At 41.6% G+C, this 204,660-nt stretch overlaps 1 protein-coding gene and 1 pseudogene across 11 annotated transcripts; one reads left to right on the top strand and one right to left on the bottom strand.

Moving 5' to 3' along the window:
* The first annotated feature begins 4,246 nt into the window (after positions 1 to 4,246).
* Nrf1 (nuclear respiratory factor 1) lies at positions 4,247 to 141,897 on the top strand. Of its 11 annotated transcripts, none has more exons than XM_076833288.2 (14): positions 19,827 to 19,864; positions 22,483 to 22,566; positions 50,196 to 50,279; positions 56,116 to 56,272; positions 57,675 to 57,906; positions 67,750 to 67,864; positions 70,257 to 70,383; positions 81,168 to 81,308; positions 97,819 to 97,977; positions 98,775 to 98,966; positions 99,564 to 99,665; positions 104,203 to 104,360; positions 112,604 to 112,728; positions 140,181 to 141,897. In XM_076833288.2, the coding sequence occupies exons 5-14, from the start codon at positions 57,684 to 57,686 to the stop codon at positions 140,342 to 140,344; spliced, it is 1,506 nt and encodes a 501-aa protein (XP_076689403.1). In that variant the 5' UTR covers positions 19,827 to 19,864; positions 22,483 to 22,566; positions 50,196 to 50,279; positions 56,116 to 56,272; positions 57,675 to 57,683; the 3' UTR covers positions 140,345 to 141,897. The 11 variants fall into 11 exon arrangements, with proteins under 11 accessions (XP_076689394.1, XP_076689419.1, XP_076689375.1 ...); XM_076833271.2 differs by lacking the exon at positions 19,827 to 19,864 and adding an exon at positions 21,957 to 22,276; XM_076833330.2 differs by lacking the exon at positions 19,827 to 19,864 and adding an exon at positions 58,028 to 58,066 and having other exon boundaries at positions 21,957 to 22,566.
* LOC143411728 (cytochrome c, somatic pseudogene) lies at positions 59,773 to 60,104 on the bottom strand (annotated as a pseudogene).
* Positions 141,898 to 204,660: the final 62,763 nt, after the last annotated feature.

The raw sequence follows: 204,660 nt of genomic DNA, 5'->3' as shown, positions 1-204,660 counted from the left end.
CCCTGTCTCAATATAAAAAGTAAAGAGTGGCTGAGGTTGTGGCTCAGCGGTAGAGCACTCACCTAGCATGTGCGAGACGTTGGGTTCGATCCTCAGCACCACATAAAAGTAAATAAATAAAATAAAAAGATATTGTATCCAACTACAATTAAAAAATATTAAAAAAAGAAAAAAGAGCCGAGGATGTATCTCAGTGGTAAAACAAACCTGAGTACCAAATAAATATAAAGCACTCCATATTTCTCCATCATTTAGTCCTTAAAACCTCAGAATTGCTGGGCATGGTGGCTCAAATCTGTAATCCCAGCAATTTGGGAGACTGAGGCAGGAGATGACAAGTTTGAGGCCAGCCTCTGAAATTTAGTGAGGCTCCAAGCAACTTACTGTAGCTCAGTGGTGAAGCACCCCTGGATTCAATCTCCAATACAAAAAAAAAAAAACACTTCCAGAATTACCTCTGAACTTTTGCCCTCTTAGTCCCTCAACTTTCTTGTTAGTTAACAAGCACTGTTGAATTTTCCTTTGTTTACCTCCTTGGTTGGTCCTTTCCATTTGCATCTCTGGACTAACTCAGCATCTTTTTTTTTTTTTTGGTGGTGCTGGGGATTGAACCCAAGGCATCATATATGCTAGGCAAGTGCTCAACCATTGAGATATATTCCTATGCCCTCAGAGTATCTTTCAAGAACTGATATGAAGATGGTATGGAGACAATATTTGGCTGGGTGTCTGGGAATGTCCCATTCCTGCCCCACTCAGGATATGGGGAAGAATAACAAGGAACCCCATGCATCATCCCTGGGAAACCTTTTCTTTTAAAGGTGCTACCCCAGGAAAATGGAACTTACTCTGCATTCTCCAATTTCAGCAAAATTTTCTTCATATGTGCATGTGTAGTGGGGGTGAAGAGTAGCGTTTCTCGCTTACCATCCTGTGTCCATCCTGTCTCCACATTAGGGGGTGTAAGGAGGCAGAGAAGCTGGGAGCCCACTAGATAACCAGAAGCTCAATTCATATTTGTATTCCCTGGTGAGTCTACATTATCATGATCTTAGTCTTTGCTCAAAATTGTCAAAAACTATCTGTTGGACTGAGTTAAGCACCATTTTTCATGAAGGTCATGAGGACCCATGTGCAAATTTTTTGTCATTAGTGTGGCTTTAAGACTGTGGCAGATGGAGAACAGGTCTGTCAAATTAATTGTCCAGTGACAAGATCAGTTGAATTTAATTAAGAGGTGAAGAAACCTGGGTGCAGTTTACCAGAATGTCATCAACCTCATAACCTTGTCAGTAAGTCCAGAAAGAACTAAGTAAGTAACCATAAGAATCTAATTGTAGGACAGGGTCTTGGAGAACCCTGTAGACACATCATCTATAATATAGGAGACCTGATGTCTTCACAGCAATGGCAGACCCTCTCTGATGCATTTCAGCCAAAAATCTCTGGCTAAAAGGCAGCCTCAGCCTGATGAGCTAAGAATCCCCATTCTCCTGCAGAGGTTAACTTGGTCAGTTTGCCGGTAGTAACCTCAATTTGCTTAGGAGGATAAACATCTTTTAATCCTAAGGAGGTTCAAAATTAAATATAAGAATGGTGAATAAATCAAGTCCACAGTATGCATGCTCTTCTTGTGTTAATCTTGGTCATATTCTGTGCAGTTTGGTATTTTCTTTTTTTTTCTTTTTTCTTTTTTTTAATATTTATTTTTTAGTATTTGGAGGACAAAACATCTTTGTTTGTATGTGGTGCTGAGGATGGAACCCTGGCCGCATACATGCCAGGCAAGCGCGCTACCACTTGAGCCACGTTCCCAGCCCCAGTTTGATATTTTCAATGTTTGTACCATTTAGAGAATTTATCATATTAGAGAATCTGACCAAGAGCCTTGTGGAGTTTGATGTTTTCTATTTTTATTTTTCTATTTCTTTTATGAAAATTGGTCATAACCAACTAAATTACTTTTGTGCTTCACGAGTAGGTACTGTTCTGCAATCTGAAAGCCCCTGGTGATGGTTAAAAGTGTAACTCTGAGGTCAGGCTGATGGCTTTCAGAATGGCTCCATATCTTACAATCTGGGGTTGGGCAAGTAACCTCTACACATTCTTGTTTCTCTCCCTGAGAATGAAGTGAGGAGGGTGATAATATGCCTGTTAGTGCAAGTACTGGGTGTGATGAGGAAAGGGCCAAAGAGGGAATGCTTCCTGAGAGAAATGGAATTAATGTTGAGACCTGAAAGAGTAGTAGGAATTATTCAGATGAAGGTTCTAGTAGGTAAGAAAGAAGTGCAGAAGGCTGTGGGTAGAGGGAGCAGTTCTTGCAAAAGTTGTGAAGTGGCAGAATTCTTAGACTCATATGATCTGAGAGCATCCCAGTTTGATGAGAGAGATCTGTGGCAGATGAGGTCACTAAGGGCCCCAAAGGCACCTCAAAAGAATTCTGGAGGTTAACTTAAGTGTAATGGGATCTCATTAATCATTTTAAACAGGGAAATAACATGATTTACGTTTTTAATCTTTTATGATTTTTTGTTTCGATTGTACTGCTGGGGATCAATCCAGTATCACCCAGGGTCTTGTGCATACCAGGCAAGGACTCTACTTCTGAGCTATACCCCAGCCTTTGATTTACTATTTTGAAAGACCATTCAAGCTATAGTGTGGAGAATGGATAGGAGAGGGCAATTCCAGAAGCAGGGGGACCAAGAAGAGTCTATCCACCAGAGAAGACAGCATCCTGAACCATGGTAAGAAGTGGTAGAGAGAAAGTTTAAAAGCTTAAATTGTCTGGGAGGACCTGAGCAAGAGAGGAAGGGATAATGGATCATTCCCAGGTTTCTGATTTGAGCATCTGGGTAGTTGATGGTGACGCTCACTGTCTTAGAAAACCCAAGATAAAAGCACGTTCAACTTTTAAAATTTTCTGTGCTGGGGTGAACCCAGGGTCTTGCACTTGCTAGAAGAGTATTCTACCACTGAGCTATACCCGCAGCCCAAGATATTTCATTTTGGGATGTTAGATTTTGAGGAATTGAAATCTTCTTGAAAATGTATGCTTCTTAATTTTGTTAAGCTGTTTTCTGATACCTGTAGGATGTTAAGTCTCTAATGCTATGGCTCTTGCACTATGATATGCATAAAAATCACCAGGCGTGGATGGCTTAGGGATGTTAAAAATGCAGGTTCTTGGTGCAGTGGCGCTTGCCTGTAATCCCAGTTACTCAGGAGGCGGAGGCAGGAGGATGACAAGTTCTAGGCCAGCCAGAGCAATTTAGCGAGACCTTGTTTTAAAATAAAAAATAAAAAGGACTGGGGATGTAGCTCAGTGGTAGAGCTACATTCGATTTCCAACGTGGGGGCGGGGGAAGGGGAAAAATGCTGGTTGGTATGCTGGTTGGTAGCCAAGATTCTAACGATACCAATTGGGATCTACGTTTAAACCACGAGTCTGAGTGATTCTTATGGAGGTGGTCTCCTGCTTACTTTTAAAACAAACAACAAAACTACCCCTCATGTCTCCAAAATCAGGTTGTGCTCCCACTGTCCATTCATTTGTCAGGCACTTACTTTGGGGGGGGGGTCCCAATTGTTTCATATAAAACTACATGAGAGCAAGAGCAACGATGTTATTTATTTTTAGTATTTTGCGTTGCTAACAGGTGTATCTTAAGCGCACCCAGAACAACATTCGGCACATAAAGGGCTCCCTAGAAATGTTTGCTGAACGAATGAGTGAATAAATTTTATTATCTTGCTTTGTATAAAAACTTTTGCTTTTAAATATCTGAGTAGGGCTTGAAAAGTCACTGCGAAGAGAGGGTGAGGGTGCAAATGGCCCGACAAAGCTGAGAAAAGTGCGAGAGTGAGTGCCTTTCCGATCGTCCTGACACACTCCGGAGGTCCTAATTCCTCAGGCTGGGGGCGAGAGATGACACTCTTTTCAGATCAGCAACCATTTTATGCTTCATGCACCCCTTCTCTGCGGCTACCACGTTTTGTTCACCCAGTCGCTTTCATGGTTCCGGCCCCAGACAAACGTATGCAGTGACAGGAGACTTCAAGGAGTAGGCGGGGGGACGCCAGAAACCTAGCCGAAAGCCCCCTCCCCAACCCGCCGCGGAGGAGCAGCGCCGACCTCCCCATCATGGCGGCCGCGGGCGGGGAAGCCGAGCCGTGCGTCGCGTGCGTGCCTCCTCCCTCCCCTCCCCCTCCTCGGCGGCGGCCGCGGCGGCAGAGGCGGCAGCGCTCGCCATTGCCGCTGGTGGCAGGAGGCTGCGAGGAGCCGGCGCGGTCGCAGTCTCCACGGCGCAGGCCCACGGTAGCGCAGCCGCTCTGAGGTGAGTGCCCTACCGCGCAATCTCCAGCTATTTCAGCCCCGGCGCAGCCGCAACACGCCGCCCGCCCGCCGGCCGGCCGGCCCGCCCCGCAGCCGGCACCCTGCCGCCCCCGGCTCCGGGCCTGGGCCCCCGCTGGATTCGGCCCGCCTGGGGCTGGGGGCCCCGGCCCGGCCCAGTCAAACCGCCACCCCGAGGATGCGCAGGCCGCACTAGGCCCCAGGCGTCCTGGCGGGCTCGGGAGGGAGGCGCTGCCCTCCTGATAGCTCCAGGGTTCCGGCCTGCCCTGCCGCCCGAGGCTCTCGGGGCCGCGGCCTCCTCCCCGTGGTGGAACCCAGAGCCCGGCCTTCCCGCGGGCTCGGGAGCGGGCGGCCCGGGAGAGCGCGCCGGGCCCGGGAGCGGGAGGTGGGCGGGCTGCGCGGGACCGGAGCCGCGGCTCGGCGTTCGCCCCCTGGGCCCTTCCCTGGTCTCGTTCGCTGGCGGCACGGCCCGGCGGGACCGGGCGGGGCGCGGGAGCTGCTGTCTCCTGCGGGAGAAGAGGCTGGCAGAGCTGACGACCTCCGAAGCTTCCCTCCCGCCGGGGTGGCGTGGGCTTGTTACCCAGGTGGACTGGGGGACGCTGGAATATGGCGCGTTGCCCACCTTCTTGCAAGTTGTTAGGAGGCGGCCCAGGCGGCAGTTCGAGGAGGAGGGCGCAAAGTCCTTTTGTACGCAGAAATAAGGAGCGACATTGTGTTTTTTTCCCCAGCGGAGATGTGACCGTGGCGGGGTCTCGGTTCTTCCTGTGCCTGGGGTGGTGGTCTCTTGGGTAAGGGAGGGGGGAGTGGCGCGCCCCTCCTAAGGAACCGAATCTTTGCCACTGGAAGACGGGGCTCGGAGATGGTCTTGTGCGTGGTATTATTACCGTATTCCCAGCCTTTTGGGGGAATTCGAGGGTTTGCCATTGCATGTTATGTATTTCACTGTACCGTGATGTCCACCACTTTTCTCACCTGTTGTGTTGTTGCTTCTGGTCCCAAAGTTTCTACTGTGCATCTAACTGTGCCCACCAAAACTTGAAGTTATTTTAAAATCTTAATGTTTTTAGGGCTTCACATGATATCTGCCAACCAGTTGGAGGAGCTGTTGCCTGTTCACCTTCCCTTCTTCCAATCATTAAGTTAGAATACTATATATTAATTGTTTGCTCTAGAGCTGGTGTCAGTTGTGCTGAATTCTTTTTGTGGTCATAGCAAAATTCACATATTAAAAAAGCGTGTAAAGGATATCATTGCATTGGGAGAAAGGTAGGGTGAGTGAGCCTGTCAACCTGGACGGTGTTAAATAGTATGGGTACAGCTTTGGTAACAGGGCATCTTCTGTGCTCACAGTGGTCCTTTTCCCGTTCTATCTCAGCCTTGTCTCTTAAAAAATTCCTATCATTATTATTATTAGGCCTTGAACAATAGGTTATTGGATTCTTCTTCACTCAGGGAAAGCTTTGGAGATGTGTGTGTGTTTTGGTTTCTTAATTCAGTAGTATCCTGTCTCCCTAGAATTGTTGGAAAGTTCCTGACAAGTTATCCTATAAATTAGTGAAAATTTGACTAGTTTTATCTGTGCATCTGAATGTAATTTCCTTGTGAGTGCAAAAGGCAACATACAATTACCATATGTAATGTAGTTTATTTAACTCTTGGCTCCTAAATTGTGTGCAGAATTTTTTGTGTCTGGGGACTCCTCCTGCCCCATTTTTCTTTGGTGCTGGGGATCATGCTCAGAGCCTTGGGGCATGCTAATGCTATACCACTGAGCTACACTCCCCAGCCCTTTTTTTCTTCTGATAGTACACTTTCTTTCAACAGGGTCTTTGATGAAAACAAAACAAAAATCTGATTAGAATAACTGTTTATTTAATCCTTTGGCTCACCTTATTTGCAATATCATAGTCTCAACACTCAACATAAAGAAGGGAAAATGACCTTTTGCTTAATAGTGAGTAGTCCATATTCTCATTTAGAGGGAAAAAGAAAAAAAATCTCACGCAAAAAATTTATTGCTGTGTTTTAAGGAAATTTAGCTTCTGGAGTTAGTTACAGTCACCTAAGGGACTATAGGAGTTATGAATGTCCTTGTCCAGATACAGAGGGAATAAAAGCAAAAAGGATTTCAGTTTTTCCTCCCAATTCATGTGTAGTCCAGTGGAATCCAAAACTGGAGTTGTTTTTTTTTGTTTGTTTGTTTGTTTTATTAAAGCATAGTTATGCAACCATTGCTGTTTTAGTTAGGGTGTTGAAGGCCAACTTCCTACAATTAAAATATGAGTTTACATTGCCTGTATACCAGATTTAACCAGACCTCTGGGTTGTTTTCAAGAAGCATTTTAAGTGAACTACCCAAAAATGGGTGACTGAGAAATTAAGCTTTTTGTCTAGGATTAATTTTTTACAACTTTTCTTATATGTAGTAAGGCATTCAGTAAATGTTTGTGGGGAACAATAATGATGAATGACAATTATTGAAATTAAGCTTTTTTTCATAAGTATTTGAAAAGGCATGATGAATTTTTGGTTTGGTGGGAGGACTATGAACCTCAGCCTTCAGAAGCACACACTTCAGGAAGTTAATGTGTATGTCAACTTCTGTCAGATGTCTTTAGACAAGCCCTGTGCTTGATGCTGAAGCAGGCTTATTCATCTACTCCAGGTTGAAGGGTGAGGGGAAACTGTGGGTTGTTGAGTTTCACAAATACCTACTCTAACCTCAAGAGTTTATATGCATCCTTTCTGGGTCTGTAATCAAGACCAGTCCAGGAAATGGGATATTTGAGAATTGAGATGTGTATGTGTGACTATATATGATGCTTATTAACATATAGAAATAGTATTTGGAAAATCCATTTTACAAAATATCATTCTTTGGTTTCGTAAAAAACATTTCAGAAACTGTTCAATGCTAAGGACATTTTCTTTCAGCTCTTTCATGTTTTCCTTGAGAGCTAAGGCTAGTGTTTTCAGTCTAAGCTTACCCATGAATGTTGAGTAAAATAGCCATGAAAAAGAAACCCACTTGTTAAATTTCTTTTAGAAACATTTTATTTAGTCCAAGTCCAGTGTTTTTTGAGTCTCTGGATACATATTAATTTTTGTGTTATGTATCATATAGTTACTTCTTTATTAACTAGGGGGGTGCATTATCCACTTTGTTGGGTGTTCAGTTTAGTGCTTTTATCCATCAGTATTTTAAGGTGAACAGGCTAGAAGAGAAATAATAAAGGTAAAATCTATTTTGGTGTTTGCAAATTACAACCACATTGAGTTATTGGAAACTTTTAATCTCAGAGTAACAAAAATGCTTTGTTTGAGATTATTTTTAAAAAATTTTTTTAGTTGTTGTAGACGTTTATTTTATTTATGTATTTATATGTGGTGCTAAGAATCGAACCCAGTACCTCATACATGCCAGGCAAATGCGCTATTGCTGAGCCACAACCCAGCCCTGTTTGAGATTATTTTATATAGCATGGACAAAACTTGAATAGAGTTTTAGACTGCTCAAGGAAAATAATGGGATTATATATATCTTGGAATATATATATTTTTCTAAAGTGCAGCTCAGAGTTAGGCTAATGTATTTTGAACTTCATGCAATGCAGTTTAGTTGCTGAGATATTAAAAAGGTTTCATCCTGTGTTCTTTTTTTTAAGCAGGTTACAGGTTTATTTTTTAGTTTTTGGCGGACACAACATCTTTGTTTGTATGTGGTGCTGAGGATCGAACCCGGGTCTCACGCATGCCAGGCGAGCGCACTACTGCTTGGCCACATCCCCAGCCCTCGTCCTGTGTTCTTTATGCCTAAAATGTTCTAAATATGTGCATTTATATGATATCAAATTAAACCTATGAACTGAAGAAATGCCAGAAATGCAGCTGTTTAAGATGATTGAATATATTAAGGAACAAAATTAGTTGCAGTTGTAGCAGGCCTACTACATTTGTGATCCTTTGAGGCAAATCTGTATTCTGTCACTGATATCAGTCACTTACTTAAAAGAGATAATTTGACCATGAGGGATCTTCTGAATCCCAGATTGAGACATCTGCTTTGGCCAGCCACAAATGGTTTAAAATTCCACCTGCACCAAACCATCAGGCAATTTCTTTAAGAAGCCATGTCTTATAAAGAAGGTATGTGTGTATTGAGGAAGGGTTGGTGGGGAGAAGAGGGAAAGGGAAAGTGACATCTGATTAAAAAAAAAAAAAAAAATTGTAGTTGTAGATGGACAGAATGCCTTTATTTTACTTGTTTATTTTTATGTGGTGCTAAGGCTCAAACCCAATGCCTTGTACATGCTAGGCAAGGGCTCTGCCACTGAGCTACAGCCTCAGCCTAGGGTGAAGATATTTTTAAACCTACTTTAATCATTTTGGTGATTTAGAGTATCTCTTGTTTGGGGTAATTGCATTTTTTATTATATAAGCATTGTATTTAATTGGGGTATGCTGGTTTCTGTGGTTAGAAATGTGAAAAGTTTGCTAATTTAAGTGGACATTATCTTAAGATTTCTTAAAGTGGTGCTTGTTGGATAAACTATATGGGCCTTTTTAAGGCATCTTTGACTTCAAATGCTTGTATGTTAAGACCTTTTTTTTTTTTTTTGAGAGCTTGTATTTTACTGTTGCTAGTTGTAAAGTCTTTGCTCTTTAGAACTTAGTCTGTTTTGTTGCTGCTCCTGAATGCTAATGTGGTTAGGCTGGCAGCTAAACCTACAAATAACAAGAGGAAATTAGGAAATGTCCCCATGAAACATTGCTTAAAGCTATTAAAGCAGTGGACTAGAAATGGGGAGCTAGGGATCAGGAGACCTAATTTTTGTTTTGTGTTCAGAAGAGAGTGAGGCATACCCTCCATTGAGAAATAACCTCCTTAAGTGTGTCCTTTTTTTAGAGTTTTGCCATTCATTTACCAAGCATTGATTAAAGACATTGAACATTCTTGGCATGTGCTAGGTGCTAGAGTCACAAGTGAACTGAGGGCCTTGTCTAGGAAAGGATAAAGATTGGGCCCTTCTAACTGTAGTATAATTTGTTGAAAACCAAAATAGAGTAAAGAAAGAGTGGTGTGGGATTGGAAAGAGAGGGAGGGATTCCTTTTGGGAAGGGGTCAGTGACAGGGAAAATAGGTGAGGTTAGGGATCACTTTTTTCATGTAGGAGAGGTTTGAGGCCTCTGAAGGAAAAATAGCCTTTTTACTGATAGAGAAGAGGGGGCTACAAGAAGGCCGTCAATAGTATAATTTGAGAAATGGCAAGTAAAGTTTACTGTAGTTGTGAGTACTAGAAAATGGAACCAATAAAGTTGTGGCTTCATAAGAAGAGTTTGTAATCGCATGCTCACAAGCATGGATTTTATTCTGTAGGTATTTTGGGGACTATATGAAATTTGAGTAGGAAATCTCTGGTTTTGAATTTTTTAAAGTAATAACTATTTTTTTTTTTGTTAATGCTGGGGATTGAATCCAGGACCTTGGTCATGCTAGGCAAATGCTCTTACATTGAGATACACCCCCAATTCTTACTCTGGTTTTAAAAAAAGATGATGTGAAGATTGGATTGGATACCTTTGAGACTACTAAATTGTGATTTAAGAGGAGATAAATTCTGGAGATTATTTTTAAAATTGTCAGGTTTTGGTGGTATTTGAGTACAAGATTATAATCTGGTTAAAGGATGAAAATGTATTTAAGTTAGAGAATGTGTAAGAAGAACAGAATTTGAGGAGGAAGATAATAGGGCATTATTCCAGATGTGTTCAGTTTGTGGAGGGAATGAACTGACTGAAGCCAATGTAGGGATTAATTAAGAGATTTGCATTCATCAGCATAATGTCATATGGAAACTGTAAAAATAGTATAATATTAGAAGTGAGGAAAAAACTAAGGGCAGCCTTGGGAACATCAACATCTGAGGGTCAACTAGAAGAGGATCCTAGAGGGAAGTTGATGAAATTGTGAATAATTAATAGAATGATGTAGGGTTGAAGAAGCTGAGGAGAGGGATTAAGAGAATCTTAAGAGGGAAGTTTGCCATGTGAAATACTACAGAGAACTTACTGGGATAAAAATTGGATTTGGCATTTAAGAGGTAAAAGAAATTTTCAAAATATCCCTGTATGTATGTATGTTGCATGTATTGTTTTGCCAGGCATCATGATAATTTAGACAATATATTTCTAGAGCATTACTAAATATGGGTAGAGGGCCTTTGAAACCCAATTTAATAGAAGACCCATGCTTAGAAATAGGTTTTGTTTTTCCCTTTCTCTTATGGGAATGGCAGCTTGAAAGTTTCAGGAGGTGACCCCCAGTGGGGACTGCCTAAAAATCTTTTCTCCCCATTGTTGGGCTTTTGTTGTTTAATTTTTTATTAACACCATCTTGAAAGCCTGTTTCTAATTCTGAGAATTAGAATCCATTTGAGTTGCTAGTCTCTTAAAATACAAATTGGAGGATTTTGAGGTTTTATGATATTAGTATATTAAATATAGGGATTTCATACCTAAGATTTATGGTTCTGGGGTTCAAGAAAATATATTTTGACTGCATGATCCTGAATCTCTTGAAACTGCATGAAAAATTTGTACGAGTACCTGTGCAATAATGTGGGGACAAGGGTTCCTTCTCACTTTTACAAGATTCTCAAGGAGCTGGGCCTCGTGGTGCACACTTGTAATACCAGTGGTTTAGGAGACTGAGGCAGGAGAATCACAAATTCAAAGCATGCCTCAGGAATTTAGCAAGGGCCTAAGCAATTTAGGGAGACCCTTTCTCAAAAATAAAACATAAAAAGGGTTAGGGATATGGCTCAGTGATTGAATGCTCTGGGTAATCCCTGACTACCCCTCCCACTACCACCAAAAAAATAAAAAAAGATTCTCAAGGAGCTTTTGACACAAAAGTTAAGGGTCTTTTCACTAACATTAATGATTAAATAAAGTGTTGATTGTGTTAGTTGGCTGAAACCAGTTATCTTTACTACTGGAAATAAACCAAGGGAAAGAAATTTTGAGTGTCTAGGTGAGGAACTTTTGGAAGATATGAGGCACCTCTTTTTTTGGGGGGCAAGTACCGAGAATAGGGGCACTCAATCACTGAGCCACATCTCCAGCCCTATTTTGTATTTTATTTAGAATCAGGGTGTCACTGATTTGCTTAGTGCTTTTGCTGAGGCTGGCTTTGAGCTGGTGATGCTGCTGCCTCAGTCTCCCAAGCCTCTGGGATTACATGTCACCGTGCCTGGCTGATTCACCTCAGAGATGGGAGTAAGGACCACCAGGAGGAAGATAAGGGGAATGCTAAAATAAAGCTTAATAACCAGTTTCAGAATTTTGCCAAGTATTTTATTAGAGTCCTTGTTTTTTTGTGTTTGTTTTTAATACATCAGAACTCATACTAATAGATGACTCTTTATGCACTATTGATACAGTAGGCTTTGAGGGTGATTTAATGGTAACACATTGTAGTGTTCACATACAAGAATGATATGAATAAATGGGTAATCTTAAACTGAAAACTTGTGTTATTTAATTTGTAAGTAGCTTGTTTGTGAATTACCTGTTTTGACACATAATAATTGTATACGTGTGCTATAGTGTAATATTTTTACTTATTTTATATTTTTTACTATTGTTTTAAAGGAAAAGTGTGTTTTGAAAGAAAACAGGTTACTTCATCAATTATACTTGTAGACAAAATTCATTTTTGAGTTAGGAGTTGCTTATACTTTAGAAAATTTCAAAGGTATAAAAATGTTTCAGTGATATGGGATAAGATAAAGAAAAAGGAAAAACATTTTCTTATTTTAGTTTTTCTGACCACAAAATGAAAGTACTGTTGAACTATTTTGTAAGGTCTTTCTGAAATACAACAATTATAGAATACCTTGAGATCTAAGGTGATTTAATGGAAACACATTGTAGTGTTCACATTTCTAAAGTCATGAATAAAATGTAGGTATTTAAACACATTATTTATAAAATATTCCATATTAGAACTTATTTGATTTCTACAATATTTCTTTCTGAAACTTTAAATAATTGTTCATTTTTAGTTTCTTCCTAAAGTCTTTGGATCTTTGAAATTAGATTCGGAGACAGTTTTGTCTGTAAGTCCCTAGTTGCCAGGGCAGTGATATTCAAACTTATTTTTTTCTTGAGCTACACCATTAGCATAATCTCCACATTTAAAAAAAATATATTTTTCAGTTGTCAATGGATTTTTTATTTATTTACATGCGGTGCTGAGGATCAAACCCAGGGCTTCACACATGCCAGGCAAGTGCTGTACTACTGAGTCACAACTCCAGCCAATCTCCACACTGTTAATTGCCAAACTTATAATTAAAATAATTAATATCAGTTGGCATTGTTTTGTAGGATACCCTATGAAAGTATTAATAAAAGCAAGAATGATATGAAATAATGGGTAATCTTAAACAGAAAACTTGTGTTATTTAATTTGTAAGTAGCTTGTTTGTGGATTATCTGTTTTGACACATAATAATTGTATACTTGTGCTACAGTGTAATATTTTGACTTTTATATACAATGTACAATGATAAAATCAGTAATTAGCGTATCTATTACCTCATCATTTATGTTGTAAACATTAAAAATCCTCTCTTATAGCTATTTTGAAATATGCAATTAATAAATAACTATAGTGACCCTACTATGCTATATAGAACACAAGAACTTAATCCTTTGATACTATTTATGTACTCATTAATTAACCTTTTTCTATCCCTTTCTTCCTAGTACTCTTCCTAGCCTCAGGTAACCACTATTCTATTACCAACTTCTGTGAGATCAACTTTAGCTTCCACTATGAGTGAGAACATTGGGTATTTCTGCCTGACTTATTTCATTTAACGTAATGTCCTTCAGGTTCATTCATAGTGCTACAAAGTGGATTATCTTTACATTTGCTAAATCTACAAAGAGTGTCCAAATAAAACTAGAATATTTTGTCTTTTCCTTTGGGCACTTGTGTTTGTTTTGTCTTTCATTAAACAATTATGACAATTTTTGGTAATGTATCTTTCATATAAAAGTGGCCCATAAGGGGCTGGGATTGTGGCTCAGCAGTAGATTGCTCGCTTAGTGCTTGTGGGGCCCTGGGTTTGATCCTCGGCACCACATAAAAATAAATAAAAAAGCGTATTGTGTCCAACTACAACTAAAAAATAAATATTAAAAAAATAGCCCATAAGTCATAGAACCAGCCAAGGTTTTTTAAGTAAGAACAGTGTCATAGAACTAGCATCTTGACCCAAAAGCTAGCTTCAGGTAATCTGAAGGAAAAAAAAAATAATCCTGATATATCACCAATTACATGACTTAAAATTTTTGCCTTTTTAAATTCTTGACTCTAAAGTTTCTCTTAAATAAAAATTCCTTCTAAAATCTGAGTCTCTTGTAAGACTATAGACTGTATATTTTATAGAGAGACTATAATATTTTATACTATATATTTTTGTATATTTTAATTTAGAAAGGCATGTAATATGTGCTCATTGTAAAACAGCAGAGGAGTAATCATGGTTCTACACAAAATTAGTATTTTAATTGTTGATTTATATGATTATACACTGTATGTATGCATATATAAAAATATAAAACAAAATAATACAGTGCATACTGTCTTGGACCAAAAATGTCTAAGCACACTTGATATTATCAGGCTTTTTTTATTCTGGAGATTGAACTCAGGAACACTTTACCACTGAGCTACATCCCCAATTCCTTTTTTTTTTTTTTTTTTTTTTTTTGAGAAAGGGGCCTACTAAGTTCCTGAGGGTCTTGCTGAATTGCTGAAGCTGACTTTGAACTTTGATCCCCTTGCCTCAGCTTCCCAATTCCTCGGGGTTACAGATGTGGGCCACAGCTCCTGGCCCATGATCAATTTTTGTCCTGAAACATTAAAAAAAAATTTTTTTTTTATTGATAGACCTTTATTTTATTTATTCACATGTGGTTCTGAGAATCGAACCCAGTACCTCACTCAGTACCAGGCAAGCGTACTACCTGTGAGCCCTGAAACATTCTTAATGGGGCAGTTACAAATCTATAGTTTAAAATTTCTCTCAAATACACATTTACTTGAGAAATGCTTGCTATTTATTCCATGCTCTGTGGTTTTGCTGAAGTAAGGATAACTTTGGAGTAAGGATATAAAGGCTTGCTAATGAGAGCTTACTTAGTAAAGACTGAAAGCTAAATCCTGGGTTAACCTCAATTTCATTCACATATTAACTTGCTGCTTCTCCACTCTGGCATCATACCCTAAGCAAAGATTTCTATTTGCAGGGTAATTTCAGAAGTGAACATCTTATTTCAGTATATTGTTGGTCTTTCATGTTACCCTGGGACCTTCTGAGTTGTTATCCCCATTGATAATAAATTAAGTATTATTATTAGCGGTGGTATAATATAGTTGTGTTAAAAATACCTTTTTTGGGAGGCTGGAGTTGTGGCTCAGTGGTAAGTGCTCGCCTCGCACATGTGGGACCCTGGGTTCGATCCTCAGCACCATATAAAAATAAATAAGTGAAATAAAGGTATTGTGTCCAACTATAATTGAAAAATAAATATTTAAAAAAGTACCATTTTTTGGAAGAAAATCTTTGGAAGCTCAAAAGACTTTAAATCTATAAAATATAAATATTTTTATTTCTATGAAATATGTAATTCATATTCCCCCAATGAAGTGATATAATTTATGTGTGTATGTAAAATTCTAATTTTACATATAAAGTAACTGGTCTTTCTCAAAGCTTCCTAAAGATTTTTATACAGTAGAATCCTCTTTAGAACTATTAATATAACCCAATTTTCCTGACTACTCACTTAATTCTGTATTTAATCCTTCTGATAGCTGTTTAGTTTTTGTACAAAGTGGTCACCAAATCTTGGGTAACATTTTTCATCTAAGTGCAGTCATACTTTGGCTTAACAATGGGAACACGTTCTGAGAATTGCGTTGGTAGGTGATGTTGTTGTTTAAGAATACCATAAATTGTGCTTACATAATCCTCGATGGTACAGCTTCCTTCACACCTAGGCTATATGGTAGTGAATCTCTCCTAGGCAACAAGCCTGTACAGCATTTTACTGTACAGAATCCCAGTAGTTGATTATAATAGAATGGTGAATACCTGTATATCTAGATGGAAAAGGGACTGTAAAAATACTACTTAAAAGAGGGTATGGGGTTGGGGTTGTGGCTCAGCGATAGAGCGCTTGCCTAGCACGTGCAAGGTCCTGGGTTCGATCCTCAGCACCACATAAAAATAAATAAATAAAATGTATTGACGACTGCAACTAAAAAATAAAAAAAAAGAGGGTACATCTGTATCAAACACTAGCAAATGGAGCTTTCAGGACTGGAAGTTGCTGTGGGTGAGTCAGTGAGTAGTGAGTGCATGTGAAGTCCTAGGACATCACTATAGACTATTTTATAAACACTGTATACTTAGGCAACACAAAATTTATGAATTTTTCTTCAGTAATAAATTTCTCATACCTTTCTGTAACTTTTTAATAAACTTTTTACATTTTAACTTCCTGACAATTAACTTAAAACAAACATTGTACAGCTGTACAAAAATATTTTTTCTAGGCTGGGGCTGTAGCTCAGTGGCTTGCCTAGCACCTGTGGGGCACTGGGTTCAATCCTTAGCACCACATAAAAATAAACAAATAAAATAAAGGCATTTTGTCCATCTATAACTACTTTTTTTGCCTTTTATAAGTTTCTTTTTTTGTGGGGTGGAAGAATAATGTAAGTTGAACCCAGGAGTGCTCTACCATTGAACTACACCCCTAGCCCTTTTTATTTTTTGTTTTGAGACATGGTCTCACTTAGTTTCTAAGGCTGGCCTGGAACTTGTGGTCCTCCTGTGTACCTCCCAAATTGGTGGGATTATAGGTGTGCGCTACAGCAGGTGAATCAAATTAAAATTTTTAATTTAATTTTTTACTTTTAAAACTTGTGGTGTTATTTAAAACAAAGAAAAAAAAACTTGTGTTGTTAAAAACTAAGCCACAAACACACATGTTAATCTAGACCTATAGAAGGTCAGGATCATCAATATTAACTGTCCTATCTCTACATCTTTTCCCACTGGTAGGTCTTCAGAGGCAAGAACACATGTAGAACTGCCATCTCTTAAGATAACAATGCTGCCTTCTGAAATTCCCCTTCAAAGACCTATCTGTGGCTTTTCTTGAGGAGTTGTCACTCTTTTCTGAAATATGTCCAGAGGGCTTGCTTGGTTTGTTTCTTTAATTCATCATAGATTTGCGTGTTAGCAGATACTGCACCATTAGCATTCCTTTCTATTAATAAAAACCTTTTGGTCTTGGTGTTCATGGTTTTGAACTTTAGGGAACTGGTTGAAGTCTGCAAAAGCTTTAAACCCTTGACTGTTTTTTTTATCTTTTAAAGTGTTCTGCAGTTTCCTTTTTTCTTGCCTCTTCTTCTGCAGTGTATTCCTATTCTTTATTTATGCTTGACAAGATATTAACTCAGTGTCTTGTAGATGTAGTGGGAGGTAGAGAATCTGGGAATTAAAAAGTATTGATGTTTTGTCTCAGATTTTGTTTTCAGTTTTTTTATATCTGAAAAGAGTGAGAGCAGTAGCTAATTTTCACATGAGAGTCCACCAGGAGGATGGATTGTCATCTCTGAAGTTTTATAGCCAAATGTTACTCAATATCCTTTAAATGTCTTTGTTTAATATTAATTTAGTGCTTGTGGTACAGTAGTGATTCTTTTAGATTTGCACTGTTTTGAACTTTTTAACTAGAAATAATGATGTTCTTATGAAATAATTGTTTTTCTTTAAAGATAAAAGATTGTGCAAGTGTTCTGCATCAATATGCATACTCAGATTTGGCCAACCATTGGAGGTTCAGGATTCTATGTACACTGCCTATTCTTGGATATCTGGAATACACTGCATCACAAAATGAACTTCCTTTTCAAACTTGCCCTGTTCCATTCTTGGTTACCTCAGTCAATAGTGCCATTTCATCCAGTTTCTCACAGCAGACTCCTTGTCTTTCCATATTATATAATCCTATTCATTTAACCTTCTAAATAAGCTTAGTCTGTCCTCTTCATTTTTACCACTACATTTCTATCTTAGCTGCTTGTTGTCTTTCTTGGACACTTGCAAGTGGTCACTTGCATCCAGTGTGACCCAGCCACTCGTACATTAGTGCAGCCAGAATGAATTGATTTTTCTAGATACATAGGTCTGAACATGTTATCTTGGAATTTAGGATGAAGATGAAGTTGCTTAATGTGGCTGTGCTAAACTTTTGGACCATTTTTTACCAACTATTTTCCCTAACTATTAGATTTTTTTCTGTTTCTTGACTAGAAAGCCTTTTATTTCTTCTCTATGTAGGAAATCTTATAAATTTTTTGAGTCTCTGCTCAAGCATAATTTCCAAGTTATACTTGATTTCCCTCATTTTTGAGCTTTTTCTTTATGCATTCATTTATGCAATTTTATCTTTATTGCATATTACCCACCAGATTATAAGAGTGGATAATGTGCTTGTGTTCATCTTCAGGCACCAGACTTACCAGGAGATAGTACCTGACATATAACAAGCTGTCAGAATTATTTGGATGATTGTAGAATCCTCACAAAACTAATTTGTATTATTATACCTTATTGTTAGGCTGTTGTGGTACCATCTAACATTTTATAATTTTAGGGACTCATGGTGGAAAGAGATTCTAAGCCAGCTGTGTTGCTTAAAAGTAAAGTCATCAGTCACTCCTTGAACACATCAGTCTGGCTAGTCTTTAACACATTTAGGTGGCTAGAAAGTATAATTTCTACTGAAATTTCTCCTTGGAACTTTTATCTACTGATCTTACTTTTTTTGGGGGGATGGGGCTTCCAAAAACATAATTTCCATTTTCATTGTAAAGTCTTCTGAACTCTGTTTTAGTGTAAATATCCTTATAGCCTCCTTCAGCTTTCTGGGATAGGGTGTGCTTGAAAAATGAAGTTTGGGGGCTAAATATAAATTCCTTCCTTAACAAATTACAACAAACTTATTGGTTTAAAACAAAAATATATTCTCTCACAGATCCAGAGACCCTTTGTTCAGAATCAAGGTGTTTGCAGGGCTTTGCTCCCTCAGAAAGCTCTAGGAAAAAGTCTGTCTTTTATGCTTTGTGTAGTTTTTGGTGGCTTGCCGTCACTTGTGGCTACATTAGTCAGGTGTTTGCCTCCATGGCCCCATTTTCTCCTACTCTTCTGTCTGTATTCTCCATCTGTCTTGAGTTGTATGAGGACAGTTGTTGGTTGTATCATCTTGTGACAATATAATTTTAGGATCCTTAATTTAGGGCTGGGAATATGGCTCAGTGGTAGAGTGTTTGCCTAGCATGCATGAGGCCCTGGGTTCAATCCTCAAAAAAACCCTTATTTGGTTACATCTGCAAAGACACTTTTCCCAAATAAGGAAACATTCACGAATTCCAATGATTTAGAACATGGCTGTGTCTTTTTGAGAGCTACCATTCAAGCCATTACCAGGCTATAGGCTTAAATTATGGTAATACCACCAGCTAGTTTTGCAACCTTGAACATGTTGCTTAACTTTTGAGTCTTGAATCTCCTTAAAATTTTAAGTCAAGGACAGTAATGCTTTTATCACTATGTGAAGATATAAAGAAAATTCATGTGAAGTACTTAGCATATGGTAGCTAATGCATTAAATGTTGCCTTCTACAGTTCTAACTACCCAGATCCTACTGTGCTTGGTCAGCATCCCTGGACATCATGTGTGTCCTAGAATCTCACATGAGTTGCAAGACTGATCTGATAAATGCAGGTTTTCTTATGTTATGGACACAATTTAGCCAACTATGATGTTGCCCAAATTTAAATTTAGGTTTATCTGTAGCTGCATCATAGGGCTTTATTGAACTTAGAATTGGTTAAAATCCCCAAGCCTTTTTCATTTATGATTAAATCTATATTGTGTAGTGGAATTTGTAGGTTCAAGTGCATATTGTCAAAAATTACATTGTATATCACAAGTGCTGATAATATCAAGTCATAGTACCTAGTGCATATTGGGAGCCAAAGCTCCCAATTTTTTAATGCTGAGTTTTTTAAATATATTTTTTAGTTGTAGATGGACATAATGCCTTTATTTATTTTTATTTTTTATGTGGTGCTGAGAATGGAACCTAGTGCCTCACACATGCTAGGCAAGCGCTCTACCTCTGAGCTCCAGCCCCAGCCCCAGCCCCAGCCCATGAATGCTGAATTTAATGTTGCTTGTGGTTTAAGAAATATTTAAATTTAGCTCCTTTGTGCTATTCAGAGAGTATTTTTTAAAACAAGTGCTGTGATTAATGTAAAAAGGAAAAAAAGTTACCAATGGAGTAGCAACTATATCAGTTATGTTGGGCAGTTGAATGGCATCACTAGAGTCTCCTGTGAACAGAATGCTCTTCAGGTAATCAATGGCTGATCACTTCTGGTTAATAGACAGTTTGTTCTTGATAATGTCTTCAAGTGTGAGATATGTGTCTTTACTAATGTGACAAGTGTGTATCCAGTGATTTTTTTCAAATCTATTTTCATACTAGCATTTTTTGGCATTTGAATTTGAGATAAAAGACTGGAGAAGTCAGTGATGTAGAGATGGATTTTTGAAAATATCTAGTCCTTCCCACCACTGCCTTGATACTGGGATTGAGCTCAGAGGTACTTCACCGCTGGGCTACCTCCCCAACCCTTTTTAAGTTTTTGTTTTGAGACAGGGTCTTACCAACTCTTTGAGGTTGGCCTTGAACTTGTGATTACCTCAGTCTCTGGAGTCACAGTTGTGAGCCACTGTGCCTGCCCCAAAATATCAAATTGTGAGTAAGTATTACATGCATGTGGTTAAGAAGACAATGTAAAAAGGAATACAGTGCAAAGCGACTTTCTCTTCATAGTTTCCCTTTTTGGAAACCATCACCCCTATTTTTTTTGTCCTTCTAGGTAGGCTAAACAAAAATGTTTGTATCCGTCCCTTTTAAAAACAAACATGAAGCTGGGCATGGTGACACACACCTGTAATCACAGCTATTTTGGAGTCTGAGGTAGTGAATTCAAGTTCAAGACCAGTGTTGGCAACGTAGTGAGACCCTGTCTCAAAATTTCAAATAAATAAATAAATAAATGAAAAGGGTAAATCTCTTCTTAGTTAAATTCCCAGTACTGCCATAATACAAAAATTAAACATAAAAATGATAGCATATATACATAAACAAGTGCTTTCTTAAAAAGATATAGAATTTTTTAAAAATGTAGGACTAATGTAGGATTTCAAGGGTTTTTTTTTTTGCCCTTTTTTGAGAATCAGGGAACCAAATTCTGTTTACACTATAAATTAGGTTGTGTGGGATCCAATTCCAAGAGAATTGTGAATGAGCTAGCTCCTGTGTAAGAACTCTTTTTAAAAAGGCTGACTCAAAGTTATTTATTTAGAAAAGAATAAATAAAAACTCACCAATTGAAATTGGCTTAACACAATGCCTTATTATTGCTTGGGCCTTTTTCATGCTTACTAAATGAATTACTCATTTTGATTATATTGACATCAGTAGGTCTAGTTTGTCTAGGAGTAACTAAAATATCCAGGAATAGAAAGGCTATGGTGCACATTCTGCCTTGGATTATTATTTTTCTCCCTCTGATATTTTAAGCCAGTAATTCTTTCTTTCTTTCTTTTTTTTTGGTACCAGGGATTGAACTCAGGGGCACTGGGCCACTGAGCCACATCCCTAATCCTATTTTGTGTTTTATTTAGAGACAGGGTCTCAATGAGTTGCTTAGTACCGTGCTTTTGCTGAGGCTGGCTTTGAACTCGCAATCCTTCTCAGTCTCCTGAGCTGCTGGGATTACAGGCGTGTGCCACCATGTCCAACTAAACCAATAATTCTTTCCTTTTCTTTTTTTTGGGGATTGAACTCGGGGGCATTCAACCACTGATCCACATTCCCAGCCTTATTTTGTATTTCATTTAGAGACAGGGTCTCACTAAGTTGCTTAGTGCCTCACATTAGTGAGGCTATCTTTGAATTCATGATCCTCCTAACTCAGCCTCCGCAGCCACTGGGATTATAGGCTGTGCCACCATCCCCGTAGTAAGCCAGTAATTCTTAATCTTTGGTCTCAAAACCCTTTTATTCTCTTAAAAATTATTGAGGACTTTAAAGGGCTTTTGTATATGTTGACTACAGATATTAAGACTAAGAAATTTTAAAAATGTTCATTAATTGATTTTAAGATAATAGTAAATTTACTGCATGTTGAAAGGTGTTTCTATAGCCAGTGTGGTGGTGCATGCCTATAATACTAGTATCTCAGGAGGCTGAGGCAGGAGGATCACTATTTCAAAGTCAGCCTCAGCTATTTAGAGAGGCCTTAAGCAACTCAGCAGTCTCTTAAGTGAAATACAAAACGGCTGGGGATGTGGTGCAGTGTTTGAGGGCCCCTTAGTTAAATCCCTGGTACCAAAAAAAAAAAAAAAAAAAAAAAAAATCCCTGGTACCAAAAAAAAAAAAAAAAAGAAATTTTCTGAAACAAGTTAGTGAGATTTTGTTTTCAGTTTTTACAAATCTTTTTAATGTCTGGTTTGAGAGGAAATAGGTGGATTCTCATACCTACTTTTGCACTCATTTTGCTGCAGAATGTTGATTTGGTTAAAGTAAAAAAAAAGATCTTCTCATACCAAATGTGTAGTTAGAAAAGAGGAGTATCTTAAGAACCATTTTAGATTTTTTTTTAATATTTATTTTTTAGTTTTAGGTGGACACAATATCTTTATTTTACATTTATGTGGTGGTGAGAATTGAACCCAGTGCCTCACGCATGCTAGGTGAGTGTGCTACCACTTGAGCCACATCCCCAGCCCTCCATTTTAGTTTTTTATGCTTCTTGTTCTTTGATGTTATGCCCAAACTCATCAGCAGTGATTTCTCTCTTTCTTTCTTCCTTTCTTAAAAAAAAAAAAAAATTTTTTTTTGGTAGTTATTGTTGGATAGAATGTCTTTATTTATTTGTTTATTTTTTTGTGGTGCTAAGGATCGAACCCAGTGCCTCACACATGCTAGGCAAGCACTCTGCCATTGAGCCCCAGCCCCAGCCTCAGCAGTAATTTCTTTAAAGGTGAGTTGTAATATGGAATATGAAACCATAACTGTACTCTGTTATGCCCAAACTTACTGGTTTGTCATGCACTTTGAATGGCTCTTTTAACCTATGCATGATTTTGTAATATTGTAACATTGGTCATTGGAAAGTATTAGTTCACTGAGTTGTACAGATCTTCTAAATGCTGATGCAGAAATCATATTAATATTACCAACTGATTTCATAAGAAAAGCCTTTTAAGTAATGAAAAGCTATCAAGCTCACTGTGGCAGATAAGTTTTCCAGAATTCTAATTATCACTTAAAATATCAAATTTCATCATTGACAACAAATATTGCTAGTGACAGGCTGACTTTTAATTTTTGAGAAAATGTCAAATACCCAGGTCTGATCATATAATTTGTGTGACAACCACTCTTTCAAGTAAAAATAATATTCCTTCAAGAAAAAAGTAGCTAATTTTAGCTTGATTCAGAGAATGGTGCCCATATTTTTGTGACCATCATCATACTTCTACATGTAACAGAAATACTTTGTGCATGTTCTGTTTGTTGAACAGAATAAGAAAGACATGAACTCAAGGGTGAATATTTAATAAAATTATCAATTTTACTCATTCATTGAGCCCATTCATAAATAAAATAAACTGCCTTATTTTTGTGAGCACATGATGGTGAAGAGTATAATAGCTACTATATTGTGCCTACTATAGTAGTTAGTAGCTGTTATCTTAAATTGTGCTGTCAGTAGTTTTACCCCACCATTGCTTTGTATCATAAGTGTAAATATAAACACAGTGGGGGGAAAGGCAACTAGCTTTTAATTATTATGAAAATGATGTAGATCTCATGGATCCCTTGAGAGTCTGAGGGACACCCAGGGTTTCATGGTTCACTTTGAGAACTGCTATTGATGTTTTCCTGCAGTTCCTGATCCAGAACGTGACATGGAAAAGGTGCTCAAAGAATATTTACTTAATGAATGTGATATGCTGGCATTTAAACGTCAAAATTTGGTGAATGAAATTATGTAGACTGATGTCCATCCAGGCAGTTTGATCGAGCAGCTTTTCCACAGATATTGTGAGAATAAAGTGAACAAATGGAATGTAGGTGATATGTGTTGGCAATGCAAATGATGAAATAAAGAACTCAATATAAGGTGATAGTACCTACAGAGCTAACACTTTGAACCTTGTTAGGTTGCTGTTAGTGAGTCCTCTGCTTTTTGTCTTTAGTGGTGTAAAAGAGGATTCTAAATAGGATGGATTTAATCTGAAAAGCAAATTTCAATTTCAATAGGTCACTGCTGTGCTTGATTTTATTTTTTCAAAGTGGACTACAGAATGTAAAATATGAACAAATAATTTCATTTTCCCTTGTGAGTTAAATAAATTTTGTTGTTCCTCTTCTAATTCATATTCAATATGTTGGACTTGCTTTCTTCTTTCCTCTCTCTTTTTCTTTTCTTTTCTTCTTGTTGGGGGAAGTTGGTTCAAGGAAACCTTTTTCTGTAACTTTTTATATTCTTTGAATTTGAGGAAATTGCTTCCCAAATAAGAAAGTCTGACCACACAAGGTAAATTGTCATATTATTTCATCCTCATGGGAATTAAAGTGTAAGATTAGTTTAGGACATTGCTTTAAAACGGGGGTTATTGGTTTTCTGTTCTTTTAAAAGGAAATAAATTAAAGGGAATGGTCACATCAAATACTTAGAATACCTTTAAAATAGTTTTAACACAAAACTGTTGTAGGAATTTTGAACTTTGACCCCATTTTTGTCTTAAATGGATTTTAAATCAATATCAGGCGGGGGTGGGGGTGGGGAGGATGGTATAAACCTGTAATCCCGTTTATGTGGGGATCCTGAGACTAGAGGCTGGAGGCTAGAGACTAGAGGCTAGAGACTAGTTTGAGGTCGGCCTGGGCAATTTAAAGAGACCTCATCTCAGAAATTTTTAAAAAGGGATGCTGGGTTTGCTCAGTGGTAGACTGGCCCTGGGAACAATTCTGAGTACTGAAGAAAAAAATCAACAATGTTAAATGCTGAGGACCAACAAATCACTCATCTTATGTTGAACAACAACAACAACAAAAAATTAAATAACTTTTAGTTGTCAATGGATCTTATTTATTTATTTATTTATTTATTTATTTATATGCAATGCTGAGGATTGAACCCAGGGCCTCACATTCCAGGAAAGTGCTCTCCTACTGAGCCGCAACTCTAGCCCCCCAAACAAATTTTTTATATTGAAATATTATCTTGAATTTGAGACAATATTTGAACTGAAGTTTTTGCCTTTATGAATAAGAGACATTTTTGTGAGCTATTTAATTTTTGTAATTTTTTTTTTTAAATAAAATTGAGTGAGACTGTATAGCAAACTCATGTATATCCTAGAATATATCTGAATGTTTCTCAGAAACTTGATTTTAGGGAGAAACCTATTTAATGTTTCATTGTACTTCTACCTAGTTGGCATAGCATACCACAATGATAAACTGTCTGATAACCAGGAAAATAATAATTCTTTAATTATTAAAGTAAATGAATTTCTCTGAGACATCGCCAATGTAGTCATTTGTCAGTATGGACACTTTTAAGAAAAGTAAATAAAAATCCTGTGTGTTTGTAAGTTCTAGGTTGCCACATCTGATCTCATGTCACTGTCAAAACACGGGCACATTATAAAAATATTATATAAAATTAATTTCAGGCTATTTGTATAAGGAAGTATGAAACATTAATTTCATATTTAGACTTGGGTCCCATTTCCAAGGTGTCTTGTTATGTATATGCAAATATTTCAAAATCTAAAGCACTTCTGGCCTCAAACATTTTGAACAAGAGATACTCAACCTATATTTTATTCCCCTGCATGTCTACAAACTTTTAATATATATATGATTATAAACTAAATAATGTACATATTATATGTAAACTGTATTTTCTATGGATATATATATATCCATATAAATATATATCCATAGAAAAAGTATATTGTTTTATATCTTTTAAAACTTTATATAAGTGGTTAAATTTTATTGATACGTGTAGTTATACTCATTTTAAATGCTATTAATATCTAATATAACGGCATGTGAAAATAATTTTGTAAGGCATCTTAAAAATAAAGTAGGAAGATGACAAAAATTTGTAAACCTACCATCCAGAAATATCACATTTGATATTTTTTTCCTTCACTTCCTCATTTCCAACTTTTGTGTGTATACTTTTGGTACCTTTTAATATCAAAGGGATCGTGTTTTACAGATTGCATAAAATTGTAAAACAGCCATATAAAGACTATAATCCCGGTTTAGTTGATTCCTAGTTGAATAAGGAAAGAATATGGATGAATACGCATATCAGATATACATAGATATTGATGATTTATTTCTTAGTATAGAAGCACCATATAGGTGGCATCTGGGAAGAGGTGGATCATGTTGTTTAGTGTGTCTTAAAAATTAAAAGATTTTTCTAATAAGCGTAGTTACCAGGTAGATGACACTTATCTCTTTAAACATTTAGAGCTATTTTGTTTTTAACCATTTTTAATGGAAAAAAATTGGAAAAGAAGCCTATGATGAGTATCATTGTTCTGTTTAAACTGTAATACTATGTACTACTTATAATTTTATCTTTTCTTGTCAACTCAACATCACCATGAAAAGCACTGATGACTGAACTCTGTTGAGATTTCTGTTAGCCTCTTGTGCACCTTTAGTTAGATCTTTATCAGCATCCCATGCCACTGCAAGGAGGGAGTTGGAAGAGCATGATAAAATCTAAAGGCAGTTCTCACCAATGGCAGTAGTGGGAAAGGCCACCAGCAGCCTTGTCTCTTCATTGGATGAAGCTGACCCACCCTCCTGATCTCTTCAGTCTCTTCCTGCCAGTACATCCTTTATGTGCATGTGTTAAACAGTTATATGATTATTAACTAAATAATGTACATATTATATGTAAACTGTATTTTAAGAATATACTTATGTATAAACTATTATATATAAATGATAACACTATATAACTAAAAATATTCAGCATCATGGTGAAATTATTGGAAGAGTTCCTGACTGCAGTTGAAAAACCCTCTACTCCACATTTACTATGATTTCTAATGGGAATGTTTTAAAAACTCTATTCTGCTATCCCCAGTTTCCCTTAACATCTTACTTTAATGTAAATTTGTTACAGTCAATTAGCTGATATTAACTAAAACTCATAGTTTACATTGGATTTCTTTCTTTGTGTTGCTGTCTATGGGTTTTGACAAATGCATATTGGTATATCTATCATAGTTACAGTATCATTCAGAATGGTTTCACTACCCTAAAAATCTCCTATACTCTCCTTCCCTCCTTACTTGCAAACCCTTGGCAGCCACTGATCTTGTTACTGTCTCCATAGTTTTACCTTTTCTGAAATGTCATATAGTTGGAATCATACATTTGTAACCATTTCAGATTGACTTCTTTCTCTTAGAAGTAAGTTTCTTCCATGTCTTCATGGCTTGATAGCTTATTTTCTTTTTAGCGCCGAATGTAATGTCCCATTGTATGGATGTACTATGGTTTATCCATTCACCTACTGAAGGACATCTTGGTTGCTTCCAAGTTTTTGTTTTATTTTTTGCAATTATGAATAAAGTTGCTTTGAATATTTGTGTGTTGGTTTTTGTATGGATATAAGATTTCAACTCATTTGGGTAAATACCAAGGAGTGCAATTGTTGGATCATGTGATAAAAGTATATTTAGTTTTGTAAGAAACTGCCCCACTGCCTTTCAAGATGGCTGACATGCACTTTTAGCTTGCACATGCTTTTCAAAACACATTTTTCAGGTACATAAAGGAATGATTGCCTTGTGATAGGATGTTGTTCTTCCAAGAAATTGAGGTTAGTAGGACTGGTATTTCCTACATAAATAATACTGGTTGGTTGTACTTTGTTCTTGTGTGTTTTATGTTGTATTTGTCTATCTTTTCCTTCTTCCATATTGCTCCTACTCTCTTTACTGTATTATACTGTTTCTCCTGCTTTGGAAATCAGAGGACTACACTTGTTGGAATAATGTACACATTTAAAAGGCAAAGTAAGACAAAACTAAAGTCCTTCCCAAGGTTCTCTTGGCTGTGTTGTAGATATGGTTGAGATTGCAGCATTAGGTAACACATTGGATTATTAGTTTCATGATGTATAATCTAAAGAAATAGAAATAAGGGAGTGGTATGTTACTAAAACCTGCTTTCCTTTGTAATTTGTTAATAATTTTTAATACTATGATATAATAGGGTTTTTCCCCTACATTTCTCTACCCCTAAGCTTCTGTTATAGTGAGAAAGAAATCTGTAGAATAGCAAAAACCTCTTTATAATCCAAAATTTAGTTTTTTGCTGTTTTATAATTCCTTTTGTGGGTATATTTCTCCATACCCCTAACTGTTGTAGAATTATGGCCAAATGACCTGATCCAGTTTTTCTTTCTGTTATAAGCTTGTGGATCTCATAGTTCAGAATCTCCTAGAATGAAATGACTTTGCTATCTTTGTGTATGCTAGTTGGAGCCAGGATGCATGCAAGAGCCATGTCTCCAGTGCCCCCAAGTGGTTGTCTGGTATTTGCATGAAGACATCTAGTGGTGGGAGAACTAATTCATTACTTCTGACAACTCACCATGTCTTCACACTCCTGTTAGAAAAATAATCTGTTGTTCTGAATTCAGCCCCACCTTAACTTCTCATCCATTTCTTTTATTAGGGTTCCAAATTGTCTACTTCCTCTTCCTTGTAGTAGTATTTTAATGAGAATGATCCTTTTCAGGAAGAGTCCTTTTTCTAGATTTAAACATCTCTTATTTCTTCCAGCTATTCCTTATAATACTGGGCCTTTTCATAGTCCCAATGAAATATAATGGGGTTTTTCTACATCTTTGAAAAGTATAGTACTCAGCACTAAATACAAGTTGGTTGTTATCTACATTTTGTGTGTTTTGCTTGTAATGCTTCTTTCCATACTAAGTTTAGTGTGAATCAGTTCCCCCTGATTTTTTTCTTTCCGTGATGATGACATAAGCTCATCATCTATATTTTTCTTCAGAGACCAAAGTTCAGAAATGATATGTTCATGTCTATTAAAATTTATCCAGAGGCTCAGTGGTAAAACACTTGCCCAGTGTGCTCAAAGACCTGGGTTTGATCCCCAGCACTGGGAAAAAAATTATGAGCCAGGCATGATGGCACACATGTAATCCTTGCAACTCAGAAGGCTGAGGCAGGAGGATCACAATTTTGAGCCAGCCTCAGCGACCTAGCAAAACACTAAAAATAGAAAAAAGGGGGGCTGGGGTGGTGGCTTAGTGGTAGAGCATTTGCCTAGCATGTGTGAGGCACTGGGTTCGACTCTCAGCACCACATATAAATAAACAAATAAAATAAAGGTCCATCAAATTCTAAAAAATTAAAAAAAAAAGGGGGCTGGGGTTGTGGCTCAGGGGTAGGGTGCTCGCCTTGCACCTGCAAGACCCTGAGTTCGATCCTCAGCACCACATAAAAATAAATAAGTGAAATAAAAGTATTGTGTCCAATTACAACTAAAAAATAAATATTAAAAAATTAAAAAAAAATAAAAAAGGGCTGGGGATGTGGCTCAGTGGTTAAGCAACCTGCGTTCAATCCCCTTTACTCTGCCCCCTCCCATTATGTTAGATATTCATATTATTCTAGGCTATTGGAGCCATTTTGGAATTGATTTTATCCCTAAGGGTAGACTTTACTAGTTACCTGTCTACTTGGTGAACATACCTTCACAAACTGCCCCTTGGTACTGTTTTTTTTTTTTTTTCCATCTACCTTTCTCAGTGGCTGCTTCCATTACCTCAGCGGATACGTTTGGCTAAACATGAACTCAATAGAAAAACATACATCTGCAAAGCCATCAAGGAATGTGATATGCTTGAATCATGTAGAACTTCAAAAAACCATTATGATTCTTTATTTTTTTGACATTTAATAGTTTTTATTAGTTTATTAGTTTTAATTATGCAGTATTCTTTTGATATTTTGGAGCCAATTCATGGGTGCTTTCAGTTTTCTCTAAACTTTTTGTATGAAAAAGCTCCAAGGCCCAATGTATTTGTAATTTCTAAGATAAAATGACCTTAGGCTAATCACTAAGACAGATGTCTTAATAGGCTGGGATCCAGTTTCCCAACTGCACAAAGAAGTACTTAATTGATGTGATCTGTGGCCTTCTAGGGAGTCTCAGCAGTACTGCAGGGGGTAAGGAAGAAGAATGGTCATTGCTCTCCATAGTTCCCATACCCCACTCACAGGAGAAGTTCCACTTTTATTTATACTTTTGAAGTTCCATAGAGGAGTCTATTTAAAGAAAGAACTTTGTTTAAAAAGAGGGAAAAAAAGAAAGAAATTGTTTCCCAAAGGACATTGGGCCACTTTGAAGATCACTATGTCTCTGACTCCCTGAGTTTGGACACCTCAGATTTTTTTATTAGGTGAAGAGAAGTGTTTATCTTTTTTTTTTTTTCTTTCCCAAAACTGGAAATAGCCACTATTAGGAAAGTAATTACATACTTAGATTTCTATCTCACTTTAAAATACTAAGTATGTAATTACTTTCCAAAAAAACCTTTATAATTCAAAATTCTATTCTGCATAGACAAAAAAAAAAAGCATTCTTAACAGTTTCTGTGTGTCTTTCTAGATTATTTTGTTTGTTCATAGTCATATCCATACTTAAAAAAAAGACCATACTCATTCTAGCAGATTTTATCATTGGTTTTTCCATTTTCTAACATTGTGGATATTTTTCTATGTCAATACGATCAGGTCAACTTTATCCTTTAAGACTTCTGTAATTGTCTTCTGTTTTAATAATTTGTAGCTTCATTAAAAGCCAATATTCTGTCATACACAATACAGGGAATCTGTTATAAAGCATAACCCTAGTTTTACTTATGCATCGGTACGGGCATACTCATTGTGTTTTTCAAATGGCCACTCTTTGAGGATACTATGATATATGTTGCTTTTTCCGGTTTCTTCTCTTTCCTCTGGTTTTACTACATACCAAGACCCCAGTAAATGTTATCCCAGGCAAGCTACAGATGGAGATAGCCCTTTTCTTTTAGCAATAGCTCTAATTTAATGTTCCCTTTAATAGTTACAAGTCTTTTCTGAAGAACAAAATCTTGGCAGCCTGAATTATCCGTGACACTATTATTTTAGCATATTACTGCTGGTGAGAAAGGCAGTTGATTTGTTTTGACCCAAGTGAGCTTAGTTCTAAGAGACCAGTAAGGTGGGTGACAAGCAGCTTTTGGTTTTTTGACAGCCAGCTGCAGGACGCCCATTGTGGCCAGGCCCAAGCGGCTGCTGATAAATGTATATGGTAAATTATATTTGATGGCCTCTTTTTCCCCTTCTGTTTTTAAGAATTTCATCAAAGATCACATTGAGAAAATGGTAGTGAGAAGAAATATTTTTTATCATCATAGGATAATTATTTTCTTTCCCTTGTACAGTGCTCTATACTTTTTAAAATACATATTCTAAACCGATAAAACATTCAGTTATGGCAGTTTTTAAAATTGGAAATACAGTGTTGTAAATGGATTTAAGCAGTTTTAGTTTCTTTAGAAACCTAGGGTAACATTTTAGCAATCTATGCCTCTTTGAGTTTAGGGATATCTTTTATAGGTTAAACAAATTCTAAAATGGAGATGTTCCTTATTTTTGGTGAAGTTGTTTTAGTTTTACATTCCTAAATTTCATTCAGTCTTGAAATGTGTGCTTTTTTACTTTTCTCTTCCTTTCCTTATCTGAAAGTAAGACAGGCACCTCCCCCCCACACACTATCCTAAATTTAATATTGTTTAATAATTCAAAATAATTTATTTTAATGAGTTACAAAGTAGATATGGAGATATTAATTTTTTTTGAATGGGTACAGTTCAAATTTATATGTCTGATACTTTTCGAAGTGTTTGTTATGGGTAGGAACCATTTATATCTTAAATCCTTTAGAAAGGTTTGTTATTTACATTAAAGTATTTAGGGGCTGGGGCTGTAGCTCTGTGGCAGAGCACTTGTCTAGCATGTGTGAGACACTGGATTTGATCCTTAGTATCACATAAAAATAAATAAAGGCACTTTGTCCATCTACAACTACAAAAAATTTTTTTAAGTACTTAGGTACTATTTATCTTTGTCTTCGCATGTATTTCATATATTTGTTTTCTTGTCCAAGTAGTTTGGGATGTTATAATTTCTTGTTCCTTCAACCCTTGAATATGAGTGCTTATAGTGAGCCTTGAACAGTTCTAGGTATAGGGATAAAACACTGAATAAAACAGAAAAATCTTTGCTACCATGAGCCTACTCTCTAGTGGGATGAGAAAGAAGATAATAAATAAACAAATTTATACAATGAGTGCCATAGGGAAAAGGATGCCAGCTTGAGATTGTTTCCATACTGGTCAGACGATTAAGCCTCTAAAGTACCAAGGCTGCAGATGGAAACCTGGGCTGGGTGTATAAGGAACTTTTTGATTGACTTGATTATCAATTGATATGTAATTTGAATGGATTTCTCTATTGTCTGTTCTCTTTAACATTTCCAGTTTCACAATTGTGTTTATACCTCTTAGTCTAGTTCCATTTATTATTATATAGTACTTTACAGTTAAACATTTTCACACTTCTTTCTTTCCTTTATCCTTTTATTTTTTACAGTCCTGGGAATCAAACTCAGGGCTTTTCACATGCTAGACAGGCGCTCTACCATTGAGCTATATCCCCAGCCCTCACATTTCATTTATTTAAAGTGGTATAGCATAATAGTCAAGGTTTAACCATTTGAAATAGCTAATGTTTATTTTGAACCTACAAAAAGTAATTCTACATTGTTTAATCTAATTCTGTGCTATACCAACTTTGAAAAATAAAATGTGAAAATATCTTAAAATATAAAGCACCATGCACATTGCTAAAGCTTAAAATTTTTTGTGCCATTCACTTCCAGGGTGCCCTAAAACAGTTACTTAACCTCACTGTCATGTCGTGTGTCACCATCATAATACCTCACAGAGTTGCAAATATTACATGAGATTGTATATGTAAAAGTACTTAGAATAAGTGCCTAGCACATAATAAGGGCTCAATAAATGTAAGCTGTTACTACTATTAATACCCTGTAAGACAGGCATTATCATTCTCAGTTTCATAGATGAAACAGGCTCAGAGTTTATGTATTTTCCCAAGCTTTTATAATGAGAAATCAAGGGCTGGGGATATAGCTCGGTTGGTAGAGTGCTTGCCTTGTACACACAAGGCCCTGGGTTCAATACCCAGTACCAAAAAAAAAATAAAAATAAAAATAAAGTCTATAATGAGAAATCAAAAGCAGACATTGTTAACTCCAAGTTCTGGCATTTTCCCCCTTCTGCTTACAATACAATTATCTCTTATAAAGAAGGAAGAGAACACCAGGCACAGTGGTGCATACCTGTAATCCCAGCAGCTCTGGAGGCTGAGTCGGGAGGATTACAAGTTTGAAACCAGCCTCAGCAACTTATTGATACCCTGTGTCAAAATAAACATTAGAAAGGGCTAAGGATATGGCCAGTGGTAAAGCGCCCCTGGGTTCAATCTCTAGTATCCCTCCTCCCCTGCCCCAGAAAAGGATGGAGGGAGGGGGAATATTTTTATAGTAATTTGCAGAACACATTCTTTAATCTCTCCAGCATTTGTGTAGCTACCTTGTTTTGGTGGACTGTCTTGACATCCTTAAAGAAAATAGCAAACAAATAAAATATGTAATTGTGATCTAGTGCTGTTACCATAAAAAAAGTTAACAGTGCCCCCTGCATCCTGGTACTGGGCATTGAACCCAGTGCCTTACCACCAAGCTGTATCCACAGACCTTATTTTTTTTTTTATTGGTTGTTCAAAACATTACAAAGCTCGTGATATATCATCTTTCATACATTTGACTCAATTGGATTATGAACTCCCATTTTTACCCCAAATACAAATTGCAGAATCACATCGGTTACACACTCACATTTTTACATAATGGCATATTAGTGACTGTTGTATTCTGCTACCTTTCCTATCCCCTACTATCCCCCCTCCCCTCCCCTCCCCTCCCATCTTCCCTCTCTACCTCATCTGCTGTTGTTCAGTTCTCTCCCTTGTTCCCCCCCCTTTCTCCTCACAACCTCTTATATGTAATTTTGTGTAACATTGAGGGTCTCCTACCATTTCCATATGCTTTCCCTTCTCTCTCCCTTTCTCTCCCCCCACTCATCTTTGTTTAATGTTAATCTTTTCCTCATGCTCTTCCTCCCTGTTCTGTTTTTAGTTGCTCTCTTTATATCAAAGAAGACATTTGGCATTTGTTTTTTAAGGATTGGCTAGCTTCGCTTAGCATAATCTGCTCTAATGCCATCCATTTCCCTGCAGATTCTATGATTTTGTCATTTTTTAGTGCTGTGTAATACTCCATTGTGTATAGATGCCACATTTTTTTTTTTTTTATCCATTCATCTATTGAAGGGCATCTAGGTTGGTTCCACAGTCTAGCTATTGTAAATTGTGCCGCTATGATCATTGATGTGGCAGTATCCCTACAGACCTTATTTTTTGAGACAGGGTCTAAGTTGCTGAACCTGGCTTCAAATTTGTACTCTTCCTGCCTCACCCTCCAGAGTCACTGGGTTTTATAAGCATGCACTACTGTGTCTGGCAACAATGATAGTTCTATAAGTGATTTGAAAAACTAATGATCCTAGATAAAGTTGAACTTAACATTTTTCAAAATACAAGTATAATTCTTTTTTTTTTGCGGGGGGGTACCAGGAATTGAACTCAGGGGCACTCAATCACTGAGCCACATCTCCAGCCCTACATTGTATTTTATTTATTTGGAGACAGGGTCTTACTGAACTGCTTAGCACCTTGCTGTCACAATCCTGCCTCAGCTTCCAAAGCTGGTGATTATAGTCATGCACCACTGCGCCTAACACAAGTTTAATTCTTAATTGTGTTCTTTAAAACAGGGCCTAAAAGTAGCTAGGAAAAACAAAACAAAAATAAGCCGCCAATTCACATTCTGCTCAGCATTTCCATTTAGATATAGTCATCTAGTCAGCATCTAAGCTGTTTTTCTGACAACCATTACTGTCTTGGGAAAATGATAGATATTCATCCAGTTGCTCAAATCAAAAACTTTTTGAGTCATTCTTGACTCCTCTTTTTCATTCTGCCTTTCATTCAAATCATCTGGAAATCTTGGCATCTTTATCTTCCAAACATGCAAAATATCAGTGGTTTTTACCACTTCTATTATTCCATGGTCCAAGCCACACTCATCTTTCAGTAGCTTTATAATTTGTGTCTGCTTCCATTCTCCCCCCTCCCTTAGTCTGTTCTTATCTACCACCCTAAGTAACCCTTTAAAAATGTAAATCAGATCATATCTCTCCCCTTCTCAAAACTTTCTGAAGCCTTTCCATCTCATTCTGGGTAAAATCCAACAGTTTTAAGTGACCCTCAAGGTCCTACAAGCCTGACTCCAGGTAATGTCTCTGACCTCACCTGCTACTCCTCTCAAGCTTAGTGCCTTCAGGCACAAGACCCATTTTGCTGTTCCTCTGTCACTTTAAGTGCACTTCTGCCTCAGTGTCTTGGCATGTGATGTTCTTGCTACCTGCAAGAACACTTTGCCGTAGTATTTCATGCTGTCTCCCTTACTTCCTGCAGATTTGAGTTCAGATGGCTTGTCAGAAAGGCATTCTCTTACTAGTACCCTTCCCTGCCCTATCTCCCTAATACAGCTTCATTATATTTTCCCTTGGCACTTATTGCTCCTAAAAAGACTATTGTTGGTGTGTTTGTAGTTTATTTCCCACCTGGCAGATATAAAATACAAGAAGTCAGGGTTTATTTTGTGTTCAATGCATCAATGTTTGACACACAGTAGGTGACTCTCATGTATGTGTTGAGTGAATGAATGAACTTCTTCGCAAGTCATCAATTCAATTCTTTTTCTTCTTTCACTGCATTTGATCTTGTTGACCTCTCCCTTTTAGCTTCAGGACACCATTTCCTGCTTCTCATCTTTCCTTTTGACATCTCCATTTTATCAATACTCTTGCCTTCGATATATCCCTTTGAATATTCCCCAAGTTTCCTTGCTTTTGTTATTGTCACACTTTACACATTTTTCTGGTAAATTTTATTCGTGTTTTCTGCTTTCATTACCCACTTCTGTTGATGAGTGGGCAGCTCCTGTAAAGGACCATCAGGTACTATCTTCCAATGCAAATCTGCACTTTTCTTGTTTGTAACCTGGTTAATGAAGTCGGAAGGTAGGAGTCATGCTGAACATAACCTTTTCTTACTGTTCACATCCAGTTCACCAAGTCCTTGGGGGTTTTTACCACCCAAATAAACATTTCACTGGAGCTTTCAGTTTCCATTGTGTTCTTTCAGGCCCCTATTAGTCTTCTTCATGGACCACTGAGTTAGTCACCTGTCTAGTTTGACTGCCTGTAGCCTCAATCCTTCCTAAACCATTCTTCACACAGTTGGAATGTTTGCAAAACTCAAGGCAGCCATTCATCCTTAGCAATGTTTCCATCATGTAACCATGAAGGTGGCTGGGAGTTATTCAGAGGGCTTTTGTGACCTGTGGTTGTTTATAGGTCGAATAGGTGGTGCTGTCTCAAAAGCACTGCTTACTAAGTTTCAAGTTATTTGTAATATACTCTTCTCATTATTGTTTTTAATAAGTACAACTGTCTTGTAAAGTCACAAGCAGTCTTTTTTTTTTTTTTTGGCAGTGGGTGGGGATACTAGGGATGCTTAACCTAGGAATGCTTAATCACAAAGCCACAAACCTAGTCCTATTTTCCTTTTAAAGACAGGGTCTCCATGAGTTGCTGAGGCTGGCCTTGAATTTTCGATCCTTCTGCCTTAGCCTCCCAACTGACTGGAATTATAGGCTGGTACCACTGCATCCACCTATTACAAGCAGTCTTGAAGTCTTTCCTGCACTACAAGGGTTTTTTTTTTTTTTTTTTTTTTTTTTTTTACTTTCTTTTGTTCTTTTTGTGTCATTAGGAAGAGATCTTCATAATATTGGGTACCACTGAACTATAGGAGGAACTACATATTACTTTACAGAGCACATAAGCCTCCAGCATCCAACACCCACCTACCCGCGCCAGCTGTTGGTTTTTGTGCTCCTGTGTGGCACTGTTTTCTCTACTCAGAATGCTGCCAAACCTCAGCAGCACCTCTAACATGGCTCCTCCAGAGATTTTTTTTTTTTTTTTTTTAAGAACAACTCAGCAAAATAAAATTCCGGTTTATTGTTGGACAACATTGTTTCACACATACATCAAACAGGCCAAAAAAATAAACAGCAACTTCATAGACAAAAAAAGGAAAAAAAAAAAAAGAAACCTTTTTATCTTTGGCCTTTTTAACCATCTCATACAAACCAACTACTTATAGTACAGCTAAAGTACATACACAAAAAAAGTTACTGGAATGCTCGGAATAAGATTGTTTTTTTTGTTGTTGTTGTTTTTGCTTTTTTTTACAAGTTTTTTTTTTCTCCTTTGAGATTATAATGAACATGGTCACACCACAAGTAAAGTCAGAAGTAGGACAGAGAACGCTCCAAAGGCTGGTTTGGTCATCCCAGATCATTAAAAATGGCTGACCCCTAACAATATGTACAAAAATATAAAATGTAAATAAAAAATACAAATTTTCCTTTTTAAAAGTACTTTTAAGAAAAAAAGCAGGGCCTTGGAAGTTTTGGTTCTTTTTTCCTCCTCTCTTGCAAATTGAAGAGCGCACGTCACCTGCGGGTGGCACTGCCCGTGGTGGGCAGGCGGGCGGGCCTCTCTACTCGAAGGTGACCACGTTTAGATTCTGAGACAGGAAGTGGAGGGTGAATAGGTCACGGTGGCCTTTTATTTTTAGTTTAACTTTTCCTTTTTTGCTGTCTAGTCATGCTCATCGGTCTTCTGCTTCTTGGTATCAACATCATCATCCTCGTCATCTTCAGCTGCCCATTTGCCCGTAGCTGCCTCAGCCTCCTCATCTTCATCTCCATCCCCTTCCTCACCATCACCTTCCTCCTCTTCCTCACCACCCTCTTCCTCTTCTTCATCTACCTCATTGTCAGCCTCCTGCTCCCCATTTTCCTCATTAGCATTCCCATTAGCAGGGGCGTCTCTTCCATTCTCTGCCTCCTCCACAACTTCCTTCTTCTCCTTTAAGTCCTTGGTGGTGATTTCAGAGCTAGTGTCCACCGCCGCATCTGACATGGTGGGGCACGCCGGTGATCCGATGCAGTGGGTTAAAAAGGAAACTAGAGTTCAGGGATTCTGGCGATAAAGCTGCCAGAGTCCGCTGCGGAGGAGGAGGCGCGCGGCGGAGGTGATTGGAGGTGGTTGCAGCGGGTGGGGAGCTGGACCCAGGAACAATGCAAAGATGGCTTTTCAGAGCAGCCAGTGGGGCCTCCAGAGATCTTTTCTGATCAGTATTAAATCCAAATTCTTCCCAAAGTCTTACATCATTTTCCCATGTTGTCTCTTCTCATCTCCACTTCCTCCTCCTTTTCACCGTGCTCTAGCGGTCCCTTTTGCCTGGAAAACGTTTCTCCCAAGCCCTTCACACGGCTGTCTTTCATCATTCAGGTTGCAAATTAAATGTGCCTAACAATTACATTGCTTTGTGGTACCTTCGGCATAGCACATACTATTTTCTGAAATTCTTGTTTATTCTTTTATATTTTTATTGTTATGGGCTCCTGCTATCAGAATGTAAGTTCCTATAGCTCAGTGGTAGTTTGTGTAGCATGTGTGAGCCCTGGGTTTGATTCCCAGCACTGCCAAACAAAAAACAAAAAACAAAAAAAAATTTTTTTTCTTTTTTTTAAAGTTCCTTGAGGTTAGGGACTCTGCCTTCTTGCTCATCATTAGTGTCTCTGTCCTAGAATCTGGACCTCAATAAATTTTGTTGAATGATTTATTTACCTGACCTCTCCTTTGAGCCTTGCTCTTCCCTCCATTATCTTCCTTAGCACTTATACATTGTCTTACAAAGTCTTTGTTAGGGTTGCAATCTCTGATGTTGGGTGGACTGGCAGGCATTGTAAATGAGTAGGGCAGCCCAGGAGTGAACATCCTGAAGAGAACTTGCTGGTTGATAAGGAACAAGCAGGGTCTGCTCCCTTTTGTAGTCAGTTGTTGCCAGGCTGAAATAATAATAATAATGGTTAGCATTTATTGATAGGGCACTCTACTGAGTGCTTTACTTCATTTCATTTAATATCTTATAAGGAAGGTATTAATATATTATCACCATTTTACAAATAGAGAAAGTGAGGTACACAGGGATAGACTGGCTGCTCAGGCTGCCTCTCATCAAGTGGGAGATGAGAAGAGACAACATGGAAAAATGATATAAGGCTTTGGGCTAACAAATGACAGAATTGTTTTCCTTTATCCACCACCCACCCCAGTGCTAGGGATCAAAAACACATGCTAGGGAGGCACTCTACCGTTGAGCCTTATTCCTAGTTCCCAGAACTGTACACATATTTTTTTAATCCAAGAAGTCTACAGAGCAGAGCTTTATATACAGTATTGCTTCCTGATGTTCCCAACTTTCCTGAGTTTTTGAGAAAAGCCAGAAATCTGAAATTTTATATTATCTTCTAATTTTTAAATGTTTGACCATTCATTTACATTTAAACAGTGACCAAACAAAAACTATTGCAGGCCAAGCAAAACATGTATGTGGGCTTTCTGCATCCAGCAGGCTGCCATTTTGATGCTTTAGTTCACATGGTATGTCTCTGATCAGACCAGAAGCTTCCTGCATGTATTAGTCAGGGTTCTCTAGAGGAACAGAATCAACAGGAAGTATGATTATAAAAATAGGATTTATTAGGTTGGCTTACATGACCAGAAGCTGGATAGTCCACAGTGGCTGTTTGCAGGCAGGAACTAGTAGCTACACAGTCCAAGTGGCTGAAGCTTCAGAACAAGAGGGATCAGTGGTGTTACCCTAGTCCGAGACAGAAGCCTTCTGTAGAATCACTGGCAGAGTCCGCTTTGATGTCTTCAGGTGATTACAACAGTAATCAAGAACCTGTTGAAGAAGAATGAAGTTAGCATCTACTGTTGCTTCCTTGTTCCAAGTTTTATTCCATCCAAGCCACCATCCTATTGGTCCTTGCTGCCCACACTTAGGAAGGGTCTCCACTTTGCTATCCCACATGCGAATCATTCCCAGACACATCTTTAAGTCTCTTAATCTCCAGCCACTCTTAATTCAATCATTCAAATTGACCATTACACTGCCTGAAGATCTGGCACTTTGAATCTGAATGGATGGTTTCATGAATGTATGCAGCAATTGTTTGTTCCTTTGCTTCTCTTGCTTGCTCCACCGTGAGACAAAGTATTGCCTTATGTTTCTATAGCATGTTTCCATATGTTTCTATATATGTTATTTGATTGTTTAAAAAGCCTCAATTGGTATTGTCACCACCAAACTTAGAAGGATTTTTAGCCCTCAGTTTCACAGTGGATCAAAGAGAGAAATAAACCAAGAAATGAATGATAGGCTGGCTGTTCAGACTGCCTCATCAAGCAATGTTGCTATTGTTGCCCCACAGACCTTAGGCTCAGCTCATGTGTGAGAAAGCTTTGAAACATTCAGTATGTTTATTTTAGATTAGTGAGTGTATTATTCATAAGTTGTGTATAATTTGTGGAAAATATAATAGATGTTGGGGTTTTGTCATTAGATCTTCATACATTTATATGTACTTGATTTCCAGTGATTGGCCTGGCCCCCATTTTTACATGTTAATTTGTGTTTCCCTGCTCCGGAACTTATATAAATAATAATCTATAGTGTCTTTCACACTTTAAAAATTCAAAAAATAATTTTTATAAAGTAGTATAATGATTACAAACAAAAACTTGGATGCCCAATTCCCCTTTCCTTAAAAAGTCAGCCCCTTCTGGGGATGTGGCTCAAGCGGTAGCGCGCTCGCCTGGCATGCGCACGGCCCAGGTTCGATCCTCAGCACCACATACAAACAAAGATGTTGTGTCTGTCGAAAATTAAAAAAGTAAATATTAAAATTCTCTCTCTCTCTCTTTAAAAAAAAAAAAAGTCAGCCTCTTGTGCCACTATCATCAGTTAAAAAAAATTAGTTATAGATGGACACAATACCTTTATTTTTATTTATTTGTTTGTTTGTTTATTTATATATGTGGTGCTGAGGCTTGAACTCAGTGCCTCATATGTGCTAGGTGAGCACTCTACCACTGAGCCACAGCCCCAGTGCCCCCACCACCATTTTTTAAAAATTTAAACCATTTTGTTCCATCTACTGGAAATAGAGTGGATACATAGTGAAATCATTTAATATTTGTGAAGAAGAATATGAAATCAGTTGACAGGGTGCTCACAGAGGATTTCTTTGGAAACTTTATGAATAACATTTATTTCTGTGGCTTAGAAGCATGCTATCAGGCTTCTCAGTTTGCAGGCAGCAGTCCTCAAAATAGCTGTATCCCCTTATACAGCAGTGGTGTAGAAGGTGAGAGGAGCAGGAGGTATGTTAGAGGTACCACAATGGGTAACTGCTGGTGCAGTTTGAACAACCACTTCAATGCAATATGCATATCATTTTTATAACATACATGATAATGTATGATAGTAGTTAGGGGGCCCAAGCAAATGAAGCTTAGAGGGGCTGGGTTGTGGCTCAGAGGTAGAGTGCTCGCCTATCACGCGTGAGGTACTGGGTTTGATCCTCAGCACCACATAAAAATAAAGTAAAGGTATTGTGTCCACCTACAACTAAAAAATAGATGTTTTTTTTGTTTTTAAATGAAGCTTAGAGACTGTACTTCAATTAAAAAGGGTGAGTCTCTGATGGAACAGATGGAGCACTTGATTTGGAAGCAGGAGATATGGATTTGAGTTTTGCCATCAGCTAGAAATATGACTTTGGATAATTCAACTTGGCCTTTCGGGATCATAATTTAATCTGTAAAATGAGAAGCTCAGAATAAGTGATCGCCAAGATTTTAGGTCTGCATCTGGTTAAGGAATGCTCTGTGGCCAGTTGGATCTGACCATTTATCAAGATAAGAGGGCTGCGGAGGCAACGTGAATAGTTGTAGATTTTTCAGCCAGGTTTTGTATACACTGACAAATCAAATAACCATGGAGAGTTTAAGATGAGTACCCTCAAGTCTCTTGTCTCTCTTTCCTTCCATTCCTAGCCCCATCCCATTGTCCAGAGATAGTCTTTAAAGATGGTTTCATCATTTGTTTTTAGCTTCTCTGTGGTTATTTCCATAAGGCTAAATAATGTGTTTAAATTTCTATTCCCTCATTTCTCAACCTTAGGCAATATTTTTGGCTTTCTTTAATGCGAAAAATAATAATTTAATTTTTTCTGTCCTCTTCATCTATCATTATTTGGTATTATCTTGAAAGTTACTTGTTAATTATCTTTATAATTTCAAAAGATAAGCTTTTTTTTAATTCATCAATTTTTGTAGGGTTTCTTAGCTTGCCATTTTGGAAAATGGGGTTTTATGCCTCAACACTTCCCTCTTTCTATATTCCACCTTCTAACAGCTTTTCTGACTTTCTTTCCTTCTTTCTTTCTTTGGGTCTTGCTGTGTTGCCCAGGATGGCCTCTATCTTCTGGGCTCAAGTGATCCTCTTGTGCTGCTGAGACTGTAGCATCAAATCATACTTTGCTTTTTAATGTTTAAATATAAAGTCAAGGTTAATGGGTTAATATTTTTTATTCTGTCCTCTAACATCAGGTATTATCTACATATCATTATGTTTGGATTATTGTTCTTACTACATGACCTTTCTATATCTGCAGTAAGAGTGTGTCCAGAATGATAACTGTATGATTACTTAACATTTTTAATGTCCTTTAAAGGTTAAAAAAAAAAAGAAAAAAGGCTATGTGCTTAAAATTTAGCCTAAAAAACTTTTATTTATTCAAATAAGTATTCAATAGATATTTATTGAATACCAAAATTATCATAGCAGTGTTTAGCAGTGTTTTTCTTTTTTTCTTTTTCTTTTTCCTTAGAGATAGAGAGAGAGAGAGAATTTTTTAATATTTAGTTTTTAGTTTTCGGTGACACAACATCTTTATTTTTTATTTTTTTATTTGGTGCTGAGGATTGAACCCAGCGCCCCGCGCATGCCAGGCAAGCATGCTACCGCTTGAGCCACATCCCCAGCCCCAGTGTTTTTCATAATAGTGAAAAATTGGAAACAATATAAGTGACTGACTTTAAGGAATTAGGAAAATACAAAGAATGCTCTGTAAACATTTTTAAATTAATGGCAAATTTTACTCCATATTAAATGAAAAATATTTATAAAAAGTTTGTACAATATAAGCTGTCTTTTGTTTAAAAGCATCAAAACAAAACCAACTGTATGAGAAACTGGAGTGTAGGGGTAGTGGGTGGTTTCCTGAAGCATGTAAACCAAATGGTTAACTTGTAATGGTGGTAGTTTGAGTTTCTTTTTTCTCAATAACCTCCCCTCATAAAAAAGTGTGTGTCACTTCTTTAAGAATGCGTGGTTTTTGAACATAATATATAAAGTGAGAGTTGAAAACTCGTGCTAAAATAAAATAGGAGTATCTGATAAGAATTCAGTAAAGAGATGTTGAATGAATAAGGTTGAATTGCAAAGATTCCTAGATCTGTGTCATTGGCACTTATACTTTTATAATTTGATGCAGAAGTAAGTCCTTAGTTCAGTTATCTCAAAAGAAAAATCACGCATTGAAGTGTTCTGCAGAAGCTAGGAAACAGCTTTCACTGAATGTCAGTTGTGCAGTGACAGAACCAGCAGAATTGAGGCCCGCCACAGAAGCATCCAGGCAACAATGCTGTGTTTCACAGTATGCAGAGTCTGAATGAAAGTGTCCTTTGTGCTGATCTCAGACTGAGGGGCGGGATTTGTGGCAATTTATGTTATTTCTCCTTAATGGAAATTGAGGCAGCCTCTAATCCTGCTATCACATGACAACTACTTATTTGATTTTTGGTAATTTGCGAGCAGCTGTGGATAAATGATTATTCTGTAATAATAGCCAGGCCAGCTGCATTCTGACCCAATCACAATTGCTTGGGCACAACCAGACTTTCCATCCACCATGTTTCTAAACCAGGTATAATTTTGTCAAGTCACCTGCTTTTTAATTGATATTTGTGGCTACTTAATAAGCACCTAAATGTTTGGGAATGCATTTTCAAATCCTTTTTATCATAGTCACCAACATTTATTAGGTACCTACTGCATTCAAGGCACTGTGCCAGACACTGGGTTATAAACCATGTGCTGTTCCACGTGCTTTCCTCTTTGATAGATGGGTCAGTGTTGGCTTTGTTTTTAGCAGACCAAGTTGCAGTGTAAAGAAAGAATCTGGTGCAGAGGCAGCTGAGAGCCAGGTTTCTTTGGTCCCAGATTCTTCCTGTATCTGTAGTCTTGAGTGTTCATTGATGCCTCCTTGCCATGCCATGTGCTTTTGTAGGCGCTTGCCTCTGCCTACAATTCCCTTCTTTCATTCCAGAGCCCGAAGACTCTTATCTTCCCTTTCAGGATCCTGTTCCACATCCTGGCAGTCTTCATAGTGTTCCTTTGGCCCTTGGCAGTTTGCTCTCACTATAATAGGATTTGTTCTTTTTTTAAATAGCAAAGCCTACATATTTAATTTATTGACTCAGTCTTTCAATATGCAGTTTTTTTCAAAAGCTTTTTATAACCCAAGGGCTTAAGAATATGTTTGAATTAAATAACCGGGAATTCAATAGGTAGAGTATTTGGTGAAGAGTAGAAGAAAGTTTTATTTTTGATTGTGAACACCTACAAGGTGGGGAGCAGGCAAGATAATCTTTATCTCTGAAATATTAAATTATTATGAAAGACAGATTGGAGGGAATTATTCGATGAACCCCTTCTTTTAGAAATTCCTAGTAACAACCATATGTAGTGGTCTGTGATTAGAAATCATTTTAAAACAAAAACAGAATATAGAACTTCCCAGAGTATGGTAGTAGCCACAAGCCACATGTAGATTAATTAGATTTAAAATTAAATAGAATTAAAAATGTAATTCTTTAGTCACAGTAGTTATATTTCAGTGTAGTCAGTGTCTACTGTTTTGAACAGTGCCAATTTAGAACATTTCCATCATTGCAGAAAGTTCTGTTGGGTGTTGCTAATCTAGAAACTGTAAGTTGGCATTTTAAAGCATTTGGTAAAGTAGATTCACTTAACTTTTTTATTTGTTCCAGTTGATGAATGTGAGGCAACCTTAAATACCTTATGCTGTCTTTACATTTTTTGCTTTGGTTGTGGCACCCTCTAGTGTTTCATCTTTGTTATAACAATACTATCATGAAATGGTCTGTATGTCATTTGAGTTAAAGAGCATTAAAATATTTTGAAAAACTCATTATGTATATGTATTTTTCTAAGGAAAAGCTGTGTAGCTTTTACTCATCCTCAAAAGGGTTTATGATTCAGAAAAGATTAAGAACTGTTCTGATAGACATCTTTGTGTAGTCAAAACTCCTTGTGTGATCTGTAAGCATTTTTTTCTTCCAGTATAAAAAAAAAATCATGTAACTTTTGGCATTTCTATACTTTACTTGTCTTTGTATGTGAAATACTGTTCTGATAAGCTATACTTATACAGCACTCACTGTGTTGCATGTCCCATTTTAAGCCCTGTTACAAATAGTAGCTCATTTGATCTTTACATTAATTCTATGAAGTGGATGATATTATTCTCCCCATTTTAACTAAGTCACAGCACAGAAGCCCAGTGAAAAGGTGCCAATAAGTGTCAAAGCAGAGATTCAAATTCTGTATTGTGACTCTAGAGTCTCTTCTTAACCATCCTGCTATAGCAGTGAGGATCGGGATTGAGATGGAATGGACCCTTATACACAGTGGGTCCCTTGTATAATAATAATTAAATCACTTCTAGCCAGTGCTGGAAATTATAGTCAGCATCCATGCCTTATTTTCAGTACATATACATAGACCTACATATACTACCTGCCGCTTATCCACAGTTTTATTTTCCATGGTTTTAGTTATGGTCTGAAAATATCAAAAAGAAAATTCCAGAAATAAACAGTCTATAAGTTTTAAGGGTTTTATGTTTATCCATAAATGTTTGAAATTTTTGGGTAAATGTTTGTATCTCCTTCCTTTTCCGTCTGTACTCTCTTCTCACTTCTTGGCGTTTCTCTCTTTGTGAGTGATTTTATACTCTTTAATTTTTTTAACGATTTGAAACTGATTTTGTACTATACTTCATCAGTGTATGGAAACAGAAACAGTTTCTGGAAACAGAAGCCCTAATGGTGGTCTTCTAAAATTGGGCTTAGACTCACTTCTTTATTGAGAGCATAAGAAGCCCAGATTGTTGTTTAGCAGTGTTCTAGGAGTAATTTCTGATGAGGATACATAATTTCTTTCCTTTGTATCAAGCGGTGCCTAGAAAATGTATGAGGGTATTTCAGAAAATTTAATTCCAGGTGTTGGAAGACTGAAAGAAGAATAAAGTATACACTGAGATAATCCATACAGGAAACAGCTGCCACCCCTAGGGGTAGGGGAACAAAAAGAGAAGAACCTAAGGAGCTCAGAGGGGACCCCACAAGACTGACAGTCTGACCTCTGGGTGGGATGCCTTCCGGCTGGTCCTCGGCCACCAGGGACAAAGGAAGCACACAGCTGGAGTTGGGGGATACAGTGTCCTCTATTATTGGAGCAATGCTGATGTGAATGAAAACAGCAATGAGATACCTTCTCTCCTCTTCCAATCTCCCTGTGCAAAATTTTAAGAACGAAGCTGGTTGGCAAGTCTGGAAAGCTTCCTTAACTGATCCATCTCTCAGCTGGGCATAGAGCCACTCAGAACAAGTATAGTTGGCCTTCTGCTTCCAAGAGTTCCACTTCCATGGATTCAACTAACAATGGATCAAAAATATTCAGGAAAAAAAATGTACCTGTACTGGACATATGCATACTTTTTCCCCTTATCATCATTCTTTAAACAATACAGTCTAACAATACTTTGCATATCATTTGCATTATGTTAAATATTATAAGTAATCTTGAGATGATTTAAAATATATATATGGGAGGATGTGTATAAGTCCTATGCAAATGATTCATATGTCATATAAGGGACTTGAAATCATATATTTTGGTGTCCATGCAGAGTCCTGGAACCAATCCTTCATGAAATTTTTAAAAATATAGTTGTAGAAGGACACAATACCTTTATTTTATTTATTTTTATGTGGTGCTGAGGGTCGAATCCAGTTCCTCATATGTGCAAGGCAAGTGTTCTACCACTGAGCTACAACCCCAGTCCCTTCATGAATATTAAAGGACAACTGTTAGAAGTCTTGGAAATGGGATACACACACATACACACATCGATTATATATAATTAACAAAATTATATCTATAATAAAATTAAATATGTATAGAGAAACTGTAATTTTCTGGGTTTAGCTTTAGTAATTAAAGTGCAACCAGTCACCTCCCAATCTTTTATTAAGGGACAAATTATGACATATTTTAAGAGACCTGTGGACCCAACAGTGCCTTCAATGAGCTTACAATGTTTTGTTGTTGTTTTTGGTACCAGGGATTGAACCCAGGGCACTTAACTGCCAAGCCATATCCCTAGCCCTTTAAAAATATTTTATTAAAGACAGGGTCTTGCTCAGTTGCTTAGGGACTCACTAATTTGCTGAGCCTGGGTTTTAACTCATGATCCTCCTGCCTCAGCTTCCTGAGTTGCTGGGATTACAGGCATGTGCCACCATGCCTGGCACATTATTGTTTTAATAAAACCATCCACTCATCCTCAAGTCATCATGAAATTGTATGGTAAATCTTGTTCTGTAAAAGCATCATTATTGACCAGATGGTCATTGTTAATGACTATTTACAAATTTAATCAACATTAGTATGAAAAATGTTGTGATTACAGTCATATAAAATTCTTTTAGTTTCAGGTACTCCAAGTTAAATTAGTCTTACTCAAGATAAGGCAATTTCTAAACTCTAATGGGGCTGTTCTCTTGGTTCTTAGCATGAGATGGGTTTGATTTTTCTAGTGATAGTTTTCCTAGCATATCATTTGGTTTTAATTTTCAAAAGGATCAGTTTAGAAAGCAATATTTATTTGTTTTTAAAGATCATTTTGTTAAGGGACTGGGGTTGTGGCTCAGAGATAGAGTGCTCACTTAGCATGAGTGAGGCATGGGTTTGATCCTCAGCACCAAATAAAAATAAAATAAGGGTATTGTGTCCACCTACAACTAAGAAAAATTTAAAAAATAAAAAAAGATCATTTGTTAAAAATCATAATTCATATGTTAAAAGATCAGATAGAACATTACAAAAGTCAATGGTCTTTTGCCACACTCTTCCTACCCACAGTCCCTATTACAGTGGCAGTTACTTTAACATTTTGTTTATAGTTTTAACTATTTTGTTTAGTAGGGTTATCAAACAGTAATACCTCCATAATTCTAAAACATCTATACTATTTTTTCTTGATTTATCACACTTGGGCATTATTGACTTCCTTCTATGAAATGTAACGATTACTTACAGTATTTCCTTCTATTTTTTAAAAATTTTTATTAGTTATTGATGGACCTTTTTTATTTGTTTTTTTATATGTGGTACTGAGAATTGAACCCAGTGCTTCACACATGCTAGGCAAGTGCTCTACCACTGAGCCACAACCCCAGCCCCATTCCTTCTATTTTTGATAGTTACATTGTAAATTAAATTTTCCTGTTATGATAGGATCTTCGGCCTCCTTTACTATGAAGGAAAAGACATTAATACTCCTGACCGTTGCTCCACCTTTCTGCTCCTACCTCCTGATTTCTGTCAGCCTTATCTTCGCTTTTATGTCATTAACTTTTACATTGTTTGGTATCACATTTAATTGTATTTTGGTCCATACTTGGAGTTTTTTTTTTTTTTCCCTTCAACAATTCAGCTATTACACTGTGAAAGAGAATATTCCTGCTCAAGTAGATTCTTCTAGTCTTAAACTCCATTTCTACTCAGAATTAAGCCATATTTCAACTTCTGTTTCCAAATGACTTTTTTGTGCAGTTTACTTTTTTTCTGCTGTGGTGTGAGGTTTGATCCATTACTCTATGTCCTATAAGAAGCAAATTCTAGGGTTGGCTTCAGGCTTTTTTGTTCTGTTGAGTGTAATTTCTGTCTTAGTGATAGTTTGAATTCTAGATGTGTCCAAGAATGTAAATTGAGCCTCTCTGGGTTTTCATGGGTAGGCACATTGCTTGGTCTGAGATTTTTCCCTTAGGCAGTTCTTACAGTTTTTCTTTTGATATGATAATGCTATTGATTAGACTAATGCTTTCTTTTACATTTAATTATACTTTGATTAGATTTCCTAACCTGTTCTTTGCACTTTGATTTTTAAAAATACTCTACACATAATGTTATCCATTATGTGTGGATTAGACGAAATTTAGCTCCCTTGAACATGTCTCCAGACTCCAGCAGTTCCCTAGATATTATTGACCACAAGTACCAGGATTTGCTGGATTAAGAAGTCTTTTTCTGCACTCTCTTCCATTATCTTCAGTCTTACCCTACCTGGCTTAGAAGGGCAAAAGTAGATACTCATCTCTACTCAGACCTTTAGATGAAGCACATATTGTACCCCAGGTGATTATACCTCAGGCTTAGGAAGAAGTTTTAATAAACTGGTTATACCCTTTTATTTGAATCCATGTGTATTACCAGTATTTTCATCTTTTCACATTGGTTCAGAAGAATCATTGACAGGTCCATCCAAGCCTCTCTTTTTGGGGGGGTGGGAATAGAGGTGGGGGTGGCACTGGGGGGGTCAGTGTTGGGGGATCTAACCCAGAGCCTTGTACATGCTAGGCAAGCACTGTGCCACTGAGCCACACCCCAGCCATGATCCTCTCCTTTTGTGAGTTATCACAAAATTATACTAGGAGTATTGGTTTCTTGTAGTTTCTTTATTTTGTGTCTAGGAGAACAGTATTTCAGTTGCTGGAGTTAATATAATATAAGGCTTTAGGGTGCAAATCTTTTGAAAACAATCAAGAAAACCATCCTCAGAGATGGGTGTCTAATTTAAAGATGAAAAATTGAGGCCTGATGCTTAGGAGACTAGCCAAGGACATGAGTCAGGAAGAATAGAGTTATAAAGTCACATGGATTCTGGCATCATCATAATTAATGTTGAGTACTTGTGTGCCAGGCACTGTGTTCCTGACTTTATCTGGATCATCTCATTTAATCCTCACGTCATCTTTTTGAGGATAGGTACTGTCATTTATTTTTTCCACTTAAAAAATGACAGAATTGAAGCTTAGAGGTTATTAAGTAACTTGTCCAGGGGTTCTATATATCTGGGCAATAGTCTATGCTGGTTTTTTAATTTATTTTTTAATATTTTATTTTTTAGTTATAGTTGGACACAATACCTTTATTTTATTTATCTATTTTTATGTGGTGCTGAGGATCGAAACCAAGGCCTCGCACATGCTAGGTAAGTGTTCTACTGCTGAGCCACAACCCCAGCCCCTGGTTTTTAAAAATTCACATTATCTAATATATTTCAGCCTTTTAGCAATTCCCATCAATTTTGCTAGCCAGAGAATCTGATTGCTCATGAATGAAAGCTAAATTGCTTCACTAAAATTGACTTAACTGGATGGAGTCTAATGATCTCATGTAATATGTGTATGTCAGTCATATCTGGCTTTAGACAACCTGTTTAATTTATGAAAATATTGAAAGCAACATTTACAGATATCTCACTCTGGTTCAAAGAAACCAGAACACCCTTGCCTTTGCATTTTAGAGTGTTTAGAATACAAATGGTTGGAGAGACTGAAGGCTAGGATGAGGGAGGGAGGTAGAAAGAGATGCGGCACTAGGCAGAAGTGACAAGCCTGTGGAGCAGACAGCCCTATTGATTTACGCTGTGAACTGCATTTGGGAGCAAAGAATTGAAATCCATTATGCGAAGCACATAGCGTACAAATCCCTTTGAAAAGCAGTTTGATGCCATCTAATCCCAAATCATTTGAAAACAATTTTGAAGTACCCAGAATTCTAAAATGCCCTATGCAATTTGTCTCTTAGATTAGGAGAACAGAGAAATGGATGGAAAAATAGCACTTTATTGGTATTTTCTTCTCATATATTGTGTTTAACTGTGTGACTTAGTGTGTTCAATTACATTTTAGAGAAGTACAAATCTGGGGGCAAGGACATATTCCCTTCGATTTTCTGAAATTTGCACCAAATACAAGATATAAACGAAATCTTGGGGCAGCTTATCAAGTATATCTCTTAAAAAAAAAAAGATTTTAATAGTCCATAATGTCAGACTTTTAGAATGTTCCAAATATGATACAAATAATTTTTGTAGTCTCCTTACCCAGATTTTCCAAATGTTAACATTTTACCCTGTTTTTCTTCCTTTTATTTTTCTATTAAATAAATATTATTTTGCCATGTTCCTCTTAAAAAGCTTCATTTGGAAAAAGGTGGCTGTGATGGCAGGGGGAGATGACTTCAACAGGAAAGGAAGAGTGAGAAGAGGATTGGTGTGATAGCTGAGTGCTTCCTAATCTTTTTGGATTTGTGGAACCCTGTGGTTGTTTTATTTTGTAATTATAGTGAACTTCATATTGAAATACAGCATATTCTTTGAGATAATTAAATAGTTCCAAAGTTAATAATTACTATGTTAGAAGGATGAATTGTCATATGTGTAGAATGGTATGAGAATTTTTAAAAAAAGGCAATTAAAAGAGCAAAAAGATTTGGGAATAGTGCAAGAATTAAAACAGAATCAAGAACAAAAAATAAGATTCTGGTCATCTGCATGCAAACAGTTGACCTGAAGAAGAAAGACAGCAGGATGAAACTTAAAGTGATTACTCAGAGGAACAAAGGATTTTAGAAGTCCCCAAAGATGGAAAATGAGACTTATAATAGAGCAGAGTGAAAGTTCCTTTTAGATGTAGCCATATAAGTCATATGTCTGTATCTATATGGTTGCAATTTATTTTGGTAAGTTCTAGATATGTAGTGGTGTATATTATCACAGTAGTCAAATTTCACATTTTTGTGTGGGTTTATACACATAAGGTTGTATACTCAACTTTTCAATATGGATGGGTCAAAATTTAAAGTATATGTCCTTTGACCAAGCAATTATATCTTCAAGAGTTTATTCTTTTTGTTTGGTTTTGTTTTTGTGGTTGTGGGGATCAAACCCAGGGCCTCATGAGTGTCAGGCAAGCGCTATACCACTGAGCCAAATCACCAGTTCAAGAATTTATTCTTAAAAACAATTATCAAATAGTGTTTACAATTTTTAAATAAAGAAAATAAAGGGCTAGTTTTATAATTCTGTTCTGAGATTAATCTCATTCAAATTGTGGTAAAATATATACAACAATAAATTTATCATCTTACTCATTTTCAGATGTCTAGTTCAGTAATGTTGGGTACATTCATATTGTGCATCCAAGCTTCAGAACTCCTTTCATCTTACAAAACTGAAATTTTGAACCCATGAAGCACCTTCTCATTCCCTCTTCCCCTCAGCCTCTGGCAACTACTTTTCCACTTTGCTTAACTGTGATTTTCACTACTCTAACTACCTCATGTAAATGAAATTATATAGTATTTATTTTTGCCACTGGCTTATTTCACTGAGCAAAATGCCTTTTCCTCAAATCTCATCCAGGTTGTAGCAATGTGTCAGAATTTCCTTTTTTAAAAAATTAGTTTCAAATAGACTACTTTTTTTTTTTCAGTAGTTCAAGTTTACAGCAAAATTGAATGGAAGATACAGAGATTTCTTTTATAATCCTTGCCCTCATACATGCATGGCTTTCCCCTCTATCAACTTACTGCCCCAGAGAGGTGCATTTGTCCTGGTCGATGAGCCTGGATTTACACATCATTGTCACCAAATTCCAGAAGTATACATTAGGTGTTTACATCGGTGTTGTATGTTCTATGGGTTTGAACAAATGTATAATGATATGTATCTACTACTATGGTGTCATACAGAGTAGTTTTACTGCCTTCAAAATCCTCTGTGTTTTGCTTATTCATCCCTCTGTTCCCCTTAATACCTGGAAATCACTGAGCCTTTTACTGTCTGCATAATTTACCCTTTCTAGAAGGTCATATAGTTGAAATCATGTGTTCAGATTGACTCCTTTTACCTGGTAATGTTAATTTAAGGTTTTTCTATGGCCTGATAGTTAATTTCTTTTTAGTGCCAAATAATAATTTCATAGTTTGGATCAACAACATTTTTCTATCTGTTCATTTACTGAAGGACATTGTGTTGCTTCCAGGTTTTGGCAATTGCAGATAAAACTGCTGTAAACATCAATGTGCAGATTTTTGTGTGAACTTAAGTTTTCAATTCCTTTGGGTAATACCAAGAACTATAATTGCTGGATCGTATAATAAGAGTGTATTCATTAGTGTATTCATTCATTAGTGTATTCATTCAGCAATGAGTGACAATTCTTGATCCACATTCTGGATAGCATTTAGTGTTGCTAGTGATTTGGATTGTACCTATTCTAATAGGCATGTAGTGGTATCTTGTTTTAATATCCAATTCCCTATTGGTATGTGTGATGTTGAAAATTTTTTTCTATGCTTAGTTATCACTTGTATACCTTCTTTGAGATCTCTCTTCAGATTGGTTATTTTACTATTGTTGAGTTGTAAGAATTCTTTTTTTATTTTGGATAACAGTCCTTTATTAGATATGTCTTTTTACACATATTTTTCTCTAACCTATGAGCTTGCCTTCTCATTCTTTTGACAGTGTCTTACACAGAATAAAATTTTTTTTATTTTTCTGGTTTTATGTTCTGTTTTGTACAGGAGCACTTAACCACCGAGTCACATCCCCAGCCCTTTTTATTTTTTATTTTGAGATAGGGTCTCACTAAGTTGCTGAGAATGACTTTGAACTTTCAGTCCTCATGTCTCATGCTTCCTGAGTCACTGGGATTACAGGCATAACGCCACTGTGCCTGTCTAGAGTAAAAGTTTTTATTGTTTTGAAGTCCAGTTTCTCAATTCTTTCTTTTATGTATCCTGACTTTGGCATTGTATTTAAGAAGTCATTGCCATAAGTTATCTAGATGTTTTTTCCATATTATCGTCTAGTCGTTTTATACTTAGGTACACGATCCATTTTGAGCTTATTTTTGTGAAGAATAGAAGATCTGGTTGGGCACAGTGGTTGGTGTCTATAGTCCCAGCTACTCAAGAGGCTGAAGCAGGGGATTCCTTGCACCTAGAAGTTCAAGGCAGCCTGGACAAGACTCCATCTTAAATAATTAATTAGAATAAGGTCTGTGTCTTGATTCATTTTTTGATGTAAATGTATATGTGTTCTAGCACCCATTCATTGAAAAGACTAACTTTGTTGAAACTTCATATTGACTTTGCACCCCTATAAAAAAAAATCAGCTGACTGGGACTTGGGTTGTAGCTCAGTAGTAGAGTACATATCTAGCATATGTGAGGTTCTAGGTTCAATTCTCAGCACTGAATTTAATAAATAAAAAAAGTCCATCAACAACTAAAAAATATATTTTTAAAAAAATCAGTTGACTGTATTTATGCATGTCTATTTCTAGGCTCTCTGTTTTTGTTCCATTGAACTAATTGTTCTTTTGCCAGTACCATACTGTCCTGATTTCTGTTCTTAAAGTCAGATGGTATCAATCCTCTTACTTTCTTGTTCTTCAGTATTCTGTTGGCTATTCTGGGTCTCCAGCCTCTCCGATAAACATTTGTATGTGTGTGTGTGTTGGTTGGTGGCAGCCCGGGGCGGGGGTGTTTATTGAACCCAGGGGTACTCTACCACTAAGCTATATCCCCAGCCTTTTTGAGATAGGGTCTCGTTAAGTTGCTTAGAGCCTCACTAAATTGCTGAGGCTGGTCTAGAATTTGTGATCCTCCTGCCTCAGCCTCTCAAATCACGGAGATTACATGCCCAGCCTCTCAGTATAAATTTTAACAACAGTTTGTTGATATCCACAATAGCTTGCTAAGATTTTGTTTGGGATTATGTTGAAATTAGAGATGAAGTTGGAAGAACTGACATGTTGATTGTCACATACTGAGCAACAGTTTATTTACGGGTAACCAAACTGGTTGATAAGGGGATTGGGAAAAAAACAGACAGACACAAAAGTAAAGAAAAAGCTAGGGCTTTGCGGTCCAGCCTGCTTCTGGTGGAGGAAGACTGACCACGAGCAAGCTTGCACGTTTACTATATAGGTTTAAACTTCAGAAGGACTTATTGTGAGAAAGCTTCTTCAAGATAAACAAAACCAGGGGCCGTGTTGTGGCTTAGTGGTTGAGCACTTGCCTAGTGTGCATGAGGCACTGGGTTCCATCCCTGGCACCACGTAAAAATAAAAACAACTAAAATACAGGTATTGAGTCCATCTATAACTTAAAAAAAAATTATAAGATAAACAAAACTGAAGCTGAGGGTAAAAGCAGCCCAATTAGAACTCTACCTCCAGGCAGCAGACATTTGAACCCAAAGTTTTGAAATAATAAAATTCCTTGGCTAGCAAAGAATTTCCCTTTGAACAGGGCATCACTATACAACTGGGCAGTTTTCTATCAGGACCTTTGCACTGAGAAATTCCCTTGTCTCAAGAGACATGTTGCCTCTGTCTTTGGGCAGTTCAGAGACCCATAATTCATTTGTTACTCCTGATAATTGATAGTATTGAGTCTTCCTATCCATCAATATGTAATATCTATTTATTTAGTTGATTTCTTTCATCAGAGTTTTATAATTTTCCCTGTATAGATTTTGTATCTATTTTGTTAGATTCATACCTTAGGATTTCATTTTTTGTGGGTGTTAATATAAATAGTATCATGTTTTAACTTCAAATTCCATTTGTTCATTGCTGATGTATAGGAAAACATTGACTTTTGAATGTTCATTTTGTGTCTTGCAACCTTGCTATAATTACTATTAGTTCCAGATTTTTGTTGATTGTCTTAAATTTTTTACATAGAAAAATATGCCATCCATTAACAGAAACAGTTTTGTTTCTTCCTTCCCAATCATGGTACTATTTGTTTATGTATTGTCTTATCGAATTAACTAGCATTTCTAGGACAATGTTGGAAAAAGTATTGAGAGGAGACATCCTTATTTTTCTTCTGACTTTAGTGGAAAAGCTTCTAGTTTCTCACCATTAAATATAATATTAGCTGTAGGTTTTTTTGTAGATGTCTTTTAACAAGTTGAGGAAGTTCCCCTTTATTCCTAATTTGCATTTTTTTTCCTTTTTAAGGCTGAATAATATGTGGTATGTATATACCACATTTTGTTTCCCAATCACCCGTTGATGGACACTTGGGTAGCTTCCACCTTTTGGCTATTGTGAATAATGCTGCTATGAACATGGTTATACAAATCTCTCTTTGAGACCCTGCTTCCAATTCTTCTGGGTAAGTACCAGAAGTGGAATTGCTGAATTGTATGGTAGTTCTATTTTAAATTTTTTGAGGGGCCAATATACAAAATATTATATGCAAGAATTCATGATGCTGATGTTTATAACATCAAAATTTTGGAAGCAGCCTTGCTTCATCAGTAGGTGATTGGTTACATAAATTACAGCACATCATACAATGATGTATGCTGTAGCTTTTTAAAAACAATATGGTAGATCTATATAGTGATTTTTCAAAATTTATTTTTATTTATTTATTTATTCGTTTATGTATTTATTTATTTATTTGCGTGCCTCACATGTATTAGGAAAGTGTTCTACCACGAGCCACAACCCCAGTCCCTCTATATAGTTTTAATGTGTTAAAATGTCCAGATATATTTTAATATGAGAAAGGCAAACAATATATATAATATGCACATTTTAATTTTAAATCTATATACATATACCTTGTGCTCATTTTTTTTTCAAGAATAATGAACTAGAAAGGGAAAGGAAATTGTAAGTACAGCAGGAGAGCAAACTTCACTGCATTATAATTTACTGCTTCAGTTTAGGGTTTACAAGAAATGCATCTTTGTAAGCAGACAAGTCAATTTGAATAATTGTATGAGGGGGTTAACTCCCATTTTCTTTGAAATACAAAGAAAATGTTAAGTATTTCACTTATTTACAGTTTTTATGTCCATAATGCCAAATGCTTGTCACTGGGATATTTTGTTTTGTTTTGCGTTTGTATTACTAGGGACAGGTCCCTAGGACCTTGGATGTGTTAGGCAAATGCTCTGTCACTGAGTTACATCCCTGGCCCTTTTTATTTTTATTTTGAGACAAGATTTCACTGAGTTGTTCATGGTGGCCTCGAACTTGTGATCCTCCTGCCTCAGCCTCCTGAATAGCTGGGATGACAGGCAGGTACTATCATGCCTGGCAGTTTTCGTTGTGTTCTTATATTTTTAAAGTCTTTTTGTTATTTGTGTCAAGAATATTTGTTAGTTGTGACATGAGATATAAAATTATCACAGTGAATTTCCATCAAAATGGTTTCACATAAGGAAAACGTCCCTCCATTTAAAAAAAAAACAATTTATTTAGTTGTAGATAAACACACAGTATCTATTTATTTTTATGTGGTGCTGAAGATCGAACCCAGTGCCTCACATATGCAAGGCAAGCTCTTTACTACAGCCCCAGACCCCCTCCATTTTTATGTCATATTTGAATAGTGCTTTCTGTTTCCCGTGGCTTGATGTGATGAGGTAAGTAGTAAAATCAGGCTTGTCAAAGTCCTTTTGTTCTTGGAGAAAGTATCAATCTTTTTCTTAGTTTAGGAATCTTGCTACATTACACACTGAATTCTGTTTTTGTTTTGTTTTGTTTTTCTTTTATTCTGGCAGTAGATCTTCATGGAGGAACACGGAGTGACTCAAACTGAACACATGGCTACCATAGAAGCCCATGCAGTGGCCCAACAAGTACAACAGGTCCACGTGGCTACTTACACTGAACACAGTATGCTAAGTGCTGATGAAGACTCCCCTTCTTCTCCTGAGGACACCTCTTATGATGATTCAGATATTCTCAACTCGACAGCAGCTGATGAGGTTACAGCCCATCTGGCTGCTGCAGGTAATATTTGGACTGGGATTTTTTTTTTTTTTTCCTTTGCTTGTGGTACCATTCTTATCTGAAAGATTTAGGATCAAGGCAGGCACTCTCACATTTATCTTCATCACAATTTTTTTTTTAGCGGTGCTGGGGATCAAACCCAGGGCTTCACGCATGCTAGGTAAGTAGTCTACCACAATTTTTTAAGCCTTGCATATAATTACTGGGACTTGATCTATAGTCATTTACTATTAATGTATGACTTTGGTTTTATTGTCTTATCCCGTTCTGAAGGTCTTTGGTACCAAGGATTGAACCCAGAGGCGCCTAACAACCACTGAGCCACATCTCTAGCCCTTTTATTATATTTTATTTAATCAGAGTCCCACCGAGTTGCTTAAGCCCTGGATAAGTTGCTGAGGCTGGCTTTGACTCACGATCCTGCTTCTGTCTCCCAAGCTACTGGGATTACAGCTGTGTGCCACTACGCCTGGCTCTCTTTTGGCTTTTAACTGAAGTATTTATTCCATTTATATTAAATGTAAGAACTGATATATTTAGATTTAAATTTGTCATCTTGGGGCAAGGGATGTAGCTCAATGGTAGAGTGTAGGCTTAACATGCTCGAGGTCCTAGGTTCAATCCCCAATACCAAATAAATAAGTAAATTTATTATTTTTTTATTTAACATTAAATCTTTAATAATTTGTCTATGTAAACCTTTAAAAATTAAATAATTTCTTCACCTATTTATTTGACATATTTACTACATGTTTTATCTTTGCTCACCTGTTATATTTACCTTTCTGTTTGGCTTTCTGTTTTTTGAGTGATTGAAAAGTTTTCTTTCTTTATTTTTCTTGTTAATTTGGAAGATATGCTTTTACTATTGATGGTTCCCCTTGAAATTAAATCATACATCATTCATTTATCAGAGTCTTATATACTTGGTACTTTTGTCCTTCATGGGGATATAATTTCATTCTTGTGTTCGTGTCTTATGCTATTATTATCTGGTGTATTTATTCATTGAATATTTTAAACCCCACAAGATATTGTTTTATACATAGTTGATATTCACTTTTTCTATGTCTCCAGCTGCCTTATGAGATCATTTTTCTTCTGCCCCAAGGACATCATTTAGTACTTCATTTAGTATGGATCTACTAGTAGCAAATTCTGCTTTTGCTTATCTGGGAACGCTTTAATTTATCCTTCAACTTTGAAGGATATTTTCTCTAGGTATGAAATTCTAGATTGGTGGTTATATTATTTTCTAATATTAAAGATAGCGTTCTACTGTCTTTTTTTTTTTGAGAAGTGTTAAATATTCTTTATTTAATATCATACATAAACCACACTAAAATGCCTTTCCATAAGGAAAGAACAGCATTTTAGATACAGGGAATTCTAATTAAATTGGCATGGTCAACAAAAATATAAAGTAGACACTGTTTCTTTATCTTCAACCACTGCCTTTAATAGGCTGTTGAACACAAATTGAAACAAATGTGAATCATGCTTGGTTTTGAGAGAGTGAAGTGATTTCCCCCATATTTTAAACATATTCACATAATCAGTTCTATAAAACTAAATATAAAACCAGTTTTCAGATGTCATTCACCATTTTTGTGAAATACTGAACATTACTAATTAAGTCCAACCACAACTTTAAAAAGGAAAAACAGTGATAGAATTTACTGAAGTGGGAATATAACCAAAATATTAATTTATCTACAAGTCAGTTTTACTTAAATCAGGATTGTCCAACAAAAATAATTTTGTCAGTCATTCATGATCTGATTTCTGGTGTATCACATCAATTAAATTATGGTGCACATAAAAAAGCCAAGAGACATTTCTGTTTTGTAATAAATAAGGCAGTAGCTATTCCTCATTAGTGGCTTTTTTGAGGTAACCTATTAGGTCTGCCCTTTCTCCCTTCTTCTTAATGCCAGTGAAGATCATTTTTGTTCCAGGGATGTACTTTTTGGGATTCTCCAAATACTCCATCAGTGTATCCTCTCCCCAGATGATGCCTTTGTTCTTGTTGGCATCTGTTTAAGAGAATCCAGCAGCCTGACCTGTCTTCTGCCCAAACAGTCCATGGAGATTTGGCCCAGTCTTGTGCTTGCCTCCCTTTTCCACCGTGTGGCACTGGGCACACTTCTGAACAAAAATCTTCTTGCCTTTCTCAACATCACCCATTTTTAATTCGTTCTTTCGTCGCTAGCGCAAAGAAGGTTCCCGATCAGAAGCTGGACATCCCACTCTCTCAAGTTCTACTGTCTTTTGGGTCCCATTATTGCTATTGAGAATCCAGCTGTTTCTAATATCTACTAATTCTTTGAAGTTTATCTCCCATATTGGTGCCTCCCTACTAACTGTTTTTAAGATTTTCTCTGTCTTTAGTTTTGTGATGTATCTGGCTCTGATTTCTTCTCTTTAGGATTCTTTAGATATCTTGAATCTGTGAACTATTATCTTTCATCAATTCTGAGAAATCTGAGCCATTACATTTTGTTTATGATTCATTCCATCTCTTTGCCTTTATGACTCCAATTAAATTTGTTAGTCTTCCTCACTGAATCTTTCATGTCTCTTGCCTTTTGTTCTGTCTGTACCATTCTTTTGTCTTTTGATGCTTCATTCTGTGTAGTTTGTTCTGTCTTTTAATTTATTAATTTTTTTCTTAGCTGTATCTAAAATGCTTTTAAATCTGTCCACTGAATAACTAATTTTGATAATTGTTAGTGGTTTGGGCTGGTTCCCCCCCCTCCCGCCCTAGTTTTAGATGTTTATTTATTCACAGTGCTAGGGATCAAACCCAGGGCTTTGTGCCTAGGTAAGTACTATACCACTGAGTTACATCCTGAGCCCTAGAATTTCTAGTGTGTGTTTTTCCCTTACAAATCTGCACTGTTGCAGTTTCTAGTTGTGGTGGTGGTAGTGGAGGAGAGTATTCTTAAATCCCCTTGAATAAAGTAAACACGATTTTACAATTTATCTGGTAATTCAGTTTTCTGCAGTACTTATGGATCTCTGTTGTATGCTATTTAATGCCATTTCTTGTTTATGTTGGCTTGTCTCTTCATATACTAGTTATATTTGAATGCATGCTGGATGATGTTTTTGGAAACTTATTTTTAGAAATAAATTTTGGGTCTAGGATAATGTTAATTTTCTCTTGAGAATTTTTTTTGGGGAGTGGGGGGTTGGAGTATTAAAGATTGAACCCAGCGACACTTTACCACTGAGCCACATTCCCAGCCCTTTGAATTTTTTATTTTGAGACAGGGCCTCATTAAATTGCTTAGGGCATTGCTAAATTGCTGAGGATAATCTTGAATTCTCAATCCTCCTGTCTCAGCCTCCCAAGTCTCTGGGATTAGAGTCTCTGCACCCAGTTTACAATGATTTTTGTTTGCTTCTGCCAAATATCTGAGGGCAATGGGAATCCTGGATCATCTTAATCCAATTTAAGATTTTGAGACTTTCTAGAGTACCAAGTGACTTAAAGCTGGGCTGTATTTTATATTATTCTATTTATATTATAGTAGCACCATAAAAACTATGCCTAGATGGGTCTAGTGTTATATAAAGAATAAATACCTTAGAAGATATTTAGGAAAAGCTGGACAGGAAATCAGTGATCAGGAGTGGCAAAAATACTATCTTTATAAATGAATGCTGTATTTAAGGGGAAGGAGACGGATACAATGAAGAATGAGTAATCTTATATTTTCAGTTATTATCTAATGTGTTAATTCTGGGATGGTGATTTAAAAATTTATAGCTGGGGAAATAGCTCAGTGGTAAAGCACTTGCTCAGTATGCATGAGACCCTGGATTTGAACCCTGGCACTCCCACCCCTGCCCCCAAAAGGCTTCGTGGTGTAACAGATGAGATGTTTAACATATGTTTTGTGAAATTCATACACTTCCCAGAAGAGGGCATCCTAACACAGTGAATTTAAGTCAAATGTTTTTCCTATAAAGAAAGGTGCTGCATTGTCATAGTGTTAAGATCAGAAAAGGTAGCTGGCATGTAGCTCAGTGGGCATGCTTATCTAGCATGCATATTCCCTAAGTTCAATTCCTAGCACTGCATTAAAAAAAAAAAAAAAAAAAAAAACTTAGGATAAGTACTGTAGTTTAACCCTTTCAGTGACATGTATGGAAACTGAGGGAGAAAAGATTTAGTGTTAACAATAATTATTGAGGAACTATTACTAGAAGACAGGCAAGAACTTGCTCCCAAGGAAGCTCTCAGTCTAGTGGTGGAGGAGGGATACAAATAGTAAAGTGATATAATTTCAGTGAACATTGAATGCTCTGAAGAAAATAACAAGGTAAAGTAATGGTGAGAGAAGGTGGGCTAGTGAGTGGTTGGAGAATGTTCTCTGGAGATGGTTGTCATTGACAGGCAGTTAAGTATCAACAAAGGAAAGGGCATTTCAGACTGAGGAAATAACCAGAGCAAGAACTCACTAATGGGAAATAGGAAGGAGGACGCGGTGGTTGGAGCTCTGTAAGCCAGAAGAGAAAATGGTGCAAGAGGGCAGGTGTGAGTCAAACCACACATAGGAGCTGTGTAAGGTAAAGAATTTGCAGAGACTGCAGAGGCCATGGTTAATTGCCTGGGCTTGCATTTGAACCCTAACTCCACTTAATGCTAGCTAGAAGATCTTTTTGAGGAGTGAGTCTGTAGCATGCATCATATTTGAAGGAAACCCAGAAAAGGTAAATGACCATCCATCTTACCACATTGTACCTCAAAAATGCTTCTAATTCTCAGCAGTCCATTTTAATGCTGATAGCCCCTAATTAGTGTTGATTTTCAAGGCAGAAAGTTTAGAAGTAGTATAACAAAATGAAGTCAGTAGGTAATAAAAACAATAATATCTCAAGATAGTCAAATGTTTTGGTGTCAATCACCAATGTGAATTTTAGAGGACTGCTTTTTTTAAGAAAAATTGAATTTATTTTATTTTCTTCAAAGTGATAAGGAACAGATTATGTCACATGGTCTTAGACATAATTAGTACCTTCAATGTGATGTTTGGAAAAGTTGCCTCATACTAAAGTATAAAATACTTGAATATTTGAATATAGAAACATTCAAGATTGATATGACAAACACATACACTTGCTACCCAGCTTTGTCAATTATGGCTGCTATTTTGACATGTTTACTTCAGGCTTTTTTTTTTTTTTTTTTTTTTTTAATAAGAATTACAGATGTGGTTGAAACTTCCAGTGTTCCTCTTTCTAATCTTGTTCTTCTCTCTAAGGAACCATTATTCTGGATTTAGTCTTTCTCATTGTCTTGCATTTCTTTATATTTTTGTTCTGTGTACATGTATCATTAAATAATACCTGGCATTGTTTTACATATTTTAAATTATATATTAATGATATTACTCTTTTTTTTTTTTTTTGTACTGTGGATTGAACTCAACAGGTACTTGACCACTGAGCCACATCCCATCCCTTTTTTGTATTTTATTTAGAAACAGGATCTCACTGAGTTGCTTAGTGCCTCACGCCATTGCTGAGGCTGGCTTTGAACTTGCAATTCTCCTGTCTTAGCTTCCTGAGCCGCTGGGATTATAGACATGCGCCACTGCGCCTGGCTATATTATATTATATTATATTATATTTCTATAATACTATGTTTAATTGATTTAGCATTATTCTCTGAGATTTATTCATGGCAATAATATGGCTGTGTATTCATTTCAACTTTTATTTGGGATTGCATTTATTACCTGAATATTTCATTCATAGATACTTAGGTGGTTTATAATTTTTTGCCATCATAGTTGCTGCAAATGAAAATCATTTTACATATATTCTTATACATATGTGTGTGATAGTTTCTCTAAATATGGCTTTCAAACTCTTTATAATGTCTCACATTAATATATTTTTAATTGTGATCTAGAATAAATAAACAGTCAAACCACACAAGGTTTAGGAGCTGTGCAAGGTAAAGAATAAAGGTGGGGGTATAGCTCAGTGCACATATAACAGAAATAACAATTTTTCATGAAATAATACTTATCCCTATTACAAGTGATATTACTCTGTAATATTTTCTAGTCTGTTCTGTTTTATTCTATTTTAGTGGGGGGAAAAACTGCTCACAAGCCCCCAAATGGTCATAATCTGCAATTTAAAAAATACTACTTGAGGGTATATGCAGGAGAGGAGCTAGAGGGCCAAAGATAGGCACATTTTCAACTTTACTAAATATTGTTTTTCCAAATCAGTGTATTAACTTAAATTTTCATAAACAGTGGTAGAGCAAAATGGGAACTTTAGCAATTTAAGAGCTGACAGGCTGTGGTTTTGCATGCTGACACCCAGCAGCTCTGCTTACTGACATTTAACCATAGGAGCTTATAGCCGCTAACAGGTACCTTACAGATAACAGCAGTAGTGGAAGCAGGAAACAATAACAGGGACAGAACAATTCCCTTTTAGGCTTAGTGCAATAAAAGTCCCTAAACTATATGAGCTACAAGTCCCTGGGCTGTTGACAAGCTTCATCCATAAAAGAAATGAAGAATGCACCCTCCAAGAAAATGACACCAACTTTCTTGCCTGTGTGTACCCAAAACTTGCTTATGCATAAAAGTTAAAACCCTACTTTGATCAGGGTTCAGACTTTGGACTGTGCTGCTACTAATAAAGTGTTGCTTCCAGATCTCGGGGTCCTGACCCTTAATTCCCACTACACTAGAGTACTTGTTGATTCTCATCCTCACATTTGGTATTATTAGTCTTTTTCATTGTTCCCAATCTAGAAGGTATAAAATAATATCTCGAAGTTGGTGTTTTTTTAGTTTAATTTAATATAATTTTTTTGCAGTTTTGGGGATTGAATCCAGGGCCTCAAGCTCACTTTGGCACCTTTTCTACCACAGAGCTGTGTCCTGAGTCTTCAGTGTTGGTTTAATTTGCATTTCTCCAAGATAGAGTCTGTTTTTTTACACAGACAATTAACACCATATTTTTGATAGTCTATTCTTTTCTTACCCTCTGCTCATATGGTAGAATGTTTATGAACTTTTCAATTCATTTTTATTGACTTGTCTATCCCTGAGCCAGTTCTACACTTAATAACTATAGCTTTATAGTGACTATTTAATTATAGTTATTATTTAATATCTGATAGAATGAGTGTCCTCTCTTCTTAATATCTTTTAAATTGCCTATTCTTGGCCATTGCACTTCCATTTAAATAAAATATTCAATTATCAAGTTCCCCAGAAGCCCTTACTGGGATTTTCATTTGAATTGTGTTGAATTTATAGATTGATCAAATTAAGCAACTTTATTCATAATAGCATAAAACTGGAAATAGCCCAAGTGCCATGGATTAATTAAACTAGTTTATTCTTACACTGGAATACTACTCAACAAGCAAAAAGGAACAAATGACTGAATGGATGAATTCTAAAAACATTTTTTTAAGCAAAAGAACTTTACTAAAGAGGATATATGTTGTATAATTCTGTTTATTGAAGTTCTAGAATAAGTAACACCAAAGTAGCGTGAAAAAAATCAGAAAATAGTAGTACCTTTGGGAGGATTAGAAAGGGGCATGAAATAACCTTTTTTATTTATATATACATACACACTATATATATATACTTGAGTTTGTGTATCTCATTATATGTAGATTTTACCTCATGATAAAAATGCAAACAAATATTGAACTGTAGCTGATGATATACCTGCTGAAGTATTTAGGGCTATCATTGACATTTGCATTTTACTTTGAAATGCCTTAAAAGAATTTGGATTGGTGAGTGGATAAATGTATGTAGTGAAATGTTAAAATTCTTTTAACTTTGCTTAATGTGTGGAAGTATTCATGATAAAATGTTGGATTCCTATAACTCAATAGAAAAATGAAGAAGCTGATTTAAAAATGGGCAAAGGACTTGAATAAATGTTTCTCTAAAGAGTTAAATAGATGGCCAACAGCTATATGAAACGATGCTTAACATCGTAGAACATCAAGAGATGCAAATTAAAACTACAATAAAGTAGCACCACACACTTGTTAGGATGACTGTTATCAAAAATATGAAAGATAACTAATTTTGACAAGGTTACAGAATAATTGGAACACTTTTTTGGAGTTTCCTCAAAAAATTCAAAATAGAAACTGTTGGATATTTACCCAAAAGATTTTAAATCAGGATCCCAAAGAGGTATCCCACGTTCATTGATGCCTTGTACACAATAACCATGATGTGAGAACAATATACATGTCCGGTGATGGATGAATGACTAAAGAAGATACAGCATATATATATGTACACAAAATGGAATATTCAGCCATACAAAATGAAGGAAATCCTGCTGTGTGACAATGTGGATGCATCTTGAGGACATTTTGCTAATTGAGATAAGCCAGTCACAAAAGGACAAATACTGCATGATTCTACTTATGAAGTATCTGAATAATCAGACTCGTAAAAGTGGAGAGTAGGATGGTGGGACTAAGGGGAAGGAGATCTGGGGAGTTTATGTTCAGCAGAGTTTCAGGGCTGAAGGATGTAGCCTAGTGGTAGTTTTTGCTTAGGGTATGCAAGGCCTTAGGTTTGATTGTTAGCACCACACATGTGCATGCATGCACACACACAAAGATAGCTTCACTTGTGCAAGAGGAATAAGTTCTTGATATCTGCTTGTACAAAATTATGCTTATAGTTAATTAATATTGTACATACTTAAAAGTTTTGTTAAGGTAGATTTCAGTAATGTTAAGTATGCTTACTACAATTTTGTAAAATAAAACATTGGGAAAGAATGCATCAATAAGATTTCTTTCTGTACCAACTGAAAGAAAGCAGTCAAATATTTTCAACTTACTTTTGGAAATCAAGTTTGGCTGATTAGGCTACTAAACAACATGCACAGAAGCTCATCTGGGTTTTCCTGAAAGCTTATTTTAATTCAGTCACTTAGAATATACATGCTGGTATCATTGGGAGCAATTCAATTTAGATTTATTTAACCCTTCCAGAGGGTTCACTAATTAGGATAAAGGTAGAACACCTTTTTAAAAAGAAAAAGAAATGTATTTGATATATCAAGAGTGCAGGTATCAGAGACTCTCATTGTTCATTAGGGTTACCTTTCATCCACCCTGCAAAACACACACACACACACACACACACACAATACATGAATTTTAGGGCAAGCCAGACCAGATTTTATTCTGATTTCCTCCTTAGAGCAGGGAAGTTTCCATCTCTTTTCTGCCAGGATGCTTTCATCAACTTGATCTAATGGCCAACATCTCCCCTTTTTGGCAAAATTCCCAGAGATAACAAGAAAAGTTTTCAATTAAGATAGTATTCTTTTACATATTCCTCTTATAGGTGATGTTGTTGCAGTTTCAGGTGAGAGTGTTTTCTCTTAGATCCTTAACTTGGCTGAGTGTTATAGTAATGGGAGAGGGCACAGGAATGCAAATGAAAGTAATTTGTCTCGGTTTTGACAAACCTTCATCTTAATGCCACAGTTTGTCCTAGCACCTCTGAGAATATTGCCATTACAGACCAGGCATGCTGGCAAAACAGCTTTATACAAACTTCAAGCTGGTGTGTGGTGAGGAGGTATAAGTCATTTGTGCTGTAAAAAGATTCATTGTAAGTTTTACTAGTAAATCGCAGTATGATTCATGTTAAACAATAGTGAAGTATATTGTTAGTATCAGAAACATTCCATTTTCCCTGACAATATATTAGGAAAGAAATGCTAAGTTTTTTGTGTATCTTTAATTGCTTTCTGTCTTATACAGTTGCAGGCTTCAATCTCAGCACATACTTACTATTTCAGGTCCTGTGGGAATGGCTGCTGCTGCTGCTGTGGCAACAGGGAAGAAACGGAAACGGCCTCATGTGTTTGAGTCTAATCCATCTATCCGGAAGAGACAGCAAACACGTTTGCTTCGGTGAGGGATCCCTTATCCCTATTATTACCCTCCCTCAAATGCTTCATGAATAGATGACAGGGTTCCTCAAGGACATCAAGAGTCCTTAATGACAGATTTACTCTAAAGTACTATTATAAAATTAAAGAAATGAAAATCTAGAAATATGATTTAAAAGATTTGTTATATTCCATTAATTCATTCAGAGAAAATTTGTATGCTTTCTATGTGACAGGCATTATTCTAGGCATTGAATATATTAGTGAATAAAAAATTCCCTTAAAGAGCTTATATTCTGATAGAGGGGGAAAGAAGAGAAACAAATCATGTCAGATTGACTATAAATGTAGTGGAAAAAAATAAAGTGGAGTAAGGAAAATTACTGTAAGAAATGAGGTGGGGAGATATAGTAGTTTTTCTCTTATAGGGATGGTCTGAGAAATCTTTTTGATAAGTCAGCCTTTGAACAGAGACCTGAAGGAACTGAAAGAGTAACCATGTTGAAGTACAGGGGAAGAGCATTTCGGGCAGAAGGAATATCAAGATCCAAGGCTCTGAGGTGGGGACTCGCAGTCATGTTGAGGGACAGTTGGGGAGAACAAGAGAGGAGAGATAGTAGCATGCTGGAGGAGAGCTCAATCATGAGGTCTTACCTTCTTATATCAGTGTTTTAACTCTTAACTCAGAGTGAGGTGGGAAATCAGTGAAGGCTTTTGACCAGAGCAAAGATACAATCTGATGTAGTGCTTAAAAAAAATCACTCAAACTACATTCAATAAACTGAATAGACTAAAAATAGACTGGGTTGCAAGGATGGAAACAGGTTATTGTAGTAATAAATATAGGTCAGAAATTATAGTCTTAAAACTAGTGTTGTAAGTTGGGCACAGTAGCACACATCTGTAATCTCAGAGACTAAGGAGGTTGAAGCAGGAGGAGCACAAGTTTGAGGCCAGCCTCAGCAGCTTAGTTAGACACTGTCTCAAAATTTTTAAAAAAATTTAAAAAATTAAAAAAGGGCTGGAGACGTAGCTCAGTGGTAGAGAACCCCTGGGTTCAATGCCCATTACAACAACAAACAAACAAAACAGACAACCCAATGTCAGAGCAGCAGAGGTAGTAAGAAGTGGTCCGGTTCTGGATGTATTTCAGAAGTCAACTCAGCATGATTCTTTGATGGATTAGATGTGGAGAATGAGAGAGAAAAAGAAGTGAAGAGTAACCTCAAGATTTTTGGTTTGATTACTGGAACCAATAGAGATGGCATTTGCTGGAGGAGGAGCAGGTATGGGAGTGAAGGCAGGGCAGAATCAGTCCTTTTGATTTGTTAAGTTTGTATATCTCTTAACCATTCAATGGTGATACAGAAGAAGCAATTGGATATATGAGTCTGGAATTTAAAAGAGAGTTCTTGACTGAGCATTATATACATATAGATAGTGTTTAAAACACAGAGACTAGGAGTTGTGTGTACCGAGACCTGACCCACTCTACCCTTTTAAGATTGTAGAGATAAAAGGAAGCATCAAAGAAGTATGTATTAAAGCATCAATGTATTAAAAAATATATTTAAAAACTATATATATATATGTGTGTGTGTGTGTGTGTGTGTGTGTGTGTGATTTGATACTATCTGATGTTTTAGGCATCCAGTGGGGGTTCTGGAACATATCCCCCACAGAGAAGGGAGGAATACTATATTTGCAAAGAGAAGGAGGGGGAACTATTATATTTGTAAAAGTTCTTACTCCATCAAGTTGTAAATTCTGGAAAGACTAAGAGTTATTGTTTATATCACAATGGAAATCTGACACTACAATGTTTTTTAAATAGTATTTTTGGATAAAATTATGTCTGTGAGAAATTAAAAATGACTGTCAATAAAAGAAATTAGAAGCAAGTCATTTAAACCCCTTCATTAAGCATAGACATGATATAATAACGTTTATAAGAGGAGATCTCAGCCATAATCCTTGAAAGTAGCAATAGATGGTGTTGGTTAAGATTAGGAAGAATACTGCTGTGTTCAAAATCATCCAAGGCAGGGGCTGGGGATGTGACTCAGGGGTAGTGCGCTCGCCTGGCATGCGCAGGGAGCTGGGTTCGATCCTCAGCACCACATAAGAATAAAATAAAGATGTTATGTCCACCGAAAACTATAAAAAAATTCTCCCCACCCTCCCTCTTAAAAAAAAAAAATCATCCAAGGCAAAATTTTTGTATCACCGGGCTCATTTTTGTTCTTTAGGAGAATGGTCTAAAGAGGCTATCACACCTCACACTCCTTTTTTCACATTTAGGTAAAACAATGAATATCTGATCAGAATTACCTACCAAGTAAGTTTGATTTTTCTTTGTGTCACTATAATTTCTTTTCTTTAACTGCTTTTGTTCTCTTTTCATTCTGATTCAGGAAACTTCGAGCCACATTAGATGAATATACAACTCGAGTGGGACAGCAAGCTATTGTCCTTTGTATCTCACCCTCCAAACCCAACCCTGTTTTTAAAGTGTTTGGTGCAGCACCTTTGGAGAATGTGGTAAGTCAGAACTAAGCTGTGTGCTCAGATGCCCTTTGCTTTGTGTGGGTGTTGTCTTTTGATCTTCTTTCCAGTACAATAGTTAGCACTTCTGTATTCTTCTCGTCTAGGGATAGAAGATGGGAACCGGTTTTCAAACCTTTTAATGCAGATTAAAACAAAAAGGATTATTAGTGTCTCTACTTTCTATAACAAGGTATTTTATCTCGTCAGATGCAATAGGAAAAAGATAATGTTTTGTTTATTAAGAAACCAATGCGAGACTGTAAGAAAATGAGTGATTTATCTCTGAAACAAATGCTAGATAGTTCTAAGGTGTCAACTTTTTAAGGAAAGCCTGGGAGGTTTTTTTGTTTTTGTTTTTTTTTGTTTTTTTTTTTTTTACCAGGGATTGAACTTAAGGGCACTGGACCACTGAGCCACATTCCCAGCCCTTTTTTGTATTTTAATTAGAGATAGGGTCTCACTAAGTAGCTTAGCGACTTGCTTTTTGCTGAGGCTGGCTTTAAACTCATGATCCTCCTGCCTCAGCCTCACAAGCTGATGGGATTACAGGTGTGTCCAGCCAGGAGCATTTTATTGACCAGATAGCTGAGTTACATTTTTGCATTTGTTCAAAGAATTAATTTAATATCTGCTTCAATTGAGAAATACATTTGAAAAATGCATTGCTCAGGCTGGTCTCAAACTTGTGGCGTCAAGCAGTCCTCTGCCTCAGGCTCCTGATGCTGATACTAAATGCATGTGCCAACTCACCCACCTTGAGTATTTTTATTTTATAACTATCTATAGTTAATTTTCTAAAAATAGTATTTTGCCTTTCCATACATATACAACATCAACTACTCTTTCTGTGGTCTTTAATCATTAATAGAATAATAATCTGACAGGATTTAAATTACATTTGTTTCTGTGACCCTAGAATTAAGATGCATATTAGGACTTTTCCTTAGAAGAATATGATAGAAGCCATCTAGTTCAAATGATGCCTGACAAGCATTCCTTACCATCACACTTTTAATAAATAAGAAATTTGCACATGGCTTTTCCTCTTCAGTATTTTAAATCTTAAACAGTGCTACTACTAATAAAAGTGATAATGTGATCTATGAAAAAGACTCAACTGGAAGACCCAGAACAACATTTCTGAAAATTAGTCACTGAAAAATCTAAAAAAAAAAGTTTTGGGAAATTGTTGGCCTCCTCCATAGAATACAAAAAGATACTGTCTCTATAAACCAGATGGACCAGACTAAGATTAAAAAGCAGTGTTTGATAAAATATAGGTTAAAAATGCAAATACCAGCAAAATTAGAAGCAGTATGCAGGAATTAATAAAATGTGGTTTATCTATGTATCTAGTTTTCCAGACAACTAAAGAAAATTAAAAACAAAAAGCCAAGTCAGTATGCAAAACATAGAGAACAAAGGAAGAAATTTAAAACAAGAAAGACAAAATCACAAAAAATAGAGCAAGGTAATATTAGCAAGGCCAACTAATTCTGTTTTAAGCCATAAATATGAGTGGTTTAAACTGCTTTGTTAAAAACAAAGATTTTCCTTCAGATTAGAACAACAATCCAAATCAAAACTGTAATCAATTTATATGAAATGTTTATAGCCAATTAAAAATATCAAAAGTAGCTGCAAATGATACTACCAGTGATTATACCAAGAAAGTATAATCATTAGTTATTAGGGAAATGTCAGAATCACAATGAAATAACACTTTATACCCACTAGGATAAGAGTAAACAATAATGAGTGTTGGTGAGGATATGGAGAAACTGGTGAAAATGTGAAATGGCACAGTTGCTCTAGAAGTCAGTTTCACAGTTTCTCAAAATGTTAAAAGCAGACTTATCATGTGCTCTAGAAATTCTCCTCCTAAATTATACCCAAGAGAACTGAAAATATGTTCATAAACAAGCTTGTATACAATGTTCATTATTTATAGTAGCCGAAAAGTGGTAACAACACAAATATTTACCAACTGATGAATAGATAAATAAAATTGGTGTATCTATATAGTGGAATATAGAAGTGGATATGTTGGTGGAAGCCAAGAGGTTGGGTATCTACAGGGAAGGGGTCAGGAACCAGGGAATATAAGCTAGGCAGAAGCTAAATAAGGCAAAGAAATGGAGGCTCCACCCTCCTGACAACCTTTACTTTATCCCAGAAGAACCAAGAAAATCAATTTGTGATTTTAAGCCATTAAGTTTGTAGTAGCCATAGGAAACAAATATGTATGGTGTGAATTATATCTTAATAAAGCTGTTTTAAACGTTAAAAGTAAAACCAGGCAAAAATGTGTCAGACAAACATCTATAAATCATGGCTGGGTGTGGTGGCTCATGCCTGTAATCCCAATGGCTAAGAGAGGCTGAAGCAAGAGGATCGCAAATTCAAAGCCAGCCTCAGCAACTTAGCAAGGCCTTAAGCAACTCAGTGAGACTCTGTCTCTAAATGAAATACAAAAAAAGGGCGGGGATGTGGCTCAGTGGTTGAACACCCCTGGATTCAATCCCTGGGACCAAAAACAAACAAATAAACAGATAAATAAATAAATCATGGATCACGGTAATAATAGCAGACGAAGCCAGATTCTCAAGGCAAAAATGTATTAACTGAGAACCAGAGGTTATTTAGTATTGATAAACAGTATAAAATTATAATGAACTTTTTATTTTTATGCCTCAGGTATCATTAGAGCAAAACAAGTAAATCAAAAAGTTAAAAATGTAATAAATGAAAAAAGGGAAAATTCCAAAAATGGTAGTAAGAGCTTTTATTATCTTTGCCAGAACAAAGACACAAAATATAAAATGAGAATATAAAAATTAGAACAATAGAACTGGTAAGGTTGTTATTAAAAAATACATATAAGAATAAACAAACACATGGAAGAAATTAATGAGTTAACAAACAGAAAAAAGTATAAGAGGGAGACAAAGGGAAATTGATGTAGAAATTCAAGAATTAAACTCAAGAATTGGTCTAATAAGATAGAAAAACTTCTTGTATATTAAGGAAGAAAAAGGGAGAAGAAAAATTTGCAGCCTTAGAGATGAGGTATAGACAGTTAATACAGGCAGCCCCCAACTTCAGATGGTTGGTTTTACCAGTTTTTTGGCTTTACTAATGGTGCAAAAGCATATACAACCATTCTCTGTCTTTTAGACACTATTCAGCTTATGATGGGCTTATTAGAATGTAACTTCATTGTTAAGTCAAGGAACTTAAATCAGTAAACTTAATAAATACTGATAAGAAAAAAAGGAAGTTATAAGAAATATACAGTAAGGACATTCTCTCTATATATTAATCCTGTTCTTTGGAAAAAAATTTTTTGTAGTTATGAATGGACAGAATGCCTTTATTTTATTTGTTTATTTTTATGTGGTACTAAGGATCAAACCTAGTGCCTCACATAAGCTAGGCAAGTGCTCTGCCACTGAGCTATAGCCCCAGTCCTTAATCCTGTTCTTATAAATTAAAAACTCCAGCTAAGCAGCAAAATGTGATAAGAAAAAATAGCCCAAACATATCCAAACCTCAGCAGAATAATAAAAATATTAACTGAAACTTCAATAGAGCAATAAACATATAAAATTGGAAAAGTAACTAAAGAACTATATTCCTCAAAGAACTACTAGGCCCTAATTATTTTGGATGACTTTTTGTTCAACCTTTTTGTTGTTGTTGTTTTGTTTTGGTAGCAGGAATTGAACCCAGAGGTACTTGACCACTGAGCCACATCCCCAGCCCTTTTTATTTGGAGACAGGGTCTTGCTAAATTGCTTAGGGCCTCACTAAGTTGCTGAGGCTGGCCTCAAACATGCAATTCTTCTGTCTCAGCCTCTTTTTTTTTTTTTTTTTTTCTTTTTAAATTCTTTTTTTTTTTTTTTTAGTTGTCAATGAATCTTTTGTCTTATTTATTTATATGTGGTGCTGAGTATCAAACCCAGGGCCTCACACATGCCAGGCAAGTGTTTTACCACTGAGCCACAATTTCAGCCCTGCCTCAGCTTCATGAGTCACTGGGATTACAGGTGTGTTGCATCACCTCAGAAGATTTCTGTTAAACTATTAAGTTATGAGTAATTCTCTGCTATGTTCAGTGGTCCTGGTATTCCCAATGGTTTTAAAGAACTAGAGCCCATTATTTACTGTAATCAATTATGCAGCATATTTTATCACATAATTTCACATTAATAATAGCTAAAAGAAATTAGATTTTAGATCTTATAATATTAATAGCTAGCAATTATAAGTGCTTACTGTGTTCGAGGTATAATTATAAATACTTTGTGTTATTCATTTACTAATTTGAAAACCGGGTTGTTTGCATTTTGTTCCTCTGCCTAAACTCATCATAAATTTTTCTTTTGCTCTTCTAGCTGGAGGCTAATCAAAGTTATAGAAAAATTAAAATCCAATAGACCTGTTTATTTTTGGAATATAGACTTCAGATTCAAAACTGTTTTTTTTTTTTTAATACTTTTTTTTTTTTTTAGGTGTAGATGGACACAACACAATACCTTTATTTTTATGTGGTGCTGAGCCCTGCCCATGCTAGGCGAGCGCTCTACCGCTGAGCCACAATCCCAGCCCCTCGAGACTGCTTTAAGTATTTGTTAAGAAAAGATTGAAAGATGTACTAAGCCTTATAATAATATTGGATTTAAAAAAAAAATTTTGTAGTTGTAGATGGATACATTACCTTTATTTTATTGATCTTTATGTGGTGCTGAGGATCAAACCCAGGGCCTCACATGTGCTAGGCAAGTGCTGTATCACTGAGCTGCAACCCCAGCCCAATAGTATTGGATTTTTAAAATTTCTTTTCTAGAGTGTTATTTGTTTCTACATATTGTACTTTGCCCACATTACCTCCTTGCCCACAGTTGGAGTGTGTATTAAGCCACTGGGAACAAAATTAAATGGCTTACAACAACTGAAAAAAAAAATTTTTTTTTAAAAATAATAACAGCGGGGCTGGGGTGGGGCTCAGTGCTTGCCTAGCATATGCAAGGACAGAGTTCCATCCTCAGTACCACATAAAAATAAATAAATAAAATAAAGGTTAAAATATAAGAATTCTTTAAAAAAATAATAATTGTAATTTATTGTTTATAACACATACCTGTTTTATTCTGAGCACTTTTTAAGTGTATGAATTTTGTTTTATCATTAAAATAACTATATGATATATATATATCTGACATTATCTGTGCTTTATAGTGGAAATTTAGGGTTTGATACCTAAATATTTTAGCCAAGCTAATGATTAGTATTCTTAATATAAAAAGAGCTCTCAAAACTCAATAAAAGAACCAGTGTAGTGGCACACACCTATAATCCCAGTGGCTCAGGAGGCTGAGGCAGAAGAATTGCAAGTTCAAAGCCAGACTAGGCAACTTAGCGAGGCCCTAAACAACTTAGCAAGCCACTGTCTCAAAATAAAATATAAAAAGAGCTGGAGATGTGGCTTAGTGGTCAGGTGCCCATGGGTTCAATCCCCTTCATTGTATTGTATTTTTATATGATAATACTATTTTTCCAAGATGCGTGCTCAAGTGTTTAAGTATCACAATGTCTGTAAAATCCACCTTAAATGGCCACACAAAATATTGTGTTCCAGAAATAATTGTGTATATGCATGTAGATGGGAGGCGAAATAATTGTGGACAATTATTGAGTCTTGGTAGCAGATACAGAGCCACTTATTTTTACCACTCTTTCTACCTTTGTGCTTACAAATTTTAATTTAGAAATTATTTTGAAAAAATAACACCATCTACTTGGGAGACTGAGGCAGGAGGATCACAAGTTCCAGGCCAAGTTGGGCAGTTTGGTGAGATCTCTCTCATAAAATTTAAAAAGGGACTGGGGACATAGCTTATTGGTAGTCTCTCTGGGCTCAATCCCCAGTAAGGGTGTGTGGGGATGTGGGTGGAGGGCAAAGATAAAAAGAAAAAGGGCCTGAACCAAAAGGGAAAATATAAATGACCAGATATAAAATTTCAAAGAAATGTGAATTAAAACAAAAAGCCATCTTGCTTGATTTATGTTACCAAACATAGAAAAGATGTTTAACCTACAGTACTGTCATGTCAAACATTTTACATTGTTATAATTTTTTAGAGGGCAGGTTGGCAAGATAAAGTACCCCAAATGCCACTTTTAGCTGAGTTTTCTGTTTTTATAATTGTTTTAATTTGTTCTTTTTAGTTATACATGTCAGTAGAATGTATCTTGACATGTTACTCACATATGAAGTATAACTTCCATAATTGTGGTTGTACATGATGTGGAGTTACACTGGTCATATATTCATATAAGAACATAAGCAAGTTATGTCTGAGTCATTTTATTCTTTTCTATTTCCATCCCCCCTCCCTTCCCCTCATTCCCCTTCGTCTAATCCAATGAACTTCTGTTTTTCCCTACCCGCCCCGCCATTGTGTGTTAGCATCCACATATCAGAGAGAACACTCAGCCTTTAGTTTTTGGGGAGTGTCTTGTTTCACTTGTAGTATGATAGTCTCCAGTTCTATACATTTACTGGCAAATGCCATACTTTCATTCTTTTTCTTTTTTAATTTTTTGAAATTTTAATTTGTTATATATGACAACAGAATGCATTGCAATTCATATTACACATATAGAGCACCATTTTTCGTGTCTCTGGTTGTATGCAAAGTAGAGTTGCATCCTTCATGTCTTCATACATGTACTTAGGGTAATTATGACCATTGCATTCCACTGTCTTTCCTACTCCTATGCCCCCTCCCTTCCCCTCCCTACTCTTTTCCTCTTTCTAGAGTTCATTTAATCTTCCCATCCCCATCCCAGCATATTATGAATCAGCATCCTTAAATCAGAGAAATCATTCACATGTTATGGCTGAGTAATATTCCATTGTGTATATACACCACGTTTTCTCTATCCATTCATCTGTTGAAGCATACCTAGGTTGGTTCCATAGCTTAGCTATTGTGAATTGAGCTGCTATAAACATTGATGAGGCCACATCATTATAGTATGCTGATTTTAAGTCCTTTGGTATATATCAAGGAGTAGGAAAACTGGGTCAAATGGTGGTTCCATTCCAAGTTTTCTGAGGAATCTCCATATTGCTTTCCAGAGTGGTTGCACCAGTTTGCAATTCCCACCAGCAATGTATGATTATACCTTTTTCCCACATACACACCAACATTTATTGTTCTCGATAATGCTGATTAGATTGAGATGAAATCTCACTGTAGTTTTAATTTGCATTTCTCTAATTGCTAGAGATGTTGATGTTGTTGTTATATAACCTTTAAAAATGTTTTCATTTACACAAAATGTAGAAGCATTTAAAAAGTAACAAAATCCCATTGCTCATGTACTTACTATTCAACAAATAACTGTTTAACACTGTTAGGTACAAAGTATGAGATAAGGAGTCTATCTAAATCCTTTGAAGTTTCCAGGTTCAAAACTAGGAACCCTCAGGTCTAGGGAGAAACTAAAGGGAAGGACTGAAGCAGGAGAGGAAAGGAGTCTGTCACTGGGGCTAGAAGGAGAACAGGGTGAAGCTGGCATAAATTCATGGACACAACCCAGTCCTGGCTCAAGACCAGGTATGCTCAGAATCACTAGTTTGAGAGCATCTTTGTAGTAGGGCAGCTCTTAGTTTTATACCCCCAATGACAATGTATTTTTAATGTCATAGGAGTTTGTAGATAAACTTTTTATAAAATATATATGACTTAAGATTCCTTGTATCCAGAAAAGCTTCAGAAATACAAAAGAATTTTGATGTCTTTTCTGGGTCTGTTTCAATAAGCACATGTTGTGCCCAGAACTATGTGTCTAACTACATGAAACATGTTGCTAGAGATGTTGATGTTGTTGTTGTTATATAACCTTTAAAAATGTTAAAAAGTAATAACATTTTATGTTAAAAATATGCAAAAGACCTAGTCTCTGGGCTTAATAAAATCATGCACTCATTGTATATAGGATATTCTGGAAACAACATTATAAGCGACACATGATTATTTAGACTGGAAATTTAAAGGAGGAAGAGTTATGGCAGTACCACTGCCATAATTGGAATGCTTTTCAGAGAACATGGGAATGGAGTTAGGCCTTGAAGATGGGTAATATTTGAATAAGAAGCATAATTAAAGACCCAAAGGTAAGAACTTGCTAGATGTAAAAAGGTTAATGAGGAGACTGGCCAGCTAAAGTGGGAAAAGGAAAGTGGGTTGTATACAACAGGCCCCAGTTGTCTATGGGGTGGGGGGTTCACCCTGAGATCCCCAGTGGATGCCTGAACCACAGGTAGTATTGAACACTATGTATACTATGTCTTTTCCTATATATATACATATATATATGTATATATATACACACACCTATGATATACACCTATGATAAAATTTAATTTATAAATTAGGCACAGTAAGGGTTGGGGTTGTGGCTCAATGGTAGAACGCTTGCCTTGCACATGTGAGACATTGGGTTTAATCCTCAGCACCACATATAAATAAATAAAGATATTGTGTCCATCTACAACTTTTTAAAAAAATTAATAAATAATTAGGCATAATAAGAGTTTAACACCAATGATAAAAATCATAATTTTAACAATATATTGTCATAAAAGTTATGTGAATATGATCTTTCTTTCTTGAAAGAATCAAGAGAAATAGTAATATTTTAGAGCACATTTGACTATAGGAACCGAAACCATAGATAAGGGGGACTATTGTACTGGGAACTCAGGAATGCTATTCACATAGTCTGTGCAGGTGAATTTGGTGGCAAAGTAAGTACTGGAAAAGAAGAAAATGACTGAAAAAGGTCAAGTACTGGAATGAGAAGCTTAAACTTCATCCTATAAGAAGCAGGGACTTGTGGGAGTTTTTTTTGAGAAAAAAGATAATTGATAGTAAAATAGCTGAATATTCAGGTATTGGAGCTAGATAAACAGTTTGATTTCCAACAATACTCCTTATAAACTGCATGATATGGAGAAAGTTAGTTTATTAAGCCTCAATTTTATTATCTGTAAAGTGGACATACATTATTCAGTGTCCTGAGTTATCTGTCCTCTGATATTGGGATACATCTTAATATTGCTGTGGCCCAGGCAATATGGAGGCACAGTTGTCACTCCTGCACATACATGACTGTTATATCTGGTCACATACTGCAACACCTTACCTTTTTAGTCAGTAAATCATTTAGTACCATCTGAGAAAGGAATGTGAGTCTTGGTTGTGATATGATAACCTTCCCAATGACAATTTCTGCAAAGATCAAGAAGTACCTGACTCTTACTTGTGGTGACTTGGGAAAACAAAATCTGAGATAATCTTAGAGAACTTTTAAAGAATACAGTAATGTCCATGCTATTGATGGCACAGAAAACAATATTGCACGAAAAAACACAGACAACAATGACAAGTAAGAAAACTTACTAAAGTAAATTTTTCTTTCATCCTCTTAGTTATAGACCTATTTGTAGAATCCTTTAACTCCAGAAGGATTGAGACAACATGTAGTGCTTATGTTATGGACCACACAGCCAATAATATTTACTTTTCCAGGTACTTGGGATAGAGTATGGAAATCTTTCTTTTTTAATCCTCATAATGAGGTATCAATAGGGAAGTATATCCTGACTCAGAGTCCTGTTTACTTAGCAAAAAACCAAGGACTCAAACATTATCAGAACTTCTGGGAAAATCTCATTTTCTCTTTATTTTATATCCTAAGATAATATCTTGAGGCTTGAAAGCAAGTTCATTTTGTCTCCCATCTTGTCACATTTCCACAATTCCTTTGCTTCTTTGTTATCCCCAGAGTTGTCCCCCAGCCAGTCCCCTGGGTATTCTTCTAAGTGAATGAACCAATCACTGGTGGTTGTAGGATCCAGTGTCTGTCTCCCCTTCTGTTGGTGTACATGTATGTACATTGTGCTGTTGCAAGGTTCTCTGTCCTTTGAGAGATGTTTCATTGGAATGGTGAGAATGGAGTCAAAGACCAATGCTAATTCAGACTGGGGCTAGAGCTAGATGGTTTTGAAGTTCACCTTGCTCACCAGTATAAAATAGAGTAACAAAAGGGAGGAGGGTTTGACCACTGGGGCTCTCTCTAGTCCTAAGCTTTATTGGTAATGGCATTTTTGACACTCTGCTATAATATATGCCTCTGTTTTTTTGTTTGTTTGTTTGTTTGTTTGTTTGTTTCCTGATTCTCTTCAGTCCAACCTCTTGTGCCCTTGAGTCTCCTGTGTGGTAATCTGGTTTTGCAGGAAAATAGCAGCAGTTTCTTAGCAGGTTACTTAGAGTTTTAGAAACATAAGTCTTCAAAGATCTTGAAAGTGATTTTGCAATTAACTCTACAGGTAGGTGTTTATCAACTGGCCTGAGAAATGCAGAATAATGAATACCATTCCTGTTAGATCTGGAACAGGTGATGGGCCTGTGTTGACTGCAAAAACATAATTTTTTTCTGAGAAGCAGTCTTTTTGTAAAACTTTTCCCACTGGTTCCTTTCCACTGTTGTTACCTGTAATTTCATCATCTTTTCATTTAATTCTGTTTAGTATGATGTCTTTGGGGCCAGCGAGTATTTTTACCTGCTAGTTGTAGGCGTGTTTGTTTCTAGGGCTCTGAAGTAGCTTGGGGAAGTCTGCCTCACCCACTTGCTTGTTGCTTGGCACAAGTCCTCTGTGGTTGTTGGGCATCTTGTTTACTTCTGCTGTTAATTCCCTACAGGTGCGAAAGTACAAGAGCATGATCCTGGAAGACTTGGAGTCTGCTCTAGCAGAACACGCCCCTGCACCACAGGAGGTTAACTCAGAACTGCCGCCTCTCACCATCGATGGGATCCCAGTCTCTGTGGACAAAATGACCCAAGTAAGGGGCGGGAAGTGAAGAGGAGATGCAAAGGCAAAAGGCACTCATGTGGGCGGGCCTCTGATCACTTTTCCTTGGTGATTCAGAGACTGGAGTGTGATGGTGAGGCAGTATCAGCCTTGGAGAAGACATAGTAGTGCCAGAAGTATGCTCCCAAACAAGGGCATCATGTGCTCTCCTCCTTTTGTTGGCAGTTCTCTCCTTTCACTGGGACCTTTAGGTTGATAAAGAAACTTAGCTTGGGCCTGGGGATATAGCCCAGTTGGTAGAGTGCTTGCCTCACATGCACAAGGCCCTGGGTTCAATCCCCAGCACCACACACACACACACACACACACATACAATAAAAAAAAAAACTTAGCTTGGAGTTGGTTTGAACAGGTGAATGTGAAATTGTTCAGAGTGTGATCACAATCAATTGGGACAAGTTTAGTCTCAAGCTGAGCTTCTTTCCGTGAAAATTCTGAATACCACCACATTATTGCCAAGTAAAGCTCCCCTCCCCAGAGAATAAGAACACAAAGCTTCCAGGCAGAGTGTCATACACTTGTAATCCCAGCTACTCAGGAGGCTGAGGCAGGAGAATTGTAAAGTTTAAGGCCAGCCTGGGCAACTTAGGGAGATCCTGTCTCAAAATGGAAAGGGCTAGAGATGTAGTTCAGTTTAGTGGTAGAACACTTGAGGCCTTTTTTTCAAACCCTAAGGATTGCGGTTCAATCCTCAATACCATATTCAAATAAACAATATTGCCAAAAACAAACAAAAAAAACCCACAAAACTCGGAAGGACACCTACTTGACTCATTCATTCTTTCCCTTTTCCTCTGAGACATCAGTATACCTCATTAACTTTGTCGAAGGCTATCCCTTTTGTGGTTTTCTAGTTTTAAAAGTGATAGGTTAAGATCAACATTTTTTATAACATTTTCTAGTCTATTTCTTTATTAATATGTTTCTGTCTTGCTAAATCTAGTCTTCAGTTTTCTTTCCTTGACTGAGTCTCCAGCAGTATTTAACTGAGTTGATTTCACCTTCCTTCTTAAGTAGCTGCTTCTCTCAGTCTCTGTGACTCCTCACTCTCCTGAATATCCTCCTGCCTCATTGGCTGCTACTTACCAGCTCTTTTGCTGGCTCTTCTCCTCTTCTCTCCTGATCACTGTTTTTGTGTCCCAGAGCTAAGGCCTGTGTATACTCTAGTTTATGATCACTGAAATGTCTAGTACCTAACATGCTCAGAACAGGACCTTTGGTTGCCCTCACTCTCCACTCCGAACCTGTTCCTTCCCTATGTTACCTCTGTCAGTTAATAACACTACCATCCATCTGGGTAAGAATAATCCTTTGAGCTGAGGTGGTAAAACACATGTGAGGCAACAGGTTCAATCCTCAGCATCATATTAAAATAAACAAATAAAGATATTGTGTGTCCATTTATTAAAAATAAAAAAAGAATAATCCTTATTTTCCTGCTTTCTACCCCTACCCCATTAATTTATTGGTAAATGCCAATTCACTTTTTTCTTTTCTTTTCTTTTCTTCTTCTTTTTTTTTTTTTTTTTTTTGTATTACAGATTGAACCCAGAAGTTCTTTATCACTGAGCTACATCCCCAGTTTTTTAAAATTTTTATTTTAAGGCAGGATCTCACTAAGTTGGTTAGGGCCTTGCTAAATTGCTGAAGCTGGCCTCAAATTTGTGATCCTCTTGCCTTAGCCTCCCAAGCTGCTGGAATTTCAGTCATGTATCACCATGCCCAGCTCAGTTCATTTCTGAGTCACATCCCAAATCTGATTGTTTTTCTCAGTTCCCATTGGCACCCAGGCCAAGCCGTTAGCATCCCTCATGTCAGCTTTTTCAGTTGTCACTGATCCTCCCTACTGCTACCTTTGTTCTGCAATTCATTCTCATGTAGCCAACATAAAGATTTGATTTTTAAACTTACTTGTTTCAGTCCTTTAGTGGCTTTCCACTGTTCCTAGAATTAAATTCAAAGGTTTGAAGGCCCTTTTTAATCTTACCTCTTCCAAATTGTCCTTATCCCCTCAGTTAAGCCTGCAGCCACAGTGGCTGTCTTCCTCAGATACCCCACAGCCATACTTTTGCTTTTGCTACTCCCCTTTGCCTGAAGCATTGCCCTCCTAGATCACTGCAGGATTGACTTTTCCTTATGCAAATCCCTGAGACAACATTCCTTGATTATCCCATATAATCAAAGTTTCTCCTCCCTCCCTCCCTCCAAGTCACTGGCAAATACATTCCTGGTAGTGTTGTCTTGGTAGCACTTGCACTGCCCAAAATATCTTATTCATGAATTTTCACACTAGTTTGTGGTCTGTCTCTCTAGCTAAAATTTGAGAGTGAGGACTTAAAGTTCTTGTTCTTTTTTGCTCTTTTTTACAGCTGCCCAGCACTTTAAATAACACACCATCTAAACACTAGTATCTATTTAGTAAATGACCTAAGGATCAGAGCAAAAATGTATTCAGTGCAGTGACAGGTAACTGTATGGTGAGACCCCTGAGTAGAAGTGTACATTCAGTACAGACGCTGATGATGTTGCTCACAAAATGACACTTTGCTTCCTTAGGTTTGAAACAGCAACTCTGAAGTAATACCACATTTTATAAAAATGAAGCTAAATTATATTTTTGATTGTTGGGTTTATAGACCTTTCTATGGACACTAGAAGGATCTCTAAATAATGGTTTGGTTTTGTTTTTTTTAAACTGTCCTTTCGTTGGTTGTTATTACTCTATCCTAGGGCCACTCTGATAGGTTAAAGTAAAGAACACCAAAGGCAAATTTTTTTGCCTGATGTGAAGAATCAACTCTGTACCTCAGATGTAAATTTAGCTAACTTTAAAGCTGACTGAGCCTCTGCTTTAGAATACTGTTAGGTAGACTGTTTCCTCTGAGGGGTGCTTTTTTCTGTCATGGTTTTATTTGATGTTTAAAGTTGAAGAAGTCCAAAGTTTTGATTATACTAAATCATCACAGATACTGATTTTTATGAAAACTGGTTGATGACCACGGAAGACAGAACATTCAGTTTAGTTATCATTTTGGAGGTAAAACATTGGAGTCTTGATTGTTTTCCATTTCTGTGAACTGCACTCAGTAGAGTATGGTGCTCTGGTGGATCTAAGGGGCTCTGGTATTTGGTGTCATCAGTCATAACAGAGGGACACTGTTGGAGGTTTCTTGTCATCATACATTCATTTTCCTTTCTCTTCTCACCATATTTGATGACTAAGAAATGAAACAAACAGTGAGGAGGAGTGAGCAGAAAAAATTTAAAAACCAGCCTGAAATTTTCCTCTTCAACCTTTGTTATCATTGTTTGCTTTGTTTTCCTAAAATACTTCTTCTTAACCTAAGCTAAATACCTCTCTATTCTAATTGATCCTAAAGCTTTTTACTATTAATAGTAGTGAACCTAGACAGGCAAGGGTATGGGGAAGTAAGTGCTTCGTTACACTGTTGATACAATTGTAAACAGGTACACTTTCTAGAGGGCAGGTTGGCATTGCATAGCAAACTTTAAAAGGTGCATGTTGTGCCCTCCAGTTAAGCAAGATGCTTGGTGTCTGTTTTTTCACAGCAATTATTTACAATAGGGAAATCTAGGAGCAATGTGTTTAGTTTAATTATAATAGTGGTGTTTAGTATTTACATGGAAGGAAGAACAATACAGCTCAAAAAAAACTAGAGGTTTACTATTCACCAAATTATTAGATACTGAAAATGATAATTTGCTTTCTGTTACAGTAGAATAATACTTGTAGTACCTTATGTTAACAAACCGGCTATAAAATAGCATTTTTTACATACTGCAATTTTAGAGGGTTAAGACTCTTTTTATTTCTTTTGAATGGCTAGATTTTTTTTTTCTTTTTTTTTTTTTTTGTACCAGGGATTGATCAGGGGCACTCAACCACTGAGCCACACCCCCAGCCCTATTTTGTATTTATTTAGAGACAGGGTCTCACTGAGTTCTTAGTACCTCACTTTTGCTGAGGCTGGCTTTGAACTCTCGATCCTCCTGCCTCAGCCTCCCAAGCTGCTGGGATTACAGGTATGCACCACTGCGCCCAGCTAGATTTTTTTTTTTTTAAAGCTCAGGGTACCCAGAATTAAACTAATTAATTTCATTTTCTAAAATATGTACATAAAATGTATTCAGGTGGGTGTATGTGTTAAACTTTTGAAGAGATATACACCAAAATATTTATAGTGATTATTTATACTTGGTGGTGTTATGGATGATTTTCCCTTTCTTTAGTGAGCATAAATTACTTTTATAATCACGGAAATGCAAAACAGTATTTTAATATTTTGTATTAAACTTGCATTTTGCAGGCAAATACCCAGGATTGAACTCTGGAGCATTCGACCACTGAGCCATACCCCAGGCCTATTTTGTATTTTATTTAGAGACAGGGTCTCACTGAGTTGCCTAGTGTCTCACCATTGCTGAGGCTGGCTTTGAACTTTTCGATCCTCCTGCCTCAGCCTGCCCAGCCACTGAGATTACAGGCAGTAGCTAAACTTGTATTTTTTTTAAGTGTAAATTTGATGATGTTTCTGTTTTCTTTTACCAAAAGATTACTTTTCTTAATATTAGGGTAAAAATGCCAACATCTCTTTTTCCCACCTTGTTTTTCTCTTAAATAGCTGCCGTATGTTTGAAGGCACATTCCTCAATTCTTTACTGGGCATATAATTTAATCTACCCTCCAGGGGATATTTATGTGTGTATGGTGTGTGTGTGTGTGTGTGTGTGTGTGTGTGTGTGTATGTGTATGTGTTCGTTCGTTGATTAAAGGAAGCAGAACTCAGTTATGAGCTATACCCAGAAAACTAGACCTAATTCTAGATTTCAGACCATTTTGGTAATTCGTGATTTCCTTAACATGATCAAATCCTAAAATTGTCAAACTGGACTGTAATAGAGGTAGACTTTGTTTAACCAGACATCTCTGTTAATTTTCTTATCTGCACTTAATGCTATGGGATGACTGATGTTTATGCTGATAACCCTAACTTACAAATATAATTCTGTATATATGATCATGTGATGTGTTCCGAATCATTCAGAGAGTAAACTATAGTTGATATTGTTCCCATTTTAGGTGGTTCATTAATTCTTAATTAATTAATTCATTAATTCTTCACAAATTAGAAAGTTCTTATTGGAAAGAATCATATACTAACTTAGAGTCAAAAGATCTAGTCTACAGTCCAAATTTTACTGTGTTAGCCCAGATTCTCACTTTCATCTTCTGAGAAATAATGCATACCTTCCTACATTTATGAAGTCAGTGGAAGAAAAAAAGTGAGATTTTGTAAGGAAAAATGCATCACACAATTATTATTAACTTTTGGATAACCTGAACCATCTCTCACCCATGTTATATTAGGGAAAGTTAAGGAACTAAGAATTTTTATTTTTCTAAGCAATGAAATTGGTCAATATAGGTGATAACATACATTGCAGGTTTAAAATTGAGGCATAAATAGAAAAAGCTATTTATTTATTTGTTTGTTTGTTTTTTGTTTGGGGGAGGGAAGTACTGGGGATTGAACTCAGGGGCACCCAACCGCTGAGCCACATCCCCAGCCCTATTTTGTATTTTATTTAGAGACACGGTCTCACTGAGTTTCTTAGCGCCTTGGTTTTTTGCTGAAGCTGACTTTGAATTCACCATCCTCCTGTCTCAGCCTTCTGAACCATTGTAATTTCAGGCATGTCCCGTTGCACCCAGCCAAAAGCAATTTATGAAACAAATTAAAACTAAAACAGGAATAGAACTTAGATTTCATATTGCCAATGATTTTTTCTTTTGTTCTATAAAACTATATGTGATCACCGCCCAGGTTGAATGTTTCAGCTAATCTGCTATAAACATTCACTGTTTTAAAAGAGTTTCTGGACTTGCTTCAGAGACTCTCAAAACCATCTCCTCCATGGATAGAAATTACATAGAACAGAGTATCAGAACTAACTGTCCTTCTTTTAGGAAGTAGCTCTGTATGGATTGGGGTGTTTTGTCTTTTTTTTTTTTTTCTTTTTTGATAAAAGTATAACTCTTCATTGGTGAATAGAACATGTTTCCTGAAAAACTTTACTCTTATGTCTTAATTCTGATAATAGTCTTTTCTTATGGTTAACACACATAAACATACACACAGGCAGAGCTTTGTAATATTCTTTGTGATAAAACGAAAACTTAAGGCACCTTTAAAAATAGTGGCTGGAACTCAGCCCCTATCTCCTGTCTTTCTGACCATCCTGTGTAAGAATTGGAGGAGGTTGAAATAAATCTTAGCAGAAAATATTATTACTTTAGGGTAGGTCCTATAACTCCAGAATTCATCAACAGTGAAATAATGAAGTAACCATTTTTAGAGATTTTGAAAGTCAGATCAACAAATTTTTCTAAAATCATTCAGATCATTCAGGGCCTAGAGCTTGAGCTAATTGGAGCTTCTCAGATGTCGTTGTGTATAGGAATCACTGGAGAGTCTTCTTTAAATGCAAATTGGCCAGGCCATGTGATGCACATCTGTAATCCCAGTGACTCAGGACACTGAGGTAGGAGGAGGATGGCAAGTTTGAGACTAACCTCAGCAACTTAGTGAGACTCTGTCTCAAAACAAAAAATTAAAAGGGCTGTGGATATAATTCAGTGGTAAAGTGTCCCTGGGTTCAATTCCCAGTACCAAATAAATAAATAAACAAAGGAGTCATAGGTATGGAGTGGGACCTGACATTCTGCAGTTGCAGCAAGTTCCCAGATGATGCCAACAGTGCTGATTCTCAGGCTGTTTTGAGTTCAAGGAATTGATGTTGCTAATGAAAAATCAGTTCTGTTCTCTCCCACACTTGAATATTATAGGATTCTTTTGTTCTTGGGAATCTATAAATCTTGGGATCTGTATTTCAAGAGATCCAGGCAAAGATTATTTTATAAAAGAATCATCTCTGGAAATACCTGCTCAGTATTGCTGGCTAAAATCCATTCATCTATCCCTTCTCCCCTCCCTGTGTACCCCCCCCCCCCCCGCATGAACTTTCTGTCCTCCTCTTACTCTCACTGGGCAGTCTATGTTCTTTAATATTCCCTTGGAGTGATGATGCAACAGTATAGTAATTCTTCACCAGTTTCAGAGAAACCTTCAGAAACAGCACAGCGATTTTCTTCATTAGGAAGAAGTTATCCACCAGACTTGACCTGTTTTACTTAGGAAACATTCAGCCAGTTATCATTTTAGGTCTTTTGAGGGTCTGGTTTGGTTTTGAAAAAGCTTACCTATGGCATAGCTCTTCTGACGAAAAAGTAAAAAACATTATGCTAAGTGAAATAAATGAGACACACACAAAAAAAAATGCAGTCTGGGGGCTAGAGTTGTGGCTCAGCAGTAGAGTGTTCGCCTAGCATAGGCAAGGCCCTGGGTTTGATCCTCAGTACCACATAAAAGTAAATTAAGTAATTAACAATATTGTATCCAATTAAAAATAAATATTAAAAAAAAGAAAATGCAGTCTGATTCCACTTGTATAGGGTATCTAGAATTGGCAAATTGTAAACACAGAAAGTAGAATAGTGGTTACAGGGGCTGAGGTGAGTAGAAAAGAGGAGTAAATATTTTAATGGGTTTAGAATTTCAGTTTGGGATGACAATGAAAAAATTCTGGAAATAGATAATGAGGATGGTTATATAACAATGAGCGCAATTAATGTCACTGAATTGTATGTGTTAAAACAGTAAATTTTATGTTTATGTTATATGTATTTTACCACAATTAAAAAGAGTTTATTAAAAGAAGAGTTAGATAAGAAGTATTTGAATTTAATTGCCCTCAAAGGTGGCTACACAATAAAATCACCTGTGAATTTAAAGTCCTGGTGCCTAGACCATACTCCAGACCAGTTAAATCAGAATCTTTGAGGATGGGATACAAGTATGTCTGATGTTTAAACTCTTCAGGTTTCGTGTTATCTATTGTGGATAACAATGCTAAATCACCTCCCTGTGCTACAGTGTCAGAAAAGAGGTGGGGTTTTTTTGTTTGTTTGTTTTTTGGTTTTTTACTGATATTATCAGAAAGTGTTTTTGAACATGACACCATGGCACATGCAGGATGAGATTTAAAATATATAAGTAACAAATGAAAACATAGGATCTATTCCTAAATAGAACATAGAATATGTTAAACAGAGAAGAATTAAGGCTATATTCAGTAATATTAAAAAATGGTAATAGTCATATAGATTACATATTCAGGATACAACTAGACTAGGGATATATTTACAGTTTATATGGCAAAGAATTAGTATCCAGGACAGATTAATATTTCCTTCAAATTAATAAAAAGATAATTAGAAAAAATATGCAAAGCATTATAAGCAGTGCACAGAAAGAAAAAATAGTGAACATATAAAAATATTCTCAATTCACTAGCAATGGAAATTTAAAAAAAACATTTCCCCCACATCACATGAACCAAAATAAGAATGCTCAGTAATAGCCAGGTACAGGGCACCTGCCTATAATCTCTAGGTACTCAGGAGACTGAGGCAAGAGAACCGCAAGTCCTAGGTCAGCCAGGACAACTTAGAGAGACAGAATTTCAAAATAAAAACTTAAAAGGACTGGGGAGGGGTTGGGGTTATGGCTCAGTGGTAGAGTGCTTGCCTAGCATGTATGAGGCACTGGGTTCAATTCTCAGCACCACATATAAGTAAATAAATAAAATAAAGGCATTGTGTTCACCTACAACTAAAAAAGATATTGGGGGTGGGGGAAGGACGTGGGATATAGCTCAGTGGTAGGAACACTTGCAAAAGGTCCTGGGTTCAATCCCCAGTATAGGATGGGAGAGGGGGATCTAGGTAATGGCAAAAAAAAAAAAAAAAAAATGGGATGGAGGGTGTGAAACAATGGGTATGGTGGGAATGGGATTGACTAAGTCTTTCTGGAGGACAGTCTGGCAGTAGTTATTAAAGCCCTCAACCAGTGAGTCCAGTTTCTGAATTTCTCCTCAGGAGATGTACATGTGCACAAAGAGACATGGTCAAGCACTATTTGTAAGAGCAAAAACCGTAACTATCAATAGAGGAATGATGAAATAAAATGGAAAACCTATACCATGGATACTAAGCAACTGTTAGAAAGAAAAACCATTTGACCTATTTATCCCACTCCTTAGCATATACCCAAAGACTTAAAATCAGCATACTGTAGTAATGCAGCCACATTAATGTTCATAGCAGCTCAATTCACAGTAGCTAAGATATGGAACCAACCTCGGTGCCCTTCAACAGATGAAAAGATAAAGAAAATTGTGTATATGATATGTCAAAATACATTCTACTATCATGTATAACTAAAAAGAATAAATAAAAAAATTTTTAAAAAGAGATCATTATAGTTGTACTATGAGAAGATCTCTAGGACAAAATATGGAGGGGAAAAAGCAAGTTTTAAAATTTGTACACTATGGTACCATTGTGTTTTTCTTTAATCACATAACTAACTCTGCCTTTTCAGCATATATTTATGTAAATGTATAGAATTTGGCTATCAGGAAGGCTATTGATCAACCTAATAATGCCTCTGGCAGGAGACTGAACTGGGGAGGGTGAATGGCATGAACGCCTTTGCCTTCATCGGTATCATTTTTGTATAAAATCATGTGCTACTCCCACACATGATAACAGAAACTGACCAATCTGAGATTCTTTTTTTTTTTAATTTTTTTTAATTTATTTATTTTTTATTTTAAATGTTTATTTTTTTTTTATTGGTTGTTACATATAATAGATTCAAGTGGATTATGAACTCCCATTTTTACCCCCAATACAGATTGCAGAATCACATCGGTTACACATCCACATTTTTACATAATGCCCTATTAGTAACTGTTGTATTCTGCTACCTTTCCTATCCTCTACTATCCTCCCTCCCCTCCCCTCCCCAGTCTGAGATTCTTTTTGAAAGAGAAGGTAGGACTTTAAGAGCATTTTGATTACCAAGAGGGAGTACTTTAATAGGTGGATAAGGTGTAAAGATAAGCGGCAAACATTTTGACCTGAGAGAAGTCTGAAGTCTCTAAATGAGAGTGTCTCCTTTGGCTGGCCCTGAATTTACTCATTCTGAAGTTACACTTCTCTTTCTTTCCAAACTGGCTCTTCCTGTATATTCTATGGGAATGTGTTTTGTGGGACAATGAGATTGAGAGAAGCCAATGTCTTTTGGCAAATCTAGGGAAACAGTGCATCAGAGAAGGATGTCCGCCTTTGTCATTTCTATGAACAGAGACTAATAGTACCAAATATAAGTCCAGAGAATGAGCTAAGAAATTATTTATAATGCCCTTAAAATGCCTAGTTGAGTATAATTAGGTTTATCAACCTAGAAGTTCATAATTTTAAAATTAAAAAAATAACAATATTGTCTGAAATTTTTTTAGTTTTCCTTCTCTTTCTTCATATTCCTATTTTCCTGTAAGCTATAGAAAACTTAACCTTTCAACTTTGTTTGATTTGCATTGTGTTCTCTTTAAAAATTTATTATGCTTTTGTCCCTTGGTATCCATGTGGGATTTGTTCCAGGACCCAAAGTTGACTAATATTTACATCTCTTTTATCAAACGGCATAGTATTTGCATAGAACATTCTCCCATGTAATTTAAATCATCTCTTGATTACTTACAAGTAGGACAATATAAATGCTATATAAATAGTTGTCTGTATATTATATACTACATTTATACTGTAGTCTGAATAATGACAAGAAAAAAAGTCAGAACAGACAGATGCAATTTTTCTTCCTGAAAATTTTTGATCCATAATTGCTTGAATCCATAGATACTTAATTCAGATGTGGAAGAGCACAGACCTCTTCAATAGAGAAAGAGTTGGAACACATTTTGCTTTGAAAGTCCTTTTCTTGGTAATTGAACCTAAAATGGACTTGAGGAGCCTTAAAATCCCAGGACTTGGGGGTAATAGAGCAAAGATAGAGGGTATGAGAGGAGAAGCAAAGAATTAACTGAATTTGCAAGTGGCAGATTTCTAACATAGTAATAATTGTTGGGCTTTTCTTTTTTCTTTTGGTTCTAGGGATAGTACCCTGGACCTACCACATGCTAGGCAAGCTATACCGCCAGGCTTTTAGAGTTTTAGGAAATCTTATTTTAAAACATTTATAGTCCCCACATAATCTTTGCTATTGACTGCCAGTCATATGAATTTGATATCCTTTTTCTTTTCTGATTGTGCCCTTAGAGTAGTATTTTCTACTTTTTACTGGTTTGGGTTGGTTTATGAACCAGACTAGGGCACTTTAGGCCTATATAGAGCTTTAAATCAGAGTGAAAGCACCCAGAAAAGCTTGTTCCAGCCCAATTAAAGGACAATGGGAGAGGTTAGGCTTTATCTTGGCTGTTCCTGTTGATTGTCTCCCTGTGGATTAAAGACAAACCTTCCTTAACAAGCACATTGAGGAGCTTTGGTTTCCAAAACTCTAGGACAAATAATTAATCCAACTGGTAATGAGGACATAATGCGGAATTCTATAAAGAAATCACTTAACTCTTTCTATACTAGACAGCTCATTTTTCCCTTATAATAGTCTCTTTAGACCTAACAATATTTATTTGGGACAGTGTAAAAATGGTCTGTTAGAGCCAGGCATACAGTAACACATACCTGCAACCCCAGAGACTCAGGAGCCTAAGGCAGAAGGACCACAAGTTCAAAGCCAGCGTCAGCAACTCAGCAAGACTATCTCAAAATAAAAAAGGGTTGAGGATATGGCTCAGTGGTAAAGTATCCCTGTGTTCGATCCCTAGTAGCAGAAGAAAATAATAATAATAAAAAGTTTAGTAGAAAATAGTCTTTTCCAATGAAGTCAGATTATCTTTAAAAGTAAAAGAATCTACCAGGCATGATGGCACATGCCTGTATTCCCAGCTACTAAGGAGGCTGAGGCAGGAGGATTACAAGTTTGAGGCCAGCCTAAGCAATTTGGTGGAATACTATCAAAATAAAAAATAAAAAGGGCTGGGGATATACTTCAGTGGTAGAGCACCTGTGGGTTCAATTCCTGGTACTAAAACAGTAACCAAAAAAGATCAAAGAATCCTCTATCCCCAAAATGCATAACTTGAAAAATGAAATTCTATAGTAAAAAATGCTTTTAACTCCTGTTTTAATATAGGGACAAATTTGGTATATTTGGTAATTGGTACTTGGAAAAGTTATATCTGTCTCCAAATTAGAACTTGTAAGCTAGCAGATAATTTAACTCTGGTTCCTTTGTTTTACTTGTTGCGGTTCTGCCTGAGGAAGTCACCTTCCCTTCATGCTGCTTCCATTTCTCCTGCCTTTCATATTAGCTTATTCTTAGAATTTTGAAACGTTTCTCATCCAGGAATTTATAGCATATAAAATGTTTTTGAGAAGTTTTCTAGTCTGTCTTTTCTCTAATTACCCTCAAATCACATTTTCTAAAATTTTCATTAGTAATGAACATTGTACATTTTTTAATGCTGAAGGATCCAGCAGAACAAGTCACCTAAACTACCTATGTATTGAGGGTAGGTTGGTAACAACTTGTTTCCTTAATGCAAAGGACTGATTCACATGGTTAATTTGGTTCCTCCTTGGTTCTAGCATTCTTTCTTTCTTTTGTTTTATGGTGGAGGTAAGGATTTAACCAAAGACCTTATGCATGCTAGGCAAGCATTCAACTACTGAGCTACCCTCCCAATCCTTGATTCTAGCTTTTTTTTTTTTTTTTTTTTTTTTTTTTGGTAGTTGTAGATGGACAGAATGCCTTTATTTTGAAGTGATAGAAAGTGATAAAGTGCTTGCCTACCATGCTCAAGGCCCTGGGTTTGAACCCTAATACTGCAAAAGAAAAAAAAAAAATTGTGTTGGATTAGCATCATGATGTCTCTCAACCTTATATGTTTTGCATACAAAATTTGAAGAGTTGCTGTTTAAGACATCTTTTGGTTAAAAAAAATAGAACATTTGTTTTCCTCTTCATAAAATTAGAAATATTAGTCAGTTGCCAAATAGCTATTATCTACCTATGTGGAGGATAAATGGTATCTAAAAGACTTAATATGTCAAGTTCTAAATTTTATGACAGAGTTATGAATGCCATAGGAGTTGTTGAGGACCATGACATGACTGAATTGATAATAAAACTGCTATTAATTCTGTGCACTATATCTACATATTTGTTATCATTGATCCTTGCAATTGACCCTGTATGTTTGTGAATATCATTACTATTTCACAGATGAGAACATTAAGATTTAGAAAGAGTTGGGATTCAGAGCCAACTCTCTGAGTTTGTGCTGATAAAAAGAGCTGATTTGAAAATTTGTATATATCTCATGAAGAATGTAGGACTTTAAAAATTGAGTGTTGGCATTGGAAAAGTAGCACGAGGAAATAATCCAGCAAAGAAGCAAATCAAAAGGCAAAGAAGCAGGAATGAGCTCAACAGCTCATAAGACAGTATGGATACTTGCCAGAGCTACTGTGGGAATGAGTGTAACGTGAGGCCATATTGTGGTGGGCAAGAGGAGCTGGACAGAGGGGTAGTTGCTAGTAGTTTAAAGCCATATGAAAATTTTTTTGAGTGTTGAATCTGTGTAGCATTAGGAAAAAACTGTCAAGGATATGTAGGATGAGAGAGAGACATGGGAGAACTTGAGTTACACAAGAAAGTCAACTTTCTGGTTACATTATCCTTGGGGTAGGAATTGGGAAGTGAAGGTGAAACCAGAGAAAAAGGAATGGGCACCACAGCCATTTCGAAAATGAAAGAATTGGACTTGCACTTGGCGTCTAAGTGAGTATTAAAAATAAGATAACAATAAAGATAACCTTCAGGTTTTGAGCTTGGGTGGCTGGGGGAAGGGGGGTTTCTACTGGCAAAAACAGAGAAGTTGAGAAGACAAGTGGTTGGAGAAAAGGTAGAGTAGGGTTTAAGTGAGGAGGCATAGGCCTATATGTCAAGGAACCAGTGGGTTGCCAAAATTCTGTGGAAAGCCTGATAGGAGGACCAAAGCAAGACTGAGTATGAAAGATCTCTATAGCCAGGTGTCAGAGTCAACAAGATCTTCAGAGCATAGAGAAGTAATGTGAGGGATCAGGAGCAGAGAGGTCATCATATTAGAGAATGTATGGGCTCCAGTTGTATTTGAGCAGGTTGTCAACCTTCTGTCCTCCACAACACATTCTTTCTGAAAACTTTAGAATTTTATTAATTTATATTTAGTTATCCTTCACTTTTCATTTTCCCCAGACTCACCTAGATATGATATTAAGGATTCTCCTTTTTGAAGCCTAGTAATAGGATTAAAAGAAAGAGGAACTTTTAAAAATCTGTGGTATCAGTTTATTTAATTTATGCATTTGAGAAAGCTGTTCTTTTGTATATGAAGAAATAAAACTATAGTATATAAGGACTAAGCCTTTTTCTGCACTGTGTATCTAAAGCTAAAAAAGGAACACTCCCGAGAAATCAGGATAAGGGAAAAATGACTTTGAGATGCACTTTCTTAAAATAACTGGGTAAATGACCTCATGAGCCAGCTGATAGCATGGGTTTGCAAATGGAGACTTTTCTATTAGCCTGCTGCCCAATGCCGCAGAGCCAAATATATATGGAGTATATGATATCATATCCTGTAGGCAGGAGACTATCTGGGAGGGAGTGAAATGGCAAGCTCCATAGGGGAATTTACAGTATAAATACTGCCCATTAGACCTGTCTTTATTAGATAAATATTACTGATTTGGTTCATGGTTCATCCCTAATACATAACAATTTGTGTCATGTTCTTAGTAAAATAATACATGGTATTTGTTATAAGAACATGGAATAGTTAAATAAGATCTTCAATATTAAAGACTGCCATACTCCTCTCTCATTAATACTTAAGTATTTTTGTTCATTTGTTTGTTTATTTTTGGTTTAATAACTATAGCCAGGTCCTTGAGTCTGACTCATTGTTCAGAATGTCCTTTCTCTTTGGTTCTGTGCTGCAGAGAAAGTGCAGACATGTCTTTGGAAGATGTAGGATGCTACTTCTCTGTGCAGTGCTGTAGACCATCGGGTCAAAAGGGGAGCAGTAGGTTTTGGAGGAATTCTAAGCTCATAACTTGAGGAACTGCTTTTCTTGCCAAAACTCATTATCAGTTATGAAGAATATTTACAAAGCATACCCCCCTCCTCAGCACACACCCAGAGTATGTTTAAAGTGCAAGAAATAAAGAAGAATGGCAGGACTGGGGTTGTGGCTCAGTGGTAGAGTGCTTGCCTAGGTATATGTGAGGCACTGGGTTCGATTCTCAGCAATACATATGAATAAATAAAGTAAAGGCCCACTGGCAATTTTAAAACAAAGAAGAAGAAGAATGGCTGTTGTCCCTGTGGTTTAAAACCTGTTTAGTCTGAATTCAATTGTAAAATAAAATCTTAATGGGTCTAGAGGTATAGCTTGGTGGTAAAGAAATTGCCTAGAATACACAAGACCCTGTGTTCCATCAATCCCCAGGGCCTGGGTTCATTCCTCAGCACTGAAAAAAACAAAATTTTTAAAAATCTGATTGATGTTCATAATGTATTTAAAAATCATCCAAGCAACTGGGTATGGTGACACACATATATGATCCCAAGGATTCAGAGACTGAGACAGGAGAATAGCAAAAGGAGGGCTGGCCTGCAAAACTTAGCAAGACCCTGTCTTAAAATAAAAAATTAAAAGGGCTGGGAATGTAGCTTAGTGATAAGAGCACCTCTGGGTTCAATCCCCAGTACCACAAAAACAAAAGAAAGAAAAAAAAATCATGCAAGCTTCATTGTGTCTATAGATAAGACTCACAGACAGTGGCCTAGCTTTTTAGAAGAGTTTTAGGGTATTCTCCCCCCTTTATTAAGTAGAAAGTCTGTTTATTTTCATGTGTTTTATAATCAACGACCAAACTGAATTCTCTGATATTTGTAGTAGTTTTTCATTTGATTCTCTGGACTGATTCAGTCATTTCATCTACAAGTAATGATGATTTGATCTGCTTCTCACTTCTAACTCCTCTCGTATCTAATTGCGTTAATTACCAACTCCAGAACAATGTTTAAAACAGCTTGACTTGGACATCTTCAAGTACGTGGAAACTACAGAAGGGAAATTAGTTGTAGTGCCAATAGTATCCTAGGAGGCAAAAATCAAACTTGGGGGTAGATGTGCTAGTTCTTTTAGGAACAGGTCTACAAAAAGAAAAGGGGCCCTTTACCAGCAAATCTACACTTCTCCATCACCCATGAAACGTAGTAACCTGTGGAAAACAAGGTGTTCTCAGCACTAACATTAGAAATTATTTGGGACCTTGGAGGAAGATTTCATAACCTTAGAATTTGTTAGGGACATGGACATACCTGAGATGTCTTTCATGAATACTAATGATTACACTCCTCTTTCAGGCCCAGCTTCGGGCATTTATTCCAGAGATGCTCAAGTACTCCACAGGTCGGGGAAAACCAGGCTGGGGGAAAGAAAGCTGCAAGCCTATCTGGTGGCCTGAAGATATCCCATGGGCAAATGTCCGGAGTGACGTCCGTACAGAAGAGCAAAAGCAGAGGGTGAGCATTCCTCAGCCTGAGTTACCCATTGCTTTTCCATTCTGAATTAATCACCTCAAATTTTGTCATTACTATTTCTAAAACGTCTAAAAACATTTGTGTAATAGACCTATCCCTCCCAAGAAGTTCACTGGTCACTGATTTTATAACATTTCTCATTTGTCATTTTTTCCTATAAAAAGATCAGGATGGGTCCATGAATTTATATTCTGTCTTCTTAGTTGCCTTTTGAAGCAACTTTAATTTTATGAGGTGCTTGGGAAAACCCAAGAAACTTAAAGTGAAAATATTAATCACTTGAAGACATAGAAATATTAGTAAGAATCACTGTTGAAAAATACAAGTATGAATTAGAGAGAGATGAACTTTTCCAAGTGAGCCTACTAGTAACAAAACTTTGAGAAGAAAGACTAAACTAGATAATAGATAACATCCCTATTTTTCTGCATTTTTTTTAAATTTAGCTTGGAAGTTTACTGAGAATCTTAATATATGATTCTTGACTAGAATAATGTTTCTTTGTCAGAAGTTTAATAAGAGTTTGGCCTTAGTTTGGAATAGGGTATAAAACCCAAAAGCTAAACTAGACTTTCACCAGGAAGGAAATCATTGGGAAACCTCCTTTAATATTTGGTGCGCAGTTTGCTTATTCCAGAATCGGTCTATGGGAAATAATCCTAAAACAGTTCACTCTGCATAAGGTTTGATTTGGTTTGAAACATAAGCAGCTGCATTATTGGGTTTAGATACTATGGTGCTTTGTGGTTTAATGTGCTTTTCTGGACTTTTGGTGACAGGTTTCATGGACACAAGCACTACGGACCATAGTTAAAAACTGTTATAAACAGCATGGGCGGGAGGATCTTTTATATGCTTTTGAAGATCAACAAACACAGGCTACTACCACACACAGTATAGCCCATCTTGTACCATCACAGACTGTAGTACAGACCTTTAGCAACCCTGACGGCACTGTCTCACTCATCCAGGTGAGTAAACCTAATGGTTACCAGAGAGGTGGGTCACTGGACACCTTCTCCAGACTGCAGGAAGTTTTCTTGTGCAAACTCTTGTATAAGCTTCATACACCTCCCCTAGATCTCTCTCCTAGCTAAAATTGACTTTTAAACAGTATTTTAAATTGTTTTCATTTTACTCAGTTCAGAGCTATGAGTAGCTTTCCTGGACATTTCCAAAATAAAACCCTTGAAAGTGGCTTCTTTTTTACTGTTTCACTGTCAGTGGCCAGGGAATATTCCTTCTGAATTACCTCTTCTGTGGCAAACCCAATTTATTGACAGGAGGAGAACTTCTAAATTTCAGGTTGGGATGAGAGTAAGAAACCAGTTGACTAGCTCTGGCTGCTGATTAGACATGTAATAGCTCTTCTAATACTGATCTATTTGGTTGAAATAAATTTCTGAAACTCATATGAGTCTCTGAGAAATAGTTTAGTAGCTGATTTTACATCACAATTACATATTAATCATTATCTGCTGAATTTGGGGTTCAATGCATCTTAGTTCCTGAGGAGAGACAAGGCAGAGGGTCTAATCACTGATATCAGTTCCCGTGTTTTTCCTTAGGTTGGTACAGGGGCAACAGTGGCCACATTGGCTGATGCTTCAGAACTGCCAACCACAGTCACTGTTGCCCAAGTGAATTATTCTGCTGTGGCTGATGGAGAGGTAAGAAAGAGGATTCTGTCTATATCTGTTTAAATACCTAGATAACTAGGTGAGGGAGAGCTGAGGATTCAGAAGATGAAGAAATAGCCTCTATGTCTATAACATTGTATTAAGTGTTTTTAACATCATGCTTTGACAATTTGGGGGGGGTGTCTTATGCTGTGGTTTTTTTTTAAATATTTATTTTTTAGTTGTAGTTGGACACAACACCCTTATTTTATTTATTTATGTTTATGTGGTGCTGAGGATCCAACCCAGGGCCTCATATAGTGCTAAGCAAGTGCTCTACCATTGAGCCACAATCCCAGCCCTTATACTGTGTATTTTAATTGTAACAATTAAAATCCACAGGGCTAGGGATATGACTCAGTGTTGACCGCTTGCCTGTAGGGTGCGTGAAGTCCTGGGTTCAATCCACAGCACCTCAAAAAAAAAAAAAAAAAAGTGAAAATTCATGGATCATTATGAACTGAACCTAGCTGTTAGAAACATGTAATTTTGCATTTACAATGTAGCATTTTATATAATACACAGTAAAAGAGATTGTCTCTTTAATACTTTCATGAGAAGGACCATTTGGGAGCCTGGTATGCCAAGAGTATGCAATAATCTGATAGTTATGAAGAAATTAAAATTCTGTAGCTTTAAGCAATATAAAATTAATTAGAGACAGGTACAAATTACATAGATATTTAGAATTGACTAAAGAAAGAATTTCAAAAAATATGAACACTGCTTATGGACATACATGTTGATTTTAAAATATACACTAACTGAGTGTGGTATTCCATTCCTGTAGTCACAGCTACTTGGGAAGCTGAGGCAGGAGGATTACTTGAACTTATGAGTTCCAGACCAACTTAGGCAATATGGTGAGAACCCTATCTCAAAAGACAAAAACAAAACAAAACAAATTGAGCTGTACCTCAGTGGTAGAGCACTTGTCTAGCATCTGTAAGGCCCTGAGTTTAATCCCTAATACTGAAAATAATAATGATAATAATAATAATAATAATAATAATAATAAATAATTAAATAAATAATTTTATGCTGATGGCATATGTAAAAATGCAAATGGTTTTAAGAATTTATTCCATTGTGTGATGGAACCAACAGTTGGTATTGGTGATATTAACAGCCATAGGTGTCAAAAAAATCAAAATAGAATATCCAGTGATAATGATCTATGATTCTGCTGGAAGAAGGAAAAAACACCAACGTTCAAAGACATTAGAGACATGAATTTTAAATGGAACTATCAGTACATATATTCATTTTGAAATTGCACAACTCATTTTAGTGAGTTTTTAATGAATGTCAGTTTAACTGAAATAGGGATAAGCTGGATAATAAGTAGGAAAATGTAAATAAATGAGTATATTCTCCATCCAGACATTCAGCAAACACTTTTGGCGCCCTGTGCCAGGTGCAGGACAGTAAAGACTGTCCTTGCTGGTAAGGAGCACTAGGCAGGTGATAGGAAAAGTCCATGCAGAACCATGGCAGTGAGCTAGATCAGGTGAGCCCAGGATGCTATGGAACTCAGAGGAGAAAGCCTAACTTTGAACCATAGGCTGATGGGTTTTCTCAGGAAATACTTCTTGGAGGGAGTAGAACCTGAGCTCAGACTAGGAGCATAACTAGCAAAACAAAAGACTCAAGGATGGGAGTTGGGTTCATGTTGAAGGCAGCAACACATTCTATGCACTGTATTGTGAAAGCATGAAGAAGCCACAATTCAAAGGGCCCCAGTGCAGTGGATCTTTCAGGCTTGTAGCCCTTTTTTTTGGTCATAGTGACATCTAGGCATAGACTATCATACACTGGCTCCCCCCAACAGATGGGAGCAGAGAGCAACAAGGGTTCAAGCAAAGTACTAAGACTCTAGGATAGGAAGTTCCAAAGAGATCGTAGCACAAAAGCTAATTTATTCCTCACCTGCCATATTTCTGATTAGAAAACTCCCATTTTCTCTCCACATTTTGCTGTCATCCCTGTAAATCTTGTGCCATATAATTTAACTTCTTTAAATTATGTTGTCTATGGCTACATCCTAAAACTATTTTTACCACAATGCACTTGTAACTGAATGAGTCTATGCTGAATTGCTGCCACTGGAGAATGGAGATTTGGAAGTTGCCCCAGACCAAGCTCAGATAAGAGCAGCAGCAATAGGATCACTAAAAGAGAGGGCTGGATCAGGACAAAGGAAGACTTGTGTAAGGGCTGTGGGTGACAGTGCCGCCAGCTTCAATAGCAATTTTTTTTAAATATCTTTATTTTTATTTATTTATTTTTATGTGGTGCTGAGGATCAAACCCAGGGCCTCTCGTTGGTAGCAATCGTTCTACCACTGAGCTACAACCCCAAGCCTCAGCAGCTATTTTGATTGGAATCACGAACCATCTAAGAATTGACAATGTAGCTTGCCATCTAAAGTGGCATTATTGGTAACAATGCTCATTAGAGAAATGAGATCAAAGTGATCCTACCTGGGGAAGCAAAAGTTTTTTAAGTTTCTGAGTAGGCAGCTTTGCAGCTCTAGGATATCTCTTCCTTTGTAGTGAGGAGCCATGAAGGCTTGCTGGCACAGCCATCTGCCCAAGAGAACCAAGAACACACACTAAGGAGCTAAGGAATGTCTCCTCTGGGAGGCTTTTGAGAAACATGCTGAGAAGCACTGTCCTAATCTTAGGATGTAATTTTATGATTCACAGGACCAAACCAGGTTATTTTAAACGTTTCTCCTAGAGCTATGGCACTTTCTATGGATCTAGCAATGTGAAGCAGGGACAACAAGAACCCTTTGAAGCACAGCTAACATCCTAAGGTCTAGGAGTTCAAGGAGGTTTTAGGCCTGAACTGATTTATCACCACCACCCCCATATCTCTGCCCTCTTCTTTTTTTGGTTTGGGTGTGGTGGTGGTGATAATTAATCAACCAGTATTTATTGAGCCAAATGAATTAAAGTAACTAGATACTGATATCCAGAACTAGAAGTCTTTCCATAGAAGGTATATTACTAAAATCAGTGGTTCTTAACCCAGAACCAGAAGAGACATTTTGACAGTATCTGGAGACATTTCTGATTGTCATGACTGGTAAGGATACTGTCGGTAGAGTGCTTGCCTTGTTTGTACAAGGCCCTGGGTTCATCCCCAGCACCACACATAGACACACACACACACACACTCACAAAAAAAAGATATTCCACAGCATTGTTGGTAATAGCAAAAGACTAGAACCTGAATGTCCATTAAAAAATGGCTGCTATGTCAGTCATGGTACTTCTATGTAGTACAGTGTCCTTCAGCCATTATTATGAATTCTGAATCATGAATGAATGAGGAAGTTTCTGTGTTCTAAAGTGGAATCATTTCAGAGACATATTGTTTGTGGGGGAAAAAAACAAGGTGTAAAGGGTATGTAAAATAATCTGTCATTTTCATTTTTTAAAAAGAAGGAATAGAGGCGGGGCTGTAATCCCAGTGACTTGGGAAGCCGGGGCAGGAGGATGGAGAGTTCAAAGCCCAGCCTCAGCAACTTAGTGAGACTCTGCCTTTAAAACAAAACATAAAAAGGGTTATGGATATGGCAGTGATTAAGCACTCCTGGGTACAACCCCTGTATGTATGTATGTATGTATGTATGTATGTATGTATGTATAGATAAATAAACAATAAACAAGAAGGAATAAGGGCTTTCTTCCGTAGCTCAGCACAGGAAGAAAGAAATAGATGTGTGTATATGAGAGAGAATGTGCTTGCATATAAAGAGAATACCTCTGCAAAGATACATAGGAAAACAAACAACAGTAATCAATGCCTAGAGTACTGGCATTTCCTCTGACACAGTTTGAATTTATCAAACACAGCATGATGTTTTGAAGTATATATACATTATGGGGTATAGTGAGAACACTTGAAATCTCTCTTAACAGTTTTCTAGAATTCAATACAATGCTTTAAATAAAAATTTTTGTAACTACATTTATTGTCTATTTTTAAAAATTAACTGGGCTGGGGATGTGGCTCAAGCGGTAGCGCGCTCGCCTGGCATGCGTGCGGCCCGGGTTCGATCCTCAGCACCACATACAAAGAAAGATGTTGTGTCCGCTGAGAACTAAAAAATAAATATTAAAAAAAAAAAAAAATTAACTTAATTTTTGAATAGATAATATATTGATATGGTCCAAATTTTTAAAACAATATTTAAAAGTAAGCAGTAGAAAGTCTTGCTTTCTGTCACATATTCAACCCTGAGGAAGTATTCTCAGTGTGATCCTCCACATTGAGAATATGTATGTTTTCTAGAATTTCTTTATGCAAACTTCAAAAGAATTTAAATATTTATTCTGAAACCCCCCTTTTTATACAAAAGACAACATACTAAAAAACTCTGTCTGTACATAGTAGGTCCTTTGCTTTAAAAGTATATATTTGGCTTGAAAATAGCAATTTATTATAAAAGTTACTTTTTAAACTCATAACTTTTTCATGGCTTTAATTTTTGATTGTCTTGTCCTTTCTGCCTCAGGTGGAACAAAATTGGGCCACATTGCAGGGAGGAGAAATGACCATCCAGACGACGCAAGCATCAGAGGCAACACAGGCGGTAGCATCATTGGCAGAGGCCGCAGTGGCAGCTTCACAGGAAATGCAACAGGGAGCTACTGTCACCATGGCACTCAACAGGTGGAGGCAGGGGTAGGGGAATAAGTGGGAATGGCAGGGCTTTGTCTTTAAAGAGAAGCTCTATACCTCAATTTGTCAGAATTGGCAGTTGGGCCTAACACTCTCAGCTCATAAGATACCATGGGTTGATTTCTAATAAGCCCTCACCAAAAACATTGAACTTTTTTTCTTCAGGAATGTTTAGGAAGGATGCTATGGAATGAGACCCTAGTGAGAGGTGGTTTCTTCCTGAATTGTGTTGTTCCTTTCTTGGTTGTTGAAAGGAAAGATTATCCCTATATTAGTCTTCTTTTTCATTCTTGACAGAATTTTAATTTCAACAGATCCAGACATTTTAATTAATGGTTAAGCATGTGGTCTTAGAGCCAAACTACATGGATTTGAAGCCCAGCCCTGTCACCTACTAGCTGGTTGTCCTAGGACAGTTTAATTGAACTCTCAGTGCCCAAGCTTTTCTCTTCTGTAAAATGAGGGTAATAACTGTACTTATGATAGTGTTATGAGAGAAGTTACTGCAAGTGAAATTCTCGGATGAGCGCCTGGCATGTAGTAAGAGCTGCAACTGTTGTCACTGTGGGCAGCCGCTATTAGTCTTACATAATCATTTAACTCTGCCATGCCAGCACTCTGCTAGATAAGGCTGAAAATAGGGTGATCCAGCACAGAATCTTTGCTCTTGACGAAATCATACTCTTATTGAAGAAACTGATTTCACTAAAACAATCACCTAGCCAACAGTATTAGACAGTAGTTCACTATTGAATTGGGTAGTACAGACTATGCACATTGTAAAATTCAGAGAGGGAGTCACCTCCCTAAAAATATAAAAATCAGTCAAAATTTAGATTGGTTGGAACAGATGGAGAGCCTTGATGGGTTTGTATAAAAACAGTGCATTGTATGAGACTGTTCATGGTGGTAGTTGAGAAGAGGTCACGTAGATTTGATCCAGATCCCAGCTTCTCCACTTACTAGCCATAAGCTCTTGAGAAATTTCACCCCTGAGCCTTGTTTCCTTCTCATTGTTATGAGGATAATATTCATCAAATAGATTCAATGATTCAATGAGATGATATTATATAAAACTCTCATCAGGGTGTCCAACTCATTAGCACTTATGAATTAATACCTATTGACATTTAAAATGTATTTTAAGATTTGTTTAGAATTGTTTATGGTGATTAGAAGATCCGTTAGGAAGAGGCAGTCTAAGTGTGCCTTGTTAAATCTGGAAAACTAAAGTAGTAAGAATGGGACTGCATTGAATTGCAATGCAGTAATGGCCAGGTGGATCAGAAATAAGACTGAAATACACACACACACACATTCTCTCTCTCTCTCTCTCTCTCTCTCTCTCTCTCTCTCTCTCGCTTTCTCTCTCTTTCTTTCTCTTTCTCCCCCTCCCCCGCTCCCCCGACTCTCTCAGTGTTACCCCTGAGTCTCTCAGTGACCTGGAATTGAAGCTTTTTTCTCAGCCCATTGAACCATGTCACTCTTCAGGAACATGAAAGTCTTCTTTGGTTCCTTAGACATTGGCTCAGTCTTACTCCTTCCTTTAAAAGAGTTCACCCAGATAAACTTCCTGAAAGGCACAGCCAGAGTGAGAACCATCCTCCCCAGTAACCCTTCACTGCAACTTCCAGTCTAACAGGCAGCATTAAAGACCAGCAAAACCTGAGCCTTCCACTCACACCCTGGATATTCCAGTGAAGTGTAGCGTCCTGGGAACTCTGTATTCATAGTGGAAAATCTGAGGCATGTTCTGGCTCCCTTTGCTGTGAGAACTAGAGCTTATTTCTAAAGGCTAAGGTGGGGGGGGGGGGTAATGGTATCCCCCGAGGGCTTGTTAACAAACTAGGATGCAGCTGAGGTGGCTACAATGTTTACTCCAAAGGAAGGAGAATGTGGTTCACTGTGGCATGAAGGAGGAGTAAAGAGATGTTGAAATCTGTTTGCAATCAGATAGTCCAATGCCCCAGTGAGTCTAGGGGGTTGCAGGGGTGAAGAAACCAAACCTGGTAGCAAACACTATAACCCATGGTCTAATGTCTTAGGATGGTTGGATTTAAGGCAGGCTCTTGGTGATTGTTTCTCTGTGGATGAGACACAGTGGAATCCTTTATGCTCTGCACTTGTAGCCTCTCCATAGTTTGTTGTTGGAAGTCATCTTAGTGAAAAAACACACAGAAATCTGGTCTTTGTTCCTATGGTTACAAAGTGATTTCATAATCTGCCCCTTCCAGCCTGTCTCAGTTTCAGGTGCAGATGGAATAAGCATGGTTCTCTAATAACCACCTGCACCTCTGCTGCACTGTAAACAGCAGATGCGGGCACAGAGTAAGAAGGGGGAGGCAAGCTGCATGTAATGGCAGGTGGCAGACTAAGAAGGCAGAAGGACTCCTTCATCCGTTAGAGGGGAAGGGGATCAGGACAGATGCAGGACAGACCTGTTTTTCAACCATGTGTTGAAATAGTTTTGTGTAGCAAGTCAGAACAAGGGCCTAGGGCTCCACAGCTGCAGCCCACCCTGGCTTCATCACAATCCAAAGGGGCTGTGGAAAAATTATCACGAAAACTGAAGACTAAGTTAATTTAAAATTTCAAAACAAAGAATAAAACAGCACCTTTAGGAAGGAGGTAGGGAGGGAATCAAGGTAAACAAATGAAAAGCAAAACATCACAGCCCAAACAACCAGAGAAGAAAGAAGTGATATCTTTTAATTATTGCCATACGGTGGTAAATTTGAAGTTTCATTACTTCGCATAGCTATCCGAGACTTATGAGTTGCGTCCGCCTTCCTCTTCCTCCTCTTCCTGTTCCCCTTCCACTTCTTTTTGTGTATGGGTGTGCACACTGGGGATTGAACCCAGAAGCATTCTACCTCTAAGCTCCATCCTTCCAGCCCTTTCTAAAATACTATGGGGTGGGGACGGTACTGGGAATTGAACTCAGGGGCACTCAACCACTGAGCCATCCTCAGCCCTATTTTGTATTTTATTTAGAGGCAAGGTCTCATTGAATTGCTTAGCGCCTTGATTTTGCTAAGGCTGACTTTGAACTCCTGTCTCAGCCTCCTGAACTGCTGGGATTACAGACATGCATCACTGCACCTGGCTCTAAAATATTGTTTTGAAACAGGGCAACTAAGTTGCCCAGACTGACCTCAAACTTGTGGTACTCCTCCCTCTTCAATCTCCTGAGTAGCTGGGATTAGAGATGTGTACCACCACACCTGATTTATAATCCCCCTTAAACAGGACTTCCTGCAGAGTCAATTCTTGTGTATGACCAATTTAGCCCTTGCACGTAGAGATTCATGATATGGATTCATAGACCGGCCTACATTACCCTGGTAGACGTGATATCAATACGGAGAGAGTATTTATTGTGTGTCTACTGTGCATAGTGCTGAGACTCAAGAGTTGTAGGGAAACAGATGTTTAGCTCACTTTCACTTCTCAAGGAATTTAGAACTTGCCTTTCTTTAGCTATAGAGATGTGACTTAATAAAGAAATGAACTATATTTTTAAATAAAAATTTACTCTTTTATTTTGGATTGATACATAAAAATTGTACTTATCTATGGGGTACTCTATGATATTTCAATACATGTGTACACTCTTTGTTAAGATGAAAATATTGACTTAAAGTTAGAGACATTATTAAAATATGGCTTTTCCATATAGACTGATAATAATCCATAAAATGGAATGGATAGTATAGATCACAAATTCTTTCTGGAAACAGTGGGCAAAGACTACATAACTGCTTTTCTTTCCTGTAGATAAAGGTTGGAAACTTAAAAAGATGATGGAGCCAGGCCTGATGGCACACACCTGTGATTCCAGTCACTTTGGAGGCCGAGGCAGGAGGATTGCTAGTTCAAGATCAGCCTTGGCAACTTAGTGAGACCTTGTCTCGAAATAAAAGGGCTGAAGATATAGCTCAGAGTTTGAGTGCTGGCCTGGCCCTGGGTTCAATCCCAGTGCCTAAGGTGGGGGGGGGGGGAGAAAGAAAGAAAATGACTTTTGTCTAAAAACTGTAAAGTGGTAGCTTAAGGAAATATTAATCTCTGTTCAACTTTAAGTAAAGGTAATCTTTTTCTTCTACTTATGTTTTTTTTTTAATATTTATTGTTTTGTTGTAGTTGAACACAATACATTTATTCCAAACATTTAGTTTTATGTGGTGCTGAGGATCGAACCCAGGGCCCTGCGCATGCTAGGCGAGAGCTCTACCGCTGAGCCACAACCCCAGCCCCTTCTACTTATGTTTGATCATTTCCCATTAGATCTAGTATAAATGAGTAGAACCAATGTGGAAATGATAGGCCTGCTAACCACAAGAAGTCATTGCTGTCTTTATGTCCTATGCTTTTTCTCTGGCTCCTGACCAGGGGGATAACTAACTTCACCCACCTGTTAGTGCATCATCCCCATCAGACCACTCATCCTTGGTCATCACAAATTGTTTTTGGTTATTGCTGGGTTTTTATTTTTATTTTTTTTATATTTGTTTGATTGTTTTGTTGCTGGTTTTAGATCTTCTTCCTTACCATATTTTAGAAAGAATTAAAGAAAATAACTTCAAATACATAGAGCTTTAGGAAGACTAAAGGGCATGCTTAGGTACAGACATGCCGAGTCAGGCCTGGGAGCTGCCTCCCTTCACTGCCCCTGCCTCGCCCTGCAGCATGTGTCTAGGTTGGATACTTTCCACTTTCCATAAAGTCTCAGGTCAGAATTGTTTTTGTTTTTGCAGTACTAGGAATTAAACCCAGGGCTAAGCTCCATCCCCAGCCCTGTTTTGTTTTGTTTTATTTTGAGACAGGATCTCATTAAGTTGATGAGGCTGGCCTCGAATTTGCCATCCTCCATGCCTCAGCCTCCAGAGTACCTGGGATTATAGGTGTGGGCCACTGTATCCAGTCTGAATATAAATACTTTTATCATTAAGACATGATAACTAAATAATATGAAATTGGCTAGTGATATTATTTATTGATTAAAGTGTCTTTAAAAAAATATTTAGGACTGGGAATGTATCTCAGTTGGTAGAGTGCTTCCCTTGCATGTACAAGGCCCTGGATTCAATTCCCAGTACCTCAAAACAAAAAATTTTTTAAAACTATGTGAGGGCTGGGTGTGTAGCTCAGTGGTAGCATGTTTGCCTTAGCATATGCAAGACCTTAGGTTCAATCCCCACTACTGGTGGGGGGAGAGGAGGTCTGGCTTGTCATGGTGGTACTGGTCTGTAATCCCAGCTACTAGGATGGCTGAATCAGGAGGATCACAAGTTTGAGACCAGCCTGGGCAACTTAATGAGACCTTGTTGCAAAATTTGAAAAAATAAAAAGGACTAGAGATATAGCTCAGTGGTGGAGTTCCCCTGAGTTCAATCCCCAATACAATACAATAAATAAATAACTGTATTGCAGTATGATTCTGATTATCTGATTAACATTTAAGATTAGAAAAAATAATTGCCATCTTTATATGAGATTTAAACTTTTCTACTTACTAAAATGTTCCCAATTTTTGCATATGTATTGCTTTCTACTTAGAATTATTTCTGCCCACTGAGTTTCTTTTACTGCTGCCAAGAATCCTGTAGTAACCAAGAAGTCCTTCTGAGGGGAATTACTATGTCTGTTACCTTATTTATCTGCTGAGTTTCTTAGGATAAAGAGAGACAGTGAATTTTGTGCTTTGCACAGTCATAACATGTTTGCACCAACAAAACCCTGTCCACTCACACCCCCCCCACCTAGAGCCTGTGACTGCAAGATGCCTGCCTCTATGGCAGGAAAGCCTATAACTTCAGAGTAAAGCTGAGTCCTCTGGCTTATTTGGGAATCAAACCAGATCTTGGCCCATCTCTGCAAAACTAAATAATACTACCTTTTCTGCTACATGCCCACTTCTGATATTCCCTCAGTAACTGCAAATTGATACTTTCTATTTTACTATGAAGAATACTGAATTTATGTTTTTTTCACATTTTAACATCTCTGATATTTATGAGGGGTTTTTTGGTAATTTTATTTTTTGTATTCTAATTTGTTATATATGATAGCAGAATGCATTACAATTCATATTACACATAGAGCACATTTTTTCATATCTCTGGTTGTATACAAAGTATGTTCACACCATTCATGTCTTCATACATGTACTTAGGGAAATGATGTCCATCTCATTCCCCTTACCTCCCTTTCCCTCCCTCCCCTTTGCCCTCTCTAGAGTTCATCTAATCTTCACCTGCTTCCCCTCCCAACCCCACTATGAATCAGCCTCCTTATATCAGAGGAAACATTCAGCATTTGGTTTTTTGGGATTGGCTAACTTCCCTTAGCATTATCTTCTCCAGCTCCATCTACATACCTGCAAATGCCATTAACATCTCTGATATTTGGATAACAAATTTTAATCTTATAATTTCCCCCAATTTTTCTTTTATTCTTTACTGGCACATAAAATAATAGTACATCTTATAGTTTGTAGCATCATAGAATCAAGAAAAGTGTATACTTATGTTCATAGTTAAAGCATACAACAAGGAAATGAAAGAAAAATGAGAAATAGGATATAAACTGCTAAAATACTGCTCCATCTAAACAGATGGTTAATGTCTTTCTATTCTACACAGGGTTTGCTTTATAATGAAAGGGAGTTTATTATTTCCTTGTATTTATAGAGGCAAGAAACTTAGGCATATAGAGATAATTTTAAGCCTTCATTTTTAGCCCTATCTATATATACAGAGAGGCAAAAAGAAGAGTTGGATTTTTCAGGGTATCAGTCACCATTTATTGTATTAAAAACCATGGAGAGAGGGGCTGGGATTGTGGCTCAGCGGTAGAGCGCTTGCCTAGCACGTGTGAAGCCCTGGGTTCGATCCTCCTCAGCACCACATAAAAATAAAATAAAGATATTGTGTCCAACTGCAACTAAAAAAAAAAAAAGCTGGGGCTGTAGCTCCGCGGCAGAGCGCTTGCTTAGCATGCGTGGGGCATTGGGTTTGATCCTCAGCACCACATAAAAATAAACAAATAAAATAAAGGTATTCTGTCCATACACAACTACAAAAAAAAAAAATTTTTTTTTAAAAAGGCATGGAGAGCCAGGTGCAGTGGCACAATTAGGGAGGCTAAGGCAGGAGGATCACAAGTTCAAAGCCAGCCTCAGCAACTTAGTGAGGCCCTAGGTAACAGCAAGGCTCTCAAAATAAAAAAGAAAAAGAAAAAGAGCTTGGGATGTGGCTCTGGTTAAATGCCCCTGGGTTCAATCCCTGGTACCAAAAAATAAATAAAAGGCATGGAAAACTGGGTGCAGTGGCATACCTCTGTAATCCCAGTGACTCAAGAGGCTGAAGCAGGAGGATTAAAGGTTCAAATTTAGCCTCAGCAATTTAATGAGACCCTATCTCCAAGTAAAAACTAACCAGAGCTAGGGAGCTCAGTGGTTAAGCGCCCCCGAGTTCAATCCCCAGTACCTAATAATAATAATAATAAAAAATAAGTGAAATGAATGGATATAGCCAGGCAGTATAGCACACACCTGTAATGCAGCTACCCCTAAGGCTGAGGCAGGAGGATTGCAAGTTCAAGGCCAGCCTTAGTGAGACTCATCTCAAAAATAAAAAGGCTGGAGATACAGCTCACTGGTAGAGCACTTGCCTACCTTGTGCAAGGCCCTGGCTTCAATTTTCAGCTTTAAAAAAAAAAAAAAAAGTTTAGATATAAACTAAATCGTTTTTATTTAGTTAAATAGAAAGTTCAGGTTGCTGATTCTTCATATTATCTTCCATTCTTGGCTTAAAAGATAGTGTCAGCCCTGTGTTACCATAAAGAGGAAGATAAAACCTGTGATTGCCAATCAAAATGGCTTTTGCATTGTGAATATGGATCACACCTTCCATTATGGCTTACAAGCACTCAGTTGATATTGATAAGAAGAGACACATAATGAATATCTTCTGTCCTCAAACACTCATTACCTGGGTTAAAAGAAAATTTCAAATTAGTTTTATAAATATATGGCTTGAGATTTTTCTAGCTTTTTATTATCATTTTAGAATTACTCCTGGCTCTGTCTGTTGCTCTGACTGGCATCAAGGATTTTCTAGTAGGCTTACAGCCATGAAGTCAGTAGAAAGATCCACAGTGGGATGGTTTGTCTTGCTGCGGTGCTGTACCTTTATCTACTTGCATATCCCTCTCTCCTGTTTCTGTACCCACAGTGAAGCTGCCGCTCATGCTGTCGCCACCCTGGCTGAAGCCACCTTACAAGGCGGGGGACAGATCGTCCTGTCTGGGGAAACCGCAGCAGCCGTTGGAGCACTTACTGGAGTCCAAGATGCTAATGGTAAGAGAGCATAAATATTTTATTGAATTTCTTCCCTGTTTCCACTTAAATCTTCCTGACATGACTGATAACAAACCCTTCAGAAAGAGGTTGAGCTTGGTTTAATTTTTTCTTTATGGGTAGGTATTCAATGCCTAGGAAAATTCTGGGAGCTCCTAATTCCTTTACAAGTAAGAGACTTGGGGTTTCCTGAAGGAAAACACCATGGTAACGGCTACCTATTTGAATTGTGTATTTAAAAGTGACTATTTTGCTGTGACAAGACTTGCTGGGAGGCACTTTAGAATTTGCTGTGGGGCACATTTTGTCCTTTACTCTCCTGTTGAGTAGAATAGATCAGTGTACTTTACTGCAGCAGAGACTCTCCCGTGGGCAGGTGGAATGTTCTGACTCCCTCCAGAAAGGCGCCATCATTTCACCTGCCCCAGGGTCAGGCAGTAGGCTGTGACAAAGGCATTTTTCTGGTTGATACTGTGGGTTCTGCTTCCTGTTATATGTGGCCTCACTAAGGACATCTGTATTTAGCCAGTAACATGCCACCACCCTGCCCTTCTTTCCCAGCTCTTTGTCTTACTGGATATTGGTGAATATCCTGAATAAACAAAAAGGATAAAGTTCATAGAACTATGGTAGCAAAAACTTACAACTCCGATCCAGCTCTTTGGATCCACTTCAGCAGGCTCTGGGAGTCAGTGGCCAAGACTTGGGCTGCCCAGAGAAGTGCCTCAGAAGTCTGGATCAAAGAGGAGGACCAGCCCCAATCTGTGAGACTCTGTGCTTGTTTCTTAAACTTTAAAAGTATGTAATTAACCAGGAAATTAAGTACTCTTTGGTTTGGGGAAAATTGCTGCTTTACATCCTGGAAATGAAATAGATAAATAATATACTTTTATTTAGGCAGAAAGTTCCTTAACGTCATTAGAGGCTGACAGAGAAGTTCCTGGCCCCTTTTTGATGGTGGGTTCCTAAGATCTGAATACCCCATTAGTTGTTGGGAAAGTCTTTGAAGAAAGACAATACTGTATCCTCCTTTGGAACTGGGAAGATATAAAGTACTCTGTCTCCCTATAGAAGAAAAACATAGGAAGTACAGGGCATTTATGGCTTCTGAGAATCATTTTTGGAAGAAAAATCCAATACTACAACTACAACTTTCTTTTTCCAGGGGCCTAGGTACTTTCTTGAACTGACCTAAATGGGGCTGATCTTAGCCACAATACTGCAAGATAAAGTGTTCAGAATGAAATAGACCTCAGATGGAATTAAGGGAACATTCCTCTGTAGCTAGAATCCTACACCTATATTCTTGCTTTTTTTGTACCTCATCTGAGTCCTAATCTACCCTGAATAAAGGTAGGACAACTAGCTGTGTGCATCCTTCTGAAGTTGTTACTATTCACAATAGAACTCTTAAAAACACTTCCCTGTGTGGGCTTGGTAAGAGACTTTGTTACCCATTCTAATGGACTTGACCTGTCTGGGAGACAACAGACTGCTTTATAGTTCTGGCTGATCCCCAGCCTCACCCTTTCAGATGTATAAATTCATGGTTAAGTCTAAGGACCCTCTGGGGTTCCAGCCAAGTACACCTGTTCAGCCATACAATGAGATTGAACCACACTTATTACCATTGATTACTGGAAGCTGCCTCTTTTCAGTAGCATTGGGTTATGTGAATCTGTAGGTGTTGATTTCATGTTATTGGCTGAATTTATAAGAGAAAATTCTGGTCTACATCCTAAATGCCAGTAGAAGTTCCATTTAGGCATGGTAGCACATGTCTAAAGTCCCAGCTACTCAGGAGGCAACAGAGTGAGACACCCTCAACCCCCCAAAAAAGGCCATTAGTTCCCCTGAAGGAGGCTATACTGTTTGTGACTGCCAGCACTCGCTGAACTTGAACCTTAAGAGTTGGACTTATCCCTTTCTGTAATGACAAACTTATGAAATCTGACCATAAGGTTTTTTTCTTATTAGGAAGAATGAGATGATGAAAGAACAAGGTACTAATTGTAGACATAGAACTTAGAAAAAGACATGCCTAGAAAAAATGCACCACAGATTCTAGAGTATGGTTAAATAACAAACCAATTAGCAGATGACTCTTAAGAGCAATATGAGTATGATTTGGACCTGAAGCAGAAAGAGTTTGTGGGATACAACTAGGTGCAATGGAGGATAACTGCATGTGGAGCTTGATAGAGTCCCGTAACCAGAGAATGGTGGGTGAGGGTATGAAATTGTATCCTATAGTGTAGCATTAAAAGAATATGACTCTTAGCATGGGAGAGGCCCTGGGTTTGATCCCCAGTACCACAAATAAAATAAAATAACCATAAAATAACTCATGGCAGATGTTTAAACTTCTGGTACCAAGGCAAACCTGACAAAAACTATACTCTGTATCTGAAGACACCCTTTATTTTTGGACACCAACCTCACTCCAACACTGAAGAAACTACTTAACTCAAGCACTAACATTACTTCATTTCATTTACGTTCTTTGTCTTTTTCAATAGAGATAAATAAGTCTTGGTGTCTTAGGATGGCGTTTCTAGGCTAGGTTTGGTTCAGTTTAAATTTTACAGGTGTCTTTTCTTTGAGATAAAGATCAAATTGCCAGAGATTAGGAAAGACCCCTATATGGGTTCCTTCCTTTACTTCTTTATTTTTTTAACATAATTTTCTCCATATTTTTCTTCCCTTAACATGCCTTAATATAAGAGGTTAGACTCTTTAGCCTGTTCATCCCCTTTCACTCTACCATCCTCTCTTCAGGGACTCATGACCAACAAATATAGGTGTTCACTGTGGGGGCCTTTCACCACTCACCCAGACTGGGCCACCCACTGTGAGCATGCCTCAGAGAACAGGCCTATAGACCTATTCACCCTCTTATTGCAGCAAAAATAAATGTAAGAATTATATATGTATTTGGTCACTTCAGAAAGCTGCTCTTATGTCTGAGATCTTATTGCAGATTCATCCGACTATCTTTTCTTCCCTAAAAATGAGATGGGGCAAGGGTCTGGGGCTGTAGCTCAGTGGTAAAGTGCTTGCCTCACATGTATGAGGCACTGGGTTTGATCCTCAGCACCACATAAAAATAAAGAAAGATACTGTGTGTTCACTTACAACTAAATAAATATTAAAAAAAAAAACAGAGATTAGAATCAACGTTATTTTTTAAAAAATGGGGTAAAACAAAAAAGATGTCCAAAGTTCATAAGTAATCAAGTCTCTTACCAAAGCTGCTAAAAAAGTCTCAGCATTTTCTAAAGTAGCTGATATTCTTTCTTATGATGCTATAAGAAAAAAGAAGGGACATGGACAGCATTTGCTTTGGACTTTTTATTTTTTGGTCTTGATTATAAAAATCATTCATAATTTCACCTGATAGAATGCTTTTGTTTTGTTTTGTTTTGTTGGTACTGGAGATTGAACTCGGGCACTCAACCACTGAGCCATCTCTCCAGCCCTGTTTAGAGACAGGGTCTCTCTCACTGACTTGCTTAGTGCCTGGCCATTGCTGAGGCTGGCTTTGATCTCGCTGGCCTTTAGCCTCAGCCTCTGTGCTACTGGGATTATAGGCAAGCACCACTGTACCTGGCTTGTTTTATTCTTAATTTTTATTTATTTATTTTTTAGTTGTAGTTGGGCATGATACCTTTATTTTATTTATTTATTTTTATGTGGTGCTGAGGCTTGAACCCAGTGCCTCGCACATACTAGGCGAGTGCTCTATCACTGAGCCACAAACCCAGCCCCTGTATCTTGTTTAATTTGTATGTTTATTTATATATATATTAGCGATCTGTGTTTTCATTTTTTTATGTGTTTGTCTACAATTGTATGTTTCAGTATTCGCCTACAGATTTTTTTTACCTGTTTTTCTGTTGGCAATCTTATATTGGAAAAACTCTTTACATATTAAGGTTGTAACTTTTATGATGCATGTTACAAATGAGTTTTCCCAGGTATGTGTGTGTGTGTGTGTGTATTTGTTGTTGTTGTTGTGGATGAACCTATTTTTAAATTTGTTTATTTATATGCAGTGCTGACCCAGTGCTTCACACATTCTAGGCAAGTGCTCTATCACTGAGCCACAACCCCAGCCCCTCCCAGTTTATTTTTATTTTACTTGTTACTTTCATGTTATTTCCCTAATTATTTGTCTTTTGCTTGTATATTATGTTACATCTTTCCTACCCTCAAAATTAGATAACTAATTATAATTTCTATCAGTTCTAGGGTGGTCTTAATTTTTATTTTGAATACTGTAAAATACCTGCAATTTCTTTTAGTATATGACATTAGGTAGTAATCTAAGTTGGTATTTTTTCCCTGCACAGCCGTTTTACCAGCACTATTCTCCATTAAGAAGGTTGAAGTCATTTGGTTCTGTGGGACACTCCTGTAATCCCAGCAGCTCAGGAGGCTGAGGCAGGAAAATCGCAAATTTGCCTCAGTAATTTAGCAAGGCCCTAATCAACTTGGTGAGACCCTGTCTTTAAGTAGAAAATTCTTAATGAAGGGCTGGGAATACAGTTCAGTGGTAAAGTACCTCTGGGTTAAATCCCCAGTACCCCACCACCACACACACAGACACAAAAAAAGTTGAAATTCATTCTTTTTACATTGATTTGAAATATCATTAATATCATATGCAAAATACATATGAATTAAGAATTAAGCCTAGAGGCCCTCTGCCACCAAACAACACCCCCCAGCTCTTTATCTATTAAGTCTGTTCTTTGTACCATAATATTTTATCATTGTGATGTTAGTATTAGCAATTAGTGACAGACTCATCTTTAAATTTGGAGGGAAAAAATTATTAAAATTCCAAAGTGTTGGGCTGTGGCTGTGGCTTAGCAGTAGTGCACTTACCTGGTATATGTGAATCACTGGGTTTAATTCTCAGCACTGCATATAAATAAATAAAGGTCTATTAACAACTAAGAGAAAAATATTTTTTAAAAAAATTCCAGGAATTGGGGTTGTGGCTCAGCAATAGAGAACCCGCCTAAGCGCATGTGAGGTGCTGGATTCGATCCTCAGCACCACATATAAATAAATTAAAAATAAAGGTATTCTACAACTAAAAAAAAAAATTCCAAAGTGTGTTTTGGAGGAGTGAACTTCACACTAATTTGGAAGTTCATTTAGAGAAATATAGCCCTATATAACCATTTTTATCCTCACAAGCCTTTTAGCAGCACTACCTATACTGTCCTGGTTTTGATCTGGGGTCTCAGTCTGTCTTCATGCCCTAAAGGAAGGGAAATGGATTGGAGGGCTGTTTAAAAATTAAAACAAATAACAAGGCATTAACACCACACTTACAGAAAGGTCACCCCTTCTCATTTATCTTCAAAGCAGCAGGTCCCTCTTTGTTCAGGGCAGACGCTGGCAAGTCTTCTGCTGAGGTTCTCCTATGAGACTCTTCAACCTAAAATTTCCCACAACCAAGAAGCCCAAATAGTCTTGCTGTACTGTAAAACAAATGTACATTTTACTACCCATCCCACTGCCAAATTAAACTAAATGAATTTAGAGATTCCCTTTAGAAAACATATCTCTTCTTCACACTAAACATGTCATCACCTTTTCCCATCCCTGTTTTTCTTTGAGCTTATTAAAACTTTTAAAAATGTGTATGTTTAATCTCAACTCTGCACCATAGAATACCTTTTTTAAATGTTCTCTTTTTAGCAAAAGGGTAACAGAGAAGATGGGTCAGAACAAACATGAGGTTTATGAAAGGGAACAGGATTCTTGGGTTGGGTCCTCACATGAGATTAGAATATACATTCCTATTGTTTGTATTTCTCTAGGATCCATAACTTTGATCACATGTTAAGTAGATAAAATACACTTTAACACGCACAAAAAAAGATTATAAGCCTCTGTCAGTGGGGCTAGAATTGTATTTCAGTTGTTAGAGAAGTTGCCTTGCATATGTGAGGCACTGGGTTCTATCCTCAGCATCACAAAAAAACCTCTGTCAAAGAAATTTGTGATGAGGCTGGGGATGTAGCTCAGCAGTAACTCAGTGCCAGGCCCTGGGTTCAATATCCCTACAATGTAAAAACAACAACAACAAAAAAAAAAATAGAATTTAAAAAAAAAAGTGGTGAGCGTCTTTTAACTTGTATATGTCTGGCAAGATGTTGAGAATAGGAGGAACAAGGGAGATAGAAGGACCTGTTAAGAGCTGGGTGCTCTTAACACTGCACAACTAATAAACTCTGTGATCATGGGAAAGAAAATTAACCTCTCTGAGCCTTAGCTATAAAATTAGGATAATGATAATTCTTTCATCATAAGGTAGGGTGAGCATTGACTAAAATGATTCCTGTCAAGGGCTTAGCATAGTGCCTGGTCCATAGAGATGCTGCAAACAGGAAATTCTCATTTGCTATCCATGTATCCTGTATTCTTTGAAGTAGTTTAAGTTACAAAGAGTGCGCAGTACTGTTGTAGGTCCTGCTTTCCCTAAGACAAATCCAAATGCCTCTCTATGCAACTGAAGGATCTGTGCTCCAGAAGTAGATACTGTGGGAATAGGCCAGAAATCTTTTCTGTAATTGACTAAAGGAAATACAAGGTGACATGCTTGAAGTCTCCAACTTTGGGTTCTATCACTGTCCTTGGTCTAGGGCTGCTGTTCTCTTCCAGTACATAGTTTCCTGTAGTTAGTTGGCTTTTTTTACTTCTGAAGTGGTGACATCTCTCTGTAGATCTCAATGACTGCATTGAACTCTACCTTCCTTTGGGAAGACTAATTTGTTTTTTAACATTTTTCTTACTACTACCACTATCATCCATTATTATTATTACATGTCCTTGGTCCCAGCTTTATTTTATAATAATAAAAAATAAAATGCCAGCCCTTATTTTGATATACTATAAAATACATCTCTCATTCTATCTTTTCTGCTCCTCATTCTCAAGACATGACAGCATATGAAATTGTTTCCAAAGGAGTCAGTAGAGATGTATTAAATTAATTTAGGAAATAGATCCATCCATGTTGTTCACCAACAGGGTGCTGATGTGCTGAATTTCCAGTGTGCACTACATCACTTTTTGCCTTGGTATTTTAGTAGAATTTTAAATAAATATATTAAATAAAGTTTTATTGTAAGAGTACATTTTCAGTCCATAACAGCCTTAAAAATGCTTTTGCATTTTATGATACTGTTTGTACCTTTAATCCAAAGGTATTAAGTTTAGTGCCTCCAAAGCTTAAAGCATGCAGCCTCTGATCATCAGTTTTTTGCATGAGCTGAGTCCCAGCATATGCACCCCCTGTCTTGAAGGTCCTCAAAAAGAGCAGCATATGTGGAGCGCTTAGCTCCCCTTTTCCACTGACTCCCTTGTTGGTAGATGACTTGAAAGAAAACAAAGACACTAAGGTGGTCTCAATCAAATCAAGTTGACACATTGCCTATGTGCAGGAAAAAGCAAACCCTGATCTCTAGTGCTCTCTCCACTGACCAATATGAGCTGCCTTCTTTCCCCTTCACTGCTTCTTGCCAGCCTACCCAATCTAGGAAGTAAAAGAAGATGGAAAACAAATGAAAGATGTGGTCTTTGTTATTCATCTAATTAAACTTGTACTTAGTATGGTGGCTATTTTGCAAGATTATTTTATGAAACTATACCCTTATTTATTCATTTGAGAAGTCAGAGTCATGCTAAATGTTAGAGAAGCAAATAAATACAAGATATAAAAACTTAAGATTTAACTGGGTAAAGATCATTGTATTGTCTTGAGCAACTAATAAAAAAAAAAAAAGATTTAACCGGGTATGGTGGTGCATACCTGTAATCCCAGTGACCCAGGAGGCTGAGGCAGTAGGATCACAAATTCTAAGACAGCTTCAGCAACTTAGTGAGGCTCTAAGCAATTTAGGGAGGCCCTGTCTCTAAATAAATAAATAGGGCTGGGAATATGGTTCAGTGGTATTTAAAAAATAAAATTAAATAAAAACTAGTCATTTGTGGTAGTGCACATCTGTAATCCCAGCAACTCAAGAGGCTGAGTCAGGAGGATTTGCAAGTTTTAGAACAACCTCTGAAACTTAGCAAGAACCTGTCTCAAAAAAATAAAAACAGCTGAATCGCACTGTACAATATGTTAGCTACTAGTTACATGTGGCTATTTGAATTTAAATGCAAGTAAATTAAAATTAAATTAAATGTAAAAGGTAATTATTTAGTCACATTAATCATATTTCAAAGAATAAACAGTCACATATGGCCTGAGGTACTAAATTTTTGTATTATATACATACATGCACACGCACACACACACACACACAAAAAAATACAAATATATACACACTTTTTTTTTTTGTACTGGGTACTGAACCCAGATGTTCTACCACTGAGATATATCCCTAGCCCTTTTGTTTTAAAACAGGGTTTGGCTAAGTTGCACAGGCTGGCCTGAAACTTGCAATCCCCTGCCTTGGCTTCCAAAGTCACTGACTGGGATTATCGGTGTGCCCCACCATGCCTGGCTATTAATTATGATTTATTCACATTTAAATTTAAGTAGATGCATGTACCTAGTGGCTACTGTAGTAGACTAAGCAGCTACAGATTATTTCCATCATTGCAGGAAGTTCTCTTGGATAGTGTTGATCTAATAGCTACAGCAGGTAGCCCTCTGAAAAGTTGTGTCCCTTCAGTGCAGGTTAGGGCCACACGAATCCTTTATGAGCCTTGTCTCCTAGTGACCTTCTCAGCATGGCTTTGCTTTGGGGGGAAAAAAAGCTACCCATGTGACTGCAGTAATCCGCAGCCAGTAAACAGCAGACAGAAGGGTTGCAAGAGGAACTGGACTATTTTTATGCCCTGCAGAGTCCTGAGCAAGAAAACCTGAGACAGGAGGCAGTGGCGACACCAAAACTCACTTCCTAGTCTTTTTATTCATGACACAGGCCATTTGCATATTTTCATTTAAGATTTCTCACAAATTCAAATTTCTCCTCACGATTATAGGTGACTGTAGTTAGGTGCTCTAATGGATTTATAATGGCCCCCCAAAATCAAATATCTAAAGTCTGCTGGGTCACAGACTGAAAGGAGCCGTTACTATTGGATGAATTCCAAATTTCCCAGTGAAACACAGCTGCTGCTGCTGCTGAGAAATGGGAACACAGAGATGTACAATCGTGCTCTCTATTCTAGAACACTCAAACAGCTTACCCTCTTCACAGCACTGAGGGGAAGAAGGGCCAGCTGGGTGGTCATTCTTCACTCCTGAAACTTGTCCTCCTTCCCTTAATCCCTTCATAATGAATGACCTCTCGAAATCCAAAATGCCTTCCAAAATAGATCTTAAAAGGAAGTGGCAGTTCTCCTGATTCCCCAGTCTCTCCCATTCAGGGAGATGTAATTATGGTACTAATTTGGGGGTAGCAGACTATTTGTTGCTACTCTGTTTAGTGCCTGAGCATGCAATAACTATTAACAATCAGCCCTACTATTATTACTGTTGTTGTTATTGCCATTATCATTATTATTAAAATCATACTGAAGGGGAAGGGAATCAGTCTTCAGAGGGTTCAGTCTTCACATTTCTAGGGAACATTCTTAAGACCTGGGCCTGTAAATTTTTGTTTGTGGGGAGGATATAATGAATTTCACACTGAGAATCTCTACTTCAGGAATTCTCTGATGAAAGTGTAGTATATCTCTCAGTCACATGAGACTCAGAATTTCCAGGCCTTTCCTGTCATTCTGTAGGCATGACCCCACAGCTAAAGGGGCTTCCAGTTGAAGGATTCTTTGTTTCTCCTCCTACAAAGGTGCTAGACTGTGAACCTTCAGAAGGAGCAGCACTGCCCAGTGAGAGATCTCCTGTCCCTCAGCATAGGCTTAGCCCATTTTCGCCTTGCACAGTCTGCAAGTCCCAAGGGGATGTGTCATTCTCCCTCTGTCTTTATAAACTGGTGTGGTCTTGAACATTCATTATTTGTACACCAGGAATTGCTAATCTAGGCTCCACTGCTCAAAGATTTAAAAACTATAGAACAAAAGGGGCATAGCCAGCCTTCACAATGAAATGGTAGGCCACTAGACCTTAGTCACTATTCTGAGTATTCATCTGAGCCATGGCCATGGCCTTCAAATGTAGATTTGAGGTACTGTCTATATTAAAGACTGGACGTCTCCAGTTGACTCCTCAGGGTCTCAGAAGGAATTAGTACCTATTGACAAGCCAACCTGGCATGCCTTCATCTGCTCTACAGACTTTCATGTATTTCCAGCTTGGGGAACATTCTATGAACAGGACACCAATCTGAGCTAGGGACATTCTGAGCAGAGTTTCCTAGAAGGTTTCTGCCATCTGGCACTTGGACACCAAGTTGAATGCTTCCGTATCTCATTCACCTTCCTCTTAGGTCTTCAGATCTTTCTGAGTCTCAATGTATAAAAAAGTCTAGAATGATTCCAGCTCCTTTAGCTGGGGGTCATGCCTACAGAATAACAGGAAACCAAGACAGAATCTCAGTGCCTGTCATCAGCATTCTCTAAAGGAACTTTGTATGTGCACACTAAATCCAGAGCCATAATTGGACAAGTTTAATTGGAGTCACTTTTGTGCAATTCATGGATGAAAAAGTAAGTTTTAATTGAGTGTGTAAAGGAGGCACTTGTCACTGTTCACACAGGAACTAAGATATCATAATAGGACATTCTTACAGAATTAAATTTTTAAGGTTCTTGAGTAGAGGAGACTTTCCTCTTTTTGTTTTCATTTCCATTAGGATTTTGAAGGAATGTCAGTGCACTGTTATTAACTCTAATAGCTTGCACATCACAGCCAGGATGGTGTGGGGCCCTCTGGCTCTCAGGTTACCTGTATAAATATAGGGATTCATTTCCCAGAGCCCAGTTCTGCCATTTGCTTTAATAAAGAGCAAATGTGCAGAACCCAACTGCAGCAGCCTGACAGAAGTAGTAATCTGAACAGGATAAACACGCTTCCTCTTTGTGTGATGCTCTCTCTCCATCCTCCTGCCAGGAGCAGGATATCAAATGAAGGGGGTTGTGGTTGGAGTCAGTAAAGTGAATATCTAAGTGGCACCTGCTTCATTCAACAGATCTACTTTCCCGGGGCCTCCCACTGCACATCTGTTCCTGACAAAGCCTCTTTTCTCCTCCTGTTGGTCAGACTGAGAGCAAAGGCCCAGCAAGGAGACATGTTGGTTTTGCTTTGTCATCACAATTGCCTGTGACATTATAATTACACCAAGTCTTCTATTAGTAAGACCCCAATTTAGAGATTTTCAGAGCCTAAGTGGGGTTTTCAAAATGAAATTGATAAAAACATCTTTGCCGTTGTAAAGCCAGCAATTAGATCTGAGAATCATTGAAGGGGTCTCAATATGGAAACTGAGACACTGCTCTGAGCAAGACTACAAAGGCGTTACTATCAGATTGGCTCACTAAAGAGGTGTCCAGCAATTCTTCTGACTTTGCGTGGTCCAGCATCTCCTTACTGCTTACAGCTACACTGAATTGTTCTTAAATGCTGATAAAGTTTCTCACATAATGGGCCTAAGGGGCTGGAGAGCATTTAAAAGTTGAGGAAATAAGCAATATAGGAAAGAACCATGATATAAATAAGGGAAATGTCTGGGAAATACAAAGTATTCGAGTTCAGACTGAGTTTCCATCCAAACAAAGGCAACTCTCATAGTGTTATACTGTGTGTGTGTGTGTGTGTGTGTGTGTGTGTGTGTGTGTGTGTGTGTCTGATGCACATTTATGATGTGGAGTCTGGCACAGTAGAAACTCGAAAGATTTAGATCATTATAATTTTTAAACTTGAATTAATTAAAATAAATAAAATTAAAAATTTAGTTCCTCAGTCACATCAGTCATCTTCAATTGCTGTGTAGCCACAATGTTGTACAGCACACAAATAGAATGTGTTCATTGTTAACAGGGAATTCTAGTGGATGGTGCTTTTAGAGATTGGTCTGAACCTCTTGAAATGTGTTGACTGCTTCAGGAGGTCTTGGAATTTCTATTTATCTTGGTGGAGGGGGGAAAAGAAATTTGAATGTTTCTGAACAACTCCTTCCAGCCATGTTACTACCTAGCCTGTTCTTCGTTTTTTCATGTTTTAAAATGTTTTTCATCCAAGAATATCATCCTTAGCTGAGTTAAGTGGCAAACACCTATAATTGGGAAACTGATACAGAAAGATCGAAAGTTCTGGAGCAGACTTGGCAACTTAGGGAGCTCCTATATAAAAACAAAAAAATTTTAAAATAATAATTTAAAAAAAGGACTGTGGAGTGTAACTCAATGGTAGAAAGCTTGCTTAGCATGCATCTGGCTCTGGGCTCAAGTCCTAGCTCTGCCAAAAAAAAAAAAAAAAATTTTTTTTTTTGGTATCCTTTCCCTACCCTACATCTCATAAAAAGAAATAAGAAATTCTGAATTATAGCAAATGAGAAAGGAATCTAATTTTAGGAATGTCCAATTTGAACTCTCTCCCAAATTTTTTTCTTCCTTAAGTTTTAGTCACTTCATCACTGTGCTTTTGGACCAGAGAGTTCTTTTCTCCTTAAACAGCCTCTAACAATAGGACACGTAAATACTATATATATGAATTGTTCATTGAGTAGACAAAATGGTGTGTGAACACATTTCTGGGAGTAGAGCAGTGGCCTGCTAGCACCTGCCCTTCTTTGCAGCCCTTGGAACCAAGATGTGCCTTTATTCTTGCTTCCTCCTGTAGTCTGCCTCCAGTAGCCATTATACAGTTGCTCTGACTCCTGGGAGAAAGTCCATATTATTATTATTACCTCAAATTTGGACTGGATTTTTTCTCTCAGTAACTTAAATCTTATAAACCTAATGTTACATATGCTCATAGGAGCCCTAAGAAATCAAAAGTGTGGTACATACCAGTAATAACCAGCTTCTTGGGAGGTTGAGGCAGGAAGATTGCAAGTTCAAGGCCAGCTTGAACAATTTAGCAAGACCCTGCTCAGATTTTTAAAAACAAAAAGGGCTGGGAATGTAATTCAATGGTAAATGCCCTAGTTTCTAACCTACTACCACAAATCCTGATGTACCACAAAAAAAAAAAAAAAAAAAAAAGAAAGAAAGAAAGAAAAGAAAAAAAAGAAAAGGCCAAAGTGGCCTGTGGGTTTTATAAATGTAAATATAGACAAATCTTAGTCGTCACATACAGATTATCTGCAATGCAGATTACTCGTGACACATTTTAAATCCTTGGACAGTTTCTCTAAGCAAGTCAGTGTAAGCCAGGACCATCTCCTCCACCCCCAACCCAGCTGCTGGGTACTTAGGGAATACCAATTAGTCTTCATATTAGCTTAGGGAAGGCATAATTAGGAAGGTAAGTCTGCTACAAGAAAACCACATCACAAATATGAGTTTAGAGGGGGAAGTAAGGGGAACTGACCTACTCTTGCTTCAGCTCATCCAAGTTGACTGTAAGGTATGTTTTATAAACATGTGCACTGTAAGCACTCAGCAAGCTGACACGTTTACCAAAGGATTTGTTAAACACCCCATGGGTGGACATCAGACATGCCATGCGTATGCCCTGTGATATGGGGTATGTGGGAGGCTGCGGAGCCCAGCAGGTTCTGGTAGCCCAAGTTGCCCGGTGCCTTTTAACAGTTCTGTGTTCTTGTCAGGCCTCTTTATGGCAGACTGTGGAGGTTGCAAGTGGATCCTGACAAGAAGGCCGCAGGTGGGTTCATCTTTGGGGAAAAGAGGAAGCAGCTGAGGGTGGAGTAACTTCAAGGCTACCACTCCAGGCTCTGCTTCCTACGTGGATGGTGTAATTCCTCTACAATGCAGTCCCCGTCGTCCGTCACCTAGCTTTAGTAACCATTGAAATTTGGATATTTCTAATGTTATCATTCCTTTTTCACTGATTAGCTGGGGTTCTTTCATAAAGAACTTGTCCCCAGTGACAATTTGGCTTTGCCAAGTACATTCAGATAGGAGAGGGAGAATAAGTACTTGAGCAAGATGAATTTACTAGCCTCAGTGGACACCCAAATTCCAAGATGGCATCAGTCGTAATAGCAAAGAAGAAACTCATGGATGTCAAGCTAGGGCAGCTGCCAAGCTGGACATTGATGTGGGATTTCACCCCTAGAGGCGTGGTTGGAGCCGTTCAAAGAGGTTACTGCCGTGTCACAACAATACGTCAGCGTGAAGAAAAGGCATCGCTGGAATTAACATGGTGCTGGCAGCTTACTGCATTTCAACTACTGCCTTTCTTACAAGGAACACAAATGTGAGCAGTGACTCAGATACCACTGAAGAGGGGCCAGTGTGCAGGGTACTCTGGACTCCTAACCATGACTGCCTTGCTCCAGTTCCCTCTGAGAACTTAGTCATTGCTGTATCTTTTCACATCCTGAGAATCAACGCCCAATAAAAGGGACTGGTTAAAAAAAAAAAAAAAAAAAAATGAGGAAGCTTACTGGGATAGGCTTCTGTGTGACTCTCAAACCCCATAACTGTCCACATATTTCCACTTTACTATCTGTCTTTAAGTATTGTACTACCTATAACAAATGTCATTCTGCCCTTGGTATGCTCTTAGAAAGTTTGAGATTAATAAATAATGCTTTACAGATTATGCCAAGTGAAGGGATTGAAAACCAAGAGTACATCATTGGAAGCTTCCTTGCCTTGTCTATCCCTGGTCAGATAGAAGAGGCAGGGCTGTGTAATGGGCACAGGAGAATTTGTTGTACCATTCTTGCTCATGCCTATTTGAAATTTTTCATAATAAAAAGTTTGAAAATAATAACAGAAAAATAAATCTCCATCCCTAACTTCTGGGTAACTCTTGTGTGGGCCTATTCTTCATTTTTGTACTATTACGAGCCCTTATATAGTGTGATGGTTTTCTTCTGAAGTCCCATCATCTCCGCTCTGCTTTCTCCTTAAAAGTCCTGGTACACACTTTGAACCCATTGTACTATCACTGGTACATGGGCTTTGGAGGCCTCAGATGCTGATCTTACCCTTCCACCCAGAAATTGCTTGTTGGAATTTACTGGGCACACCCTGCCCTTCTCTGTGCAGTCAGATCAGATGCCCTGAGCAGCTGCATATTCCATAAGCTTTAGTGGAATGCTTTTCTTTCCTATCATTTTCAGTTTAAAGCTTTCCTGGTCAGGTCAGTTGGCCTAGAAGTTAGCTAGTTCAGCCCCAGCCCCACACTGAGAGCTCAGTCTCCAGGATAATAAACCACAATTTCTTTTTTTTTTTTTTTTTTTTTTTTTGTGTGTGTGTGTGTGGTGCTGGGAATTGATTGAATCTAGGGCTTTGTGCATGCAGGGCAGGCACTCTACCAACTGAGGTATATCCCCAGCCCAGCCACATGGTTTTAAGGGACAAAACTATGATTTCATAATGTTTCTGGGCATCTCCAGTAATTTCAAGAGGAAAATTATATCATAAAAATGTGTTTTGAGGGCTGGGGATATAATTCAATTGATAGAATGCTTGCCTTGCATGCACAAGGCTCTGGGTTCAATCCCCAGCACCAAATACACACACACACACACACACACACACACACACACACACACATTTTGAGGTACATTTACTAATGAAGTAAAAATGAATTCAATTTTGACATTTGGCTAATAGGATGGTATGTTGGGGGGTGGGGGGGCACCAAGGAGTTCCTAGTAGTCTGCAAAAAGCAGGTAAAGGACAGAGTGACACTTTCCTAACCAGACAGAGTCACTTCTGTGAATGTTACCAACATCCCATCCCACCCCCAACAGTTTTTCTAAATGTGTCTCTAGATTATCTAGCAAGATCAGGTGCTCAAAAGTGTCCAGCATGCCAGGGCACCTGTGAGGCTGCTCTTGGTTTCATGAGAATATTCAGTATTGCCAGATGTAAGGCATATTTTAATCCATAAATCCCCCAAATGCAGCCAAAAGCCTTGGACTTAGAAAGCACGGAAAAGGAAGATTAAATGTCCCAAAAGCAGCTGATATAACAGAAGCACAGGGAGGAAATGCTTTCTCTCTTTCTCTCTTGTCTTACTATGATAAGGGCTACCTGGACCTCCTTTTGATTTGATATTAACATTCTTTTTCTTTCCTCCCTGTTCTTGCCCTACATCTATCTGTTTTCCTTCTGGTCCTGATTCGTTACTCTCAGCCTGTCTATTGCCTGTTTCCTGGACTAGTTTCTGTATCTGTTTTCCTTCTCTCTTCTTCCACTTTTGTATCTCCTTGAGATCAGCCATTGATGTAAATATTTCCCAAGCCTTCAAATGAAAAATTTCAAAGGACTTTCCTCCTGCCTGTCACCCCTGGAAAACACTTGTAGATATCCTTGATGGCTCTTAAAAACTTTAGAAGTTACTTAATATAATTGTTGGTATCATTCCTTGCTTGTTTATTCTTATACTTTCCAGTCACAGTCTTCTAGTTCCCCATTTAAACCAGTGTTTTCCTGATGTATATAGTTAGCTTTCATCTCAATAAGCTACAGGAGGCATTTTACCATAAATTTTCCTTTGGGTTTTAAGAATTATTTCTGTTCCACCAATGGTTGTGTATATTATTTGTTTAGCTGTTTTTCTCTCACAACATCAGTATTTTTCTCCCAACTAAAAATATTTCCATGGCCAACACAGAAGGCCTTCTGACTGAAAGAGTCAGTTACAGCAAACAATTCCCAAAGGTTCCCCAGCGTGGGAGAACACATGAAAGGTCCATTCTTTCACAGGTTGCCTGTCCTGCCCTATGGGGATGAGGATGGGAAGAGGGTAAGCCATGGTGCTGGGTAACCAACCAGACCTGTAGCCTGTACCATTTGGCTTACGCCTATGCAGTTAGTTTCTGGAGTTTAGAAATTTGTCAGTGATAACATCATATCATATTGCCCCTGATATTGTGTGTGTGTGTGTGTGTGTGTGTGTGTGTGTGTGAGAGAGAGAGAGAGAGAGAGAGAAGCACTCTACCACTGAGCTACACTCCCAGCTCCTGATTATATTTTTAACGTTCTTAATATTGATGGGTGCTTTAGCCTTGATTAGTCACTTACCAGTGCACGGAATTAGCAACTACTTCGTCTCCATTATGATGCAGTTCCAGTGCCAGTTGTGACCACTGGCTTCATTTCAGAGAAGAAGCTGCCTGCTGATCCATCTGCCTGATTCCATGGTTTTAGCTCTAATCTTTACGTCTTCAAAGGCCTTTGGTGAATGATGTGCTTCCTCTGCAAGTCACTCTTGCAAGATACATGCTACCTCTGCTTCTCTTCTGTTTCCTGAGAGAACATCGATGACCTCAACTAGATTTCCTCACACCTCTAATTCAAAGTCATCTTTGAAAAGCAGCTGATACACTGTAGACCTGCTGTGTTCCAGGCACTATACCAAACTTTACCTGTGTTGACAAATCTGGTTCAACAGCCCAGTAAGATTTGCAATTACCATTTTAAACATCAGAAAACAGAGGCTCACAAGATATTAAATGGCAAAAATCAAGATTCACATGTAGGTCTTTCTGACGAAGAAGGCTTTGATGGAAATAAAACAGTCTATTTTACTCAACCATGAAAAGAACTTCCATACAGGATTTGACTACAGCACCTTAAGAAATGTTGTCATGGGGCCGGATACAGTGGCACACTCCTAGGATCCCAACTACTTGGGAGGCTGAGGTAGGAGGATCACAAGTTCAAGGCCAGTCTATGTAACTTAGTGAGACTATCAAAAATAAAATTTTTAAAAAGGACTGGGGATGTAGCTTAGTTGGTAGAGTGCTTGCCTTGCATGCAGAAGGCCTTGGGTTCAATCCCTAGCACTACAAAATAAAGGGTCGGGGTTGCTGGAGGTGTAGCTGAGTGATAGAGTGCTTGCCTAGCATGTATATGTGAAGCCCTGGGTTTGATCCCCAGTACCACCAAAAAAAAAAAAAAACTTGTGGAGAAGTCAGACTTTACTCTGAAGGACAGTGAAAGGCTTCAAGGCTCTTCAGTTTGTGGAGGGCCAGGCCAGAGGGAATGTAGTTCAGTTACTGAAAATTGTGAAGGCTGTGATCAATTGTAAGTTATATCAGGGCCTCAATAGTGCCAAAATTGGTCAGTATTTAACAACATAGTCCTACTGGCAGCTTAAGTAAGCAGAGTTATAGAAAGAAAAGCAGTAACTACTTGGAAGCAGATCAGTACAGAGCTGGTGCCAGTGAATGGTGGAAACAGTAAAATCACAGGGTCGTGGGGCTGGGAGAAGATGTGGAAACTGTTGCAAGTGTAGGACTTAGTTTGGCAGGAGATAAATGTAGGCTGAGGTACTTGTACTGCCTAAGTATATGTAGTGTTTGGGGTACATTGAGGGATAAATAATGGTTATAATGAAGGGAAATGGAGGATATTTATGGGAAAGGCTTAGGTAAACTTGCTCAACTAAACAGTGTTTCAAGATTCAGCTGACTGATTTGTAGGTTTTAAAAATTTAATTTAAATCAAATCAGAATACTAAAAGGTTAAGTCTTGGGAAAATAAGTTCCTCCAAATAATAAATGCCATACATACATACACACACACACACACACATATACACACGAAAGAAAATTCCATTACACAGCAGGCAGATGACGAAACTCATCATCTCAGGAGAGGTCACACACAGAGTAGATCAGCTCATGAATGATAAATACACAGAGTGTGCAAGGCTGTGACCCTAACCTTTATAGTTATGCACATTGGCGTCTACGGTCTACCACAATGCTCCCTTGGTGCTACCATCCTGTACCACAATAAAACCTCACAACCCCATTTTGCAGAACACAAGGCCCAAGTCCCTTGAGGTGAGCAAATGATAACTTATATTAGAAGACAAGGCCAGGCTAATGAGTAGATAGCACACTCTGCCTCCCATGTAATATGACTAGAGAGGTCCAAAGATTATCCACTGTCCAAAAGTATATTCCCTATCACTTAAAATGCTTTAAGTCTCAAATCCCACTATTAGAGATAGAGAGACTGACCAACACCTCATAAGGAATAATCACCCTGATGAGAAGAGCCAGAAGACAAAGCAGAAACTTGTCTTGCTATCAGTCTCCCTGTAGGTTCTCCCCTGAAATGCAGGACTTGAAGAGAGGAAAGGTGTTGCATATACACAGTGTGGGAGTTGTGTCCAGAGCTGGCCTGGCCTGGGAATTTTCACATAAAATATTTCTCTCTCTCTCTCTTTCTCTCTCTCTCTCACACACACACACCTATCAGTTTGTACAGAAGTTTTGGAAAATCCCTCCTCAGGCTAAACCAGGTCAATCTCAAAGGAAGCAAAGATGCAATCCAGGTGATTGTGCCTATCCAGGGGGGCAGCTGCACAAGTGTTGAGTTCTGAGTTTACATTTTAAGGGAGAATTGAAGGATTTACTGCTGTATTGAATGTGAAGTCAAGGATGACTTCTGAGTTTCTCAAGCAACAGGAAAGATGTAATTGCCACTTACTGAGGTAAGGAGATAAGGGAAGACTGGGAGGAGTGTGTTTCACCATTTGGGCTCAAGAATGATACCCAACAGGTTTTTTTAAAAAAAGATCATTCAGGGTCAGTCCTCATTGTCCTTTGCAGGGAAGCATGACTCTGGAGCCAGCAGTTCTCCCAGAGAGTTTGGAATGACTGCAAGAAAATTCTTGTGCTGGGATCTGAAGTTTCTAAGTCACCTTTAACCTCTTTTTTTCCATTTTGGCCAATTTCATATGCCTCATCATGAAGCCTGAGATGAGAGACAGCAGTGAGCCAAAGACGATGGTCCTCTCCCTTCTGGGTCCGCTGACCTGAGTGTTAGATATCAGAGGCACTCTGGGGCATAGAAAGGCTCCCAGAATCCAAGGCCTAGACACCTAGATTTACTGTAAATTTAGTTTGTTTTTGTTATTGTTGTTGTTTGAAAAGGGGTCTTGCTATGTCTCCCAAACTGGCCTCAAATTCCTGGGCTCAGGCGATTCTCCTGCCTCAGTCTCCCAAGCAGCTGGGACTATAGGTGTATGTCACAGCACCCAGCTACTTTTATTTCTTTATTTATTTAATTTATGAGACAGGATCTCACTAAGTTGCTCTGGGCCTTACTAAGTTGCTGAGGCTGTCTTGAACTTGTGATTTGTGATCCTCCTGTCTCAGCCTTCCGAGTTGCTGGGATTATAGGCGTGTACCACCACTCCCCGGCCCAGCTACTTTTTAAAAAATAAAACTTAATGTTTACTTTTTTAATTTAAAAAAATGGATGGGGGTGCTGGAGTCATGACTCAGTGGTAGAGTGCTTGCCTGGCATGTGTGAGGCCCTGGTTTTGATCCTCATCATTGCATATAAGTAAATAAAAGATTTGGGCTGAGGTTGTGGCTCAGTGGTAGAGCACTCACCTAGCATGTGCAAGGCGCTGGGTTCCATCCTCAGCACCACATAAAAATAAATAAAACAAAGTATTGTGTCCAACTACAACTAAAAACATTTAAAAAAAAAAAAAAAAAACATTGACAACCAAAAAATAATTTTTTAAAAAAATGGATGGGATTTACTAAACTGAATGAATGCTAAGGTTCCATTGTAGCTTTGAAAAACTGGGATGCTGGGGCTGTGGATATAGCTCATTGGTAGAGCACTTGCCTAACATGTATAAGCCCTGAGTTCAATCCCCAGCACCAAAAAAAAAAAAAAAAAAGGAAGAAGAAAGTAAGTATTAGGGTGCTAAGTCTTAAGGACATTACAAATCTTCATGATGAGCCCAGGGTTCTGCCAAAGGAGCTTGCTTTTGATTTGTAAAAGGCAAGGACACCCACCCTTCTCAAGGTCCTAGCAGAAATCAAGGGATAAGTGGCCATGTGAGGAGGCTTTGAGGAGTTCCACACACATGCCAAGGGAGTCATTTCTAGAATTGTATAAGGTCTCCCTGAAAAGGAAAAAGGATAACTCCAAACCTTTAAAGTGGAACATGAAGGGCTTCCTGATGCATTATCAATCGAAATGACCCAGAATACAATCTCGGATTAACATGCGCCTCTAGATTAGGGCTAATCAGGGACAGGCTGAGCAGATGCAGGGACAATCCCAGCCTGATTACTGTACCTCAGCATTTAATCATCTCTCTTCCAAGGGCAGCCACCCGACTTAGTGCATACTGGGTTTCAAAGCCTCCAGTCCCACCCCCTTTCCCTTGCTGAGGCCATAAAGGCTGCTAGGTCAGAGACACTGAGGCGATTTAATCTAATCCCATGTCAAAATGTCTCTGTGTGAGAGAGGGAGGGAGATCTTAGAATCCCCACAGTAGAATGGTAATGTGTTTATTTAAGGTGGAGGGGGACTGAAACTGCATGTGGAAAACAGTGGAATGGAATTTCAAGACATTTGAGGTTGTGCAGTGACTTTGAGTATGGAATTTCTGAAAAGTTTTTAAGATGTGTAATGCTGTCACCAATTTCTCACCTTGAGACAGCTTTGTATGAGACTCGTTTTATCCTCCAGTTACAGAGACCAAATTTTCCCCTTCCCTGATGTATGTAATACATAAAATGGAATCTATAAGAAATTATTTTATTTGGACGAGTCCCAAATGTAGTATTTTTTGCACTTATAGTTCACATTTTTTTCTGAGTTGGGATCTCTTATTGTAACACAGCCTCATTCCCTTAAAACTCCCCTATCCTAATTACCCAATCCCTAGAAGGGAACAAATTAAATCGAAGAAGTCAAGTTTCATTTATGAGCCTAGGAGACATTTATTGAGCACTTGCTAATTGTTAGGGACTCAGAGATCAATATCTTCCTTAAGGAATTTAGTCTGCTTGGCAATAAGAAATGCAAATAGTGATAATGAATGTGACCATTGCCTCCATGGAGGTCTGTACAAAGTGCCATTGGGCCACAGAGGAAGAGGACACAAGCCAGAGGAGGGCAGAGACTGGAGCTGACTATTGGAGGAAGAGTAGGAGACCTCTCAGGGAATAAGCTGAGGACAGTCACTCCAGGCAGAAGCTACAGTGTATGCAGGGTTTGGAGGTCTTCAGCTAGTTCACCTGGTTGGCGTGTGTGGAATGGGGATTAGTGGGCTTAACGGAGCAAGAGGAGCCAACATAAAGAGTTGAATGCAACCCTACAAAAGGGTTTAGACTTACAGCCCATGGGCCATTAGAAACCACTAAAGAATTGTAAAGGGTAGCAACAAAATCAGTGTGTTGTATTTGAAAGATCATTCTGATTACAGCAGTACTAGCCAATATCTATGTTTGCATTCAAACCTTTTGAAACATCTTTTCTGGAGTATATCTTCTGTGACACTAAAAACCATCTTTACAGCATGAACCCATATGCTAGAAAACCCAAAAACATCTTAAGCCAAGATGGAGAAGCTTTAACTTCAATAGTTCTTTAGATTTTGAACCATCTTGGCTCTAACCCACATGGTTGCTCACAGAAAACATCTCCCTGCTCACTGCATCAAGTTGGAAGCTTTTGGGACTGAATCAAGCCCAGTGGCAAGAATGACATGAGACATCCTTGCTTTTCTTTTTGGTTGCTGTTTGCTAACACTTGAGTTCTTTGGAAGATGACACAGGTGTCCTGGATTTGCTGCTAGGTGTTTGGGGTCATTGCATTAACTGCCTGTTTTGATCAGAGGAGAGTTTAAAAGTGATGATGGTCAAGATATATTGGGATGAGGTGGGAGACCAAGGAGCCATGTGGTCCTAACATTTACTTAGGCCCATGTGATTGGGGACTAGGGCCTAGCTGCATATTGGTTGAAGCCAGCAGTTGGCTCCCTTTGTCTGTTAATCTCAAGGCTATCTTGTTGCCAATTTGTGGCACACATGTACTTCATACCATGGGGAATGTGGAACAAACCAGAGACAGACCTGGGCTTGACCAGACCCAGGTGGAAAGGCCCATGTACATGCCATAAGTGTCCACTATATTGTCCTGGTACCTAATGAGGAGGACACTAGGAGTATGGGCTGAGGTGGGGCAGGCCTCCAAGAGGAAGGACAACTGGACTGAGTTTTAATCTGAGGGTGTAGCTCAGTGGTAATGTGCTTGCCTACCATGCATGAGGCCCTGGATTTGATCCCTAGCACTGCAAAAATAGTAAATAAAGGAAAAGGAGTCAGAGTAAGAATTCCATAGAGCGAACAACTGGTACAAAGACCCAGAGAATGGAGTGTAACTAACATATTGTGGAACTGAGAATAGGCCGGGGGTTGGGAAATGCTGTGAGCACAGAATACCTGTGAGAGGATAGGAAATGACACAATAGAGACAGTGAAGATAGACCAAGGACACTCTCCAAGCGTACCTGTAGTCCCAGCACTCAGGAGGCTGAGGCAGAAGGATCACTTGAGCTCAGAAGTTCAAAACCAGCCTGGGCAACATAGTGAGACTCTGTCTCAAAACAACAGAAAGACCAAGGCAATTCTGAGCAGCCTTAAACACCATGCCAAAACATTTGAACTATATTTTAGGCTTTGGGAATTTCATTAACATCATAGAGCTCGAAAGGTTGAGATTGGGGGAGTGATGTTTTATGGGAAGAGAATTTGGCTGGGAGGGGTAAATTCAAAAGGTGATTGGTCAAACTCATTTTAGCTGGTACAGTGGTGCATGCCTATAATCCCAGCCTTGGGAGGCTGAAGCTCCAGGCCAGCATGGATAACTTAGCAAGAAAGACCTTGTCTCAAAATCAAATTTAAATATTCCAGGTGCGATGGCACACCAGTGGCTTGGGAGGCTGAGGCAGGGGGATTACAAATTCAAGGCCAGTCTAGGCAATTTAGCAAGGCCCTACACAACTTAGCAAGACTTGTCTCTAAATAAAATATTTTAAAAGGACCTGGGGATGTGGCTCAGTGGTAGAGTATCCCTGGGTAAAGTAACCCAGAACTGGAAGAAAAACATTTTCATCAAAGTAGCATATGGTTTAAATGTCAAAAGTGCTAGAAATAATTTCCCTGGTAGTGGATGGAGCTCCTCTATCCAGCAATTGTTTCCCTGGGCCCACTGTTAAAAAGATTGATTATACTGTCTGTATACTGGTGTAGCATGGGTTCCGCACAGCAAAACACTAAAGGACTCAAATTTGTAGCAAATTCTGAGGCAGATTTAAAGTTGACCTGCTGGCTGCTGTATAGTAAATTCCTGGGCATTCTCAGAAACTGAAAATGGAATGTACACAGGGGACATAATTACCATCACACCTTATAAGCACTATATTATAAGTGGAAGATGCATCATCTTAAAACTATATTTTAGGGGCTAGAGTTGTGACTTAGTGGTAGAGTGCTTGCCTAGCACATGTGAGGCCCTGGGTTCGATCCTCAGCACCACATATAAATAAATAAAAGTATGTGTCCACCTACAACTTAATTTTTTAAAAAACTATATTTTAAATTGACATACACCCCCCCAAAAAAAGGACTAAAAGACTTTTATTTAAAAAAAAAAAAAAGGTCTTTAGGTCAGAGGTAATGTTTTAGTTTTTTTCCTGGTATGTATTCTCTGTACTCTAAATATTATTGTCTTATAATTTTTTTAGGTGAGACATTTTCATAATTTTTGGATGACTTGGTATCTATATTATAATAACATAAAAATTGTTCATTGCCAAGATGAATGTACTATAATTACGATTACATTTCCCTTTTCTTTAATTTATATTTTTTCTTCAAGTTAATGCTTATTATGGGGGTGGGATGAGGGGTGGAGGAGGGTTTTTTTTCTTTCTAACCAGTAATCACCAGTTGTATCCAGGTCTGCTGTGGACCCCTGGGTATTCTTTCCAGGGTCACTCCATCTTCGCCATCCTCCACAGCACTCTGTACCCACCAGGTTCCTGCAGGCCCTTCGCCCCATCCCTTCCTCCCCTCCACATTCTGCTATGGACCCCTAAGTTCCACAGTGACTGCCTCTGAGTTCTCTCACTTGCATGGAGCACATTCTTCAGAGCTTCCCAAGAAAGTGCATGGATAGCCAGGTTTTCCGGTCCTTAGGCATCTGAAGACATTATTATTCTGTCCCCATGCTTAACTGATATGGGTATTGTTTCATGTGCTGGATGTAGAATTCTAGGCTGAGAACATTTTCTTTTTGATACTTGGAGGCATTGCTCTATCATCTTTTAGCTTGAAAAGTCTACGATGTTCCCAGTCACAAGTTCTTCATATAGGACTTTTTTTTTTTTTTTTTTCCCTTTCTAGAAACTTTTAGGAGCTTTACTATCCCTGGTGTGTCTTAGTGTTTGAACCTTTTTTTTTTTTTTTTAATCTATTGTGTTTTGCATCAAGTGCCTTTTCAATGTGAAATGCCTGTTTGTTCAGTTCTAGAAATTTACTTATGTGTCTAATAATTTCCTACCTTTTTTATTTTTTCTGTTTTATCAGAAATTTGATCTCATGTTTTCTCCCCTATTTTCCATCTTTTAATCTGTTCTACTCTCTGTAAGATTTCCTTGACTTATTTTTTTACCTTCTTTTGAAGGTCTGTTTGATTTTTTTAATTCAATTTTTTTTCCTATTCATTTTTCATAGCATCTTTTTTTTTTCCCTTTCTTTCTTTTGAGTGCTGAGATTGAACCCAGGGCTTTGCATGTGCTAGGCAAGAACTCTACTACTGAGCTATACCTCAATCTCTAGCATCCTATTTTTTTTATGATACAGATCTCTTATCTCTGAAGTAGAGTTTGAGGGCATGTTTTGCTTTCTCCTGCTCCCCACATTTCTCTGCTATTCCTGTATACTTCTGTGTCCCTTAAGAGTGACACACGGAAATGCCATTTGTTGTGATGTGCAGGGAAAAAGTGAGATGACCTACAGGACTTAGGGTTAGTAATAGGACAGCAGGCCTACCTCCACCCACCAAATGTAACTGTAGGTCTTTTCTTGGGGCCTCCCAGGTCAGTTCCTCAAGACAGTGGTTGAACCTCAAATGTCCTGTCACAAAGGCCTGAGCATTAGAGTTAGGGGTACTTACTGGTCCAGTCAGTCAGATACAAACTTTACACCAGTTCCTGTTTTCAGCCTCCTCCACCCTTTCTGCAGGAGCCTTCCTCCAGGTCATGAGTTCATCCCAAAGAGGTTGCAACTTCTACTTCCAAAAAGAAATGAGAACAACTTTATATATGCCCTGCATCTTGAAAACTATGTTAATATCCCTCTTATATGTTACCCCATTTACTGTACTTCTAGTTTCAGAAGGAAGAAAAGGTCTGCCTGTGCACATACTCAGCCTTAGTTACTGGAATGGACTACCCTTCTTTGACATTGCATGCTGTTCTCTTGTTTCTTGTCTTTTTTTTTTTTTTTTTTTTCTTTTTGGTAGTAGGGATTAAACTCAGGGGCATTTTACCACTGAGCTTAATCCTCAGCCCCGCCCATCTACCCCCCTCCCTTTTTTTTTTTTTTTGAGACACAGTCTCCAAGTGCTAATAAGTTGCTGAGCTTGGCCTTGAACTTTCAATGCTCCCACCTCAGCCTCCTGAGTCACTGGGGTTATTTGTGCTCACCATGCCTGGGCACTACTTTCTTTATAAACTGTTCTCTCAGCTCTAAGTAATAGGATGATAGTTGAGGTTTGGGGTTTTTTGTTTGTTTGGTTTTTGGTTGAGTTGACCCCAAATGTATTTTAAAATTTTATTGGTCTGTGAAATCTAAAACTCGGTAGCAGAGGTTGTAGCTCAGTGGTAGAATGTTTGTTATAGCCCTGGGTCCATCTCCAGTACCACTAAACATACAGACAGATAAGTAAGTAAAATCAAGCAGGGTTTTTTTGGTTTTTTGGGGGGGTTTTTTGTGTATATATATACACACACATACATACATTCATACATACATACATACATACATACTTGACTTTGAAGGGGAGGGACATAGATGAGACAGAAGCCAGATGACATAGGAGAGGGAAAAGTTTTTTTTGTTGTTTGTTTGTTTGTTTATTTGTTTGTTTTTTCTTACCAAGCTCAGAGAAACTTGAGATCGGGCAGAAAAAGTGGTGTATTAGACAGGTAGTATAGCAGAATATCAAAGAAGAGTACCGGTGGCCTGTTCCCAGAAGAAGGTGGTAGTGGGAGGAGAGGGCCAGCAAGTGGGGAGGATGTACACCTGATGGGCCTATACTTCCTAATGATGGAGGCAGACACAGTTCTCAGGGCAAGTTGTAGAGGCCCCGCCCTGAGGCATGTTTCCACAATTTCTCCAGACTTTTCTTTCCAGAGAGTCTGTTTTAGAAAATTAAAATGGAGTGAGAAAAGAGATTATCTGTGCCTGAAAATTGGGTGATTACCTGAAGCCATCAGACAGTGACACTCTGGAGGACTAGCGTCCGTTGCCCACCCATCCGGCCAGCGTCTGGGAACCTGAGCATGAGCCCCACCAATGGTTTTGCCTTTGTCTCTCCAGGCCTGGTCCAGATCCCTGTGAGTATGTACCAGACTGTGGTAACCAGCCTCGCCCAGGGCAACGGACCAGTGCAGGTGGCCATGGCACCTGTGACCACCAGGATATCGGACAGCACAGTCACCATGGACGGCCAGGCTGTGGAGGTGGTGACATTGGAACAGTGACATGCAGCCGTATCATGGCATCGTTTTCTAGTCTACTTCAAAATTTTTTACACGTTTGCAGAGGTGCAATCAAATGGAATTAAGTCTCACGACTTTGGAAGAAAAGTTTTGTTAACCTTTTTTTTTTAAAAGGAAGAAAGGCAGCAGATTTTGGAATTGCATTTTTTTAAAGCACCACTCTTGATTTTTCTGGGATTGGTGGAGTAAGAAACTGCATTGTCAATTTCACTGTCCCAAAAAAGCCAAATTGTGGCAGGACTTCTTTCTGCGGAAACGTGTGTATACTTATGTGTGTGTATGTGTGAGTGTGAATATATGTATATGTGTACATATGGACATACACATTTACATATATATATATATAAAGTATATATATACATACATATATATGTATATATATGTATGAAACCCGCATGGAATTATCTATATGAAATCAAGGTGAGCTGTGGAAACAATTATCCACCCAGTTTAGTGGGTGGTAGGGTACGTGGCCAGATACAGTCACCTGGTTTTTGTTCATACCAGGGTTATGCGTTGAGCTACTGACAAACTCAGGCAGAGGTGACCATGCCCTTCACCAAAGCTGCCTCCCAGTGGCCGCCCAGAACTTCCCTTCTGGACTCACTTGAGGAAGGAGGTTCCAAGATGCAGTGGGATCCAGAAAGTACTTGCAAGGTCCAGGGATCTCATGGTCCGCCAGCTGAGACACTCCTCGGGCTGGCCCAGGTGCTGACCTTGCCACAGGCAGGTGAATGTCCTGAAGCTCCCACCAGGGACATAAGGGTTTTCCTCAGCTTCCCATCTCCTCCACATCCCAGGAATCCTCCTTGATCTTATGACCATTAAAGAGTTGCTTTGGTCTTAAGGTCAGTCCTGAATTGGTCGTGTATATGAACTGAAGGTAACAGAAGTATTAAGGGTCTGAGGAGTGCGTGCTAAGCGTGCTTGTGGGTGTGCGCGTGCATGGTAGGGGAGAGAATGGGAAGAGGTGGAGGAGCTGGAAGGGAGAAAGTCTTCATAGACCAGGGTACACCAATGGGAGCCATTTCTTTTCCTCTAGTTGTCATTTCTCTGCAATGAAAAGGGACACCTGGCTCAGGAAGGGTGGCCATCACAATGGGATGTGTCAGAAGAGAAAGGGTCTTCATACCTGGATCTGGCCCTGCTCTGGGAGTGGTTCTAAGAGGCCCATTTTCCTAGCTGCATCCTAGTGGCCCAGGCCCTGTGTGGCCCTTCTGCTCACAAGTGTGGATTGGTCTGGGTATTATTTGTCAGTTAAATTCTGTGCTTCCCTAATTGCAAGCCCTGAGTCTCCTGTGGCTACATTCACCCGACTTTTTGACAGGCCAAATCCCTGCTCCTTGAGTATAGGGACAACCCTTCCTTCCCCCTCCCATGTCCCCCGATGTGTGATAGTGTATTTAATGTTTTTTTTTTTTTTTAAAAAACAACATTAAAAGATTCTTCATGTCTTGCTCAGCCTTTGAGAAAAGTTTCAGATTCTTGTATTTGCTTGTTTTATATAAAACTATTCAATGTTCTTTGTATGTTCTTTTCTGTACGTAATGGGTGGGAGGGAGGGAAGGGAAATTTACATATGAACGGTCCTAGTTCTAATTTGTTATTTTTTTAATTATTATTTTTTATCATCATTGTGAAGCTGTCCAGGGGCTTTAAAGTCCGTGTACCTTTGTGGTGAGATAACTTCCTAATAGTTTGAAAAATTGCCAAGAAGAAAAAAGCAAAATCCCAGTAGCAGAGCATGGATTCTGTGTTGTTTTCCATTCTGTCTATACTGCCTCATTCAATAAATAGTTAAAAATGTGGCAACAGGAAGTGGAACTGTTCATCTCTCTAGGAGCCCTTGACCTCTTGGGCAAAAGACTTGGCTTATGCTTCTCAAAAGGTGCTTGTACTCAGAGTCAGTGGTCTTTGTTCTATATGGCACTAGAGTTCCAGGAGGTGGTCAAGGCCAAATCAGGGGCTTCTGCCATCCCCAACCCTAGCTCAGCTCCTTTCATTTAATGTGTTTGCTATATAATGATGTTCTGGAAGAAAAAAATCTAGTTTGAAAAGTACTAAAGATGGTTTGAAAGTCTTTATTCTGGAGTTCTTTTTATTTTTAGGGGTTAATTTGATATCCACGTTAAAAACCAACCTCCATCTTGGGAGGCTCTCTCACCACGAGCTCTAATACCTGAGTGGATTATCTTTCCCCAGCAGAAGCCCCAAGTCATGAATTATTTTCTTCCATCCTTCCTATTTCGTTTCTCACACAGTTGACTGACTTAATTTGGCAATTGCTGCCTTTCCAGTTGTGTGTCCTGCCCCATCCTCAGCTTAGGCCCAAGTCTCTACACCTCCCTGACTGTACTCATGGTGCCTCAGTCTGGAATGCCCTGTCCTGCCATCCCTTTTTTTGCTGTTGGATGTCTTGGTCAGGTTCCTGGTAATAATTATTAGAATAATTAAATGGGAAGGTCAAGAAGTATTTTCCTTGAAGCCTGACAGTGGTTCGGTAAAGCCAAGTACCCTCCTCACCACCTTCTTGCACAAATGGCATAGTGCCACCTATTTTCACCAGAGAGGATGGACCAGAAGGAGAAGTGATTGCAGCCACCCAGGGAACAGCAAGGTTACCAATACACCTTCCTCTTCGGCCTGAGCCAGGCACTGCTTTCATCACAAGCATTGTTAAAACTGTCTTTGGTGGATCTGAAGGAGACCTCCTCTTCCATTAGTGCCTAAATCACCTACAGATGCTACAAACTGAGATGCTTGGGCAGTCAGGTAAGTAGGTAAGTGCAATGGATGCAGCAGCAGCAATTCAGATGGCAAAGGAGTGATGACACAGGCAGGGTAGAGAGCAGCCATCTTCAGTTTCATTTGGCAGTGCTGGCATTGAACCCAGGGCTTTGTGCATGCAAGGCAAGCAAAATGTACTACTGAGCCTCATCCTAGCCTGAAAGCATCTATCTGGAGCGGCAGACTCTCCTAAGTGCTGGCAGATCTTCCCTTCACAGGAAGGTGGGCCCTGCTGCCACATCTTCACAATTTTCCAGAGAATCTAAGGAACCCAGGTTTTTATATGAAATCTCTTGATTTCATCAACAATCAAAAATTCTTTACATATTCTTCAGGTAAAATAAAGCCCATCTAGAGATCAGATCTAGACTGAGGGTCAGTTTGCTTGACATCATAAATGCCTAGCTCGTGCCAGGTGAATGAAGCATTTCAGTGGTCATGAAACAAGACAAGGAGACATCCATATGAGCAAATTGCTGCCGCCCAGGGAGATGAGGGGACATCTGGACAGGGTGCCACAGAAGAAAGAATTCTATTGCCTTGTATCTCCTTCAGGGCCCTGTGAGTTAAGTCATCACCCAGGCTGCAAGCACAGGTGATGGTGGTGACCACTGGAGTCATCCAATCTTGAATGAATGAAAGAGGAAGGATACCATGCTGAGAAGAAGAGCTCAGGATGCAGTGCACCCTGGGCCTCACTCAGGCCCAGCAGAGTGCTCTTCCTTTGTAAGTCCCCTGAAGCCTCAGCTGCTAGCATGGCAGAATGGATCAGGCTCATGGTGGGCCCTTTGGTGTTAGTACCAAAACTCATCAGAACAAATTGAGGGCTGGGGTTGTAGCTCAGTGGTAGAGCGCTTGCCTAGCATGTGTGAGGCAATCTGGTTCCAGCACTGTGACACTTGATATGCTTTTCTTATGGTCTGTGATGGATGAAAGCAGAGGATATAAGAGCATTTGTTTATATTTCTTTTTCTTTTCACTTTTTTTTTATTGGTGCATTATAGTTGTACGTAATGGTGGGATTTGTTAGATATTCATACATGCACACAATATAACAATATAATTTGGCCAATATCTCTCTCCAACACTCAGCTATATTTTTAAAATACTTAACCAATATTGGGAGAAAAAGCTAAGAAACCCCCTGCCCCATTTTAATGCACTTGCAAGTAAAACTGTTAACAGGGATAAGGATGTGGCTCAGTGGTAGAGGGTAGAGTGCCTAGCAGTGCAAGATTCCATTCCCCAGCACCAAAAAAAAAAAAAAAAAAGTGTTAAAATTTAAATTAACTGTCTCAACTAAAAATTCTTCTGAATTTATTCACAAACTAACAATTATAGCTTCCCATTACTAAATGGCTGCTCTGCCTTTTACTATGCAAAATGTTTTATCTCCTTATTTCTAATCCTTTACAAAATCCTGTAAGGAGAGAGATTCCATCTTGCAGATGTGGGAATTCACACTCGGAATCATCCCCAAGTGCACAACTAGCAAATGGAGGACTGGAGTCATAACCTCAGGTGTCTGGCCCTGGTAGCTCTACTCTTTGTGCCAATCACTCAGGCAGATCACAGAAAACAAACTGCACATCAGGATTCTAAGTAAGCCTCCAGGTATATCTTGAGCTCAGCCCAGGTGCAGCCCCTCCCAAGGTCAGTGTGTTCTGGGACAGTCCTAGGGTTGTGCCACAGTCTTTGCCCAGGGCTTGCCAAACCCACAGCAGCTACTGCTGCTGTTGCTTCTTCTTTTTTCTTTTTTAATATATTTTTAATTATACATGGACACAGTATCTTTTTTTTTTTTTAATGTGTTTCTGAGGATCAAACCCAGTGCCTCACATGTACAAGGCAAATGCTCTGCCACTGAGCCACAACCCCAGCCCATAGCAGCTGCTTATGAGCTAGGCCTTTTCATATCTGTATCTCCCCCATCCTCCGCCCCCCCCCCCCACACACACACATAGCAGTTATGGTGGCAGGCACACACCTATAATCCCAGCAGTTTAGGAGATTGAGATGGGAGGATTGCAAGTTCAAGGCCAGCCTCCGCAACTTAGTGAAACCCTGTCTCAAAATACAAAATTAAAAGGCTGGGGTAATAGGGGCTGAGGTTGTGGCTCAGTGGTAGAGTGCTTGCCTAGCACATGGGAGGCCCTGGGTTCAATCCTCAGCACCACATAAAAATAAATAAAATAAAAGCATTGTGACCGTCTACAACTAAAAAGGCTGAGGTAATAGCTCAGTGGCAGAGCACGCCTGGGTTCATTCCCCAGTACCAACACACATATACACAGTCTCGAATGTAGCAGGTGCTCAACATATGGATGAGTAAACTAGTTTACTGGTGGTTCCTTAATCAGAAAATTCAGGGGCTGGGGATGTGGCTCAAGCGGTAGCGCGCTCGCCTGGCATGCGTGCGGCCCGGGTTCGATCCTCAGCACCACATACAAACAAAGATGTTGTGTCCACCGATAAGTAAATAATAAAATTCTCTCTCTCTGTCTGTCTCTCTCTCTCTCTCTCTTTCTCTCTCTCTTTCTAAAAAAAAAAAAAAAGAAAGAAAAAGAAAATTCAGGGAGCCTAAAATTTATATTCCCACACATTTCCATTACTCAAGACCTCCACAAAAATCCACTCTTGGCAATCATTAAATAATTTGATGTAAAAATAATGTTTGTTTATTTGTTTTTTGACTGCTGAGATGGAATCCAGGGTCTTGGGCATGCAAGGCGTGCACTCCACCACTGAGCTACACCCCAACTTCAATAAACTGGCCAGGTGCTATCCTACCAGGGGTGAAAGGTAGTAAAAATGTTGATGCCTGAATGTTACCTTATGTTGGTCTTTAAAAACCCCAAGGCCCAAATAAAAGATTGGTTAATGATGAGTAGCACTGGGCAAAGTTGTTGGATTGTGTAATGGTCAGTTAGGTCTAAGACCTAAACACCCTTGCTACTTTCTTGTGCCCTTTTGTAGAAGACAACTGTAAAGCTAAGGAGAATAATGAAATGATGGCATTTGCCAGTAAATGGATGGAGCTGAAGAATATTCTGCTAAGCAAAATAAGGCAATCCCCAAAAACCAAGGCTAAATGTTTTCTCTGATATCAGGATGCTAATTCACAATGATGAGGGGGAGCCTAGGGAAAAATAGAGCTACTTTCAATTGGGTAGAGTGGTGTAACAGGAGGGAAGAGGGTACGAAGAAGAGTAGAATGAATCTTACATTACTACCCTATGTGCATATATGATTACATGACTGGTGGGATTCTACATCATATACAACCAGAAAAATGAGAAATCACACTCCATTTATGTATGATGTGTCAAAGTGCATTCTGTTGTTATGTATAACTAATTAGAACAAATTTCTTTAAAAAGTTTAACTCAAAAAAAGTGATGCCCAATTGAAAAACAAACTTTAGGGCTGAGGATATAGTTCAGTTGATAGTGCTTACTTTGCATGCAAAGTTCAATCCCTAACACCACAAAAAAGAAAAAACAAAAAAACTTTAAAGCTGGAAGGATGTTAGCCTGCACCCGCTCATTCAGGCTGTGAAGGTTAAAACATGGAGACATGGACGGGCCCAAGGCCACCTGTCTCTGCTCTCTCTCCTACTGGTCTTCTCCCCTTGCCTGAATATTTTAACTCACACCTTAAGTATCCTTACCAGAGCTATTTTTGGAGATACCAATGTTTAAGGCAAAGAAATCAATCTATAATTTACGAGAATTTCCTGAAATGGGTGCAGAAAGCAGAAAACTGTGCCCCTCCCACACACACACTCAGTGCCAAGGATTGAACCCAGGGCCTCAAACACAAAGCGCAAGTGTTCTAGCACAGAGCTACACCCTCAAGCCCCTCCTTTCCCAACATCCACCTCACCCCCGTTTTGGACCAAAAAATTAAAAAAAAAAAAAAATTAACTCACAAAAGTTAAGGGATCCGGCCGGGGATGTAGCTCAGTTGGTAAGAGTGCTCGCCTAGCATGCACAAGGCCCAGCACCACCAAAAAAAAAAAAAAAAAATTAAGGGATCCTATCACACTATAATAGGATTCTCTACCGCGGTCTTAAGGTGCACGTCTGTTCAGAAGCAGTTTCGCCACAAGGAAAGTTCGTGGTGTGCTATCAGTGTGATGACCTGGGTTAGGTTGTTTGCCACGTGTGAGTTCCTGGCCTCAGTTTCCCTTTGTCCACACCTGCCCCAACACTCCTGCAGGTCCACCGAGTACAGGTGCCCTGCCAGCCTGCTGAGACGGGAGGATGCCAGGACCAGCTAGGGCTCGAAACCTCTGAGCCAGGCACAGCAACACCCCACCACGTGGCCTGGGCAAACACGGTTTCACTCGCCGCTGACAGGGCGGGCAGTGGGGTCAGTAAAGCGCAGGCAGTCTCCGGCCCCCCCCCCCCCCCCCCGCTGTCTCGGCAGAGCGCATCCGATTGGTCGGCCAAGGTCACATGTCCTTCCACAGTCCAATCAGCAATGGCCGACGGACTGAGCCACTAGATCCAAACTCCAGCAGCCTTGCAACATTGGAGCAGGGATCCTAAGGGCTTCCCCAATGGGGCGCTCTGCCTTTGTGTAGTGGCCAAGATTCGTCCCGGGTCAACAGAATGACTGCTGCATCCCTCCTCGTCCACCATCCCCAATAACCTTGTTTGTTTTTAAGTTTTATTGATATAATTTTCATACCGTTAATTCGTTCGAAGTGTACCATTCAATGGTTTTTACTGTATTTACAAAATTGTACAACAATCACCATACTCTAATTTTAGAACATTTTTTATTATCTCCAAAAAAATCAGGCATTTTAAACTTAAAAAAAATGAAGCAAGTTACACAAAAGATTTTATACAATGAAGTTTAAAAAAAAAAAAAAAAAAAAAAGAACGAGAAGTCAGACCAAAGGAAGTCCCACATTGCCAACTCGAAGTCAACATTGGTGAAATGATGAAGGTTTCCACTTAGCTCTGGTCTAGCAAAGTGTCTGGGTTCCTAGAAAGGGAATAAAGAACAAAGCACCAAGTACTCCTTTAAAAGTTTAAGATAATTCTAAGTTATTTTATATTCAAATAACTTTATTTTTTTGGTACTGGAGATTTAACTCTGGCTCGACCACTGAGCCATATCCCCAGCCCTATTTTGTATTTTAGAGACAGGATCTCACTGAATTGCTTAGTGCCTTGCTTTTACTGAGACTGGCTTTGAATCTGCTATCCTCCTGCCTCAGCCTCCTGAGCCACTGGGATTACAGGCAAGCGCCACTGTGCCCAGCTTGAAAAATAACTTTGATTATTTCCTTAGGCTTTGAAAGCCGTAAGTATTACTTTTATATATATATTACTTTAAAACATCTCAATTGCAAAGATATTCTGAGAGTTAGAATAATAAGTCATCTAAATGTTTATGTGCAGATCATTATCTGTGGGATGGGTGGTAAGCAAGTCAATTGGTGTAGCAAGAAATTGCCTGGACTTTTCCCTTCCCTGGGATTGGTGACCAGAGCCACAACTGACATTGGAACATGCTTTAGAAAACCGCCAACCATAGGAGCATGAAGCTGCAAAATGGGCCTGCTTCTGGAGAGCTCCCAGGTCCATTTGAGACTGCAAGGAAATGGGAGAGGCTGTTAGGGCACTTCATCTTGGGGAAGCACTTGAGAATTTCTGCCTTCCCTTCCTGTCCTCCAAGATGTGTCCACCACCCTCCCAGATCCCCAATCCCGAAATGATCTGGACCACAAGGAAAGAAAGAAAAGGTTCAGGAGGCAGACAATCCTAACACCCAATTCCCTGGCACTCGCCTTCCTCAGAGACTGAAGCTTCCATGTAGATGACTTAATGGTGGGGTATGTTTACAGAATTATGGAATTCACCCAAAACGTCCTTAAGGGTCCAGCAAGGAGTCAACAGAAGATGGTAAAGCAGTGACTGTAAAAAATAAAAAATAAAACCATTTTGTGTTAAGAACCAAAGCATTCCATTTGCTCACACAAAAAAAAAAAATCTGTTCTTGGGCTGGTGACATGGCTCAGTTGATAGAGTACTTACCTTGCATGCACAAGGCCCTGGGTTCAATCCCCAGCACCACCAAAAAAAAAAAAAATCTGTTCTCCTTGAGAACATGGGGAATGGGCAGGCACCTCTGCCTGCAGCAACCCCCACACACCATTCCAAGGGAAGCTGTCCTTTATCTACACGTCCTCAAGGTATTCTGCCCCTACCCTGCCCCATTCCACCTTTTCATAAGTGTGTAGGAGGCAGCAGGTTGGCTCAGATGATAGGGACCTCCAGGACAGGGCAGGAGTTGAGGCTGACTGACCACATGCAGGAGACCCTCCAGAAACATCATTTGATGGATCTAGGCAGAGGCTCTGGCTGGGAAGAGGAAGCCTTAACTGTCATCTCCGCTGCCATCCCCATGGCCTGCTGCCTGCTTTTCCAACTGACCTCTCACATAGGAAACCCCAGCAGGGCCAGTGCCTCCATCCCTTGAAGTTCCAGCTCATGCCTGGGCCAACACCTGGAGAAGAGCCTTGAGATCCTGTATCCAGTGGTGCCTACCTCCCACTGCAGGACCAGCTCAGCAGCACCTGCAGATCCAGAAAAGGTACAACCACAATGAGCACAAGGTTCAGTGCAGTTCTTTCATCACCCTGGCACTCACACAAGAGCTGGGATCAGTGACAGCCGAATGATGCCTAGCACACAGCCAGAGGCCTAGGGACAGAGATCCCCCACACTTGGGTGAGGAACCAGCCAAAACGCAAACTTGTGGTTGTCATGATGACCAGGTTCTCTGTTCTAGTTCCCCACCTAACCCACCATAGACCCCAACACTTTGTTTGATCATCTCCAGAGATGACGAAGCCACCGAGTCCCTCACCACCGGCTAGGGAGCTCTGGGAGGCTGACAGCCAGGCTCCTCTAGCCTCTGCCCTTTGCTTCAGCTCCTGTTGAGGCCCAAGTCCTCACCTCCTCCAAATGCTGCTAACATCCTCATTCCCACCCAGACCTTTCCTAGGTAAAATCACCAGTTCCAACTTTTCCTGAAGATAGCCATGAAAACCAAATAAATTGGATCAAGGGTTTTTTGTTTTGTTTTGTTCTTTTCAGTGTTAAAGATTAAACCCAAGGCCTCACACATGATAGGTACTCTACCACTGAGCTACACCCCCAGGCCCCAAAAGATGTATTTTTATTTTATTTATTGTACCAGGGATTGAACCCAGGGGCACTTATCCACTGAGGCACATCCCCAGCCCTATTTATTTTTTATTTTGAGACAGAGTCTCACTAAGTTGCTTAAGGCCTCATTAAGTTGCTGAGGCTGGCTTTGAACTTGCAATGCTCCTGACTCAGCCTCCCAAGCCGCTAAGATTGCAGGCATGCACCACAGCACACTGCAAAAGATGTATTTTTAAGTATCTCTTTAAATGTACAATAATAATCTACAAAATGAACCTGGGTATCCAGGCTGCCAATGATCTGGTCCAGTTCAGAGGCAGACCTTTCTGAAGAAGGTGTCAGAAGCTGACCAAGGCACAGGGATGTTCTTCTCCCTCTCGTGATGCACAAGCTGTGCCTCCTCCAGGTACATCCCAGGTGAAGAGTTGCTGAACTGAAGTCGCCAAATCTTTCCTTCCACCTTCATTTCAGTTCACCCTGCTCTCCTATTCTTGTACAGTTGATTTTCTTCTAACCTAAAGATGTTACACTTGTTCTTCTTGGATGTCAACTTGTTGGTTCAACCCTATCGCTGTGCCAGCATTTCTCACCCTCAGCTCTACTGGCACTTGGAGTCAGATAATTCATTGTTGAAATGGACCATCCCGTGCACTGTAGGATGTTGAGTGGCCTCCACCCACCATATGCCTGCAGCACCTTCTCTCCAGCTGTGACAATCAAAAATGTTTCCGGGTTTTGCCAATCATCCCCAGAAGGGACAAAAAACAAAATCACCTCCCATGGAGATCCACTGTTCTGTGCTGACCTGGATGTTAACCACAATCTCTGCTATACTGGTGGCAAATGACTGAGGTGGGGACAGGACACATTGCAGCATTGATATGCAGAGTAAGCCCACAGCCTAAAGGGCAGTGCCCAGGGCTTCATCTCATGATACCCTCTTGTGAGTCTCCTGCCATCACGTGGCTATGGCTTGTTCCTTCTAAGCACTTTACTTGGCCACTCATTCCTCCTCCTGCAGCTACTTCTTCCTTTCTTGAGGCTCACTTTAGGTGCTACCTACCCTCAAAGCCAGCTGCTCCAACCCAGTCCTGGGCTATTCCTTTCTCCAGTGCCAGTACCTGTCTGTACCATCCACCTGTCTCCTTCCTCAGTCCTCACTGCTCAGCAGGGCTGTCCCCAGGAGGCCTATCTCCCCAGCCCCTTTGTTTGTAGCAGAGGTCAGCTCATCTCTCTTGGTGGCCGTGCCTCCAGCAGCACACCAGCCCTTTGCTGGCTGGCCTATCTGTGGACTCACTGCAGCTGCGCAAGGGTTGGGTTTCGCAGGAGCCTCTCATAGGTGGTTTGAAAGACACTTTCAAGGACACAGTCTGTGTTCTAAAAGGTGCTCAGATCTCCAGCTGCCTGCCCTGGAAGGCTGCTGTGTGGAGCCTCCTCAGCCCTCCCGCTGGAGCCAGCTACCAGCACTGACCCCAGGACAAGCACATCCCTTTGTCCACGTCAAAGCCAGAAAGTCCATTTCATGACCTCAGGGGCCCATGGACTACCTGCACATGAGAGTCCCTTGCACTGTGGGGACCAGGACTCTGGGGAACCAGCCTCCTAGAAAGGCCTTTGGTCCAAGATCATAGCGTATGAGGAGCTGGGATGAATTCCCAGGCCTGAGGGACCCAACCCTCCCTGCTGCAGGGCCTGCATCATACCAGGCATGAAAATGGGAGTGAAATCACATGCTCTTGAGAGCTCCAGGTGGGGTGCAGAACCCTTCACAGGTGACTTCAACAAGGTCAGGGTGAGGGAGATGCTGCCTGACTGCAGCTGGGGAGCACCGAGGCAGGGAGGGCAGGAGCATGACCAGGGTGAAGGGCAAGATGCCCGCAGTTTCCTCCTAGCCAGCATGAAGGGAAGGGGGTGGGGAGCACCAGACTGCAAGTCAGGGCCAGGTCACACCAGTTCATAACCCAGGTAAGGAGCTTGGGCTTATCCCTGGGGAAGGGGTGGGGGGACCATGGCAGATTAGCCTGGAGGACAGTCAGTGGAGCAGGACAGGAGGCCCAGAGGGGAGACAGTGGTGCTGGTGGTAGTGATGGTGCTAGTTTTCCCCCTATCCCCATGGGGCCACTTCACTTGACAGTCCTGCCTTCCCAGCATCTGCTTCTACACTTGCCCCCAGCCCCAAGCAACCATGACTCCCAGAGGAGGGCAGGAGTCCCTTCAGGGGCTAAAGGGAACACCCAAAGAAGGCCAGCATCTATGGGCCACAGTGCCCCAGCTCCTGGCTGTGTGGCAGAGAACACAGAGATCACAGCCTCTGGGGGCAGCTGCCAGGCTCAGGGTCCTGCCTACCACTCTCCTTGGCTAAAGTGTTTCAGCTTCCGGATCCTGTTTGCTCATCTGTGCTCTGTCCATAATTGTGAAGATTAGTTGAAATCATGAAAATACAGCATACACCAAGTGCTCCCAAACTGAATCTATCCAAACTTCCCCCCATCCCTCAATGGTTTCTTTAGCATCAACCTGGGGAGGCTTCAGAATAATCTCAGCCCTGTCTGCTCCTCCAGGTCCCAAACCAGCCTGTATCCTCAGCTGTACCAGCAAGTGAGGTGAGGCCAGTGGAGCTGGAGGAGGGGGACAGATGGCCTCCATGCTTTGACTGTGAAATGCACTCTTGCTCTAATTACCATGTCCACCTCACCGTTTGGTTTTGCAGAAGTCCTCAGCACTGTGATTAGGCACATCATTAACAATCAAGTCTCCTGTGGTTTATTACCACACTAAACCCTGCATCCCAAGCCTCCTTGTTTTGTTTTCAGGTTTAAGGACAAAGACCTTTAAGAGATTAGTCTCTGGTCCCCTTCCTGGGAAGTGTTTTCCAAGGACTTTCTCCAATCCAGCTGCTGTCCCTTCTGCCCCTGACCCATCTGCCCACCATCCCCACCACCCTCCTTCCATTCTCCACTTAACCACAGTGAGACTCACCAAACACACATCTAATCATATGCCCTTCTATCCTGCTCAGGCTGCTTTTAGATTCAAGAACAATTATGGTCTAAAACTTGGTCTTCCTTTCAGCCTGGCATGGTCTCCAAACATCCATGCTTTCTCAACAGTCTCCTTCCTCTTCCTTAGTCTCACTCATCCCCCAGGGACCCCCAGCCATGCCCTTGACACACACAGCCCTCTTCCCTCGACCTCAGCACAGCCCAGCATGTGCCTGTCTGCTTCCCCAGTGTGCTCCCTGTGAGGGCAGTCCCCTTCTCCTCTGGGGTGCTCCTGTCTCCCCACTCCTTACTCAGCCCACTCTTCCTGGGAGGTGCTTCTGAGCTACACAGGGCTAGGCCTGCCTAGAATGGTGATGGACATCTGCCTCGTCCGCCCAGCTCAGCTGCTAGAACCACTAATGACCCTCTAAGGGCAAGGGAGGGAGGAAGTGGGGGAGGCAGATAGAAGTTGGGGTGACAAAATCTCCCTGGAGAAAGGTTGATGCCTTTATATTTACATCTGTACTGTTCGCTATTGGTCAAACTACACACACACACATACACCCCTCCCAATCTGGCTCCTCTGAGCCTGCTGTAGGCACAGGAAAGAGACCCCAGGGCCCAGATTCCATAATAGGTCTGCCCAAGCTCGACCCTCTGCACACTGTCACTCATGCTCACCCTGGAGCTGGGTCCCAGGAACTTCTTGCAAACACGGGCTCTGAAAAGGTGGAAGGAACTCACTGGGTTCAGAGGCATCAAAGGCGGCAGAGCTGGAGTGGGTGGCACAGAGGTCCAGCCCATGGGCCACCAGTGCCCCAGGAGGCTAGTCCTGCCTTTATACAAGTGACTTTAACCCATATCCCCATCATATTTCTGGAGCCTTTGTCCCATCCCTCTCTAGTTTGAGCAAATTACCCAGTGTTTGTGGGTATATGTGTGTCCTCTCTGGTTGCCTTCATCCTCCCAGCCAGCAGTCCAAAGAACAGACCTACTCTCAGTGTGTGGAACAGAAGACCCTCCTTCCTGGCCTCGGAGCCCACCTGGAGCAGGGCCTTCCCAGGAAGAGGTGAAAAGGTACATCCCCCAGAAGACCTGGGCGAGGACACTTGAACTGCACACTCCCTCCTCCCCAAGCCCAGGCTCCCCTACCCCCTGTTACCTCACCTGCCTGACCTTTAGATCTGAGGGCAGCCTGCATCAGGGCTGAACCCCAACCCCTCTTGGTAGCACCATCGAAAGGCCAAAAGGATGGCATCCCAGCTGACTCAGGGACCTGTGACCTCAGGGGGGTGCAGGGAAACACAGTGTCACTTCCAACTGCACCTGCCCTCTGCCACTGCCCAGTGGTCTGGGGATTACAGTCCCCTCCTTCCTGGTGAGCTGCATGTTCCAGCATGTGGTGAACCCTCCCTCTCTCCCTCTACCTCGGCAGCAGCTGAGCCCTCCACCATAGTTGGCAAGTCTAGAACCACCGGATCCCATTACCTCACCAGTGTGAGTTCTACCATTGCCAAAAATGGTGGGAGGCAAGCGACAGCAGGACCAGACTGGGAAGCTGGGGCGGCCTATGCTGAATAAGAGGTGGGCTTTAGGACAGACCAGGCAGGGCCAGGAGGTGTCCACCTCCACAGCTAGGACAAGTCACATCTGTGGTTCTTCCTGCTCAGCTGCCTGGTATGGAAATTCATCCCCACAGTCGTCCACCTCTCCAGAGAGCACCTCCACTCTCCAGGCTCCTGATGGCAGGGGTCGGGGAACAGGTGCATCCTAGGCCAGGGACTTCTCTGCCTGGGCACCGAGTACCCCATGGCAGTGCCCGTTAATCCAGGAAAACCGCTCCTGTGACATCCCCAAAGCCTGAAGCTCCCCAGCTGCCCCACCCCATGGGGGAAGGGCAGGTAGTTTCTGCACATAACTTCCCTCTTCTCTGTCAAACCCAAGGAAAAACCATTCCTCTACCTCTGGGAGAGGTCTGGGCAGCCATGATCTTGCCCCCCCCCCTTCCCGTGGGACTGGGCATGGCAGGAAAGGACCAAGCTAAAACTAGCTGCACATCCTACTCACACAGCATGCTCCAAACAGCACAGCCCACCCCCTACCCCCCACCCCCATGCCCCCAGCACCATGCACCCCTACCGCCCCTCCCAGGGTTGGCTGCAATCTGATTCCCAGAGAGGAAACTCCTCAGTCCTCCAGGAACTTACTCCAAGAATAGTACATTTCTGTGTCCCCAAATAAAAAGGGGACTCTTTTGTAAAGCTGAAGGCCAAGCTGGGAGAGCAGCTGGCTCACAGGGACCCTGAGATAGCAATGCCATCACCCCTTTGGTCCTTCCTGCCGCTAAGGCAGAGAGAGAGAATGGGGGATGATGGCTTGTAAAGAGCAGAGCTACAAACAGATCCAGGTTGTTCCTGAGCTGGGCAGGACCAGCTGCCTGGGGTTGAGTGCTGGGGTGACTCCTCTGCCCAGAAAGAAATCTGCTTGGTGGGGAAGGTCATAAGCCAGCAAGGGCAGAGCCCCTGAAGCCGCTCCCTATGGCGAGTAGGCCTGTTTGCGGATATCAGCAGGAAATGGGCTTTCTTGGTCCCATATTATCCCCAAAGCCTGAAGATGTGGTCAGGATGCTGCTACTCCCCCTCCTCAGAGTGTGTGGAGGGGGTCCTTCCCTTGTCCCCACCAGTGGCCTTGCCATCTTGGGCCTCACCAGCCAGCCTGAGGCAGGCAGCCCCGCCCGCTGGTGATCAATGGAGCCAGATCACATTTCCAGGAGCCTGAGGCCAGCAGAGCTGGGGCAGGGACTGGGATAATGGCCTGGATTGAATAAGCAAATGGAGTGGTGGGGGATGGGTGGGAGTCCGGAAAATCCACTCTGCCAGGGGCCCTGGGGAGCCGCCAGCCCCAGCAGCTCCAACACTGGAGGGCAGAGCAGGGGGCCCAGGGGGAGTCCTTACTCAGGCACCTGGGAGTGGCTGTTCTAGAAAAATATGGAAAAACAGGGCAAAGTGCTTCCCAGATAAACCTCTCCAACAAGCCCTGGTAAGGCTGGGTGGATAAATCCTTCAGCCATACCACAGACTGCAAGGGAGGATTGGGCCCCCTCCCACCCCAGGAGGGTGGTTGGCAGGAAGGTGCCTCTCTGGGGAGAGCAGCCCAGCTGCGATGGCCTCTACTCACATACTGTAGGTGCACTTTCACCCAGGGCTCGCCTGAAATCAGCAAAAAAGAGAAGAACCAGAAAGTGGTTATGGCCTGGGTTGCTCCCCGAGAGTTCTGGGGCAGGCCCTAGAGATAGCAGGGCTGGGAGGCACGGAACTGGCTCTTTGCTAGAGCCCACACCAGCACCAGCTAGTCAGGGCTCCACAGAGGTACTGACCTGCGCAGAGGCAAAGCCATGGGACAAGCCACAGGGTGGGGGGATGGGAAATGGGAGCCTGTGGGGGACCACCCAGGGGCTGAGGGTGGCTGAGGTCTAAGGATGGTGCCCCCTGGAAGAAATACCCTTCCCAGTCAGGCAGAAAGGGTCAGAAATGTGGCCAGACCTTCCAGAAGTTCCAGGGATGCTCCAGATACTGCCAGGGCCCCTCTCCTCAGGGGCAGCTCTCTGTCTAGACCAGCTACCATGGGTAGGAGCAGGAGTAGATAGAACCAGACCCTGGATATGGGGGACGGGGGGCTGGACCAGAAGGGAGACCCAGCTGCCAAGGCCTGGCCCCCTTCTCTTCCCATCCTGAAATAAGCAAGCAGCTCCTTTTTCCTGGAGGTATTTTTGCAAAGGGACACCAGAAGACACCCTAGGAGACTGAGGTGAGGCGTCTCCTGTTTGGTAGCAGCAGAAATAAATGGCCTGACTCATCTACGGTGATGTCTAGAGAACCCAGGCAGATGATACTGGTAGCTCAACCATGTTCCTGCTGAGCAGCCAATTGGACCCTGTCATCCAATTGCCAGGCTCAACCACACAAGTCCCTCTGCCCCATCACCTGCACCCCCTAGCTCAGCAACCTAAAAATGACTCTTAATGATTAAACTAAGTTGCCAGCTCTTGCCTGAAGCTTGCCAAGGAGCAGCAGCTCCATCAGGGGCTGGCCCAGTGACTTCAGTGTCCCAGGTCAGCTTGCTGACATCTTGCTGACTGCCAGTCACCAGGGCTTCACATGGGGACAGCCAGGCTTGCAGGCTTTCTCTAGCTTTGAGGGACCAGGTCCAGGCCTCCCAGCTTCAACCTCTGCCATCAGGGGCAGCCTTCACACCCAATGTCAGCCCTAGCGGTGGGGTGTGTGCTTGCAGCACAAAGCCCACCAAGAAGGCCAACTCCATACAAGGTGTGTTATGGTGACAAGAGTCACCTGTCCCTGTTCTACATCTTACCAATGTCTTCAGCCAGGTTCCCTTCTCAGAGCCTCAGATTCTCCATTTATAAGATGTTTTACAAATGGTACACCCCATAGGGTGGTAGAGAGCCATAAGATTACATATATAATGTCACATGGACAGCAGTGCAGGCTCAGTGAGACAGCCCAGATTCAGGGACACAGGAAAATATCTAGTGTGTGGATGTGAAGGAACACTCCCCCTGCCCCAGAACACTCCAATCCAGCCCCACCAAATCCCCCCTTCTCTGAGGTCCATCTAGAGATAATCCATTCCATGAGAGCCTCCAGGGACAGCGACCTCACAAAACATGGAGGTTGACTATAAGGATACCCCCACTGCCTAGAGCTGCCTCCCTCAGAACATGCAGCAGAAGGCCAGGACCCGTGTTGCCACCCAAGGTCTCACCCCAAGGGTGTTCTGGGAGCCAAGCTGGGCCTCCCCAACCTATGGCATCACTCAGGTCGGCCCTACAGATGGCGACCCCCACCCCCACCCCCACACGGCCTGGGCGGCTCCATCTGCTGGCCTAGCTCAGATTGCCCTACTCCCACTCCACTGTGGCCCCAGGCAGTGTAAGGCGATCTGGCTGCCCACGGGGCTGGGGCTGCCTCACCCAGCAGCAGGACCAGATGGGCCATGGAGGCTTCAAGACACACACCAGGCTCCGACAAGGGTGCAGAAGGAGGCGGCCGCTGCAACACCTGCTTTTCCCATATTGGCACTGCACATGATTGCTCAGAGCGGAGAGACACAAGCAAAAATGTGCTAGTGCCAAAATCGGCCAAGCAGATGGGACTGGCACAAGCCCTCTGGGGACACACTGGGCAAGGTCTTTGCATCCCTGCACCCCTTGAATCAGCGTTGTCCAGGCCCTCTCGGAAGCAGAAGGTGAGGCACTCGCGGATCTGTCTCTGCTCTGTTTATGGCCCTTCGGTAATTCACTGACTGAGACTGTTCACAGTGAATTCTACCAGTGCCATACACAGAACAGGAGTCAACTCTCCAGCCCGCTGACCCTGAGGAGAGGCCAGCTGCCCCCAAATCCGGTTCCCAGTTCCCAGCAGCCTGAAGCAGAAGGTCCAGCTCCAGGCCTCCCAGCCTGTCTACCCACTTGGGCCCCCACCAGCTCTGCAACTGTGCCCCCACCACTGCCACCAACCACAGCTCAGCAGCCCTCCTCACCAGCTTCTTTACCAGCCTGAAGTGCCTTCTCAACCCAAGGTGACCTTCAAGGACACAGACAGAGGAGTGGAGAAAGGCAGACATGGCTTCACAAAGGGTGGAGCAAGAAAGAAAGCCTATCAAGGCATTCCTATCTCAACCCAAAGGCCTGAGACCATCCACCCTCACCTAGCTGGGGGTGGAGGTGGGTCCAGGCATCTTTTTGTCAGTCAGTCCAGCCCTGAGTAGCAAGCAGTTGCCAGATCTTCTCTCTACCTATCATGACAGGCCCCACCCGGCCCCAAATGAGCAGTGACAAGGAGGACATCTAAAATGCCTCTCCTGCCTCTGAGGCCAGACACCAGCAGCCCCAGCTCTAAAAGCTTTGGTCTCCAGCAGCCCCCATCCTCAGCCGGCCCTGCAGCACAGGCAGAGCCCCAGGGGGTACATCCAACCTGCTGCTCATCCTACCCTCATCCCAAACCTGGCTGGGCTGAGCATCATGGCTGCTGGCTCGGATCACAGCAGAAGGCCAGCAAGAGGGCAGGAGGGCAGGAGGGTGAGAGGCCTTCATCAAGGAGGCAGCTTGGAGGAGCTGGAGACTTGCTGCCCTCTGGCAAGGGGAGCAGCTTCTGGCTGGCTGAGGGGACTGCAGAGGAAGGCAGAGGCCAGGGAGTCAGGGGAGGGGCAGGAGAGGTTGCATCAGTGGTTGCCAGAGCGGCTGCCTCCAGAGAAGTCACAGTGGAGGCTCCTGCCTCTGGTGCCAAACACCCTGGGGAAGGAAGGGAGAGGAGGGGAGAGGGAGGATGGTTCTCCAGGGAACAGGCGCCCAGGACAGGAGGGCTAGGTATTCTACAGAGCAGCCACTACGGTCTCAGCCTGTTCCACACCAGCCTGGAGCCCAGGGGCAGAATGGCTAGAAAAACACCTTGGAAGGGTCAGAGTGAAAGTTCCTTGATCCAGAAACTATGTAAACTTCTTGGTGACACTACCCCCAGGAACATTCTCCCAATGACCTCAGGTTGCCCTTAGGCAAAACCCTCACCTGCAGCCCTCAACTCAGGACTCCACCCTCCCACCTCCAGGGCCTCCCGGTCCTGCTTCAACACAGGCCTACTGCAGGACTCTGATCCTCCAGCCCAAACATCTCCCCAGGGGCCAATCTGGCTTGATAAAAGTGGTGGTCCCAGGAAGTCACTTCCTGATCTTCTGCTTCAGTTTTCCCCACTAAGTCTTTGAACTCTGCCTAAGAAAACAGGGACATCACCTCCCAGCCTGGAAGTCATAGGGGTGTAGCAAAGAATGTGGATTAAGTGGAGGTAGGTAGATGTCAAAAGGGCTTAGGGTATGACCCAGGAAATCACTCAATGGACCCCTTGAAATGTAGATTTGTGGGCACACCCAGAAATCTGCATTTCAGTAGAAACCCAAACAATGCTCCAACAAGGAAAAGAGAATCCATTTTGATGAAATGTCTTGGAACTTCCCAGGAAGTCTCAAAACAGGGGACCTAAGGAAATAGAATCCTGAATTCCTTTCTTTTTTGGGGGGTGGGTGGGTGGTGCCAAGGTGGGGAGAGGTGATTTGAGGAAGAAAAAACAGAGATGCTTTGCAATCAAGAAGCAGGTCTCTGCCTGAAAACAGAGGACTGGACTTAGGGATTCTGCTGTCCCGGCTCACTCCCAGTAGAAACCATAGGAAGAGAAGAGTCCTATAATAGAAAATGGCCCAGCAGGCCTGCTCCCTCTCACCCACTCTGGCACCTTTCTGGAGAACCTCGGTCCCCTTCCCTCATCTTTACAACTGATGAGGGTGGAGGGGCAGCGAACAGCTTACAAAGCCAAATCCCCTCCAGCCTCCCGTTCTAATCAGCAGAAGGAGGCTCCTCCCCTGCGTGGCCTCGCCCCTCCTAACACAAATGCCGCAGAGATCAGTGCCGCAGTGCACCGGCAGCGCCACACCCGCCTCTGAAGCCCGGGTCCACCCAAGAGGCAAGCAGTAACTCTTGGACCTCAGTGGGGTGGCCTTGGGCCCTAATGAAGCAGGATCTCATAGCTCTCCCGGAACCGGGCATAAGGGAAGCTTGGGGACATAAGCAACAAAAGCCCCGCTGGAAATCTCAAAAAGGAAAGCAGGCCCAAGATTTGGGGCCAGTCCTTAGAGCAGCCTCTCCTGTCCTCCCTGCAGGCCACAACCCTGACCTTGAGATCAAAGAGACAAAAATCCACTTCTGGCAGTGGAAGACAGTAGTCTTCTACTTCTGCAGGACATGAGCTCCTGACAATGAAAATAACGTCAGAGCTGATGTGCCAGGGAGATTTGCAGGTCGGGTGGGAAGGCTGGGGTCTGCCCAGGATGTATACTTTCAACACCTTACAAGGTCTCTGCTAGCACACCCTCAGCCCACTTAAGTTGGGCTCAGCCCCACCCTCCTGAACTCCACTTGGACCTTCTGACGCTTCTCAGAGTCCTCCTTTCCCTAAAGGTTTCTCTCCCCTGCCACCCACACCCAGGCGCAATGGGCTGGCCCCATGCGCGTTTTCTGTGCTGGTGGCTCCCCGGACTCAAAAGTCACAGGGCAGTGGGAATTCAGGTCTCCTTCTCTATCATGCAGCCCTGTACCTAGATAGCTCCCTGCATGGCTTCCACCTAACGAATATGGAGCCCAAGTTCGCCACCCACAACCACCTGGGGCCTGTAACCCTGGGTCTCCATCGAATGCGCTGGGGCCCAAAGGGCTGCCGGAAGCCAGGTCCTCAGACAAGCCCAGGGTGCGCCCCAGCCAATTTGTCTTCCTAAGGAGGTCCCGGCGCAGAGCCCCAAGTGGCTTTCAGCTCAGCTCAGACCACCAGAGCCTCATTAATAATCTGGATTTTTGGAGTTCCGCGGGCTAGCTTCAGGAGCCACTGGGCCACGTTAACCCGCCTTATGGAGAAAAGGAATAAACGAAATTCTCACAATGACAGTAGCACACTGAAATTTTTTCTTCTTTGCGTAAGGCCGACTCCAGAAATTCCTCTATGCCACCCCCAGGAGCTTGAAGGGGCGGCCATGAGCTGTGAAGAAAGTGGTGGCTGTAATTCCACAGCAGGAGTCCAAACCAAGGGCCTCCTGGACACCCGCCTGAGGCTGAGAGGTGGGCTCATCCACAGTGAGACCACACCCGCACAGCACAGACAGAGGCCTCCCGACTCCAGCCCAACTGGCTTACTGAGGGACAGGTGGAAAGTGAAGCACTCTCGGCAGAGCTGAATGACCCGGAGCGAGGACCAGGGTCTCTGTGCAGGCATCCTCCACCTACCCCGCAGAAGGGAAATCGGGTTCCTTTGGTCCTCAGGAGTCTTGCAAAGGCAGTGGGGTGAGGGTGGGGGCGAGGTGGGAGGTTGATTAGGGCACCTCCCTCTCTCGGCCCCTAATCTCTGAGCCCGCATTACCCGTTCGGCCACCGCAGGTATTTCTAAGTACAGAGTAGGGACACTAAGACTGGAGAAAGGGAAAGCGAATGACTCAGCCCGGAAGGCTCGACGGAATTGGGCGATCCCTGACTGCACTGACCCCCTAGGATGCTCTGGCCGACGGCAGCGAACCCCTGAGCAGGGTTCAGGGGCAGCAGGTGCTGACCCAGCCCTAACAGGAATGGGAGCGGGTACAGGAGGGGGCGTCTGGGCCGCGTGCTCCCAGACTCCCAGTACTGATGGCCGACAAGTGGAAGCGAGCTGGAGGTCAGAGACCTGCTTTCCCCAGGGACAGGGCGGGGCTGGCCCGGGACCACGGAAGCAGTAACTAACCTGCCACGAAACCCCGAAAACGAGCCGAAGAAAGGAGCTCTCCGTGCCGGAACGCTCCCAGCAGCCGGCGTCGCGGCCCGCCTCCTAGCCTTGCGCTTCCACCCGGGCCCACCAGGGCGGCGAAACGCCAGCGCGACCCCAGTCGGATTCCTCAGGGAGGCGGCGCTTGGGCCCGCGCCCATAACGCACGTCGCCAAACACAATCCGCACCCCCAAACTGTCGCTGCCCCGATCCTGGGTAACAGGGCTGAGCTCAGGGCACAAGCAACTGGGAACCCTGACCCCTGGATCTTCGCCCCGTGGACACCTCTGCCGTAGGAGCCCGAAAGGGCTAGAAGTCCGCACTGCCGCGTCATCCCCGAAGGCCGGCCGCGCAGAACTGCCTCCGCTGGCCCGGCCGCCCGCCCCCAACCCAGGTTCTAGCACTGCTGGCCCCGGGGCACCCGCCTCCACCTTCTCTTCCTTGCTTAGAGCAGGCTCCGCCCGGCCCCGCCCCGAACACTCACCTGCGCCGGCTCGGGACTGGGCGCACTGCCGCCTCCCAGCTCCGCGCGGAGTCCACACGGGAAGAACAAGAAAAAAAAGGCCCTCGTTTGGAGCGGGCCGGATGGATGGAACTTGAGGCGCGCCGGGTTGGGCCAGGGCGGCGCCCCTAATCTCCACTGCCCGGGCAGGAGGAGGCGGCGCCCCAGCGCGGAGCCCAGAAGGGGAACAAAGAGGAGCCGGGATGGGGCCGCGCGCTTCCTGGGTGTCGGGTGACAGGTCTGCAGGGAAAGGCCCCGGCCGGGCCACCTGAGGAGCAGACGCCTTCGCGCGGCAGGCAGAAGGCACCCTGGTACTAGGGCCCTAGAGGCCGTAGAACAGGGTGTACCGGCCTGCCTCCGACCGCGCAGACGGAGGGAGGCCTGCGGTCTTCGGCGCGGAGGCGCTGGGACTCGACCGAGTGCAGAGATAATGACTCCAAGAGGGTTTTACCGCCCCCTGTGCCCCGCCCGCCCCCCGCGCCGTGCCATTGGCTCAGGTGCCGAGAGGCGGGGGAGGGACCGGAGGCGGGCCAGGGATGATTCACCTTGAATGTGGCTTGGGTTGGTGCGCCACGCAGGGCACGCCCGACGGGGACTGCAGAGACGCTGGGAGCCCCGCCTGCTCGTCCAACCTCTCTGGGTTTGGCCTCAAGGGGTCCCATCGCCCACCTTCTATCCCCACCTCCTACCTTCGGGCTGGGGTTCCACTAGCCGAGGTGCGCCCCGACGCCCTGCCACTCCACCATCCTCCGAGCCCGAAGCTAGCCGAGGTGTGTGTAATTTAGCATGCTTGGAAATTCGATTCTGGCTGGGGGGAGGGGAGGGGAGTTTGGCGGCGGGGCCACTGTGGACCACTAGACGGATCTCCACAGTCTCCCAGCAGAAGGAGGCTCAAGGCTGACCAATCTCAGAGGACGCGCCCAGACCTGGGGGTCCAGGACTGGAGTGGGAATTAGACGCTCTCCACTATGTCCTCACCCACCTTTGCCCAGTTCTGCTACCTCACAGGTGTCTGGCCACCGCTGCTGGCGGGAACAAAGGCTGCTTGTCCCGGAAGGGGGAGGGGAAGGGAAGCCTCCCCCAGACCCGTTCCCATCTCCCTTTCTCCCCCCCCCCCCCACTGCGGCAATGGCTCCCCCGGGAGGGGGCGGGGCCAAGCGGGGCTGGGGCGCGGACACCGATTAGATCCTTCTCGACCACTGTTGCTCAGTTACCACCCGGAGTATTTGAAAAGGGGCTCGGGTCGGATGCTCCCAAACTGTCAGCCTTGGGGTGACCTCTTCCAACACCCTGATCACCGGAGTGCCCCGCCCCTCGCCGCTGCTTTGGGCGTCCTTCCCAGTCGCTGCCGCGCCCGGCCGCCCAGACGACAGTTCAAAACCAGATTAAAATAAAACGCTAATCCGCCTTCCTCCGTTTTAGCTCCTAGTTGTTCCTATGGACCCCGGCAGGTCTGGTGGCCTAGAAACCTCTAAAAAGGCACGTCAGGGACTGGGGGGCCTTAGCGGATTCCTCCGCCAAACCTAAAGGCCCGTTGCGCTGAGATTGAAAACCGTTAGCATCCTGTCTTTGGCTCGCGCGAAGGAAGGGGTTAAGTGGAGGGAGAGTCAGTCTCCCCGCCCCCCCCCCCGCCCCTGCTGAGCCGCGGGGGCCCGAGAGTGACCACGCAGATACTAACCCTTCTATACTCCCGATTCCTGGGCAGGGCCTGCTCCAGCCATCGATGTTGCGGATAGATGGGTCAGGAGGCAAGACCCACCCTAGGTGGGATGGCAAGGCGAGTCTCGGTACCTGAGTGTCCCTCTGCCCACACAGCCGAGAATGAGAGGTGATGCTCCAGAACCAGGGCAGAGGAGATAATGAAAAGGGCACAATCCAACAGACCAAAAGAGGGGGCGGTCCCATATTAACCCCTCCACGACCCACTCATCCTCTCCCATCCCCATCGCCCTGAGCCTTCCTAGCGGAGCCCCCACCCGCGCCCTACCTGATCCCCAGACCCTTAGGGTACTGGGCGGCCTAGGCGCTGTAAGCTCCAGAACACTGGCCACACAGGCTGCGAGCGGCCTCGGCTGCCCGCTGAGCCCCTTTATAGCGTGGGCCCCCGCCCTCGGGGCCCCTCCCTTAGCCCATTCACCTGCTGTTGAGAACCAGACACCGCACAGCGGAAAGCTAGCCTCTGGCCTGCGCGGTCCGTCCGTCGAGGCTGCCTGCACCGGGGCGCAGCCGAGACGGATCTAATTTCCACCTTTTCTTAAATGCGCTGCTGAAAGTCGAGACGGTCGCGGCCTAGGAGCCAGCGACGCTTCCTCCCCCCGCAGAGAGCACCCCGAGCCCCCAGCCTCACTCTGGGAGGGGCCGGGAAACTGCACCCGCAAGGGTCTCATGCATATTTTAGGGAGCAGGCTCGGCGGGTAACTGGAGCTGGACCCGGACGGAGAGGGGGCGGCCCCTGGGGACCCGATACCCAGGATCTCTTACGGCTCGGGGCTCAAGTAGGGGAAGAGGTGGCTCTGACCGACCTTGGGTCTTCAACTTTCTTGGCCTGTGGAGCACACTTAACGCCCACCAGCAACCTACCCTCCTCCTGCAGTCCGACGTCTGCCTGCCAGCTGCGGCATTTCCCTCCTCCTAAAGAGATCCCTTTCCCTCTCGCCCTACGACCCACTCTGCTGGGAGTCGTGCTCCCCGGGATGCGTAGTTTTGGGTTGCCTGACCCTCTCACCAGTTTTAGGAAAGGTTTGCCTTTCCTTCCGGCACGTAGAAGACTCAGCGCCTTGCCCTGGGACCTCAAACACGGCCCTTCTTTCTTGCTGAATGTCTTGTCCTCAGGCTCTCCTCCCTAATTCCTAACCCCAGCGCCTCGCCCTCTACATGACAGTCCCCGTGGTGTTGAAGGTGTTGGGCGAAGAAGTAACCAACTCACTTTCCTCTCTACGTGCGCCAGAGCTGGGCAGAAGGGTGTCTGGGATACAAGCCTCCTCTCAGGCCTCTAGAGGTAGTTCTGAGGGCTGGGGGCGTGTCTCAGTGGCCTAGCGTGTGCGAGGCCGCGGATTCAATCCCTAGTACCGACCCACACCCACAAAAGTCAGGTAATTCTGTCATTGGCCTCTGGAATGGTGAGGTCCTCTTGCTAACCTGGGACCATATTGCACTAGTAACATAACTCCAGTGAAAAGAACCCCGAATTTTGTCCTTTTCTCTAGCCACGTTTTTGCTTTGTCTTTCTGGACTATTTGACGTGTGTGTTTTTTACCATACGTGCCATTTCGAGCGATTCATTTCACCTCTCTGAGCCTCAGTTTCTCCTTTTGCAAAATGGTTAGAAGAACCCCGACCTCTCAGGGAGATAAAGAAAATACACTGGGGCTGGGGATGTGGCTCAAGCGGTAGCGCGCTCGCCTGGCATGCGTGCAGCCGGGTTCCACTCGCAGCACCACATACAAACAAAGATGTTGTGTCCGCCGAAAACTAGAAAATAAATATAAAAAAAAAAAAGAAAGAAAATACACGGGGGAGCATGCGATTACTTGGTGACCCTGAGATCTCCGCACCCTCGACACGCGACCATCAGCGGGTGCCCACCCCACCCCACCCCCACCCCCCCGCCGCGGTATTCCAGGCCCCTGGAGCTGCCCCTCCTAGACGTCATCCAGGATCTTTTGATCTTGGCAGAGCCCCAGGCCTCGGGAATCTAGATGCGCGTGGGTGGACACTTCCAGAGGTATTTGAAACCCAGCTAATATTCTAGTATTTTTTTTTTTTTTTAAGACGGTGTGTCTGTGCATCTGTGCGTTTTTCTCCAGGCGGTAAAGGGCCCTGTAGGATTCTATTTGCCTGAGCCCGGCGGGTACTGTTCGGGCTGCGAGGGAGTGGAGTGGGATTTGGGGAAAGAATGAGAAATAGAAGACCGACAAAAGAAAGGCGATTCTGTCTTAAGGAATCGACCCAGCTCTTCAAAAGAATGAGGAAAATACAAATGATCCTTATATATCCTGGAAAATACCCTGGGTGTTTAGTGAAAAGCGCAAAGGGCACGTGGGCTCCTGATTGTGTAAAAATATAAATGGGGCAAGGGTTTAAGCATGAGGTTTGTTACGCACAAAAGGGCTCCGCCCCGAAGATTGAAGACTTTTTTTTAAGGACTTCGTTTTATGGCCTTCTGGACTGTTCGAAGCGAATGTGTGTTTATTATATGCTTGTATTAAATTTTCGATTTAAAAAAAATGTTGTGGGATGTCGAAGCCAGGACGGGTGGAATCCGAGGGCGAGACGCAGAGTGAGTGAAGGGACTGAGGCTGCAGGAGGAGGGAGCCGCCGGGGCTCTGGCTCCTGGGGGAAGTGCTTCCAGAACCCCAGTCCAGTGAAAGCTCCAAGTGGGAGTGAAGAAAGGGACTTTGCGGTTTCTCAGCTCTAGGTCTTTTCCCTTTCCCTATATGGGGACCCCCAGACTGAGTTCGAACCTGTGCCTCTGAGGCTCGAGAGTCCACTGCAGAGGATCCCCAACCCGAGTAGGACTGGCGGGATAGAGGACTGCATCCAACCCCAGTCGCCTCATTTCTAAAATAAAGCTAAAAACGCCCGCCGCTCATTTTTCTGGAGAAGTTGGAGAGGATGCGCTAGAGAAGGTGCACTAGGAGCCCGGCGTGCCCACCGCGTGGCCCCGCTTCTGCTTGGGTCCCTCCGATGCTGGAAGCGTAGTTTCCCCACCCGCGACCAGCGGGGATCCGGGAAGTGGCCCCCACCCTCCCGCATTCACGTACTCAGACTCCAGAGCCCGCCTACCAGCCCTGAGGCCGGGGATGGCGTCAGGGATCAGAAATACCGAGGTTGTAACCAGATTGTGTCTGCAGTCGGGGGATTGGCCCCCACAGCCCTCAGCAGATTATCCAAAGGTCGGTGACCCAAATATGGTTTTGGCCACAGGCCATGTTTCACTCCCTGTGTCCAAAGCAGAATTTAGCTGAATAATTCTGCCCCCAAACCAGGCAAATGCTTTTTCGGGCTGGGGATGCTTGGAGGAGTTAGGTCTTAAATGTTTCATATTAGAATGATCTTCGTTATTCACCTTCTAACAAGGATTCGTTCGGTGCCTGGTGCCTGCCTGAGCTTTAATTTCTTCTGTGCGGTGGGAGCTCGCCCAGATCAGAGAACTACTGGGGGAATCAGTCGAAGTTGTGTTCTTCCCAGCGCCTTGTGGCAGCAAAGCGCTTCTTCAGGGGACAGTTCTTTTTAGTCTTAAATTTGCCGAATGAAGTTGCCGCCTTTCTAGAATGAGAACATGCTCCTGCTCCAAGGGGAGGGGACTAGCGTTCTGTACAGAGCCGTCGGGTTCTTTCCTCCCCATCCCCACCACCGGGCTTTCCCCCTTGCGCATCCGCTCGGCGTCCAGCGTCGTCGGCGCGGACACCTCCTCCGCGCCCGGCAGCTGCCAGCGCTCCTGTTGCTCTCAGCCCCGAAGTCTTGGGCTTTGGTTTTGACTGACTGCCTTAGCATCCCTCCTGGTTGTCCTCAGACCCTCAAACTCTCCCAGGGCCCCGCGAGTGACCCAAATATGGTCATGCTCATTTGTGGTGGCCGCTGACCGAGAACATGCGGGCTAAACTGTCGTTTTCTTAGGTGAGAGATCCGAAGCCCAGCTAGGCCCCAAATTCTGGGCAGAGCCACACCAGAGCCCAATTCTCTGGATGTCAGCTCCGGAGTCTTTCCACAGATCCACAGAGAATTCTTGGAGCCTGACAGAAGAAACACTGCAGGCCTATAATCCCAGAGACTCTGGAGGCTGAGGCAGGAGGATGGCAAATTGAAAGCCAGCCTCAGCAAATTTAGCGAGTCTCTGTCTCAAAATAAAAATTATAGAGGGCTGGTGATGTAGCTCAGTGGTGAAACCCTACTGGGTTCAATCCCCAGTACGGCAAAAAAATATTTAAAAAAAAAATTAAAAATGATGGGGCTGGGGATATAGCTCAGTTGGTAGAGTGCTTGCCTCAAATGCAAAAAGCCCTGGATTCAATCCCCTGTATCATAAAATAAAATTTAAAAAAAAAAATTTTTAAAAATGGTGAGGGACCTGCTTGGGTGGAGCCCTGCAGGTTCCCTGGGTAGCCTCTAGCTAAGGGGGCCAGAGGAACCTTGGGAACTGCAGGGATGTTCTTGGGGACACCCCTGAGGGTAGCATTGCCTAGAAAGAGGACTATCCTGGGGGTGCTGCTTGCAGGCTGACAGCCCCTCCTGCCTGGGGAGGGTGTGCTGTTGTGGGTGGGAAATAGTCCTTCACAGAAGAGAGGGGCAGGATCGAGGACCACTGCCAGTTGGGAGAGGTGGGGGGCTAGTAGCATTTGTAGCGTTTAATCAAGAGCAATCAAGAATTTCTGAAGCTCTTTGATCTCTCTTTGATCTGCTCTTCTGGAACCTCCAACAATAATCGGAATCCAGCAGTTGGTAATCGCACCCTGGCTTCGCCCAGTGGGAACCTGCTTGATAAGCCCTCCCAAGACCCAGGGCAAAAGAAGCAGGTGGGGAAGCTCCCTCAGCAGCTGCCAGGCTGCTAGCCATTCAGAGTAGAGGCTGGGTGAACCCTGGCCTGGGCCTCCAAGGTGGGTGGCTTGCGGGGGGTGGGGGGGGACACCTGCCCATTCCTTCAGCATGAGTCCCCAGTGGTGCCCCAGAGGGGCAAGGGCCCTATCTGTCTCCATCACTGTATCCCATGCCTTCCTATAGGAAGGTGCTGGGTGAGTCAGGGAACGCCAGGGTCCTGCTGTGAAGAGCCACAAAAAGAGTGAGACCGGTTCTCCCTGCCACACTGAGAGGAGGCACAGACTCCAGGCAGAAAAGGGGCCAGCGCTGTCTCTGGTCTGTTCCTCTCCACCACAGCCTCCTGCTCAGTGTTACCCGCCTTGGCCAGCAATGTCCAGCCTGGGTTTCGTCTTGGTAGATCATTTCCAGGGAGTCAGAGACTCTTGCGAGAACTTCTGGGCATGGGGGGCATCTTCTTCTCATTCTCCCTTCTCACAGGCATGAGCCTGGGAAGAGCTGATTCTCTGGCTGCGCTCCCAGCAGGTTCATCTGTGCAGTGAGGACCAGAAGGAAGCCCTGGAATTAGATCTGTTTAGCAGCACTGGTCTGTCCTTCATCCTTTCATTTTTCTTTTCACACTCACACTGGGGAAGTATGATATAGCCATAGAAATGGAGGCAGAGAAGCTGGCCATACTTGGACTTTACACTAAAGCCCAGCTGGGCCACACACGGGGCTTCCACTATGTACCAAGGAGCACGGGGTCGCGGATGTCCCCTGCTGGTTAAATTAGCACATGAGGATACTCCAGAAGCCAAATGATCCAATCTTAGAATTCTGGATCACAAAATGAAGACTGTATGGGCCTTCAGGGGACTGACATTCTCCTTGAGATATGAAGATGTATGTAGCTCCAGCTGAATTGGGAGGAACCAACACTGGCGAGGGTTCCCTTTCCAGCCAGAGCTGGGTGGGGTGGTCTGTGATTGAAGGGCCACCAGACTCGGCAACCTTGACAAGGATCCTCTCCTTGGGTCCTACTCCCCTGCAGAGCCCTACTGGGAACGGACACAGAAGCTCCCTACAGGTGGCGGGAGGGGTGGGTGAGCTCGGCTGGTGTCTGGGAACTCCTCTCCTGCTGCCCCCTCGCAGGCAGGGCCTGGGGGTCTTCCTTCACCACGGGCCTCCCTTGGGCCCAGACCTTGGGTCCCCTCCATCTTCTGCTGGAGAGTCCAGGAGCTGTCCCCCCTCCGCCCCCGCCTTCTCCACTTTGTTGTGTCCCCATCACACAAGCCTCACCCCTAGGCCACCTGCCAGCTGATGGGGTCTCTGTAAGGAATTGATTTCTACAAGTCCCTAAAGTGTTTCCTTAGCAGTAAATCTCCTGCCACCCAGGCTCTCTGCTCCATGAATGATTTAGCACCTCGGAGGGATTGGAACCATCTTCCTGAGAGTCGGATGGAGGCCTGCAGCTGCCTCCAATAGCACCACCCCCCTGCCATGGTGATGGATGGTCTCTTCTGCCCTAATGGGGAGAGGAGTGCAAGGGCTGTCTGCGAGGGGATCTGGCCATGAAAGTAAGTACCCATCTGGCTCCAGGGACTCCTGGTTTGGGGTCTCACTGATGGGCCAGCTAGCTAATTGCCCTCAGAGGTACCTAGCGAAGGAGCCTAAGTCTACCCCTTTGTCCTCAGCCCAGAGGGACCCAGGCTTGTTTCAGAGCAAGGCTTGTCTTTCCAGTTCCTAAAGTGCTTCAGAGAAAAGCATTATTTCAAGTGCTCTCTTCCCTTGCTCTGGTTACAACACACACACACACACACACACACACACACACACACACCATGTTCACTTTTTTTTTTTTAGTTGTAGTTGGACACAATACCTTTATTTTATTTATTTATTTTTATGTGGTGCTGAGGATCGAACCCAGCACCTCGCACATGCTAGGCAAGCACTCCACCACAGCCCTACCATGTTCACTTTTATCAAGAACCTTCTCAAGAAGTTCATCATTATATCCCACCATCATCTTTCCTGCTACACAGAAAGCCCATTTTTCTCAGAATCCATCTGGAACTGACAGAGAACAGCTGGTCATTACTGGCCATATGCTAACCCTCTAAGCACACATGGGAATGATAGCTGGGTCTTGGTCCCTCCTGGTCTTCAGATTCCTCCCCACCCCCATCATCTTTCCTCTAAGCTTTAATGACCCTGGTTCTCTCAAGTCCACCCCTTTTGGGGAAAAAAAGACGGGGACTTGCCAGTCAGCATCCCGAGGTCACCCACTTCTCCAATGGACAAGGAAGAAATGAAGAGGGTGGCCCCCAAAGGAGGATGGGCCCGGCTTCAGAACAGCTTCCCTCCCCTTTCTCCTCCAGAGACAGCCGCTGGAGACTGTGGTGGGGTGAGCCTGAGTCTCCCACAGAGGGCGGGGCGCAGTATGGTAAGGGGTGGGTTCTGGTTTGTTTGGACAGCTTTGTTGAATTATGATTTACATAGAATAAGATGAATCAATTTAAACTCACAATTAAATGAGCTTTGTATCTACCTTTATCTGATCCACGTGAGCAGTACTGCAACCAGCAAATGGAACATTTCCGTCTCTCCAGGCTTCCCTCCTGCCTTTTGTGGTGATCCCCTCCCCCTACCACAACCCACAGGATCACTCCAACCCTGGCAACTACTAGTCTGCCTTCTATCTCTGCAGTTTTGCCTTTCCCAGATTCCATTTATACAAGCATGGAGCATGTAACCTTTTGAATCGGGCTCTTTTACTTATTTTTTAATTTATTATTCTGGTGGAACTAGGGATTAAACTCAGGGGCATTCTACCACTGAGCTACACCCCAGCCCCCTCCCTTTTTTTTTCTTTCCTGAGATAGGGTCTCACTAAGTTGTTGCAGGTCTTGCTCAGTTGCTGAGGCTGACCTTAAACTTGCAACCCTCCTGCCTTCTCCTCCCAAGATGCTTGGATTACAGGTATATGACACTGAGTCCAACTAATCCGTTCCTTTTTCGTTGCTTGGTAACAGTCCATCATAGGGAAGTACCAGTTTCCTTGCCCATTCCACAGTTGATCAACATTTGGAATGTTTCCATTTTTTAGTTATTTTTAAAATTTATTAGTTATTGATGGATCTTTATTTTATATATTTATTTATATACGGTGCTGAGAATTGAACACATGCTAGGCTCACACATGCTAGGCAAGCACACTACCACTGAGCCACAACCTCAGCTCCATTTTTTGGTTATTATGAATAAAGTTACTATGAACATTCATGTACAAGTCTCTGTGTACATATGTTTCCACCAGAGGTGGCACTGATAAGTGTTTAACAACTGGCTGTCTGGAATGGGGAAGCTCTAACTTGTAGTATTTGGGGGTTTCTGGGATGTAAATACTCCCATTATACCAATTCGCAGCTGTGGTTGATACCGCTGATCCCATTTTCCTTGGCCCACGAGAGAATTGAGACTCCATCTCCTCACCGATGCTAGGTTCACCCATGTTTTAATTTTAGCATTCTAGTGGGGTGTGGAGATATCTCATGGTTTTAATTTGCATTTCCTGAGGACTGGTGATGCTGAGCACCTTTTTGGGTGCTGGGAGCGTAGGTGTGAGGGGGAGGGAGGGAGGGCTCGGAGCCCTGGAAACCCGAGTCACTAAGGTCAAGGATGGGAGAGGAAGCAGGAAGCTGCCACCAAGGCCGGATGGGTCACGGTTTGGACAATTCTTCCCACTTTCTCATTTTCCCTCAGATCCCAGCAGGACAGGAAGATCTGAAGCTTGAGGGGAGTGTGTGTTTTCCAAGTTCACCGAGAAGGTACTGGGCAGGGGCAAGTTCAGACCCAGGTCGCCTCATGTAGTCCCATAAGGGGGCTGGATGTTGGCAAAGAGCTTTCCCACACAATGTCCCTCTGATTCTCAGGAAAACTGAGGAAACTGAGGTTCAGGGAGATCAAGGGACTTGTTCAGGACACACAGCCAGGGACTGGCAGAGCTGAGAAAAGAACAGAGAGTTGGGGTTTTTATTTATTTATTTGTTTGTTTGTTTGTTTGTTTAGTATTGTTTTTGTTTTTTTTTTTTTTTTAGTTTTGTTTTATTTTGGTTTGTTTGTTTGTTTTTCGTATCAGGGATTGAACCCAGGGGCTTTGACCACTGAGCCACATCCCCAGCTGGGATTATGGGTGTGTGTGTCACCACGCCAGGGCATCAGAGTATCTTAATTCTCTGGCTCCCTCATTTGTCCCTGGGGAGGTCATCTGACTTCCAGTATTCCAGGTGGAATTGAAGGAGTGTCCCCCACCCTGCCCTGGGTTCTAACAGGGGCTTCAGCCCTCAAGCCAGTCCCAGCGAATTCTAGCTGAGCCACGACTGGAGAACTGCTGTCTCACGGTGGTGGTGTTGACCTTGCCGGTCAGGCCTCTGCACTCCCCGCCTCAGGTGGTCCTTAGCCTTGAGATTAAAAAACCAAGCTCTCCCTCCTGGAGACCCTTCTCACATTTGCTGTACCCTGTTTTCGTGAAGATGATCCATACACAGCCTCGATACCTGGCAGGCTGAGAGCTTGCCCTGAATTATACTCCTACCTGCAAACCCAGACCCCATCTCTGACGGCCTGAGAGCCCAGGTGTTAACAGCATCTGTTTGGACACATCAAAGGCACTTTTTAAAAAATTTTATTGAATAAATGAATGATGGCATTTGTTCATGAGCATGGTATATCTTTCTGGACTGTAATTAATTTAAAAACCCAGGAGGAAGGGAATCACATTTTCCAGTAGGTGTGTAGCCTCCTCAGCACAGGCACGTGAGGTTAGTGTCTTTACACCCACTTTATGGTTGAGAAAATGGAGATTTAACAGCTCTGGTCATTTGGCCAGTCAGTGAGCATGGGTGGAGCCAGGACTCAAACTGACTCTGTTGGAGTGCCAAGGTGACCCTCTGTCCATTACACAGAGGAGAAAAAGCAGGGTCCAAGTGACACAGAGGTCAGGTCAACCTAGGAGGCAACCTGAGACTCTGGGTCCCTGACAGGGCTTGGCCCCTCCTGGCCAACTATGCCGGCCACGCGTGCTGGCCACACAACTATGAATTCCATTTTTCTCTGGAACTGAGAATGTAGTGTCGGCCCCAACAGAGCAAGTCACTGTGCGCCAAAGAATGGGCCCAGGAGACTTTCTGTCCCTCGTGAATGAAACTGAGAAAAGAACAGAGAATGAAACAGTTCAGCCTCACTGCCTTTGGCCTCTCAGTGGCCATTGGTGGCCTGTGGTGTAGCTGGCCTAGGCCACCGGAAGCCTGGATACCAGCATTCTGAGTCCCATCCACCCCTGGGAGGGTAATGCTATTCCATTAATGTCCAGCTTCCTGAAGACCAACAGGACCTGTTTCATTTACATGCTTGTTTGCTTTAGGCCCGCTTCTAGAAGAAGTCTGAGGAGTGGACAGTGGAAGACCTTGAAAAAGAGCTGTCCACACAAAAGGAGCAGCAACCTCCCTCCTCCCAAGAAGGAAGGAGACAAAACCTCTGGGGCCCCTGGCTAACGTGGCCATGGTGACTAAACGCTTTCTACATGCTGACCTCAGGGTCCCACCAACCCCTTAGGACACCTGGTGAGGAACAGACTGACAGTGGCCTTGGCAGCTGCTTCCCCTGGCGCAGCTCACCCTTTCCCCCACCTGAATGTCCAGGGGACATGAGGGGATGGGATCTTGCCCAGAGGTCAGATCCTGAGTTTGAGTCACATGAGATTCTCTTGCACTGAGAAACACGGGCTCGGGCTGGGGATGTGGCTCAAGTGGTAGCGCGCTCGCCTGGCATGCGTGCGGCCCTGGTTCGATCCTCAGCACCACATACAAACAGAGATGTTGTGTCTGCCGAGAACTAAAAAATAAATATTAAAATTCTCTCTCTCTCTCTCTCTTTAAAAAAAAAAGAAAGAAAGAAAGAAAAAAGAAACATGGGCTCCACAAAGGCACCCGGTGTGGGCTGCATTTGGGGTGGGACACAGTGGCCAGGTGGTTGGGCACCTGGACACCCCCCATGTGCTCTCAGGAGTCCTGTATCTTCGGTCCTGTGGTTTGGGCCATTATGACCCTTTCTACAGGAAGCAGCTCCCAGCCTGGGGAGGAACGGAGCTCGGGTGGGGCCAGCCCGGGGCTTGCTCAGCTGAGTCTCCCCGGGGGCCTTTGGTAGGAGAGACTTCAGGGGCTTCAGCAGGAGCCTATTATCTTGTCTCTTTCCTTCCAGGCCCTTTCCATGGGGGCTTTGGAGAGGGGTAGGGAGGCTGGCAAAAGGCCACCTGAGGCTGCTTTTCAACGAAACTATCTGTGTGCCTGATCGAGTTACTTGTATCAAGTACACCACAACTTTTAATCCACTCTGTAATCAAACAGGGTATCACTGGGGGCCCCACAAGCTTTAGAGGACAGTGCCGTTCCACCCACTTTACAGGTGGGGAAACTGAGGTGCGGGGAAGATCAGAAGCCATCCATTTGAGCCAACTGGGCCGTGGAGAACTCAGAGCTCTGGGCCCCAGGATCAGCCCACATTTTTGCAGAGAGCAGGGTAGGGGTTCACCTAGGGGTTGGGGGGCTTTGCTGCAGGCAACCTCTGTTGCCTTTGATGAGTTTACAGTCCTTTCAAGCATGAAGTGACATCTACTAACTATGGGGGGTTTTAGTAGGCCAATTCACAGAAAATCGATTTCATCATCTGAGCATGCCCATAAACTAGAGTTTCTGCAGAAGCTTGCATCTTCTTCGGGTCCCACCCCAGACTGGATGAAGAATGAGCAACTAGTTGCCAGGGGTTCTTCCTTCTGCCTCCAGCCAAGATGGACTCAGAGTCTGGTTGTAACTCTACCATCGTCTCTGTGTGTGCCTTTGGGCTTGTGTGTGCCTGTTGATGCAGCTGTGAAACCAGGGGCCATGCTGGACCTTACAGTTGCATTTGTTGTGCCTCGAAGAGATGAGAGGAAAAGGAACATTGCAAAGCAGAAAATACCAGATCCCCATGAAAGACAGGAAAAAAGGCCACAAGGCCACAGAGGTGAGGTAGCATTTCACAAGGCAGAACACAGCACCACTACAGGGCCAAGGGGCCTGGGCGCTGGGCCCAGAACTGCCTCTTTGGGCCTCAAGAGATAATTAAAATAAAGAGTTAAGCCAGTAGCTTCAATCCCAGCTACTCAGGAGACTGAGGCTGGAGGATCCCAAGTTCCAGGCCAGTCTGGGCCACATAGCAAGATCCCGTTTCAAAAAACACAAGAGGGGGTGTCAGAGCTCTCTCCTGCCATGGCATTCACAGTGCTCCTAGAGCTGTCTGGGGACAGGGTGGACATGTTTCCCTGGCAGTGTCCCCACACCTGGGCCCCTGAATACCCTTAGCAGAGGCTGTGCCTCCTTTGGGCACTTGTCCCAGATTAGCAGCTGCCACCCATCCTTGAGGAACTCACAGGCGCCGTCTCTCAGGCCACCTGAGCCCCTTGGCAGGCTGCTGGGAGCGCAGGACAGCAAGGCACAGGCAGACAGAATGGCTTTTAGATCTGTTCTGGCCCTGGACAGAGGGGCCCTGTCGTGGGTCAGCATTTCCCTGCACTGGGGCAAGGCCTGGCCTCCCTGTGCTAGGAGACAAACGTTGAGTGTGTACCAGGACAGGAAGGGCCCCTTCCTGACTGTGTGGAGATGGGCATCAGTGGCCAGAGGGAGCAATTATGCGCCCACTGAGTTCCATCTGCAGCTGAGGAAAGTGTGGGCCCTGGGCCTAGGGTGCCAGGTAAGACCCCAAACACCAGTCAGACTGGAATTCAAGGTAAACAGTGGAAACATTTTAGTATAAGTATGGTACTGAACAGCCAGAGGATATAGGAATATTTAAAAAAAAAAAAAATAAGTATTGTTCACTTGAAATTAAAATTTGACTGGGAATCTTATATAATTTATTTCTAAATCTGGCAACTCTACTTGGGGTCCCAAACCATGTTCGACCCCCACCTCACCCCTGCAGCCCATGCAGCCAGGATCCCTGACCCTGTGGGCACTGGCAGTCCCTTGGAGTCTCCAGAACTCTCTCTGGTCCTGCTCTTGCTGCCTGCTTCTCTCTGCTTTTTGTCTCAGTCGGCCTGACGCTTGCCCTTCTATGCCCTGCTGTCTATCTGGACCGTCCCTCCTCAGCCTCCCTCCCACATACCCTGCTGCCCTACACAATGGATGGCAAATCCTCAGGGCTCCCCCACAGGGTGCTACCAGTGGTTGGGGTGGGTCTGGGGGTCCCCTGGGATTGAGCAGTGGTCTTCTCTGCCAGGCTCCCTCCCCTCAGCGAGCTATCCTGTAATGAGATACTCGGGCCTGCAGGGACAGGGAAGAAACATGGCACCAGGCTTCCCATTTCTGTGCTTTCTGTAGATTACGGAATGGAAGCCTAAGGCTCCCTGGAGCGAGAGTTGTTTTTAGCCCACCACGAAGATGAAGAAACTGAGGCTAAGAGAGGTTGAGGTGACTTGTTTACTGTGACACTATCCAGGAGGCCTGTTCCGACAGTGCCAGGTCCTTGTCCCCTTCCTGGGTTGTGAAGGAACTAGGAGGTCCTCCTGCTGCCCTGCTGGGGCAGCTGGGTGGGACAAGTCTGGCAAAGTTCCATTTCCTGTCAACTCTGCCCCACGCAGGTGGGGCCCAGGAGGCCAGCCATGGACGGGCTGATCCTGCTGCCTTCCCCTACCCTTGGACAAGGGACAATACTTACCCCTTTAGGGCAAGGCTCCAGTTGGATTGGCCCTGACCTGCTCTTTGGTGCAGCAGGGTCTCCCAGGAGGCTGGAGGGCAGGATGGCAGGAGCTGAGGCCTGGAGCCCTGGAGTCTTCCTCGCTGTGAGGGAGTGAGGCCTAATCTCCCATTCTCCGCTCACCCTCAAGGCTCTCCCCTTCACAGCTGCAGGCTGCCCTGGGAGCGGGGCTTAGTCTGAGCACCGGGTGTTCCAGGTTTCCCACGAACCCCAGCTGGCCCCAGGCAGAGGAGCCCAGGGACAGGGACCCTCCTCATGGAGAACATCACATGACCTGAGTTTGAGAGAAGATGGCAAAAGGGAGTGGGAAATCGTGCCATGGGGTGCCAGGCCTCTCACACCTGTGTGCCACGGGTGTGCAACCCAACAGAATTCTTTTGAGTACACTGAAATTTTTATTTTTTCCTTTTTCTCTGATTTCTTTGAAAACTAATCTTTGGTGTCCCCATCACTAGACTGTGGAGACCATGGCAGGCAATGTGAACCCCAGAAAATCGCTAACCTGGAAGCATTATGCTTTTCCTGTCTTTGTTCTATGTGCATGTTGTTTTTAACGAAAAATGAGGCCTTTTTGTACATTCCATTTCATCCAGTGTCTTACTTTTCTTACAAAGTGACCTTTTCCTATTTGGTTTCTTTCTTTTTGTCCTTCTGGAGGTTGAACCCAGTGGTCCCCTACCACTAAGCCACATCTCCAGCATTTTTATTTTGAGACAGGACCTTGCTAAGTTGATGAGGCTGGCCTTGAACTTGCAATCCTCCTGCCTCAGCCTCCCAAGTCACTGGGATCACATGCATGTGCCGTCACACCTGGCTCCTTTTCCCATTTGGGAAAAATCATATTCTATGACAGTGAACAGCTGCACAGTATGACGATGACTTCATCTATCAAGCCCATCTTTTTTTTTTTTAATTTTTTTTTTTAGTTGTTAATGGACCTTTATTTATATGTGGTGCTGAGAATCGAACCCAGTGCCTCACACAGGCTAGGCAAGCTCTCTACTGCTGAGTCACAACCCCAGCCCTCAAGCCCATCTTAAGTCAGGTGGGCAGTTTCCAATTCCCTGCGATCAGAAAATAGTGAATTTCTTTAGGATCCATTCCAAGGAGTGGTATCTCTAGGTCAAAGAAGGTGCAAATTGAAAATATTTTTGGTTCATGTTATAGAAGTTGCACACACTTGCTATCCTAAATTTCAACAAGCAGGGCGTGTATGCAGTAGGTGCCCTGGCTCTGGGAGGGGTGGTGCAGGGTTGCAAATTCCAGCAGCCACTGCTGATTGGAGAGCAGAAGCATGGCAGAGCCGATCTAAGCCTGCTGGCCAAAGGAGCCTAGAAGATTCCATACTGGAAGAGGCAGGGTCCAGTCCCACTTTTTGGTCCCTGCAGGTGTCCTTCCTCCTGCAGGCTGCAGTGACCCAGCACCCACAGAAATTCAGACAAGTCAGTATCGATACCTGGAGGCCTGGGACCTAGGGCCCCTCCTTCTCCTCTAGGGCAGGGGTTCTTTGTTCCCACTTCAAGATCCATCACAGACCTAGAGGGGACTGTGGGGAAGCAGGACCTCAGCCTGGCCTGAGCCGGGGATGGAGGATGCAGGTGGAAGGTCCATCACCAGTAGAGTAAGACTGTCATCTGAGGGACTTTGAATGTCAAACTCTGCTTCCTCGGCAGACACAGAGGAGGAGGGGAGGCCCATGGGCTCTGGGCTCCTACTCTCTCATTTATTCCTACTGATCCGTTTACTTCCACTGTTCTTTATTTATTTATTGGTACTGGGAATTGAATCTGGAGTATTTAACCACTGAGCCACATCCCCAGTCCTTTTTTATATTTTATTTGGAGACAGGGTCTCACTGAGTTGCTTAGGGCCTTGCTAAATTGCTGAGGCTGGCTTTGAACTTTTGATCCTCCTGCCTCAGCCTCCCAAGCCACTGGGATTACAGGCATGAGCCACCAGTCCAGGCTAACTTTTATTTATTTATTTATTTTTTAGTTATATATGACAGTAGAATGTATCTTGACATACACACGTGGAGTATAACTTCCCATTCTCATGGCTGTACATGATGAGGAGATACACTGGTCATGGATTCATATATGGGCATAGGAAAGTTATGTCGGATTCATTCTGCTGCCCTTCCGCTTCTTACCGCCCTCATTCCCCCTCCCTTCCCTTCATTCTCTGTTGTCTGGTCCAATGAACTTCTATCTCCCCAACCCCTTATTATGTGTTAGCATTCACCTATCAGAGAACATTCGACCTTTGGTTTTTCGGGATTGGCTTATTTCACTTAGCATCACATCTACTCTTCTTAAGGCTTTCTAGAAAGATCTACTCTGAGATAAAGCTCCCAGGGCTGAGCGTGTCGCTCAGTGGTAGAGCTCCTGCTTAGCCTCCTCAAAGCCCTGGGTTCCACTCTCAAACAAGAAGAAAAAAGAAGGGGCTGGAGATGTGGCTCAAGCGGTAGCGCGCTCGCCTGGCATGCTTGCGGCCCGGGTTCGATCCTCAGCACCACATACAAACAAAGATGTTGTGTCTGCCAAATATTAAAAAATAAATAAATAAAGTCAATTGTTTAAAAAAAATTTTTAAAAATTAAAAAAAAAAAGAAGAAAAAAGAAAAGAAAAGAAAAATCTTCAGTCCAACATGGTGACCCCTGCAATCCCAGCTACTCTGGAGGCTGAGGTAGGAGGGTCCCCAAATAGAGACCAACCTGGGAAATTTGGTGAGACCATGTCTCAAAATAAAATTTTAAAAAGGGCTAGGCCCACTTGAATCTAATGTATGAAATATGATATGTCAAGAGCTTTGTAATGTTTTGAACAACCAATAAAAAAATTTTTTTAAAAATTAAAAAAAAAAAAAAAAAAAGGGGGCTAGGGATGCAGCTCTGGTAGAGCAGGTGCCTAACGTGGATGAGGTCCTGAGTTCAGTCCCCAGGACCACAAAAAACAAAAAACCCTCCAGCTTCTAAAGTTAAAAACATTTTGAAAAAGGACTTTTGGTTTACTTTGGTCCTCCATACCCCCACTTTACAGAGCAGGACGCTGAACCAGAGGGTCAGAATGCTTGGACCAGGCAACAGTGAGAGGCAGAGATGGAACCAGACCCAGGTCCCATCAGACCCTCCTCACCTGCCGAGAGGTTGCCCTTCAAGACCCAGCACTTCCCATCTGCCACCCTGGGGCTTCCAGGCCCCTCCTGGAGATCTTAGGGATGGCAGTGTCCCCTCCTGTGTTCTGGGGCTGCTCAGCTTTGCCCATGCCCACTCCTCTGCCTGGCCCTCCTTCAGCCAGCTCCTTTGCCATCCACCCTAAAGGCTGTCCTGCTGGAAGCTTCCTGGCCCCAGCCACTGCCCCCTGTGCTGCCTGGGACAGGCCCCTCCTCTCTAGGGGATGGTGGAGGCTCCTCCTTTCTAAGGCTTGGGGCCTCAGGTTGGAGCCCTGTTTGCCTGGGCAGGAAGCCTGGGGAACAAGGTTGGGAGGAGTTGAGATTGACAACGTTCCATGTGATTCTGTAGGTGTCAGCAGGGTCCTGGACATGAAGAAAGTGGTCTGGTGACAAAGCAGAAGACGGACTGGAGCAGAGGGAGCAGGTAAGAGGAAGCTCTGGAAAGCCCATGACCTGGCATGAGCTGGTACCCAAGGTCCCCGAGGATGCTGGCTGTGAGCACAGGCAGGGGCATGCAGGCTATCCGGAGAAAGGTTTCCAGAGCTGGCTCTTAGCTACCACCTGGGCGGCACTGTAAAGGAGTAGTTAAAAGTCCCATTTGGGCTGGGGAGGTAGCTCAGTGGTAGAGCACTTGCCTAGCAAGTATGAGGGGCCTGAACATCAAGTCCTACACAGGTATGAACCGTGCCCACCAGCACCTCAGGGAGAAAAAAGTCCTCTGTTCAGGTGTCCTGGCTTCTTCAGTGACTGTCTGAGAGCCAGACAGCTGGCTGACCTCAGGTAAGACACGCCATTCCCTGACCCATGCATGGACCGTCATCAGAGCACCTGCCTCAAGGGATTGTGAGGGGGTCAAATGAGGCAATGGGTGGAAAGTGTGGGGGCCACTCAGCGCTGTGCACTGGCACCATCTGTCCCTGAGTCTCATCTCCTTAGGCCAGGTAAATGAGCACAATGGTGCCCGCCTCACAGGACTGTTGTTGGGAGGGTAAAATGACCCTGAGCAGCCAAGTGGTCAGCACATCCTAGTCAGTGTGAAAAAGCTGTAGTGCCTAGAAGTCTTACTCGGGGCCCTAGTGGACCTTCTCTGGGACCCCCATGTGGTCAGCCCGGGACTCTGCAGTGTCACCCTGGGAGGGCCTCTTCTTGTCAGCCCAGGAAGGGCCGGCCCTCAAAGGCATGGCGAGGGACAGGGACCCACTAACCCCCAGCAGCCTCAGGAGCCCAACCAGCAGGGAGAGCTGCCCCCACCCCGCAGCAGGAAGCAGAAGAGGTGGGTGTGGATATGGGGAAGCCAGGCGCCTGGTCCCCAGCCAGCCTGGAGGCCCCAGGGGGCACAAGATAATCACAGCAATTGCAGAAAGACAGGACTTCCTGCGTCGTCGGGTGGGGCCCCTGGAGGCTGGAGCGCGGGGTTGACAGGATGGCAGGAGGATCCTCTGGGCAGAGCCACTGCCCGCGGGTGTGGAGTGAGGCCCCTGGCCCTGGAATCCTCCGTCAGTCAGCACTGCCTGGTGTCCCAGGGGAGAGGAGGAAGGGCTCCGAGGCCTTTCACACAAAGAAGCCCAGGCTCTGCGGCGTGGGCAGCCTGGAAGTGCCTGTTTAGAGTTCAGGTTATCTTTGTTTACCGCTGAGGGAACATAAAGCCCTACGCAGGTATTAACTGTGCCCACCTGCGCCCAACATTAAATTGTTCCTCCAGAGATCCAGCCAATGGTGCCAGCAATAAAGGAAATTGCTTTTGAAGTTGACAGAGGCCGGGGAGAGAGCTCCAGGACAGGCCTGAGTTCTCCAGGTGGCGGTTCGGCCCCTCCCTGTCCACCTGTCCCCCAAAGCAGAGGGTGTGTACTTGTCGCTGGGGAGCTGGGAAGAAGCCTCCACTCCTCAAGTGTAATTTTTACCAAAAGACCCTTTGCTTTTGGTCTCCCAGCCCCCAATACAGGGCCATGTGACAGGACTCCAGCATTAGGACAAGAGGGGACGCACTAAGCAGGATTTCCTGGGGACAGGTTCTTGAGCATGAGGCAGAGTGTGGGATCTTTCCCACAGTTCTTTGAGAAAGCACTCTGGGTACAAGGACTGGACAAGGGGGCCTCCTGTCTTGGAAGCACTCTGCTGACCTCCCATGATCGGCCTGGTGAGGTCCAGGAAGGCATTCCTGTCTCAAGGGAATTCTCCGCTTTCAGCTCCTGAGCTCCTACTTCCCAAGGTGGGAGGATCTCACAGAGACGATCATGGTCCCAGTGCTCACAGCGCCCTCTCCCAAACCCTTGCTCCTGTCACCCCAGACCCAATCTGTTTCCATCTCCCAGAGTAATGCTGCAACAGCTACTACCATTGGCAACCACCACAGTCACCCCTTTACTCCCCAAACAATGGCCCATGCGGCGGGTACTGTTGTCTCTTTCGAGGAAGCTGAGCTTCTGGGGCCTTGCCTGTGACATGCAAGGACTCCACCACTGAACTCCCAACCCAAACCAGAACTTTCAAACAGATTTCTAAGTCTCAAAGGAAACAAAAGTGGCATCAATGGAAAGCAAGGACATGTGCTCCCACCTTCTCCCGTCCCTAGCAGGTCCCCTGCAGTTTTGTGGCATCAATGTTGATTCTCAGGGTCCTTGCCTGTTTTCTTCTCTTTAAAATGGGCATGGTGGGTTAAATGGCAGCTCCAGTAAGGGACATCCATGCCCTAATCTTCAGCACCTGCAATTGGAGAAAGACCTTGTTTGGAGAAAGGGTCTTTGCAGATGTGATTGAGTTGACGATTTGGAGATGAGATGATCCCGGATCATGCAGCTGGGCCCTAAGTCCAATGACAGGTGTCCTCATCAGAGCCACACAGAGGAGACAGACTCAGCAGAGGAGGAGGCAGAGCTTGGAGCGACATGTCTATGAGCCAAGGAACCCTGAGGGCTGGTGACAACCACCGAAGCTGGGCAAATCACAAGGACAGATTCCCTCCCGAGTCTAGGAGTAAGCGACCGTTTGCAGCACCTTGATTATGAACCTCTGGCCTTCAGAACTGTGGACAGGATAATTTTTTGTCTTTCCAAGTGATCCAGTTGAGGTCATTTGTTACAGCAGCCTCAGGGAACGGAAACAACTGGTGTTCTGGGGTGTCTCCAATGCCCCCAACTTCCACCTCTACCACCTGCTGCTGACAGCCAGGTCTGTCTCTCAGGCAAAGCTCCAGCCTGAGTTTCAGATCTCGGTTCCCTGTGGCCTCACAGAGACCTCTGTCTCTGTCCCCTCCTTAGCCATAGGAGTGACTTTCCTTATTCTTAATGGGCCCCTTTCCACAGCACCCGAGTTTATGCTGATGAGGTGGCAAGTTAGGGCCCCTGGTAGCCTGAGGGTAAGGCTGCTCACCAGAAACCAAGTGATTAGAGGGTTGGGACACTCAGCCCCACACAATTCTGGAAGGGGGAACAGGTGCTGGAGATTAAATGCAATTAAACTCTATAGATTCTTGAAGGGGGCTGGGGCAGACAGCTCAGCGGTAGAGCGCTTGCCTAGCATTCTAACTCCTGGGTTCAATTCCCAACAAAATCCTCTCTTTAAAAAAAATGCGGTGAGGGCTGGGGATGTGGCTCAAGTGGTAGCACGCTCGCCTGGCATGCGTGCGGCCCGGGTTCGATCCTCAGCACCACGTACAAACAAAGATGTTGTGTCCGCCAAGTACTAAAAAATAAATATTAAGAAATTCTTTCTCTCTCTCTCTCTCCCTCTCTCTCTCACTCTTTCTTTAAAAAAAAAAAAAAAATGCGGTGTTCAGGATTGAACCCAGGGTGCTCTACCTCTGAGCGACATGCCCAGACCTTTTTAAAAAGTCTTTGAGGGCACCTGCAATCCTAGTGGAATGGGAGGTTGAGGTGTGAGGATTGCGAGTTCAAAGCCAGCCTCAGCAACTTAGCAAGGCCCTAAACAACTCAGTAAGACCCTGTCTTGAAAGAAAATGTTTAATATTTTTTTAAAGACCTTGCCTCAAAAAAAGGGGTGTTAGGGATGTGGCTCAGTGGTTTAAGGGTCTCTCGGTTCAATTCCTGGTACACACACAAAAAAGTTTTTGAGACAGGATCTCACTAAGTTGCTAGGCTGGCCTCAGGCTTGTCATCTTGCTGGGCATGATGGTGCATGCCTATAATCCCAGTGATTTGGGAGGCTGAGGCTGGAGAATCACAAATTTGATGATAGCCTCAGCAATTTGGTGAGACTCTGTCTCAATAAAAATTAAGTAGGGCTGGAAATGTGGCTCAGTGCTAGAGCATCCCTGGAGTTAATCCCCAGTACCAAACAAACAAACAAAGACAAACTTGCATTCCTCCTGCCTCAGCCTCCCATGGATGGGATTAAAGGCATGCGGGGATTATACCTGGCCCCTCTTGAGCACTAAGATTTGATGAGATTCTGAACATGTGGAGGTGACATGCCCGGAGAGAGGGTGGGTTTTGGGCCCTTTCCTGATACCTTGCTTTAGGCATCTCTTCATTAAGCTGTTTATCTGCCTTTTTAAAAATAATAAGCCAGTAATAAAGCATCTCCTTGGGCTCTGATCGTCCTAGCAAATTATTGAAGCCAATAATTTGAAGAGAGGTGTGGGAACCCCCACTTATAGCTGGTGGGTCAGAAGTACAGGTGACCACCTGGGACTCGTGATTGGCACCTGAAGTGTGGCCAGTCTGTGGGACTGAGGCTCTGCAGGTAGACAGTGTCAGGACTGACATATGGGGCTCCCAGTTGGTGTGCATCTGCTGGAGGGAGGCTTAGTGTGTGCAGTGGGGAACCCACATCTGGAGTCAGAAGTGTGTGTGAGAGTGTGAATGAGCAGAGTGTGTTTTCCCTCAGGCACTGTTACCAAATTTTTCACCCCAGACTGGGTCCTTTTTCCCTCTTGGAATTGTGGATAATGAGACCGAGGGCACTGATTGAGACTTTTGTTCTTGGCTGAGAACAGGAGAAGTGGGAGACAGACTCACAGACAAACAGTTCCATCTCTCCCCCAGTTGGCAGCTGGGAGGTTATAGCTATAGAGCAAAGGAACTCGGGGTGGGGGGACACGCAGGCTAATAAAGGAGAGGAATATTCTTTTCTGGAAATGAGCAGAGATTTCCTAGGAAATTACCATCACCGCATTTTTGTTCCTTTTACATTTATTTATTTTTTTTCCTGGTCATCCTCAAGGCAATTGTCAACTGTCATGGCACTAGGGGTGTGTCCTCTATGAGGCCAATTTGGGCAAATAAATAAATAAATAAATAGGAATGGGTATAGCTCTGGTAGAATGCCTCTGGGGTCAATCCCCAATACCTCAAAATAAATAAATAAATAAGTAGGGCTACTGTAACAAAATACTTAAACAACTAGGGTTTATTTCTCACACTCATACAGTATGCAGGTTTCAAACTGGCCGCTTTCATGGTTCATCTTATAATATTCATTTAAATTTCTTTCTTGACTTTCTTTTTTTTTTATTTTTGGTACTGGGAATTGAATCCTTGGGTACTTTACCCCGAGCCACATCCCCAGTCCTTTTTATGTTTTATTTTGAGACAGGGTCTCACTAAATTGCTAGGGCCTTCTAAGTTACTGAGGCTTACCTCAAACTGTGGTTCTCCTGCCTCAGCCTCCCGAGTTTCTGGGATTACAGGTGTGAACCACCACACCTGGCCAGGCCACTTACTTTGCAGAATGGGCCTTGTTTGGGGTTTATCTGGTGACTCTTCATGATTGAAGTCCTCAGGATGCGCATCTTCTGCATGAATGCTGGGTTCCCACCGTTTCCTACCAGAGAGATGGAGTCTCAGGATGAAATGACTCTTGTCCGCTTTGTTAATGATACGTATTTTATGAGGAAATGCTTTGCACTATGTAAATATCCTGTTTTCACCAAACTTTCAATTAGTTTGTTCATTAGTGTATTATGTATTTTTCAGTGCTGAGGATAAAACCGAGGGCTGTGTGCATGCTAAGCAAGTGTGTACAACTGAGTTATACCTCCCATCCTAATTTGTTTATTTACAGCAGTATAAATTCATGGATTCAGATTTTATTCAATGGATTCTCATTTGTTAATATCATTAGATATATTTGATGCTAATTCACCTTTGATTTGGCCAGTGGGACCCCACTCAAGTAGGCTCCTGTGTCCTTTTGACATGTCCCTATATTTCTTTGAACATGTCCTTATTTGTTGCCTCAAGACGTCCCAAGGCTTATTTGTTCTTATTTACATTTTTATTTTTTGAGGTCCTGAGGATGAACCCAGAGTCTCACGCAAGCTAGGCAAGTGCTGAACCACTGAGCCACACCCCAGCCCTCATTTAAAAACATTTCTTGCCTGGAATCAACCATTGCTCCAGGGAGCCCTGGGCCCTTGTAGTGGAAAAGGGTATTTAGAAGTCTACCTTGTTTGTACTGCAGTAGAGTAGTTTATTCCAGTCCTTCCTTTTAGTGGACATTTGGGTTGTCAGGTTTCTTTCTGATGAAACTGGAAACTGGCACTTGGAAGGTTTTGTGCCCACAGTCCTGTTCTGTGCCAGCTGCCCCTGATTAACTGCACCAAGAGCTGATGCTGGAGCCAACATGTTGGACTTCAGGGAGGCCAACAGCCCTTGAGGATTCGTGGAGCCCGACGGGGGGCTCCGCATTGGAAGGTGAAGAACCCAATCAGAGCCTCTGCTTTAGGAAGCATGACCTCCAGTAGTATATAAAGAAGGAAGTCACAAGTGCCCTGACTGTCCCAGATAGCCTGAGATCTGTTCCATAAGAAGGGTTTTGGGAGAAAGCCAGGGCTCCACTATAAGGAGACGGTTGCCTGGGCCTTGGGTCTCCCTGCTCTGGAATTTGCTCTCATATTTGTAATCTTGAACTGAGTGAATCGGATTCTTGGAGGTTATTAAGCCTTGTTCTCAATTGTGCTATTTATTTACTCAAGATTAATTTTTGCATATAGGGTGTACAGGGACATTTCTCCTTGTTCTTGTCATTAGAAGGTCAAATTATGAATTAAAGAGGTTTAAGGGGCTGGTGTGTAGTTCGGTGGTAAAGTGATTGCCAAGCATACACAAGGATCTAGGTCTTGTCCTCACCACTTAAAAAAAAAAATAGTTTTCTTACACATGGTCTTCCAACAAGAGCAATGTGTGCACGTGTGTGTGTGTGTGTGTGTGTGTGTGTGTGTGTGTTTGGTGTGAAAGTCTCAAATTTGCATTTGGGCCAGAACTGAATGAATGATTTTGAGAATGAGACTCAAGTCATTATGACACAAGGCAACTTGAGGAGGAGGACATCCGTCTACCTGAGGACAGAAGCTTTATTTGACTGTGTTCTCTCCTGGAGGGGAAGACACTGGCGAAGCATTTTGAAGACATGGTCCTCCGGCTCACAGGAGCATGGGCCACCACAGTCACAGGGAGCACAGAGAGGCTGGTGTCAATGTTCCAGAAAGGTGAGACAAGGAATGTGGTTGCTGATGGCCCTGCCGGCTGGGTGCAGAGTATTCATGGGGTGGCACATGAGTACAGTGGAAAGCTCCCTGGGCTGGTGATGAGATGGAGCTGTGCCCTTGGGTGAGTTTTTTGACCTTGAGCGAGTTGTTTTAGTTCTCTGAGCACATGTCAATGCATAAGTGACACAGGGCAATGAGCCTGTCCTCAGCACCTTCCAGGACTGAATGGGACACTAGGTATGAATTTCAGTCCTTGCGGCAGTAAGACAAGGTATAGACAACAGCTGGACAGATGATCAATATACCAAGGCATCAGGGACCCAGTGGAGAAACTGAGGCCCCGCCCAGGAAAGCCTCATGCCCGGGAAGGTAGGAAGTGCCCAGATCCTACCTCAGGGAGCAGCAGACTGCCTCCTGGGGGCTGCTCTGTCCTGAGCAGCCCCTGGGGTGCTGGGAACCTTGGGATGAATGAGGAGACCATCCAGGTGGAGGCCCGAGAAGGAAGGCAGGCCATTTCCCTTGCAAAAATGAAATTCAAATCCAAGGAGGTATCAGCTCCAGGGGAGGCAGCTGGGCACAGATGGGTCCTGGGAGGCTCTGAGGGGTGGGGATCATGTCACACAAGAGTGCTGGGCCAGGATTCTGCTTGACCCCTTTGGTTTTTGCTGTCTGAGCTCTCAGGCTGGGAGAGCTAATTGTTGCCCCAGGTCAGTCTTGGTGTTTCCCCAAGGCTATTGCTGGGGCCAGAGGTGACCATGGGCTTAGGCCCCAGTGCCTCCAGTCCCCTCCTGGGGCCACCTGGGGAGGCTGAGAGAGCTGGTCAGACACAGCCAGCACATGCATTAGTAATGGCCACCGATCCGCTGGCCCCGCGCCCTGTTTCCAGAGCAGGACAGTAACCCAAGCCTGGGTGCCCCTACCTGCCAGACTCCACCGTACATTGGTGGGGCCATTGGACACCGCCTCTTGTCCTTAGCCTCTGCATTGAAATGAAGAGAAATGCAAACAGGTTACCTCTCCCCCAACGGGTGTTGTGAGGTCAGTTCTTACACAGGCTCCTGCCATCAGAAGAGTGAGAACAGAATCTGGAAGGCCTCTTAGGACACCTTTGCTAGGGTGTAAGGCCTCCCTGGGCTGAGCCTCAGTTTCCTCTTGGGGAGTGGTCAGGTCTGTTCTGAGGCCCTCTCTGAATCTGGGATCTGACCCCCTGCCCTATTGAGGTCTCAGTGGTGGGAGACCCCTGTTGAGGCACTTTAACTAAGCAGGCCAGGAGGATGAGAGGATTCAGGGAGAGCAGGGAAGGGGGCCTGCAGCTCAGGGGCAGGCCAGGGACCAGCGGCCCAGCTCTCTCCCGACGTGTCCTCAGGCCTGGTAGAGGGAAGCTATCCAGCCTGGGCCTGGAGGCAGCTCCTTCCCTTCTGGGCAGGGGTTTGAACCTTTTCCCTGGACCCACCTGGCAGTTTCCACTCCCAGAGCAGCTCTGGGATATCTCCTGAGGGTCCCAGACTCTGTCCTAGGCTTGTGGCCTGCCTCTAGCAGCTTTCCTTGGGTCAAAGGGTCCTGGCTGCCAAAACATGCTTCTCCTAGGAGCCCTGAAATTCTCCCTCAGAGAGATAAGGCATTGTTACATGACCACATATCTGGCTGGAGGAGAAAACCACCTCCAGGAATTAGGCCATCAGCGAGGGAATTGAGAGGCCTGTGTCAGAAGGAAGCGAGAGGGAGGGCCTACATCCTATGTGGGGCAAGTGAGGGCTTGGGAGAGCCTTGAGCACTGAAAAAGCAGGGTACTCTAGCCGGGAGTGCTGGTGCACACCCATAGTCCCAGGTACTCAGAGGCTGAGGCAGGAGGAACACTAGTTTGAGGCCAGCCTCAGCAACTTAGCAAGATGCTGTCTCAAAATAAAAGGGCTAAGGATGTGGCTCAGTGGTTCAAAGTGCTCCTGGGTTCAATCCCCAGGACCAAAAGGAAACAAAAACAAAACCAGAAAACAGTGGGGTACTAAATGGGAAGTGGGGAAGACTTGATTCCTTATGGAGGGTGGGACCAGCCAAGGCTCTATAGGTGTGACCTCCTCCCTGGGCAGCTGGACCCTAGAGTGTCTCCTACCCCACCCCCCAGGCCAAAACTGCTCCCCCAGCCCTGCATTCCCCACAGCTGTGACAGTACCACAGCCATCTGTCCCGCCTCTCAGTCCTCCTGAGGAGCCCAGCCTTTGCAGTTCTACCAAAAGCCCTTTGATACATCTGCACCCCTCCATCTGCCTGACTCTACCATGGTCCAGGCCAGCACCCCACTGTCCTCTCCAGGAGTCACAGCCACCGCCCTACCCCCACCCAGTCACTCTTCTGGTGACTACTGCCCAGTCACTTTTCTGATTGCTTCGTAAGTTTTTCTTTCTTTCTTTTTTTTCCCTGTAGTTTCTTTCTTTCTTTCTTTCTTTTTTTTTTTAGAAAGAGAGAGAGAGAGAGAGAGAGAGAGAGAGAGAGAGAGAGAGAGAGAGAGAATTATTTATTTATTTATTTTTCAGCTATCGGCTGACACAACATCTTTGTTTGTATGTGGCGCTGAGGATCGAACCCGGGCCACACGCATGCCAGGCGACCGCGCTACCGCTTGAGCCACATCCCCAGCCCCTTTCCCTGTAGTTTCAATGTGAAGTATGGACGTGTAAATTTCTTTTCATTCATTCAATCTGCTTGGGATTTGTTAGACGTTGGGGTCTGGGTACTGGTATTATGCATCGCGCAGGAAGTTTCTTGAGCCAGCGTTGCTCCAGCTGTTCCTTGTGCTGCATCTTCTCTCTGCACTTTAGATTCCTCTGTAGCTGTGCTCTCTCCCCTGACCTTCTGTGTTTTCCACCCTTTCTCTCTCCCTAGGTCCTATGGAGAATTTCTACAGGTTCACGAATTTTTTCTTCAGCGGTGTCTAATCTGCTGAAGAATTCTTAATTTTGGTCACAGTCTGTGTTTTCCAGTTCTAGAAGTTCTGGTTGATTCTTTTTTATATCTATTATCTCACTTTTTATTTCTTCTTCCTTACAGATATTCTCAATCTTGTCTTTCATTTCTATAAACAGAGTGTGTAGGGTTTTTTTTTAGCTTGTATATGATAATTCCAATGTCTGGAGTCTTTGTAGGACTGTCATCTATTATTCATTTATTTATTTTTTCCTGCATGTCCCAGTTATGTTTCCTTGTTTCCCGAGCTACTTTGGTTATCTTTGACTCCGTCTTCATCATTACATTTGGTTATTATGGGGCAGGGTATAGAGAAACATACTAGCATGGCTAGTGGGAGTGTAAATTTGCATAGGCTCTTCTGGGGAACTATATGTCAAAGTTTAAAATGTACGTATTTTCTCAGTAGTTCCATTTCTAGGAATTTATCACATATCTACATACTGAGATGTGTGACATACCTTTTTACTCTTGTTCTGGTACTGAGGGTTGAATCCCAAGCTTCACACATGCTAGATAAGTGCTCTATCACACTGAGCTACATCTCCACCTCCTATATTGTTTATAATGGGAAAAGATCATTTATCAACAAAGGATTGGTTACTTAAAAGAGTAAATTAATACAACAGAATTGGTTAAAGATATCTTAAGACAATGGACTAATACACAGCTACTAAAAAGAACAAAGCAGCTCTCTGTGTGCTGATATAGAATTATTGCTATATGAAACAAAGCAAGATGCATAGCAGTTTGTGTGATTTCTTTCACTTGCATATAAAGGATCTGTTGCTGCAGGGCACAGTGCATGCTTGTAATCCCAGAGACTCAGGAGGCTGAGGCAGGAGGATGGCAAGTTCAACACCAGCCTCAGCAATTCAGTGAATCCCTAAGCAACTTAGCAAGACACTGTCTCAAAATAAAAATAAAAAGGGCTGAGGATGTGGTTAAGCACTCTTGGGTTAAAAAAAAAAAAAAAAAAGGTGGTAGGCTCATCTGTAGCAGGCACCTATGAAGCTGTGAATGTCGGTTGTCCTGAAACAGGAATGGGAATGTAAAGGATAAGTGGGAGCAGAGAGTTATTTTTCACCATATATATTTTTGCAATTTTTTTGAAATTTTGTGCTTTGTTTCTGTATCATCTATTCAAAAATATTTTTTAAAAATATGGGCCGGGGATGTGGCTCAACCGCTAGCATGCTTGCCTGGTATGCTTGAGGCCAGGGTTTGATCCTCAGCACCATGTACAAACAAAGATGTTGTGTCTGCTGAAAACTAAAAAGTAAACATTAAAACAAAAAAAAAAAAAAATAAATAAAAATAATACTCCCAGGGCTGAGGGTGTAGCTCAGTGGAACAGTACTTACTTAGCACAGACAAGTCCTGGGTTCAATCCCCAGCACCAAAAGTAAATGAATAAGATTTCCTTATTCCTGAATTAATAGACTAAACATTATTTAGGTATCTGTTGCCTCAAATAAATTTACATTGCTTTGCAATCCTTATGAAAATCTCAAAAAAAATTGTTTGGGTCTTGACAAAATACTTGTACAATTCATTCGAAAATAGAAGCAGACAATCATTTCAGATACTATGACATAATGGTGGTCTAGCCCTATACCATCAGAATGTGTTATGAAGTATTAGTGTTTTATTTATTTTTTTATTTTTGTATTTGGAGACTCATTTGGGATAAGCAGTAGTATTTTTTTTTTTTTTTTAGTTGTTTGTTGTTGTTGTTGTTGAGTTGCTGAGGCTGGCTTTGAACTCACCATCCTCCTGCCTCAGCCTCCTGAGCCACTGGGATTACAGGCACGTGCCACCGCGCCCAGCCAAGCAACAGTATTTTAAACAATATGGTGCTCAGCAAAAAATAGAGACATCAATAAATGAAACAAAATGAAGCATTTAGAAGTAGGTCTAATGGGGCTGGGAATATAGCTCAGTTGGTAAAGTGCTTGCTTCACACGTACATAAGCCCTGGGTTCAATCCCCAGCACCATAAAAAAAGAAAAAAGTAGATCTAACGAACATAAATATTTAATATAAAGCAAATTTTCAAAAGCAAGGAGATAGGAAGGAGAGTATCCCTGTCTCCTAAGGTAATGTCTTCCAGTTCCACAGGCTTTCAGCGTTGTCTGTGTGCTAAGGCCTCCTGGGTTGGACCTACTCACACAGACTCACTTCCACAGTTTCCTCTGGACACTTCCACTTGCTAAGGGGTGCTCCTCAACTCGCCCTGCCCCCTCCCCAGGTGCCTCCTCCACCTCCTCTCCCACTGAAGTGGGTGGGATCCTCACTAGCCAGGTATTCCACAGGTTCAGGTGTAGTTCTTTCTCTGCCTCCGTCCCCCCAGCCCCAGCCCAGGCTACTCTCTCTCCAGCCTGGACTTTGGCACAGGCCCCTGGCTTCCATGCGTGTCCTCAACCTATTTTCCATACAGCAGCTGGAGTACACAGACCTTTCCCTCCTCCACCTCCCATGGCCCAGCCCTGAGGCGCTCCACCATCTATGGGTTCTTACGGTGCACCGCCATAGATGGGAAGATCCTGCAGGATGCAAGCAAAGGCACACTTTGAACATCTACCTGCCTTTCAGTTCTGGGTCTTTGCTTGTCCTAAGTGTGCACCTATCAAGGAGGAAGCAGGTGTTAAAAACTGTGCTCTGGCCTTGTTGCGGGTCCAGAGCTCAGGTCCACTGTGGAATAGGAGGTGTGAGGGGTGATATTTTGCCTCTTGAGGAGAGGTTAATGCTCTTGAGATGAAGTCCGCTAGGGCACAGGCAACGCTGTATCAGTGACAAATCCTGAGTGCTAAAAATGGTGCCCCGCTTCATCCCACCCTCCTCAGCCCATCAGCCCAAACTTATTTAAATGTAAGGAGTGAGGGCCCTGGGTTAGAGCTTCACCTAGCACGCATGAGGCCCCGGCTTCCAACCCAGCCTCGCACACACAGAGCTATTTCCAGACTAATCTCAGTGTCCTTCTGAACACGCACCATTGTCTGAGAACATTTTCCCCCACATACAAGCACCATCTCTCGCACACGCCTATTCGTCTCCTTTCCTGTTCCTTTTAAACCCAGGGCCTTGGGTGTTCCAGGAAAGAGCTCCACCACTGAGCCACATCCCCAACGCTTTACATTTTTTATTCTGAGACAGGGGCTGGAATTGCACAACCTGGCCTGGAATTTGTGACCCTCCTGATCGGTCTCCTGAGTAGTAGGGATTGCAGGTGTGTATCACAGTCCCTGGCTCAAGATTCAATTTTTTAAAAAGAATTTTCCCTTAATATTTGTTTAAAGATAATCCTCATCTGTATATTCTGATGTAAGTTATTTGTCATTTCCTTGCTGTCAGTGAATCACGTGTTTCTTTTCTTGGTGTTCTACCACGGGTACATCCCTGGCCCTCACCTATTTTCTTTCTTTCTTCACTAGGGATTGAACTCAGGTTCACTCGGCCTCTGAGCCACAATCTCAGCTCTGTTTTGTATTTTATTTAGAGACAGGGTCTCACTGAGTTGCTTAGCGCCTCCTCATTGCTGAGGCTGGCTTTGAACTCAGATCCTCCTGACTCAGCCTCCAGAGCCTCTGGGATTATAGGCGTGTGCTACTGTGCCCAGGCTGTTTATTTTATTATTTACCCAGACTTTGGTAAGCCATTTTAATTATTTCTTTTTCCCCCTGTTCCCTTCCTTTTATTCTATCGTTCTTTCTGTTATTTACTTAGAGGTTTTTTGTTTGTTTGTTTGTTTGTTTTTTAATTACAGTCTTGTGGATATACACTGAAGGTGAGATTCACTGTGGTATATTCATGTGTGCACAGAGGAAGGTTGGGCCCACATTCATTCCACTCTTCTTCCCTTATCCCACCCCCTCCCTCTTCTTTCTCTACTCCATTTATCTTTCTTCTATTTTGATGGAATTCCCTGCCCACTTTTTCCTTTCTCTCTCTCTCTTTACTTTGGACTAGTGTCTATGTATCAGAGAAAACATTTGACCTTTGACTTTTTGGTCAAATTCACTTTTTGAATTTGCCTATGATTGTGGTTTTTTTTTTTCCAAATTAAAATGTTTTATATACTAAGGGACTTAAAATTTCTTTTAAGTTTTGTCGTAAATTGTTATTATTATTAAATATTTTTTTTGCAGTCCTGGAATTGAACACCTCACATATGCTAGGCAAGTGTTCTGCCACTGAGATATACCCACAACTCTAAAAATTATTTTGATATAATGTTTCAATTCTAATTAACCTTTATTTTATCTACTAATATTTTTAATGTTTCCTTCTTCTATTAACAAAAATAAAATTATATGCCAGCTGACAGATTGATTACTTCTTTTGCTTTTCTCTTTTAGAATTACTGGAAGAGTTTAAATATGTGCATAACAAAAATGATGGCCTTCTTTTTGATTTCCAAATACAAGATTCTTATTAATTTCTCCCTCAAACCTAACACCAGAGGTTATTTTGTTGTTGTTGTTATTTGTTTTTTTTTTTTTTTTTCAGTACTGGGGACTGAACCTAGGGTTTTGCACATGTTAGGTAAGCACTGGACACTGAACTACATCAGATCCTCCTTAAGTGCCCAGGCTGGCCTCAACTTGCCATCCTCCTGTCTCAGTCTCCCTCCTGAGTAGCTGGGATTACAAGTGTGCACCACCACATCTGTCCTGATACCACATTGAAACACTCATAGCCACACATTTATTGGAGGAATTCTGTGCCTACTTATGATATTTAAATCATAAATAGCAATGTATGACTTTAATAATCATTAAATTTATCATTTTATTAACACATTAATTGCATTGCTATACCTTAAATATGAATGGAAAAATAGATTATCTAAACATGGAAACTGGTGAAAGGATGGCTTTGTATTTTTGTTTTTAAATGACTTATAAATATTTTCTTTCACTCTTTTTTATAGTGTCCTTTGAAGAATAAAAATTTTTAATTTTTTAAATTGAAAATAATTTATTTAAAAAAAATTGTTTCAAAATTGCTGTTTTTTCTGTTTGCATATTCTTTTAGTGTCATATCTAAGAACCTGTTACCTAATTTTCAGTGGATGCAAACAGCCAGATGTGGTGGGGTACATCTGTAATTCCAGCTACTCAGGAGGCTGAAGCAGAAGGATAGAAAGTTCAAAGCCAGCCTGGACAGCTTGGTGAGACTCTGCTTAAAAGCATAACAATTGCTGGAGCTTAGCAATTGCCTAGCACGTGTGAGGCCCTTGGGTACAAACCACTAAAAAAAAAAAAAAAAAGAAAAAAGAAAAAAAGAGAGAAAAAAATTTTACACCTGTTTTCTTCTAAAAGTTCTATAAATATTTAGATTAACTTTGAGTTGATTTTTATATATGGTGTGAGATAGGTATCTGGATTCATCTGTTTGCATGTGCATAACCAGTTGTCCCAGAACTATTGGTTATTGGTTGAACTGGGAATTGAACCCAGGGGCACCTTACCATCGAGCTATATCCCCAGCACTTTTTATTTATTTTATGACAGTGTCTCACTAAGTTGCCCAGATTGGCCTGGAATATATGATCCTCCTGCCTCAGACTCCCCAGTTGCTGGGATTACAGAAATGCACCCCTGGACCTTTATTCTGATAACATGGTATATTACATTGATTCTTTTTTCTTTTTAAAGAAGATACTTCCCAGTATTTTATTTTATTTATTTATTACTTTGGGGCTGAAGATGGAACCCAAAGGTGCTTGGCCACCTGAGTTACATTCCCAACTCTTTTTAATTTTTATTTTGAGGCAAGGTCTTGCTAAGTTGCTGAGAAGATACTTCCCAGTATTTTATTTTATTTATTTATTACTTTGGGGCTGAAGATGGAACCCAAAGGTGCTTGGCCACCTGAGTTACATTCCCAACTCTTTTTAATTTTTATTTTGAGGCAAGGTCTTGCTAAGTTGCTGAGGATGGCCTTGAACTTGTGATCCTCCTGCCTTAGCTTCCCAAGACTCTTGGATTATAGGTGTGCACCACATTGATTCATTTTTTTTTTTAAAGAGAGAGAGAGAGAGAGAGAGAGAGAGAGAGAGATAGAGAGAGAATTTTTAATATTTATTTTTTAGTTATTGGCGGACACAACATCTTTGTTTGTATGTGGTGCTGAGGATCGAACCCGGGCCGCACGCATGCCAGGCGAGCGCGCTACCGCTTGAGCCACATCCCCAGCCCCACATTGATTCATTTTTACATGTTAAAACTATCTGGCAATTCTGGGACTAATCCCAACTGATCATGGTGATCAGTTTTCTTGTAATGTCTTTGGCTTCAGTATGGTAATGACGTTAGCTTCACAGAATGAGTTGTGAAGTGTGCCCTTCTTTTATTTTTAGTTAAAAAAATGTATATGAGTATAAAGTTGATATAAATTCCTCTTTACATTTTCTGTAGAGTTTACCAGTGAGCCTTATGGAGCCTGAGAATTCATTTGTGGGTGGTTTGGTAATTACGGTGGTAATTACGGATTTAAGCTTTGTTGTAAGTTTGTTCAGATTTTGAATTCCTTGAGTCATTAGTTTGTCTCTCTAAGAAGTTGTCAGTATCATGTAAGTTATCAAACTTGATGGCTGTTGTTGTTCATGGTATTCGCTCTTTCCTTTTCTTGTTTCTGTAAGTTTAGTAATAATGTCCCTTCTTGAGTTCTTTGTTTTTCCTTGAGATCCCTCCTCGCCCCTGGCCTTGGTACTGGAGGTTGAACCCAGGGTCAGTTCTTTGTATTTTTTTTTGAGAGAGTCTTGCTAAGATGCAGACTGACCTCAAACTTGCCATCCTCTGCCTCGGTCTCTGTAGTCTCTGGGATCGCCTTCAGTTCCTTTAAATGCATTAGGGTTTGTTTTTATGGCTTAGCAGATGTACCATCCTAGAGAATGTCCCATGTGGCTAAGGCAGGAGGCTTGCAAGATCAAGGCTAGCCTCAGCAACTTAGAGAGGCCCTACGCTACTTAGTGAGACCCTGGGTCAAAATAAAAAATATAAAGAAAGGGCTGGGGATGTGGCTCAATAGCGGTGCACCCCTGGGTTCAATCCCTAGTACTAGGGGAAAAACAAAAGTCAGGGGGTGTGTTCTGTGGCTAACTATTAGGTCGACCTGGTGTACAGGCTTGTAATTCCCTGCTTATTTCATTTCAGTTCTATTTCCCTTGTGCTCTTCTATCTAGATTTTCATCTATTATTGAAAGTGGGGCACCCAAGTTTCCAACTATTATCACGGCAGGGTCTGTTTCCTCCTTTGATCCTGTTTTTTGCTCCACGTGTTTTGCGGTTCTGCTGTAAGGTCCTTAGATGTCTGTAACAGGGTGTTCCCGATGGAGTGGACCTTGGGTCAATCAAAACCTCCCTCATTTCCTCTAGTAACATATTTTTCGTTTTGAGACAGGGTCTATGTAGCCCAGGCTGGTCTCAAACTCCTGGGCTCAAGTGACCCTCTTGTCACCTGCTGGGTGACTGGAACTTCAGGTGGGGCCACTGCGCCCAGCTTTGAGTTTTAAATTCTTTTTTGCCTGATTTTAGCATCGTAACTCTTGCTTTCTTATGGCTGCCATTTGCAGGATGTATCTTTTCCAGTCTTTATTTTTAACCTGTTTGTATCATTGAATCTAAAATGTGTCACCTGTAGATAGCATGATATTGGAACTTGTTCCCTCTTATTTAGAAGAGGGATATTAAAATGCTGATCAGAAGCTCTGCGTGTGTGGGTGAGACTGTCAATGGGTGATGTTCATTCATTGCGATCAGATTTCATTGGGACACTTCTAATGTTAGCATCTTTGGGTTTTTCGTCTTGAGTTGATCAAAGTGTCCAAAGAGGACCACTTCCATTTCCTGCCTGGCTTTTGTGAGAGAAGGAAGTTGAGGTACTGCTGTTTAGTGTGTTGACTCTCACCTTGAGCCTGGGTTTCTGGGAAGTTCATTTCCCCTAACTGTGCCTCTGTCCCTTTGGTTTACTTTTTCCTTAGCAAAATCCTCTGGTCATCTGTTCAGTTGGGAGAGGATCAGAGACCGAGTGCACAAAATTGGGGAGGGAGGCCCGGCCTCTGACACTTTTCTTTTTTGCTTTTGTCGGTGGAATCTAGGATCTCACACGTGTGAGGCAAGTGCTCAACCACTGAGCTACATCTCCAGCCCTTTTTCTTTTTCTTTTTGAATTTTTTTAATATTTATTTTTCAGTTTTTTTGGCGGACACAACATCTTTGTTTGTATGTGGTGCTGAGGATCGAACCTGGGCCGCACGCATGCCAGGGGAGCGCGCTACCGCTTGAGCCACAACCCCAGCCCCCTTTTTATTTTTCATTTTGAGATAGGGTCTCACTAGGTTGCAAGGCTGGTCTTTAACTTGGGATCCTCCTGCCTCAGCTTCTGGAATCTCTGGGGTTACAGGCATGCGCCGCCATGCCTGACTGCGTTACAGATTTTTGAGAGGACAGAGTAAACTTGGGTTTGTAGCAGCCCCTTTGGGTTTTCTTGCCTAATAATGATAACGCTGGTTAGTCAGGATTCTTGGCTGTAGGTGACAGGGAGATGATGCGACCTGGCTTAATGCGGGCAGGCTCTCCTGGCCTGGCTCCAGGCTCCCATCAGCTCTGCCACCGAGGGGGGAAAGAAAGTCTCTTCTCTTTCCCAGTCCTTCCAACAGCAGCTCTGGCTTTGTTCTCTCTGAACAAGTCGCCTGCCTGTGAGGGAGGGACAGCGGAACCTCCAGAACCCATATGGCTGAGAATGGGCAAAATGGCATTGCAGTACCTGTGGCAGCACAGGAGGGAACAGCTGCTGGGCAGGCAGGAGCAACAGGTGTCCTCTGCAGGCTGATGCGCCAGCCTCGCAACCCTGATGTAAGTTAAGCCCTCAGCTCAGTAGCTGGAACATGACAGCGTTAGCTGCTGTTGCTGTTGGTCACTGTCATTATTGATGAGAGACTTCATGGCCCAACTTTTTATGCTGAACCTTGCAATAGACACAGAGGTACCGTTTCCTGTGGCCCCAAGCCACAGCAATAGACACAGAGGTACCGTTTCCTGGGGTCCCAAGCCACACTGTGGGCAGCGAAGCTGGCAGAGCCTCCTAATGGAGTCAAGTCAGGGCCCAGGCCTTGCCCTTTTTGACAGCACACGCAGTGCGCTTGGCCAGACTTGGCTCCTGTCTAGGAGTGATCCTTGGAGCCTGGGCTCATTGCGTGGGCCCTGGGCAAATAAATGAGAAACCGCTTGGGTCAGGGCTGGGGTCTCCTAGGCCTCCAATGCTGGCTTTCTCCTTTCTCCCAGGCCCATAGTGCAAGTCTGGGCACATGCAGGTCAGTGAAGTGTCTGACTGGTGGCCTGGCATGGAGAGCAGGGACAAGACTGTTGGGGACACTGGATCATGGAACGTCACCTTCCAGTTACTGACACACAGACTGCTCTGCATGTGCCCCAGAGCCAATTTCCCCTATTTCTTAGAAAAAAGGATCCCAGTTTTTAGGATTCCAATTTTTCAAATATGGATCTTAGTACTTTTACTTAAAAACAGAACTTTAAAGAAAGTTACAATTGTGCGGCAATTGTGTACAATGGATCAAAACGCATTCTGCTACCATATATACCTAATTAGAATAAATTAATTAATTAAAAAGAAACTTATAAAAAATGTTTAATCTAATCTAAAGCAGAGAGAATGGCGTAAGAAACTCGCAAGTAACTGTCACTTCAGCAACTATCAACCCGTGGCTCTTCTCCTTTCCTCAGCTTGTTACACCTCCTCCTACCATTGTGTTATTTTGAAACAGATCCAGACACACATTGTTTCTTCCACAAATTCAGTGTTTTTTTGTTTTTGTTTTTGGTACTGGGGGTTGAACTCAGGGACACTCAACCACTGAGCCACATCCCCAGCCCTGTTTTTTTTTTTTTTTTTTTTTTAAAGAGAGAGGGAGGGAGGGAGGGAGGGAGGGAGAGAGAGAGAGAGAGAGAGAGAGAGAGAGAGAGAGAGAGAAGCTTAATATTTATTTTTTAGTTATTGGCGGACACAACCTCTTTGTTTGTATGTGGTGCTGAGGATCGAACCCGGGCCGCACGCATGCTAGGCAAGCGCACTACCGCTTGAGCCACATCCCCAGCCCCCAAGCCCTGTTTTTGTAGTTTATTTACAAACAGGGTCTCACTGAGTTGCTAAGCCCCTCATCATTGCAGAGACTGGCTTTGAACTTGAGATCCTCCTTAATAAGCCTCCTAAGCCCCTAAAATCAGTGTGTTTTTGAACATATATGAGATGTGTCATTTTTTTAAAAAAGCTGACTTGTTCCAACAGATTCCAAAAACAAAAGATCCACATGTTGCATTGGTAGAATCTTAATTTTATTCAAGGGGACAATATGCTCTGCTGAAGAAGTAAATTTCCCAACTTCCCTGAAGCAGGGTGTGGCCATGTGGCTCAGTTTGGCCTTGGAGATGGAAGTGGAAGTGGAAGCATCCAAGAAGACTTTTTATAAGGAGCGGTCTGCTGAGAGATGAGCACCTTTTATTCTTCCCTTCCTCCTTCTACCTGGAATTTGAGATATGATTTCTGGAACTCTAGCAGCTCTATCTTGGACCAAGAGGTGGGTGACCTTGCAGATGGAGGCCAAAGCTGGGGTTGCAGACAGAGAGAAGGAAACTAACCCTTCTACTGTTGTTTACAGTGTTTGTGTGTGTATGTGTGTGTGTGTGTGTGTGGGGGTGCCAAGGATCAAACCCAGGACCTCAGGCATGCTAGGCAAGTGTATTGCTACTACTAAACTACATCTCCAATCCTTCCCAGACTTTATTATCAAATAATTTAATGTTAGTTTCAATTGTAATGAATAGAAAACAAAAATATTAAAGCAGTGGCTTAAGTATGACAAATTATTTTTCTGTAAGGCTAGAGATGTGCAGTCTCGGGCTAAAACAGTGCTTCCACAAAGTCATGGAGTATTGGGTGTCTATTGCTGCATAATGAATTACACCCAAAGCTTCCAGGCTTAAAACAATAAACATGTCTTCCCATCCAATTCCAAGGGTCAGGAGTTCAGGCAGGAAGCTGCCCTCAGGTGATATGGCCCAGGGTCTCCCCATGGCTGGATTGGTCTTGGGGATGGACTTCCAGCTCATTCCCCTGGGGGTTGGTGGTCCTTGGCTCTTACCAACTGCATTTTCAAAGCTTCAGTTCCCAGACACGTGGGTCTCTCCAGAGAGCTGTCAGCGCAAAAGTAGCAGCGGGCTTCCCCAGAGCTGGAGATGCAAAGCAGAAAGAGGAGTGAGGGGGCCGCCTCAGGGTGCAGCATATTCTTCAGCTCAGCCTGCCACTGAACGCCCTGAAGCCCCCTTTCTGCATCCTGGCCCTTCCTCTAGCCCAAGTGCGTGGCTCCAGCGCCCTTGGCCTGCAGCCCCGCAGGCCCATGCGCTCAGCTTCCTCCTGGGCTTCACCCTCTTGCCCCTCACCCCCAGAACGCTTCAAGTCCTGGCCATGTCTCTTCTGCTCTGTACCCTTCCTTGTCCCTCTGATGCACGATCTGGTCCCGAGGCACCACTCTCTTCCCTGTAGTCCTGACCAGCCCCCTGTCCCGTCCTCTCCCACCTCCCTGCACTCCGCGGCACATCCTTCACCCAACTCCTTCCCAAAGACAGCCCCTCCTCCCGGGAGCCCCGACCTTTTTATGGTGTCTCCTGCTTTCGCCACCCTTTTCCTCCTTTTCCCAAAGGTCGGCAAGTCAGAGGGGAGGTGGAGGGAGGAGGGTAGGGCAGTCTCCTCATCTCGCCCGGCCTCCCTCGGCCCCTGGCCCCTGCGGGGAGGGTCGGCAGTGTTGTTCCATAGGCAATGAACTTAGGGCCTCACCCCGTTTCTGTCGGGGCTGGTCCCCTCCCAAGGAGTGGAGTCTGTACCCGCCAACCAGGGCGGGGCTGGCTCCTGGGCCTCCAGTCCAGACTGGAGTCGAGGCTCAACGTGAGGCTCGGGCTCCCCCTGGTGGTCAAGGAGGGGACAAAGCGAGCTCCTTGTTGCAGGTGGCAGAACTCAAGGGTCCCCGACCAGTGGGGATAGTTGGGGGACCCTTGAGTTCCGTGGAGAAATGTACCCATAGAGTGACTCCAGTTGGGCCTTCCGTTTCTGGAAGTCACCCTACAGGGGTTGGAGGTGCTCCCCAAGAGTCCCTGTGAGCCTGTTGGGGTCACTCTGACAGGGTCAGGGCAAAGGCCACAGGGACACAAGGTCCCAGCTGCAGGGACATCCCTTGGTAAGGACTGGTTACTTTGCTTCCAGACCCTGATCATTCTGTGGAGTGTGAGGTCCTGAGTTGACTCCAAACTCCCAAGAAAAGCAGCGTTTCCACTCTTGTGATTCCCCCCCAACCACCACCACTTAAATTCTTGCAGAAGCCGGGATGTTTCTAGGGCTACCTGTGCAACAGGTAATCATGTGTCTATTGAGTACCCAATGTTTTATTTTTTGCGGTGTGGGGCGAGCACCAGATTTTTCATGGTATGTAATTTCAAATAAATTAAAATCTGAAAACAAGCAGTGTTTTTCTGCAAAACAACTGTTTTGGTAGGCCTAGGTATCACTTTAAACAGTGAATTGA

The sequence above is a fragment of the Callospermophilus lateralis genome, chromosome 1, assembly GCF_048772815.1.
Source record: "Callospermophilus lateralis isolate mCalLat2 chromosome 1, mCalLat2.hap1, whole genome shotgun sequence".
NCBI lineage: Eukaryota > Metazoa > Chordata > Mammalia > Rodentia > Sciuridae > Callospermophilus > Callospermophilus lateralis.
This window is presented reverse-complemented; position numbering and strand designations above follow the sequence as displayed.

Coding starts and splice junctions, on each gene's coding strand:
- Nrf1 (XM_076833330.2), top strand. CDS start 57,684: ATGGAGGAACACGGAGTGACTCAAACTGAACACATGGCTACCATAGAA. Junction 57,907..58,027: donor AGCCCATCTGGCTGCTGCAG/GTAATATTTGGA, acceptor TTTTTTTTTTAG/CGGTGCTGGGGATCAAACCC. Junction 104,361..112,603: donor GTCACCATGGCACTCAACAG/GTGGAGGCAGGG, acceptor CTGTACCCACAG/TGAAGCTGCCGCTCATGCTG.